We start from the raw sequence: 285,000 nt of genomic DNA on the forward strand, positions 1-285,000 counted from the left end.
CTCTGACCTTCACAATTGGAAGCCCCAGAGTGATGAATTTACTAATGGAAACCAAACGCTACGCATGTGGTGTTTTAATTATGAACAGTGGATTTTTGTAGCTACTGTCATTGACCACCAATGACATTTCACATAAATAAGAAAACATCTTTTTTCTTCATGTTTATCCCATTTCCAATTGGATCATAATAGAGAAAGCCCAAATTCCCAATGAAACTTTATAAAAGTTTAATTTTTGAGAGCAATCATAGGGCTTAACTAGCTAAATGTCATTCCAGGCATTCTATGGGAAAAGCATTAATCAGCAATGGTGTCAGATGTCTATCTTTGCTTTCTTTGAAGCTAGCTAGCAACTGCCATAACTAGGGGGAAGGGGACATTTGGTAGAGGAAGAGCACTGGAGGTGTTAAAGAATGGTGTGAGAATTTGAGTATGGGCATTAACAGGAACTAAAGGTACCAAACTGAGTCATCTGCCTGCCCTCAAGGACACCAGCCCTGGGAAAGAATTTATAGCCACTCCTGTAAGATGCTAAGAAAAAGACTCAAGCATGTCTTGAGCAGAGGTTTGAAGCTGCAGAACACCACTTGACAAACTCTTACTGCTTTTTATATACTTGTTAAATACACCAGCTTAGCCATTAGGTGCTGACAAAGGTTTCTTCATTGGAAAATGTCTTCATGTAAGCAACTATTTCCTAGTAACACATTACATGATCAAAGACCAGGTAAAGAGCAAACAAGAGAAGGAACTAACAAAGGTAGGAAAAGATAGAAGGAACTAAGCATATTATCTGTTTAGGTAGATAAGTCAAAAGGATATGACCTTCTGGCTGCTTCACTGGGACAAAGAGTATCAAAAGGTTATGAGGTTTGTGTGTGTGTGTGGGGGGAAATCACGGCAGTTTGCTACCCGTGCATTTTCCCCCACATACTCCTGAGACACCAGGTTGCTAAAACATTGGACCAGGATTGGATTGGACTGGTCTAGCCAGGGGAAGGGCTTTGGGCATTGGAGATTGCTTTCAATATATGGTTTTTGCTTGCCTTGCTTATGCTGCACTCGATATCTCTAGTAAAAGTACCTTTTCTCTAACATCCATGGAATCAAGGGTCATTCTTCCTAGGGAGTAAACTGTGGCCAGTCTGACAAGATTTGCAGAAATAATCACTAGATATGAATTATCAAAATAAGTGTGTTGCTAAAGAAGATACCTTATGAATAGAATGGTTTAAGTAGCCATCGTTTTACAGTTAAGCTTTTTATAGCTATCGGTTGTTGTTAGTTTCAAAGTTGTGTCCGACCCATCACGACCCCATGGACAATGTTCCTCCAGGCCTTCCTGTCCTCTACCATCTTCTGGAGTCCATTTAAGCTCACACCTACGGCTTCAGTGACTCCAAGAAATATCTTCTGAAGAAGCATCTTTAGAAATGAAGATGTTCCTTCGATATGAAGTGAAACCTTAAAGAAAATAAAAAGTCAAGTTGCCTATTGAAAAATTCCTTTGGGATCCCTTGAGAAATCTACAATGGAGCAAAAAGGTTTTCATATATAAACATAGAGAAGATAGAGATAAAAATATATTATGTGTTTCCCCAAAAATAAGACCAGGTCTTATAATTTTTGGGGGGGAACTAAAAGATCCATTAGGTCTTTGTCGAGCCCCGCGAGGCCGACTCGTTGTGAGGCAGGGACCCCCTCCCTTTAATGAAAGATCTCCTGGCCCATCTAGCCCAGGGTAGGATCTTTACAAAGTTAGATCTACGGGAGGCCTATTATCGGGTCAGAATCAAGCCCGGTGACGAGTGGAAACCAGCTTTAAATTGCCCCCTGGGTAGTTATCAGTTTAGGGTTATGCCCTTTGTTTTGCAAGGTGCCCCCGCGGTCTTCATGCAACTCATTAACGGAGTACTACATGAACACCTGTACAGTATCAGTATATCGTGATGATATACTGATATATATGGACACAACAGAAGAACACGTCAAACTAGTATGTGACGTGTTTCGTAAACTGCTGGAAGCCCGATTATATGTAAAGTTATCGAAATGTGAGTTCCACCAATCCCGCTTAGACTACCTGGGTTACAGGATCAGCAGTGGGGGTGGAGATGGACCCGAAAAAAGTACAGAGTGTGTTGGAATGGCAAGCCCCGCGAACACGCCGCCAGTTACAAAGCTTTTTAGGATTTGCTAACTTCTATAGGCAATTTATTCCTTCATTTGCTACGATAGCTTTGCCTTTCACAAACCTGCTGCAGACCCGGCTGAGCACTATATGACCACTAGCCTGGGCAAAGGAGTGCCAGACTGCTTTTGAAGCTTTGAAGGCTCTATTTGCTAGGGAACCGGTTCTGTTGCACCCGGATCCAGAATGACCTTCGTGATACAGGTGGATGCCATTGATGTAGCAGTGGGGGTGGTGTTGCTGCAGCACAACCCAGACGGGAGGTTGCAGCCCTGTGCCTATACATCGCAGAAGTTGACGGGAGCCAAGCGAGCGTGGGTGATTTGGAAGAAGGAGACATTCGTACTGAAGTGGGCCCTGTCCACGTGGCGGCAGTTACTGGAGGGGGCAAAACACGAATTTGAAGACTGGACCGATCATAAAAACTTAGAGGTGCTGCAAACACCCAGGAGGTTGTCCCCGAAACATGTGCACCGGGCACAATACTTCTGCCGCTTCCAGTTTTGCCTCAAATATGTACCAGGAGGCAAAAACTTCCTTGCAGACGCATTGTCCTGGTCGCCGCAATACGCCAGCAAACGGGAGGAGGTGGTACAGGCAATCATGCCCCCATATAGGCAGGACGAAGCAAAGGCGGTTTCCCGTCCGGTAACCACAGCTCTTGTCGAACTGAGAACGGCTCTCGCGCATGACCCGTGGTTGCAGGAGAACCGTGGGTTGTTGACTCAGAGGGATGGTCTGGCCTGGTATGGCAATAAATTGTATGTTCTGCAGATGCTACGCAGTCGTGTATTCTACCATTGTCATGACTCCAAACAGGCAGGCCACTTTGGATATTTGAAGATATTGCATCTAGCCAGATGTCAATGCTTGTGGTCCCGAATGAGCACAGACATGGAAAAGTACATGAGGGGCTGCCCTGTGTGTGCCACCTCCAAGCCCAACCTGGGGAAACCTATAGGGTTGTTGCAGTCAGTGGCTGACCCAGACCAACTATGGCAAGACATAGCCATGGACTTCATTGTGGACCTGCCCGACAGTCGGGGGTATATGGTGATCTGGACTGTGGTTGATCTGTTCTATAAGCAGGCCCATTTCGTTCCCTGTAAGGGATTACCATCAGCTTGGAGATTGGCCCGCATGTTTTTGTCACATATCTATCATCTTCATGGGCCCCTGCGTCGGATTATCTTGGATCGCGGGGTTCAATTCACGGCTCGGTTTTGGCATGATTTTGTATGCCTGCTCGGATCCTCCCAAGGAGTAAGTTCGGCGTACCACCCGAGCACAAATGGAGCTGCGGAACGGGCGAATGCAGCGGTGGAACGATACCTTCGGAGCTATGTCTCTTACCAACAGAGAGATTGGGTGGAGCTAGTAGTGTTCGCGGAGGTGGCATACAACAATGCTGTGAACAGTAGCAGCGGTTTCACTCCTTTCCGAGTGGTTTCCGGCAGGGAGTTTGTACCAATGCCTGAGTACAGCAGTCAGGAATCCCAACCCTGTCAGCCTGGTGGATGGTTATTCCAAGTTAGCAGGGTCTGGGGTGTGGTGAGAAAGGCCCTAGCAAAAGCAAGAGATACTGCAAAAGTACAAGCGGACAAGAAACGCAGAACCCACAAACCGTTCAGGGTGGGTGATATGGTGTATCTGTCTACAAAAAATACATACGCCTACGAGTCCCTTGTAGAAAACTGGAGCCAAAGTATATCGGTCCTTTCCGGATTGCCCAAGTGATTAACCCGGTAACAGTGCGACTCCAACTCCCCCGGTTTCTGGGTAAGATACACCCTGTATTTCGTACTAGCCTATTAAAACCACTCTCCCATGACCACTCAATGGAAACCCCGGGTCCTGTAGCGCCCGACCACTATGAGATCCAGGAAATCCTGGACTCACGGGAGAAACGGGGTAGTTTGTATTACCTTGTCTTGTGGAAAGGGTATCCTCTGTCAGAAGCGTCCTGGGTGAAGGAGACTGATATGCATGCCCCCCAACTGATTCGGACATACCATAGCAAGTATCCTGGAAAACCGGGGGGGGGAGGCCAGGGGGAATATGAGGACAAGGGGCATGATCATTAACTCTCTTTCATTTGCCTTCCAGAGGGACCCCTGGTAGGGGGAGCGGCATATCGAGCCCTGAGAGGCTGACTCATTGTAAGGCAGGGACGCCGCCAGACATCCCCGCCACCAACCAACAACCCCAATTGAAACTTAACCAGCATTGCCGCTCCATTAGCACTGTTGGCTGGCCGGTTCTGCACAGGTGGCACCAGTCGCAGCAGCCCTTGAACAGGGGAACCGGTTGCAGCGTTGCCGGCCTCCTCCTGGTTTCCATCGTTGCTGCCGCATGGCCGATGGCCTATCCTTGCGTGTGGCGTCATCTTTCAGTGCCTCCCAGGGCCGACATTGGACAGGGGGAGGGGGCTGATTGAGGCTCGCTGAATGTGCTGCTGGATGGGCTGCTGGTGTGGAACAGACGCAGGGCTGGGTGGCAAGGGAGGGGCTAGGCCCAGGGTTTATTCCTTCCAGGCCGGATGGAGGTGTGATGGGTGGGGCTAGGTCTGGCGTGGGTGGGGTGGGCATGCTTCCTATGTAAAGGCACTGGGAGTAAGCCACTCTCAGTGCCGACTTTATTCCTGTACGGAGTGCATTAAAATTCCGTTTGTTTCTCATTCCTGCTTGCTGGCTATTTTGTGAAGCACCAAGACAGGACGACCTGACAGTCTTATTTTGGGGAAATTTGTTATATATAGCAAGTGTGCGTGCATAAGTGGGACAATGTTCGGTATAAACAGCAGGGTGTTGCCTGCGCATGGGATGGAGACGCAGAGCTTCAATGTGCAGCGGCAATTGATCCAACCTCGGAGCATGGGGGTGGACCATCTACTGGTTCTGAGAGAGTTCAAAGAAAGGGAGTGCACATGCCATTCATGTGCCAATCCAGCCCCTGCAGCCCTTGGGCAGCGAGGGGAAAGGAGTGGGGGTGGCCAGGCAGATGCTCCTCTGGGTGGAGCAGTGATTCTTTGCCCCAGGGACACTAGGGGGCTGTCTTCCTGGTCTGGCATCACCGCCCAGCTACTCTCACTTCTCCCAAGCATTTCTTTGCTAACCTGCTTTCCAGCTCCATCGTGTATCTCTGTCTCCGTCACATTTCTCCGCCTCCACGTGCAGAGAAACAAATGTTTGTTGGATTAAAAAAAAAAGGTCAATCAGACCTTCCAACTTCATGAGATCTTTTTTGTCACAACAAATTGGAAGGTCTGATTGAACTTTTTTAGTTCTACAAACTTGTTTCGGTTGAAAGAAGTCTTCATCCTGGTTCATCGAAGCCGGGAATAAATAAACAACATGGCGACTGGTTTGGGAAGAAGGTTGCAGTTTATTGAAGATGCTTCTTGCAGGAAAGACCAGAGAAAAGAAGGGCTGAGAACATGGGTAGTAGGTTTTTATACCCTCTCTAGCCTTTTGTTTGGAATAGTTTCCTGTTCCTGTGGCATGAACTTTGAGGCTATTTCCTGTGTCACATATTCTGACCTGAGTCTGGGTGTGCCCTTTGGCCTTTGTGAGTTAATCCTACCATATCCTGTCACAGGTTGGGTATGCAGATTGTAGGTCTTTGTCTTCTTGAGCTTCTGGCTCCAACTTTCCTGATGGTTTACATTTGCATTTGTACAAGACTGGCTTCTGCTTGGGGGAGGGAGATCTGGGGTTATCAAGGAAAACTGGGCATGCTTTTCTATCTCTTTAAGATCCTTGAAGGAAATATATTTTTCTGCCCTTTTAACATTTCCTTCTCTGGGGCTGACATCCCACATTTCCCTGCATGTGGAGGCAGAAAAACACGACTGAGACGGAGAAACGTGAGAGCTGGAAAGGAGGTTAGCAAAGAAATGCTTGTGGGAAGCTTCCCCTCATGCCTTTGCCTCTCCCTGAGCGCTCAGCCTGCTAAACTTCACTTCTAGCCGGGTGGTTGATTTAGCAAAGTACACGCACAGGGGGAAAGGCGGGCAGTACAGTGAGGTCGGGGTTTTTTTCCTTGCTACTGGATTTTTGCTGCCATGCTGTTTTAACTTTCTTTAAACTTTAGTTGATGCAGAATTGGAAGGATCCGCATTCTGCATCAAGTAAACTTTAAACAAATTTATACAGTATGGCAGCGAAAATCCGCCAGCGGGTAAAAAAAACTTGTTTTTTTTCAGATGCCAGTCTAGCGTGAATTCATGTGCCTCCAATCCCCTTGCTTGTTGCAAAGCCAGATTGGAACCTTCGGGCCGCTCCTTCCAGAAAATTTTGGAGCCAGTCCAAAAGGAAAAGGAATGGTTCCCACCCACCCAATCTCTGTGGGGCTTCGTTTCCAAAGACCCTCTGCACAGGCTCCGAACAAACCAAGATCCAGGACTGAAAAAGCAACAGGAGCGAAGGGCTGATCAAAGGAGGAGGAAGGAGAAAGTTGGAGAAGCCACTGAGCAGGCGAGGCGCAACAGGTGTCAGGGTGTGGTAGGCCTGGCTGCAGGGGCCCTTCAGCATGGTAAGCTATTGTAGGACGTGGGGCAGCTCCCCCCCCACCTCCCCAACTGCCTTGTGTCTAGCAACCAGATGGTGTGACGGTATGGGCAGCCGGCGGCCATGCAAGCTCTTAAATAGGGCTTATTTTTGGGTAGGGCTTATATTAGGCCCAACACTAAAAATGAAGCTAAGTCTTCTTTTTGGGGTAGGTCTTATTTTGGGAGGAAAACTGTAGATCAAGCAAGATAGAAATAACTGCTAACCTGTGATAGGACAGTAGTGGCGAACCTATGGCACACGTGCCAGAGGCGACACTCAAGAGCCCTTTCTGTGGGCACGCATGCCATGCCGTGGAGATGGCAACCGTCCCTCTTCAACAAGCCACTTGCTAATTCACTGAGGTCCCACATGGCCAGATGCATCCCAGCACATTTGGTTCCCTCCCCCCCGTCCCATCTCTCCCGGCCTCGCATGCTCTTCTTTTCCTGGGCACGACCCACTACATTGCCTCCTCAGCTGTAGGCCGGCCATCCAGCTCAGAGCTAGCTTCTCTGAACTGTTGCCAAAGGGCCGTGGAGTCCCAAAGTGCACTGGTCGAGGGGCCAGCAGGCTGTGGCTGCTGACAGACACTGTCGGCCCCCATGCACTCACTGGCCTCTGTGTGTGGGGTCCGATGGTGTCAGGCAGCGGCTGCCCCAGCCCCTGCCTCAACTTACCCTGTGACAATTGCAACCCCGCTCTGCCTTGCCTTGCTTCACCTTGCATGATCAGCCTCCTGTCCACCGCCCCCTCCTGCCAGAGACCTCCTGGATCTCCCCCAACCATCCCTGTCCCTCCCCATGAGCAATATTGAGGTGACCATGCCCACCTTGGCCACACCCACCCAGTCTTCCATGACCACCACAGCCATGCCCACCCAGTGGGCCATGCCCACCTGGCACCCGGTGCCAGTGATGGAGGACTCATGATTTCTAAAGGCAAGCTGTTCCACTGGTTAATTGACCTCACTTTTAGGAACTTTCTTCTTAATTCCAGGTTGCTTCTCTCCTTGATCTGTTTCCAACCATTGTTTCTTCTCTTGCCCTCTGGTGTTTTGGAGAATAATTCAACCCCTCTTCTTTTTTGCAGCCCCTCAAATACTGAAATGCTGCTATCATGTCACTCCTATTTCTTTCTTTCTTCTTTTTTTGGCGAGTAGCTAAACCCAAGTTCTGCAGCCGTTCTTCATATGTTTTACTCTCCAGGCCTTTGATCATCTTAGTTGCTCTTCTATGAACTTTTTCCAAGACCGCAACATCTTTTTTGTAGTATGGTGACCAAAATTGTTTGCAATATTCCATGTGTAGTCTTACTAGGGTTTTATAAAGCGATACTAATACTTTGTGTGATCTTGATTCTGTGCCTCAACCCAGGATTGTATTACCTTTTTTGGCAGCGGCTGCACATTACTAGCTCATAGCCAAGTGATTGTCTAGTAGGACTCTAAGGTCCCTCTCACAGTTACTATTTTTGAGCCCAGTCTCACCTACTCTGTATTTCTCTCATTTTTCCTGCCTAAATGTAAAACTTTGCTTTTCTCCACATTAAAACATATTTTGTTGGATAGAGCTCATTGTTCAACTTTGTTGGATAGAGCCCATTGTTCAACAAGATCTTTTTGAATCCTGAACTTGTCTTCTGGGGTGTTGATTATTCCTGCCAGTTTAGTGTCATCTGCAAATTTGATGAGTTCCCCCTTTATTCCCTCATCTAAATTACTGATGAAGATATTGAAGCATACTGGGCCTAAGATGGAGCCTTGTGGTATCTCACTGCTTACTTCTCTGTGTTCAAGTCTATTTGTTGAGTAGTTTGTCAGCCAGCTACAAATCCATCTGGTGGTGATGTTGTTTATTCCAGGGCTTTTCAACTGGTGATACATGTACCACTGGTGGTACACGACCACCTGGCTGGTGGTATGCGGCATTGCCTTCCTTCCCCCGCTCATTCCCAGCTCACTTACTTGTGGAAAACATGCTGCTTGGGGGCGGCCTGCAGAAACCCTACCGAGGGTGCGCAAAAAGCACAGGCGCAGAGCAAGGCCCCGCCCTCCCGAGGGACTCGTGCAGCAATCAGATTGACTTCGCCTCGTGCAGGATCCATGTCACCCTTCCCCCCCTCTTCTTACTTCAGAAGCAAGCACAAGCCTGAAGGGGACAGAGCCATGCACTCACTCGGCAGGTCGGTGTTTGAGACCACTCGCATCGTGGCCCTGAGCACTAACCTCACAACTGCCCCCTCCTTCTTTTCCCCCTTCTCTCTCTCTCTCTGTTGCAGCCTCACTCTTTTCCATTTTCTTTTCCTCTCCCCCCCCTCCTGCGAGCTTGCAATACCCCTCATAGCCCTCACATTGCTTCCTGGGCTTGAGTCTTTTCCCCCCTCTCCTCTTCCCGAGGTGCCCAGCTTTATGGAGGAGAAAGCAAAGTGGCCAGACAGCGCACGCCCTCCCAGAGGCCTCATCCTGCAGCAGCAGGTGGGAATCCAGGCCGTATGTTTTGTTGATGTGTGTCAGGCGAAGCCATCAGAACACGGGTGTGTTTTCCCTTTCGGGGCAGAAGCACACAGCGTTGCCTGTATCACGGGCTTAACATTTTTTTAACTCGCCACTTTTAGGGGCAGTGTAAAGACAATCTCCGGGAGGCGTGTCTTGGCCATCTTCCTTTCCAGCTCACTTGCTTGCAGAAAGCGAGCGAGCAAGATTGCCGGGAGCCAGGGTAAACAGGCGTCGTCTCCTGCCTGCTTTGCACGGGGCGAGCCTGGAGAGATGCAGGGCTGTAATTTGCCTGAAAGTTGCTAGAAGTGTTTGGCTGGCGGGTGGAGGAGGGAGAGGACTGGGGCTCTGGCAGGTCTTGGGCTGGTGTTGTGCTTTGTGGGTGAGGGCGTGTGTGTGTGTGAATCACATACTCCTTCCCAGCTCACTTGCTTGCAGAAAGCGAGCAAGATTGCCGGGAGCCAGGGTAAACAGGCAGGCGTCTCCTCCCTGCTTTGCATGGAGTGAGCCTGGAGAGATGCAGGGCTGTAATTTGCCTGAAAGTTGCTGGAAGTGTTTGGCTGGCAGGTGGAGGAGGAGGGAGAGGACCAGGGCTCTGGCAGGTCTTGAGCCGGTGTTGTGCTTTGTGGGTGAGGGCGTATGTGTGTGTCAATCACACACTCCTTCCCAGCTCACTTACTTGCAGAAAGCGAGGGGGGTGGAGAACGGTGGGGGGTTGAGGAGGGAGAGGAGGGCTCTGGCAGGTCTTGGGCTGGTGTTGCGCTTTGTGGGTGAGGGCGTGTATGTGTGTATATATGTATATACACATACACAACGTAGGGATCCTTGGGGGAAGAAATGTCATTTGGGCTTGTGCTCAGAAACTCAAGAAAACAACCAAGTTCAGAGAGCGCCAAGGACCCCTCATGTCAACCCTGAGCTATAAATACTCTCCTTTATCAGTTGAATCAAAGTGTTATTCTTTTCAATATTTCTCAACTTTACTGCACCCTTCTAAGTTGCATTATCATTATCTTAACTTTATTGCAGTCATTAACCAGAACAAAAGAATTGGCATTCAAATACTCAGAATATCCAAAACTAAAGTGAGAAATTCAGGATGGTTAAAAAAGTACTTTCAGACAGACGCTTTGGCTAAAAAACAGTATCAAATCAGAATATGTTAAAAGGGCTTATACTACAGATATACAAGATGAAATTTAAATATGCAATCTGAATAATATGAACTTGGAATAGCACTGTAAAATATGTATACACAAATACATGTGCATATTCATATATATTCTCCCTCTCCCTTTCTCATACACACACACACACACACACACACACACACACACAGTCCGCTTATCCTGGGGCTTTATTTAGCAAGCAGCATATTTGCTTTTCAGAGTATAAACAGTAACATGCCTATTGAAAAGTTTGGTTTCCCTCCTGCCCACTCACAATAGTAACAACTTTTGGCGTGTCTTTTATGGTGGGTTGTAGTTCTTACACAAAGGCTGAGATTTCTTGCACCAAATCTTGGCATGCAGTTTTTGCAATTGTTCCTGTATCAAGAGATTTAGTCATTCCTTTATATTGGACTTAACACTGCTCATCTTAATTATTACAGTAGCGGGGAGAGAGAGGGAGAGGGAGGGAGGGAGAACAGCCAACCAGCCACCTGACTATCAAGGTAGTGGTGCATATTTATATGGAGAAATTCCTCATACATTCATCAGTGCAAAAGGAAAGTGATTCAGCAAAGGAACCGCCACCGAAGAAATCAAAACTGGCACCAAATCGAAAATACAATGAAGATTATTTGAAGTTTGGATTTTATTTCCTGGAAGAGAATGATCAGCAGCTTCTTGTTTGTGTTATCTGCAATGAAGTATTATCCAAGCATTCCATGAAGCCTTCTTTGCTCCAGAGACATTTTACAACAAAACATAAAAAGCACACTGAAAAGCCAGTAGCATTTTTTTGTGAAGAGAGATGAATTTATAAAACACCGTGCTGCTTTCGTGAAGGGCACTACCATCTCCCAAAAATGTCTGGAAGCATCTTACCAATTGTCCTTGATAGCAGCTAAACGAGATAAGCCTCACACAATCGTGGAAGAAGTCGTGATTCCCTCTGCCATTGCTATTTCCTCAATTCTCTTTGATAGAAAAATAACTGGTGCTATTCGTAATATTCCATATTCTGATAACACCGTCCAAAGACGAATACAAGATATGGCCACAGATGTTATTCAACAAGTGGTGGAAAAAAATTGCATTTCAATTGGATGAAAGCACTGGCATCGCCGGTGAGGCGCAATTAATTGTCTTTGTGCATGTTCCTGATTCAGATGATATACTGGAACACATATTATTTTGCCGCCCACTAACTGGCAGAATGACTGGGGAAAAAATATTCACAATTGACAATTTTTTTCAATGAATATGGAATATTATGGACTTGGTGTGTAGGAATTTGTTCTGATGGTGCAGCAGCTCTTACAGGAAGAGCTTCAGGGATGATAGCATGACCTAAGGCAAGAAACAGCTCCATTGTTTCAAATCATTGCATCTTGCATAGACATGCACTTGCTGCTAAACGGATGAGCCCAGTATTACATGAGACTTTGGCGGATGCTGCAAAAATAATTACTTTCATCAAAAGCTGGCCATTGAATGGATGTTTATTCCGGCAATTATGCAAGGATTTGGATTCTGAACATAGCACTCTTCTTTTTCATACAGAAGTATGTTGGTTGTCAAGAGGTGAAACATTATCGAGATTATTCGAGCTACAAGATGAAACGCACCTGTTCCTGACAAATGTTTCATAACCCTTAGCAGAAAAGTTTAAAAATATCTTTTGGGTATCCTGCCTTGCCTATTTGGCTGACATATTTAAAAAGCTAAATGAACTTAATCAGTCACTGCAGGGCCACAGTCATAACGTGTTTATTATGGAAGACAAAGTTTGTACCTTCCACAAAAAAATCTCCATGGATAGGACAAGTAGAAAAAAGGAATATTGCCTCATTTTGCAATGTGTCAGATTTTATTGAACTAAATTCTATTGTTGACACTGAGGGCATTGAAACAGCCATCAAAAATAATTTAGAAAAATTGCACACAGAGTTTGAGTTGTATTTTCCATTCGTGTCAAGAGGATGCGATACTAGAATTTGCTGGGTTGCATCACCCTTCATCATGGACAATGTTGTGAACTCTGACCTTTCCTCTCCAGAGCAAAAGGCAGTTAAAATCAAATCACTGTTTGAAGGAACTTTTCAATGAAAAAACACTGAGTTCTGGAGCCAAGCTGCAAAATTATACCCGGAAGTGGGGGGAAAGGCTATCAGAGCCTTACTGCCATTTGGTTCCACATACTTGTGTGAGAAGGCATTTTCTTCCTCAACATGTATAAAAACTAAGGAAAGGAATTGCCTTCAGTTGGAATCTGACTTAATTCTGTCAGTAAGCACTCTCCAGCCATGACTGCAAAGATTAATGGCAGAGAAGCAGGCATAACTTTCCCATTAAAAGTGTGGTAAATGGGTACACTTTTTTCCTTTTTTTTTTTTTGTTCAATATAGTTTTTGACACCTTGCTAAGCTGGCACTCGAATATTGTCATGTTCTAAAGGTGGCACTCTCCTCTGCCTCTGCACGCGCACAGGGAGAGCTGTGATTTTCTCCAGGCTGGGGTCTGGGCGGCGTAGCACTGGACAATGGGAGAGAGGGAGGGAAGGAAGGACGGAAGGAAGGAAGGAAAGAAAAAAGAGACATGGAAGAGAGGGAGGGCACCCACCCCAGTCCCACCCCCCTCCACCAGAGACTGATGGATTCCCTCCACAAACACCCTGCAACCTGAGTGATGAGCTGGCCACACCACCACCCCCCGGCCATTGACTTCGCTTGTCAAAAAGATGCAAAAGGTGATCACATGACCCTGGGACACTGTGACCGTCATAGATATGAATCAGTTGCCAAGCATCCAAATGTAAATCACATGACCCTGGATATGCTGCAACAGTCATAAGTGTGAAAAATGATCATAAGTCACTTTTTTCAGTGCCGTTGTAACTTCAAAGTCACTATGCGAATTGTAAGTCGAGGACTACCGGTACTTTATCATCTTTTTCCTTTTTTTTTTGGTCAGGTTTTTGCAACCTTGCTAGGCGACTGGTGGTACTTGGATATTGCCTTATCCTAAAAGTGGTACAATGGGTGAAAAGATTGAAAAGCCCTGTTCTACACTGTGTGACTCCTTTTATGGGAGTTAAGATAACTGTTTTTAATAAAACCTTTTCCACACACCATACATTTATATGGCTTCTCCCGTGTGGATTCTTTTATGGATGTTAAGATAACTCTTCCTAGAAAAACTCTTTCCACATTCTATACATTTACAAGGCTTCTCCCCCGTGTGAATCTTTTTATGGGAGGTAAGGCTAGTAGAGAAAGAAAAGCATTTTCCACACTCCATGCATTTATATGGCTTCTCCCCGGTATGTGTCCTACTATGGTAAATAAGTTGGCAGTTCTTAGTAAAGCTCTTTCCACACTCCATGCATTTATAAGGCTTCTCTCCTGTATGTATCGTACTATGGTAAATAAGTTGGCAGTTCTTAATAAAGCTCTTCCCACACTCCATGCATTTATATGGTTTCTCCCCTGTGTGGATCTTTCTATGGAAAATAAGTTCACTGTTGTTACGGAAGCTCTTTCCACATTCCATGCATTTATAGGGCTTCTCTCCAGTGTGGATTCGTTTATGAACAGTAAGAGAAGAATTGTAATAGAAGCTCTTTCCACACTCTGTGCACTTATAGGGCTTTTCTCCTGTATGTATCGTACTATGGTAAATAAGTTGGCAGTTCTTAATAAAGCTCTTTCCACACTCCATGCATTTATGTGGCTTTCCCCCTGTGTGTATCCAGTGATGGGAAGTAAGAGAATCACTGTGAGCGAAACACTTTCCACACTCCATGCATTTATAGGGCTTCTCCCCTGTGTGGATCCTTTTATGGGAAGTAAGATTGCTGCTCTGAGTAAATGTCTTTCCACATTCCATGCATTTATATGACTTCCCTGCTGTATGGATCTGGTAATGCGAAGTAAGAGAATTACTACAAGTGAAGCTCTTTCCACACTCCTTGCATTTATAGAGCTTCTCCTTTATGTGGGTCCTTTTATGGCAAGTAAGACTTTTCAAGTGAGTAAAGCTCTTTCCACACTCCATGCATTTATAGGGCTTCTCCCCTGTGTGGATCCTTTTATGGGAAGTAAGACTGCTGCTAGCAGTAAAGGTCTTTTCACACTCCATGCATTTATACGGCTTCTCCCCTGTATGGATCCAGTTATGCAAAGTAAGAGATTTACTACAAGCGAAGCTCTTTCCACACTCAGTGCATTTATATGGCTTTTCCCCTGTATGGATCCTTAAGTGAGAAGTAAGAGAAGAAGTAGAAGTGAAGCTCTTTCCACACTCAGTGCATTTATAGGGCTTCTCCCCTGTGTGGATCCTTTCATGGGAAGTAAGAGAAGTAGTAGAAGTGAAGCTCTTTCCACACTCAGTGCATTTATAGGGCTTCTCCCCTGTGTGGATCCTTTCATGGGAAGTAAGAGAAGTAGTAGAAGTGAAGCTCTTTCCACACTCAGTGCATTTATAGGGCTTTTCCCCTGTATGGATCCTTAAATGAGAAGTAAGAGAATTACTACAAGCGAAGCTCTTTCCACACTCAGTGCATTTATAGGGCTTTTCCCCTGTATGGATCCTTAAATGGGAAGTAAGAGAATTACTACAAGCGAAGCTCTTTCCACACTCAGTGCATTTATATGGCTTTTCCCCTGTATGGACCCTTAAATGGAAAGTAAGAGAAGAACTAAAAGTGAAGCTCTTTCCACACTCAGTGCATTTATATGGCTTCTCCTTTGTATGGATCCTTTTATGGGAAGTAAGACTGTTTCTTTGAGTAAAGCTCTTTCCACACTCCATGCATTTATAGGGCTTCTCTCCTGTGTGGATCCTTTTATGGGAAATAAGACTGCCGATTGTAGTAAAGGTCTTTTCACATTCCATGCATTTATATGGCTTTTCCCCTGTATGGATCCGGTAATGCATAGTAAGAGAATGACTAAAAGTGAAGCTCTTCCCACACTCCATGCATTTATAGGGCTTCTCTCCTGTGTGGATCCTTTTATGGGAAGTAAGACTACTGCTCTGAGTAAAGCTCTTCCCACACTCCATGCATTTATAGGACTTCTCACCTGTGTGGATTCTCTTATGATGTGTAAGATGACAGTGCATAGTGAAGTTTTCCCCACACTCCATGCATTTATATGGCTTCTCCTTTGTATGGATCCTTTTATGGGAAGTAAGACTGTTTCTTTGAGTAAAGCTCTTTCCACACTCCATGCAGTTATATGGCTTCTCCCCTGTGTGGATCCTTTTATGGGAAGTAAGACTGCTGCCCTTAGTAAAGGTCTTTTCACACTCCATGCATTTATATGGTTTCTCTCCTGTGTGGATTCGTTTATGAACAGTAAGAGAAGAATTGTGAGAGAAGCTCTTTCCACACTCTGTGCACTTATATGGCTTCTCCCCTGTATGGATCCAGTAATGCGAAGTAAGAGAATTACTACAAGTGAAGCTCTTTCCACACTCCTTGCATTTATGGAGCTTCTCCTTTATGTGGGTCCTTTTATGCCAAGTAAGACTTTTCAAGTGAGTAAAGCTCTTTCCACACTCCATGCATTTATAGGGCTTCTCCCCTGTGTGGATCCTTTTATGGGAAGTAAGACTGCTGCTAGTAGTAAAGGTCTTTTCACACTCCATGCATTTATACGGCTTCTCCCCTGTATGGATCCAGTTATGCAAAGTAAGAGATTTACTACAAGCGAAGCTCTTTCCACACTCAGTGCATTTATATGGCTTTTCCCCTGTATGGATCCTTAAGTGAGAAGTAAGAGAATTACTACAAGTGAAGCACTTTCCACACTCCATGCATTTATAGGGCTTCTCCCCTGTGTGGATCCTTTTATGGAAAGTAAGAGTCTTTATGTGAATAAAGTTCTTTCCACACTCCGTGCATTTATAAGGCATTTTCCCTTTGTGGATCGTTTCATGCATAAAAAGATTTCTGAGTGAGGTAAAGCACTTTCCACACTCTCTGCATTGGTAGGGCTTCTCTCTTGTGTGGATCTTTTTATAAGAAGTTAGTTGTCTGCTCTTAGTAAAGCTTTTCCCACACTCCATGGATTTATAGGTTTCCTCTGCTTTGTGGATCCTTTTATGGAAAATAAGTTGATTGTTCTTAACAAAGCTCTTTCCACGCTCCACGCATTTATAGGGCTTCTCTCCTGTGTGGGTCCTTTTTTGAGATGTATGGGACCCATTTTTATGAGGAAGAGACAAGGTCCATTTGTAATCTTTTCCACTGTCTCCAGATATAGAAGCTTCTCCTTTGGTTTGAGTTTGATAGTATTTATTTACATCTAATTTCTTTGTGAGTACGTTTATACCTTTTCCAATATATTTGTTTTTTATTTTTCCTTGTTGGGCCCCATAGGCTTCAGCTGGTGCCTGAACAGAAGATGAATTTTCCCGATTACAATTATTTGCCTGGTTTCTCTCATGGCTTTCTTCTTCCATTAGAACTGCAGGGTTCTTCGTATTATACCCACGAGTGATCATTTGGAATAGTTCCCAGGAATCTTCATATTCTTCCCCATTACCTTCACAGGAAAATAAAAATAGCTTTAGAGAAAAAGAGCAAAGCATAGGAAGTTTAAATATAATAAAAAACAAACTACTTGAATCTTTTCAGAAAGCCCGTCAAGAATTTGATCTGGATTTTTTTGTTTAAAATTTTGGAAGTTAAATCAAGCTTTGTATGGCTAGGGCAAAACCATAGGTTAAATTTCAAATTCTCCAAAATTCGAAGGAAAGGGGAGGATTTGTCTGCCCAATTTGAAATTAGACTTTGTAGTCTTCTCTGTCATTTGGATAAGAAACAGGGGTTGCTGAGAATTATGAGAATGTTGTAACAAGAAGAGCATGACAGAGGTTTGCATGACATGGATCTTTGTGGTACGATAAATTTAGGCTCAATCTAGATTTTAAAACCATAACGTCAGAAATACCACATTGAGAATATGAAACAGATATAAAATCAGGCTGTGTCCCAAAACATCTTAATGTCTCTTAGCAGAAAATAGAAGCAGGAAAAGACAATGGATAACATGTCGAAAGTCATTATAATTTGAGCTGCAGGAATACCAAACTAAGTCAAGAATGGCAAAAGGATATAACTGTCAGTCGTTTTCATATTGTCAGAAAGATTCCAGGTAGATAAGGGGAACTATAGTGTTCAACAACATAAAGCAGAATTCGAATCTCTGTTGTGTACAAAAGATACGTAATTGTTAAAACCTTTAATCAGGCTGAGGAATATGAACAGAAAAATATTCAGAAGTGTATAAATGTACCTCAGACTAATAACGGAAATGTCGACAAGATAAAGGATCATTTTGTCGTGCTCTGGTGGACTTGTAAAAAAGCTAGAAAAGTTTGAATTCAAAGACATTCACTGATACTGAGAACTTTGAAGATTAATATCCAACTGTAATCAGAAGACTTTATGCTGGCACTGAGCAACAGTCATTGAAGATTGTCTCTGAGTATGATAACCGTAATGAGACTATTATAGACAAAAAGCTGGAAGGGCTCTTACCCAAAGAGGCCACGTTCCTATGATTTTCCAGCATGACTTCCCAGTGCAGCACTTTTTGGTCAGCATCCAGCTGAGACCACTCCTCTTCGGAGAAATACACAGCCACCTCCTTAAAGGACACAAGGCCATTCTGAATGACAAGAAAACAGAACAAAAACAGGGAAGATTTTAAAGACAAACAAAGATGTACATTTCAGGCCATTCAGTGAAAGGAATCCCACTTTTCACCTGGATCTTTCTGTCTGACTGTCTGTCCCCATCCATCAACAAGACGGTCAGCATCTGGAGAGAATCAACTGGAATGGGCCTTGGAACCCCCACCTATCACTCACTCCCATACACCCAGCGTTTGCAGAAGAAAATGCAGGTGGAGGTTCTTTTTACCATTTAAGTAAAAGCCTTGTGGTGTTTCCAGAACACACAATCCTATCCATGCCCAAAACCTTCATTAAAGTTGTTTGAGAGCCACCCAGGGATTTACATGGGTATTATCAACAGACAAAGGTACACAAGCCCTGTTTCAGCTGCTCCTCAGATTACAAGGAATCCACTACTTGTACCCCATCCCAATGGCTGAAGAAGAGAAAGCTGCTTGGGAAGAGCATTTCTCATCCTTTCCAAACCTGGATTTTTTGGCCCCAAATTCTAGGCACAAATTGCAGTATTAGAAATTACTTTAAAGGCTGAAGGGCCTTGATCTGCCCACCCCCTTTGGATTTTAACCGTCTGCTTCATCTTTTAACCTGGTGCCATTATTTTGTTATCACTGGTTATAAGCAAGGCTTTTTAGAAGCTGTAAGGTGCCAATGTGATTCCTTCGGTTATTATTGAGTAGCCTTGCACAATTCCACTTCAAAGAATTAATAAAAGGATCACTATTCAGCAAACACTAACACTGAAAATTTTATTTTTTATCATCATCTCTTACTTGAGTTTGAGTATCAACCACTCTTTCAGCACCACCATAGATAGGAGTCAAATTCGTTCTATTCTTCCCTGTGAGGGAGACAGAGTTTTTCAATGGATAATAAACAAAATAGCAGGAGGCATTCTACAGAATGGATGATATAGAACAGAGAGCTGAGACCTCTCTTAGGAATAGGTGGATTTTTGATTACCATCTGAGATGTCCTGACTTGCGGCATCCTGAGAGATCCTCCTGAAAAGCAGCTCCAGAGGGAGATTTGATGGATTCCTGATTCTCATAGGATCTCTAGTCTGCAGAGGGGAAGACTTGAATAAGACATTACACAACATGGATTCTTATTCTCTAAAAACAACTTCAATCCCACAATATCAATCAATGAGCCTAGAATGTAAGAAAGGAACAGCTGTCTCCAGTCTATCTTCTAGAATGGATAATGGAACAATGTCCTGCAAGAACTAGTGAAACATCGCTACATATTACGAAGAGCAGAGAAGTAGGAAAGGGAAGGGTGAAAAATTCAAACACATTCTTTATTCCCTTCTGAACTTCCAAGGTGAAGGTCTCTCACCTGCAACTTGACTTGTTCCTTCTGCTCCTCTGCTTGACTCATGAGGAAGCCTTCCGTCAGGGCCACCACTTGGGAACTGGTCTCTGCTCCACACTCCCGCAACCAGTTTTCCATCTGTGGGGGCAGAAGGGCCAGCAGCTGCTCCAGAACAACGAGGTCCAACATTTGGGTTTCAGGGTGCGTTTCTAGCCTCAGCCATTGACTATAAATATTGTGGAGTCGGCTGCAAAGTCCTCGGGGACCTTCAGTCTCTTGGTATTGGATGTCTCTGAAGTTCCAGGGCTGAATCTCTGAACGGATGATGGTTTTCTCCTCCAGGATCTTCTGCTCAGTTTTTGCCCAGATCTTCCCACAACTGCCAGGCTCAACAGCAGAGGGGCCTTTTCCAGTTCCCTCACTTGCTAATGGTTGTTTCTGCATCCTTTGCCTGTCCTAGAAGGAAATTCCAGATAGGTCAGAGGAATCTTGTGGATCTCCAAACATCTTTCAATTCATAGGACTATTCCGGTAACTGCAGGACTGACTGCACTTCACCCAAGAGTTAACTTTTTGTTGATAGGAAGGTTCTTGAGAGGACTCTAGTTTCTGCATCTGAAATGGAAAAGAAAATAAATTCAAAGAATGAGGTGGACTTAGCCACTGAACAACATTCATCTTTATGGAAGGGAGTCTTTTTCTGAGCTGGCAAAGGATTGCAATAGTAATAGTTCTTAGATGTATGTACTGCTTCACAGTGCTTTGCAGCCCTCTCTAAGTGGTTTTCATAGTCAGCATATCCCCCTCATCCTTCTCTACATCAAACTAGACCAGGGATAGGCAACCTTGGCTCTTTTATAACTCGTGGGCTTCAACGAACACCTAGAGGCAAAGTCATTATTAAAAGCCAACATGGGTTTGTCAAAAATAGATCATGCCAGACAAATCTTATTGCATTCTTTGACCAAGTGACAAAATTAGTGGATCAGAGGAATGTTGGGGACATAATTTACTTGGACTTCAGTAAGGCATTTGATAAAGTAGATCACAACCTACTACTTGATAAGATAGAAAAATGTGGGGTAGACAGAATCATCACCAGATGGCTCCGTAGTTGGCTGACCGGCCATACTCAGCGAGTGGTCCTCAATGGAATTGCATCTATATGGAGGGAAGTGTGTAGTGGGGTGCCACAGGGCTTTGTTCTGGGTGCAGTGCTCTTCAACATCTTCATCAACGATTTGGACGAAGGGATAGATGGGGAACTCATCAAATTTGCCAACACTCCAGAATACAGACTTAAGATACAGAAGGATCTGGACAGACTTGAACACTGGGCACTAACTAACAAAATGAAATTCAATGGTGAAAAAAGCAAGGTTCTACATTTAGAGAAGAAAAACCAAATGCACAAGTACAGCATAGGTAGTACCATGCTCAGTAGTAGTAACTGTGAGAGGGACCTCGGAGTCCTAGTAGACAATCACCTCAATATGAGCCAGCAGTGTGCTGCAGCTGCCAAAAAGGCCAACACAGTGCTAGGCTGCATTAACAGAGGGATAGAATCAAGATCACGTGAATTATTAATACCACTCTTCAATGCCTTGGTAAGGCCACACTTGGAATACTGCATCCAGTTTTGGTCACCACGATGTAAAAAAGATGTTGAGACTCTAGAAAGAGTACAGAGAAAAGCAACAAAGATGATTAGGGGACTGGAGGCTAAAACATATAAGGAACGGTTGCTAGAATTGGGTATGTCTAGTTTAACGAAGAGAAGGACAAGGGGGGACATGATAGCAGTATTCCAATATCTCCGGGGCTGCCATAAAGAAGAGGGAATCAAGCTATTTTCCCAAGCACCTGAAGGAGGACAAGAAGCAACGGGTGGAAACTAATCAAGGAGAGAAGCAAACTAGAACTAAGGAGAAACTTCCTGACAGTGAGAACAATTAATCAGTGGAACAGCCTGCCTCCAGAAGCAGTAAATGCTCCAACACTGGAAGTTTTTAAGAAGAGACTGGACAGCCATTTGTCCGAAATGGTGTAGGGTTTCCGCCTGAGCAGGGGGTTGGACTAGATGACCTCCAAGGTCCCTTTCAACTTTATTATTATTATTATTATTATTATTATTATTATTATTATTATTATTATTATTATTATTATTATCTCCCAGAATTCCTGAGCTAGTATGGCTGGCTCAGAAATTCTGGGAGTTGAAGTCGACAAGTCATAAAAGAGCCAAGGCTGCCTACCCTAAACTAGACATACCCAATTCCAACAACTATTCTTTATATGTTTTAGCGTCCAGTCTGGTAATCATCTTTGTTGCTGTTCTCTGTACTATCTAGAGTCTCAACATCTTTTTTACACTGTGGTGACCAAAACTGAATGCAGTATTCCAAGTGTAGCCTTGCAAAGACATTGTAAAATAGTATTAACACTTCACATGATTTTGATTCTATCCCTCTGTTAATGCAGCCTAGCACTGTGTTGGCTTTTTTGGCAGCTGCAGAACACGGCTAGCTCATATTTAAGTGATTGTCCACTAGACTCCGAGATCCTTCTCATAGTTACTACTACTGAGCAAGGTACCCCCTATATTATACCTTTGCATTTGTTTTTTGTTTTTTTTGCTTAAATGTAGATCCTTACTGTCTTTACTATTGAATTTCATTTTGTTAGATAGCGCCCAATTTTCAGGTCTGTTGAGATCCTCATGTATCTTAAGCCCATCTTCTGGAGTGTTGGCTGTTTCTGCCAGATTGGTGTCGTCTGCAAATTTGATGAATTCCCCATCTATCCCCTCGTCCAAATCGTTGATGAAGATGTTGAAGAGCAGTGGGCCCAGAACAGAGCCCTGGGGCACCCAACTACACACTTCCCTCCATGTAGAGGCTGTTCCATTGAGGATCACACACTGAGTATGGCCGTTTAGTCAGCTACGAATTGCATCTTGTTGGGACCTAAAGTCACCCCAGAGAGGCGACAAAGAAGGAGGGGACCCTCGTAGATCACGGTGAGATGGTGGTTCAGCCATTTGATCTGAGGAAGCCTTCTGAACTAACAGATGAAAGACTGGCTGCAATCCAATGGCCAGTCAGAAGCTACCAACAGTCAGGAAAAAAAAGCACTATTCAGCAGTTTAAGCAACGCATTTGGAACTGGGTGTATTTTTTCTGCTCTACAATTTAAAAAAAAAATCCCTGAAGAAAAGAATCCCAAAAAGCAAGGCTCCAAGAAGCAAGAAGATGGAGGGGGGGGGGGTTCCTTGGTGCCCCTCTCCCTAGAAGAGGGGTGTCAAACTCAATTTCATTGAGGGCCACATCAGCATTGTGGTTGCCCTTGGGGGGGGGCGGGGGGGTGTGGCCAGGGTGGGTATGGATGGAGTGGGTGTGACCTACTGGGTGGGCATGGCCAGCTCTACATCGTTCGCGTCAAGGGTGCCTGTGGGGGCCTGGGCAGAAGTGGGACAGATCTGAGGGTCTCTGGCAGAAGGGGGGACCGGGGCAAGCGCCAAGGCATGGTCCATTTCTTCATTCCTCACAAAGGGTGACATCTCCCCAGCATGCACCCAGGGGGTGGGGCTGACACAGCAGGGGCTGGTTCCTCGCTGTTTCTAGATGGCCTTGTGGAGCTAAGACTGAATGCGTTTCAGCATAGATGGCCACCACAAAATTGTACATTGTCTCCCGGCTGGCCTGGGCTAGGGCCAAGGCAGCGGGGGTCGTTCCCTCACTGTTTCTAGGATGTCTTCGTGGGCCACATGAAACCACGTCGCGGGCCGCATCTTTCCCCCGGGCCTTGTGTTTGACATGTCTGCTCTAGAAGAACAGCAGTGGTTCAATATTTTTGGGGAGAAAGCAGATAGATTATAAAACTAATTTGGAAATAATTTAAAGTTGCAACACTGAAAAATTTGGGAGACTTAAAATATTTTGAAAACTTTATCCTGTTTTTGAAAAATACCAGATTGAACCTTTGAGAAATAAGTCCTGGTTGAAAAACACACATTTAATGACATCTAGTGGTGACAAAAGGAACAGCACTAAGACCTTGCTTTGCACGTTGCTTGGAAGGACTGACCTTGCCTTGAAGCCCAAACAGAGATAGCAACTAGACTCTTTGATGTGCCTGAACTTCTCAGCCTTTCAGACTGCAGCTGGAAAAGGATAAAAAAAAACCTCTTTGGGCTGAATACGGCCGGTCAGCCAACTACAAATCCATCTGGTGGTGATGCTGTCTAACCCACATTTTTCTATCTTATCAAGTAGTAGGTTGCGATCTACTTTACCAAATGCCTTACTGAAGTTTACCTTTTGCAGAGGGGTCTTAGTGAGGAAAATGATCCCCAGCCTGGAATAATACTGAGTGAAATGATCCTGGGAAGGAACAACATTCTAACAATGGCAGGAAGGCTGAGTTCACATCACATAAAATGACAAGGAAATGACCCTGGCTTCCTGTTTTTCAGCGCTGGTTTTTTTTGGGAACAAAGTCATACTATAACATGACGATTGTTGAGATGATTCTATTTCTACATCTGAGATGGAAAAGAAAATAAATTGAAAAAATGAGAAGATGGTGGACTTAACTATTGAACAACATTCCTCCTCATGAAAGGGAAGCTGGTAAAGGATTGCAGTGGAATTGAGCAGATGGATCCTCTGGGTATTTATGTTTCTGTCTGTCCAGCAAGTGTGGTATGAAATATGGTCCTTGCTTACATCAACACATGGAATATTTCATATTGGATTACAAAGCAAATCTTTTATATTTGGGTAAAAAGGAAATACAAAATCCTCCAGTGTAGGGTAGCTGTTTTTCAAATTTAAGATCATATATACTCTACATTTAGGGATCATATAAGATGCCAGAACTCAAGGGGCTTATTAAACTGGAATGGAATACAGAAATTGGACACGTTTCTTGTGCTTGATATTGAGACATTTAGGCATTAGACATTCATTAAGGATGTTCCCCACTCTTGTCTTTAAGTTTGTATGTTTGTAAGTAACTGGAGCCAGAGAAGAGGTAAGGAGGAAATTCGAAAAATGGCTTATCCCAAGAAAGAAAACTTTATCTTTTCTCAGGTGTCTTAGTGAGGAAAAGGAAGAAGACCCTAACATGGAATAATACTGAGGGAAAAGATTCTGAGAAGGAACAACTTTCAAACAATGCCATGAAGGTTGTGTTCACATCAAATGAAAGGCAAAAGAAATGATCCTGGTTTAGGATGCTCACTTTCTATTTTTCAGCACTTGCTTTTGGGGAACAAAGTCACACTATAACATAAAGGCTGCTCCACACAATTTGCCCTGACTCCAGCCATATAAGCAAAATTCACATGAAACACAGGGCTTGAAAGAACACACCCTAAAGTGATGTTCATCCACGCTCTTAAGCGGGGAGGATCTGATCCTAGTTTATTCTTTGTCTCCAGAATAAACACTAAAGATTTGCAGTTTACATATCCAAAATGGAAAACCAAAGAAAGTACCACGAAAACAGGGTCTCTAATTGAAGTAGCAAAAATCCATCCCCAAAGAAAAAATAACAAGAAGAAATCTTATAAAACCACTAAAGTCAGGAAAGAAAATGGAGAATCCTGTTACGTACTTTAACGTCTGTTCAGCTGGGGCATATTCTGACAAATCTTTCTTGATCAACTTCTATCAAAGACCTAAAATACATTTAAAATATGTTCTGGGTTTCTGTTTCCTAGTTATTTATTCCAATGATTTCAAAAGAGAGTTGGAGTTAAGAACAATCCTACAAACACGAAATGTCTCAAGTCACAAAACCGCAAGTGAGATGAGATCTACCGCATATCAATCGATTTAATGAGAATATGAATCAACATTTGAACTTACAGTAAAACTTTAGACAGCAGAACCCCATTAATCAGTCTGGCCCAAACCCCTTTGAGAACTTCAGAAGCCAGAATCAACAAGCCACCATCCGTTACACAGAGGACGAACAGCCGAATGAATAAACCATTGACAGCCTAAGATGAGCTTCTGATTCATGCAACTCCGACAAACACGTTCCCCGCTTCTTAGCCTAATCCACGCTTTTCCAAAGACGGACAAATGAAGATAAATATGGACTTCAACTCCCAGGCTTGAAAGAGGTTTGGGAAACACCAGCCCAACTGGGCATCCGGTGCGAATGATGCGTCTCCGCATTCTCTCCCTTCTGTCTGCCGGCAGAGCCCCTTTGAAGTTGTGGGGAGAGGCGGGGGAAGCAGCACCCCAGTCCCGGTCCTCCCACCCGGGGCCCCGGTCTTGCACCCGGAGCCGGCAGGGGGACTTCGGACCAGCCTCCCCCTCCCCCCCATGCAGAGGTTCCCCCAGGAAATGGGGGGAAACTGCCCCTCCCTTCTGGCGACCCCCATTTCTTTGTTTCCCCCCTCCGCCCGGTCAAAGCATGGGAAAGAGCGGCAGGGCAACATGGGACCCCGGACTCCCACCCCGGGGGAAGACTTGGCCTGTCTCCACGCTCACCTCCAGCGCGGGATCCCTTTGCACGGGAAGAGACGCCACTCACTGAACTCGGATCTCGTCGGGATCCGCGTCTTGCACGGCTTCGTTGCAGCCTCTGCGCCTCCCGATCCAGGCTCACAGAGGGGGAGAGGAAGCACATAGGGCAGACGCGCTTCCCTCCTCTTCCGACGAAAGCCCAAGTCGACACGTGAGCTGCGGTAGCGGAAAAACGCCGGGCATGCTCGGCTCCTTCCTGCAAGCTGAGCGCGCCCCCTGTTGGACTCTGCGCGAAGTGCTAGGAATCTCCGAAAGAGCGGGAAAGAGGAGCGTTAGGTGGTGGGACGGCAGGGATGATGGGCATGGGAGTAGGAGGAAACGTTCCTTGCTCGAGAAAGGCGTCGGTGTCTCCAGAGACAGCAGCTTCTCCATCTTCCTGTCCAGGAACCGTCTGTGGAAATGGAGAAAAATCTTCCAGGAGGATTTGAACCTGCTTCCCTCAAGAACAGCCACCCTGAAGGCTCTGCAGAGTTTGGAGGAGGCCTCAAAGGGGCCCAAATCCTCTCAGAAATGCAATCAGAAGATGAGGACCAGGAGCCTCAATTTGTGTCTTGCAGTTGTTGGGAACTCCAGCGTTAAGGGGGGGGGGGAGGAGACCGGACACATGTAGGGAAGCGGCAACTGGGAAAATGGAGATTTCTCCTGTTTCTGGTTCTGTATCCACATCTACCCTTGTCCAGTTCTTGGCTCCAGGTACCTCAGAATCACTGGAAAGGCAGAGTGAGCGGCTCCTTGTGACCAAGGAAAGGATGCTGAAGAAAAAAGCAAAAGCCATTGCAAAGTTGGGGAAAAGCTGAAACTGTTGGATGTTCCAGAAATTTTACCTCAGAAGGCTCCTTGGAGCACAAATGGAGGGGGGGGGCAGCGTTTCACCTGTGACTGAATAAAAGTCGGAACTGCAAAATGATGTAAAGTAAAGTAAAGATGGAATAGAGAATGTAACATTAAAACACCATGTGGGACAAAAAGGAAGAGAAAAATATGAGGAAATATGCGTATGAAAATTAAGACTTTTGTAGATGTCACGGACCCGTTGGAGCCCGGATCTGAGGAGGAGTTGGAGCCGAGGCCAATGGAGGGCAATGGGGCAGTCCCTATGGCCTATGAGGAATGACCTGGGGACAAGGCAATCCCAGGTCTCTCGGGCCTCGGAAGAGTAGGCAGGGAGGAAAAGAGGGTGCAGGCTGACTGAGGAAGGGTGGAGGCAGCGGATCGGAAGAACTCCAGAGGCTAGCAAATGCCTCCCTGCCCAGTACCTGAGAATGGAGAGGAGTCAGAGTCAGCACAGGGCAAACCAACTAAGTTAGAGGAGGGCACCCTGCCCCTCCTCAAGAGGGGCTTTTGCCAGCAACAAGTCTTTGTTTTTGCACTCCCCTGGCTTTGACTCAGACCTTTTGCTTTGAGGACTGTTTTTGCCTTTGAGGACTGTCCTTGTCTTGTCCTAGCCTTGAAGACTTTGCCTTTAGAGGTGCTTTTGCTTTGGACCCATCTTGTTTTATGGCCTGCTGTTTGTCTTGCCCCAGCCCTAAGGACTTTGCCTTTGAAACTGCCCTTGTTTTAGGCCTGGACATTTGATTTGTGTGCCTTGAGAACTGCCCTTGTCTTATGCCTGGACTTTTTCCTTGTGGACTTGCCGGGTAATCTACGGGCTGTTGTTGGGACTGAGGGTGGAGCCTTACTGGTCATTGGAGGGCCATTTGTTGAACCATTCACAAGAGAAATAAAGAACTGTCTAGAGGCCTGCCTAACCGTTACCACCTGGGTTATAACAGTAATAATCGTAATAATAATAATTGGAAGGGACCTTGGAGGTCTTCTAGTCCAACCCCCTGCTCTGCAGGAAACCCTATACAATTTGAAACAAATGATTGTCCAGTCTCTTCTTAAAAACTTTGAGTATTTGAGCATTCACAAGGCAGGTTGTTTCACTGATTAATTGTTCTGTCAGGAAATGTCTCCTTAGTTCTAGGTTGCTTCTCCCTTTGATTAGTTTGCATCCATTGCAGTAGAACTTGACAGAAGTAAAAGAAAGGTCTTCAAAATTTAATATTGAAAGAGAAATTTAAAATTGAATTTGCTGCAGTGGAAATTTACTGAGTAGAGAAGCTATGGTGGGAAAGAGGAAAGGTTAACATAAAGAAAGGATGTAAAGGAAATATGTAGGCAAAAATAGCTGGGTCTTAAGAGTGGGAAAAGGAAGAAGAAAACATCTGTAATAGAAGATAACTAGCAAAACAGGAAAGAACCTATTTTTCTAAAAAGTCATAAAAAAGGGGGCCAGAACTCAGGCAACTGTTGTTGTTGTTAATTGTGAAGTCGTGTCCGACCCGTCGCGACCCCATGGACAATGTTCCTCCAGGTCTTCCTGTCCTCTACCATCTTCTGGAGTCCATTTAAATTCACACCTACTGCTTCAGTGACTCCATCCAGCCATCTCATTCTCTGTCTTTCCCTTCTTCTATTGCCCTCAATCTTTCCCAACATTAGGCTCTTCTCCAGTGAGTCCTTCCTTCTCATTAGGTGGCCAAAGTACTTGAGTTTCAACTTCAGGATCTGGCCTTCTAAAGAGCAGTCGGGGTTGATCTCTTCTAGGACTGACCGGTTTGAACGCCTTGCAGTCCAAGGGACTCGCAGGAGTCTTCTCCAGCACCATAGTTCAAAGGCCTCAATTCTTTTGCGCTCAGCCTTTCTTATGGTCCAACTTTCACAGCCATACATTGCAACTGGGAAAACCATGGCCTGGACTATATGCACTTTTGTTGGCAGGGTGATGTCTCTGCTTTTTAGAATGCTGTTTAGATTTGCCATAGCTTTCCTCCCCAGGAGCAAGCGTCTTTTAATTTCTTGGCTGCAGTCCCCATCTGAGGTGATCTTTGAGCCCAGAAAAATAAAATCTGTCACTACCTCCATTTCTTCCCCATCTATTTGCCAGGAATTGAGAGGGCCGGATGCCATGATTTTGGTTTTCTTAATGTTGAGTTTCAAGCCAACTTTTGCACTCTCCTTCTTCACCCGCATCAAGAGGCTCTTTAGTTCCTCTTCACTTTCTGCCATTAGAGTGGTATCATCTGCATATCTTAGGTTGTTGATATTTCTCCCGGCAATCTTAATTCCAACTTTTGATTCATCTAGCCCTGCCTTTCTCATGATGTGCTCTGCATATAAGTTAAATAGGCAGGGCGACAGTATACAGCCTTGCCGGACTCCTTTTCCAATTTTGAACCAATCAGTGGTTCCGTGTTCGGTTCTCACTGTTGCTTCTTGACCCGCATATAGGTTTCTCAGGAGACAAATGAGATGGTCTGGTACTCCCATCTCTTTAAGAACTTGCCACAATTTGTTGTGATCCACACAATCAAAGGCTTTTGCATAGTCAATGAAGCAGAAGTAGATGTTTTTCTGGAACTCCCTAGCTTTCTCCATGATCCAGCGTATGTTGGCAATTTGATCTCTAGTTCCTCTGCCTCTTCGAAATCCTGCCTGTACTTCTGGTAGTTCTCGATCCACATACTGCTGGAGTCTAGCTTGTAGGATTTTAAGCATAACTTTACTAGCATGTGAAATGAGTGCAATGGTGCGATAGTTTGAACATTCTTTGGCATTGCCTTTCTTTGGAATTGGAATGTAAACTGACCTTTTCCAATCCTGTGGCCACTGTTGAGTTTTCCAAATTTGCTGGCAAATTGAGTGTAGCACTTTTACTGCATCATCTTTAAGATTTTGAATAGCTCAGCTGGAATACTGTCATCTCCACTAGCTTTGTTGTTGCTCAGATTTTCTAAGGCCCATTTCACTTCACATTCTAGGATGTCTGGTTCGAGGTCAGTGACCATCTCATTGTGGTTATCTGGGATGTTAAGCTCATTCTTGTATAGTTCTTCTGTGTAGTTTTGCCATCTCTTCTTAATCTCTTCTGCCTCTGTTAGGTCTCTGCCATTTTGGTCCTTTATCATGCCCATCTTTGCATGAAACGTTCCCTTCATATCTCCAATTTTCTTGAAGAGATCTCTGGTCCTCCCTATTCTGTTGTTTTCTTCTATTTCTTTGCACTGTTCATTTAAGAAGGTATTCTTATCTCTTCTAGCTACTCTCTGGAATTCTGCATTCAATTGGGTGTATCTTTCTCTTTCTCCTTTGCCTTTCGCTTCCCTTCTTTCCTCAGCTATTTGCAAAGCTTCCTCAGACAGCCATTTTGCTTTCTTGCATTTCTTTTTCTTTGGGATGGTTTTAGTTGCTACCTCTTGTACAATGTTGCAAACTTCCATCCATAGTTCTTCAGGCACTCTGTCTATCAGATCTAGTTCCTTAAATCTATTTGTCACCTCTACTGTATATTCATCAGGAATATGATTTAGTTCATACCTGAGTGGCCTAGTGCTTTTCCCTACTTTTTTCAATTTAAGCCTAAATTTTGCAACGAGAAGCTCATGATCTGAGCCACAGTCAGCTCCTGGTCTTGTTTTTACTGACTGTATAGAGCTTCTCCATCTTTGGCTGCAGAGCACATAGTCAATCTGATTTCTATGTTGACCGTCTGGTGATGTCCATGTGTAGAGCCGTCTCTTGGGTTGTTGGAAAAGAGTGTTTGTTATGACCATCGTATTCTCTTGACAAAATTCTATTAGCCTGTGCCCTGCTTCATTTTGTACTCCAAGGCCAAACTTGCCTGTTATTCTGGTTATCTTTTGGCTTCCTACCTTAGCATTCCAATCCCCCATGATGATAAGGACATCATTTTTTGGTGTTAATTCTATAAGGTGCTGTAGGGCTTCATAGAACCGGTCAATTTCATCCTCTTCAGCACCAGTGGTTGGGGCATAGATTTGGACTACTGTGATATTGAATGGTTTGCCTTGGATTCGAATTGAGATCATTCTGTCATTTTGGGGATTGTATCCCAGTATTGCTTTTCCTATTCTTTTATTGACTATGAAGGCTACTCCATTTCTTCTGAGGGATTCTTGCCCACAGTAGTATACCTGATGGTCATCTGAGTTAAATTCACCCATTCCTGTCCATTTTAGTTCGCTGATTCCTAAGATGTCGATGTTCAGTCTTGTCATCTCTTTTTTGACTACGTCTAGCTTGCCTTGATTCATGGATCTTACATTCCAGGTTCCTATGGAGAAAAAATCTTTACACCATCGGACTTTCCTTTCACCACCAGATATATCCACAGCTGAGCATCCTTTCGGCTTTGGCCCAGTCACTTCATTCTTTCTGGCGCTACTAGTACTAGCCTCTGCTCTTCCCCAGTAGCATATTGGACACCTTCCGACCTGAGGGGCTCATCTTCCAGCGTCATATCTTTTTTCCTTTTAGTACTGTCCATGGGGTTTTCATGGCAAAGATACTGGAGTGGTTTGCCATTGCCTTCTCCAGTGGATCACATTTTGTCAGAACTCTCTGCTATAACCTGTCCGTCTTGGGTGGCCCTGCACGGCATAGCTTATAGCTTCATTGAGTTACGCAAGCCCCTTCGCCATGACAAGGCAGTAATCCATAAAGGGGCAGGCAACTGAGCATGCGCAATTAATTGATTAATATTAACTGAGACACCTTGCATAAATTATCTCCTAATTTTAATGTACATGTGATGTATGATTTAGTATGTAGCAGGAAATATGTAGGAAGCGGTCGGAAAGAGTGTAACTTCATAGTACCTCAGCCAATGGGGAAAGAGGAGGGCTGTAGCAGCTGGTGATAGGGATGAATAAAAGAAGGAGATGTTTTGGGTTAAAACTTTGGAGAGAACCAAGCTTAGAAAGCTTCTCTTCCGCTTATTGCAATAAACGAAACAAAAGGCCTTCACTGTGTCTTGGCTGGTTATTGGTCAGGCGAGCTTGCCTCTAGTCACGAAGGAAAGTAGCCAGGAGCACATAACACGTAAAGTAACTGGGATGTCTCTACATCATGAATAAAAAGAAAAGTACAATGGTTTTCTAATCTTGTATAATTGCCACTCTGGTTTCTATGTCTCTAATGAAAAATTTGGACAATAACCGACAGAAAACTGGAATTAGTGCACTTTCTCCATTTTGACAGAGAATCATCTGGGGTAATATTTGAATAAATCGCTTCAACCCAGCAGGAGCTTCTGAAACTCTGAACTTTGTCCCCCACCCAAATTCTTCCCCCAAAAATGCCTATTAGTAATTATTAGGGCTTTTATTATAATTGCACTGTAAGCAGATGCAAAGACATTAATTTTTCCCACAAATATTTATTAAACACACTTAAAACTCCCATTCCATACTTGTAAAGTTAACCCTAAAGGCAGCTTGTTTATTTTACTCTCTTCCTATTATCACAGCTTTGCAACTATTTCTATCTTAACTTGATCTATCTATTTTTATCTGTCTTCTTTCTCTGTTTGTATATGAAAAGCCTTTTCGCTCCCCTATAGATTTGTCAAGCGGTCCAAAGTTACTTTTTCTTTTTTTATGTTAAAAATTTTTTATTTGAATTTTCAATACATATAATACTTTCCATACATTATATATAAAACTAAAAAAAAGAGAAAAATACCTTTAAAATAAGACCTTAGGTGTCGCTCGTCTATCTCCCCCCCCCGACTGCATCCGCCCTCTCAACCTTCCTTCCTTCCTTCCCTACTCCCTCTCTCCTCTCCTCTCTCCACTCACCCCTTCCTCCCATCCAACTTCCTTCCCTCCTCCTCCCCTCTTATCCCTCTTCGGATACAGTTCAGGGGAAACACCAGTTCTTTTTTTATATAGTTTATTAATTTTCTATTTTTACACTCAAGTGCTTAATAGACAATGTGATGACTGAGTCCATTAGTAATTCCATGGTACATATAAGCTTCTTCAAACTAAATTCAATATTACACCATCCAATACAACCTCTCTTCTTCTGGTAATAGACATTTTTCCACACTAAGGAAATAAATTCTTATTGTTAATAAATATACAGTTGCATATCAGCATTTCAACTGTAGACGAACAAGAGGGAGTCAAGCTATTTTCCAAAACACCTGAAGGCAAGACAAGAAACAACGAATAGAAACTAATCAAGGAGAGAAGCAACCTAGAACTAAGGAGAAACTTCCTGACAGTTAGAACAGTTAACCAGTGGAACAAACTGCCTCTGTAAGCGGTGAATGCTCCACCGCTGGAAGTTTTTAAGAAGAGACTGGACAACCATTTGCTGAAATGGTATAGGGTTTCCTGCCTGAGCAGGGGGTTGGACTTGATGACCTCCAGTCCCTTCCAATTGAATTATTATTAAATATTAAATTTGTTTTAATATTTCTAATAGTTTTCTAATAGTATCAATAATGTCAGTTTAGAATATTTTTTTCTAACATATCTTAATTGCATTTGCACTCAGTATCCATTTATACAATCCGTATCCTATTTTTGCTATTTTCAATTTTAATTTCCCATCCATGTTCAGAATATCGCAATCATTTATAATTTCAAAACAAGTTTTATTTGGGTAACCAAAAGCTTCCCTTATTCAAACTTCTTAGCATTCTTATTTCCCTTTTCATACCAAGATATACTATTCTGTTTATAAATCTTATCTATCTAGTTATAATAATACTTCTATTTCTAGCAATTTATTCTTAACCAATATCAAACATCTAATTAATAATATAACATCCCCTCTAATAGATCAAAACTTCTGTTTTCTTCAGTCTTACTCTTTCTTCCTTTGCCAACTAACTTTCCAAGGCAGTGCATTTGGATCATCAAATAATTCTTCCTCTATTTTTGTGTATATTATTTGGAACAAGAGAAACAGTTCAGTTAAAGTATTTCTGGAAGAACTAGCCCATTGATATTCATTAAACAGCCTCCTTCTTTCTCCAGTTCCCCACAGTTCTGTTAACGGCTCTATCTTCTATTCCATCGGGTCTCCTTCCTTATCCTCCAGCATGCTTTGAAATCTTGGTTGGTGAAATGTCTTTTCCATTTCCAATATTATTGTTATGTCTTCTAAGTCTTCATTTGTCTGGGTCTGGCCATTAGTTTCTTCCTTTAGATCTTCCATATTTGAATCAATATTCTCTAGTTTTCCTAGTTTTCCTTCTATTTTCTAGGTTGCTAGTTACTTCTCTGTAGATATTTTCTGAGTTTATAGATTTAAATTAGAAAATTGTTCTTTCGTCTCCTTTATTATTTTTAATCTCATCACGAGCTAAGGCAATTGTTTCTTGTATTAATTTCAACATGGAGAGAATTTCTTTCTATGATTCATCAGTATTTTCTTGGTGGTTTGTCAAACTGAGGCTTCTGGACAGAGATATTAAGGATGGTTTTTTACTATTTAGTGCTACATATGGAACATCCATTTTAATTTTTGTATGTGGCTTTTATAGAAATCTGTTTAACAGTTTAGAAAGTTTCAGTTAATTGTCATTGGAGCTCCAGATTATCCAACCAACCGATCGTAAGTCGAGGACTACTCAACCGGTCGTAAGTCGAGGACTACTCAATCGGTCGTAAGTTGAGGACTACTCAACTGGTGCAGCACTGTTTGCAGAATGGGACTTTTGGCGGGCTCAGCAGGGCAGAGACAGCCTGGACAATTCCTATTGGCTTTTGAAAGCCAATAGAATTAGAATCTATTCAAGAGAGTCTATTCTATTGGCTTTCAAAAGCCAATAGAATAAAAGGGAGTAGCACAGCTAAGGAAAAGGGGGAAAAAAATGGCGGACTGCGTTGTTTGGCGACCCCCGTGAAATGGTTGTTCGACCCCAAATGGGGTCCCGACCCACAAGTTGAGAACCACTAACTTAGACACACAAAAACTTCATCAACAAGTTATTTCCTTCCCTGGGGATAGGATTAATCAATCCTGCTGACAGGAAAAAAAAAACCAAGCTAGGAAATTAAGATTAATTAAATTAAAATTAATTCTCCAACCTAGAACTAAGAAGAAACTTCCTGACAGTTAGAACAATTAACCAATGGAACAACCTGCCTCCAGAAACGGTGAATGCTCCAACACTGAAAGTTTTTAAGAAGAGACTGGACAGCAATCTGTCCGAAATGGTGTAGGGTTTCCTACCTGAGCAGGGGTTGTACTCGATGACCTCCAAGGTCCCTTCCAACTTTATTATTATTAATAACTTCTTATAAATCTCAAGACTTAAAATAGGAAAAATAGTATATATAAATTGTACCATGCATTTATGTGTTTTTTTTACTAGCTATTCCAGAAGCATTGCTGAATCACTTCTCTGTCTGGCTTCTGTAATAAAATCCACTTTCTAGCAGCTTGCTTCGCTCAGTGGAGGAACGAACCTGAGTAATTTCTTTTCACAGCAGAAAATATGTTGTTGTGATGTGTCTTTTTAAATTTATTTTTACCTATTTTTCCCCTTAAGTCTGAGTCACTCACTATCCCTTTGTTCCCCATTAATGAAATGCACATTCTTTTTTTTTATTTTATTTTTGCTGCTGCTTTTTCTGCAGCTGCAGGAATTGTATCCAGAGAGGTAATTAAATGCTTGCTAATGTTATTTGTCCTACAACTGACATGATGCACTATGTTTGTGTAAGAGGTTTGGGGCTGTATTCTTAAATATTGAAGAATGAAGCTGCCAGAAGGCCTGACATGTAAAAACAAAACCAAACAAAAGTTTTTGTAGAGCAGTGGTTCTCAACGTTTTTAATGCCGCGACCCCCAACCGGTCGTAAGTCGAGGACTACTCAAGTGGTGCAGCACCGTTTGCAGAATGGGATTTTTGGTGGGCTCAGCAGGGCAGAGACAGCCTGGACAATTCCTATTGGCTTTTGAAAGCCAATAGAATTAGACTCTATTCAAGAGAATCTATTCTATTGGCTTTCAAAAGCCAATAGAATAAAAGGGAGGAGCACAGCTAAGGAAAAGGGGAAAAAAATGGCGGACTGCATTGTTTGGCGACCCCCGTGAAATGGTTGTTCGACCCCAAATGGGGTCCCGACCCACAGGCTGAGAACCGCTGTTGTAGAGGCTTGAGTTTCCAAAGAGCCACATTTTGCATAGCCCCAAGGCTGTGAAAAGATGATTTGGTGGGTGGATTTAATTATCTTTCTACCCAGCGCTGATCCTGGTGCTTCTGGAAGGAAGGAAGGAAGGAAGGAAGGAAGGAAGGAAGGAAGGAAGGAAGGAAGGAAGGAAAGAAGGAAGGAAGGAAGGAAGGAAGGAAGGAGGGGAAGGAAGGACACCCCACCCCACCCCGATGGTAGCCGGAATGCTAACGCGACCCTCAATGAAATTGAGTTTGACACCCCTGATAAAAAAAGGTTAAGTGAATCTGATTTCACCACTGACTTTGCTTGTCAGAAGGTTGCAAAAGGGGATCACATGACCCTGGGACCCTGTGACCGTCATAAATATGAATCAGTTGCCAAGCATCCGAATGTAAATCATTTGATCTTGAGGACGCTGAAATGGTCATTAATTGTGAAAAATGGTCATAAGTCGTTTTTTCAGTGCCGCTGTAACTTCGAACAGTCACTAAGCGAACCGCTGTAAGTTGAGGACTACTTTATCACTTTTTTTTCTTGGTCACCATGTTTTTGACACCTTGCTAATTGACTGGTGCTATTTGGATATTACCATATCCTAAAAGTGGTACAGTGAATGAAAAGCTTGAAAAGCCCTGGTCTAATACCCAGAAAGTCTTTTGCACATGCATTTCAGGAACTTCTCGTCATTCTGGCTCCTTTTTGTGGAAGAGGAACTCTTCATCCTGAAACTTTCTTCACCCTCAAATTAATATCTATATAATTATTCTCTCACATCATGAGGAGTTTTAACCGAAAAAAGTGACCTGCTTCTGCAGTCATACGGACTGACTTAAATTCAGTTTTTCACAGTGCACCGCCTCATATTCCAGAGGAAGTTTGCATTCTCATTTCTGCTATAGAGGAAGAAAGATTTAAAGTTTTGACTTGAACAGATGCATCAGGGAGATGCAGCTCCTTCTGCTTCTTGCAGAAGCCACACCTATTAAATGTCTGCCTAATCACATCACTCTTAGAGCAATCACTTTCCAGCTCAGTACTGGGATACATTCTCAGCTGAGCCCCTTGTCCACACTGAATACTCTAAGGTGGGGATTGTAAATCCAGTAGCATTAAGTATAAATTAGAGGCTCTGATGTTACACTGTCACCAGATTTTTCCTTTTTGAACATTCTTCTAACTTAGCACAATATCCCAAGACGTTTCCAATTTCAACATCTTAGAATTCATTATATAACTTCTACTGACAGCTATACAAAGCTTAGGTGCAAAACAATTGCTACTTAAACTGCTCTATTCATAAAGTATCTTCTTCAGCATCACATTTACTTTGTCATTTATATTTACCTATAGTTTCTGCAAGTCATTCCTGATTTATGCCTTTCCCATAGTATGCCTGAGATGATATTTTGTTAATTAAGACCTATGCTTACTCTCCAAAAATAAATTTTATTGGGGATTTGTGCTTTATTATGATCCAATCGAAAACAGGATAACATGAAGAAAAAAGATGTTCTCTTATTTATGTGAAATGGCATAACCTTCAAATGACAGTAGCTACAAAAATCCATTGCTCATGATTAAAACACCACATTTGGTTTCCATCTGTATATTCATCTCTCTTGGGCTTCACGTTGTGTCAGTCAGACTCAAAAAAACCCTTTCCTAATTCAGTAAATATAATTGGAAAATGCATATATTTCAACAGTGAAACAGAATTATACGGAACATTCGGCCATTGGTCCCCTTGAAGTTTTTTTCTTATTTTACAGACTTACAGAGCTTCTACACAGTATGGGTCCTTTTATGGTAGTTAAGATAACTGTTCAAAATAAAACATTTTCCACACTCCATGCATTTATAGGGCTTCTCCCTAGCGTGGGTCCTTTTATGGGTGTAAAGAGAACTATTCGTAGCAAAACTCTTTCCACATTCCATGCATTTATAAGCCTTCTCCCCTGTGTGGATCTTTTTATGGATGGTAAGATTACCGTTGGTAGAAAAATTCTTTCCACATTCCACACATTTATAAGGTTTCTCCCCTGTATGAATCCGGTAATGTAAAGTGAGAGAATTATTAAAAGTGAAGCTCATTCCACACTCCATGCATTTATAGGGCTTCTCCCTTGTGTGGGTCCTTTTATGCGTGTTAAGATAACTGTTCGTAGAAAAACTCTTTCCACACTCCATGCATTTATACGGCTTCTCCCCTGAGTGGATCTTTTTATGGATGTTAAGATAACTCTTCGTAGAAAAACTCTTCCCACATTCCACACATTTATAAGGCTTCTCCCCTGTATGGCTCCGGTAATGCAAAGTAAGAGAATAATTAGAAGCGAAGCTCTTCCCACATTCCATGCATTTATAAGGCTTCTCCCCCGTATGGATCCTTTTATGGATGTTAAGATAACAGTTGGTAGAAAAACTCTTTCCACATTCCATGCATTTATGAGGCTTCTCCCCTGTGTGGATCTTTTTATGGATGGTAAGATTACCCTTGGTAGAAAAACTCTTTCCACATTCCATGCATTTATAAGGCTTCTCCCATGTGTGGATCTTTTTATGGATGGCAAGATAACCATTGGTAGAAAAACTCTTTCCACATTCCACAGATTTATAAGGCTTCTCCCTTGTATGAATCCAGTAATGGGAAGTAAGAGAAGAACTAAAAGTGAAGCTCATTCCACACTCCATGCATTTATAGGGCTTCTCCCCTGTGTGGATCTTTTTATGGGTGGTAAGATAACCGTTGGTAGAAAAACTCTTTCCACATTCCATACATTTATAAGGCTTCTCCCCTGTATGGATCCGGTAATGAGAAGTAAGAGACGAACTAGAAGTGAAGCTCTTTCCACAGTCCATGCATTTATAAGGCTTCTCCCCTGTATGGACTCTTAAGTGTGAAGTAAGAGAAGAACTAGAAGTGAAGCTTTTTCCACAGTCCATGCATTTATAGGGCTTCTCGCCTGTGTGGATCCTTCTATGTAATCTAAGATAACTTCTAAAAATAAAGCTCTTTCCACATTCCATGCATTTATAGGGCTTCTCGCCTGTGTGGGTCCTTCTATGTGACCTAAGATAACTTCTAAAAATAAAGCTCTTTCCACACTCCATGCATTTATAGGGCTTCTCGCCTGCATGGGTCCTTTTTTGAGATGTACGGGATCCATTTTTATTAGGGAGAGACAAGGTCCATTTGTAATTTTCTCCATTGTCTCTACATATGTAATCTTCTCCTTTGGTTTGAGTTTGGCAGTATTTATTTACATTTAATTTCTTTATGAATAACTTTATATGTTTTCCAATATATTTCTTTTTTATTTTCCTTTGTTGGACCACAGAGGCTTTAGTTGGTGCATGAATAGAAAATGAATTTTTCCTGTTGCAGTTATTTGACTGGTTTCTCTCATGGCTTTCTTCTTCCATTAGATCTGTAGCGTTCTTCATATTGTACCCATGAGTGATCATTTGGAGTAGTTCCCAGGAATCTTCATATTCTTCCCCATTACCTTCACAGGAAAATAAAAATAACTTTAGGGAAAAAGAGCAAAGAATAGGAAGTTTGAATATAATGAAAAAACAAATTGCTCCAATCTTGTCAGAGAAGCCCTTCAAGAATTTGATCTGGATTTTTTTGATTAAAATTTTGGAAGATAAATCTAGCTTTGTATGGCTAGGGCAAAATCATAGATTAAATATCAAATTCTCCAAAATTCGAACGAAAGGGGAAAGTTTGGATTGCCTGATTTGAAATTGGAATTTGTAGTCTGCTATATAGTTTGGATAATAAACAGGAGTTGATCAGAATAAAGAGAATGTTATAACTACAATGAGGGGGAAAAATCCAGAAAAACGCATTTCAAAAAAGGTATAAATTGATTTGCATTTTAATAAGTGAAATAAATATTTGATCCCCTATCAAACTGCAAGCTTTCTGGTTCCCAGGTGTCTTTTATACAGGTAACAAGCTGAGGATTTGGTTTTCCCGATTTGAAATTGGACTTTGTAGTCTGCTCTGTGGTTTGGATAAGAAATAGGAGTTGCTCAGAATTAAAAGAATGTTATAACTAGAAGGGCATGACAGAGGTTTGCATGTCATGGATCTTTGTGATATGATAAATTTAGGCTAAATCCACAGCAGGGGTGTCAAAACTGCTGGCCCATGGGGTGGATGCGTCATGGCAAACCGCACCCACCCCATTGCCGGCAATGGCAAAAAAGTCACAATATGTCACGAGATGTCACATGACATTGTGAATTTGACACCCCTGATCTACAGTTTAAAACCATAATATTAGAAATATCAAGTTGAGAATATGAAACAGATGTAAAATCAAGCTGTGCCCCAAAACATCTTCATAACTGTCAGCACAGGAAATGACAATGGATCACATGTCGAGAACTTGAGATGCGGGAATACCAAACTAAGTCAAGAATGGCAAAAGGATATAACTGTCAGTCATTTTCATATTGTCAGAAAGATTCCAGGTAGATAAAGGGAACTATAGTATTCAACAAGATAAAGCAGAATTTGAATCTCAAGTTGTGTACAAAAGATACGTAATTGTTAAAACCTCTAATCAGGCTGAGGAATATGAACAGAAAAATATTCAGAAGTGTATAAATGTACCTCAGACTAATATCAGAAATGTCAACAAGATAAAGGATCATTTTGTCGTGCTCTGGTGGACTTGTAAAAAAGCTAGAAAAGTTTGGATTCAAAGACATTCAGTGATACTGAGAACTTTAAAGATTAATATCCAACTGTAATCAGAAGACTTTATGCTGGCACTAAGCAACAGTCATTGAAGATTGTCTCTGAGTATGATAACCGTAATGAGACTATTATACACAAAAAGCTGGAAGGGCTCTTACCCAAAGATGCCACATTCGTATGATTTTCCAGCATGACTTCCCAATGCAGCGCTTTTTGGTCGGCATCCAGCTGAGACCACTCCTCTTCAGAGAAATACACAGCCACCTCTTTAAAGGACACAAGGCCATTCTGAATGACAAGAAAACAGATCAAAAACGGGGAGGATTTTAAAGACAAACAAAGATGTACATTTCAGGCCATTCAGTGAAAGGAATCCCACTTGTCGTCTGGATTGTTTGGTCCCAAATTCCAGGCACAAATCGGAATATTAGAAATTCCTCTAAAGGCTGAAGGGCCTTGATCTGCCCAGCCCCTTTGATTTTAACAATCTGCTCTATCTTTTAACCTGGTGCCATTATTTTTCTTATCATTGGTTATAAACAGGGCAATTTAGAAAATGTAAGGTGTCAATGTGATTCCTTCAGTTATTATTGAGTAGCCTTGCCCAATTCCATGTAAGAGAATTACTAATAGGATCACTAATAGTAATCAGCAAACATTAAAACTGTGAAAATTTTATTTTTATTATCCCTCCCTTACTTGAGTTGGCGTTTCAACCACTCTTTCAGCATCACCATAAAAAGGAGTCAAATTCGTTCTATTCTTCCCTGTGAGGGAGACAGAATTTTTAAATGGATAATTAATAAAATGGCAGAAGGCATTCTACAAAAGAGAAGAGACAGAGAATGTAAGACAGCTGGGACCTCTCTTGGGAATGGGTGGAACTTTTGATTACCATCTGAGATGTCCTGAGTTGAGGATTCCTGATAGATCCTCCTGGAAAACAGTTCCTGATGAGTATTTGATGGATTCCTCCTCATAGGATCTCTGGGTTGCAGAATGAAAGACTTGAAATAGGAGGCAGGAGAAAAGAAAAAATAAATAAGATATCACAAAACATGAAGCGGATTCTTCTTCTATAAAAACAATCTCTCTCAATGAGGCTAGAATGTAAGAAAGGAACAACTGTCTCCAGTCTATCTTCTAGCATGGATAATGGAATAATGTCCTGCAAGAACCAGTGAAGCATCTCCACATATTATGAAGAGCAGAAAAGTAGGGAAGGGAGGGGTGAAAAATTCAAACACATTCTTTATTCCCTTCTGGACTTCAAAGATGAAGGTCTCTCACCTGAAATTCAACTTGCTCCTTCTGCTCCTCTGCCTGACTCATGAGGAAGCCTTCCGCCAGGGCCACCGCTTGGGAGCTGGTCTCTGCTCCACACTCGCGCAACCAGTTTTCCATCTGTGGGGGCAGAAGGGCCAGCAGCTGCTCCAAAACAACCAGGTCCAACATTTGGGTTTTAGTGTGCGTTTCTAACCTCAGCCATTGACTATAAAAATTGTGAAGTCGGCTGCAAAGCCCTCGGGGACCTTCAGTCTCTTGGTATTGGATGTCTCTGACGTTCCAGGGCTGAATCTTTGAATGGATGATGGTTTTATTCTCCAGCATCTTCTGCCCAGTTCTTGCCCAGATCTTCCCACAGCTGCCAGGCTCAACAGCAGAGGGGCCTTTTCCAGTTCCCTCACTTGCTAACCGTTGTTTCTGCATCCTTCGTCTGTCCTGGAAGGAAATTCCAGATAGGTCAGAGGAATCTTGTGGATCTCCAAACACCTTTCAATTTATAGGACTATTCCAGTAGCTGCAGGACTGACCACAAAAGCTATCCAAGGTCTTCACCCAAGAGTTAACTTTTGTTGCTAGGAAGGTTGTTGAGAGGATTCTAGTTTCTGCATCTGGCATGGAAAAGAAAATAAATTCAAAGAATGAGAAGGTGGTGGACTTAACCATTGAACAACATTCATCTTCATGAAAGCAAAGACTCAACATCATCAGACTTGACCATTGGGCACTATCTAACAAAATGAAATTCAATGGTGAAAAAAGTAGATTCTACACATAGGCAAGAAAAATCAAATGCAGAGATATAGATGGTACCTTCTCAATAGTGGTAACTGTGAGAGGGATTTCAGAGTCCTAGTGGACAATCACTTAACTATGAGCCAGCAGTGTGCTGCAGCTGTCAAAAAAGCCAGCAGAGTTCTAGGTTGTATTAACAGAGGAATGGAATCAAGATCACCTGAAATGTTAATACTACTTTACAATGCCTTGGTAAGGCCACACTTGCAATCCTGCATCCAGTTTTCGTTGCCACAATGCAAAAAAGGTTTTCAGACTCTAGAAACAGTGCAGAGAAGAGCAATAAAGAGGATTAGGGGACTTGAGGCTAGAACATATAAAGAACTGTTGCTTCTGAATTGGGTATGTCTAGCTTAATGAAGAGAAGGACCAGGTGTAAGGACCCACCCCACTTTGCATCTTAAGAAGACAGAACTCTTGGAATAATTCTTCCAACAGGAATCCTTTATTAAGAGAAAATGGTTGCAGGCATGCTAGACAGGACTTGGGGTCCAAGCTCTCCCATTCAAGGTTTTAAGGGGTTCCCCAGTAGTCCCACCCAATCAACCCCCCTTCCAGTGATAGTTTCAAGTATCACAATTCCACTCCCTTTCTTCTTTCTTCCGTCTGGATGGAGACTTCAGATAACTACATGAAAGGCAATTACTCTCCTTTGGTATGCTAACACTTCGAGGTTACAATAAACACACATTCAGCATTTAGCTCTTTGAAGTGTAAAGAAGGAAGTGAGGGCCATAAAGCCCCTTTGTTCTCCCCCTTCTCTCCCTCTTATGGCAGAATCCAGAGAAGGCAGAATTGGGAGTTTCTATATTTGATAATTTAAAGATGAAATATAATTGGATTCTGACATCCGGCCCCTCTTAACAATAAGAGAGATCCACCTGAAAGAAAACACAAGTATAAAATTTAGTCAGGCTTGTTAGGATACTCTGTGTGAAACTTCTTCAATAGCTTCGGGGCTCTGACATGACGTTTATGGACCCACTCATTTTGTGAGGGAGGGAGGTGTTTCCAGGCAACTAGGTACTGAGTTGCTCCATGATATCTCCTAGAGTCAAGGACTTCCTTTATTTCGAAGTGTTGTTCACCCTCCACCATGATTGGAGGTGGTGGGGGGGGGGGATTTTTGGCCGTAGAGGTGACTGATGCTCTTTTCAGCAAGCTGCAATGAAAAATTGGGTGTATTTGCTTGAGATTTTTGGGTAATTCTAATTCTACTGTTACTGGATTTATGATTCTTTTAATTGGAAAAGGTCCTATGTATTTTGGTCCAAGTTTTTTACAGGGCTGTAGGGACTTTAGGTATTTTGTAGATAAGTACACCATCTCTCCTATAATGAATGGTGTAGGCTCAACCCTTTTTTTATCGGCTTGTGTTTTGTAAGCCTGCCTAGCTTCATCTAGTGCTTTTCTGACTATTGGCCAGGTGTTTTGTAATTTTTCCATCCATTCTTTCAGCGAGGGGATCGTTGGTTCGTTTGGGGTTAATTCTGGCATGGGGTTGAAGCTTTGACCGGTGGCTATTTGAAAAGGAGTGTAACCTGTGCTGGAGTGGACTGCATTATTGTAGGCAACTTCTGCAAAGGGGAGTAAGTCTGCCCACTCGGTCTGCTGGAAACTAAGAAAACATCTTAAATATTGCTTAAGTACTGAGTTCATTTTTTCAGCCCCCCCATTTTCTTGAGAGTGGTGGCTAGATGTCAGTCCCTGAGTGGTTCCTAAGAGGGATAAAAATTCCTTCCAAAATGCAGACGTAAATTGCACCCCCGTCAGAGATGATGCGTTGGGGTGCCCCATGCAATCTGTAAATGTGTTGGATGAAAAGTTTTGCTAAGGCTTTTGCAGTGGGAATCTTTTGGCAAGGGATAAAGTGCACCTGTTTGGAAAACAAGTCCGTGACCGTCCAGACCACAGTATTCCCATTGCTTTCTGGCAATTCCACTATAAAATCCATGGCTATTTCTCTCCAGGGGGCTGAGGGACTTGCCACTGTTTGCAATAGTCCTGGCACTTTCCCTTGCAACCTCTTTGCCGTGGCACATTTTGGACAACTGGCTATATAACTTTCAATGTCCTTTTTCATGGATGGCCACCAAAATTGCCGTTTAATTAAATGTAAAGTTTTTACAAATCCAAAATGCCCTGCTGATTTTGTGTCATGGCAAAGGTGCATGAAAGTTACTCTTTGAGTTGTTGGTATATATAACTTTTCCCCTACCCAAGGCAACCCGTCTCTCATTGTGCACACATTTTTGTTTTTCTGGAACCATTCATCTGTTTCCAAACTTTTTCTGAATTCAATCCCAGTTTGGCTGTCCAGTTGTGGTTTTATTTTGGCTTGGGTTCTTGTGGTTACTGGTGCTGCCAGTTGTGACTCTGCCATTATTGGTCTAGAGTCTGTGGTTCGTGCGCTGTTATATTGGGGCATGCGAGATAGAGCATCTGCCAGGAAGTTCTTTCTTCCTGGTAAATGTTTGAGCTTAAATTGGAATTGGTGAAAATGCTGGGACCAGCGGGCTTGTTTGGGATTGAGTTTCCTGGAAGTTTTCAGGGCTTCTAAATTTTTGTGATCAGTCCACACCTGGAAGGGGATTTTGTTGCCTTCCAGGAACTGTCGCCACGTGAGTAATGCCCAACGTATCCCATAAGCCTCCTTCTCCCATACGGGCCAGCGCTGTTCTGTTTCCGTGAGTTTCTTGGATGTATATGCACAGGGTTGCAATACTGCATCATCATTTTCTTGTAATAGCACAGCCCCCACTGCCACATCACTTGCATCTGCCTGTATTACGAAGGGCTTGTCCATGTCTGGGTGCCTTAGTATTGGTTCGGCAGAAAAAAGTCTCTTTAGTCTCTCAAACGCTGCTTGGCACTCCATTGTCCATGTTAGTGGCTGGCTAGGTTTTACTGAGGATGCTCCCTTCGTTTTTAGTAAGTTAGTGAGGGGCAAGGCTATCTGGGCAAATGAGGGGATGAATTGGCGATAAAAGTTTGCAAAGCCCAGGAAACTTTGTAGTTGCTTTCTTGTGCGGGGTGGTGCCCAATTTAGTACTGCTTTGACCTTCTCTGGGTCCATTTCAATGCCCTGTGGGGATATGCGATAGCCTAGGTAGTCTATCCTTTCCTGGTGGAATTCGCATTTTGAGAGTTTGGCATATAGGTGAGCGGCTCGCAGCTTCTTTAAAACCGCTCTGACAAGTTTGACGTGTTCTTCTTTTGTTTCGGTAAAGATAAGAATGTCGTCCAAGTAAACAAGGACCCCCTTAAACAGGTGCTCCCTTAGAACGTCATTGATTAATTGCATAAAGACTGCAGGGCCCCCTTGTAATCCAAATGGCAAGACTTTGAATTGATAGCACCCCATGGGGCAGTTAAATGCAGTCTTCCATTCGTCCCCTTCCTTGATTCTCACTCGATAGTAAGCTTCCCTTAAGTCTAGTTTAGAAAATTTTTTCCCTTTCGATAGGTGTGACAGCATGTCTTTCATGAGGGGCAGCGGGTATAGGTTGCTTTCACTGATTGTATTCAGGGCCCTATAATCCACGCATAAACGTAAAGAGCCATCCTTCTTCTCTCTAAAAAGGACCGGGGCAGCCACTTTAGGCTTGGCTGGCTCAATGAAACCTCTCTCCAGGTTTTTTTTTATAAATCTTTCCATTTCCTCCTTCTCCTTTGGGCTCATGGAGTATAATCTGGGCTTCGGGAGTTTTGCCCCAGGCTTGAATTCAATGGTACAGTCTGTGGGTCGGTGGGGGGGAAGCTCATTCGCCCTCTCCTCACTGAAGACTTCAGCAAGGTCCCTATATTCCTCTGGTATTTCTGTTAATCTTTTTTCCTCTCCTATGGATGCTTTTTCTATTCTTGATTCTGGTAGCCTCCCTTGGGGTTTTAAGTCCATAGGGTCCCCCTTCGGGAATTTGATTTCTGTCGTCCTCCAATTTACCCAGGGGTTCCATTTTTTCAACCATTCCATCCCTAGAATCATTGGGCATTCCATACCTGGGGTCACCACAAACGTTAAGTCCTCTTCATGGTTGCCCAGGGAGAGATGTATTGGCAAAGTGGCTAGGGTAGCTGGCACCCCCCCTGCTATGGATCCATCTAGCTGGCCAAATGAGATTGGTTGTTCCAGTCTCCTGGATGGGATGCCCAGATTCCCCACTAGTGTTGGGCTAATGAGGCAGCGGGTACAGCCAGAGTCTATTAAGGCTTTCACCTTCACAGCTTCGGGCATGGGGGGGATTAATATAGTCACTGTTTTGAAGATGGGTGTGATGCATCCACTTACCAGGGGTTCGCCCTCCGAGCTGTCATCTGAGGCATCCACCGGCCCTGTGGTGTAGGCTGGAGTCCTTTCCCCTTGGTGAGCAGAGGTGGGGGTTTCTGCAATTTCCATCATTCTCATGGCCGTTTCTTTTGGCTTAGCTGAATACTTTCCGGGTTTGTTGATTGGGGATCTGTCTGGGTTGTGCTGGGGGGCCTTTGAGCGGCATTCTACAGCTCGATGCCCTTCTCTTCCGCATTTGAAACATCCCATTTGCTTCTTGGCTGTATCCGATGATTTCACCGGTTGGTGTGTCAGCTCAGGCGGGGGGCGGCTCCATTGTTTTCCTCGGCGGTGCCTCTTCAATATGTCGATCTCTGCTTCCTCTGCCAAGACGTACCATTCCTCAAGTCGATGTGGGTCCCCTCGGGGCAGGCAAGCATCATATAGATCATAGTTTAGTCCGTCTTTGAAACGGCCAAGGAGGATGTCTTCTGGCCAATTCAGTTTGCTGGCAATGGCTCGGAATTCTTGTGTATACTCAGCCACTGGGCGTTTGCCCTGCCTCATCGTTGTTATTCTTTCACGGGCTTTGCGATCAGCCAGGGGGTCTTCAAATCGTCTTCTCAAAGAGGACATGAAACGGTTGAAGTTACTGAGTTCTGGGGCATTGGAGTCATGCAAGTTCACTACCCAATCCGCAGCTGGTCCATCCAGGGCAGATTGCACGATCCGGATGCGGGCTTTGTCGCTGGGAATATCCTGCCCATATTCCTCCATGTAGCTGAGGACTTGGGTTAGGAAAAACCCCAAGCGTGTTGGCTCCCCTTTGAATTTCACTTCCAACGGTGGACGTCTTGGAATGGATCGGTGCCTCTGTTGTGGGTGGTAGTGCCTTCCGTCCAGATTGCCATCTGTGGTCCGGTAGGGGGTGGGAGCTCCTGGATCAGTAGATGTCCCTGGGGTTGCAGGTTCCATGTCCCCCTCGGTGTCTCTCCCTTTGCAGCTCCAGGAACTGGGGCGGCCGTAGGGTTCAGTATTCTCCTCTCCTAGGGAGCTGAGAGTTCTTTTCATCAGGTCAATAGCTTTCTCTAGGATCCAGTCTGAGTACGGTGCCCAGCTTCCTCCCTGTCTAAGTCCTGTCTAATGTAAGGACCCACCCCACTTTGCATCTTAAGAAGACAGAACTCTTGGAATAATTCTTCCAACAGGAATCCTTTATTAAGAGAAAATGGTTGCAGGCATGCTAGACAGGACTTGGGGTCCAAGCTCTCCCATTCAAGGTTTTAAGGGGTTCCCCAGTAGTCCCACCCAATCAACCCCCCTTCCAGTGATAGTTTCAAGTATCACAATTCCACTCCCTTTCTTCTTTCTTCCGTCTGGATGGAGACTTCAGATAACTACATGAAAGGCAATTACTCTCCTTTGGTATGCTAACACTTCGAGGTTACAATAAACACACATTCAGCATTTAGCTCTTTGAAGTGTAAAGAAGGAAGTGAGGGCCATAAAGCCCCTTTGTTCTCCCCCTTCTCTCCCTCTTATGGCAGAATCCAGAGAAGGCAGAATTGGGAGTTTCTATATTTGATAATTTAAAGATGAAATATAATTGGATTCTGACACCAGGGGTGACATGATCTCAGTGTTCTCAGGGGCTTCCACAAAGAAGAGGGAGTCAAGCTATTCTCCAAAGCACCTGAGGGCAGGACAAGAAACAACGGATAAAAGGTAATCAAGGAGAGAAGCAACCTAGAACTAAGGAGAGATATTCTGACCGTTAGAAGAATTAATCAGTGAAACAACTTGCCTTCAGAAGTTGAGAATGCTTCCATTCTAGAAGTTTTTAAGAAGAAATTGGTCAACCTATGCTTAGGGTTCCTAAAGATGCCAGAAGTCAAGGAGCTTAAGAAACTGGAATGGAATGCATAATTTTGATTCATGTTTCTTCTGCTTCAGGTTGAGACATTTAGGCATTTTAGACATTAATTAAGGATGTTCCTCACTCTTGTTTTTAAGTTTGCATGTGTGTAAGTAACTGGAGCCATAGAGAAGAGAAAAGGAGGAAGTTCCCAAAATGGCTCATCCCAAATTCACCTTTTGTCAGTGAGAAAAAGGAAGAAAACCCCTAATATGGATAATGCTGAAGGAAATGATCCTGGGAAGGAACAACGTTCTAACGATGCCATGAAGGTTGAGTTCACATCAGATGAAATCCCAAGGAAATGACCCTGACTTAGGATGCTCAATTCCTGTTTTTCAGTGCTGGCTTTTTGGGAACAAAGTCATACTATAACACAAAGGCTGCTTCACACAATTTCCCTGACCCCAAACTGGTTAACCAACCATAAGGGCAAAGTTCACATGAAACACAGGGCTTGAAAGAACACATCTTAATGTGATGTTCACCCGCCCTCTTAACTGAAATAATAATAATAATAATAATAATAATAATAATAATAATAATAATAAATGGAGTTTGGCTTGGACAAATGTGCCACACTTACTATCAAACAAGGAAAAATAGTGAAAACTGAAGGAATCAAGATGCCCCACGAAAATAACATTAAGAGTCTGGACGAGGAAGAATACTACAAATACTTGGGTATCCTTCAAGCTGACAACATCAAGCACACTGAAGTCAAGAAAAAGATTAGAGGTGAATACATCAAGAGAGTGAAGAAGATCTTAAAGTCCAAACTCAATGGAGGAAATACCATAAAGGCAATCAACACCTGGGCAATCCCAGTCATTAGGTACACAGCTGGAATAGTGGACTGGACTCAAGCAGAACTAAAAGCAATGGATAGGAAGACCAGAAAAATAATGACAATTAATCACGCCCTTCATCCACGCAGTGACATTGATAGACTTTATCTACCAAGGCAAATAGGTGGGCGTGGAATGCTACAAGTACATCAGATGGTTGAAGAAGAAAAAATGGCTTTGGAAGAATATCTGAAGAACAATGATGAAGATGCACTGAAATTAGTATATCAGGAAGGCTTACTAACTACTGGAGAGACCAAACTGGCCTACAAGAAAGACCAAATGAAGAACAGAATAGAGGCATGGGAAGACAAAGCACTACATGGCCAATACATGAAAAAAATAGCTGGGAAAGCAGATAATAATAAAACCTGGCAATGGCTAAGAGCAGGAAAATTGAAGAAAGAGACCGAGGGACTAATTCTGGCTGCACAAGACCAAGCCTTAAGGACAAATGCATACAAAGTCAAAATTGAGAAGACAGCAACAGACAGTAAGTGCCGCCTATGCAAAGAAGCTGAAGAAACAGTGGACCACGTGGTAAGCTGTTGCAAGAAGATTGCACAAACTGATTACAAGCAGCGGCATGACAAAGTAGCAACAATGGTGCACTGGAAGATGTGCAAAAAATATCATTTGCCTGTAAGCAAAAACTGGTGGGATCATAAAATAGAGAAAGTCATAGAAAATGATAAAATTAAACTGCTCTGGGACTTCAGAATTCAAACAGACAAGCACCTGCAACATAACACCCCAGACTTAACAATTGTCGATAAGAAAGACAAAAAAGTCTGGATAGTGGACGGGGCAGTGCCTGGAGACAGCAGAATAGACGAGAAAGAACTGGAGAAGATAACAAAATACAAAGACCTACAAATAGAAATAGAAAGACTGTGGCAAAAGCAAGCAAGGGTAGTACCAATAGGCATAGGCTCCTTGGGTGCAATCCCAAAACAACTGGAGCACCACTTGAACACCATTGGCATTGACAAATTCGCTATTAGTCAATTGCAAAAGGCGGCCTTATTAGGAACTGCTTCCATCCTGCGACGATACCTGTAATACCATCAAACATCCACATCTGCCTATCCCAGGTCCTGGGTAAGGACTCGATAGGTAGACAAAATGCCAAATCCAGTCTGAACATCTGGCTGACTGTGCGATGATCAGTAATAATAATAATAATAATAATGATAGTTGGAAGGGACCTTGGAGGCCTTCTAGTCCAACCCCCTACTCAGACAGGAAATCCTATCTACACTGTACCTATACTGCACTAAAGATTTGCAGCTTCTATAAAGATTTGCAGCTTCTACCTTTTGTCAGTGAGAAAAAGGAAGAAAACCCCTAATATGGATAATGCTGAAGGAAATGATCCTGGGAAGGAACAACATTCTAACGATGCATTCTAATGATGTTCACCCACCCTCTTAAGCCTGTAGGGTCTGATCCTAGTTTGTTCTTTTCTCCAGTTGGATTTCCGGCAATCCTTCCCCTCCCCCCCCCCCGATGCACTGGCTCCCCCCTCCCTTCTGGCAATCCCCATTTCTCTCCTTGGCTCCCCCCCCCTCCGCCCGGTCAAAGCATGGGAAAGGGCGGCAGGGGAACATGGGACCGCGGACTCCCACTCCGGGGGAAGACTTGGCCCGTCTCCACGCTCCCTTCCAGCACGGGACCCCTTTGCACGGGCAGAGCCGCCACTCACGGAAGTCGGGAGTCTCGTCGGGATCGGCGTCTCCGCAAGGCTTCCCGGCAGCCTCTGCGCCTCCTGCAAAGGCCCCGATCCAGGCTTATAGAGGGAGAAAGGAAACAGAAACGGCTCCAGCCTCTTCTGAACACGTGACTTGGGCTAGAGGAATAGCGCGGCGCATGCTCAGTTCCCTACTGTAGCTGAGCGCGACCTCCGGTGGACTCTGTGAGAACTGACACAATTTTTTCCCGAAAGGGCGGGAAAGAGTAGAAGGCGGACGGCAGGGATGATGGGTATGGGAGCAGGACGAAAGGTTCCTTGCCCGAGAAAGGAGACGCCACGTCTCCAGAGGCGGCAGCTTCTCCATCTTCCTGTCCAGGAAGCGTGTGTGGAGATGGAGAAAAATCTCCCTGGAGGATTTGAACTCGCTTCCCTCAAGCACAACTGCTCTGAAGGCTCTACTGATATTTGAAGAAAAGGGGCCAAGTCCTGTCAGAAACGCCCAGGCAGTTAGAAGATGAGGACCAGGAGCCTCTCTGGGAAACGCAATTTTTGTCTTGCGGTTGTTGCAAACTCCAGCCTGAAGGGGAGAAAGATGGGACACAGGCAGGGAAGCCACAACAGGGAAAATGGAGATTTCTCCCGTGTTTCTGGTTCTGTTCCAATTCTTGGCTCCGGGTGCCTCAGGATCACCGGGCAGGCCAAGCCACTGCTTGTGTCCAAGGAAAGGATGAAGGGGAAAAAAAGCTGCTTCACAGTAGGGGAAAAGCTGAAACTAGTGGATGTTCCAGAAATTTTACCTCACAAGGGAGGCTCCTTGGAAGACAAATGAAGAGGGACGAAACCGAAGACTTTGTCTTCAAAACTGCCCTTGTCTTATGCCTGGACTTTTGCCTTGTGGGCTTGCTGGGTAATTTATGGGCTCGTTGGTGGGACTGAGTGTGGAGCCTTACTGGCCACTGGAGGGCCATTTGTTGAACCATTCCCAAGAGAGATAAAGAAATGTCTAGAGCAGGCATGTCAAACTCACGACGTCACATGAGATTGTGCAACGTATCAGGATGGTTTTGCCATTTCTGGCAATGGAGTATTCCCGTTCCATGTGATGCGTCCGGCCTGTGGGCTGGCAGTTTGACATCCCCTGGTCTAGAGGCCTGCCTAACCGTTATCACCTGGGTCATAACAATAATAGTAATAATAATCATTATTATAATAATAAAGTTGGAAGGGACGTTGGAGGTGTTCTAGTCCAACCCCTGCTCAGGTAAGAAACATTCAGAGAAACGGTTGTCTTAAAAACTTCCAGTGCTGGAGCAGTTACAACTTTTGGAGGCAGGTTGTTCCACTGATTGTTCTTTCAGGAAATTTCTCCTTAATTCTAGATTGCTCCTCTTTGATTAGTTTCCATCCCTTAGTTTCCATCCATAGAATTTAAGGTAACCGGGATGTCTCTACAGTAGTGGTTCTCAACCTTTTCAATGCCGCGACCCCCAACCAGTCGTAAGTTGAGGACTACTCAACCGGTCGTAAGTCGAGGACTACTCAACTGGTGCAGCACCGTTTGCAAAATGGGACTTTTGGCAGGCTCAGCAGGGCAGAGACAGCCTGGACAATTCCTATTGGCTTTGGAAAGCCAGTAGAATTAGACTCTATTCAAGAGAGTCTATTCTATTGGCTTCCAAAAGCCAATAGAATAAAAGGGAGTAGCACAGCTAAGGAAAAGGGAAAAAAAATGGCGGACTGCGTTGTTTGGCGACCCCTGTGAAATGGTCGTTCGATCCCAAATGGGATCCCGACCCACAGGTTGAGAACCACTGCTCTAGAGCATGAATAAAAAGTACAATGGTTTTTTAATTTTGTGTGACTGCCACTCTGATTTCTATTTCTCTAATGAAAAATTTGGGCAATAGCTGACAGAAAACTGGCATTGGTGCATTTCCTCCAGTTTGATAGAGAATCACCCCGGGATACTATTTGAATAAACTGCTTCAACCCAGCAGGAGCCTCTGAAACTCTGAACTTTGTCCCATGCTCAAATCCTTCCCCCCAAAATTGCCTATTAGCAATTCTTAGGACTTTTATTATTGTACAGTAAGCAGACGCAAAGAAAGCATTCCCCCCCCTCCCTGCACAAATTTTTATTAGACACACTTAAATCCTCACTCCTTACTTGTAACTGCACCTTATTTTACTCTCTTCCTATTACCACGGCTTTGCAACTATGTCTATCTTACTTGATCTACATATTTTTCTCTTCTTCTTTTGTATATGAAAACCTTTGCACTCCTCTGTAGATTTGGCAAAGTACTTTTTCCAAAGGAATTGGGCCTTTTATTTTCTTGAAGATATTTTTCTCCTTATCCAAGAAGCATCTTCAGTTCTGATGCTTCTTCAGAACAAAAGATGCTTCTTGGATAAGAAGCAAAACGTCTTCAAGAAAACACAAAATCCAGTTGCCTTTAGGAAAAGTACCTTTGTGACAACCATGACCTGGATGTCTGAGAATCTCCATAGGCATTTCTCAGGAGATTTTCGTCTCCCCTTCCCATGAATAATTTTTGGATTTTTTTTTTTATCGCACACTCCAGAGGAATTTCTCATTCCCATTTCTGCTAGAGGAAGAATTGTTTAAAAGGTTTTGTGTTGAACCGATGGATCAAGAGATGCAGCTTCTTGGAGAAGCAACTCCTATTAAACGTCTGCCTGATCACATTCTTCTAGATCAATCATTTTTCATCTCAATACTGAGATACATTATCAGGTGAGCCCCTTGCCCAAACTGAATATACCGTGGAGAGTGTAAATCCACTGGATTTTTTGTATCATTAAGCATAGATTAAAGAGGATCTGATGTTACACTGTCACCAGATATTTCTTTTTTGAACATTCTTGTAATTTAGCACAATATCCCAAGACATTTTCCATTTCAACATCTTGCAATTCTTTATAAAATGTCTACGGACAGCCATACAAAGCTTAACTGCAAAACATTTGCCAATTAAACTGTTCTAGTCATAAGATATCTTCTTTAGCATCACACTTATTTTGGTCATTCATATTTAGCTATAATTTTTACAAGTCTTTCCTGATTTATGCCTTTTCCATAGTATGCCTGGAATGACATTTTGCTCGCTAGGCCCTATGTTTGCCCTCAAAAATTAAACTATTATAGAGCTTTTATTGGAGATTTGGGCTTTATTATGAGGGTGAAGGTTCGTTTTCCAAGCTTATGGGTTGGTGTCCAAACATTTTGTTAGGTAACATCTTCAGCAGCGTTCAGTGAATGTCAGTGCTCTTCTATTTATAAGAGCTTCAGGTGTGGGTATGAGGGTCTTATGATGAGTCATCAGAGAGAGGCTTGTGATGGGCAGGTTACTTCAGGTCAGAATCCTTGGATGGTATTAATTATCAGTGGGCCAAGTGTGAGTCATCAGGGAGAGGCTGGTGATGGATCTTGTGATGGGGAGATTACATCAAGCCAGGGTCACTGGAACTGCTAGGGGAGGGATAGGAGGCTTCTGTGGGTTGGTTGAAGGTTGGTGCTCTCTCCAATTGGATGTATGATTGATTCGGATTCTGAGGACTTTGTAGGCTGGTTCTAGGTCAATTCTTGATGGAATTGCTTGTGGAGTGCAAGGCTTCGATGAAGTCACGAGTGTTGCAGGTGGTAGCATGACCAATGATTTCTTTATTATGATCCAACTGAAAATGAGATAAACACGAGGGAAAAAAGATGTTTTCTTATTCGTGTGAAAGGCCATTGGTGACTTTCCAATGATCCTCAATGGGCAGTAATTACAAAAATCCGCTATTCGTGTTTGGTTTCTATTAATAAACTCATCTCTCTGGGGCTTCCAGTTGTGAAAGTCAGACTAAAAAAAAAAAAAACCCATTACTCATTCAGTATATATAATTAGAAAATGAATATATTTCAACAACTAAACCTAACTAAACAGTTAAACAGATTCTCACCCAAATATACTGTATTTTCCGGTGTATAAGACTTGGCGTATAAGACGACCCCCGACTTTGGAGAAGATTTGCATGGTTAGAAAGTCATCTTATACGCCGGAAAATACGGTATTTTCCGGCGTATAAGACGACTCGGCGTATAAGATGACCCCCGACTTTGGAGAAGATTTGCATGGTTTAGAAAGTCGTCTTATACGCAGGAAAATACGGTATCTATATATGGAACATTCGGCCATTGGTCCTCTTGAAGCTTTTTCCATATTTCACAGATTTACAGGAATTCTACACCATGTGGGTCTTTTTATGGGAGTTAAGACAATGCTTTGTAATAAAACCTTTTCCACACACCACACATTTATATGGCTTCTCCCCTGTGTGGATCCTTTTGTGGATGTTAAGATAACTCTTCGTAGAAAAACTTTTCCCACATTCTATGCATTTATATGGCTTCTCCCCAGTGTGAATCCTTTTATGGACATTAAGATTACCATTTCTAATAAAAGCCTTACCACACTCCATGCATTTATAAGGCTTCTCCCCTGTATGTATCCTATTATGGTAAATAAGTTGACAGTTCTTAACAAAGCTCTTTCCACACTCCATGCATTTATATGGCTTTTCCTCTGTGTGGATCCTTTTATGGAAAATAAGGTCACTGTTCTTAGGAAAGCTCTTTCCACATTCCATGCATTTATAGGGCTTCTCTCCTGTGTGGATTCGTTTATGAAGAGTAAGAGAAGAATATTGACAGAAGGTGTTTCCACACTCTGTGCACTTAAATGGCTTCTCCCCTGTATGGATCCAGTAATGGGAAGTAAGAGAATTACTGTATAAGAAGCTCTTTCCACACTCCATGCATTTATAGGGCTTCTCTCCGGTGTGGATCCTTTGATGTAAATTAAGATGTGTTCTCTGAATAAAAGTCTTTTCGCACTCCATGCATTTATAAGGCCTTTCCCCTGTGTGGATCATTTTATGGAAATTAAGTTTTCTCTGTGCACTGAAGGTCTTTCCACACTCCATACATTCATGCCGCTTCTCTTCTCTGTGGATCTTCTTATGACTTGTAAGTTGACAGTCTGTAATAAAGTTCTTTCCATCGTCCTTGCATTCATACATCTTTTGCTTGTGGATCCTTTTATGGGAAGTAAAACTGCTGCTCTTAGTAAAGCTCTTTCCACATTCCATGCAATTATAGGGCTTCTCCCCTGTGTGGATCCTTTTATGGGAAGTAAAACTGCTGCTCTTAGTAAAGCTCTTTCCACATTCCATGCAATTATAGGGCTTCTCCCCTGTGTGGGTCCTTTTATGGGAAGTAAGAGTGCCACTCTGAGTAAAGCTCTTTCCACACTCCATGCATTTATATGGCTTCTTCCCTGTATGGATTCGGGAATGCAAAGTAAGAGAAGTACTAAAAGTGAACGTCTTTCCGCACTCCACGCATTTATAGGGCTTCTCTCCTGTGTGGATCCTGGTATGTGAATTAAGATAAGTTCTATGAATAAAGGTCTTTCCACATTCCATGCATTTATAAGGCCTTTCCCCTGTGTGGATCATTTTATGATTTAAAAGATGACTAATCTTGATAAAGCGTTTCCCACACTCCATGCATTTATACGTTTTCTCTACTTTGTGGATCCTTTTATGGTAAATAAGTTGATTGTTTTTCATAAAGCTCTTTCCACACTCCACACATTTATAGAGTTTCTCTCCTGGGCGGATTCTTTTTTGAGATGTACGGGACCCATTTTTATGAAGAACAGACAAGGTCCATTTGTAATTTTTTACATTCTCTGTATATATATAATCTTTGGTTTGGGATTGATAGTATTTATTTACATCTAATTTGTTTATTAATACCTTTATCTGTTTTCCAATATATTTGTTTTTTATTTTTCCTTGTTGGGCCACAGAAACTTCAGTCAGGAAATGAACAGAAGATGAACTTTCCTGATTGCAATTATTTGACTGGTTTCTCTCATGGCTTTCTATTTCAGCTAGAATTGTAGGGTTCTTCGTATTGTATCCACGAGTGATTACTTGGAATAGTTCCCTGGAATCTTCATTTTTCTCCCCATTATTACCTTCACAAGAAAAAAAAATGAAAATAACTTTAGGGAAAAAGAACAAAGCATACGAAATTTGAATATAATGCTTCAATCTTTTTAGATGCATAGAAGCCCTTCAAGAAATTGATCCATACTTTCTTGATTAAAATTTTGGAAGGTAAGTCTAGCTTTGTATAGCAAGGGAAAAACCATGGATTAAATATCACATTCTCTAAGTTTCCAAGGAAATAGGAAGATTTGGTTTGCCCTACTTGAAATTGGACTTTGTAGTCTGCTGTGCGGTTTGGATAAGAAATGGCAGTTTCTCAGAAATAAAAGAATTTTAGAACTAGAAAGGCATGACAGTGGTTTGGAGGTCATGGGTGTTTGTGGTATGGTAAATTTAGGATCAACCTAGATTTTAAAACCATAGTGTTAGATATGCCACATTGAGAATATGAAAGAGATATAAAACTAATAGGGTTATCAGTGCATGTAACATAGTTGTGTGTGCAGATAATATCAACCATGCAGTCAAGCAAAATCAAGCTTTTAATAGTGCCACACTAAGTGCGCTAATCAAAAGATGGTAAGAAAATAGGAGAACTCAGGCATCACGTAGATTATGTAGAAAATAAACATAGGGTCAGTCATAAATGAATCAAATATCTATACACCAATGCACAGAGTATGAGCAATAAACAGGGTGAATTAGAAATTTAGGTAAATAACAGCAGATATGATACTGTTGCCCTTACAGAAACTTGGTGGGATAAAACCCACAAATGGAACACACAACTAGAGGGATTAAAATTATTTAAACAAAACAGACCAAATAAAAGAGGAGGTAGAGTTGTTCTCTATATAAGAAATAATTGGGAATTGGGTATGTCTAGTTTAACGAAGAGAAGGACGAGGGGGGACATGATAGCAGGGTTCCAATATCTCAGGGGCTGCCATAAAGAAGAGGGAGTCAAGCTATTCTCCAAAGTGCCAGAAGGCAGGACAAGAAGCAACTGGTGGAAACTAATCAAGAAGAGAAGCAACCTAGAACTAAGGAGAAACTTCCTGACAGTGAGAACAATTAACCAATGGAACAACCTGCCTCCAGAAACGGTGAATGCTCCAACACTGAAAGTTTTTAAGAAGAGACTGGACAGCCATCTGTCCAAAATGGTGTAGGGTTTCCTGCCTGAGCAGGGGCTTGGACTCGATACCACCAAGGTCCCTTCCAACTTTATTATTATTATCTTAACTACATCTCTGCAAAAATAGAGCACAACAACTATGAAATGTCTCCCAAAAAGAACAGAAGGGAACTAGGGGATCAGCCACATTGGATTTAATTCTCACTAACAGAGATGAGATGATAGAAGGTGTTGAAGCCACAGGAATCTTGGAGGGGAGTGATCATGCAATATTGGAACTCAACATTTTGCAAGCACAAGAAATAGAACACAGTTAAACTAGAATCTTGGACTTTAAGAGAGCTAATTTCAATAAACTTAAAGAGAGATTTGGAAGGATTCCATGGATGAGAATCCTCAATGAGAAAACAACTTAAGAATCTTGGGAAATTTTGAAAAGTGGGATTATAAAAGCCCAGTCTAGCACAACACCAATGAAAAAGAAAAATAACAACTCTCAAAAGAAACCAACTTGGCTGCATAAAGAACTCTCTGATAAATTGAAAGACAAAAAGGACAAGTATAAAAAGTGGAAAGAGGGGCACATAACTAAGGCAGAATATTAGCTAATAACTCGAGCCTGCAAAGATGAAATGAGGAAGGCTAAGGCTCAAAATGAACTAAGGCTTGCAACAAAAGTAAAAAATAACAAAAAAAGCTTCTTTCAACATGTAAAAAAAAGAAAAAGGTTAAGGAAATGATTGGTCCATTAGTGGGAGAAAGTGGTAAGAAGTTGACAAGCATCAGGGAGAAAGCAGAACTACTTAACTCATTTTTTGCAGCCGTCTTTACACAAAGAGAAAAAACAGTCCAACCTATCAAAAACAGTACTATTAAAAATAGATTAGAAATACAAGTTAAGATAGGCAAGAAAACGATGTGAGCACCTTTCCACCCTAGACGAGTTCAAATCACCAGGACCAGATGGATTACACCCAAAGGTTCTGAAGGAACTGGCAGATGCGATCTCAGAATGAATTAATTATATCTTTCAAAGATCTCAGAGCACTGGAGAACTACCAGAAGACTGGAAAAGACTGATGTAGTTCCCATCTTCAAAAAAGGGGAAAAATGGATCCAGGAAACTACAGACCTATCAGCCTGACCTCAATACCTGGGAAGATTCTGGAAAAGATAATCAAGCAATGAACCAGTGAACACCTAGAGGCAAACAAACTCATTACCAAAAGCCAACACAGGTTTGTCAAAAACAGACCATGCCAGACAAATCTTATTGCATTCTTTGACCAGGTGACAAAATTAGTGGACTAGAGGAATGTTGCAGATATAATTTACTTGGACTTCAGTAAGGTATTTGATTAAGTAGACCACAACCTGTTACTTGATAAGATAGAAAAATGTGGGTTAGACAGCATCCTCACCAAATGGATTTGTAGCTGGCTGACTGGCCATACTCAGCATGTGGTCCTTAATGGAACTGCATTTACATGAAGGGAAGTGTGTAGTGGCATACCCCAGAGCTCTGTTCTGGGCCCAGTGCTCTTCAACATCTTCATTAATGATTTGGATGAGGGAATTGATGGGAAACTCATCAAATTTGCAGATGATATCAAGCTGGCAGGAATAGTCAACACTCCAGAAGATAGGCTTAAGATACAGAAGGATCTTAACAGACTTGAACATAGGGCATTATCTAATAAAATAAAATTCAGTGGTGAAAAAAGTAAGTTTCTACATTTAGGCAAGAAAAACCAAATGCACAGGTACAATATAGATGGTACCTCAATAATAATAACTGTGAGAGGGATCTCAGAATCCTAGTGGACAATCACTTAAATAGGAGCCAGCCGTGTGCTGCAGCTGCCCAAAAAGCCAACACATTGCTAGGTTGCATTAACAGGGATAGAATCAAGATCCCCTGAAATGTTAATACTACTTTACAACGCCTTGGTAAGGCCACACTTGGAATACTGCATCCAGTTTTGGTCACCACGATGTAAAAAAGATCTTGAGACTCTAGGAAAGAGTGCAGAGAAGAGCAACAAAGAGGATCAGGGGACTGAAGGCTAAAACATATAAAGAATGATTGCTAGAATTGGGTATGTCTAGTTTAATAAAGAGAAGGACATGATGTCAGTATTCCGATATTTTGGGGTTTGCCACAAAGAAGAGAGAGTCATGCTATTCTCCAAAGCACACGAAGGCAGGACAAGAAGCAACAGATGGAAACTAACCAAAGAGAGAAGAATTAAGGAGAAATTTCCTGACAGTTAGAACAATTCATCAGTGGAACAACCTGCCTCCAGAAGTTGTGAATGCTCAAACACTGAAAGTTTTTAAGAAGAGATTGGACAATCATTTGTCTGAAATGGTACAGGGCAGTGATGGTGAACATTTTAGAGACCGAGTGCTCAAAAACCGCCGCCCCCCGTCCCTGCTCCGCCTCCCGCCCTGCCTGCTCCACCCTCCCGCAGGGCCATGCACCGCTTCCATGGCCCGCCACAGATTGCCCAGGCAGCCCTGCAGCCCCATGGCAGCCACACCCTCTGCCCACACCCCGCAACATCATCTGCACACTATGGGGTATGAGGGCAGAGTCTTGTCCCCGCTGCCTGGCTATGTCCTTGGATGCACTGCTCCGTGTGGGCTGTAGCGACTCTCCTCCAGGAAGGCTGATGAGGAGGGGGCCGTGGGGGGGCGGGGGGGGCGACGACACGTGTGCCCACAGAGAGGGCTCCGAGTGCTGCTCTAGCACGTGTGCCATAGGTTCGTCACCACTGGTATAGGGCTTCCTGCCTGAGCAGTGGGTTGGACTAGAAGACCTCCAAAATCCCTTCCAACTGTATTATTATTATTGTTGTTATATAAACTCAGGCTGTGCCCCAAAACATCCTAATGGCTCTCAGCAGAAAAAAAAAGCAGCAAGTAAAGACAATGGATCACATGTCGAGAGCCATTAGAACTTGAGCTGTGGGAATACCAAATTAAGTCAAGAATGGAAAAAAATATATAGTTTTCATATTATCAAAAAGATTCTAGGTAGATAAAATAATGCTTGTCGCGTCATGCCCCAAAAGAGTCGAGGTTGTAGTTGCTGCCAAAAGTGCTTCAACAAAGTAGTGAGTGAAGGGTCTGAATACTTATGCCAATGTGTGGTATTTTAGTTTTTCCTTTTTAATCAATTCACAAACATTTCTAAAATACCGGTTTCACTTTGTCATTATGGGTACTGCGTGTAGATTAATGATAAAGTAAATGAATTTCAACAACTGTAGAATCAGACTGCAGCAAAACTTAATTGGCAAAAGTGAGGGATGTTTGAATACTTTCTGAATGCACTGTAATTGTCAGTAGTTTTCAAATTATCAGAAAGATCCCAGGTAAAGGGAACTATAATATTCAACAACATAAAGCAGAATTTGAGTTTTATTTGTGTAGAAAAGATGAATATGTAATTGCTAAAACCTCTAAACAGGCTGAGGAATGTGAAAATGAACAGAAAAAAATTCAAAAGTGTATAAATGTACCTCAAGCTTATATTGGCAATGTGGACAAGATAGAGGATCATTTTGTCGTGCTCTGGTGGACTTGTAAAAAAGCTAGAAAAGTTTGGGGTCAACGATATTCAGTGATACAGAGAACTTTAAAGATTAATATCCAGCTGAAATCGGAACACTTTATCTCGGCACTAATCAACAGTAATTGAAGATTTTTTCTGAGTATGATACCCATAATAAAACTATTATACACAAAAAGCTGGAAGGGCTCTACGTAACTAGAATGGTGGAATGGTTAGGGAAGATGATAGAATTCTCAATGCTAATTAAATTGACTCTGATTAAGGAAAGGACAATATCTATATTAGTGATTGGAAACCACTGATGGACTTTTACTAAAAAAAAAGAAAAATGAACTTTTTATCAAACTTTAGTTGAAGATTGAAAAGGATAATAAATTATGTAAAGGAGGAAATAACGATGTAACCTTAGAAAGAAGGCACAAATTATAACTTATTTTGTCTTTTCTCTTCAGTTTTATCATATTTTTTTCTCATTCACTAATCACATTACTCTATCTTCTTTATTTCCCCTTCAAACTTTGTATTGTTTTTATTCTGATAAAATTCCTTTAATAAAAGTATAATAATAATAAAAAGAAAGTGCTAATATATCTAATTACAGAATGTCTTCTGAAGACTTTGACTAGAGAGTAGCGTATTTTTACCCAAAGAGGCCACGTTCCTATGATTTTCCAGCATGACTTCCCGATGCAGTGCTTTTTGGTCAGCATCCAGGTGAGACCACTCATCCTCGGAGAAATACACAGCCACCTCCTTAAAGGACACAAGATCCTCCTGAATAAGAAAACAGAAGAAAAATCAGGAAGATTTTCAAGATCTTTACTATTGTTTAAGTGATTATAAGCAAAGATATACATTTCAGGCAAATCAGTAAAAGTAATTTCACTTTTCATCGGGGTCTGTCTATCTATCCCCATCCATCAGCAAGAATTTCAGTATCTGGAGAGAATCAGCTGGAATGGGCTTTGGAACCCCCACCCATCACTCAATCCCATACAAATGCAAGGTGGAGGGGTTCTTTTTACCATTTAAGTAAAAGGCTTGTGGTGTCCTCAGAACACACAATCCTATCCATGCCCAAAACCTTCATTAAAGTTGTTTGAGAGCCACCCAGGGATTTACATGGGTATTATCAACAGACAAAGGGACACAAGCCCTGTTTCCGCTGCTCCTCAGATTACAAGGAATCCACGGCTTGTACCCCAACCCAATGGCTGAAGAAAAGAAACCTTCCTGGGAAGAGCATTTCTCATCCTTTCCAAAGCTGGATTGCTTGGCCCCAAATTCCAGGCACAAATCGGAGTATTAGAAATTCCTCTGAAGGCTGAAGGGCCTTGATCTGCCCACCCTCTTTGGATTTTAACAGTCTGCTTCATCTTTTAACCTGGTGCCATTATTTTTCTTATCACTAAACAAGGCGCATTAGAAGTTGTAAGATGCCAATGTGATTCTTTCCGTTATTATTGCACTATTCCATGCCAAAGAATTACTAATAGGATTACTGTTTAGAAAACGCTAACATTGAGAACATTTTATTTTTTATTATACCTCTCTTACTTGAGTTGGAACTTCAACCACTCTTTCAGCACCACCATAGAAAGGAGTCAGATTTGTTCTATTCTTCCCTGTGAGGGAGACAGAATTTTTAAAAGGATAATTAATAAAATGGCAGGAGGCCTTCTACAGAAGAGAAGAGAGAGAAGGTAAGACAGCTGGGACCTCTCTTGGGAATGGGTGGATTTTTGATTACCATCTGAGATGTCCTGACTTGCGGATTCCTGATAGATCCTCCTGGAAAACAGCTCCTGAGAATTTGATGGATTCCCGATTCTCCTAGGATCTCTGGTCTGCAGAGGGAAAGACTTGAATAAGACATCACACAACATGAAGTGGATTCTTATTCTCTAAAAACAACTTCGGTGCCCCAAAATCAATCAATGAGCCTAGAATGTAAGAAAGGAACAGCTGTCTCCAGTCTATCTTCTAGAATGGATAATGGAACAATGTCCTGCAAGAACCAGTGAAGCATCTCCACATATTATGAAGAGCAGAAAAGAAGGGAAGGGAGGGGTGAAAAATTCAAACACATTCTTTATTCCCTTCTGGACTTCAAAGATGAAGGTCTCTCACCTGCAATTCAACGTGCTCCTTCTGCTCCTCTGCCTGACTCATGAGGAAGCCTTCCGCCAGGGCCACCGCTTGGGAGCTGGTCTCTGCTCCACATTCCCGCAACCAGTTTTCTATCAGAGGGGGCAGAAGGGCCAGCAGCTGCTCCAGAACTACTAGGTCCAACATCTGGGCTTTGGTGTGCTTTTCTGGTCTCAGCCATTGAGTATAAAGGTTGTGGAGTCGGCTGCAAAGTCCTCGGGGACCATCAATCTCCTCATATTGGATGTTTCTGAAGTTCCAGGGCTGAATCTCTGAACGGATTATGGTTTTCTCCTCCAGGGACCTCTTCTCAGTTTTTGCCCAGATCTTCCCACAGCTGCCAGGCTCAACAGCAGAGGGACATTTTCCAGTTCCCCCACTTCCTAACCGTTGTTTCTGCATCCTTCGTCTGTCCTGGAAGGAAATTCCAGATAGGTCGGAGGAATCTTGTGGATCTCCAAACACCTTTCAATTCATAGGACTATTCTGGTAGCTGCAGGACTGACCAAAGGCTATCCAAGCTCTTTGCCCAAGAGTTAACTTTTTGTTGTTAGGAAGGTTGTTGACATTACTCTAGTTTCTGCGTCTGAAATGGAACAAAAAAATAAATTAAAAAAATGAGAAGGTGGTGGACAACATTCCTCCTCATGAAAGTGAAGTTGGTAAAGGATTGCATAGGTATTCAGCAGATGGATCCTCTGGGTATTTCTCTTTTTGTCTGTCCATCAAGTGTGGCATCAAGACGTGGAATATTTTATATTGGATTATAAAAGAAATGTTTTATATTTGGTGGATTTTCAATTTCTTTTTTCCCTGAAGGGCAAGTTAGCTTCCTTTGACATTTAAAATCATATATACCCTACAATTAGGGATCATACAAGATGCTAGAACTCAAAGTGCTTAAGAAACTGCAATGAAATACAGAATTTTGACACGTTTCTTGTCCTTCATGTTAAGACATTTAGGCACTAGACATACACCAGTATTAAGGATGTCTTTTTAAAGTTTGTATGTTTGTAAGTAACTGGAGCGATAGAGAAAAGGAGGAAGTTCCAAAAATGGCTCATCCCAAATTCACCTTTTGTCAGTGAGGAAAAGGAAGGAAACCCCTAATATGGATAATGCTGAATGAAATGATCCTGGGAAGGAACAACGTTCTAACGATGCCCTGAAGGTTGAGTTCACATCAGATGAAATCCCAAGGAAATGACCCTGACTTAGGATGCTCACTTCCTGTTTTTCAGTGCTGGCTTTTTGGGAACAAAGTCAAACTATAACCCGAAGGCTGCTTCACACAATTTGCCCTGACCCCAAACTGGTTAACCAACCATAAGGGCAAAGTTCACATGAAACACAGGGCTTGAAAGAACACACCTTAATGTGATGTTCACCCACCCTCTTAACTGTCATAATAATAATGATGATGATGATGATGATGATGATGATGATAATAATAATAGAGTTGGAAGGGACCTTGGAGGCCTTCTAGTCCAATCCCCTACTCAGACAGGAAACCCTATCTATACTTTACCTATATTGCACTCTTTTTTGCAGCTTCTATTTCCAAAATGGAAAACCAAAGTACCAGGAAATCAGGGTAACTATGTTAACAAGCGTCAATCCATCCCCCACCCCACAAAAAAAGATAATAATATCTTATAAAACCACTAAGATCAGGGAAGAAAGTGAGGGAATCCTATTAGATATTTGAACTTTAACAGCTGGGACATATTCTGATAAATCCTTCTTGATCAACTTCTATGAAAGACTCAAACTACTGGACAAATATATTTAAATTATGTTTTGGATTTCAAATTCCTGGTTATTTGTTCTAATGATTTCAAAGAAGAGTTAAATCAACATTAGAACCTTTAATAAAACTTTAGACAGCAGAACCCCATTAATCATTCTGGCCCAAACTCCTTTGGGAACTTGAGAAGCCTGAGTTAACAAGCCACCATCCGATACACAGAGGACGAACAGCCGAATGAATAAACCATTGACAGCCTAAGATGAGTTTCTGATTCATGCAACTCCGACAAACACGTTCCCCACTTCTTAGCCTAATCCACGCTTTTCCAAAGACGGACAAATGAAGATAAATATAGACTTCAACTCCCAGGCTTGAAAGAGGTTTGGGAAACACCAGCCCAACTGGGCATCCGGTGCGAATGATGCGTCTCCGCATTCTCTCCCTTCTGTCTGCCGGCTGAGCCCCTTGGAGGTCGTGGGGAGAGGCGGGGGAAGCAGCCGGCAGACAGAAGGGAGAGCAGGCAGGGGGATTTCCTTTCAGCCGCGCCTTCCCCCCGCCATGCAGAGGCTCCCCCGGGAAATGGGGGGAAAGGGCCCCTCCCTTCTGGCGACCCCCATTTCTCTCCTTCCCCCCCGCCCCCTTGCCGGGCCCTGCATGGAAAAGGGCGGCAGTGGAAGATGGGACCCCGGACTCCCACCTGGGCGGAAGACTTGGCCCGTCTCCACGCTCACCTTCACCGCGTGACCCCTTTGCACGGGTAGAGCCGCCACTCGTGTAAATCAGGAGTCTCGTCGCGCTCCGCCTCCCCGCAGAGATTCCCGGCAGTTTCTGTGCCTCCCGTCCACGCCCCGCCCCCGCCTCTAAGCGGAGGGAGGGGGGAGGAGAAAGATCAGCCGCTTCTTACGATTTCTCCGGGCAACGCGGGTGTTCTGCCCTGGCGGAGGAGTCATGCGCATGCCCAGTTCCCTTCGGAGGCTGAGAGCGCTGTCTGGTGGACTCTGCGCGAAATGTCAGCAGTACCCGAAAGAGCGGGAAAGAGTAGCGCGTCTGAGGCGGGGAGAAGGGCAGGGATGATGCGTATCGGAGAAGGAAAGACTTCGGTGTTTCCAGAGGCGGCGTCTTTTTTCCATCTACCTATCCAGGCACCTTTTGTGGAGATGGAGGAAAAAAATCTCTCTGGAGGATTTCAACTCACTTCCCTCAAGAACACTCGACCTGAAGGCTCCCCTGAGATTGGAGGAGGCCTCAAAATGGGCCGAAATCCTCTCAGAAACTGATGAGCGGTCAGAAGATGAGGACCAGGAGGCTCTGTGGGAAACACTATTTGTGTCTTGCGGTTGTTGCGAACTCCAGCCTGAAGGGGAGGAAGATGGACATTGCAGGGAAGCCACAATTAGGAAAATGCATTTCTATTTCTCTGGTTGTGTATCTGCAGCTGCCCTTGTCCAGTTCTTGGCTCCGGATGTCTCAGAATCACCGGGAAAGCCGAGCAGCTGCTTTGGACCCAGGAAAGGACACTGATGGAAGGAAAGAAAAGAATGCTGCAAAGTGGGGGGAAAGCTGAAATTGGAGGATATTCCATAATTTTACTACACAAGGAGGCTCCTTGGAGGAGAAATGAAAAGGGGGAAGCGGCATCTTATCTGTGACTGGAGAAAAGCTGGAACTGCAAAAGGATGGAAAGCAATTATGGAAAAGAAAATATATCATTAAAATATTATGAGGGGAGAAAAAGAAGAGGAGAAATGTGTTTTATTTAGAAATTGAATAGTAAACACCCTCAGGAAATATCAGTAGGAAAGCTTTCTGTAGAATTTAAGGAAGCGGTCTTCAAACTTGGCCTTTTTATGACTTGTGGACTTCAACTCCCAGAATTCCTCAACCAGCCATGCTGGCTAAGAAATGCTGGGAGTTGAAGTCCACTAGTCATAAAAAGGACAATTTTGAAGACCCCTGATTTAATGAAATTGGGATGTCGCTAGATAATGAATGAAAAGTACAATTATTGTCTATTTTTCTTTGACTGCCACTCTGTTCCATTTTTGTAATGAAACATTTGACAATAACTGGCAGAAAACTGGAATTGGTGCCTTCTCTTCATTTTGACACAGAATCATCCAGGAGTAATATTTGAATAAACAGCTGCAACCCCACAGGGGGCTCTAAGTTTGTCCCCCATCCAAATCCTCCCAATTATATTTTCTTATTAACAATTATTAGGGCTTTTCTTATTATTGTACAATAAGCAGATGCAAAGACAGCAATTGTTTTTCCCACAAAAACTTATTAGACACACTTAAACTCACACTCCTTACTTGTAAACTGAATGCTAACCTGACCTCTCTTCCTGTTAAGCAAGAAAATGGTAAGGGAACAACTATCGACCTTGATGAATACAAATCACCAGGATCCAACAGATTATATCCCAGAGGTCTGAAGGAGCTGGCAGATATTATCTCAGAACCATTGCACCATATATTTCAAAAATCCTGGAGCATTGGAGAAGTACCTGAGGATTGGAAAAGGGCTGATAATAGTTCAAGAAAGGGAAAAAAAAAAGAGACCAGTCTTACATCAATACCTGGGAAGATCCTGGAAAAGTACTCAAAAAACATCTGTGAACAACAAGAAGCAAACAAAGTTATAATGGGTAGCCAGCATGGGTTTGTTAAAAACAACTCATACCAAACCAATCTTATTTCCTTCTTTAATAATGATGTATCGGAGCTTTTTCTCCATTGCCAGCAATGGGGTGGGCACGGTTTTGGGGGCTTCGACCTGTACTTCATTTTGCAATAGGTTTCACTTTTTCTTCAGCATCTTTTCCTTGGTCACAAGGAGCCGCTTGGCCTTCCCAGTGATACTGAGGCACCCAGAGCCAAGAATTGGACAAGGGTAGATGTAGATACAGAACCAGAGAACCAGAAACACAGAAGAAATCTCCATTTTCCCAGTTGCGGCTTCCCTACATGTGTCCCATTTGACTCCTCTTCAGGCTGGAGTTCGCAACAACCGCAAGACACAAATTGTGTTTCACAGAGAAGTTGGGTCCTGGTCCTCATCTGAGAGGATTTGGGCCCGCCTCCTCCAATCTCGGCAGAGCCTTCAGGGTGGCTGTTCTTGAGGGAAGCGGGTTCAAATCTTCCTGGAAGATTTTTCTCCATCTGCACAGACGGTTCCTGGACAGGAAGATGGAGAAGCTGCTGTCTCTGGAGACACCGACGCCTTTCTCGAGCAAGGAACGTTTCCTCCTACTCCCATGCCCATCATCCCTGCCATCCCACCACCTAACGCTCCTCTTTCCCTCCCTTTCTGAGATTCCTAGCACTTCGCGCAGAGTCCACCAGGGGGCGCGCTCAGCTTGCAGGAGGGAGCCGAGCATGCCCGGCGCTTTTCCCTACAGCAGTTCACGTGCTGACTTGGGCTTTCGTCTGAAGAGGAGGGAAGCGCATCTGCCCTATGTGCTTCTTCTCCCCCTCTATGAGCCTGGATCGGGAGGTGCAGAGGCTGCCGCGAAGCCGTGCAAGACGCGGATCCCGACGAGACTCCCGAGTTCAGTGAGTGGCGTTTCTTCCCGTGCAAAGGGGTCCCGCGCTGGAGGCGAGCGTGGAAACGGGCCAAGTCTTTCCACGGGGTGGGAGTCCGGGGTCCCATGCTGCCCTGCCGGTTTTTCCCCTGCTTTGACTGGGCGGAGGGGGGAGCAAAGGAGAGAAATGGGGGTCGCCAGAAGGGAGGGGCCATTTCCCCTCATTTTCTGGGGGAACCTCTGCTGGGGGGCAGGGGGAGGCTGGTCCCAAGTCCCCCTGCCGGCTCTGGGTGCAAGACCGGGGCCCCGGGTGGGAGGACCGGGACTGGGGTGCTGCTTCCCCCGCCTCTCCCCACAACTTCAAAGGGGCTCTGCCGGCAGACAGAAGGGAGAGAATGCTGAGACGCAGCATTCGCACCCGATGCCCAGTTGGGCTGGTGTTTTCCAAACCTCTTTCAAGTCTGGGAGTTGAAGTCTATATTTATCTTCATTTGTCCGTCTTTGGAAAAGCGTGGATTAGGCTAAGAAGTGGGGAACGTGTTTGTCGGAGTTGCATGAATCAGAAGCTCATCTTAGGCTGTCAGTGGTTCATTCATTCGGCTGTTCGTCCTCTGTGTATCGGATGGTGGCTTGTTAATTCAGCCTTCTCAAGTTCCCAAAGGGGTTTGGGCCAGACTGATTAATGGGGTTCTACTGTCTAAAGTTTTACTGTAAGTTCAAATGTTGAAATCGATTTATGTGCTGTAGATCTCATTTCAATTGCAGTTTTGTGACTTGAGACATTTATTGTTTGTAGGATTGTTCTTAACTCTAACTTTCTTTTGAAATCATTAGAATAAATAACTAGAAAACAGAAACCCAGAACATATTTTAAATGTATTTGGAGTCTTTGATAGAAGTTGATCAAGAAGCATTCCTCAGAATATGCCCCAGCTGCACAGAAGTCAAAGTACATAACAGGATTCCTCACTTTCTTTCCTGACTTTAGTGGTTTTATAAGATTTTCTTCTTGTTATTTTTTCTTTGGGGATGGATTTTTGCTAGTTCAATTAGAGACCCTGTTTTCGTGGTACTTTCTTTGGTTTTCCATTTTGGATATGTAAACTGCAAATCTTTAGTGTTTATTCTGGAGACAAAGAGTAAACTAGGATCAGATCCTCCCCGCTTAAAAGGGTGGGTAAACATCACTTTAGGGTGTATTCTTTCAAGCCCTGTGTTTCATGTGAACTTTGCTTATATGGCTGGATTCAGGGCAAATTGTGTGGAGCAGCCTTTGTGTTATGGTGTGACTTTGTTCCCAAAAAGGAAGTGCTGAAAAATAGAAAGTGAGCATCCTAAACCAGGATCATTTCTTTTGCCTTTCAATTGATGTGAACACAACCTTCATGGCATTGTTTGAAAGTTGTTCCTTCTCAGAATCTTTTCCCTCAGTATTATTCCATGTTAGGGTCTTCTTCCTTTTCTTCACTAAGACCCTGAGAAAAGATAAAGTTTTCTTTCTTGGGATAAGCCATTTTTCGAATTTCCTCCTTACCTCTTCTCTGGCTCCAGTTACTTACAAACATACAAACTTAAAGACAAGAGTGGGGAACATCCTTAATGAATGTCTAATGCCTAAATGTCTCAATATCAAGCACAAGAAATGTGTCCAATTTCTGTATTCCATTCCAGTTTAATAAGCCCCTTGAGTTCTGGCATCTTGTATGATCCCTAAGTGTAGAATATATATGATCTTAAATTTGAAAAACAGCTAGCCTACACTTTGGAGGATTTTGTATTTCCTTTTTACCAAATATAAAAGATTTGCTTTGTAATCCAATATGAAATATTCCATGTGTTGATGTAAGCAAGGACCATATTTCACACCACACTTGCTGGACAGACAGAAACACAAATACCCAGAGGATCCATCTGCTCAATACCACTGCAATCCTTTACCAGCTTCCCTTTCATGAGGAGGAATGTTGTTCAATAGTTAAGTCCACCGCCTTCTCATTTTTTCAATTTATTTTCTTTTGCATTTCAGATGCAGAAATAGAATCATTTCAACAATCTTCATGTTATAGCATGACTTTGTTCCCAAAAAAAAACAGCGCTGAAAAAACAGGAAGCCAGGGTCATTTCCTTGTCATTTCATGTGATGTGAACTCAACCTTCCTGCCATTGTTAGAATGTTGTTCCTTCCCAGGATCATTTCACTCAGTATTATTCCAGGCTGGGGATCCTTTTCCTTTTCCTCACTAAGACCCCTCTGCAAAAGGTAAACCTCAGTAAGGCATTTGGTAAAGTAGATCCGCAACCTACTACTTGATAAGGTAGAAAAATGTGGGTTAGACAGCATCACCACCAGATGGATTTGTAGCTGGCTGACCGGCTGTACTCAGCCCAAAAAGGGTTTTTTTTCTCCTTTTCCAGCTGCAATCTGAAAGGCTGAGAAGTTCAGGCACATCAAACTCTAGTTCAGTGGTTCTCAACCTGTGGGTCGGGACCCCATTTGGGGACGAACGACCATTTCACGGGAATCGCCAAACAACACAGTCCGCCATTTCCCCCCCCCCTTTCCTTAGCTGTGCTAAGGAATAGAGTCTAATTCTATTGGGTTTCAAAAGCTAATAGGAATTGTCCAAGCTGTCTCTGCCCTGCTGAGCCCGCCAAAAGTCCCATTCTGCAAACGGTGCTGCACCAGTTGAGTAGTCCTCGACTTACGACCGGTTGAGTAGTCCTCGACTTACGACCGGTTGGGGGTCGTGGCATTAAAAAGGTTGAGAACCACTGCTCTAGTTGATATCTCTGTTTGGGCTTCAAGCCAAGGTCACTCCTTCCAAGCAACGTGCAAAGCAAGGTCTTAGTGCTGTTCCTTTTGTCACCACTAGATGTCAGTAAATGTGTGTTTTTCAACCAGGACTTATTTCTCAAAGGTTCAATCCGGTATTTTTTTTTTTAAAAAAGGATAAAGTTTTCAAAATATTTTAAGTCTCCCAAATTTTTCAATGTTGCAACTTTAAATTATTTCCAAATTAGTTTTATAATCTATCTGCTTTCTCCCCCAAAATATTGAACCACCACTGTTCTTCTAGGGGGAGGGGCACCAGGGAACTCCCCCCCCTCCATCTTCTTGCTTCTGGGAACCTTGCTTTTTGGGATTCTTGTCTTCAGGGAATTTCTTTTAAATTGTAGAGCAGGAAAAATACTCACACCCAGTTCCAAAAGCATTGCTTAAATGCTAAATAGTGCTTTTTTTCCTGGCTGTTGGTAGCTTCTGACTGGCCGCTGGATTGCAGCCAATCTTTCAACCTGTTAGTTCAGAGAGCTTCCTTGGGTCGAACGGTTGGACCACATCTCACTGTGATCTACGAGGGTCCCCTCCATCTTTGTCGCCTCTCTGGGGTGACTTTAGGTCCCAGCAGGATACAATTTGTAGCCGACTCCACAATATTTATAGTCAATGGCTGAAGATACAAATGCACACTTAAACCAAATGTTGGACCTGGTTGTTATGGAGCAGCTGCTGGCCCTTCTGCCCCCACAGATGGAAAACTGGTTGCGGGAGTGTGAAGCAGAGACCAGCTCCCAGGCGGTGGCCCTGACGGAAGGTTTTCTCATGAGTCAAGCAGAGGAGCAGAAGGAGCAAGTCAAGTTGCAGGTGAGAGACCTTCACCTTGGAAGTTCAGAAGGGAATAAAGAATGTGTTTGAATTTTTCACCCTTCCCTTCCCTACTTCTCTGCTCTTCGTAATGTGTAGCGATGTTTCACTAGTTCTTGCAGGACATTGTTCCATTATCCATTATAGAAGATAGACTGGAGACAGCTGTTCCTTTCTTACATTCTAGGCTCATTGATTGATATTGTGGGATTGAAGTTGTTTTTAGAGAATAAGAATCCATGTTGTGTAATGTCTTATTCAAGTCTTTTCCTCTGCAGACTAGAGATCCTATGAGAATCAGGAATCCATCAAATCTCCCTCTGGAGCTGCTTTTCAGGAGGATCTCTCAGGATGCCACAAGTCAGGACATCTCAGATGGTAATCAAAAATCCACCTATTCCTAAGAAAGGTCTCAGCTCTCTTTCTCTATATCTTCCATTCTGTAGAATGCCTCCTGCTATTTTGTTTATTATTTATTGAAAAACTCTGTCTCCCTCACAGGGAAGAATAGAACGAATTTGACTCCTATCTATGGTGGTGCTGAAAGAGTGGTTGAAACTCAAACTCAAGTAAGAGATGATGATAAAAAATAAAATTTTCAGTGGTAGTGTTTGCTGAATAGTGATCCTTTTATTAATTCTTTGAAGTGGAATTGTGCAAGGCTACTCAATAATAACTGAAGGAATCACATTGGCACCTTACAGCTTCTAAAAAGCTTTGTTTTAACCAGTGATAACAAAATAATGGTACCAGGTTAAAAGATGAAGCAGACTGTTAAAATCAAATGGGGTGGGCAGATCAAGCCCCTACTGGGCACATCAAGGCCCTTTAAAGGAATTTCTAATACTCCAATTTGTGCCTGGAATTTGGGGCCAAACAGTCCACCTTTGGAAAGGATGAAATATGCTCTTCCCAAACAGCTTTCTCTTCTTCAGCCATTGGGTTGGGGTACAAGCAGTGGATTCCTTGTAATCTGAGGAGCAGCCAAAACAGGGCTTGTGTGTCTTTGTCTATTGATGACAGCCATATAAATCCCTGGGTGGCTCTCAAACAACTTTAATGAAGGTTTTGGGCATGAATAGGATTGTGTGTTCTGGAAACACCACAAGGCTTTTACTTAAATGGTAAAAACAACCTCTCCACCTGTATTTTTTTCTGCAAACACTGGGTGTATGGGAGTGAGTGATCGGTGGGGTTTCCAAGGCCCATTCCAGATTCAGCATTCTCTCCAGATCAGTGGTTCTCAACCTTCCTAATGCCGAGACCCTTTAATAAAATTCCTCATGTTGTGGTGACCCCCAACCCTCCATCCAGCTGGCCGGGGGGTATCAAAAACTTGACCCCCCCAAAAAAGAGGAAAAAATGGGAAAGTGTAGGTAGTCTGCGATTTACAACAATTCGCTTAGTGACTGAAGTTACAACAGCACTGAAAAAGCAAATTATGATCATTTTTCACACTTATGATTGTTGCAGCATCCCCAGGATCATGTGATTTACATTCGGATGCTTGACAACTGATTCATACTTATGACATTCACAGTGTCCCAGGGTCACATGATCAATGGCCAGCGGGCATAGCCAGCTGATCACTCAGGTTGCAGAGTGCCTGTGGGGGGGAATCTGTGGGTCTCTGGGATGGGACTGGGGTGGGTGCATGCCTTCCTTCCTTCCCTTCTCTCCCTTTGTCCCTTCTTTCCTTCCTTTCCTTCACTTCCTACTTAGTCTGTTCCTCTTTCCCTCCCTCTCTCCCATTGTCCCTTCCTTCCTTCCTTCCTTCCTTCCTTCCTTCCTTCCTTCTTTCCTTCCTTTCCTTCCCCTCCCTTAGTCTCTTCCTCCTTCCCTTCCTCTCTCCCATTGTCCCTTCCTTCCTTTCCTTCACCTCCTTCTTAGTCTCTTCCTCCTTCCCTCCCTCTCTCCCATTGTTCCTTCCTTCCTTCTTTCCTTCCTTTCCTTCATCTCCTTCTTAGTCTCTTCCTCCTTCCCTCCCTCTTTCCCATTGTCCCTTCCTTCCTTCCTTCACCTCCTTCTTAGTCTCTTCCTCCTTCCCTCTCTCTCCCATTGTCCCTTCCTTCCTTCTTTCCTTCCTTTCCTTCACCTCCTTCTTAGTCTCTTCCTCCTTCCCTCCCTCTTTCCCATTGTCCCTTCCTTCCTTCCTTTCTTCCTGTCCTTCACCTCCTTCTTAGTCTCTTCCTCCTTCCCTCCCTCTCTCCCCTTCTCTCCCTTCTTTCCTTCCTTCTTTCCTTCCCTCTTTGTCCCTTCCTTCCTTCCCTCCCTTCCATTGTTCCTTCCCTCTCTCATTGTCCCTTACTTCCCTCCCTCTTCATCCCTTCCTTCCTCCCCCCCTCCGTGCCCAGGAAGGGACAAGGGGAGGGGGATAGGCTGCCAGCGTCGCTGGGAGCTTTGCTGCCGGCAAACCTGCCTGTGCACAGGCAGAGACAGAGAGCTCCGCCCAGCTCACTTGCTCAGCTTCGCCAGAAGACATGCCGCTTGCTAAGTTAGCAGAAGTTCCAGGATCAGCGCTGGGCTACAGCTGATTCACACTTCTGCTAAATTAGCAAGCGGCATGTTTTCTAGCAAAGTTCGAGCAAGTTTGCTGGGCAGCAGCCAAGGAGAGCAGCTACAGCTGCAGAAGCGCGGATCAGCTGTAGAGGCTCGCCCCGAGCCTGGACAAGAGGGAAGGAAGGAAGGAAGGAAGGAAGGAAGGAAGGAAGGAAGGAAGGAAGGAAGGAAGGAAGGAAGGGACAAGGGGAGAGAGGGAGGGAAGGAGGGACAAAGAGGGAGGCGAAAGGAAGGAAGGGACAATGGGAGAAGGAGGGAAGGAAGAAGAGACGAAGAGGGAGGAAAAAAAAGGAAGTTCCAGCCAGCAGAGGCTTGGTAGCCTGGCTGCTGAGGAATAGAAGAGCGCAAAGCCAAGGAGAAGAAGGTAGCGGTTTCCTCCCAAAGGGGCTCCTTTTCTCCAGCCCTTCCCTGGGTTTGTGGGGAATTTCTTGTCACCAACGCTGACAGGTGCTCCTTTGAGCCCGCTGCGAGCTTTCTCACCCCTTTGCTTCCCCCGCCCCTCCGCTTTCGTGAGGATTGTGGCACCCTTGGGAAGCTGATCGTGCTTTGAAGCTTAGGAGAGGAGGAGTCCCTTCCTCCTTCCCTCCATCTCTCCCTGTCCAGTCCCGACGGGCTCGACATGAACGGGCGGAGGAGGAGTCGAGGACGGGTGGGGTGGCAAAGGAGACCAGCGGCTGTCGCCAGACCTCCCAGCTGACAAGTGCAAGTTCGGGGGTCGCCAGCTGATGGGCGCAGGAGTTGGCTGCTGCGGCAGCCTCCCTTCACTGACCTGCGTGCATGAGAAGTAGTCAATCCGGTTGGGGAGGGCGGGGCCTTGCTCTGCGCCTGCGCTCTTCATGCGCCCCCTGCAGGGCACATTTGGTAGAGTTCATGCAAACTGCCACCAAGCAGCATATTTTCCACAAACAAGTGAGGTGGAGCAGGAGGGGGAGGGAGAGAAGGCGGTTGACAAGCCCTGCCTAAGACCATCGGAAATATGTGTTTTCCGATAGTCTTAAACGACTCCTGTGAAAGGCTTGTGCGACCCCCAAAAGGGTCGCTACCCAAAGGTTGAGAACTGCTGCTCCAGATGCTGAAAGTCTTGCTGATGGATGTGGACAGAGAGTCAGACAGAAAGATCCAGATGAAAAGTGCAATTTTTTTCACTAAATGGCCTCAAAATGTATATCTTTGTTTAGAATAGTGGTTCTCAACCTTTTTAATGCCGCGACCTCCAACCGGTCGTAAATCGAGGACTACTCAACCGGTCGTAAATCGAGGACTACTCAACTGGTGCAGCACCATTTGCAGACTGGGACTTTTGGCGGGCTCAGCAGGGCAGAGACAGCCTGGACAATTCCTATTAGCTTTGGAAAGCCAATAGAATTAGACTCTATTCAAGAGAGTCTATTCTATTGGCTTTCAAAAGCTAATAGAATAAAAGGGAGTAGCACAGCTAAGGAAAAAGGGAAAAAAATGGCGGACTGCGTTGTTTGGCAACCTCCGTGAAATGGTCATTTGACCCCAAATGGGGTCCCGACCCACAGGTTGAGAACCGCTGGTTTAGAATCACATAAAAAATACTTCAGGTCTTTAAAATGCTCTCAGTTTTTGTTCTGTTTTCTTGTCATTCAGAATGGCCTTGTGTCCTTTAAGGAGGTGGCTGTGTATTTCTCCAAAGAGGAGTGGTCTCAGCTGGATGCCGACCAAAAAGCGCTGCATTGGGAAGTCATGCTGGAAAATCATAGGAACGTGGCATCTTTGGGTAAGAGCCCTTCCAGCTTTTTGTGTATAATAGTCTCATTACGGTTATCATACTCAGAGACAATCTTCAATGACTGTTGCTTAGTGCCAGCATAAAGTCTTCTGATTACAGTTGGATATTAATCTTTAAAGTTTTCATTATCACTGAATGTCTTTGAATTCAAACTTTTCTAGCTTTTTTACAAGTCCACCAGAGCACGACAAAATGATCCTTTATCTTGTCGACATTTCTGATATTAGTCTGAGGTACATTTATACACTTCTGAATATTTTTCTGTTCATATTCCTCAGCCTGATTAAAGGTTTTAACAATTACGTATCTTTTGTACACAACGGAGATTCAAATTCTGCTTTATGTTGTTGAACACTATAGTTCTATTCATCTACCTGGAACCTTTCTGACAATATGAAAACAGCTGAAGTTATATCCTTTCGCCATTCTTGACTTAATTTGGTATTCCCGCAGCTCAAATTATAATGGCTTTTGACATGTTATCCATTGTCTTTTCCTGCTTCTATTTTCTGCTAAGAGTCATTAAGATGTTTTGGGACACAGCCTGATTTTATATCTGTTTCATATTCTCAATGTGGTATTTCTGACGTTACGGTTTTAAAATCTAAATTGAGCCAAAATTTATTCTACCACAAAGATCCTTGGCATGCAAACCTCTGTCATGCCCTTCTAGTTATAACATTCTCTTAATTCTGAGCAACTCCTGTTTCTTATCCAAACGACAGAACAGACTACAAAGTCCAATTTCAAATCGGGCAAACCAAACCTTCCCCTTTCCTTCAAATTTTGGAGAATTTGAAATTTAATCTATGATTTTGCCCTAGCCATACAAAGCTAGATTTATCTTCCAAAATTTTAATCAAGAAAATCCAGATCAAATTCTTGGAGGGCTTCTCTGAGAAGATTCAAGCAGTTTGTTTTTTCATTATATTCAAACTTCCTATGCTTTGCTCTTTTTCTCTAAAGTTATTTTTATTTTTATTTTCCTGTGAAGGTAATGGGGAAGAATATGAAGATTCCTGGGAACTACTCCAAATGATCACTCATGGGTATAATATGAAGAATGCCACAGATCTAATGGAAGAAGAAAGCCATGAGAGAAACCAGTCAAATAACTGCAATTGGGAAAATTCATTTTCTATTCACGCACCAACTAAAGCCTCTGTGGTCCAACAAAGGAAAATAAAAAAGAAATATATTGGAAAAGATATAAACGTACTCATAAATAAATTAAATGTAAATAAATACTATCAAACTCAAATCAAAGGAGAAGATTATATATGTAGAGACAGTGGAAAAAGTTACAAATGGACCTTGTCTCTTTCTCACAAAAAGGGGTCCCGTACATCTCAAAAAAGGACCCGCGCAGGCGAGAAACCCTATAAATGCATGGAGTGTGGAAAGAGCTTTATTTTTAGACGTTATCTAAAGTCACATAGAAGGATCCATACAGGAGAGAAGTCCTATGAATGCATGGAGTGTGGGAAGAGCTTTACTCAGAACAGTAGTCTTAATTCCCATAAAAGGATCCACACAGGTGAGAAGCCCTATAAATGCATGGAATGTGGGAAGAGCTTTACTCAGAACAGTGGTCTTAGTTCCCATAAAAGGATCCACACAGGTGAGAAGCCCTATAAATGCATGGAGTGTGGAAAGAGCTTCACTTTTAGTCATTCTCTTACTTTGCATTACCGGATCCATACAGGGGAAAAGCCATATAAATGCACTGAGTGTGGAAAGAGCTTCGCTTGTAGTCATTATCTTACTTCACATTACCGGATCCATACAGGGCAGAAGCCATATAAATGTATGGAGTGTGGAAAGAACTTTACTCACATAAAGACTCTTGCTTCCCATAAAAGGATCCACACAGGGGAGAAGCCCTATAAATGCATGGAGTGTGGAAAGAACTTTACTCACTTCAAAAGTCTTACTTGCCATAAAAGAATCCACATAAAGGAGAAGCTCTATAAATGCAAGGAGTGTGGAAAGAGCTTCACTTGTAGTAATTCTCTTACTTTGCATTACCGGAGCCATACAGCAGGGAAGTCATATAAATGCATGGAATGTGGAAAGACGTTCACTCAGAGCCACAGTCTTGCTTTCCATAAAATTATCCACACAGGGGAGAAGCCCTACAAATGTACGGAGTGTGGAAAGAGCTTCACTCTCAGTACTTCTCTTATTTCACATTACTGGCTTCATACAGCGGAGAAGCCCTATAAATGCATGGAGTGTGGAAAGAGCTTCGCTCACAGTAAGTCTCTTACTTCCCATTACTGGATCCATACAGGGGAGAAGCCCTATAAGTGCACAGAGTGTGAAAAGAGCTTCTGTTACAATTCTTCTCTTACTGTTCATAAACGAATCCACACAGGAGAGAAGCCCTATAAATGCATGGAGTGTGGAAAGAGCTTCGTTCACAATAATTCTCTTACTTCCCATTACTGGATGCATACAGGAGAGAAGCCCTATAAGTGCACAGAGTGTGGAAAGAGCTTCTATCACAATTCTTCTCTTATTGTTCATAAAAGGATCCACACAGGAGAGAAGCCCTATAAATGCATTGATTGTGGAAAGAGCTTCCCTAAGAGCGGTGACCTTATTTTCCATAGAAATATCCACATAGGGGAGAAACCATATAAATGCATGGAGTGCGGAAAGAGCTTCATTAAGAACTGCCTACTTATTTACCATAACAGGATGCATACCGGGGAGAAGCCTTTTAAATGCCTGGAGTGTGGTAAGGCTTTTATTAGAAATAGTAATCTTAACATCCATAAAAGGATTCACACTGGGGAGAAGCCTTATAAATGTATAGAATGTGGAAAGAGTTTTTCTACGAAGAGTTATCTTAACACCCATAAAAAGATCCACACAGGGGAGAAGCCGTATAAATGTATGGTGTGTGGAAAAGGTTTTAGTATAAACAGTTATCTTAACTCCCATAAAAGGACTCACACAGTGTAGAAGCCCTATAAATTTGTGAAATATGGAAAAGGCTTCAAGAGGACCAATGGCCGAATGTTCCATAAACATATACATTTGGATGAGACTCTGTTTAACTGTTAGGTTTAGTTGTTGAAAATATATATGTTTCCTAATTATATTTACTGAGTTAAAGGGTTTTTTTGAGTCTGATCTTCACAACTTGAAGCCCAAGAGAGATGAATTCACTAATGGAAACCAAATGCTTGGCATTTGATGTTTTAATTATGAACAGTATAGCTACTGTCATTTGAAGGCCACCAATGCCGTTTCACATAAAAAAGAAAACATCTTTTTTTCTTTGCGTTTATCCCATTTCCAATTGGATCATAATAAAGAAAGCCCAAATCCCCAATACAAGTTCTATAAAAATTAATTTTTGAGAGCAAGTATAGGGCTTAGCTAGCAAAATGTCATTCCAGGCATAGCATGGGAAATGCATAAATCAGGAAAGATTTCAGATAGCTATTTTTGCTTTCTTTGAATTTCCCTAGCAACTGCCAAAACTAAGGGGAAGACTTTTCACAGGGGAAGAGTGCTAGAGATGTGAAAGAATATTGTGAGAATTTGAGGAGCAAGGACATTAACAGGAACCAGAGGTGCCAAACTGAGCCATCTGCCTGCCCTCAAGGACACTAGCCCTGCGAAAGGAATTTATAGCTGCTCCTGATGCACCAGGTTCCCAAAACATCGGACCAGGATTGGATTGGACTGTTCTGGCCAAGGGAAGGGATTTAAACATTTGGGATTGCTTTCAATATAGAGTTTTCACGCAATTTTTCTTTAGAGCAGTGGTTCTCAACCTGTGGGTCGGGACCCCATTTGGGGTCGAATGACCATTTCACGGGGGTCGCCAACCAATGCAGTCCGCCATTTTTTCCCCTTTTCCTTAGCTGTGCTACTCCCTTTTATTCTATTGGCTTTTGAAAGCCAATAGAATAGACTCTCTTGAATAGAGTCTAATTCTATTGGCTTTCAAAAGCCATAGGAATTGTCCAGGCTGTCTCTGCCCTGCTGAGCCTGCCAAAAGTCCCATTCTGCAAACAGTGCTGCAGGTTGTCTGCAGCAAAAGCGAGCTGTCTGGAAGTTTCCACCACTCCCTGCTGAGCAACTACTAAAAATGTAAGTAAAAGAGGTTCAGGGGTGGGAGGCCGGCGGGCGCAGGGAGGGTTGCTGGTGCGCGTGGGGCCCGGCAGTGCCTTACCTCCCTTGGGCTGGGCCAGCTGGTGGCCCAGCCGGTGGTTGGCCTGCGCCGTCTCTGCCGCTTGCCAGCTACACCTCGGCCAGCGCATGGAACGGCACCACGCATGCGCGTTGCTCCCAGACAGGGAAAGTCCTTGACTTATGACCAGTTGGGGGGTTGCGGCATTAAAAAGGTTGAGAACCACTGCTTTAATGCTTGCCTCGCTCACACTGCACTCAGTAAAGGGTAAAAGTAAAAGGTAAAATTATCTTTTCTCTAACATCCATGGAATCAAGAGTCATTCTTTATTGGGGAGTACACTGGCCAGTCCGACAAAAGAGTTGCAGAAATTATAGCTATATATGAATTACCAAAATAAGTGTGATGCTATAGAACAGAGGTTCCCAACCATTTGGGCACCAGAGACTGGTTCCTTGGAGAGAGGTTTTTCCATGGAGCGGAAGGGGCATGGTTTTGTGTGCTGCTGCATCCTGCGGGTGGGGCTTTGGCTTGTTTGTGCGGACCGGTTGCTAGGATGCTGTGGCCTAGTACTGGTCAGTAGACCAGGGGTTGGGGCTTCCGGTTCTGGATCGCAGCACTAGCAAACGTGGGGGGAGAGTTCTCTCTCCGGTTTCCCTTCATTGGGTGACTCTGAAAAAGGTTGTAAGTTGCTCTGGAGGGGCCTCGACCATGAGGAAGACCCTTGACAGATTGCGGAAGGGCGGTAGCCCTTCCGTTTGATCCGAGGCAGCTCCTTTGTACCGATGGAGAAAAGATTGGCCATGTTGATTAAGCCGAACTAAGCCGAACCAGCCGAAAGCCAAAATCACCATCAAGCACAACAAAAACACCGCAGAGGAATTGGGTGAGACCTCACCTTACCTTTCTTGTATCCCAACTGTCTTCCTGTAAGCCTTCTGAAATTTCTTCCCCGCTTTTAACATAGCAGTGTCTGCCTACCTTGGGAAAATACAGCTTTGAAAAGAAAAGAAAAGAAAACAACTAATCTAAACAACTAAATAACTGGACTTGTACTTTTTGGATATTTGGGGTCCAAAAAGTTCCTATTGTTACAGGGACCTATTACCTTACCTATTTGTTAAATTGGGAAAAAAAATGTAAACAGGATAAAAGCCTAACTTGTGTCTGGAAAAAGATTTTATATGCTATCGGGAACATCTTGTGGTGAAGCTTGGTAGAGCAAATGAATTTCTTTGAGGCTTGCTTACTCCCTAGATTTGTCCTTCGTACTATCTAAAAAAGATAAGAATTTGAAACAGCTGGGTGGTGAAAACAACTTCTAGGGATAGTGGAAGTGGACATCTGCTGACTTTTATTAAACATAGCCTCCACTAAAGGACTATCTTCAATCACCACAGAAATGGAGGAATTCTACCCACAACTTAACTACAAACTCATACTTGAAAAAATCCTTGAAGCCACTGAGCTAATGAATTCCAGAGTGAAAGATAAAGATGTCACCTTAAAATTACAAATTGAAGCCCAGATTTCAACTGATGAACTTACAATCCAAACAAATTAATATCAAAGAGGATTCTACACAACAAGTACAATTTACAGTGAAATCTTGATTTCAATTAAAGAATCTGCAACTCAAAAAACAACAGAAATTGAAGAAAGCAACACTAAGATGGAGGGTGCTAAAGAGCAACAAACACAACATATTGAGAACCTAGATAATCTAGACAAGCAACAACTACAACACCGGACATGACCTCTAATTTTAGCCAGATGAAACTGGAAGAAGAAGACCAGACTGAACTGACAATAAATATTTTAAATCAATTATGGAGATTTGAATTATTAGGGCAACAATCTAATGATCAAAAAGAGGCCAGTTCCTTTAAAAAATTGATAACTGGATGCTCTCCCTTGATTCAAATAACATGTAAGAATGAAGGGAGATCCATCTGAGGATTTAAAGGCACTGGTATGGAAGCCTGCTTGGCACAAAAAGAAAACTAGAGTTAGATTTTAAAAATGGGATTTTCTTTCTCTTCCTTTTTTTCTCTTTTTTGTTGACTGATAATGGAAGAGCTTAAAATCTTACTTAATGGGCCAAGGAAATCTTTAAAGATATTGATTGATTTAATATTTAGGACTTAGACTTATAAGGGAAATGAAAATTAGCCATTATATTATAGTTTTGAATTGTAATACAGAAGTTGGTTTGTGACAATGAAAGATATTTTATTAGTAAATGATGAGGTACTAGGATAGAAATAGAATATACTTGTAGTAAAAATGTAATTAACTGAATAATATGTGTATTTTAGATATGATAACTATTTTGTAATGAAATAAGGAAAATTTGTGTTACCCGAAGTCTAAATATTATGGATATTAAAGGCTAAATTGGAACACTGTAATTGAAATTAGGTAAAACTTAAAAAACAGTACTTGGATATGTATAAGTAAAATTATATGGATAAATGTATTGATTGAGCTATAATTACAAATGTATTAACTTCAATGTGATATAATAATTAAGGGAAACAGAGAGGAGCTTTTAATCATGCAATCTGAGATATGTACAAAAGACTTTGTTACTGGACTATTGATTACCCAATCACCACGCTGCTTCCTAAGCATTTGGATGTAAAATTGAGAAATTAATAAAATTTGTTTGAAACAGACCAGGAGTTGGGGACCCCTGCTATAGAAGATACCATGAATAGAATGGTTTAAATAGCAATTGTTTTACAGTTAAGCTTTGTATTGCTGTCTGTAGAAGCTACATAATGAATTGCAAGATGTTGAAAGATGAAAGAAATGAGAATGCAAACTTCCTCTGGAATGTGAGGGTGTTCACTGTGAAAAATGAGACCTATGTCAACCAGTATGAATGCAGAAGCAGGAAAAATTTTTTGGTCAAAAGTCCTCATTTGTATTTGCCTAGTGTGGGAAAACAGACACTACCGGAAGAGAGGAAATATTTGTTGGCGTAATATTGGATCTAGACTGAAAAAGTTAATATATACCACTGAATTACTAATGGACCCAGACAATACGTTGCTTATTAAGTATTGGACAGTAAGCTAGAAAAATAATGAAATATTTATAAGAAAAAAAGTCCTGTCATTATGTGAGAGAATAATCAGATAGATATTAATTTGAGGGTGAAGAAATTTTCAGGATGAAGAGTTCCTCTTGCACAAAAAGGAGCCAAAATGAGATTTTGGAAGTATGTATAAATTTTCTTCTTCCCATACTATAGAAAAGTGTGCCATTCTAGTTTTAAATCATATCCTTCTAAGTATAATAATCTTTTATGTCTAAGGGTTATCCATTCTTGTAGCTGTGTTAAAGCACATGCTTGGTAGTATAAGACCTATCCGGCAAGCCAAACCCTCCATTTTCTTTAATCTAATTCTGGCTTTCTTCCTTTGCCAAATAAATTTCCAAATCAGTGTGTTTAAATCATCAAATAATCTGTTCCGTAAGATCTTCTTGTCTTCAGGTATATTCTGAAATCTTAAAGGATGGGATGCCTTTTCCATTTCCAATACCCTTCCAAGTTTTTATCTGACTGCACCAGTCTTTGATTTTCTTCCTTTATTTCCCCGGTCGTTTGATCAGTTTCCTCTGATATAATTCTTTCTCTTGTATAATTCTTTTAGTCTTTGTATGTAGCCTTTATAATCCAATAGATTCCAAAATATAGGTCCACCACCGAAAAAAAAAAATTATAATAGCTCTTCTGTCAAAAAATCCAAAAATTGTTAATCAACCGATGTTTGTAATCCAGAATGTCCAGCCATGCTAAGATCAATCCATAAGTCTCCTCCAAGCAGAAATAACCGAAAGACAAATTTTCATCTTTCTCTGAATCAGTGGTTCTCAACCTGTGGGTCGGGACCCCATTTGGGGTCGAACGACCATTTCACGGGGGTCGCCAAACGCAGTCCGCCATTTTTTCCCCCTTTTCCTTAGCTGTGCTACTCCCTTTTATTCTATTGGCTTTTGAAAGCCAATAGAATAGACTCTCTTGAATAGAGTCTAATTCTATTGGCTTTCAAAAGCCAATAGGAATTGTCCAGGCTTTCTCTGCCCTGCTGAGCCCGCCAAAAGTCCCATTCTGCAAACAGTGCTGCACCAGTTGAGTAGTCCTCGACTTACGACCGGTTGAGTAGTCCTCGACTTACGACCGGTTGGGGGTTGTGGCATTAAAAAGGTTGAGAACCACTGCTCTGAATAATTCTTGAAGTCAAAAGTCAAAGTTCAATTGATGTTTGTAATCCAAGAAGGTTAGCACCTTTCAAACAATCTATAGCTCCCATCATGCAGAAAACAACCCAGAATGTTTTTCTCTGTTTCCAGCTGCTCTCTGCAGAACTAAAAGCTTCCAAAAACATCAAAGAGGTTAGCTAGTTATCTATGTCTGGGCCTTATGCCAAGTTCACTCCTGGCACAACATGTTTAGTGCTATATCTCTGTGCCACCACTAGATGTCATTAGATGTCCATCTTCCAACACTTAAAGCGAAAATGTATTTCATAAACTTCACCCCAATATTCTGTGGAAGGGTGGGGCAGAAATCCCCTTCTCGCGTTTGGGGGCTTTCTTGCTTTTGGGGGATTTATTTTTTTCTATGGAATCAGGTTGCAAAGTAGTAGAAAAAGGACAAGTAGTCTCACCCAGTTCCAAACATTATGTTCACAATCTGCTCATTAGTGCTTTCTTTCTTTGCATTGGCCACATGAAGCCAGTAGCTTCGGACTAGCCCATAAATGCAGATAGTCTTTCCCCTGCCGGTTTGGAGGGCTTTCCTTGGATCAAATGGATCAACCACCATCTTTCCATGATCAAGGGTCCCTTCATTCTTTATCGCCTCTCTTGGGTGACTTTAGACCCCTTTAGGGCTTCCTGGCAGAGCAAAATCAGCTGTGAGAAGTGGAGCCCTGCTTTCCCTCGCCTGCATCACCACGATGCTAATCTTTTTGTATTTTCTTGAAGACATTTTGCCTCTCATCCAAGAAGCATCTTCTGTTCTGAAGAACCATCTTCAGAATTGAAGATATTTCTTGGATAAGAAGCAAAATGTCTCCAAGAACATAGTCCAGTTGCCTTTTGAAAAAGCACCTTTTGACCTCTTGACAAAACTACAGATGAGTGAAAAGACTTTTCATATGCAAACAGAAAGAAGACAGAGATAGAAATAGATCAAATAAGATAGAAGTAATTGCAAAGCTGGTAATAGGAAGAGTAAAATAAGCAAGGTGCCTTTAGGGTTAACTTTAACAGTAAGGAGTGGGAGTTTTAAGTGTGTCTAATAAAAGTTATTGCGGGGGGGGGGGAGAGACAAATGCTGTCTTTGCATCTGCTTACTGTATAATAAAAAAAGCCCTAATAATTGCTAATAGGCAATTTGGGTGAGCGATAAATTTCAGAGTTTCCGAGGCTCCTGCTTGGTTGAAGCTGTTTATTCAAATAGTACCCCTGGATGATTTTCTGTCAAAATGGAGAAAATGCATCAGTTCCAGTTTCCTGTTGGTTATTGACCAAATTTTTCATTAGAGAAATAGAAATCAGAGTGGCAGTCATACAAAATTAGAAAACCATTGTACTTTTCTTTTTATTTATGATCTAGATGCATCCTGGTTACCTTAAATTCTACTGCAATGGATGGAAACTAATCAAAGACAAAAGCAACCTAGAACTAAGGATAAATTTCCTGACAGTTAGAACAATCAGTGGAGCAACCTGCCTCCAGAAGTTGTGAATGCTCCAATACTGGAAGTTTTTAAGAAGAGACTGGACAACCATTTGTCTGAAGTGGTATAGGGTTTCTTGCCTGAGCAGGGGATTGGACTAGAAGACCCTTCCAATTCTATTATTGTTATTATTGTTACTTTCATGATCCAGATGGTAACAGCTAGGCAGCCTCTAGACAGGCATGTCAAACTCACGACGTCCTGTGACATTGTGCAACGTATTGCAACTTTTTCCCCATTGCAGGCAATGGGATGGCCGCGGTTTCGTCATGATGCATCTGGCCCGTGGGCCGGCAGTTTGACATGGCTGCTCTAGACCAGTGGTGGCGAACCTATGGCACATGCGCCAGAAGCGGCACTCAGAGCCCTCTCTGTGGGCACACCTGCCGCCGCCAGCTCCCGCAGGTCCATTAGGCCACCGCTGGTGCCAGGAGCGGCAGCCCCACACAGCACAAAGGAGATAAAGCAGATGGCTAGCAAGCTCAAGTAGAGGTGGTAGAGCACGCCCCCATATGCTCGCTGGCCTCGCCTTGCCCCGCAGCAATGGCACCCCTGCCCTACCCCCTGCCTCAACCCAAAGGATGAGCCTCTTGCCCAGCGCCCCACCTACCTCTGGATTTCCCCCAATCCTGCCCAGCCCCCACAGGCATCTTGCCACAAGCAACATCTATGTGGCCACGTCCACCCTGGCCATGCCCACTCAGTCTGCCATCACCACTACAGCCACTCCCACCCAGTGGGCCATGCCCTCCCCAAGGGCATCAGAATACTGATACGGCCCTGGCACTTTACAATAAATAAGTGGATTTTGGGTTGCGGTTTGGGCACTCGGTCTCTAAAAGGTTTGCCATCACTGCTCTAGATAGTTCTTTATTTCTCTGGGGAATGGTTCAACAAATGGCCCTCCAGCGGCCAGTATGGCTCCACCCTCAGCCCCAACAACAGCCCATAGATTACCGGGTAAGTCCACAAGGCAAATGTCCAGGCATAAGACAAGGTCAGTTTTGAAGGCAAAGTCCTCAGGACTGGGGCAAGACAAACAGCAGGCCATAAAACAAGGTGGGTCTAATGTTACGGCTTCCCTACATGTGTCCCATCTGACTCCTCTTCAGGCTGGAGTTCGCAACAACCGCAAGACACAAATTGTGTTTCCCAGAGAGGCTCCTGGTCCTCATCTTCTGACTGCATTTCTGAGAGGATTTGGGCCCCTTTGAGGCCTCCTCCAATCTCTGCAGAGCCTTCATGGTGGCTGCTCTTGAGGGAAGCGGGTTCAAATCCTCCTGGAGGTTTTTCTCCATCTCCACAGACGGTTCCTGGACAGGAAGATACAGAAGCTGCTGTCTCTGGAGACACCGATGCCTTTCTCGGGCAAGGAACGTTTCCTCCTACTCCCATGCCCATCATCCCTGCCGTCCCACCACCTACGCTCCTCTTTCCCGCCCTTTCGGGCATTCCTAGCACTTCGCGCAGAGTCCACCAGGAGGCATGCTCAGCTTGCAGGAGGGAACTGAGCATGCCCGGGGCTTTTCCACTACCACAACTCACATGTTGACTTTGGCTTTCCATGGAAGAGGATTGAAGCGTGTCTGCCCTATGTGCTTCCTCTCCCCCTCTATGAGCCAGGGTCGGGAGGCGCAGATGCTGCCGCGAAGCCTTGCAAGACGTGATCCCGACGAGACTCCCGAGTTCAGTGGGTGGCGTCTCTTCCCGTGCAAAGGGATCCCACGCTGGAGGCGAGCGTGGAGACGGGCCAAGTTTTTCCACGAGGTGGGAGTCCGGGGTCACATGTTGCCCTGCCGGTCTTTCCCCTGCTTTGACCGGGCGGAGGGGGGAGCAAAGGAGAGAAATGGGGGTCGCCAGAAGGGAGCAGCTGTTTCCCCCCATTTCCTGGGGGAACCTGGCATGGGGGGGAGGGGGAAGCTGGTCCGAAGTCCCCCTGCCGGCTCTGGGTGCAAGACCGGGGCCCCGGGTGGGAGGACCGGGACTGGGGTGCTGCTTCCCTTGCCTCTCCCCACGACCTACAAGGGGCTCTGCCGGGAGACAAAGAAGGGAGAGAATGCGGAGACGCATCATTCGCACCCGATGTCCGGTTGGGCTGCTGTTTCCCAAACCTCTTTCAAGCCTGGGAGTTGAAGTCCATATTTATCTTCATTTGTCCATCTTTGGAAAAGCGTGGATTAGGCTAAGACGTGAGGAACGTGTTTGTCGGAGTTGCATGAATCAGAAGCTCATCTTAGGCTCTCAATGGTTCATTCATTCGGGTGTTTCCTCTGTGTATCGGATGGTGGCTTGTTAATTCAGGCTTCTGAAGTTCTCAAAGGGGGTTGGGCCAGATTGATTAATGGGGTTCTGAGGTCGAAAGTATTACTATAAGTTCAAATGTTGATTCATATTCTCATGAAATCGATTGATATGCTGTAGATCTCATCTCAATTGCAGTTTTGTGACTTGAGACATTTATTGTTTATAGGATTGTTCATAACCCTAACTCTCTTTTGAAATCATTAGAATAAATAACTAGGAAACAGAAACCCAGAACATATTTTAAATGTGTTTTGAGTTTTTGATAGAAGTTGATCAAGAAGGATTCCTCTGAATATGCTCCAGCTGCACAGAAGTTAAAGTACCTAAGAGGATTCCCCACTTTCTTCCCTGACTTTAGTGGTTTTTAAGATCGGGATGATTTTTCGCTGGTTAAATTAGACACCCTGTTTTCCTGGTACTTTCTTTGGTTTTCCATTTTGGATATGTAAACTGCAAATCTTTAGTGTTTAAATAAACTAGGATCAGATCCTCCACGCTTAAGAGGGTGGGGGAACTTCACTTTACCGCAGGGGTCTTCAAACTTGATTCTTTTATGACTTGTGGACTTCAACTCCCAGAATTCCCCAGCCAGCATGCCTGCTGAGGAATTATGGGAGTTGAAGTCCACAAGTCATAAAAAGGCACAGTTTGAAAACCCCTGCCTTAAAGTAAGGTTCTTTCAAGCCTGTGTTTCATGCAAACTTTGCCTGTCCTGTTGGTTAACCAGTTTGGAGTCAGGGCAAATTGTGTGAAGCAGCCTTTGTGTTGTAGTGTGACTTTGTTCTCAAAAAGGAAGTGCTAAAAAATAAAAAGTGAGCATCCTAAACCAGCATCATTTCCTTGGCATTTCATGTGAACACAACCTTTATGCCATCGTTTGAAAGTTGTTCCTTCTCAGAATCATTGCCCTCAGTATTATTCCATGTTAGGGTCTCTTTCCTTTTCCTCATTAAGACCCCTGACAAAAGATAAACCTTTCTCTCTTGGGATGAGCCATTTTTGGAACTTCCTCCTTCTCTCTTCTCTATGGCTCCAGTTATTTACAACCATACAAAGTTAAAAACAAGAGTGTGGAACATCCTTAATGAATGTCTAATGCCTAAATGCCTCAATATGAAGCACGGGAAACGTGTAAAAATTCTGTATTCCATTCCAGTTTATTAAGCTCCTTGAATTCTGGCATCTTGTATGATCCTTAAGTGTAGGGTATATATGATCTTAAATTTAAAAAACAGCTAGCCTACACTTTGGGAAAAAGGAAATAGAAAATCCTCCAAATATAAAACATTTCTTTTATAATCCAATATAAAATATTCCATGTGTTGATGTAAGCTAGGACCATATTTTGCACCACGCTTGATAGAGAGACAGAAACACAAATACCCAGAGGATCCATCTGCTCAATACCACTGCAATCCTTTACCAGCTTTGCTTTCATGAGGATGAATGTTGTTCAGTGGTTAAGTCCACCACCTTCTCATTTTTTCAATTTATTTTCTTTTCCATCCCAGATGCAGAAACTAGAATCATCTCAACAATCTTCTAATAACAAAAAGTTAACCCTTGGATGAAGAGGCCTGAATAGCCTTTGGTCAGTTCTGCAGTTACCCGAATAGTCCTATGAATTGAAAGGTGTTTGGAGATGCACAAGATTCCTCCGACCTATCTGGAATTTCTTTGCAGGACAGACAAAGAATGCAGAAACAACCCTTAGCAAGTGAGGGAACTGGAAAAGACCCCTCTGCTGTTGAGCCTGGCAGCTGTGGGAAGATCTGGGCAAGAACTGAAGATGCTGGAGAAGAAAACCATCATCCGTTCAGAAATTCAGCCTGGAACTTCAGAAACATCCAATACCAGAAGACTGAAGGTCCCCGAGGACTTTGCAGCCGACTCCACAACTTTTATAGGCAGTGGCTGAGCTTAGAAAAGCACACTAAAACCCAAATGTTGGACCTGGTTGTTCTGCAGCAGCTGCTGGCCCTTCTGCCCCCCCAGATGGCAAACTGGTTGCAGGAGTGTGGAGCAGAGACCAGCTCTCAAGTGGTGGCCCTGGCGGAAGGCTTCCTCCTGAGTCAGGCAGAGGAGCAGAAGGAGCAAGTCGAATTGCAGGTGAAAGACCTTCATGTTTGAAGTCCAGAAGAATGTGTTTGAATTTTTCACCCCTCGCTTCCCTACTTCTCTGATCTTCATAATATGTGGATATGTTTTACTAGTTCTTGCAGGACATTGTTCCATTATCCATGCTAGAACATAGACTGGAGATAGCTGTTTCTTCCTTACATTCTAGGCTCATTGATTGATATTGGGACATTGTTGTTGTTTTTAGAGAACAAGAATCCACTTCATGTTGTGTAATGTCTTATTCAAGTCTTTCCCTCTGCAGAGCAGAGATCCTATGAGACTCATGAATCCATCAAACCCCCTCAGGAACTGTTTTTCAGGAGGATCTATCAGGAATCTGCAAGTCAGGACATCTCAGATGGTAATCAAAAATCCACCCATTCCCAAGAGAGGTCCCACCTGTCTTATCTTCTATATCTCCTGTTCTGTTGATTGCCTCCTGCCATTTTATTAATTATCCATTTAAAATTTCTCCCTCACAGGGAAGAATAGAACGAATTTGACTGCTTTTAATGGTGGTGCTGAAAGAGTGGTTAAAACTCCAAGTCAAGTAAGAAAGGTATAATAAAACAAAATTTTCTCAATGTTAGTTTTTTTCTGAATAGTAATTCTATTATTCTTTGGCACAGAATTGTGCAATAATGGAAAGAATCACATTGGCACCTTACACCTTCCAAAACACCTTGTTCATAGCCAGCGATAAGAAAAATAATGGCACCAGGTTAAAAGATGAAGCAGACTGTTAAAATCCAAAGAGGGTGGGCAGATCAATGTCCTCCAGCCTTTAAAGGAATTTCTAATACTGCAATTTGTGCCTGGAATCCAGCTTTGGAAAGGATGAGAAATACTCTTCCCAAGCAGCTTTCTCTTCTTCAGCCATTGGGTTGGGGTACAAGCAGTGGATTCCTTGTGATCTGAGGAGCAGCAGAAACAGGGTTTGTGTCCATTTGTCTCTTGATAACAGCCATGTAAATCCCTGGGTACCTCTCAAACAACTTTAATGAAGGTTTTGAGCATGGATAAGATTATTTGTTCTGGAGACACCACAAGCCTTTTATTTAAGTAGTAAAAAGAACCCCTCCACCTGTATTTTCTTCTGCAACCACTGGGTGTATGGGAGTGAGTGATGGGTGGGGGTTCCAAGGCCCATACCAGTTGATTCTCTCCAGATGCTGAAAGTCTTGCTGATGGATGGGGATAGATAGACAGACCCTGATGAAAAGTGAAATTAGTTTTACTGATTTGCCTGAAATATATATCTTTGCTTATAATTACTTAAACAATAGGAAAGATCTTGAAAATCTTTCTGATTTTTCTTCTGTTTTCTTCTCATTCAGGAGGGTCTTGTGTCCTTTAAGGAGGTGACTGTGTATTTCTCTGAAGAGGAGTGGTCTCAGCTAAATGCTGACCAAAAAGCACTGCATTGGGAAGTCATGCTAGAAAATCATAGGAACATGGCCTCTTTGGGTAAGAATATGCTACTCTCTAGTCAGAGTCTTCAGAAGACATTCTGTAATTAGATATATTAGCACTTTCTTTTTATTATTATTATACTTTTATTAAAGGAATTTTATCAGAATAAAAACAATACAAATTTTGAAGAGGAAATAAAGAAGATAGAGTAATGGGATTAGCGAATAAGAAAAAAGTATAAAATTGAAAAGAAAAGACAAAATAATGTTATAATTTGTGCCCTCTTTCTAAGGTTACACCGTTTCCTCCTTTACATCATTTATCTTTTCCAGTCTTCAACTAAAGTTTGATAAAAAGTTCATTTTTCTTTTTCTTTTTAGTAAAAAGTCCAGTGGTTTCCAATCACTAATATACTGTCCTTTCCTTAATCAGAGTCAATTTAATTACCATTGAGAATTCTATCATCTTCCCCAACCATTCCACTATTCTAATTATGTAGAGCCCTTCCAGCTTTTTGTGTATAATAGTATTATTATGGGTATCATACTCAGAAAAAATCTTCAATGACTGTTGATTAGTGCCGAGATAAAGTGTTCCGATTTCAGCTGGATATTAATCTTTAAAGTTCTCTGTATCACTGAATATCGTTGACCCCAAACTTTTCTAGCTTTTTTACAAGTCCACTAGAGCACGACAAAATGATCCTTTATCTTGTCCACATTGCCAATATAAGCTTGAGGTACATTTATACACTTCTGAATTTTTTTCTGTTCATTTTCACATTCCTCAGCCTGTTTAGAGGTTTTAGCAATTACAAATTCATCTTTTCTACACAAGTAAGTGTCAGAATCCAATTATATTTCATCTCTATTTATCAACTATAGAAAACCCCATTTCTGCCCTCTCTGGATTCTGTCATAGGATGAAGGGAAGGGGGTGAACAAAAGGGCTTTATGGCCCTCACTTCCTTCAGTACACTTCAAAGGGACTGGATGTGGATATCACCAACAGGACTAACCATAACAATGGGGGTATTACCTTTCATGTACTCCTCTCTGAAATCTCCCTCCAGCCGGAATAAGGAAAAGGGGGTGGGAGTGTAATGCCTGAGACTGTCGCTGGAAGAAGGGGGTGATTGGGTAGGGTGGGTCCTTACAGTAAGATTCAAATTCTGCTTTATGTTATTGGATATTATAGTTCCCTTTACCTGAAATTTTTCTGATAAGTTGAAAACTACTGACAATTACAGTGCATTCAGAAAGTATTCAAACATCCCTCACTTTTGCCAATTAAGTTTTGCTGCAGTCTGATTTACAGCTGTTGAAATTCATTTACTTTATCATTAATCTACCCATAATGACAAAGTGAAAACAGTATCAATTCAGTACTGAATTGATTAAAAAACAAAAATTAAAATATCACACATTGGCATAAGTATTCAGACCCTTCACTCGCTACTTTGTTGAAGCATTTTTGGCAGCAACTACAACCTCGACTCTTTTTGGGCATGACACGACAAGCATTATTTTATCTAACTAGAATCTTTTTGATAATATGAAAACTATATTTTTTTCCATTCTTGACTTAATTTGGTATTCCCACAGCTCAAGTTCTAATGGCTCTTGACATGTGATCCATTGTCTTTGCTTGCTGCTTTTCTTTCTGCTGAGAGCCATTAGGATGTTTTGGGGCACAGCCTGAGTTTATATAACATCAACAATAATAATAATAATACAGTGATATTTAATCTATGGTTTTTCCCTTGCTATACAAAGCTAGACTTACCCTTCCAAAATTTTAATCAAGAAAGTATGGATCAATTTCTTGAAGGGCTTCTCTGCATCTAAAAAGATTGAAGCATTATATTCAAATTCGTATGCTTTGCTGTTTTTCCCTAAAGTTATTTTCATTTTTTTTTCTTGTGAAGGTAATAATGGGGAGGAAAATGAAGATTCCAAGGAACTATTCCAAGTGATCACTCGTGGATACAATATGAAGAACCCTATAATTGTAGCTGAAATAGAAAGCCATGAGAGAAACCAGTCAAATAATTGCAATCAGGAAAGTTCATCTTCTGTTCATTTCCCGACTGAAGTTTCTGTGGCCCAACAAGGAATAATAAAAAACAAATATATTGGAAAACAGATAAAGGTATTAATAAACAAATTAGATGTAAATAAATAGTATCAATCCCAAACCAAAGGAGATTATATATGTAGAGAGAATGTACAAAATTACAAATGGACCTTGTCTGTTCCTCATAAAAATGGATCCTTTTAAACCATTCTTCCTCTATAGCAGAAATGAGAATGGGAACTTCCTCTGAAGTGTGTGATTAAAAAAAACACTAATAATCCAAAAATTATTCATGGGAAAGGGAGAGGAAAATCTCCTGAGAAATGCCTATGGAGATTCTCAGACATCCAGGTCATGGTTGTCCCAAAGATACTTTTCCTAAAGGCAATTGGATTTTGTGTTTTCTTGAAGATGTTTTGCTTCTTATCCAAGAAGCATCTTTTGTTCTGAAGAAGCATCAGAACTGAAGATGCTTCTTGGATAAGGAGAAAAATTTCTTCAAGAAAATAAAAAGCCCAGTTCCTTTGGAAAAAGTACTTTGCCAAATCTACAGAGGAGTGCAAAGGTTTTCATATATAGAAAAAATAAAAATATATAGATCAAGTAAAATAGACATAGTTGCAAAGCCATGGTAATAGGAAGAGTAAAATAAAGTGCAGTTACTATTACTTTACAAGTAAGGAGTGAGGATTTAAGTATGTCTAATAAAAGTTTGTCGGGGAAAAATGTTTTCTTTACATCTGCTTACTGTACAATAATAAAAGTCCTAAGAATTGCTAATAGGCAATTTTGGGGGGAAGGATCTGAGTGTGGGACAAAGTTCAGAGTTTCAGAGGCTCCTGCTGGGTTGAAGCAGTTTATTCAAATAGTACCCCTGGTGATTCTCTGTCAAACTGGAGGAAATGCACCAATACCAGTTTTCTGTCGGCTATTGTCCAAATTTTTCATTAGAGAAATAGAAATCAGAGTGGCAGTCATACAAAATTTAAAAACTATTGTACTTTTTTTTATTCATGCTCGTCTAGAGACATCCCAGTTACCTTAAATTCTATGGATGGAAACTAATCAAAGAGGAGCAATCTAGAATTAAGGAGAAATTTCCTGAAAGTACAATTAATCAGTGGAACAACCTGCCTCTAAAAGTTGTGAATGCTCTAACACTGGAAGTTTTTAAGACAACCGTTTCTCTGAATGTTTCTTACCTGAGCAGGGGTTGGACTAGAACACCTCCAATGTCCCTTCCAACTTTATTATTATAATAATAATTATTATTACTATTATTGTTATGACCCAGGTGGTAACGGTTAGGCAGGCCTCTAGACCAGGGTTACCAAACTGCTGGCCCACGGGCCAGATGCGTCATGCAGAATCGGAATACTCCATTGCCGGCAATGGCAAAACCATCCTGATACATTGCACGACATCATGTGACGTCGTGAGTTTGACATGCCTGCTCTCTACAGTTCTTTATTTCTCTTGGGAATGGTTCAACAAATGGCTCTACAGCAGCAGTAAGGCTCCACCCTCAGTCCCACGAACAACAGACTATAGATTACCCAGCAAGTCTACAAGGCAAAAGTCCAGGCATAAGACAAGGGCAGTTTCAAAGACAAAGTCTTCGGTTTCTTCCCTCTTCATTTGTCCTCCAAGGAGCCTCCATTGTGAGGTAAAATTTCTGGAACATCCACTAGTTTCAGCTTTTCCCCCACTGTGAAGCAGCTTTTTTTCCCCTTCATCCTTTCCTTGGACACAAGCAGCCTCTTGGCCTTCCTGGTGATCCTGAGGCACCTGGAGCCAAGAATTTGGTTGTGGCTTCCCTGCCTGTGTCCCATCTTCCTCCCCTTCAGGCTGGAGTTTGCAACAACCGCAAGACAAAAATTGTGTTTCCCAGAGAGGCTCCTGGTCCTCATCTTCTAACCGCCTGGGCGTTTCTGACAGGACTTGGCCCTTTTTCTTCAATATCTGCAGAGCCTTCAGAGCAGTTGTTCTTGAGGGAAGCGAGTTCAAATCCTCCAGGGAGATTTTTCTCCATCTTCACATACGCTTCCTGGACAGGAAGATGGAGAAGCTGCCGCCTCTGGAGACGTGGCGTCTCCTTTCTCGGGCAAGGAACCTTCTCTCCTACTCCCATACCCATCATCCCTGCCCTCCGCTTTCTACTCTTTCCCGCCCTTTCGGAAAAAAATTGTGTCAGTTCGCACAGAGTCCACCGGAGGTCGCGCTCAGCTGCAGTAGGGAACTGAGCATGCGCCGCGCTATTCCTCTGGCCCAAGTCTGCCCTTTCTGTTTCCTTTCTCCCTCTGTGAGCCTGGATCGGGGCTTTTGCGAGAGGCGCAGAGGCTGCCGGGAAGCCTTGCGGAGACGCCGATCCCGACGAGACTCGTGAGTGGCGGCTCTGCCCGTGCAAAGGGGTCCCGCGCTGGAAGGGAGCGTGGAGACGGGCCAAGTCTTCCCCCGGGGTGGGAGTCCGCGGTCCCATGTTCCCCTGCCGCCCTTTCCCATGCTTTGACCGGGCGGAGGGGGGAGCCAAGGAGAGAAATGGGGATTGCCAGAAGGGAGTGGGGAGCCTCTGCATCGGGTGGGGGAGGGGAAGGATTGCCGGAAATCCTCCTGGAGAAAAGAATAAACTAGGATCAGATCCTCCAGGCTTAAGAGGGTGGGTGAACATCATTTAAAGTGTGTTGTTTCAAGCCCTGTGTTTCATGTGAACTTTTCCTGTCCGGTTGATTAACCAGTTTGGGGTCAGGGCAAATTGTGTGAAGCAGCCTTCGTGTTATAGTATGACTTTGTTCCCCGAAAGCCAGCACTGAAAAACGAATTGAGCATCCTAAGCCAGGGTCCTTTCCTTGTTATTTCATCAGATGTGAACTTAACCTTCATGGCATCGTTAGAATGTTGTTCCTTCCCAGGATCATTTCACTCAGTATTATTCCATGTTAGCGGTCTTCTTCCTTTTCCTCACTAAGACACCTGACAACTTTTCTTTCTCGGGTCAAAGCATTTTTGGAACTTCCTCCTTTTCTCTTCTCTATGGCTCCAGTTACTTACACACATGCAAACTTAAAAACAAGAGTGAGGAACTTCCTTAATTAATGTCTAAAATGCCTAAATGTCTCAACCTGAAGCAGAAGAAACATGAATCAAAATTCTGCATTCCATTCCAGTTTCTTAAGCTCCTTGACTTCTGGCATCTCTATGAACCCTAAGCGTAGGTTGACCAATCTCTTCTTAAAAACTTCTAGAATGGAAGCTTTCTCAACTTCTGGAGGCAAGTTGTTTCACTGATTAATTCTTCTAACGGTCAGAAAATCTCTCCTTAGTTCTAGGTTGCTTCTCTCCTTGATTACCTTTTATCCATTGTTTGTTGTCCTGCCCTCAGGTGCTTTGGAGAATAGCTTGACTCCCTCTTCTTTGTGGAAGCCCCTGAGAACACTGAGATCATGTCACCCCTGGTCCTTCTCTTCATTAAGCTAGACATACCCAATTCAGAAGCAACAGTTCTTTATATGTTCTAGCCTCAAGTCCCCTAATCCTCTTTGTTGCTCTTCTCTGCACTGTTTCTAGAGTCTGAAAACCTTTTTTACATCGTGGCAACGAAAACTGGATGCAGGATTCCAAGTGTGGCCTTACCAAGGCATTGTAAAGTAGTATTAACATTTCAGGTGATCTTGATTCCATTCCTCTGTTAATACAACCTAGAACTCTGTTGGCTTGTTTGGCAGCTGCAGCACACTGCTGGCTCATAGTTAAGTGATTGTCCACTAGGACTCTGAAATCCCTCTTACAGTTACCACTATTGAGAAGTACCATCTATATATCTGCATTTGATTTTTCTTGCCTGTGTAGAACCTACTTTTTTCCCCACTGAATTTCATTTTGTTAGATAGTGCCCAATGGTCAAGTCTGATGATGTTGAGTCTTTGCTTTCATGAAGATGAATGTTGTTCAGTGGTTAAGTCCACCACCTTCTCATTCTTTGAATTTATTTTCTTTTCCATCCCAGATGCAGAAACTAGAGTCATCTCAACAACCTTCCTAACAACAAAAAGTTAACTCTTGGGCGAAGGGCCTGGATATCCTTTGTGGTCAATCCTGAAGTTACAGGAATAGTCCTATGAATAGAAAGGTGTTTGTAGATCCGCAAGATTCCTCCGACCTATCTGGAATTTCCTTCCAGGACAGACAAAGGATGCAGAAACAACCCTTAGCAAGTGAGGGAACTGGAAAAGGCCCCTCTGCTGTTGAGCCTGGCAGCTGTGGGAAGATCTGGGCAAGAACTGGGCAGAAGATGCTGGAGAATAAAACCATCATCCGTTCAGAGATTCAGCCCTGGAACTTCAGAAACATCCAATACCAGAAGACTGAAGGTCCCCGAGGACTTTGCAGCCGACTCCACAACTTTTATAGTCAGTTGCTGATGTTAGAAAAACACACTAAAACCCAAATGTTGGACCTGCTTGTTCTGGAGCAGCTGCTGACCCTTCTGCCCCCACAGATGGAAAACTGGTTGCGTGAGTGTGGAGCAGAGACCAGCTCCCAAGTGGTGGCCCTGGCGGAAGGCTTCCTCATGAGTCAGGCAGAGGAGCAGAAGGAACAAATCGAATTTCAGGTGAGAGACCTTCATTTTTGAAATCCAGAAGAATGTGTTTGAATTTTTCACCCCTCCCTTCCCTACTTTTCTGCTCTTCATAATATGGCAATGTTTCACTAGTTCTTGCAGGACATGGTTCCATTATCCATTCTAGAAGATAAACTGGAGATAGTTGTGTAAGGACCCACCCCACTTTGCATCTTAAGAAGACAGAACTCTTGGAATAATTCTTCCAACAGGAATCCTTTATTAAGAGAAAATGATTGCAGGCATGCTAGACAGGACTTGGGGTTCAAGCTCTTCCATTCAAGGTTTTAAGGGGTTCCCCAGTAGTCCCACCCAATCAACCCCCCTTCCAGTGATAGTTTCAAGTATCACAATTCCACCCCCTTTCTTCTTTCTTCCGTCTGCATGGGGACTTCAGATAACTACATGAAAGGCAACTACCCTCCTTTGGTATGTTAACGCTTCGAGGTTACAATAAACACACATTCAGCATTCAGCTCTTTGAAGTGTAAAGAAGGAAGTGAGGGCCATAAAGCCCCTTTGTTCTCCCCCTTCTCTCCCTCTTATGGCAGAATCCAGAGAAGGCAGAATTGGGAGTTTCTATATTTGATAATTTAAAGATGAAATATAATTGGATTCTGACATCCGGCCCCTCTTAACAATAAGAGAGATCCACCTGAAAGAAAACACAAGTATAAAATTTAGTCAGGCTTGTTAGGATACTCTGTGTGAAACTTCTTCAATAGCTTCGGGGCTCTGACATGACGTTTATGGACCCACTCATTTTGTGAGGGAGGTAGGTGTTTCCAGGCAACTAGGTACTGAGTTGCCCCATGATATCTCCTAGAATCAAGGATTTCCTTTATTTCGAAGTGTTGTTCACCCTCCACCATGAGTGGAGGTGGTGGTGGGGGGATTTTTGGCCGTAGATGTGACTGATGCTCTCTTTTCAGCAAGCTGCAATGAAAAATTGGGTGTATTTGCCTGAGGTTTTTGGGTAATTCTAATTCTACTGTTACTGGATTTATGATTCTTTTAATTGGAAAAGGTCCTATATATTTTGGTCCAAGTTTTTTACAGGGCTGTAGGGACTTTAGGTATTTTGTAGATAAGTACACCATTTCTCCTATAATGAATGGTGTAGGCTCAACCCTTTTTTTATCGGCTTGTGCTTTGTATGCCCGCCTAGCTTCATCTAGTGATTTTCTGACTATTGGCCAGGTGTTTTGTAGGTTTTCCATCCATTCTTTCAGTGAAGGGATCGTTGGTTCTTTTGGGGTTAACTCTGGCATAGGGTTGAAACTTTGACCGTTGGCTATTTGAAAAGGAGTGTAGCCTGTGCTGGAGTGGACTGCATTATTGTAGGCAACTTCTGCAAAAGGAAGTAAGTCCGTCCAATCACTCTGTTGGAAATTTAAAAAACATCTCAAATATTGCTCAAGTACCGACTGGCAGCGTTCCGCTTGTCCATCTCCTTGAGGGTGGTGGCTAGATGTCAATCCCTGAGTGGTCCCTAAGAGGGATAAAAATTCCTTCCAAAATGCAGACGTAAATTGCACTCCCCTATCAGAGATGATGCGTTGGGGTGCCCCGTGCAATCTGTAAATGTGCTGGATGAAAAGTTTTGCTAAGGCCTTTGCAGTGGGAATTTTTTGGCAAGGGATAAAGTGCACCTGTTTGGAAAATAGGTCCGTGACTGTCCAGATAACAGTATTCCCATTGCTTTCTGGCAATTCCACTATAAAATCCATGGCTATTTCCCTCCAGGGGGCTGAGGGACTTGCCACTGGTTGTAATAGCCCTGGCGATTTCCCTTGCAACCTCTTTGCTGATGCACAGGTTGGGCAGCTGGCAACATAACTTTCTATGTCCTTTTTTATTGATGGCCACCAAAATTGCCGTTTAATTAAGTGTAAAGTTTTTACAAATCCAAAATGCCCTGCTGATTTTGTGTCATGGCAAAGGTGCATGAAAGTTAGTCTTTGAGTTGTTGGTATATATAACTTTTCCCCTACCCAAGGCAATCCGTCTCTCATTGTGCACACATGTTTGTTTTTCTGGAACCATTCATCTGTTTCCAAACTTTTTCTGAATTCAATCCCAGTTTGGCTGTCCAGTTGTGGTTTTATTTTGGCTTGGGTTCTTGTGGTTACTGGCGCTGCCAGTTGTGACTCTGCCATTATTGGTCTAGAGTCTGTGGTTCGTGCGCTGTTATATTGGGGCATGCGAGATAGTGCATCTGCCAGGAAGTTCTTTCTTCCTGGTAAATGTTTGAGCTTAAATTGGAATTGGTGAAAATGCTGGGACCAGCGGGCTTGTTTGGGATTGAGTTTCCTGGGAGTTTTCAGGGCTTCTAAATTTTTGTGATCAGTCCACACCTGGAAGGGGATTTTGTTGCCTTCCAGGAACTGTCGCCACGTGAGTAATGCCCAACGTATCCCATAAGCCTCCTTCTCCCATACGGGCCAGCGCTGTTCTGTTTCCGTGAGTTTCTTGGATGTATATGCACAGGGTTGCAATACTGCATCATCATTTTCTTGTAATAGCACAGCCTCCACTGCCACATCACTTGCATCTGCCTGTATTATGAAGGGCTTGTCCATGTCTGGGTGCCTTAGTAGTGGTTCGGCAGAAAAAAGTCTCTTTAGTCTCTCAAAAGCTGCTTGGCACTCCATTGTCCATGTTAGTGGCTGGCTAGGTTTTACTGAGGATGTTCCCTTCGTTTTTAGTAAGTTAGTGAGGGGCAAGGCTATCTGTGCAAATGAGGGGATGAATTGGCGGTAAAAATTTGCAAAGCCCAGGAAACTTTGTAGTTGCTTTCTTGTGCGGGGTGGTGCCCAATTTAGTACTGCTTTGACCTTCTCTGGGTCCATTTCAATGCCCTGTGGGGATATGCGATAGCCTAGGTAGTCTATCCTTTCCTGGTGGAATTCGCATTTTGAGAGTTTGGCATATAGGTGAGCGGCTCGCAGCTTCTTTAAAACCGCTCTGACAAGTTTGACGTGTTCTTCTTTTGTTTCAGTAAAGATAAGAATGTCGTCCAAGTAAACAAGGACCCCCTTAAATAGGTGCTCCCTTAGAACGTCATTGATTAATTGCATAAAGACTGCAGGGCCCCCTTGTAATCCAAATGGCAAGACTTTGAATTGATAGCACCCCATGGGGCAGTTAAATGCAGTCTTCCATTCGTCCCCTTCCTTGATTCTCACGCGATAGTAAGCTTCCCTTAAGTCTAGTTTAGAAAAAATTTTCCCTTTCGATAGGTGTGACAGCATGTCTTTCATGAGGGGCAGCGGGTATAGGTTGCTTTCACTGATTGTATTCAGGGCCCTATAATCCACGCATAAACGTAAAGAGCCATCCTTCTTCTCTCTAAAAAGGACCGGGGCAGCCACTTTAGGCTTGGCTGGCTCAATGAAACCTCTCTCCAGGTTTTTTTTTATAAATCTTTCCATTTCCTCCTTCTCCTTTGGGCTCATGGAGTATAATCTGGGCTTCGGGAGTTTTGCCCCAGGCTTGAATTCAATGGTACAGTCTGTGGGTCGGTGGGGGGGAAGCTCATTCGCCCTCTCCTCACTGAAGACTTCAGCAAGGTCCCTATATTCCTCTGGTATTTCTGTTAATCTTTTTTCCTCTCCTATGGATGCTTTTTCTATTCTTGATTCTGGTAGCCTCCCTTGGGGTTTTAAGTCCATAGGGTCCCCCTTCGGGAATTTGATTTCTGTCGTCCTCCAATTTACCCAGGGGTTCCATTTTTTCAACCATTCCATCCCTAGAATCATTGGGCATTCCATACCTGGGGTCACCACAAACGTTAAGTCCTCTTCATGGTTGCCCAGGGAGAGGTGTATTGGCAGAGTGGCTAGGGTAGCTGGCACCCCCCCTGCTATGGATCCATCTAGCTGGCCAAATGAGATTGGTTGTTCCAGTCTCCTGGATGGGATGCCCAGATTCCCCACGAGTGTTGGGCTAATGAGACAGCGGGTGCAGCCAGAGTCTATTAAGGCTTTCACCTTCACAGCTTCGGGCATGGGGGGGATTAATATACTCACTGTTTTGAAGATGGGTGTGATACATCCACTTACCAGGGGTTCGCCCTCCGAGCTGTCATCTGAGGCATCCACCGTCCCTGTGGTGTAGGCTGGAGTTCTTTCCCCTTGGTGAGCAGAGGTGGGGGTTTCTGCAATTTCCATCATTTTCATGGCTGTTTCTTTTGGCTTAGCTGAATACCCTCTGGGTTTGTTGATTGGGGATCTGTCTGGGTTGTGCTGGGGGGCCTTTGAGCGGCATTCTACAGCTCGATGCCCTTCTCTTCCGCACTTGAAACACCCCATTTGCTTCTTGGCTGTATCCGATGATTTCACCGGTTGGTGTGTCAGCTCAGGCGGGGGGCGGCTCCATTGTTTTCTTCGGCGGTGCCTCTTCAATATGTCGATCTCTGCTTCCTCTGCCAAGACGTACCATTCCTCAAGTCGATGTGGGTCCCCTCGGGGCAGGCAAGCATCATATAGATCATAGTTTAGTCCGTCTTTGAAATGGCCAAGGAGGATGTCTTCTGGCCAATTCAGTTTGCTGGCAATGGCCCGGAATTCTTGTGTATACTCGGCCACTGGGCGTTTGCCCTGCCTCATCGTTGTTATTCTTTCACGGGCTTTGCGATCAGCCAGGGGGTCTTCAAATCGTCTTCTCAAAGAGGACATGAAACGGTTGAAGTTACTGAGTTCTGGGGCATTGGAGTCATGCAAGTTCACTACCCAATCCGCAGCTGGTCCATCCAGGGCAGATTGCACGATCCGGATGCGGGCTTTGTCGCTGGGAATGTCCTGCCCATATTCCTCCATGTAGCTGAGTACTTGGGTTAGGAAAAACCCCAAGCGTGTTGGCTCCCCTTTGAATTTCACCTCCAACGGTGAACGTCTTGGAATGGATCGGTGCCTCCGTTGTGGGTGGTAGTGTCTTCCGTCCAGATTGCCATCTGTGGTCCGGTAGGGGGTGGGGGCTCCTGGATCAGTAGATGTCCCTGGGGTTGCAGGTTCCACGTCCCCCTCGGTGTCTCTCCCTTTGTGGCTCCAGGAACTGGGGCGGCCGTAGGGCTCAGTGTTCTCCTCTCCTAGGGAGCTGAGAGTTCTCTTCATCAGGTCAATAGCTTTCTCTAGGATCCAGTCTGAGTACGGTACCCAGCTTCCTCCCTCTTCACTTGCGTGCAGGGATTTCTCCATCTCCTGCTTCCATTCTGGTTGTTTGGTCCCCCGTCTCAGGGTCACCTTTCTTGATTCCTTTCTCCACTCACTTTTCTTTCCAACGTTCATCGACCAGCGAGGCTTGTGGTCTTGTGTCTCCACCACTTCTTCTCCCGAGGAATCTGACCTCTCAGATCCCAACATCTGGCAAGGTTCCAACTGGGTCAGCGGCTCTCTTTCCAGGGAGTTTTCCCCCTCTCTTTCTCCATTGTCTGACATGGTAAATTTTTTGCAAAATCCCCCGGCAAGGGTCTCCCTTCCAGGTGGATTAATTTTGCAAGTCCTGTCTAATGTAAGGACCCACCCCACTTTGCATCTTAAGAAGACAGAACTCTTGGAATAATTCTTCCAACAGGAATCCTTTATTAAGAGAAAATGTTTGCAGGCATGCTAGACAGGACTTGGGGTTCAAGCTCTTCCATTCAAGGTTTTAAGGGGTTCCCCAGTAGTCCCACCCAATCAACCCCCCTTCCAGTGATAGTTTCAAGTATCACAATTCCACCCCCTTTCTTCTTTCTTCCGTCTGCATGGGGACTTCAGATAACTACATGAAAGGCAACTACCCTCCTTTGGTATGTTAACGCTTCGAGGTTACAATAAACACACATTCAGCATTCAGCTCTTTGAAGTGTAAGGAAGGAAGTGAGGGCCATAAAGCCCCTTTGTTCTCCCCCTTCTCTCCCTCTTATGGCAGAATCCAGAGAAGGCAGAATTGGGAGTTTCTATATTTGATAATTTAAAGATGAAATATAATTGGATTCTGACAAGTTGTTTCTTTCTTACATTCTAGCCTCATTGAGAGATATTGTTTCTATAGAAGAAGAATCCGCTTCATGTTTTGTGATATCTTATTTATTTTTCTTTTCTTTTCTCCTGCCTCCTATTTCAAGTCTTTCATTCTGCAAACCAGAGATCCTATGAGGAGGAATCCATCAAATACTCATCAGGAGCGGTTTTCCAGGAGGATCTATCAGGAATCCGCAACTCAGGACATCTCAGATGGTAATCAAAAGTTCCACCCTTTCCCAAGAGAGGTCCCAGCTGTCTTACATTCTCTATCTCTTCTCTTCTGTAGAATGCCTTCTGCTATTTTATTAATTATCCATTTAAAAATTCTGTCTCCCTCACAGGGAAGAATAGAACGAATTTGACTCCTTTTTATGGTGATGCTGAAAGAGTGGTTGAAACTCCAACTCAAGTAAGAGATGATAAGAAATAACATTTTCAGTGTTAGTGTTTGCTGAATAGTGATTCTTTTATTAATTCTTTGAAGTGGAATTGTGCAAGGCTACTCAATAATAACGAAAGGAATCACATTGGCACCTTACAGCTTCTAAAACGCCTTGTTTATAGCCAGTGATAAGAAAAATAATGGCACCAGGTTAAAAGATGAAGAGATTGTTAAAATCAAAGGGGGTGGGCAGATCAAGGCCCTTCATCCTTTAGAGGAATTTCTAATATTCCAATTTGTGCCTAGAATTTGGGACCAAACAATCCAGACGACAAGTGGGATTCCTTTCACTGAATGGCCTGAAATGTACATCTTTGTTTGTCTTTAAAATCTTCCCTGTTTTTGTTCTGTTTTCTTGTCATTCAGAATGGCCTTGTGTCCTTTAAGGAGGTGGCTGTGTATTTCTCTGAAGAGGAGTGGTCTCAACTGGATGCCGACCAAAAAGCGCTGCATTGGGAAGTCATGCTGGAAAATCATAGGAACGTGACCTCTTTGGTTAAGAGCCCTTCCAGTTTTTTGTGTATAAAAGTCTCATTACAGTTATCATACTCAGAGACAATCTTCAATGACTGTTGCTTAGTGCCAGCATAAGGTCTTCTGATTACAGTTGGATATTAATCTTTAAAGTTCTCAGTATCAGTGAATGTCTTTGAATACAAACTTTTCTAGCTTTTTTACAAGTCCACCCAAAATGATCCTTTATCTTGTCGACATTTCCGATATTAGTCTGAGGTACATTTATACACTTCTGAATATTTTTCTGTTCATATTCCTCAGCCTGATTAAAGGTTTTAACAATTACGTATCGTTTGTACACAACGGAGATTCGAATTCTGCTTTATCTTGTTGAACACTATAGTTCCCTTTATCTACCTGGAATCTTTCTGACAATATGAAAACGACTGACAGTTATATCCTTTTGCCATTCTTGACTTAGTTTGGTATTCCTGCATCTCAAGTTCTAATGGCTCTCGACATGTGATCCATTGTCTTTTCCTGTGCTGACAGTCATGAAGATGTTTTGGGGCATAGCCTGATTTTATATCTGTTTCATATTCTCAATGTGGTATTTCTAATATTATGGTTTTAAACTATAGATCGGGTGTCAAACTCACAACATCACGTGATGTCTCATGACATATTGTGGCTTTTTTGCCATTGCCGGCAATGGGGTGGGTGCGGTTTGCCATGACGCATCCACCCCACGGGCCAGCAGTTTGACACCCCTGCTGTGGATTTAGCCTAAATTTATCATATCACAAAGATCCATGACATGCAAAGTCCAATTTCAAATCAGGAAAACCAAATCCTCAGCTCGTTACCTCTATAAAAGACACCTGGGAACCAGAAAGCTTGCAGTTTGATAGGGGATCAAATATTTATTTCACTTATTAAAATGCAATTCAATTTATATCTTTTTTGAAATGTGTTTTTCTAGATTTTTTCCCCTCATTGTAATTATAACATTCTCTTTATTCTGATCAACTCCTGTTTATTATCCAAACTATGTAGCAGACTACAAATTTCAATTTCAAATCAGGCAATCCAAACTTTTCCCTTTCGTTCGAATTTTGGAGAATTTGATATTTAATCTATGATTTTGCCCTAGCCATACAAAGCTAGATTTATCTTCCAAAATTTTAATCAAGAAAATCCAGATCAAATTCTTGAAGGGCTTCTCTGACAAGATTGGAGCAATTTGTTTTTTCATTATTTTCAAACTTCCTATTCTTTGCTCTTTTTCCCTAAAGTTATTTTTATTTTCCTGTGAAGGTAATGGAGAGGAATATGAAGATTCCTGGGAACTACTCCAAGTGATCACTCGTGGGTACAATACGAAGAACGCCACAGATCTAATGGAAGTAGAAAGCCATGAGAGAAACCAGTCAAATAACTGCGATTGGAAAAATTCATTTTCTATTCATGCACCAACTAAAGCCTCTGTCTTCCAACAAAGGAAAATAAAAAAGAAATATATTGGAAAACATAAAAAGTTATTCATAAAGAAATTAAATGTAAATAAATACTGCCAAACTCAAACCAAAGGAGAAGATTATATATGTAGAGACAGTGGAAAAAGTTACAAATGGACCTTGTCTCTTCCTCACAAAAATGGGTCCCGTACATCACAAAAAAGGACCCACGCAGGCGAGAAGCCCTATAAATGCATGGAGTGTGGAAAGAGCTTTATTTTTAGATGTTATCTAAAGTCACATAGAAGGATCCATACAGGAGAGAAGTCCTATAAATGCATGGAGTGTGGGAAGAGCTTTATTTTTAGAAGTTATCTTAGATTACATAGAAGGATCCACACAGGCGAGAAGCCCTATAAATGCATGGACTGTGGAAAAAGCTTCACTTCTAGTTCTTCTCTTACTTCACACTTAAGAGTCCATACAGGGGAGAAGCCTTATAAATGCATGGACTGTGGAAAGAGCTTCTCTTTTAGTACTGCTCTTACTTCGCATTATCGGATCCATACAGGGGAGAAGCCATATAAATGCATGGAGTGTGGAAAGAGCTTTACGACGAGCGGCAGTCTTACTTCCCATAAAAGGATCCATACAGGGGAGAAGCCTTATAAATGTATGGAATGTGGAAAGAGTTTTTCTACGAAGAGTTATCTTACCACCCATAAAAAGTTCCACTCAGGGGAGAAGCCCTATAAATGCATGGAATTTGGAAAGAGTTTTTCTACAAAGAGGTATCTTAACATCCATAAAAAGATCCACTTAGGGGAGAAGCCTTATAAATGCATGGAATGTGGAAAGAGTTTTTCTACCAGCAGTCATCTTAACACCCATAAAAGGACCCATACTGGGGAGAAGCCCTATAAATGCATGGAGTGTGGAAACAGCTTTAGGAACAGTAGAAGACTTGCTTCACATAAAAGGATCCACACAAGAGAGAAGACATATGAATGCACAGAGTGTGGAAAATGCTTGAGGTCACTCAGAAATCTTTCCATGCATGAAATGATCCACACAAAGGAAAGGCCTTATAAATGCATGGAATGTGGAAAGAGTTTTATTTTGAACAGTTATCTTAACTACCATAAAAGGACCCACACAGTGTAGAATCTCTGTAAGTCTGTGAAATAAGAAAAAAACTTCAAGGGGACCAATGGCCGAATGTTCCATATAATTCTGTTTCATTGTTATGCTTAGTTGTTGAAATATATGCATTTTCTAATTTATTGAATTAGGAAAGGGTTTTTTGAGTCTGACCGACACAACGTGAAGCCCAAGAGAGATGAATATACAGATGGAAACCAAATGCTAGGCATGTGGTGTTTTAATCATGAGGAATGGATTTTTGTAGCTGGTGTCATTTGAAGGTTATGCCATTTCAAATAAATAAGAGAACATCTTTTTTCTTCATGTTTATCCTATTTTCGATTATAAAGCACAAATCTCCAATAAAATTTATTTTCAGGCATACTATGGGAAAGACATAAATCAGGAAAGACTTGCAGAAGCTATAAGTAAATATAAATGACAAAGTAAATGTGATGCTAAAGAAGATACTTTATGAATAGAGCAGTTTAAGTAGCAATTGTTTTGCACCTAAGCTTTGTATAGCTGTCAGTAGAAGTTATATAATGAATTCTAAGATGTTGAAACTGGAAACGTCTTGGGATATTGTGCTAAATTACAAGAATGTTCAAAAAGGAAAAATCTGGTGACAGTGTAACATCAGAGCCTCTAATTTATACTTAATGCTACTGGATTTACAATCCCTACCTCAGTGTATTCAGTGTGGACAAGGGGCTCAGCTGAGAATGTATCCCAGTATTGAGCTGGAAAGTGATTGCTCTAAGAGTGATGTGATCAGGCAGACATTTAATAGGTGTGGCTTCTGCTAGAACAGCGGTTCTCAACCTATGAGTCGGGACCCCATTTGGGATTGAACGACCATTTCATGGGGGTCGCCAAACAACGCAGTCCGCCATTTTTTCCCCTTTTCCTTAGCTGTGCTACTCCCTTTTATTCTATTGGCTTTTGAAAGCCAATAGAATAGGCTCTCTTGAATAGAGTCTAATTCTATTGGCTTTCAAAAGCCAATAGGAATTGTTCAGGCTGTCTCTGCCCTGCTGAGCCCGCCAAAAGCCCCAGTCTGCAGACAGTGCTGCAAGTTGTCTGCAGCGAAGGCAAGCTGTCTGGAAGCTTCCACCCCTCCCTGCTGAGCAACTACTAAAAATGTAAGTAAAAGACGGCCAGGGGTGGGAGTTGAGAGGCCGGCGGGCGCAGGGAGGGTTGCTGGCGCATGTGGGGCCTGGCGAGTGCCTTACCTCCCTTGGGCTGGGCCAGCTGATGGCCCAGTTGGTGGTCGGCCTGCTCCGTCTCTGCCGCTTGCCAGCTATGCCTCGGCTGGCACGGGCAGCACCACACATGCGCAGTGCTCCCAGGCAGGGAAAGTCCTCGACTTACGACCGGTTGGATAGTCCTTGACTTACGACCAGTTGGGTAGTCCTTGACTTACGACCGGTTGGGGGTCGCGGCATTAAAAAGGTTGAGAACCACTGTGCTAGAAGCAGAAGGAGCTGCATCTCCCTGATGCATCTGTTCAAGTCAAAACTTTAAATCTTTCTTCCTCTATAGCGGAAATGAGAATGCAAACTTCCTCTGGAATATGAGGAGGTACACTGTGAAAAACTGAATTTAAGTCAATCAGTATGACTGCAGAAGCAGGGAACTTTTTTCGGTCAAAACTCCACATGATGTGAGAGAATAATCATATAGATACTAATTTGAGGATGAAGAAAGTTTCAGGATGAAGTGTTCCTCTTCCAGGGCTTCCGGTTCCAATTCGTGGCAGTGTGGTCAAGTGAAGGGAGTCGTCCCTTTGCCGATTGAGTTTCCCCTGCCGGTAGACCCCTTAGAGGGTCAAAAAGACGCTCTGGAGGAGTGTCTACCGTTGAGGAGGCTTCTTGGATGTTGTAGAGGAGCGGCAACGTCCTATGTGCATCGAGTATCTTCTTTGGGCCGACAGGGTAAAGATCAGCCAGTAAAATGGCCGATTATTTAGCTGCGCCAACCGCAAGCCACAATATCAACTAAGCAAACGGACCCCCCGGGGAGAACTTGGTGAGACTTTTCCTTTTACCCCTATCTTCTGTTGCCTGTGAAAAGTTCTTTTTTTTTTTTTGTTTGGAATTATTCCCTTTCCCAGTGAAGTGGCTTTTTAAATGGGGGAAGAGAAGCACAAAGGATTAATTCTATTTTGCTTTTAATTATTGATTTTATTTTTGGATACTGGGAGCCTCAAGAAAATTTTTTATAACGCTTGGAGAATATTGTTTGTTTCTATCTTTATGGTGTCTGGACGGATTGAACATTTGAGTACTTTCTGAGAGACACTCTTTGACAAATTTACTCATTGTACTTGTTATTTTCGCTGGAAAGTCTTTCATTTTGTACAAAGGAAAAAGGCGTGGAAACTGGGAGGAGACGGATATTGTGATTGTTTCTTAAATATAGTCTCCTTTAAAAGGATAAGGATTTGAAAGATAAGAAAGATGGAGGAAACCAGTGTAAATCTTACTTATATCTTGGAAAAAATCTGGGAAAACACGGAGAAGATAATTGCTTGTTCAAAGGAGATCTCTTTGTTTCGACAAAGTAAAAGGCAAGGACTAAGTGAAACATCAGTTTATACACAAGAGGCTTGTGCCCTGTTTGCTAAGGTGGAAGAAATAAACCCACAGTTGGACAATCAATTAATTTTGGAAAAAAAACTTGATGTCAGTGGACAAAAGACTTATGATATGGAACTGGATGATCTTGCCTCAGAAGGACAAGTTGGACTGTGGATCCCATTTGAATCTGAGACAAAGAAAAAAACATGGGAAGAAGAGAAACATGTGACCAAAGAGGATGATACAAAAGAAAGGATTTTAAGTGAAATATATTTAATGTTAAAAAAAAGGGCAAAGGATGTTCTGTTACGAGCCATTCAGATTAAGTATAACTTTTACACTAATTTTACAAAATGTATAAGGGGAGTTTTCTTTTTGGAGTGTAGAGCGTGGCAGGCGGAGGCCCAATTATGGAAACCTGTTTGGATTAGAACAGTGGTTCTCAACCTGTGGGTCGGGACCCCATTTGGGGTCGAATGACCATTTCATAGGGGTCGCCAAACTAGGCTGTCCACCATTTTTTCCCCCTTTTCTTTGGCCACACCCCTGGCACCCGGAGATGTATAAGTGGTTGGGGGTCACCACAACCTGGGGAACTGTATTATGGGGTCGCGGCATTAGAAAGGTTGAGAACCACTGGATTAGAAGGAAACCTAGAATAAGATACAAATATTAAATTTGATTATAGTAATGTGGTAAAGGCCTTATAGTGATTTGGATTGTTTTGGTTTTGGACTTTGTTAAAAGGGTTTAACATGCTTTTAATAATAGAGATGGTACAATGAGAAAAGATTTGAAATATAGGAAATGATAGAATTAATTATTGGAGATTTGGAGAAACAGTGAAAAATAATAGAAGATTGGTGAGAAAGATTAGAATTTATCTTTGGAATTAATAATGCTTAAATAAAAAATCACTTGGGGCACCTGAAAAGTAAATGAACACGCTAGTTTAAGATTAAATATTCGTAAAATTAAGAAAGCATGATACAGGATCTTTGGGATATAATGAGTTTATAAATTTTTAATGATTAATGAAATTTATATAGAGTGATATATTTAATGGAAATTTGTTTTAGAATTGTTTTAATTAATTTATAATAACAGAGAATTTTAGTTGATTTTTAATTTTATAGTTTGAATGAAATGCTATATTATTGAATGAATTGGTTTTAGAAAGACATTGATTAGATTATAATGTTTTTAAAGAAATGGAGTTTATAAAGCTTAAGTTTAAATATGTGAAGAAAAATAGGTCTCTATAGAATAAAAACTTTTTATTGATTAATGCAATTGATGGTTAGACATAGTAATGAATGAATTTATTTGAAATGTATTAACTTCTTTATAATATTCTATATAGATAGTGAGGGAAATGTTTAAGAAATAATGGGTATATATTTACTATGTTATTGTGTGTTTTGTTTAAAAAAAATGGACCACCGTGTTTTCACGTGAGTTCTTAAGATGGGTTGGTGTAAAATGGAAAACTAATAAAAATTATTTTGAAAAAAAAAAAAAGAGTTCTTCTTCCACAAAAAGGAGACAGAATGACAAGAAGTCCCTGAAATGCATGTGCAAAAGACTTTCTGAGTATTAGACCAGGGCTTTTCAATCTTTTCATCCATTGTACCACTTTTAGGATATAGTAATATCCAAATAGCACCTGTCAATTAGCAAGGTGTCAAAAACTTGACCCAAAAAAATAAAAGGAAAAAAGTGATAAAATACAGGTAGTCCTCAACTTACAACAGTTTGCTTAGTGACTGTTCGAAGTTACAGCAGCACTGAAAAAAACGACTTATGACCATTTTTCACAATTATGACCGTTTCAGCGTCTTCAAGATCAAATGATTTACATTCAGATGCTTGGCAACTAATTCATATTTATGACGGTCATAGTGTCCTGGGGTCATGTGATCCCCTTTTGCAACCTGACAAGCAAAGTCAATGATGAAACCAGATTCACTTAACAAACTTTTATATCAGGGGTATCAAACTCAATTTCATTGAGAGCCACGTTAACATTGTGGTTACCATCGGGGGCGGGATGTCCCTCCGTCCCTCCTTCTTTCCTTCCTTCCTTCAGACTGTCAGGGCTCAGCGGAAGTGCCAGGATCAGCGCCGGAAAGAAACATAATTAAATCCACCTACCAAATCATAGGGTATATATTTACTATATACATTTTGCATAGCCTTGGGGCTATGCAAAATGTGGCTCTTTGGAAACTCAGCCTTTACAAAACTTTCGTTTGTTTGTTTTTTTTACATGTAGGCACTATTAAGTCTCTCTGGCAGCTTCATTCTTCAATATTTAAGAATACAACCCCAAATCTCTTACACAAACAGAATGCATCATGTCAGTTGTAGGACAAATAACATGAGCAAGCATTGTATTTCCTCCCTGGATAGAATTCTTGCAGCTGCAGAAAAAGCAGCAAAAATAGAAAAAAAGAATAGAAAAAAGAACACGTACCACCGGTAGACCATACAGGTAGTCCTCGAGTTACGAATATAATGGAGCCTGCATATTTCACGCGTAACTCGAAAACACAGAATGAATCTCGTACTCGAACAAGATCACTCCCATGCTCGTTAAGACACATGCGAGTGCACATGAGGTATCTCACAGTGGGAAAGGGCATGGGGGCTAGTGATGGAACAGGCCCCCAAGCCTCCCCAACCCAGTAAGAAACCATGCTTCCCACTCCCTTCTTGCTGTGCCAGACTCACCTTGCCAAATCTGTTTTGGCCGTGGATTCTTTCCCTTTGAGGGAGAGTCGAGTCGGTTTGGAAATGATTTTCACACTGACAATGGAGGCTCCTTGGTGCCATAATATCGTGCAAGTTCAAACACAAATTCTCTGCAAAAGAGGTCATGCTCCCCCGGAAGCTTCCATTCTGATGGGGGGGGAGTGTCTGCCTCATTTGCAAGCCTAGGGGGCAAAGCATGGAATTGGAGTCGGCCAGATGCAGGAACCAATATCGTCAGTGGTCCGTTTGTGCTGCTCGTTCATGTGTGCCAGCCTTAGTTGGAGGGCAGGAACGAAGCCTTCAACTGAGCGGGGAGGCATCGCAGGGTGAATCCCCTTGTACCTGCGCCCAAGCTGCTGGCGGTGGTGGTAACAGCCACCTGAGCGGCTACGATCTCCCCAGCCAGCCAGCCACTCTGTCCCACCTACTCCTTGTCTGTCCAGCCGGTGGCAGAAATCTTGACTGCTCTTCTCCTTGGGCTTCTCCCCAGTGAAGCGGCGGCACCAGCTTCAGTTTTTCCACTCCGTCCGAAATGAAGAAAGTGGAGACACAAAGCAGGATTGCTCTGAAGAAGACACAGGTGTGCTGCTCGCTCATGTGAGCCAGCCTTATTGACAGTAGAATTGGCCTGTCTGAACTATGAGCACAAATACTGACTTTCAGAACTGTATTGTGGAACTATTTTCCTGTAGAAGAAACATACACTGTTGCCTGATATGATGGAACATTTTGGATTATAAATCTTGATTGATAAACAACCTTTAATGGTTTTTATTTCTCCCTGGACAGAAAGGGTATATTTCTCATTGGACAGAAAAATTTGAATTTTACTTATATTTACTTAGGGGAGGTTTAAGAATGGATTGATAAATTGGTTGGATAATCTGGAGCTCCAATGACAACTTAAACTTTCTAAACTCTTAAACAGATTTCTATAGAGGTCACTTACAGAAATTAAAATGGATGTTCCATACATAGCTCTAAATCAGTGGTTCTCAACCTGTGGGTCGGGACCCCATTTGGGGTCGAACGACCATTTCACGGGGGTCGCCAAACCACGCTGTCTGCCATTTTTTTCCCTTTTCCCTAGCTGTCCTACTCCCTCTTATTGGTGGCCACACCCACTTGGGGGTCACCACAACATGGGGAACTGTATTATGGGGTCACGGCATTAGAAAGGTTGAGAACCACTGCTCTAAATGGTAAAAAGCCATCCATAATATCTGTCTCCAGAAGCCTCAGTTTGATATACCACAAGAAAATACTGATGAATCACAAAAAGAAATTCTCTCCATGTTGAAATTAATACAAGAAACAATTACCTTAGCTCGTGATGAGATTAAAAATAATAAAGGAGATGAAATAACAATTTTCTAATTTAAATCTACAAACTCAGAAAATATCTACAGAGAAGTAACTAGGAAAACTAGATAATATTGATTCAAATATGGAGGATCTAAAGGAAGAAACTAACAGCCAGACCCAGACAAATGAAGACATAGAAGACATAACGATAATATTGGAAATGGAAAAGACATTTCACCAACCAAGATTTCAAAGCATGCTGGAGGATAAGGAAGGAGACCCGATGGAATAGAAGATAGAGCCATTAACAGAACTGTAGGGAACTGGAGAAAGAGGGAGGCTGTTTAATGAATATCAATGGACTAGTTCTTCCAGAAATACTTTAATTGAATTGTTTCTCTTGTTCCAAATAATATACACAAAAATAGAGGAAGAATTATTTGATCCAAATGCAGTGACTTGGAAAGTTAATTGGCAAAGGAAGAAAGCTAGAATAAGACTGAAGAAAACAGAAGCTTTGACCTATTAGAGGGGATGTTATATTATTAATTAGATGTTTGAATATGGTTAAGAATGGATTGCTAGAAATAGAAGTATTATTATAACTAGATAGATAAGATTTCTAAACAGAATATTATATATTGGTATGAAAAGGGAAATAAGAATGCTAAGAAGTTTGAATAAGGGAAGCTTTTGGTTACCCAAATATAACTTGTTTTGAAATTATAAATGATTGGGATATTTGGAACATGGATGGGAAATTAAAATTGAAAAAAGCAAAATAGGATACAGATTGTATAAATGGATATTGAGTGCAAATGCAGTTAAGATATGTTTTGGTTAGAACAAATATTCTAAACTGATATTATTGATACTATTAGAAAACTAACAAATTTAATAATAATACAGTTGGAAGGGACTTTGGAGGTCATCTAGTCCAACCCCCTGCTCAGGCAGGAAACCCTATACCAGTGGTGGCAAACCTATGGCATGGGTGCCAGAGGCGGCACTCAGAGCCCTCTCTGTGGGCACGCGCACCATCGCCCCAGTCCTAGGCCTTCAGCTGTGTTTTATAAAACTTTTTCACTTTAGGCCTCCGCCGCCATGTGCAAAAAAAAAAAAAAAGGTTCAATCAATCAGTCAATTTCAAGTTCTCGTGGGAAAAAAAAAGATCTTGCAAAGTTGGAATTGATTGATTGAACTTTTTAGTCCCACCCAGTCTGCCGTTATCACTGCAGCCACGCCCAGCCAATGGGCCATGCCCAGCCAGTGGGCCACACCCACCTGGCACTTGACGATGCATAAGTGGGCTTTGGGTTGCAGTTTGGGCACTCGGTCTCTAAACGGTTCACCATCACTGCCCTATATCATTTCAGACAAATGGCTGTCCAGTCTCTTCTTAAAAACTTCCGGTGTTGGAGCATTCACTGCTTCTGGAGACAGGTTGTTCCACTGGTTAATTGTTCTAACTGTCAGGATTTAGTTTGAAGAAGCTTATATGTATCATGGAATTACTAATGGACTCAGTCATCACATTGTCTATTAAGAACTTGACTGTAAAAATAGAAAATTAATAAACTATTGAACTCTGGTGCTGGAGAAGACTCCTGCGAGTCTCTTGGACTGCAAGGCGTTCAAACCGGTCAGTCCTAGAAGAGATCAACCCCGACTGCTCTTTAGAAGGCCAGATCCTGAAGTTGAAACTCAAATACTTTGGCCACCTAATGAGAAGGAAGGACTCACTGGAGAAGGGCCTCATGCTGGGAAAGATTGAGGGCAATAGAAGAAGGGGACGACAGAGAATGAGATGGCTGGATGGAATCACTGAAGCAGTAGGTGTGAACTTAAATGGACTCCAGAAGATGGTAGAGGACAGGAAGACCTGGAGGAATGTTGTTCATGGGGTCGTGATGGGTCGGACACGACTTCGCAATTAACAACAACAACAACAAAATAAAAGAAAAAGTACCTTGCTTGACAAATCTACAGTGCAGCGAAAAGGCTTTTCATATACAAACAGAGAGAAAGAAGACAGACATAGAAATAGATAGATCAAATAAGATAGAAATAGTTGCAAAGCTGTGATAATAGGAAGAGAGTAAAATAAGCAAGCAAAAGTTAACTTTACAAGTAAGGAGTCGGAGTTTTAAGTATGTCTAATAAATGTTTTTGTGGGAAAAACAAATGTCTTTGCATCTGCTTGTTGTTGTTGTTAACTGCGAAGTCGTGTCCGACCCATCGCGACCCCATGGACAACATTCCTCCAGGTCTTCCTGTCTTCTACCATCTTCTGGAGTCCATTTAAATTCACACCTACTGCTTCAGTGACTCCATCCAGCCATCTCATTCTCTTTGCATCTGCTTATAGTGCAATAATAATAAAAGCCCTAATAATTACTAACAGGCATTTTGGGGGGAAGGATTTGGGTGGGGAACAATGTTCAGAGTTTCAGAGGCTCCTGCTGAGTTGAAGCGATTTATTCAAATATTACCCCAGATGATTCTGTCAAAATGGAGAAAATGCTCCAATTCCAGTTTTCTGTCTGTTGTTGTCCAAATTTTTCATTAGAGAAATAGAAATCAGAGTGGCAATTATACAAGATTAGAAAACCATTGTCCTTTTCTTTTTATTCATGCTCTTCTAGACACATCCCGGTTACCTTAAATTCTATGGATGTTAAGGGGTGTTAAACCTACGCTCCTCTTTCCCGCTCTTTCGGAGATTCCTAGCACTTCGCGCAGAGTCCACCAGGGGGCGCGCTCAGCTTGCAGGAGGAAACCGAACATGCCCGCCGCTTTTCCGCTACCGCAGCTCACGTGTCGACTTGGGCTTTCGTCGGAAGAGGAGGGAAGCGCGTCTGCCCTATGTGCTTCCTCTCCCCCTCTGTGAGCCTGGATCGGGAGGCGCAGAGGCTGCCGCGAAGCCGTGCAAGACGCGGATCCCGACAACGCTCCCGAGTTCAGTGAGTGGCGTTTCTTCCCGTGCAAAGGGGTCCCGCGCTGGAGGCGAGCGTGGAGACGGGCCAAGTCTTCCCCCGGGGTGGGAGTCCGGGGTCCCATGTTGCCCTGCCGCTCTTTCCCATGCTTTGACCGGGCGGAGGGGGGAACAAAGGAGAGAAATAGGGGTCGGCAGAAGGGAGGGGCCGTTTCCCCCCATTTCCTGGGGGAAACCTCTGCATGGGGGGGAGGGGGAGGCTTGTCCGAAGTCCCTCTGCCGGCCCCGGGTGGGAGGACCGGGACTGGGGTGCTGCTAACTCCGCCTCTCCCCACAACTTCAAAGGGGCTCTGCCGGCAGACAGAAGGGAGAGAATGCTGAGATGCAGCATTAGCACCCGATGCCCGGTTGGGCTGGTGTTTCCCAAACCTCTTTCAAGCCTGGGAGTTGAAGTCCATATTTATCTTCATTTGTCCATCTTTGGAAAAGCGTGGATTAGGCTAAGAAGTGGGGAACGTGTTTGTCGGAGTTGCATGAATCAGAAGCTCATCTTAGGCTGTCAATGCTTCATTCATTTGGCTGTTCGTCCTATGTGTATCGGATGGTGGCTTGTTAATTCAGGCTTCTGAAGTTCTCAAAGGGGTTTGGACCAGACTGATTAATGGGGTTCTGCTGTCTAAAGTTTTACTGTAAGTTCAAATGTTGATTCATATTCTCATTAAATTGATTGATATGCGGTAGATCTCATCTCACTTGCGGTTTTGTGACTTGAGACATTTCTTGTTTGTAGGATTGTTCTTAACTCCAACTTTCTTTTGAAATCATTAGAATAAATAACAAGGAAACAGAAACCCAGAACATATTTTAAATATATTTTGAGTCTTTGATAGAAGTTGATCAAGAAGGATTTGTCAGAATATGCCCCAGCTGCACAGACGTTAAAGTACGTAACAGGATTCCCCACTTTCTTTCCTGACTTTAGTGGTTTTATAAGATTTTCTTCTTGTTATTTTTTCTTTGGGGATGGATTTTCGCTAGTTCAATTAGACACCCTGTTTTCTTGGTACTTTCTTTGGTTTTCCATTTTGGATATGTAAACTGCAAATCTTTAGTGTTTATTCTGAAGACAAAGAGTAAACTAAGATCAGATCCTCCCCGCTTAAGAACGTGGATGAACATCACTTTAGGGTGTATTCTTTCAAGCCCTGTGTTTCATGTGAACTTTGCTTATGTGGTTGGAATCAGGGCAAATTGTGTGGAGCAGCCTTTGTGTTATAGTAGTGTTTCTCAACCTTGACAATTTTAAGGCATGTGGACTTCAACTCCCAGAATTCCACAGCCAGCAATGCTGGCTGTGGAATTCTGGAAGTTGAAGTCCACATGCCTTAAAATTGTCAAGGTTGAGAAACACTGTGTTATAGTATGTTCCCAAAAAGCAAGTGCTGAAAAATAGAAAGTGAGCATCCTAAACCAGGATCATTTCTTTTGCCTTTCATTTGATGTGAACACAACCTTCATGGCATTGTTTGAAAGTTGTTCCTTCTCAGAATCTTTTCCCTCAGTATTATTCCATGTTAGGGTCTTCTTCCTTTTCCTCACTAAGACCCCTGAGGAAAGATAAAGTTTTCTTTCTTGGGATAAGCCATTTTTGGAATTTCCTCCTTACCTCTTCTCTGGCTCCAGTTACTTACAAACATACAAACTTAAAGACAAGAGTGGGGAACATCCTTAATGAATGTCTAATGCCTAAATGTCTCAATATCAAGCACAAGAAAGTGTCCAATTTCTGTATTCCATTCCAGTTTAATAAGCCCCTTGAGTTCTGGCATCTTGTATGATCCCTAAGTGTAGAATATATATGATCTTAAATTTGAAAAACAGCTAGCCTACACTTTGGAGGATTTTGTATTTCCTTTTTACCCAAATATAAAAGATTTGCTTTATAATCCAATATGAAATATTCCATGTGTTGATGTAAGCAAGGACCATATTTCACACCACACTTGCTGGACAGACAGAAACATAAATACCCAGAGGATCCATCTGTTCAATACCACTGCAATCCTTTACCAGCTTCCCTTTCATGAGGAGGAATGTTGTTCAATAGTTAAGTCCACCGCCTTCTCGTTTTTTCAGTTTATTTTCTTTTGCATCTCAGATGCAGAAATAGAATCATCTCAACAATCGTCATGTTATAGCATGTCTTTGTTCCAAAAAAAAAACAGCGCTGAAAAAACAGGAAGCCAGGGTCATTTCCTTGTCATTTCATGTGATGTGAACTCAACCTTCCTGCCATTGTTAGAATGTTGTTCCTTCCCAGGATCATTTCACTCAGTATTATTCCAGGCTGGGGATCCTTTTCCTCACTAAGACCCCTCTGCAAAAGGTAAACTTCAGTAAGGCATTTGGTAAAGTAGATCGCAACCTACTACTTGATAAGATAGAAAAATGTGGGTTAGACAGCATCACCACCAGATGGATTTGTAGTTGGCTGACCGGCCGTATTCAGCCCAAAGAGGTTTTTTTTTATCCTTTTCCAGCTGCAATCTGAAAGGCTGAGAAGTTCAGGCACATCAAAGAGTCTAGTTGCTATCTCTGTTTGGGCTTCAAGGCAAGGTCAGTCCTTCCAAGCAACGTGCAAAGCAAGGTCTTAGTGCTGTTCCTTTTGTCACCACTAGATTCAGTAAATGTGTGTTTTTCAACCAGGCCTTGTTTCTCAAAGATTCAATCTGATATTTTTCAAAAAAAAGGATAAAGTTTTCAAAATATTTTAAGTCTCCCAAATTTTTCAGTGTTGCAACTTTAAATTATTTCCAAATTAGTTTTATAATCTATCTGCTTTCTCCCCAAAAATATTGAACCACCGCTGTTCTTCTAGAGCAGACATGTCAAACACAAGGCCCGGGGGAAAGATGCGGCCCACGAAGTGGTTTCATGTGGCCCGCGAAGCCATCCTGGAAACAGTGAGGGAATGGCCCCCACTGCCTTGGCCCTGGCCCAGGCCGGCCGACAATGTACAATTTTGTGGTGGCCATCTATGCTGAAACGCATTCAGTCTTAGCTCCACAAGGCCGTCTAGAAACAGTGAGGAAATTATTTCCAAATTAGTTTTATAATCTATCTGCTTTCTCCCCAAAAATATTGAACCACCGCTGTTCTGCTAGGCTAGGGGGAGGGGCACCAAGGAAACCCCTCCCCCCTCCATCTTCTTGCTTCTGGGAGCCTTGCTTTTTGGGATTCTTTTCCTCAGGGAAAATTTTTAAAATTGTAGAGCAGGAAAAATATTCACACCCAGTTCCAAATGCGTTGCTTAAACTGCTGAATAGTGGGTTTTTTTTCCTGGCCGTTGGTAGCTTCTGACTGGCCACTGGATTGCAGCCAATCTTTTACCTGTTAGTTCAGAGGGCTTCCTCGGATCGAACGGCTGGACCACATCTCACCGTGATCTACAAGGGTCCCCTCCTTCTTTGTGGCCTCTCTGGGGTGACTAGGTCCCAGCAGGATGCAATTCGTAGCTGGCTGATCGGCCATACTCATTGTGTGGTCCTCAATGGAACTGCATCTACCTTGAGAGAAGTGTGTAGTGGGGTGCTCCAGAGCTCTGTTCTGGACCCAGGGCTCTTCAACATCTTCATCAATGATTTGGATGAGGGGATAGATGGGGAACTCATCAAATTTGCAGACGACAGCAAGCTGGCTGGAATAGCCAACACTCCAGAAGACAGGCTTAGGATACAGGAGGATCTGGACAGACTGGAACATTGGGTGCTATCTAACAAACTGAAATTCAATAGTGAAGAAAGTAAGAATCTACATTTAGGCAAGAAAAACCAAATGCACAGGTATAGTATAGGTGGTACCTTGTCCAATAGTAGTAACTATGAGAGGGATCTCGGAGTCCTAGTGGACAATCACTTAAATGAGTTAGCCATGTGCTGCAGCTGCCAAAAAAGCCAACACAGTGCTAGGCTGCATTAACAAGAGGGATAGAATCAAGATCACATGAAGTGTTAATACCACTTTACAATGTCTTTGTAAGGCCACACCTGGAATACTGCATCCAGTTTTGGTCACCACAATGTTAAAAAAAATGTTGAGACTCTAGAAAGAGTACAGAAAAGAGCAACAAAGACGATTACCAGACTGGAGGTTAAAACATATAAAGAATGGTTGCTGGAATTGGGTATGTTTAGTTCAGGGGTAGGCAACCTTGTCTCTTTTATGACTCATCGACTTCAACTCCCAGAATTCCTGAGCCAGCCATGCTGGCTCAGGAATTCTGGGAGTTGAAGTCCATGAGTCATAAAAGAGCCAAGGTTGCCGACCCCATGTCTAGTTTAATGAAGAGAAGGACGAGGGGGGACATCATAGCAGTGTTCCAATATCTCAGGGGTTGCCACAAAGAAGAGGGAGTCAACTATTTTTCAAAGCACCTGAAGGCAGAACAAGAAGCAATGGATGGAAACTAACCAAAGAGAGAAGCAACCTAGAACTAAGGAGAAATTTCCTGACAGTTAGAACAATTAACCAGTGAAACAACCTGCCTCCAGAAGTTGTGAATGCTCAAACACTGAAAGGTTTTAAGAAGAGACTGGACAGCCATTTGTCCGAAATGGGTATAGGGTTTCCTGCCTGAGGAGGGGGTTGGACTTGATGACCTCCTTACAGTCCCATAAGGTATTAATCTTGTGAATTCTCAAGCTTCCTCCTTCCACTATGTATTCAAGATGGACAGTGATTAACATTTATATCTATTTATATGTAAGGGTGTAGGTATATACATATGCTGTATATAGCATGTTTATATGTGTGTTATGTATGTGTACATAAAATGACAAAAGGATATCTACTGTATTTTTCCGCCTATAAGATGCACCCTTGTATAAGATGCTGTGGCATGCAAGTTTCTCCGCACCGATCAGCTGTTTGGCACAGCGCTGAACAGCTGAGCCTGCGAATCTGGATGTTCGGCTGGCCGGCGATCTTGCCCTCTCCCCCCTCCCGTTAGTGGCAAGCCCACAGGGGCCTGACACTGTACCAGGCGGCATGGCAACCCACACAGGCATACCCTGGGCTGCAGAGGTTACCATTATTTTTCTGTGTATAAGACGCTGCACTTGTATAATTTTTGAACAGGGTGTTTGCAGGAAAAAATAGCATACACGGAAAAATACGGTATCTTTCTATTTATCTTAAAGACAAGAGTGGGGAACATACTTAATTAATGTCTAATAACTAAATGTCTCAACATGAAGCACAAGAAACATGTAAAAATTCTGTATTCCATTCCAGTTTCTTAAGCTCTTTGAGTTCTGGAACCTTTATGAACCCTAACGTAGGGTATATGTAGATCTTAAATTTGAAAAAAACATAGCCTACCCTTTCGGGAAAAAAAGAAATAGAAAATCCTACAAATATAAAACCACACTTGATGGACAGACAGACAGAGAAATACCCAGAGGTTAGAATGCAGTATTGCAGGCTACTTCAGCTGATTGATACCTGCCAGTAGTTCAGCAATTCAATTCTCACTGCTCAAAGTTGACTCAGCCTTCCATCCTTCTGAGGTCAGTAAAATAAGGACCCAGATTGTTCAGGGCAATATGCTGACTATGAAAACCATTTAGGGCTGCAAAGCACTGTGAAGCAGTACATAAGTCTAAGAACTATTGCTATTGCAATCCTTTGCCAGTTCAGAAAAAGACTCCCTTCCATAAAGATGAATGTTGTTCAGTGATTAAGTCCACCTCATTCTTTGAATTTATTTTCTTTTCCATCTCAGATGCAGAAACTAGAGTCCTCTCAACAACCTTCCTAGCAACAAAAAGTTAACTCTTGGGTGAAGTGCAGTCAGTCCTGCAGTTACCGGAATAGTCCTATGAATTGAAAGATGTTTGGAGATCCACAAGATTCCTCTGACCTATCTGGAATTTCCTTCCAGGACAGGCAAAGGATGCAGAAACAACCGTTAGCAAGTGAGGGAACTGGAAAAGGCCCCTCTGCTGTTGAGCCTGGCAGTTGTGGGAAGATCTGGGCAAAAACTGGGCAGAAGTTCCTGGAGGAGAAAACCATCATCCGTTCAGAGATTCAGCCCTGGAACTTCAGAAACATCCAATACCAGGAAATGGAAAGTCCCCAAGGACTTTTCAGCCGACTCCACAATATTTATAGTCAATGGCTGAGGCTAGAAATGCACCCTGAAACCCAAATGTTGGATCTAGTAGTTCTGGAGCAGCTGCTGGCCCTTCTGCCCCCACAGATGGAAAACTGGTTGCGGGAGTGTGGAGCAGAGACCAGCTCCCAAGCGGTGGCCCTGGTGGAAGGCTTTCTCATGAGTCAAGCAGAGGAGCAGAAGGAACAAGTCAAGTTGCAGGTGAGAGACCTTCTCCTTGGAAGTCCAGAAGGGAATAAAGAATGTGTTTGAATTTTTCACCCCTCCCTTCCCCACTTCTCTGCTCTTTGTAATATGTGGAGATATTTCACTAGTTCTTGCAGGACATTGTTCCATTATCCATTATAGAAGATAGACTGGAGACAGCTGTTCCTTTCTTACATTCTCGGCTCATTGATTGATATTGTGGGATTGAAGTTGTTTTTAGAGAATAAGAATCCATGTTGTGTAATTTCTTATTCAAGTTTTTCCCTCTGCAGACTAGAGATCCTATGAGAATCAGGAATCCATCAAATCTCCCCCTGGAGCTGCTTTTCAGGAGGATCTCTCAGGATGCCGCAAGTCAGGACATCTCAGATGGTAATCAAAAATCCACCTATTCCTAAGAAAGGTCTCAGCTCTCTTTCTCTATATCTTCCATTCTGTAGAATGCCTCCTGCTATTTTGTTTATTATCCATTGAAAAACTCTGTCTCCCTCACAGGGAAGAATAGAACGAATTTGACTCCTATCTATGGTGGTGCTGAAAGAGTGGTTGAAACTCCAACTCAAGTAAGAGATGATAAGAAATAACATTTTCAGTGTTAGTGTTTGCTGAATAGTGATCCTTTTATTAATTGTTTGAGGTGGACTTGTGCAAGGCTACTCAATAATAACCGAAGGAATCACATTGGCACCTTACAGCTTCTAAAAAGCCTTGTTTATAACCAATGATAACAAAATAATGGCACCAGGTTAAAAGATGAAGCAGACGATTAAAATCCAAAGGGGGTGGGCAGATCAAGGCCCCTCAACCTTTAAAGTAATTTCTAATACTGCAATTTGTGCCTAGAATTTGGGACCAAACAATCCAGCTTTGGAAAGGATGAGAAATGCTCTTCCCAAGCAGCTTTCTCTTCTTCGGCCATTGGGTTGGGGTACAAGTAGTGGATTCCTTGTAATGTGAGGAGCAGCGGAAACAGGGCTTGTGTGCCTTTGTTGATAATACCCATGTAAATCCCTGAGTGGCTCTCAAACAACTTTAATGAAGGTTTTGGGCATGGATAGGATTGTGTGTTCTGAAAACACCACAATTCTTTTACTTAAATGGTAAAAAAAACCTCCACCTGCATTTTCTTCTGCAAACGCTGGGTGTATGGGAGTGAGTGATAGGTGGGGGTTCCAGGCCCATTCCAGTTGATTCTCTCCAAATGCTGAAAGTCTTGTTGATGGATGGGGACAGACAGAAAGATCCAGGTGAAAAGTGGGATTCCCTTCACTGAATGGCCTCAAAATGTATATCTTTGTTTGGAATCACATAAAAAATACTTCAGGTCTTTAAAATCTTCCCCGTTTTTGATCTGTTTCCTTGTCATTCAGAATGGCCTTGTGTCCTTTGAGGAGGTGGCTGTGTATTTCTCCGAAGAGGAGTGGTCTCAGCTGGATGCCGACCAAAAAGCGCTGCATTGGGAAGTCATGCTGGAAAATCATAGGAACGTGGTCTCTTTGGGTAAGAGCCCTTCCAGCTTTTTGTGTATAATAGTCTCATTACGGTTATCATGCTCAGAAACAATGTTCAATGACTGTTGCTTAGTGCCAGCATAAAGTGTTGTGATTACAGTTGGATATTAATCTTTCAAGTTTTCATTATCACTGAACGTCTTTGAATTCAAACTTTTCTAGCTTTTTTACAAGTCCACCAGAGCACGACAAAATGATCCTTTATCTTGTCGACATTTCTGATATTATTTTGGGTACATTTATACACTTCTGAATATTCGTCTATTCATATTTCTCAGCCTGATTAAAGGTTTTAACAATTACGTATTGTTTATACACAACAGAGATTCAAATTCTGCTTTATGTTGTTCCCTCTATCTACCTGGAATCTTTCTGACAATATGAAAACGACTGACAGTTATATCCTTTTGCCATTCTTGACTTAGTTTGGTATTCCTGCAGCTCAAATTATAATGACTTTCGACATGTTATCCATTGTCTTTTTTTTTCCTGCTTCTATTTTCTGCTAAGAGTCATTATGATGTTTTGGGACACAGTCTGATTTTATATCTGTTTCATATTCTCAATGTGGTATTTCTGAAGTTATGGTTTTAAAATCTAGATTGAGCCTAAATTTATCGTAACACAAAGATGCATGGTATACAAACCTCTGTCATGCCCTTCTAGTTATAACAATTCTCAGCAACTCCTATTTCTTATCCAAACGACAGAGCAGACTATAAAGTCCAATTTCAAATCGGGCAAACCAAATCCTCCCCTTTTCTTCGAATTTTGGATAATTTGAAATTTAATCTGTGGTTTTGCCCTAGCCATACAAAACTTGATTTAACCTCCAAAATTTTAATCAAGAAAATCCAGATTAAATTCTTAAAGGGCTTCTCTGAGAAGATTGAAGCTGTTTGTTTTTTCATTATATTCAAACTTCCTATGCTTTGCTCTTTTTCTCTAAAGTTATTTTTATTTTTATTTTCCTGTGAAGGTAATGGGGAAGAATATGAAGATTCCTGGGAACTATTCCAAATGATCACTCGTGGGTACAATAGGAAGAGTCCTGCAGTTCTAATGGAAGAAGAAAGCCATGAGAGAAACCAGGCAAATAACTGCAATCGGGAAAATTCATCTTCTGTTCATGCACCGACTAAAGCCCTTGTGGCCCAACAAGGAAAAATAAAAAACAGATGTATTGGAAAACATATAAAGGTATTCATAAAGAAATTAAATGTAAATAAATTCTATCAAACCCAAACTGAAGGAGGAGATTATGTATGTAGAGACAATGGAAATAATTACAAATGGACTTTGTCTCTTCCTCATAAAAATGGGTCCCATACATCTCAAAAAAGGACCCACACAGGAGAGAAGCCCTATAAATGCGTGGAGCGTGGACAGAGCTTTGTTAAGAACAATCAACTTATTTTCCATAAAAGGATCCACAAAGCAGAGGAAACCTATAAATCCATGGAGTGTGGGAAAAGCTTTACTAAGAGCAGACAACTAACTTCTTATAAAAAGATCCACACAAGAGAGAAGCCCTACCAATGCAGAGAGTGTGGAAAGTGCTTTACCTCACTCAGAAATCTTTTTATGCATGGAACGATCCACAAAGGGAAAATGCCTTATAAATGCACGGAGTGTGGAAAGAACTTTACTCACATAAAGACTCTTACTTTCCATAAAAGGATCCACACAGGGGAGAAGCCCTATAAATGCATGGAGTGTGGAAAGTGCTTCACTTGTAGTAATTCTCTTACTTCTCACTTAAGGATCCATACAGGGGAAAAGCCATATAAATGCACTGAGTGTGGAAAGAGCTTCGCTTGTAGTAAATCTCTTACTTTGCATAACTGGATCCATACAGGGGAGAAGCCGTATAAATGCATGGAGTGTGAAAAGAGCTTTATTTTTAAAAGTCATCTTAGGTCACATAGAAGGAGCCACACAGGGGAGAAGCCATATAAATACATGGACTGTGGAAAGAGCTTTACTAGGAATGGTCATCTTACATATCATAAGAGGATCCACACAGGAGAGAAGCCCTATAAATGCATGGAGTGTGGAAAGAGCTTTACTCAAAGAATCAGTCTTACTTCCCATAAAAGGATCCATACAAAGGAGAAGCCATATAAATGCACTGAGTGTGGAAAGAGCTTCACTTTTAGTTCTTCTCTTACTTTGCATTACCGGATCCATACAGGGGAAAAGCCATATAAATGCACTGAGTGTGGAAAGAGCTTCGCTTGTAGTAATTCTCTTACTTCACATTACCGGATCCATACAGGGGAGAAGCCATATAAATGCATGGAGTGTGGAAAGAACTTTACTCACATAAAGACTCTTACTTTCCATAAAAGGATCCACACAGGGGAGAAGCCCTATAAATGCATGGAGTGTGGAAAGTGCTTCTTTCACAGTAATTCTCTTACTTCCCATCACTGGATCCATACAGGGGAGAAGCCATTTAAGTGCACAGAGTGTGGAAAGAGCTTCTCTCACAATTCTTCTCTTACTGTTCATAAACGAGTCCACACAGGGGAGAAACCATATAAATGCATGGAGTGTGAAAAGACTTTTACTACGAGCAGCAGTCTTACTTCCCATAAAAGGATCCACACAGGGGAGAAGCCATATAAATGCACTGGGTGTGGAAAAAGCTTTACTTTTAGTTCTTCTCTTACTTCCCATTACCGGATCCATATAGGGGAGAAGCCCTATAAATCCATGGAATATGGAAAGAGCTTCCATAAAAGCAGTGAACTTATTTTCCATAGAAGGATCCACACAGGGGAGAAACCATATAAGTGCATGGAGTGTGGAAAGAGCTTTATTAAGAACTGCCTACTTATTTACCATAGCAGGACACATACTGGGGAGAAGCCATATAAATGCATGGAGTGTGGAAAATGCTTTTCTGTATCTATTAACCTTACCTCCCACAAAAAGATTCACACGGGGGAGAAGCCTTATAAATGTATAGAATGTGGAAAGAGTTTTTCTACGAAGAGTTATCTTAACATCCATAAAAGGATCCACACAGGGGAGAAGCCATATAAATGCATGGAGTGTGGAAAATGCTTTTCTGTCTCTACTAACCTCAACTCCCATAAAAAGATTCACATGGGGGGGAAGCCTTATAAATGTATAGAATGTGGAAAGAGTTTTTCTACGAAGAGTTATCTTAACATCCATAAAAGGATCCACACAGGGGAGAAGCCGTATAAATGTATGGTGTGTGGAAAAAGTTTTATTACAAACAGTTATCTTAACTCCCATAAAAGGACTCACACAGTGTAGAAGTCCTATAAATTTGTGAAATAGGGAAAAGGCTTGAAGAGGACCAATGGCTGAATGTTCCATAAACATACATTTGGATGAGACGGTTTAATGTTAGGTTTAGTTGTTGAAAATATATGTGTTTCCTAATTTCATTTACTGAATTAAGAAAGGGGTTTTTTGAGTCTGACCTTCATAATTTGAAGCCCAAGAGAGATGAATTCACTAATAGAAACCAAATGCTAGGCATCTGGTGTTTTAATTATGAACAGTGTAGCTACTGTCATTTGAAGGCCACCAATGCCGTTTCACATAAAAAAAGAGAACATCTTTTTTTTCTTCACGTTTATCCCATTTCCAATGGATCATAATAAGGAAAGCCCAAATCCCCAATAAAAGTTCTATAAAAATTAATTTTTGAGAGCAAGCATAGGGCTTAGCAAAATATCATTCCAGGCATAGCATGGGAAATGCATAAATCAGGAAAGATTTCAGATGGCTATTTTTGCTTTCTTTGAAGCTTGCTAGCAACTGCCATAACTAAGGGAAGACATTTCACAGGGGTAGAGTGCTAGAGGTGTGAAAGAATATTATAAGAATTTGAGGAGCAAAGACATTAACAGGAACCAGAGGTGCCAGACTGAGCCATCTGCCTGCCCTCAAGGACACTAGCCCTGCGAAAGGAATTTATAGCCACTCCTGATGCACCAGGTTCCCAAAACATTGGACCGGGATTGGATTGGACTGTTCTGGCCAAGGGGAGGGATTTGGACATTGGGGATTGCTTTCAATATACAGTTTTCACGCAGTTTTTCTTTAGAGCTTGCCTCGCTCACACTGCACTCAGTAAAGGGTAAAAGGTAAAAGTATCTTTTCTCTAACATCCATGGAATCAAGAGTCATTCTTTCATGGGGAGTAAACTAGCCAGTCTGACAAAAGAGTTGCAGATATTATAGCGACATATGAATTACCAAAATAAGTGTGATGCTATAGAACAGAGGTTCCCAACCATTTGGGCACCAGGGACTGGTTCCTTAGAGAGAGGTTTTTCCACGGAGGGGACATGGTTTTGTGTGCTGCCTGCATCCTGCGGGTGGGGCTTTGGCTTGTTTGTGCAGACCGGTTGGCATGCTGTGGCCCGGTACTGGTCAACACAGCAGGGGTTGGGAACCCCTGCTATAGAAGATACCATGAATAGAATGGTTTAAATAGCAATTGTTTTGCAGTTAAGTTTGTATTGCTGTCTGTAGAAGTTATATGATGAATTGCAAGATGTTGAAAGAGGAAAGAAACAAGAATGCAAACTTCCTCTGGAATGTGAGGATGTCCACTGTGAAAAACTAAGACCTAAGTCAACAAGTATGAATGCAGAAGCAGGAAAAAAATTTCAGTCAAAAGTCCTCCTTTGTATTTGCCTAGTGTGTGGGAAAACAGACACTACTGGAAGAGAGGAAATATTTGTTGGTGTAATGTTGGATCTAGACTGAAAAAGTTAATATATACCACTGAATTACTAATGGACCCAGATAATAAGCTGCTTATTAAGTATTGGACAGTAAACTAGAAAAATAATGTAATATTTATAAGGAAAAAAATCCTGTCATTATGTGAGAGAATAATCAGATAGACATTAATTTGAGGATGAGGAAAGTTTCAGGATGAAGAGTTCCTCTCGCACAAAAAGGAGCCAGAATGACGAGATTTTGGAAGTATGTATAAATTTTATTCTTCCTATACTATAGAAAAGTGTGCCATTCTAGTTGTAAATCATATTCTTCTAAGTATAATAATCTTTTATGTCTAAGGGTCTTCCATTGTTTTAGCCACGTTAAAGCACATGCTTGGTAGTATAAGACCCCATCCGGCAAGCCAAACCCTCCATTTTCTTTAATCTAATTGTGGCTTTCTTCCTTTGTCAAATATATTTCTAAATCAGTATGTTTAAATCATCAAAGATTTTTTCTCTATTTTTATGGATAGTGTTTGAAATAGGAAAAGCAATTTTGGCAGAATATTTCTGAGGGGGAGTTCGACCCATTTATATTCATTGAAAAAATCCACTTCTCCCTCAATTTCTCCTTCCATTTCTTGTTTCCTAATTTCTAACACTTCTACTAATTACTCTATAATCTGTTCCGTAAGATCTTCTTCCTTGTCTTCAGTATATTCTGAAATCTTAAGGGTTTCCTTCCAGAGTAGGGGGTTGGACTAGAAGGCCTCCAAGGTCCCTTCCAACTATTATTATTATTATTAGTAGTAGTAATAGTGTTATTACTGTTATGAGCCAGGTGGTCACGGTTATGGAGGCCTCTAGACCAGGGGTGTGAAAACTGGGCCCGCGGGCCAGACGAGTCATCTGGAAGCTGCACCCACCCCATTGCCGGCAATGGCAAAACTGTCCTGATACGTTGCACGACGTCACATGATGTCACGAGTTTGACATGTCTGCTCTAGACAGTTCTTTATTTCTCTTGGGAATGGTTCAACAAATGGCCCTCCACCAATCAGTAAGGCTCCACCCTCAGTCCCAACAATAACAGCCCATAGCTTACCAGGCACGTCCGCAAGGCAAAAGTTCAGGCATAAGACAAGGGTAATTCTCAGGGCACACAAAGGAAAAGTCCAGGCATAAGAATGGTAGTTTCAAAGGCAAGGTCTTTCAGGGTAGTTTCTTCAGGGCTGGGGCAAGACAAACAGCAGGCCATAAAGCAAGGGGAGTCCAAGGCAAAAGCAGTTCCAAAGCAAAGCCTTCAAGGCTAGGGCAAGAGAAGGATAGTCCAACTTGAAGCAAAACAAAAGGTCTTGATCAAAGCCAGGGGAGTGCAATCAAAAACACTTGTTGACAAAAGCCCCTCTTAAATGCTACTCTCCAGGTGAACCTCGTGAGGAAGGGCAGGTTGCCCTCTGCCTGCATTGTCTGTTTGCCCTGTGCTGACTCTGCCTCCTCTCCATTCTCCACTCAGGCAGGGGAGGCATTTGCTTGTCTCTGGAGCTCCTCCGCTCCGCTGCCTGCCCTTTCCATCTTACCCCTTGCTCGGTCAGCCTGCACCCTCTCTTCCTCCCTGCCTACTCTTTCGAGGCCCTAGGGATTGCCTGTCCACAGGTCGTTCCTCATGGGCCATAGGGACTGCTCCATCCCCTTCCATTGGCCTGGGCTCCAACTCTTCCTCCTCTTGAGACCCAGGCTGCAACGGGTCAATGACATATACAAAGATCTTAAATTTCCTCCTCATATTTCCTCTTCTTTTTTGTCCCTCGTCTTGCTTTAATGTTATGTTCTCTATTCCATCTTTGCTTTCCAGCCTTTTGCAGTTCCACCTTTTCTGCAGTCACAGGTGAGACCCCCGTTCCCCCCCCTCTTCATTTCCCCTCCGAGGAGCCTCATTGTGAGGTAAAATTTCTGGAACTTCCACCAGGTTCAGCTTTCCCCCCACTTTGGGGTGGCTTTTTCTTTCGCCTCAGCATCCTTTCCTTGGGCACGAGCAGCCATTTGACCATCCGGGTGATGCTGAGGCACCAGGAGCCAAGACTTGGACAAGGGCAGCTGCAGATAAAGAACCAGAGAACCAGAATCACAGGAAAAATCTCCATTTTCCCAGTTGCGGCTTCCCTGCCTGTGTCCCATCTGACTCCCCTTCAGGCTGGAGTTCGCAACAACCGCAAGACACAAATTGTGTTTCCCAGAGAGGCTCCTGGTCCAAATCTTCTGACCGCCTGGCCGTTTCTGACAGGATTTGGGTCTTTTTGAGGTTTTTCCGATCTCTGCAGAGCTTTCAGGGCAGTTGTTCTTTAGGGAAGCGAGTACAAATCCTCAAGGGAGATTGCTCTCCATGTCCACAGACGGTTCCTGGACAGGAAGATGGAGAAGCTGCCGCCTCTGGAGACGCCGACCCCTTTACTACTACTCCCATGCCCATCATCCCTGCCCTCCCACTACAAAGCTCCACTTTCCCGCCCTTTCGAGGAATCCTGGCACTTCGTGCCGAGTCCAACAGGGGCGCGCTCAGCAGCAGGAGGGAACTGAGCATGCCCAGCGCTTTTCCACTTAGTACAAGTCACGTGTTGACTGGGACGGTCGTCGTTGAAGGGTGGAGGCTCTTTCTGCTTCCTCTCCCTTCTGTGAGCCTGGATCGGGCTCTTTGCGGGAGGCGCAGAGGATGCCGGGAAGCCTTGCAGGGACGCCGATGCCAATGAGAGTCCCAAGTTCCGTGAGTGGCGGCTCTGCCCTTGGAAAGAGGTCCCGCGCTGGAGGCGAGCATGGAGACGGGCCAACTCTTTCCTTGGGGTGGGAATCCGGGATCCCATGTTCCCCTGCCGCTCTTTCTCATGCACTGACCAGGCGGAGGGGGGAGCAAAGGAAAGAAATGGGGGTCGCCAGAAGGGAGGGGCCGTTCCCCCCATTTCTTGGGAGAGTCACTGCATGGGGGGAGGGGAAGGATTGCCGGAAATCCAACTGGAGAAAAGAATAAACTAGGATCAGATCCTCCAGGCTTAAGAGGGTGGGTGAACATCATTTTCAAGTGTGTTGTTTCAAGCTCTGCGTTTCATGTAAAGTTTTCCTGTACAGTTAACCAGTTTGGAGTCAGGGCAAATTGTGTGAAGCAGCCTTCGTGTTATAGTGTGACTTTGTTCCCCAAAAACCAGCACTGAAAAACAGGAAGTGAGCATCCTAAGCCAGAGTCCTTTCTTTGGCATTTCATGTGATGTAAACTCAACCTTCATGGCACCTTAGAATTTTGTTCCTTCCCAGGATCATTTCACTCACTATTATTCCAGGTTGGGGTTTTTTTTTTGTTTTTGTTTTTCGTTTTCCTCACTAAGACCTCTGACAAAAGGTAAACTTTTTTTTCTTAGGATAAGCCATTTCTGGAACTTCCTCCTTTTCTTTATGGCTCCAGTTACTTACAGATATACAAATATACAGTCCCATACAGTATTAATCTCGTGCATTCTCAAGCTTCCTCCTTCCACTATGTATTCAAGATAGACAATGATTAATATTTATATGTATTTATATGTAAGAGTGTAGGTATATACATATGTGGTATATAGCATGTTCATACAGTATGTGTCTTATGTATGTGTACACTTTTGAGAGCAAGCAACAGAATTTCATTTTTAATGTGTGCCATTGGGCCCACAGTAAAAAATGGCAATAAACGTTATCTGTCTTTCTATTTATCTTAAAGGCAAGAGTGGGGAACATCCTTAATGAATGTCTAATGACTAAATGTCTCGCTATGAAGTACAAGAAACATGTGTAAAAATTCTGTATTCCATTCCCACTTCTTAAGCGCCTTGACTTCTGGCATCTTTATGAACCCTCAGTGTAGGATATATGTGCCAGTGTGCCCACAGTAAAAAATGACAATAAAGGTCTGTCTGTCTATCTATCTATAGCTCAAATATGTTATTTGAGGGGGAAAAAGAAAGAGAAAATCCTCCAAATATAAAACATTTATTTTATATTCCAATATAAAATATTCCATGTCGTGATGGAAGCTAGGACCATATTTTTCACCACAATTGATAGACAGACACAGAAATATCCAGAGTTTAGAATGCAGTACTGCAGGCTACTTCTGCTGATTGACACCTCCCAGTAGTTCAGCAGTTTTAATTCTCACTGATTCAAGGTTGAGACAGCCTTCCATCCTTCTGGGGTCGGTAAAATGAGGACCCAAATTTTTCAGGACACTATGCTAACTCCGAAAACTGCTTAGAGAGGGCTATAAAGCACAGTGAAGCGGTATATAAGTCTTAAGTGCTTTCGCTATTGCTGTTACAATCCTTTATCAGCTCAGAAAAAGACTCCCAGAAGGATGAATTTTGTTCAGTGGTTAAGTCCACCATCTTCTCATTGTTTGAATTTATTTTCTTTTCCATCTCAGATGCAGAAACTAGAGTCCTCTCAACAACCTTCCTAGCAACAAAAAGTTAACTCTTGGGTGAAGAGCCTGGATAGCTTTTGTGGTCAGTCCTGCAGGTACCGGAATAGTCCTATGAATTGAAAGATGTTTGGAGATCCGCAAGATTCCTCTGACCTATCTGGAATTTCCTTCCAGGGCAAACAAAGGATGCAGAAACAACCGTTAGCAAGTGAGGGAACTGGAAAAGGCCCCTCCGTTGTTGAGCCTGGCAGCTGTGGGAAGATCTGGGCAAGAACTGGGCAGAAGATGCTGGAGAAGAAAACATCAGTTCAGAGATTCAACCCTGGAAGTTCAGAAACATCCAATACGAAGAGATTGAAGGTCCCCGAGGACTTTTCAGTCGGCTCCACAACATTTATAGTCAATGGCTGAGGTTACAAAAGCACACTAAAACCTAAATGTTGGACCTGGTTGTTCTGGAACAGCTCCTGGTCCTTCTGCCCCAAAAGATGGCAAACTGGTTGCGGGAGTGTGGAGCAGAGACCAGCTCCCAAGCGGTGGCCCTGACGGAAGGCTTCCTCATGAGTCAGGCAGAGGAGCAGAAGGAGCAAGTCAAATTGCAGGTGAGAGACCTCCACCTTGGAAGTCCAGAAGGGAATAAAGAATTTATTTGAATTTTTCACCCCTCCCTTCCCTACTTCTCTGCTCTTCATAATATGTGGCGATGTTTCACTAGTTCTTGCAGGACATTGTTCCATTATCCATTCTAGAAGACAAATTGTAGACAGTCTTACATTCTAAGCTCATTGTTAAACATAGTGGCATTAAAATTGTTTTTAGAGAACAAGAATCCACTCCATGTGAGGTCTTATTTATTTTTCTTTTCTCCTGCCTTCTATTTCAAGTCTTTCCCTCTGCAGACCAGAGATCCTGTGAGAAGGAGGAATCCATCTAATTCCCCCCAGGAGCTGTTTTCCAGGAGGATCTATCAGGAGTCCGCAACTCAGAACATCTTAGGTGGTAATCAAAAGTCCACCCATTCCCAAGAGAGGTCCCAGCTGTCTCACCTTCTCTCTCCTCTTCTGTAAAATGCCTTCTGCTATTTTATTAATTATCCATTTAAAAATTCTGTCTCCCTTACAGGGAAAAATAGAACGAATTTGACTGCTTTTTATGGTGGTGCTGAAAGAGTGGTTGAAATTCCAACTCAAGTAAGAGAGGAATAATGAAAAATAAAATTTTCACAGTTTTAATGTTTGCTGAATAGGGATCCTATTATTAATTTTTTTGCCATGGAATTGGGCAAGGCTACTCTATAATTGAAAGAATCACATTGGCACCTTACAGCTTCTAAAACGCCTTGTTTATAGCCAGTGATAAGAAAAATAATGGCACCAGCCAGGTTAAAAGATGAAGCAGACGGTTAAAATCCAAAGAGGGTGGGCAGATCAAGGCCCTTCAGCCTTTAGAGGAATTTCTAATACTCCGATTTGTGCCTGGAATTTGGGGCCAAACAATCCAGCTTTGGAAAGAATGAGAAATGGTCTTCCCAAGGAACTTTTTCTTCTTCAGCCATTGGGTTGGGGTACAAGCAGTGGATTCCTTGTAATCTGAGGAGCAGCGGAAACAGGGCTTGTGTCCCTTTGTCTATTGATGACACCCATGTAAATCCCTGGGTGGCTCTCAAACAACTTTAATGAAGGTTTTGAGCATGGATCAAATTGTTTGCTCTGGGGACACCACAAGCCTTTTACTTAAGTGGTAAAAAGAACCCCTCCACCTGCATTTTCTTCTGCAACCACTGGGTGTATGGGAGTGAGTGATGGGTGGGGGTTCCAAGGCCCATACCAGTTGATTCTCTCCAGATGCTGAAAGTCTTGCTGATGGATGGGGATAGATAGACAGACAGACAGACATATCCATCTGAAAAGTGTGATTTATTACACTGAATGACCTGAAACAGTGGTTCTCAACCTGTGGGTCGGGACCCCATTTGGGGTCGAACGTCCATTTCACGGGGGTCGCCAAACAACGCAGTCCGCCATTTTTTCCCCTTTTCCTTAGCTGTGCTACTCCCTTTTATTCTATTGGCTTTTGAAAGCCAATAGAATAGACTCTCTTGAATAGAGTCTAATTCTATTGGCTTTCAAAAGCCAATAGGAATTGTCCAGGCTGTCTCTGCCCTGCTGAGCCCGCCAAAAGTCCCATTCTGCAAACAGTGCTGCACCAGTTGAGTAGTCCTCAACTTACGACCGGTTGGGGGTTGCGGCATTAAAAAGGTTGAGAACCACTGACCTGAAATGTATATCTTTGCTTATAATCCTCTTGACTTTTCTTCTGTTTTCTTCTCATTCAGGAGGGTCTTGTGTCTTTAAGGAGGTGGCTGTGCATTTCTCCGAAGAGGAGTGGTCTCAGCTGGATGCTGACCCAAAAGCACTGTATCGGGAAGTCATGCTGGAAAATCATAGCAACGTGGTCTCTTTGGGTAAGAATATGTAACAAATTTTATTAGAATAAAAACTACAAATTTTGAAGAGGAAATAAAGAAGATAGAGGAATGTGAAAAAAAAGTATGGTAAAATTAAAAAAAAGAGAAAGACAAAGTAATAAAGAAGTTATAATTGGTGTCCTCTTTCCAAGGTTACATCATTGTTTCCTCCTTTTACATAATTTATGCTTTCTAACCTTCAAAGATTGATCACAAGTTCATTTTTTTTTTCAGCAGAAAGTCCATCGGGTTTTCAATCACTAATAAATATAGATACTATCCTTTGCCTAATCAGAGTCAATTTAGTCATCATTGAGAATTCTATCATCGTCTCCAACTATTCCACCATTCTAGTTATGTAGAGCCCTTCCAACTTTTTGTGTATAATAGTTTCACTACGGTTATCATATTTGGAAACAATCTTCTAAGACTGTTGATGAGTGCCAACATAAACTGTTCTGATTAGTTGGATATTAATCTTTAAAGTTCTCAGTATCGCTGAATGTTTTTGAATTCAAACTTTTCTAGCTTTTTACAAGTCCACCAGAGCACGACAAAATGATCGTTTATCTTGACTACATTTCCAGTATTAGTTTGAGGTACATTTATTTACTTTTGAATATTTTTCTGTTCATATTCTTCAGCCTGTTTAGAGGTTTTAACAATTACACATCTTTTGTACACAACAGAGATTCAAATTCTGCTTTATGTTGTTGAACACTGTAGTTACATTCATCTACCTGGAATCTATCTGAAAATATGAAAGTACTGATAGTTATATCCTTTTGTCATTCTTGACTTAGTTTGGTATTCCTGTATCTCAAGTTCTAATGGCTCTCGACATGTTATCCACTGTCTTTTCCTGCTTTTTTTCTGGAGAGAGTCATTAAGATGTTTTGGGACACAGCCTAAGTTTATATCTGTTTTATATTCTCAGTGTGGTATTTCTAACATTATGGTTTTAAAATCTAGATTGAGCCTAAATTTATCATACCACAATGATCCAAGACATGCAAACCTCTGCCGTGTCCTTCTAGTTATAACATTCTCTTAATTCTGAGCAACTCCTGTTTCTCATCCAAATGACACAGCAGACTACAAAGTCTAGTTTCAAATCAGGCCAAACAAATCCTCCCCTTTTCTTTGAATTTTGGACAATTTGAAATTTAATCTATGGTTTTGCCCTTGCCATACGACGCTAGATTTATCTTCCAAAATTTTAATCAAGAATATCCAGATCAAATTCTTGAAGGGCTTCTCTGGGAAGATTGAAGCAATTTATTTTTCATTATATTCAAACTTCCTATGCTTTCCTCTTTTCCCCTAAAGTTTATTTTTAATTTCCTGTGAAGGTAATGAGGAATATGAAGATTCCTGGGAACTACTCCAAATGATCACTGGTGGGTATCATACGAAGAACTCTACAGTTCTAATGGAAGAAGAAACCCGTGAGAGAAACCAGTCAAATAACTGCAATCGGGAAAATTCATCTTCTGTTCATGCACCGACTAAAGCCTCTGTGGCCCAACAAAGAAAAATAAAAAACAAATACATTGGAAAACATATAAAGGTATTCATAAAGAAATTAGATGTAAATGAACATAATCAAACCCAAACCAAAGGAGAAGATTATATATGTAGAGACAGTGGAAAAAATTACAAACGGACCTTGTCTCTTCCTCTTAAAAATGGGTCCCGTACATCTGAAAAAAGGACCCACGGAGGAGAAAAGCCCTATAAATGCATTGAGTGTGGAAAGAGCATTATTAAGAACAATCAACTTATTTACCATAAAAGGTTCCACAACGCAGACGAAACATATAAATGCATGGAGTGTGGAAAGAGCATTATTAAGAACAATCAACTTATTTACCATAAAAGGATCCACAAAGCAGAGGAAACATATAAATGCATGGAGTGTGGGAAAAGCTTTACTAAAAGGAGACAACTTACATCACATAAAAGGATCCACACAAGAGAGAAGCCTTACAAATGCACAGAGTGTGGAACGTGCTTTACCTCACTCAGAAATCTTTCTATACGTGAAACGATCCACACAGGGGAAATGCCTTATAAATGCACGGAGTGTGGAAAGACCTTTATTTTTAGAAATCATCTTAGGTCACATACAAAGATCCACACAGGGGAGAAGCCTTACAAATGCGTGGAATGTGGAAAGAGTTTTTCTATGAACAGTTATCTTAATATCCATAAAAGGACCCATGCTGGAGAGAAGCCCTATAAATGCATGGAGTGTGGAAACAGCTTCACTTCTAGTACTTCTCTGACTTCGCACTACTGGATCCACACAGGGGAGAAGCCCTATAGATGCATGGAGTGTGGGAAGAGCTTACTCACAGAAACAATCTTACTTCGCATAAAAGGATCCACACAGGGGAAATGCCTTATAAGTGCACGGAGTGTGGAAAGAGCTTTATTTTTAGAAGTCCTCATAGGTCACACAAATGGATCCACGCAGGAGAGAAGCTCTATAAATGCATGGAGTGTGGAAAGAGCTTCGCTTCTAGTACTTCTCTTACTTCGCATTACTGGATCCATACAGGACAGAAGCCCTATAAATGCATGGAGTGTGGAAAGACCTTTGCTCATAGCAAAGGTCTTACTTCCCATAAAAGGATCCACACAGGAGAGAAGCCCTATAAATGCATGGAGTGTGGAAAGAGCTTCACTTTTAGTACTTCTCTTACTTCCTATTACTGGATCCATACAGGGGAGAAGCCATATAAGTGCACAAAGTGTGGAAAGAGCTTCCGTGGAAATTCGTCTCTTACTGTTCATAAAAGGATCCACACAGGAGAGAGGCCCTATAAATGCATTGATTGTGGAAAGAGCTTCCCTAAGAGCGGTGACCTTGTTTTCCATAAAAAGATCCACACAGGGGAAAAGCCACATAAATGCATGGAGTGTGGGAAGAGCTTTACTAAGAACTGCCAACTTATTTACCATAGTAGGAAAAATGCCGGGGAGAAGCCTTTTAAATGCAAGGAATGTGGAAAGAGTTTTTCTATGAGCAGTTATCTTAATATCCATAAAAGAATCCACACAGGGGAGAAGCCTTATAAATTTATGGTGTGTGAAAAAGGTTTTATGACAAACAGTAATTTTAACTCCCATAAAAGGACCCACAAGGTGTAGAAGCCATACAAGTCTGTGAAATATGGGAAAATTTCAAGAGAACCAATGACCGAATCTTCCATATACGGGTACATTTGGGTGAGAATCTGTTTCATGTTCCATATACATGTTTAATGTTTAAATGTTCGGTTTAGTTTTTGAAATATATGCATTTCCTAATTACATTTACTGAATTAGGAAAGGGTTTTTTTCAGTCTTACCTTCACAATGTGAAGCCCAAGAGAGATGAATTTACTAATGGAAACCAAATTCTAGGCATGTGATGTTTTAATTATGAACCGTGGATTTTTGTAGCTACTGTCATTTGAAGGTCAGCGATCCCATTTCACATAAATAAGGGAACATATTTTTTTCTTCATGTTTATCCCCTTTTGGATTGGATCATAATAAAGCACAAATCCCCAATAAAATGTTAATTTTAATTTTTGAGAGCAAGCATAGGGCTTATTTAGCAAAATATCATTCCACGCATGCTATGGGAAAGGCTTAATTCAGGAAAGACTTGCAAAAGTTATAGCTAAATATAAATGACCAAAGTAAGTGTGATACTAAAGAAGATATTTTATGAATAGAGCCGTTTTAGTAGCAATTGGTTTTCTGTTAAATTTTGTATAGCTGTCAGTAGAAATTATATAATGAATTGTAAGATGATGAAATGGGAAATGTCTAAATGACAAGAATGTTCAAAAATTTAACATCTGGTGACAGTGCAACATCAGATCCTCTAACTCAGGGGTGTCAAACTGCCGGCCCACGGCCCACGCGGAAGCCTCGCCCACCCCATTGTTGGCAATGGGAAAACAGTCCCGATACATCACATGACATCAAGTGACGTCGCAAGTTTGACATGTCTGCTCTAACTTATATTTAATGGTACAAAAACCCCACTGCATTTGCAGTCTCCAGCTCAGTCTATTCAGTTTGGGCAAGGGACTCTTCTGAGAATTATTAAGTATTAAGCAGGAAAATTATTTTTCTAGGAGGGATGTGATCAGGCAGATATTTAATAGGTGTTGCTTCCACAAGAAGCGGAAGGAGCTGCATTTCCCTGATGCATCTCTTCAAGACTAAATTTCTGAAATCTTTCTTCCTCTATAACAGAAATTAGAATGGTAATTTCCTCTGGAGTGTGAGGATAGTAAAAAAATAATCCAACTTTTCAATCCACGGTGCAAAACAGCTTAGTAAACCAATATGAATGCAGAAGCAGGGAACTTTTTTCAGTCAGGATGTGAGAGATTAATCACGTAGATAATAATTCAAGCATGAAGAAAGTTTTAGAATGAAGTTTTCCTCTCTAACAAAAAGGAACCAGAATGCATGTGCAAAAGACTGCCCAAGAATTAGACCATATTTTACTTTTCTGTGGTGCAATAATGGCAAGGCACAAATTGTGTTTTCCAGAGAAGCTCCTGGTCCTCGTCTTCTGACTGCCTGGCTTTTTCTGAGAGGATTTGGGCCCCTTTTGAGACTTTCTCAGGGCAGCTGTTCTTGAGGGAAGTGAGTTTAAATCCACCAGGGAGATCTTTTTCTCTACAGAGGGTTCCTGGACAGGAAGATGGAGAAGCTGCGGTCTCTGGAGACACTGATGCCTTTCCTCCTACCTTTCCTCCTACTCCCATGCCCATCATCCTTTCCCTCTCCCTCCCCTCAGAAGCTCTTTCTCTTTGCCGCCCATTTGGAGAATCCTGGCATCTCGGGCAGAGTCCACTAGGTGGTGCTGTCAGCCTAAGGAAAAAACAGAGCGTATGCGGGACGCTTCAGCCAGAATTGTTGCCCGGGCCATCCGTGGGAAGAGGCTGTTCTTTCTGTTCTCCTCCCTCCGCAGAGAGGCTTTGCGACGGGCACAGAGGCTGCGTGGGATTCTTGCGGAGATGCGGGTCCTGACGAGACTCCTGAATTCCGTGAGTGGCGGCTCTGCCCATGCAAAGGGGTCCCGCGCTGGAAGGGAGCGTGGAGACGGGCCAAGTCTTCCCCCGGAGTGGGAGTCCGCAGTCAGACAACACAGTTATTACAATATAACGAAGACCTCAATCATTCCTGTACACTCCCTTATTCCCTCCTTCAGAACATCACATTAGTGTACATGTTTCCCACGCTTGCATGAAATTTGTCCCTGAGGGAAACACTGATTACAAAAGCGAGGTAACAATACTTAGGCAAGGCTACACAATTTGTTTCTTTTTCTGGTTTCAGTGCTTCTAGGAGCACGAAGCCAAAAACACCAGCCTGAAGACGACGAATGGGACTTCGTCAAAACATCGCTAAGACACTTCCAATTTTACTCAGGAGAAAACTGCTTCAATCTTCCCAGAGAAGCCCTTCAAGAATTTGATCTGGATATTCTTGATTAAAATTTTGGAAGATAAATCTAGCGTCGTATGGCAAGGGCAAAACCATAGATTAAACACCCGAGAAAACCTCAGAAAACACACACACACACACACACACACACACACATATAAAGTTATTAAGTTTAAATCACTCCTTTCAGCTTGTCTTCATGGAGTAAAATCTTTTTCTTCTCTGGATAGTTTATCAAGTAGTTATAAGCCTCCCTTTTTATCAAGGATTTCTCAAGGATTTCTCCATTTTGTTACTGTCGTTTTAAGCGTTGCAGATTTTCTTGAAACTCTTCTTTCAGTTGTGTTGAGAGAATATGTTTAAACCATCATAATAAAAGTTGACGTCAGGTTTACATTTCAAAATTGCAGTTAATTCCTCTACACTTTCAGTTGCTTGTAAAGTTGCCTCAGTAGTCTTTGCAAGCGTTTGCATCCGGCTTCTGGACTGTGTCATCAGTCCCAGCTGATTAGATTGTATCCTAAATGTATCTTTGACACCAGCATCCAGCCCTCTCCTATTCCTCCTTTGTACGCTCCCATTCACTCCCTTGTCACTGATTCTTCGGTTGAGTGGGATCCTTCCCCCCATTATATATATTATAATGTGACATGATAGCAGTATTTATATTTATATGAATCTGCAAGTTTATCTAAGCATCTATATGACTTCACTTGGACACCTGCTCAATTCCCTGACACTCCCTTTCCTACCCTTTGAGCATAAGAACCTGAATTCCACATAGACTCCTCTAGAGGGCGCGCTCTAACAAGCCCTTCCCCAATGGGCCACTGGAGGGCGAAAGTCACGGCTAATTTTCCAGAGGACGCTGCGAAGGAAGTGACGGCACTGAACCTTGCCACTCTAGGACGCCATACTCTCTCGCCTTAACCCCTGGAGCTCCGCGGGAGACGAAGAGTTGGCGGGAGAGTCTCGCGGGGGAAGAGATTCACCTCTGTCTTAGGTGGGGAGGTGGGCTCTTCCCGTGCTAAGGGAGGAGGGGGAGCTCTCCTCTGGGTCCGGTCCCGGGTCCCATGTTCCCCAGCCGCCCTCTCCATGCAGGGGGAAGTGGAGCTACAGAGCAGCAGCAGAGGAACCAGGGATCCCGGGAAGGCGGCGGAGATCCTGGGTTGCCTTCCCGCCCCGTATCCGGGGAAGAAGAGCCCGAGTGGGGGGAGGGAGAGGAGGGCCGTCCTGGCGGAGGTCCAGCAGGAGAGGAGAGAAGCTGGGTGTGGAAGCAGGATTGTGTGAACTTGCTTCCGTGTCCTCAGAAGAAGGGAAAGGGAGCATCCACAGCCAGGGGTCATTTCCTGGCATTTCATTGGCAGGTTGTGTAAATCCTTCTTGGAGGGGGATGCGGAGGGCAGGTTTTTAAAAGGAAGCTTTTTCTTGTGACCAAGAGAAATATAAAGTTTTTCAAAATGCACGCCCCCCCTCCCGAAAGAACCCTATCTGCTGAATGCCATTGCAATCATTGACCAGCTCAGAAAAATCTTTCCTTCCGTGGGGATGACTGTTGTTCGGTGGTTAAATCCTCCACTTTCTAAGTCTTGAAACTCATTTTCTTTTTCCATCTCAGGTACACAAATTGGAAGTGATTTCTACATCTTTGCATATAGACAAGATTATTTCTTAGCTAAAGGCAGGCGGCAACAGAATTTCAAGAAGCAGACTTATGAATGAAATGTCTTTAGGAGATCCAGAAGATTCCTTGTACCCATCTGGAGTTGCCTTACAGGACAGAGACAGGATGGAGACAGAACTTTTAGCAAGTGAAGCGACTGGAAAAAATCCTTCGACTGGAAAAAATCCTTCAGTTGTTCAGCCCTGTAGCTTCAGGAGCATCCAATACCAGGAGGCTGAGGGTCCCCGAGGACTTTGCAGCCGACTCCATGACATTTGTAGGCGATGGCTGAGACCAGAAAAGCACACCAAAACCCAGATGCTTGATCTGGTTGTTCTGGAGCAGCTGCTGATCCTTCTGCCCCCAGAGATGGAGAGCTGGGTGCGGGAGTGTGGAGCAGAGACCAGCTCCCAGGCGGTGGCTCTGTTGGAAGCCTTCGTTTTGAGTCAGGTGGAGGAACAAAAGGGGAAATAAAGAATGTGTTTGAATTCTTCACCCCTCCCTCTGAGACTTCTCTGGCATTTAAATTACATGGAGACCTTTTCCTAATTCCTGTAGGACATTGCTCCATTTGTGTCTTATTCAGCCTCACTGATGGATATTGGGGATTTTCAGGTTTGCATTCAGAGAACTAGAATCAACTTAATGTTCTGGAGCAGTCCCCAACCTTTTGGGCACCAGGGACCAGTTCCGTGGCTTTTCCGCGGACCAGAGGGGCCATGGTTTTGTGGGCTGCCTGCATCTGGCGAATGGAGATTTGTTTGTGCGGACCGGTTACTGACATGCAATGGCCCGGTACTGGTCCACAGACCGGGGGTTGGGGACCCCTGTTCTGGAGTGTTCATTAAATCTTTTTTTTTTCTCCTTTCTCCTATTTCAAGGCTGTTATGAAGATCAGAGGTCCCGAGAGAAGACAGAATCCATCAAATCCTCTTCAGGAGATGATTTGGCAGAGGATCTCCCAGGAAGATCCAAGTCAGGATACTTCAGGAGGTAATTGAAAGTTCTCCCATTCCCTAGAGAAATCCCAGCTGACTCATTTTCTCTTCCATCTTCTCTTCTGTACAATACCTAGTCCTATTTTGATAATTATGGATGTTAAAATTCTGTCTCCCATGCAGTGAAAAATAGAATGAAGATAACGCCTGCTTATTATGCTGGAACTGAAACAATCATTGAACTTACAACTCAAGTAAGAGCAGCGTAAAAAAAAAATAAGGCTATCATGGTGTGAGCATCTGTTAAGTAGAGAGTGATCATTTTAGAAATTCTTTGACATGCAATTGTGCCAGACTGCTCAGTAATAACTGAAATAATCACATTAGCACAATACCATTTCAAGAAGGCTTTTCATTAAGGTTTTTAATTAAATGCTAAATGGACTGGAGTCCCTGAGAAGTGGCCTTTCCAAGGCCCATCTGCCAGTTTATTCTCTCCAGATGCAGAAAGTCTTGATGATAGACAGATAGACAGACAGATCAATCCAGAAGGAAGCTGGGGTTCCTTTCACTGAATGGCACTGAAAATGTATATCTGTGCTTGCAACGATTTAAACAATAAGACAGATCTTGTAAATTACCCTGGTCTTATTCTGTTGTGTTTTTCCTTGTTCAGGAGGGCCATGTGTCCTTTGAAGAGGTGGCTGTGCATTTCTCTGAGGAGGAGTGGTCTCGACTGGATCCTGACCAAAAAATGCTGCATTGGGAAGTCATGGTGGAAAATCATAGGAACGTGGCCTCTCTGGGTAAGGCCTTGCTACTGTCCACCCAGAATATTTGGGAAGACGTTCTGTAATTAGATGATATCAACTGTGTCTTTTTTATTTTAATTTTATCAAATTTATAGGACCAAAAACAATACAAGTTTTGAAGAGGAAATGAAGGTAGAATAAGGTGATAAATGAATTTTAAAAAAATATAATAAAATGCAAAAAGGAAACAGAAGAACAGAAAAAGTAAGAAATGTTAAAATTTAGCTTCTTTCTCTAAGTTTACATAATAGTTTTCTCTTACATAATGGTTCCTTTCCAATCTTCAAACATAGATCAGAAGTTCATTTTTTTCTTTTTTTTAGCAAGAAGTCCATCAGGGGTTTCCAATCATTAATCACTATACGGTGTTTCCTCTAATCAAAGAGGTCATTTAGTCATCTTTGATAATTCTGTCATCTCCATCAACCATCCACCATTGTAGTTATAGTAGAGTCCTTCCAGCTTTGGGGTTATAATAGTCTCACTGCAGTTATCATATGAAGTCAGAAGCAATGTTCTATGGCTGTTTTCCAGCTGCCTGTTCGTTAGCACTAACAAAGTGTTCTGATTTCAGTTGGATATTTATCTTTAAAGTTCTCTGTATTTGAATCCAAAATTTTCTGCCTTTTTTACCTGTCCACCAAAACGTGACAGTCTTGATGTTGCCCACATTTCCAGTATAAGTGTCAGGTATCTTTATACACTTCTGAAAATTTTTGTATTACATCAGTTTATAAAAGTTGCCTTTTAGGTTGTAACATAATGTAAATTTCACTCCTTTCAACCACATATTTTGTTACATCGGTATATTTTGAAAAACTTCTTTGTCGATTTTATCATACATTCTTTAACTGTTTATAGGTTTTAGCAATTACATGTTCATCCTTTCTACACAACCAAGATTCAAATTCTGTCTTAGGTTGTTGAATACCATAGGTCCTTTTATCTACCTTGAATCTTTCTGATGACAGTTTGAAAACCAGCGACAGCTATATCCTTCTGCCATCAATTGCTCTCTTGATTTCATTTGATATTCCCCCTTGTTCAAGTACTAATGGCTCTTGACATGTTATTCATTTTCTTTGCTGATTGCTTCTCTTCTGTAAAATGCTTATTATGTTGAGAGCTGTAATGGCACAGTCTGGATTTGCATCTGTTCCATATTCTCAATATGGCACTTCTAAGATCATTGTTTTAAAAATCAACATTACCCAACACCCATACCATCCAAATCTTAGGTCATGCTTTTTAAATTCTAAAATTCTTTTATTGCTCAGCAACCCACATTCTTTCATTGAAAGCACACACCAGGTCTTCTTTCCTTTGCATCTTGGAGAATGGATACTCAATCTGTGGCTTTTTTCCTTGCCATAAAAATCTATGTCTATTATTCTGCCACTGTTTAATCTTTTGGCTTCCCTGGGCTGCATTAAGCGAAGAGAAATTGTCTTGGTCCACCTATAAAATATATAATTAATGTATATAAATAACAAACTTTTTAAAAAATATTTTTATATCTTATGGGGCCGCATTACTAGCTGTCCACGCCCACATGTGGCCTGCGAGGTGCAAGTTGGACCTATCTGGTTTAAATGACACATCAGTTGTCTAAAAGGGTATTTGAAACAGAAATATTATTCTAGGCCACAGGTCGGCAACCTGCGGCTCCGGAGCCGCATGCGGCTCTTTGAGCCTTCCCCGGTGGCTCCCAGCCTCCTCTGCCTTTGCAGAGAGAGACAGAGACAGAGAGAGGCAATTGCGCTTCCCTGCTTCCTTCTCTCTCTCTCTCTCTCTCTCTCTCTCTCTCTCTCTCTCTCTCTTTCTCTTTCTCTGTCTGTGTGTGTGTAAAAGATTGCACTCATAGTGTTCTCCGAGGAGCTGAAAAGCTTTCTGGACGGAGCTCCTCCCTTTGCTGTGTCTCAGCAGGAAGCAGGAAGGGCAGGAGAGAGCTAGGTAGCCCAGCTAGGCTGACTCAGGAATTCTGGGAGTTGAAGTCCATGAGTCATAAAAGAGACGCGGTTGCTTACCCTGAGCTTGTTGGACAACAGCTTGAAGCTTGCCAGGTGAGCAGCAGATAGGAGAGAGAGAGAGAAAGAGAGAGAGGGGGGAGGGAGAGAGAGAGAGAGAGAGAGGAAAGAGAGAGAGAAAGAAAGAGGGGGAAGAGGAGTGGCAGGCAGACTAAGGGCAGATAGAGAGGGAGGGAGAGAGACAGACAGACAGAGAGAGAGAGAGACCCTTTTGACATCTAAAATGAAGATAACACTGCATATATCCTTTTTTTACTTGTATGTGTATGTGTATGTATGTGTATATATATATGTGTGTGTGTGTGTGTGTATACATACATACATACATATACACACACACACACATATATACACACACACAAACACACACCTATAATAAAGGTAAAAAAGGATATATGCAGTGTTATCTTCATTTTAGATATCAAAAGGATTTTGCGGCTCTCGGTGTTTTGTTTTTGGTGGGAAATGGGTCCAAGTGGCTCTTTGAGTGTTTTGGGTTGCCTACCCCTGTTCTAGGCCAACATTAATTTTTATCATGGAAATTCTTTCTAACAATGACGTAGGCATTTTCTCCTAGCTTAACATATCCCTCTTTTACTCCATATTTTAAAAGAATTGTTTTGAAATAACATACAGTCCTTGATGCTCTCTGAGCTTGGTTGTTTTCTTGCAGATGTTTCATTATCCATACTAGATAACATCATCAGCACTAGTATTACAACACCGAGGTACAAATATTCTCCTTTATCAGTTCATATTGGTCATAATAATACTGAACTTGTTGATTTTAATTTCTCAGTTTTAAAACCAATTTTTCCCATCAATTTTATTTCATCTTCCATTTTTGTCTTTTTTGTTAACAGCATCTTTAAATTATTAAAGCTCATTAAAATGCCAAATTTCTTAAATTTTTCCACATTGGTATTTCTACACCCTCCAGAGGATCTCCCAAATTCAACACGCAGCATGAAAAAAAGGGCATCCTTATGTTTTGTTTTTGTGTTTTACAAGGATTGTTAAATTTTCTGCTTTATGCAAAGATTAGATCGATTTTACCCATTTAAGGAAATTCTCTTCAAAGGTCATGTCTTCTGAAAATTTAAATCAACACAGTCCAGTTCAAATTCTCAAACGCCTTCGCCGCATCTAAGAAGATTGGTGCAGCTTCTTTTTAATTATGTTCAAACTTCCTGCAGTTTGAACTTTCCCCCCTAACTTATTATCATTTTTATTTCTCCTTTCTTTGAAGATAATAATGGACAAGAAAATGAAAATTCCCGAGAACCATTCCGAGGGATGACTCGTGGAGACAGACTGGAGAAGCCTGCAAATCAAATGGTAGTAGAGAGACATGAGAGAAACCAGTCAAATAATTGGAATCGGGAAAGTTCTTCCATTGATGCTCCAATGCAGGACTTTCTTGCCCAACAAGGAAAAATAAAGAAAAAATGCATTATGAAAAACGTAAAACTGTTCAAAGACAAATTAGATGTGAATGAACACGATCCAACCCAAACCAAAGGAGAAAGTAAAATATGCAGAGGCAATGGAAAAAAATCGACTCTTTCTTGTGAAAAGGAGTCCTTTACATCTCAGAAAAGGATCCATGTAGGAGAGAAGCCATATACATGTTTGGAATGTGGAAAGAGCTTCAGAAGAAGCAGTCATCTTACTTCCCATAAATGGATCCACACAGGGGAGAGGCCATATAACTGTATGGAGTGTGGAAAGGGCTTCAGTGAAAGGAGTTATTTTATTTCCCATACCAGGATCCACACAGGGGAGAAGCCATATAAATGCCCTGAATGTGGAAAGGGCTTTATTAAGAGCAGTTATCTTACCTCCCATAAAAGAGTCCACACAGAGGAGAAGCCGTATAAGTGCACGGAGTGTGGAAAGAGTTTCAGAGAGAACCGTTCCCTTACATCTCATAAAAGGATCCACACAGGAGAGAAGCCATATCAATGCATGGAGTGTGGAAAGACCTTTGCTCATACCAATGGTCTTACTTCCCATAAAAGGATCCACACAGGAGAGAAGCCATATCAGTGCATGGAGTGTGGAAAGGCCTTTGCTCATAGCAAAGATCTTACTTCCCATAAAAGGATCCACACAGGAGAGAAGCCCTATAAATGCATGGAGTGTGGAAAGAGCTTCACTTTTAGTCATTCTCTTACTATGCATTACCGGATCCATACAGGGGAAAAGCCATATAAGTGCACAAAGTGTGGAAAGAGCTTCCGTGGAAATTCGTCTCTTACTGTTCATAAAAGGATCCACACAGGAGAGAGGCCCTATAAATGCATTGAATGTGGAAAGAGCTTCCCTAAGAGCGGTGACCTTGTTTTCCATAAAAAGATCCACACGGGGGAGAAGCCACATAAATGCATGGAGTGTGGGAAGAGCTTTATTAAGAACTCCCAACTTATTTACCATAGTAGGATACATACCGGGGAGAAGCCTTTTAAATGCATGGAATGTGGAAAGAGTTTTTCTATGAACAGTTATCTTAATACCCATAAAAAGATCCACATAGGGGAGAAGCCTTATAAGTGTATGGTGTGTGGAAAAGGTTTTATGACAAGCAGTAATTTTAACTCTCATAAAAGGATCCACAAACTGTAGAAGCCATACAAGTCTGTGAAATATGGGAAAATTTCAAGAGAACCAATGACCGAATCTGCCATATACAGATACATTTGGGTGAGAATATGTTTCATGTTCCATATACATGTTTAATGTTTAAATGTTCAGTTTAGTTTTTGAAATATATGCATTTCCTAATTACATTTACTGAATTAGGAAAGGGTTTTTTTCAGTCTTACCTTCACAATGTGAAGCCCAAGAGAGATGAAGTTACTAATGGAAACCAAATTCTAGGCATGTGATGTTTTAATTATGAACCGTGGATTTTTGTAGCTACTGTCATTTGTAGGTCATCAATGCCATTTCAGATAAATAAGGGAACATATTTTTTTCTTCATGTTTATCCCCTTTTGGATTCGATCATAATAAAGCATAAATCCCCAATAAAATTTTAATTTTTGAGAGCAAGCATAGGGCTTATTTAGTAAAATATCATTCCACGCATGCTATGGGAAAGGCTTAATTCAGGAAAGACTTGCAAAAGCTATAGCTAAATATAAATGACCAAAGTAAGTGTGATACTAAAGAAGATATTTTATGAATAGAGCCATTTTAGTAGCAATTGGTTTGCTGTTAAACTTTGTATAGCTATCAGTAGAAATTATATAATTAATTGTAAGATGATGAAATGGGAAATGTCTAAATGACAAGAATGTTCAAAAATTTAACATCTGGTGACAGTGCAGCATCAGATCCTCTAACTCAGGGGTGTCAAACTGCCCGCCCACGGCCCGGATGCGTCACGTGGAAGCCTCGCCCACCCCATTGCCGGCAATGGGAAAACAGTCCCGATACATCACATGACATCAAGTGACGTCGCAAGTTTGACATGTCTGCTCTTACTTATACTTAATGGTACAAAATCCCCACTGGATTTGCAATCTCCAGCTCAGTCTATTCAGTTTGGGCAAGGGACTCTTCTGAGAATTATTAAGTATTAAGTATTAAGCAGGAAAATTATTTTTCTAGGAGGGATGTGATCAGGCAGATATTTAATAGGTGTTGCTTCCACAAGAAGCGGAAGGAGCTGCATTTCCTTGATGCATCTCTTCAAGACTAAATTTCTGAAATCTTTCTTCCTCTATAACAGAAATTAGAATGGTAATTTCCTCTGGAGTGTGAGGATAGTGAAAAAATAATCCAACTTTTCAATCCACAGTGCAAAACAGCTTAGTAAACCAATATGAATGCAGAAGCAGGGAACTTTTTTCAGTCAGGATGTGAGAGATTAATCACGTAGATAATAATTCAAGCATGAAGAAAGTTTTAGAATGAAGTTTTCCTCTCTCACAAAAAGGAGCCAGAATGATAAGAAGCACTTGAAATGCATGTGCAAAAGACTGCCCAAGAATTAGACCATATTTTACTTTTCTGTGGTGCAATAATGGTAAGGCACAAATTGTGTTTTCCAGAGAAGCTCCTGGTCCTCGTCTTCTGACTGCCTGGCTTTTTCTGAGAGGATTTGGGCCCCTTTTGAGACTTTCTCAGGGCAGCTGTTCTTGAGGGAAGTGAGTTTAAATCCACCAGGGAGATCTTTTTCTTTACAGAGGGTTCCTGGACAGGAAGATGGAGAAGCTGCGGTCTCTGGAGACACTGACGCCTTTCCTCCTACTCCCATGCCCATCATCCTTTCCCTCTCCCTCTCTCCCCTCAGAAGCTCTTTCTCTTTGCCGCCCGTTTGGAGAATCCTGGCATCTCGGGCAGAATCCACTAGGTGGTGCTGTCAGCCTAAGGAAAAAACAGAGCGTATGCGGGCCGCTTCAGCCAGAATTGTTGCCCGGGCCGTCCGTGGGAAGAGGCTGTTCTTTCTGTTCTCCCTCCGCTGAGAGGCTTTGTGGTGGGCTTAGAGGCTGCGTGGGATTCTTGCGGAGACGCGGGTCCTGACGAGACTCCTGAATTCCGTGAGTGGCGGCTCTGCCCATGCAAAGGGGTCCCGCGCTGGAAGGGAGCGTGGAGACGGGCCAAGTCTTCCCCCGGAGTGGGAGTCCGCAGTCAGACAACACAGTTATTACAATATAACGAAGACCTCAATCATTCCTGTACACTCCCTTATTCCCTCCTTCGGAACATCACATTAGTGTACATGTTTCCCACGCTTGCATGAAATTTGTCCCTGAGGGAAACACTGATTACAAAAGCGAGGTAACAATACTTAGGCAAGGCTACACAATTTGTTTCTTTTTCTGGTTTCAATGCTTCTAGGAGCACGAAGCCAAAAACACCAGCCTGAAGATGACGAATGGGACTTCGTCAAAACATCGCTAAGACACTTCCAATTTTACGCAGGAGAAAACTCGAATAACCAAAGACCTACATACAAACACCCGTGAAAACCTCAGAAAACATATATATATATATATATGTATGTATGTATGTATGTATATGTATATGTATGTATATGTGTATATATATATATATATATATATATGTATATATATGTATATGTAGGTCTTTGGTTATTCGGGTTTTCTGACGTGTAAAATTGGAAGTGTCTTGGCGACGTTTCGACGAAGTCCCATTCGTGATCTTCAGGGTGGTGTTTTCAGCTTCGTGCTTCGAGCACGAATGGGACTTCGTCGAAACGTCGCCAAGACACTTCCAATTTTACGCGGGAGAAAACCGGAATAACCAAAGACCTACATACAAACTCCCGCGAAAACCTCAGAAAACATATATATATATTATATATATAAAGTTATTAAGTTTAAATCGCTCCTTTCAGCATTTGTCTTCATGGAGTAAAATCTTTTTCTTCTCTGGATAGTTTATCAAGTAGTTATAAGCCTCCCTTTTTATCAAGGATTTCTCGATTTTGTTACTGTCCTTTTAAACGTTGCAGATTTTCTTGAAACTCTTCTTTCAGTTGTGTTGAGAGAATATGTTTAAACCATCATAATAAAAATTGACGTCAGGTTTATATTTCAAAATTGCAGTTAACTGCTCTACATTTCCAGTTGATTGTAAAGTTGCCTCAGTAGTCTTTGCAAGCGTTTGCATCCGGCTTCTGGACTGTGTCATCAGTCCCAGCTGATTAGATTGTATCTTAAAGGTATCTTTGACACCAGCATCCAGCCCTCTCCTATTCCTTCTTTGTACACACCCATTCACTCCCTTGTCACTGATTCTGGGTTGAGTGGGATCCTTCCCCCCATTATATATATTATAATGTGATATGATAGCAGTATTTATATTTATATGAATCTGCAAGTTTGTCTAAGCATCTATATGACTTCACTTGGACACCTGCGCAATTCCCTGACACTCCCTTTCCTACCCTTTGAGCATAAGAACCTGAATTCCACGTAGACTCCTCTAGAGGGTGCGCTCTAACAAGCCCTTCCCCAATGGGCCACTGGAGGGCGAAAGTCACGGCTACTTTTCCAAAGGAGGCTGCGAAGGAAGTGACGGCACTGAACCTTGCCACTCTAGGACGCCATACTCTCTCTCCTTAACCCCTGGAGCTCCGCGGGAGACGAAGAGTTGGCGGGAGAGTCTCGCGGGGGAAGAGATTCACCCCTGTCTTAGGTGGGGAGGTGGACTCTTCCCGTGCTAAGGGAGGAGGGGGAGCTCTCCTCTGGGTCCGGTCCCGGGTCCTATGTTCCCCAGCCGCCCTCTCCATGCAGGGGGAAGTGGAGCTACAGAGCAGCAGCAGAAGAACCGGGGATCCCGGGAAGGCGGCGGGAATCCTGAGTTGCCTTCCCGTCCCGTATCCGGGGAAGAAGAGCCCGAGTGGGGGGAGGGAGAGGAGGGCCGTCCTGGCGGAGGTCCAGCAGGAGAGGAGAGAAGCTGGGTGTGGAAGCAGGATTGTGTGAACTTGCTTCCGTGTCCTCAGAAGAAGGGAAAGGGAGCATCCACAGCCAGGGTCATTTCCTGGCATTTCATTGGCAGGTTGTGTAAATCCTTCTTGGAGGGGGATGCGGAGGGCAGGTTTTTAAAAGGAAGCTTTTTCTTGTGACCAAGAGAAATATAAAGTTTTTCAAAATGCACGCCCCCCCTCCCGAAAGAACCCTATCTGCTGAATGCCATTGCAATCATTGACCAGCTCAGAAAAATCTTTCCTTCTATGGGGATGACTGTTGTTCAGTGGTTAAATCCTCCACTTTCTAAGTCTTGAAACTCATTTTCTTTTTCCATCTCAGGTACACAAATTGGAAGTGATTTCTACATCTTTGCATACAGACAAGATTATTTCTTAGATAAAGGCTGGCGGCAACAGAATTTCAAGAAGCAGACTTATGAATGAAATGTCTTTAGGAGACCCAGAAGATTCCTTGTATCCATTTGGAGTTGCCTTACAGGATAGAGACAGGATGGAGACAGAACTTTTAGCAAGTGAAGCGACTGGAAAAAATCCTTCAACTGGAAAAAATCCTTCAGTTGTTCAGCCCTGCAGCTTCAGGAGCATCCAATACCAGGAGGCTGAGGGTCCCCGAGGACTTTGCAGCCGACTCCATGACATTTGTAGGCGATGGCTGAGACCAGAAGAGCACACCAAAACGCAGATGCTTGATCTGGTTGTTCTGGAGCAGCTGCTGATCCTTCTGCCCCTGGAGATGGAGAGCTGGGTGCGGGAGTGTGGAGCAGAAACCAGCTCCCAGGCGGTGGCTCTGTTGGAAGCCTTCCTTTTGAGTCAGGTGGAGGAACAAAAGGAGCAGGTCAAGTTTCAGGTGGGAGCCCAAAAGGGGAAATAAAGAATGTGTTTGAATTCTTCACCCCTCCCTCTGAGACTTCTCTGGCATTTAAATTACATGGAGACCGTTTCCTAATTTTTGTAGGACATTGTTTCATTTGTGTCTCATTCAGACTCACTGATGGATATTGGAGATTTTCAGGTTTGCATTCAGAGAACAGGAATCAACTTAATGTTCTGGAGCAGTCCCCAACCTTTTGGGCACCAGGGAACAGTTCCGTGGTTTTTCCGTGGACCAGAGGGGGCATGGTTTTGTGGGCTGCCTGCATCCCATGAATGGGGCTTTGTTTGTGCGGACCGGTTACTGACATGCAATGGCCCGGTACTGGTCCACAGACCGGGGGTTGGGGACCCCTGTTCTGGAGTGTTCATTAAATCTTTTTTTTTTTTCTCCTTTCTCCTATTTCAAGTCTGTTGTGAAGATCAGAGGTCCCGAGGGAAGACGGAATCCATCAAATCCTCTTCAGGAGATGATTTGGCGGAGGATCTCCCAGGAAGATCCAAGTCAGGATACTTCAGGAGGTAATTGAAGGTTCTCTCATTCCCTAGAGAAATCCCAGCTGACTTATTTTCTCTTCCATCTTCTCTTCTGTAGAATATCTAGTCCTATTTTGTTAATTATGGATGTTAAAATTCTGTCTCCCATGCAGTGAAAAATAGAATGAAGATAACGCCTGCTTATTATGCTGGAACTGAAACAATCATTGAACTTACAACTCAAGTAAGAGAAGCGTAAAAAAAAAAAATAAGGCTATCATGGTGTGAGCATCTGTTAAGTAGAGAGTGATCATTTTAGAAATTCTGTGACATGCAATTGTGCCAGACTGCTCAGTAATAACTGAAATAATCACATTGGCACAATACCATTTCAAAAAGGCTTTTCATTAAGGTTCTTAATGAAATGCTAAATGGATTGGAGTCCCTGAGAAGTGGGCTTTCCAAGGCCCATCTGCCAGTTTATTCTCTCCAGATGCAGAAAGTCTTGATGATAGACAGATAGACAGACAGATCAATCCAGAAGGAAGCTGGGGTTCCTTTCACTGAATGGCACTGAAAATGTATATCTGTGCTTGCAACGATTTAAACAATAAGACAGATCTTGTAAATTACCCTGGTCTTATTCTGTTGTGTTTTTCCTTGTTCAGGAGGGCCATGTGTCCTTTGAAGAGGTGGCTGTGTATTTCTCTGAGGAGGAGTGGTCTCGACTGGATCCTGACCAAAAAATGCTGCATTGGGAAGTCATGGTGGAAAATCATAGGAACGTGGCCTCTCTGGGTAAGGGCTTGCTACTGTCCACCCAGAATATTTGGGAAGACGTTCTGTAATTAGATGATATCAACTGTGTCTTTTTTATTATAATTTTATCAAATTTATAGGACCAAAAACAATACAAGTTTTGAAGAGGAAATGAAGGTAGAATAAGGTGATAAATGAATTTTAAAAAAGTATAATAAAATGCAAAAAGGAAACAGAAGAACAGAAAAAGTAAGAAATGTTAAAATTTAGCTTCTTTCTCTAAGTTTACATAATAGTTTTCTCTTACATAATGGTTCCTTTCCAATCTTCAAACATAGATCAGAAGTTCATTTTTTTCTTTTTTTTTAGCAAGACGTCCATCAGGGGTTTCCAATCATTAATCACTATACGGTGTTTCCTCTAATCAAAGAGGTCATTTAGTCATCTTTGATAATTCTGTCATCTCCATCAACCATCCACCATTGTAGTTATAGTAGAGTCCTTCCAGCTTTGGGGTTATAATAGTCTCACTGCAGTTATCATGTGAAGTAAGAAGCAATCTTCTATGGCTGTTTTCCAGCTGCCTGTTCGTTAGCACTAACAAAGTGTTCTGATTTCAGTTGGATATTTATCTTTAAAGTTCTCTGTATTTGAATCCAAAATTTTCTGCCTTTTTTACCTGTCCACCAAAACGTGACAGTCTTGATGTTGCCCACATTTCCAGTATAAGTGTCAGGTATCTTTATACACTTCTGAAAATTTTTGTATTACATCAGTTTATAAAAGTTGCCTTTTAGGTTGTAACATAATGTAAATTTCACTCCTTTCAACCACATATTTTGTTACATCGGTATATTTTGAAAAACTTCTTTGTCGATTTTATCATACATTCTTTAACTGTTTATAGGTTTTAGCAATTACATGTTCATCCTTTCTACACAACCAAGATTCAAATTCTGTCTTAGGTTGTTGAATACCATAGGTCCTTTTATCTACCTTGAATCTTTCTGATGACAGTTTGAAAACCAGCGACAGCTATATCCTTCTGCCATCAATTGCTCTCTTGATTTCATTTGATATCCCCCTTGCTCAAGTTCTAATGGCTCTTGACATGTTATTCATTATCTTTGCTGATTGCTTCTCTTCTGTAAAATGCTTATTATGTTGAGAGCAGTAATGGCACAGTCTGGATTTGCATCTGTTCCATATTCTCAATATGGCACTTCTAAGATCATTGTTTTAAAAGTCAACATTACCCAACACCCATGCCATCCAAATCTTAGGTCATGCTTTTTAAATTCTAAAATTCTTTTATTGCTCAGCAACCCACATTCTTTCATCGAAAGCACACACCAGGTCTTCTTTCCTTTGCATCTTGGAGAATTTGATACTCAATCTGTGGCTTTTTTCCTTGCCATAAAAGTCTATGTCTATTATTCTGCCACTGTTTAATCTTTTGGCTTCCCTGGTCTGCATTAAGTGAAGAGAAATTGTCTTGGTTCACCTATGAAATATATAATTAATGTATATAAATAACAAACTTTTTAAAAAATATTTTTATATCTTATGGGGCCGCATTACTAGCTGTCCACGCCCACATGTGGCCTGCGAGGTGCAGGTTGGACCTATCTGGTTTAAATGACACATCAGTTGTCTAAAAAGGTATTTGAAACAGAAATATTATTCTAGGCCAACATTAATTTTTATCATGGAAATTCTTTGTAACAATGACGTACGCATTTTCTCCTAGCTTAACATATCCCTCTTTTACTCCATATTTTAAAAGAATTGTTTTGAAATAACATACAGTCCTTGATGCTCTCTGAGCTTGGTTGTTTTCTTGCAGATGTTTCATTATCCATACTAGATAACATCATCAGCACTAATATTACAACACCGAGGTACAAATATTCTCCTTTATCAGTTCATATTGGTCATAATAATACTGAACTTGTTGATTTTAATTTCTCAGTTTTAAAACCAACTTTTCCCATCAATTTTATTTCACCTTCCATTTTTGTCTTTTTTGTTAACAGCATCTTTAAATTATTAAAGCTCATTAAAATGCCAAATTCCTTAAATTTTTCCACATTGGTATTTCTACACCCTCCAGTGGATCTCCCAAATTCAACACGCAGCATAAAAAAAAGGGCATCCTTATGTTTTGTTTTTGTGTTTTACAAGGATTGTTAAATTTTGTGCTTTATGCAAAGATTAGATCGATTTTACCCATTTAAGGAAATTCTCTTCAAAGGTCATGTCTTCCGAAAATTTAAATCAACACAGTCCAGTTCAAATTCTCAAACGCCTTCGCCGCATCTAAGAAGATTGGTGCAGCTTCTTTTTAATTATGTTCAAACTTCCTGCAATTTGAACTTTCCCCCCTAACTTATTATCATTTTTATTTCTCCTTTCTTTGAAGATAATAATGGACAAGAAAATGAAAATTCCCGAGAACCGTTCAGAGGGATGACTCGTGGAGACAGACTGGAGAAGCCTGCAAATCAAATGGAAGTAGAGAGACATGAGAGAAACCAGTCAAATAATTGGAATCGGGAAAGTTCTTCCATTGATGCTCCAATGCAGGACTTTCTTGCCCAACAAGGAAAAATAAAGAAAAAATGCATTACGAAAAACGTAAAACTGTTCAAAGACAAATTAGATGTGAATGAACACGATCCAACTCAAACCAAAGGAGAAAGTAAAATATGCAGAGGCAATGGAAAAAAATTGACTCTTTCTTGTGAAAAGGAGTCCTTTACATCTCAGAAAAGGATCCATGTAGGAGAGAAGCCATATACATGTTTGGAATGTGGAAAGAGCTTCAGAAGAAGCAGTCATCTTACTTCCCATAACTGGATCCACACAGGGGAGAGGCCATATAACTGTATGGAGTGTGGAAAGGGCTTCAGTCAAAGGAGTTCTTTTATTTCCCATACCAGGATCCACACAGGGGAGAAGCCATATAAATGCCCTGAATGTGGAAAGGGCTTTATTAAGAGCAGTCATCTTACCTCCCATAAACGAATCCATACAGAGGAGAAGCCGTATAAGTGCACAGAGTGTGGAAAGAGTTTCAGAGAGAGCGGTTCCCTTACATGTCATAAAAGGATCCACACAGGAGAGAAGCCGTATCAATGCACTGAGTGTGGCAAGACCTTTATTCAGAGCAGTCAACTTACTTCGCATAAAAGGAAACACACAGGGGAGAAGCCATATCAATGCATGGAGTGTGGGAAGAGCTTTACTAAGAACAGTAGTCTTACTTCCCATAAAAGGATCCACACAGGTGAGAAGCCCTATAAATGCATGGAGTGTGGAAAGGCCTTTGCTCATAGCAATGGTCTTACTTCCCATAAAAGGATCCACACAGGAGAGAAGCCGTATAAATGCGTGGAGTGTGGAAAGAGCTTCACTTTTAGTATTTCTCTTACTTCCCATTACTGGATCCATACAGGGGAAAAGCCATATAAGTGCACAAAGTGTGGAAAGAGCTTCTGTGAAAATTCGTCTCTTACTGTTCATAAAAGGATCCACACAGGAGAGAAGCCCTATAAATGCATTGAATGTGGAAAGAGCTTCCCTAAGAGTGGTGACCTTATTTTCCATAAAAAGATCCACACAGGGGAAAAGCCACATAAATGCATGGAGTGTGGAAGGAGCTTTACTAAGAACTCCCAACTTATTTACCATAGTAGGATACATACCGGGGAGAAGCCTTTTAAATGCATGGAATGTGGAAAGAGTTTTTCTATGAGCAGTTATCTTAATATCCATAAAAGGATCCACACAGGGGAGAAGCCTTATAAGTGTATGGTGTGTGGAAAAGGTTTTATGACAAACAGTAATTTTAACTCCCATAAAAGGATCCACAAGGTGTAGAAGTCTGTGAAATATGGGAAAACTTCAAGAGAACCAATGACCGAATGTTCCATATATAGGTACATTTGGCAGAGAATCTGTTTCATGTTCCATATACATCTGTTTAAATGTTCAGTTTCGTTTTTGAAATATATGCATTTCCTAATTACATTTACTGAATTAGGAAAGTGTTTTTTTCAGTCTTACCTTCACAATGTGAAGCCCAAGAGAGATGAATTTACTAATGGAAACCAAATGCTAGGCATGTGATGTTTTAATTATGAACCGTGGATTTTTGTAGCTACTGTCATTTGAAGGTCACCAATGCCATTTCACATACATAAGGGAACATATTTTTTTCTTCATGTTTATCCCCTTTTGGATTGAATCATAATAAAGCACAAATCCCCAATAAAATTTTAATTTTTGAGAGCAAGCATAGGGCTTATTTAGCAAAATATCATTCCACGCATGCTATGGGAAAGGCTTAATTCAGGAAAGACTTGCAAAAGTTATAGGTAAATATAAATGACCAAAGTAAGTGTGATACTAAAGAAGATATTTTATGAATAGAGCCATTTTAGTAGCAATTGGTTTGTATAGCTGTCAGTAGAAATTATATAATTAATTGTAAGATGATGAAATGGGAAATGTCTAAATGACAAGAATGTTCAAAAATTTAACATCTGGTGACAGTGCAGCATCAGATCCTCTAACTCAGGGGTGTCAAACTGCCCGCCCACGGCCCGGATGCGTCACGTGGAAGCCTCGCCCACCCCATTGCCGGCAATGGGAAAACAATCCCGATACATCACATGACATCAAGTGACATCGCAGGTTTGACGTGTCTGCTCTAACTTATACTTAATGGTACAAAAACCCCACTGGATTTGCAATCTCCAGCTCAGTCTATTCAGTTTGGGCAAGGGACTCTTCTGAGAACGTATCCCAATATTAAGCAGGAAAATTATTTTTCTAGGATGGATGTGATCAGGCAGATATTTAATAGGTGTTGCTTCCACAAGAAGCAGAGGGAGCTGCATCTCCATGATGCATCTCTTCAGGACAAAATTTCTGAAATCTTTCTTCCTCTATAACAGAAATTAGAATGGTAATTTCCTCTGGAGTGCGAGGATAGTAAAAAAATAATCCAACTTTTCAATCCACAGTGCAAAAGAGCGTAGTAAACCATTATGACTGCAGAAGCAGGGAACTTTTTTTTCGGTCAAAGTCTTCTCGTGATGTTAGAGATTAATCACATAGATAATATCTCAGGGGCTGCCACAAAGAAGAGGGAGTCAAGCTATTTTCCAAAGCACCTGAAAGCAGGACAAGAAGCGACGGGTGGAAACTAACCAAAGAGAGAAGCAACCTAGAACTAAGGAGAAACTTCCTGACAGTGAGAACAATTAACCAGTGGAATAACCTGCCTCAAGAAGCGGTGACTGCACCAACACTGGAAGTTTTTAAGAAGAAATTGGACAGCCATTTGTCTGAAATGGTGTAGGGTTCCTGCCTGAGTAGGTGGTTGGACTAGATACTCCACGGTCCCTTCCAACATTATTATTATTATTATTAATTCAAGGGTGAAGAAAGTTTTAGAATGAAGTGTTCCTCTCTCACAAAAAGCCAGAATGATAAGAAGCACTTGAAATATATGTGCAAAAGATTTCCCAAGAATTAGACTATATTTTACTTTTCTGTGGTATAATGAGGGCTAAGAAAAAGTCTACATTTAATGTAAATGAAAATGTGTATCAATGGGGCTGTATACAACACCTGCAGCCCCACTTTCACTGGAGAAGGGGAAAGCTGGATGAACTGCAAGAAAAAAAATGAGACCTACCTATGTGAAAAAACAGGTTTAAAACCTGTAACAAACCTATCTGAAGCCATCTTGTTCATTTCCAGTTGCCACAGGATTAGGGGAGGAGAAAAGGGACGTTTTATGCTAGCCTTAACAATTCTCTGTCCTGTGGGAAGCAAGGTCATATCTGTTCCCTCAATTGAGCCTAATGTTAGAAAGCCTGCCAATTCCAGATTTCTGCCGATTATTGTCCAATTTTTGATTATTACAGAAATGGAAATCAGAGTGGCAGCCATATAAAATTAGACGACAATTGTACTTTTCTTTTTATTCACGATCTGGAGACATCCCAGTTGCCTTAAACTCTATAAAGGTCTTAGGTTTCCTATTTGTATTATTATTAATAATAATAATAATAATAGTAACAATAATAATAGCAAAGTTGGAAGGGACCTTGGAGATCATCTAGTCCAACCCCTGCTCAGGCAGGAAATACCATTACTATACCATTTCAGACAAATGGCTATCCAGTCTCTTCTTAAAAACTTCCAGTGTTGGAGCATTTACCGCTTCTGGAGGCAGGTTGTTCCACTGATTAATTCTTCTCACTGTCAGGAAGTTTCTCCTTAGTTCTGGGTTACTTCTCTCCTTGATTAGTTTCTACCTGTTGCTTCTTGTCCTGCCTTCAGGCGCTTTAGAAAATAGCTTGATTCCCTCTTCTTTGTGGCAGCCCCTGAGATATTGGAACACTGCTATCATGTCCCCCCTCGTCCTTCTCTTTGTTAAACTAGACATACCCAATTCCAACAACCGTTCCTTATATGTTTTAGCCTCCAATCCCCTAATCATCTTGCTCTTCTCTGTACTCTTTCTAGAGTCTCAACATCTTTTTTACATCGTGGTGACCAAAACTGGATGCAGTATTCCAAGTGTGGCCTTCCCAAGGCATTGTAAAGTGGTATTAATACTTCACGTGATCTTGATTCTATCCCTCTGTTAATGCAGCCTAGTACTGTGTTGGCCTTTTTGGCAGCTGCAGCACACTGCTGGCTCATATTTAGGTGATTGTCTACTAGGACTGTGAGGTTACTACTATTGAGCAAGGTGCCACCTATGCTGTACTTGTGCATTTGGTTTTTCTTGCCTAAATGTAGAACCTTGCTTTTTTCACCATTGAATTTCGTTTTGTTAGATAGTTTTGTTTGATAGATTGTTAGATAGATTTCCTGAGGGTGTTTGGTATTACCCTAAATAAAAAACACTTTTCCTCTTGTTCCCCCCCCCCCATGGTCTTTTAATGTTATATTCTCTATTCCATCTTTGCTTTCCATCCTTTTGCAATTCCACCTTTTCTCCAGTCACAGATGAGATGCTGTTTCCCCACTCATCATTTCTCCTCCAAGGAGCCTCGTCTATCGTGAGGGAAAATTTCTGGAACATCCACTAGTTTCAGCTTTCCCCCCACTTTGGAGCGGCTTTTTCATTCCCTCCAGCATCCTTTCCTTGGTTACAAGAAGTCACTCGGCCTTCCCGGTGTGGGAGAAAGAGCTTATTGTTTTTACAGAACTGTGAGAAGACATGCTGGCCTGTGAAGCAAATACATTGCATATATTTTAATCTCATGAGCATAGCTTGAAGCTTGAGAATTGCATCTAGGAAGGTCTCTGCTAGCTGAAAACCGGTCATAACCAGAATCTACTGATATGATAGCAACTTTAGAGACAACTAGCAACTAACAAACCATAAAAAGTAATTCGTAAATGAGGGCCGCGGACGTTAGAATTAAAGTAATGGGAGATGTAATCAGAGGCGGAGATAATTAGGAGCTTTGGATGGGTTGTGACAACATGATTACAGTATGATTGCTAAGGCGATGAAGAAAAGTTAGGAGGTAAGCGTGTAAGGGCAATGGAGAATATAAAGAACAAATATTGTAGATTTGGGGTGTGTATACTGTGTGCTTGCAGCAACAAGGAGCACCCCCTTTGCAAAGGGGTACAAATCATTGTTTTCTCTTGGAAGTTTTAGCTGGTGATTTTTATTTCAACTAGACTATGAATTCCATACAGATGATCCTGAGGCACCCGTAGCCAAGAATTGGATAAGGGCAGATTGTAGATACAGAAATAGAGAAATAAAAACATTTTCCCACTTGCAGCTTCCCTGCCCATGTCTTATCTTCCTCCCCTTCAGGCTGGAGTTCTCCACAATGGCAAGACACAAATTGTGTTTCCCAGAGAAGCTCCTGGTCCTCGTCTTCTGACTGCCTGGCTTTTTCTGAGAGGATTTGGGCCCCTTTTGAGACCTTCTCAGGGCAGCTGTTCTTGAGGGAAGTGAGTTTAAATCCACCAGGGAGATCTTTTTCTCCACAGAGGGTTCCTGGACAGGAAGATGGAGAAGCTGCGGCCTCTGGAGAAACCGAAGCCTTTCCTCCTACTCCCATGCCCATCATCCTTTCCCTCTCTCTCCCTCCCCTCAGAAGCTCATACTCTTTCCCGCCCGTTCGGAGAATCCTGGCATCTCGGGCAGAGTCCACCAGGTGGCTCTGTCAGCCTAAGGAGAAAACAGAGCATGCGCAGGACACTTCAGCCAGAGTTGTTGCCCGGGCCGTCCATGGGAAGATGCTGTTCTTTCTGTTCTCCCTCCACTGAGAGGCTTGGTGGTGGGCTTAGAGGCTGTGTGGGATTCTTGCGGAGACGCGGGTCCTGACGAGACTCCTGAATTCCGTGAGTGGCGGCTCTGCCCATGCAAAGGGGTCCCGCGCTGGAAGGGAGCGTGGAGACGGGCCAAGTCTTCCCTCAGAGTGGGAGTCCGCAGTCAGACAACACAAGTTATTACAATATAAGGAAGACCTCAATCATTCCTGTACACTCCCTTATTCCCTCCTTCAGAACATCACATTAGTGTACATGTTTCCCACGCTTGCACGAAATTTGCCCCTGAGGGAAACACTGAGTACAAAAGCAAGGTAGCAATACTTAGGCAAGGCTACACAATTTGTTTCTTTTTCTGGTTTTAGTGCTTTTAGGAGCACGAAGCCAAAAACACCAGCCTGAAGATGACGAATGGGACTTCGTCGAAACATCACCAAGAATAACCAAACCCTAGGTCTAGTAAATAAAAGTTTTAACAGTTTTAACTTTTGTATAATTTTATTCTCTATTTATTAATTTTAACATATATATATGTCCTTCCCCCGCATTATATATATTATAATGTGACATGATAGCAGTATTTGTATGTATATATATATATATATATATAAAGTCATTAACTTTAAGTCACTCCTTTCAGCTTGTCTTAATGGAGTAAAATCTTTTTCTTCTCCGAATGGTTTATCAAGTAGTTATAAGCCTCCCTTTTTATCAAGGATTTCTCGACTTTGTTACTGTCCTTTTAAGAGTTGCAGATTTTCTTGAAGCTCTTCTTTCAGTTGTGTTGAGAGAATATGTTTAAACCATCATAATAAAAGTTGATGTCAGGTTTATATTTCAAAATTGCAGTTAACTCCTCTACATTTTCAGTTGCTTGTAAAGTTGCCTCAGTAGTCTTTGCAAGTTTGCATCCGGCTTCTGGATTGTGTCATCAGTCCCAGCTGATTAGATTGTATCATAAATGTATCTTTGACACAAGCATCCAGCCCTCTCCTATTTCTCCTTGTACACTCCCATTCACTCCCTTGTCACTGATTCTTGGGTTGAGTGGGATCCTTTCCCCGCATTATATATATTATAATGTGACGTGATAGCAGTATTTGTATATATATATATATAAAGTTATTAAGTTTAAGTCACTCCTTTCAGCTTGTCTTAATGGAGTAAAATCTTTTTCTTCTCTGGATGGTTTATCACGTAGTTATAAGCCTTCCTTTTTATCAAGGATTTCTCAACTTTGTTACTGTCCTTTTAAGAGTTGCTGATTTTCTTGAAGCTCTTCTTTAAGTTGTGTTGAGAGAATATGTTTAAACCATCATAATAAAAGTTGACGTCAGGTTTATATTTCAAAATTGCAGTTAACTCCTCTACATTTTCAGTTGCTTGTAAAGTTGCCTCAGTAGTATTTGACCAAAGAGGGAGTCAAGATGGAGGAGCAAAATAAAAACCAAGTTTTCATCGGTAAGGGTTAGAGCTAGTTAGTGGGAAAAGCTTATATAAGATTACCAAGCGTTTGCATCCGGCTTCTGGACTGTGTCATCAGTCCCAGCTGATTAAATTGTATCCTAAATGTATCTTTGACACCAGCATCCAGCCCCCTCCTATTCCTCCTTTGTACACTCCCATTCACTCCCTTGTCACTGATTCTTGGGTTGAGTGGGATCCTTCCCCCCATTATATATATTATAATGTGACATGATAGCAGTATTTATATTCATATGAAGCTGCAAGTTTGTCTAAGCATCTATATGACTTCACTTGGACACCTGCACAATTCCCTGACACTCCCTTTCCTACCCTTTGAGCATAAGAACCTGAATTCCACATAGACTCCTCCAGAGGGCGCACTCTAACAAGCCCTTCCCCAATGGGCCACTGGAGGGCGAAAGTCACGGCTACTTTTCCAGAGGAGACTGCGAAGGAAGTGACGGCACTGAACCTTGCCACTCTAGGACGCCATACTCTCTCCTTAACCCCTGGAGCTCCGCGGGAGACGAAGAGTTGGCGGGAGAGTCTCGCGGGGGAAGAGATTCACACTTGTCTTAGGTAGGGAGGTGGGCTCTTCACGTGCTAAGGGAGGAGGGGGAGACCCGTGCCCAGCTCTCCTCTGGGTCCGGTCCCGGGTCCCATGTTACCCAGCCGCCCTCTCCATGCAGGGGGAAGCGGAGCTGCAGAGCAGCAGCAGAAGAACCGGGGATCCCGGGAAGGCGGCGGGGATCCTGGGTTGCCTTCCCGCCCCGTATCCGGGGAAGAAGAGCCCGAGTGGGGGGAGTGAGAGGAGGGCCGTCCTGGCGGAGGTCCAGCAGGAGAGGAGAGAAGCTGGGCGTGGAAGCAGGATTGTGTGAACTTGCTTGCGTGTCCCCAGAAGAAGAGAAAGGGAGCATCCACAACCAGGGTCATTTCCTGGCATTTCATTGGCAGGTTGTGTAAATCCTTCTTGGAGGGGGATGCGGAGGGCAGGTTTTCAAAAGGAAGCTTTTTCTTGTGACCAAGAGAAATATAAAGTGCTCCAAAATGCACGCCCCCCCCCCCGAAAGAACCCTATCTGCTGAATGCCATTGCAATCATTGACCAGCTCAGAAAAATCTTTCCTTCCGTGGGGATGACTGTTGTTCGGTGGTTAAATCCTCCACTTTCTAAGTCTTGAAACTCATTTTCTTTTTCCATCTCAGGTACACAAATTGGAAGTGATTTCTACATCTTTGCATAGACAAGATTATTTCTTAGCTAAAGGCAGGCGGCAACAGAATTTCAAGAAGCAGACTTATGAATGAAATGTCTTTAGGAGACCCAGAAGATTCCTTGTATCCATTTGGAGTTGCCTTACAGGATAGAGACAGGATGGAGACAGAACTTTTAGCAAGTGAAGCGACTGGAAAAAATCCTTCGACTGGAAAAAATCCTTCAGTTGTTCAGCCCTGCAGCTTCAGGAGCATCCAATACCAGGAGGCTGAGGGTCCCCGAGGACTTTGCAGCCGACTCCATGACATTTGTAGGCGATGGCTGAGACCAGAAAAGCACACCAAAACCCAGATGCTTGATCTGGTTGTTCTGGAGCAGCTGCTGATCCTTCTGCCCCCAGAGATGGAGAGCTGGGTGCGGGAGTGTGGAGCAGAGACCAGCTCCCAGGCGGTGGCTCTGTTGGAAGCCTTTGTTTTGAGTCAGGTGGAGGAACAAAAGGAGGAAATCAAGTCGCAGGTGGGAGCCCAAAAGGGGAAATAAAGGATGTGTTTGAATTCTTCACCCCTCCCTCTGAGACTTCTCTGGCATTTAAATTAAATGGAGACCTTTTCCTAATTCTTGTAGGACATTGCTCCATTTGTGTCTTATTCAGCCTCACTGATGGATATTGGGGATTTTGAGTTTTGCATTCAGAGAACAAGAATCAACTTAATGTTCTGGAGCAGTCCCCAACCTTTTGGGAACCAGGGACCAGTTCCGTGGTTTTTCCGTGGACCAGAGGGGGCATGGTTTTGTGGGCTGCCTGCATCCGGCGAATGTAGATTTGTTTGTGCGGACCGGTTACTGACATGCAGTGGCCCGGTACTGGTCCACAGACCGGGGGTTGGGGACCCCTGTTCTGGAGTGTTCATTAAATTTTTTTTTTCTTTCTATTTCAAGGCTGTTGTGAAGATCAGAGGTCCCGAGAGAAGACAGAATCCATCAAATCCTCTTCAGGAGATGATTTGGCGGAGGATCTCCCAGGAAGATCCAAGTCAGGATACTTCAGGAGGTAATTGAAAGTTTTCTCATTCCCTAGGGAAATCCCAGCTGACTCATTTTCTCTTCCATCTTCTTTTCTGTACAATACCTAGTCCTATTTTGATAATTATGGATGTTAAAATTCTGTCTCCCATGCAGTGAAAAATAGAATGAAGATAACGCCTGCTTATTATGCTGGAACTGAAACAATCATTGAACTTACAACTCAAGTAAGAGCAGCATAAAAAAAAAATAAGGCTATCATGGTGTGAGCATCTGTTAAGTAGAGAGTGATCGTTTTAGAAATTCTTTGACATGCAATTGTGCCAGACTGTTCAGTAATAACTGAAATAATCACATTAGCACAATACCATTTCAAGAAGGCTTTTCATTAAGGTTTTTAATGAAATGCTAAATGGATTGGAGTTCCTGAGAAGTGGGCTTTCCAAGGCCAATCTGCCAGTTTATTCTCTCCAGATGCAGAAAGTCTTGATGATAGACAGATAGACAGACAGATCAATCCAGAAGGAAGCTGGGGTTCCTTTCACTGAATGGCACTGAAAATGTATATCTGTGCTTGCAATGATTTAAACAATAAAACAGATCTTGTAAATTACCCTGGTCTTATTCTGTTGTGTTTTTCCTTTTTCAGGAGGGCCATGTGTCCTTTGAAGAGGTGGCTGTGTATTTCTCTGAGGAGGAGTGGTCTCGACTGGATCCTGACCAAAAAATGCTGCATTGGGAAGTCATGGTGGAAAATCATAGGAACGTGGCCTCTCTGGGTAAGGCCTTGCTACTGTCTACCCAGAATATTTGGGAAGACGTTCTGTAATTAGATGATATCAACTGTGTCTTTTTTATTATAATTTTATCAAATTTATAGGACCAAAAACAATACAAGTTTTGAAGAGGAAATGAAGGTAGAGTAAGGTGATAAATGAATTTTAAAAAAGTATAATAAAATGCAAAAAGGAAACAGAAGAACAGAAAAAGTAAGAAATGTTAAAATTTAGCTTCTTTCTCTAAGTTTACATAATAGTTTTCTCTTACATAATGGTTCCTTTCCAATCTTCAAACATAGATCAGAAGTACATTTTTTTCTTTTTTTTAGCAAGAAGTCCATCAGGGGTTTCCAATCATTAATCAATATACGGTGTTTCCTCTAATCCAGTGTTTCTCAACCTTGACAATTTTAAGGCATGTGGACTTCAACTCCCAGAATGCTGGCTGTGGAATTCTGGGAGTTGAAGTCCACATGCCTTAAAATTGTCAAGGTTGAGAAACACTGCTCTAATCAAAGAGGTCATTTAGTCATCTTTGATAATTCTGTCATCTCCATCAACCATCCACCATTGTAGTTATAGTAGAGTCCTTCCAGCTTTGGGGTTATAATAGTCTCACTGAAGTTATCATATGAAGTCAGAAGCAATCTTCTATGGCTGTTTTCCAGCTTCCTGTTCGTTAGCACTAACAAAGTGTTCTGATTTCAGTTGGATATTTATCTTTAAAGTTCTCTGTATTTGAATCCAAAATTTTCTGCCTTTTTTACCTGTCCACCAAAACGTGACAGTCTTGATGTTGCCCACATTTCCAGTATAAGTGTCAGGTACCTTTATACACTTCTGAAAATTTTTGTATTACATCAGTTTATAAAAGTTGCCTTTTAGGTTGTAACATAATGTAAATTTCACTCCTTTCAACCACATATTTTGTTACATCTGTATATTTTGAAAAACTTCTTTGTCGATTTTATCATACATTCTTTAACTGTTTATAGGTTTTAGCAATTACATGTTCATCCTTTCTACACAACCAAGATTCAAATTCTGTCTTAGGTTGTTGAATACCATAGGTCCTTTTATCTACCTTGAATCTTTCTGATGACAGTTTGAAAACCAGCGACAGCTATATCCTTCTGCCATCAATTGCTCTCTTGATTTCATTTGATATTCCCCCTTGCTCAAGTTCTAATGGCTCTTGACATGTTATTCATTATTTTTGCTGACTGCTTCTCTTCTGTAAAATGCTTATTATGTTGAGAGCAGTAATGGCACAGTCTGGATTTGCATCTGTTCCATATTCTCAATATGGCACTTCTAAGATCATTGTTTTAAAAGTCAACATTACCCAACACCCATGCCATCCAAATATTAGGTCATGCTTTTTAAATTCTAAAATTCTTTTATTGCTCAGCAACCCACATTCTTTCATCGAAAGCACACACCAGGTCTTCTTTCCTTAGCATCTTGGAGAATTTGATACTCAATCTGTGGCTTTTTTCCTTGCCATAAAAATCTATGTCTATTATTCTGCCACTGTTTAATCTTTTGGCTTCCCTGGGCTGCATTAAGTGAAGAGAAATTGTCTTGGTTCACCTATGAAATATATAATTAATGTATATAAATAACAAACTTTTTAAAAAATATTTTTATATCTTATGGGGCTGCATTACTAGCTGTCCACGTGTGGCCCACATGTGGCCTGCGAGGTGCAAGTTGGACCTATCTGGTTTAAATGACACATCAGTTGTCTAAAAAGGTATTTGAAACAGAAATATTATTCTACGCCAACATTAATTTTTATCATGGAAATTCTTCCTAACAATGACGTACGCATTTTCTCCTAGCTTAACATATCCTTCTTTCACTCCATGTTTTAAAAGAATTGTTTTGAAATAACACACAGTTCATGGGGAGAGGGTCCTTGATGCTCTCTGAGCTTGGTTGTTTTCTTGCAGATGTTTCATTATCCATACTAGATAACATCATCAGCACTAGTATTACAACACCGAGGTACAAATATTCTCCATTATCAGTTCATATTGGTCATAATAATACTGAACTTGCTGATTTTAATTTCTCAGTTTTAAAACCAATTTTTCCCATCAATTTTATTTCATCTTCCATTTTTGTCTTTTTTGTTAACAGCATCTTTAAATTATTAAAGCTCATTAAAATGCCAAATTCCTTAAATTTTTCCACATTGGTATTTCTACACCCTCCAGAGGATCTCCCAAATTCAACACGCGGCATGAAAAAAAGGGCATCCTTATGTTTTGTTTTTGTGTTTTACAAGGATTGTTAAATTTTGTGCTTTATGCAAAGATTAGATCGATTTTACCCATTTAAGGAAATTCTCTTCAAAGGACATGTCTTCTGAAAATTTAAATCAACACAGTCCAGTTCAAATTCTCAAACGCCTTCGCCGCATCTAAGAAGATTGGTGCAGCTTGTTTTTAATTATTTTCAAACTGCCTGCAGTTTGAACTTTCCCCCTTAACTTATTATCATTTTTATTTCTCCTTTCTTTGAAGATAATAATGGACAAGAAAATGAAAATTCCCAAGAACCATTCCGAGGGATGACTCGTGGAGACAGACTGGAGAAGCCTGCAAATCAAATGGAAGTAGAGAGACATGAGAGAAACCAGTCAAATAATTGGAATTGGGAAAGTTCTTCCATTGATGCTCCAATGCAGGACTTTCTTGCCCAACAAGGAAAAATAAAGAAAAAATGCATTACGAAAAACGTAAAACTGTTCAAAGACAAATTAGATGTGAATGAACACGATCCAACCCAAACCAAAGGAGAAAGTAAAATATGCAGAGGCAATGGAAAAAAATCGACTCTTTCTTGTGAAAAGGAGTCCTTTACATCTCAGAAAAGGATCCATGTAGGAGAGAAGCCATATACATGTTTGGAATGTGGAAAGAGCTTCAGAAGAAGCAGTCATCTTACTTCCCATAAATGGATCCACACAGGGGAGAGGCCATATAACTGTATGGAGTGTGGAAAGGGCTTCAGTGAAAGGAGTTATTTTATTTCCCATACCAGGATCCACACAGGGGAGAAGCCATATAAATGCCCTGAATGTGGAAAGGGCTTTATTAAGAGCAGTTATCTTACCTCCCATAAAAGAGTCCACACAGAGGAGAAGCCGTATAAGTGCACGGAGTGTGAAAAGAGTTTCAGAGAGAACAGTTCCCTTAGATGTCATAAAAGGATCCACACAGGAGAGAAGCCATATCAATGCATGGAGTGTGGAAAGACCTTTGCTCATAGCAATGGTCTTACTTCCCATAAAAGGATCCACACAGGAGAGAAGCCATATCAGTGCATGGAGTGTGGAAAGGCCTTTGCTCATAGCAATGGTCTTACTTCCCATAAAAGGATCCACACAGGAGAGAAGCCCTATAAATGCATGGAGTGTGGAAAGAGCTTCACTTTTAGTCATTCTCTTACTATGCATTACCGGATCCATACAGGGGAAAAGCCATATAAGTGCACAAAGTGTGGAAAGAGCTTCCGTGGAAATTCGTCTCTTACTGTTCATAAAAGGATCCACACAGGAGAGAAGCCCTATAAATGCATTGAATGTGGAAAGAGCTTCCCTAAGAGCAGTGAACTTATTTTCCATAAAAAGATCCACACGGGGGAGAAGCCACATAAATGCATGGAGTGTGGGAAGAGCTTTATTAAGAACTCCCAACTTATTTACCATAGTAGGATACATACCGGGGAGAAGCCTTTTAAATGCATGGAATGTGGAAAGAGTTTTTCTATGAACAGTTATCTTAATACCCATAAAAAGATCCACATAGGGGAAAAGCCTCATAAGTGTATGGTGTGTGGAAAAGATTTTATGACAAGCAGTAATTTTAACTCTCATAAAAGGATCCACAAACTATAGAAGCCATACAAGTCTGTGAAATATGGGAAAATTTCAAGAGAACCAATGACCAAATCTTCCATATACGGGTACATTTGGGTGAGAATCTGTTTCATGTTCCATATACATGTTTAATGTTTAAATGTTCGGTTTAGTTTTTGAAATATATGCATTTCCTAATTACATTTACTGAATTAGGAAAGGGTTTTTTTCAGTCTTACCTTCACAATGTGAAGCCCAAGAGAGATGAAGTTACTAATGGAAACCAAATTCTAGGCATGTGATGTTTTAATTATGAACCGTGGATTTTTGTAGCTACTGTCATTTGAAGGTCACCAATGCCATTTCAGATAAATAAGGGAACATATTTTTTTCTTCATGTTTATCCCCTTTTGGATTGGATCATAATAAAGCATAAATCCCCAATAAAATTTTAATTTTAGTTTTTGAGAGCAAGCATAGGGCTTATTTAGCAAAATATCATTCCACGCATGCTATGGGAAAGGCTTAATTCAGGAAAGACTTGCAAAAGTTATAGCTAAATATAAATGACCAAAGTAAGTGTGATACTAAAGAAGATATTTTATGAATAGAGCGGTTTTAGTAGCAATTGGTTTTCTGTTAAATTTTGTATAGCTGTCAGTAGAAATTATATAATGAATTGTAAGATGATGAAATGGGAAATGTCTAAATGACAAGAATGTTCAAAAATTTAACATCTGGTGACAGTGCAACATCAGATCCTCTAACTCAGGGGAGTCAAACTGCCGGCCCACGGCCCGGATGCGTCATGCGGAAGCCTCCCCCACCCCATTGCCGGCAATGGGAAAACAGTCCCGATACATCACATGACATCAAGTGACGTCGCAAGTTTGACATGTCTGCTCTAACTTATACTTAATGGTACAAAAACTCCACTGGATTTGCAATCTCCAGCTCAGTCTATTCAGTTTGGGCAATGGACTCTTCTGAGAATTATTAAGTATTAAGTATTAAGCAATTGGTTTGCTGTTAAACTTTGTATAGCTCTGGGAAATTATCTGGATGAGGAATGTTAAATTTACACAAGCCCAGAACTTAAGGGAAAATTTTTATAAAATGTTTTATAGATGGCACCTTGATCCACAAAGAATGTCTGTTATGTATCCTGACTTACAGCCTAAATGTTGGAGATGTGGTTGTCTGGACGCTACTTATTATCATATTTGGTGGTCGTGTAAAAATATAAAAGCTTTTTGGATTAAGATATGGTGGAATATTCAAAGAATTTTTAGAAAGAGGGTAAAATTTACTCCACAACTGTTTTTGTTAGGAATTGCTATTGACTGTGATGCTAAGGAGGTTATATTGATGTTGAATTTGATTACAGCTGCAAGGCTGTTAGTAGGGCAATATTGGAAGAAGGAATCTTTGCCTACTTTGCAAGAGTGGTTTTTTTAAAGTTTCTTACTTGGCGGAAATGGCAAAGATTTCGGCTTTCTTAAAGGAGCAATCACAAGAGAAATTTTTTGCCGTATGGGAAAAATGGATAAATTTCGCACAATATAAATTGGATATAAAAAAATATCATTTAGCTTTTTTATAACTTGTATACAAATTTTGATATTTCATAGATTGTATTTTTTCTCTTTTTTTCTTCTTTTTTATTTCTTTTCTCTTTTCTTCTTTTTTAAGTATCTTTTCTTTTTAATGTTTATGCTTTTTTTGTTATATATATTTTATTGTTAACTAGCTTATAAGTTGTTTAATCTTTCTTAGGATTTTTATAATTGTAGTTAAGCCTATATTCAGCTTTGGGAAGCTCGGGGGGGATGGGTGGGGTGGTTTGGGAGGGGTTGAGGGTTGTTTTATTTTTTGTTGTTCTTTTTGTTTTTTGTAAAAAACTTTTTAAAAAATTCTTAATAAAAAAAACTTTGTATAGCTGTCAGTAGAAATTATATAATGAATTGTAAGATGTTGAAATGGGAAATGTCTAAATGACAAGAATGTTCAAAAATTTAACATCTGGTGACAGTGCAGCATCAGATCCTCTAACTCAGGGGTGTCAAACTGCCGGCCCACGGGCCAGACGCATCATGCGGAAGCCTCGCCCACCCCATTGCCGGCAATGGGAAAACAGTCCCGATATATCACATGACATCAAGTGACATCGCAGATTTGACGTGTCTGCTCTAACTTATACTTAATGGTACAAAAACCCCACTGGATTTGCAATCTCCAGCTCAGTCTATTCAGTTTGGGCAAGGGACTCTTCTGAGAACGTATCCCAGTAGTAAGCAGGAAAATTATTTTTCTAGGAGGGATGTGATCAGGCAGATATTTAATAGGTGTTGCTTCCACAAGAAGCAGAGGGAGCTGCATCTCCATGATGCATCTCTTCAGGACAAAATTTCTGAAATCTTTCTTCCTCTATAACAGAAATTAGAATGGTAATTTCCTCTGGAGTGCGAGGATAGTAAAAAAATAATCCAACTTTTCAATCCACAGTGCAAAAGAGCGTAGTAAACCATTATGACTGCAGAAGCAGGGAACTTTTTTTTCGGTCAAAGTCTTCTCGTGATGTTAGAGATTAATCACATAGATAATATCTCAGGGGCTGCCACAAAGAAGAGGGAGTCAAGCTATTTTCCAAAGCACCTGAAAGCAGGACAAGAAGCGACGGATGGAAACTAACCAAAGAGAGAAGCAACCTAGAACTAAGGAGAAACTTCCTGACAGTGAGAACAATTAACCAGTGGAATAACCTGCCTCAAGAAGCGGTGACTGCACCAACACTGGAAGTTTTTAAGAAGAAATTGGACAGCCATTTGTCTGAAACGGTGTAGGGTTCCTGCCTGAGTAGGTGGTTGGACTAGATACTCTACGGTCCCTTCCAACATTATTATTATTATTATTATTATTATTATTATTATTATTATTATTATTATCAATCATCGCACAGTCAGCCAGATGTTCAGACTGGATTTGGCATTTTGTCTACCTATCGAGTCCTTACCCAGGACCTGGGATAGGCATTATTATTATTATTATTAATTCAAGGGTGAAGAAAGTTTTAGAATGAAGTGTTCTTCTCTCACAAAAAGCCAGAATGATAAGAAGCACTTGAAATATATGTGCAAAAGATTTCCCAAGAATTAGACTATATTTTACTTTTCTGTGGTGTAATGAGGGCTAAGAAAAAGTCTACATTTAATGTAAATGAAAATGTGTATACAACACCTGCAGCTCCACTTTCACTGGAGAAGGGGAAAGCTGGATGAACTGCAAGAAAAAAAATGAGACCTACCTATGTGAAAAAACAGGTTTAAAATCTGTAACAAACCTGTCTGAAGCCATCTTGTTCATTTCCAGTTGCCACAGGATTAGGGGAGGAGAAAAGGGACGTTTTATGCTAGCCTTAACAATTCTCTGTTCTGTGGGAACCAAGGTCATATCTGTTCCCTCAGTTGAGCCTAATGTTAGAAAGCCCGCCAATTCCAGATTTCTGCTGATTATTGTCCAATTTTTGATTATTACAGAAATGGAAATCAGAGTGGCAGCCATATAAAATTAGACGACAATTGTACTTTTCTTTTTATTCACGATCTGGAGACATCCCAGTTGCCTTAAACTCTACAAAGGTCTTAGGTTTCCTATTTGTATTATTAATAATAATAGTAATAATAATAATAATTTTGACTTTGTATGCATTTGTCCTTAAGGCTTGGTCTTGTGCAGCCAGAATTAGGTCTTGTGACCGAGGGACTAATTCTGGCTGCACAAGACCAAGCCTTAAGGACAAATGCATACAAAGTCAAAATTGAGAAGACAGCAACAGACAGTAAGTGCCGCCTATGCAAAGAAGCTGAAGAAACAGTGGACCACTTGGTAAGCTGTTGCAAGAAGATTGCACAGACTGATTACAAGCAGCGGCATGACAAAGTAGCAACAATGGTGCATTGGAAGATCTGCAAAAAATATCATTTGCCTGTAAGCAAAAACTGGTGGGATCATAAAATAGAGAAAGTCATAGAAAATGATAAAATTAAACTGCTCTGGGACTTCAGAATTCAAACAGACAAGCACCTGCAACATAACATCCCAGACTTAACAATTGTCGATAAGAAAGACAAAAAAGTCTGGATAGTGGACGTGGCAGTGCCTGGAGATAGCAGAATAGAAGAGAAAGAACTGGAGAAGATAACAAAATACAAAGACCTACAAATAGAAATAGAAAGACTGTGGCAAAAGCAAGCAAGGGTAGTACCAATAGTCATAGGCTCCTTGGGCGCAATCCCAAAACAACTGGAGCACCACTTGAACACCATTGGCATTGACAAATTTGCTATTAGTCAATTGCAAAAGGCGGCCTTATTAGGAACTGCTTCCATCCTGCGACGATACCTGTAATACCATCAAACATCCACATCTGCCTATCCCAGGTCCTGGGTAAGGACTCGATAGGTAGACAAAATGCCAAATCCAGGCTGAACTGTGCGATGAATGATAATAATAATAATAGCAAAGTTGGAAGGGACCTTGGAGATCATCTAGTCCAACCCCCTGCTCAGGCAGGAAATACCATTACTATACCATTTCAGACAAATGGCTATCCAGTCTCTTCTTAAAAACTTCCAGTATTGGAGCATTTACCGCTTCTGGAGGCAGGTTGTTCCACTGATTAATTCTTCTCACTGTCAGGAAGTTTCTCCTTAGTTCTGGGTTACTTCTCTCCTTGATTAGTTTCCACCTGTTGCTTCTTGTCCTGCCTTCAGGCGCTTTGGAAAATAGCTTGATTCCCTCTTCTTTGTGGCAGCCCCTGAGATATTGGAACACTGCTATCATGTCCCCCCTCGTCCTTCTCTTTGTTAAACTAGACATACCCAATTCTAGCAACCGTTCCTTATATGTTTTAGTCTCCAATCCCCTAATCATCTTTGTTGCTCTTCTCTATACTCTTTCTAGAGTGTCAACATCTTTTTTACATCGTGGTGACCAAAACTGGATGCAGTATTCCAAGTGTGGCCTTCCCAAGGCATTGTAAAGTGGTATTAATACTTCACGTGATCTTGATTCTATCCCTCTGTTAATGCAGCCTAGCACTGTGTTGGCCTTTTTGGCAGCTGCAGCACACTGCTGGCTCATATTTAGGTGATTGTCTACTAGGACTCTGAGGTTACTACTATTAAGCAAGGTGCCACCTATGCTGTACTTGTGCATTTGGTTTTTCTTGCCTAAATGTAGAACCTTGCTTTTTTCACCATTGAATTTCGTTTTGTTAGATAGTTTTGTTTGATAGATTGTTAGATAGATTTCCTGAGGGTGTTTGGTATTACCCTAAATAAAAAACACTTTTCCTCTTGTTTCCCCCCCCCAATGGTCTTTTAATGTTATATTCTCTATTCCATGTTTGCTTTCCATCCTTTTGCAATTCCACCTTTTCTCCAGTCACAGATGAGATGCTGTTTCCCCACTCATCATTTCTCCTCCAAGGAGCTAGTTTCAGCTTTCCCCCCACTTTGGAGCGGCTTTTTCATTCCCTCCAGCATCCTTTCCTTGGTTACAAGAAGTCACTCGGCCTTCCGGCCGGTGTGGGAGAAAGAGCTTATTGTTTTTACAGAACTGTGAGAAGACATGCTGGACTGTGAAGCAGATACATTGCATATATTTTAATCTCATGAGCATAGCTTGAAGCTTGAGAATTGCATCTAGGAAGGTCTCTGCTAGCTGAAAACCGGTCCTAACCAGAATCTGATATGATAGCACCTTTGGAGACAACTAGCAACTAACAAACCATAAAAAGTAATTCGTAAATGAGGGCCGCGGACGTTAGAATTAAAGTAATGGGAGATGTAATCAGGGGCGGAGATAATTAGGAGCTTTGGATGGGTTGTGACAACATGATTACAGTATGATTGCTAAGGCGATGAAGAAAAGTTAGGAGGTAAACGTGTAATGGCAATGGAGAATATAAAGAACAAATATTGTAGATTTGGGGTGAGTATACTGTGTGCTTGCAGCAACAAGGAGCACCCCCTTTGCAAAGGGGTACAAATCATTGTTTTCTCTTGGAAGTTTTAGCTGGTGATTTTTATTTCAACTAGACTATGAATTCCATACAGGTGATCCTGAGGCACCCGTAGCCAAGAATTGGACAAGGGCAGATTGTAGATACAGAAATAGAGAAATAAAAACATTTTCCTACTTCCGGCTTCCCTGCCCATGTCTTATCTTCCTCCCCTTCAGGCTGGAGTTCGCCACAATGGCAAGACACAAATTGTGTTTCCCAGAGAAGCTCCTGGTCCTCGTTTTCTGACTGCCTGGCTTTTTCTGAGAGGATTTTGGCCCCTTTTGAGACCTTCTCAGGGCAGCTGTTCTTGAGGGAAGCGAGTTAAAATCCTCCAGGGAGATCTTTTTCTCCACAGAGGGTTCCTGGACAGGAAGATGGAGAAGCTGCGGCCTCTAGAGACACTGACGCCTTTCCTCCTACCTTTCCTCCTACTCCCATGCCCATCATCCTTTCCTTCTCCCTCCCTCCCGTCAGAAGCTCTTTCTCTTTCCCGTCCGTTCGGAGAATCCTGGCATCTCAGGCAGAGTCCACCAGGGGGCGCTGTCAGACTAAAAAAACAGAACATGCGCGGGACACTTCAGCCAGAGTTGTTGCCCGGGGCGTCCGTGGGAAGAGGCTGTTCTTTCTGTTCTCTCCCTCCCTCCGCTGAGAGGCTTTGCGGGGGGCGCAGAGCCTGTGTGGGATTCTTGTGGAGACGCTGGTGCCGACGAGACTCCTGAATTCCGTGAGTGGCAGCTCTGTCCGTGCAAAGGGGTCCCGCGCTGGAAGGGAGCGTGGAGACGGGCCAAGTCTTCCCCCGAGGTGGGAGTCCGCGGTCCCATGTTCCCCTGCCGCCCTTTCCCATGCAGGAACCAGGCAAGGGGGCGGGGGAGCAAAGGAGAGAAATGGGGGTCGCCAGAAGGGAGGGGCCGTTTCCCCCATTTCCTGGGGGAGCCTCTGCATGGGGGGGAGGGGGAGGCTGGCCGGATGTTTCCCTGCCGGCTCTGGGTGCAAGTTCGGGGCCCCGGGTGGGAGGACTGGGGTGCTGCTTCCCCGCCTTTCCCGCGACCGGGCAAAGGGGCTCTGCCGGCAGACAAAGAAGGGAGAGGCTGTAAGGAAGGAGACGCAAGTGGAGCTAAGACGCAGTATTTGCATTCAGTGCCCGGTAAATAATAATAATAATAGTAGTAGTAGTAGTAGTAGTAAAGTTGGAAGGGACCTTGGAAGTCATCTAGTCCAACCCCCTGCTCAGGCAGGAAATCCTATACCATTTCGGACAAATGGCTGTCCAGTCTCTTCTTAAAAACTTCCAGTGTTGGAGCATGCACCGTTTCTGGAGGCAGGTTGTTCCACTGGTTAATTGTTCTAACTGTCAGGAAGTTTCTCATTAGTTCTAGGTTGCTTCTCTCCTTGATTAGTTTGGGCCGGTGTCTCCCAAACCTCTTTCAAGCCTGGGAGTTGAAGTCCATGCTTGTCTTCGTTTGTCCGTCTTTGGAAAAGCGTGGATTAGGCTAAGAAGTGGAGGACGTGTTTGTCAGAGTTGCATGAATCAGAAGCTCATGTTAGGCTGTCAGTGGTTCATTCGTTTGGCTGTTCATCCTCTGTGTATGGGATGGTGGCTTGTTAACTCAGGCTTCCTAAGTTCCACAAAGGATGCTTAATGGGGTCCTGCTGTCTAAACCTTTAGCATTCATTCAAACGTTGATTTATTTTCTCATGAAATCGATTTATATAGATCTCATCTCAATTACTGTTTTGTGACCTGAGACATTTATTGTTTTAAGGAGTGCTCTTAACTCTGACTGACTTTTGAAATCATTAAAATAAATAACTAGAAAATAGAAATCCAAAATATGTTTTAAATGTAGTTGTATTTTGAGTCTTTGATAGAAGTTGATCAAGAAGGTTCTTCAGAATATGCCCCAGCTGCACAGAAGTTAAAGTATCTAATAAGATTTCTCACTTTCTTGCCTGACATTAAACAAATAAACAAACTTTATTGTCATTGTATTGTATTGACGTTAGTGGTTTTATAAGATTTTCTTCCTGTAAATTTTTCTTTCAGGGAGCATTCTGTAGTTAAATTATTCACCCTGTCTTCCTGATCCTTTGATATTTCGTTTTGGATATATAAGCTGCAAATGTTTTGAAAGGTCACTGGGAAAACTTGAGAAATCATAAAAATCCAGTCATGAGAACTCACGCAGAAGCTTCTTAAAGAAATAGTACTTCATTTTTGATCAAAATAAGTCCAGGGTGGGAACACAGTCTGAACACTGGCAGCAGTTGCATTCAGAAATGCCACACCTTACAAATTTAGTATGCATTGCTTTATAAACTTTGTTAGCCAATGAAAATCAGACAATACAGTTATTACAATATAAAGAAGACCTCAATCATTCCTGTACACTCCCTTATTCCCTCCTTCAGCACATCACATTAGTGTACGTGTTTCCCAGGTTTGCATGAAATTTGTCCCTGAGGGAAACGCTGATTACAAGAGCGAGATAGCAATATTTAGGCAAGGCTACACAATTTGTTTCTTTTTCTGGTTTCAGTTACAGAACCCTTTAGTTTCATGCTTCTTCTGGAGACAAAGTAAACTAGGATCAGATCCTCCACGCTTAAGAGGGTGGGTGAACATCATTTTAAGGTGTGTTCTTTCAAGCCTTGAGTTTTCTGTGAACTTTGCCTATATGGTTGGAGTCAGGGCAAATTGTTTGAAGCAGCCTTTGTGTTATAGTATGACTTTGTTCCCAAAAAGCAAGTGCTGAAGTGAGCATCCTAAACCAGGATCATTTCTTTTGCATTTCATTTGATGTGAACTCAATCTTCCTGCCATTGTCAGGATGTTGTTCCTTCCCGGGATTATTTCAAGAGTGTGGAACATCCTTAATGAATGTCTAATGTCTTAGTATGAAGCAGAAGAAACGTGAAAAAAGTCTGCATTCCATTCCAGTTTCTTAAGCTCCTTGACTTCTGGCCTCTTTATGAACTCTAAGTGTAGGGTATATGTAGATCTTAAATTTGAAAAAAAGCTAGCCTACCCTTCAGGGAAAAAAGAAATAGAAAATCCTCCTAATATAAAACATAAAATATTCCATGTCTTGATGGAAGCTAGGACCATATTTTGCAAAACACTTGATGAACAGGCAGACACACAAGTACCCAGAAGATCCATTTGCTCAATACTACTGCAGTCCTTTACCAGCTTCCCTTTCATGAGGAGGAATGTTGTTCAATGGTTAAGCCCACCACCTTCTCATTTTTTGAATGTATTTCTTTTTCCATCTCAGATACAGAAATTAGATTCATCTCAAAAACCTTCCTAGCAACAAAAAGCTAACTCTTGGGTGATGAGCCTGGATAGCTTTTGTGGTCAGTCCTGCAGTTACCGGAATAGTCCTATGAATTGAAAGGTGTTTGGAGATCCGCAAGATTCCTCTGACCTATGTGGAATTTCCTTGCAGGACACACAAAGGATGCAGAAACAACTGTTAGCAAGTGAGGGAATTGGAAAAGGCCCCTCTGCTGTTGAGCCTGGTGGCTGTGGGAAGATCTGGGCAAAAACTGTGCAGAAGATGCTGGAGGAGAAAACCCTCATCTGTTCAGCGATTGAGCCCTCGAACTTCAGAAACATCCAATACAAGGAGACTGAAGGTCCCCGAGGACTTTGCAGCCGGCTCCACAACTTTTATAGTCAATGGCTGAGGTTAGAAAAGCACACTAAAACCCAAATGTTGGACCTTGTTGTTTTGGAGCAGCTCCTGGCCCTTCTGCCCCAGCAGATGTCAAACTGGTTGCGGGAGTGTGGAGCAGAGACCAGCTCCCAAGCGGTGGCCCTGGCGGAAGGCTTCCTCATGAGTCAGGCAGAAGAGCAGAAGGAGCAAGTCGAATTGCAGGTGAGAGACCTCCACCTTGGAAGTCCAGAAGAGAATAAAGAATGTGTTTGAATATTTCACCCCTCCCTTCCCTACTTCTCTGCTCTTTGTAATATGTGGAGGTGTTTCATTAGTTCTTGCAAGACATTGTTCCATTATCCATTCTAGAAGATAGACTTGAGACAGTTGTTCCTTTCGTACATTCTGGGCTCATTGATAAACATGGTGGCATTGAAATTGTTTTTAGAGAACAAAAATCCGCTTCATGTTTTGTGAGGACTTATTTTTCTTTTCTTTTGCCTCCAATTTCAAGTCTTTCACTCTGCAAACCAGAGATCCTATGAGGAATCTATCAAATCCCCTTCAGGAGCTGTTTTCCAGGAAGATCTATCAGGAATCTGCAACTCAGGACATCTCAGATGGTAATCAAAAGTCCATCCATTCCCAAGAGAGGTCCCAGCTGTCTTACATTCTCTGTCTCTTCTCTTCTCTAGAATGCTCCTGCCGTTTTGTTAATTATCCATATCTGTCTCCCTCACAGGGAAGGATAGAACGAATTTGACTCCTTTTTATGGTGGTGCTGAAAGAGCGGTTGAAGTTCCAATTCAAGTGAGAGGAATAATAAAACATAAAATGTTCACTGTTAATGTTTTGCTGAATAGTCATCCTATTACTAATTCTTTGGCACGGAATTGTGCAAGGGTATTCAATAATAATGGAAAGAATCACATTGGGACCTTACATTTTCTAAATTGCCCTGTTTATAACCAATGATAAGAAAAATAATGGCACCAGGTTAAAAGACGAAGCAGATGGTTAAAACCCAAAGAGGGAGGGCAGATCAAGGCCCTTCAGCCTTTGGAGGAATTTCTAATAGTCCGATTTGTGCCAGGAATTTGGGGCCAAACATTCCAGCTGGAAGGAATAAGAAATGGTCTTCTCAAGCAGCTTTCCCTTTTTCAAGTATTGTGTTGGGGTAGAAGGAGTGGATTCCTTGTAGTCTGAGGAGCAGCAGAAACAGGGCTTGTGTGTCTTTGTCTGTTGATGATACCCCTGTAAATCCCTGGGTGCCTCTCAGATAACTTTAATGAAAGTTTTGAGCATGGATAGGATTTTGTGTTCTGGGGACACCACAAGCCTTTTACTTAAATGGTAAAAAGAATCCCTCCACCTGCATTTTCTTCTGCAAAAACTGGGTGTATGGGAGTGAGTGATAGGTGGGGGTTCCAAGGTCCATATCAGTTGATGTTCTCCAGATGCTGAAACTCTTGCTGATGGATGGGGATAGATAGACAGACAGACAGACCCCGATGAAAAGTGGGATTCATTTAATTGAATGACCTGAAATGTATATCTTTGCTTATAATTTTTTATTTTATTTTTATTTTTAAAATTTATAAGCCGCCCCACTCCCGAAGGACTCTGGGCAGCTAACAATAAAAAACACATAAAACATAACAAAACAACAATACAAAAACAATCATCCAGGGGTAAGGTTTTATAAACCCCAGGCCTGTCGGAAAAGCCAGGTCTTAAATAGCTTACGGAAGACCAACAGGGTGGGAGCGGTCCTAATCTCCAGGGGGAGCTGATTCCAAAGCGTGGGCGCCATCACAGAGAAGGCCCTCCTCCGCGGCCCCGCCAAATGGCACTGCTTGGCCGACGGGGCCTGAAGGAGGCCCAGCCTGTGGGATCTAACTGGACGTAGGGAACTATTTAAGTGATTAACTAATCACTTAAACAATAGGACAAAGCTTGAAAATTCTCCTGATTTTTCTTCTTTCTTCTTATTCAGCAGGGTCTTATGTCCTTCAAGGAGGTGGCTGTATATTTCTCCGATGAGGAGTGGTCTCAGCTGGATGCTTACCAAAAAGCGCTGCATCGGGAAGTCATGCTGGAAAATCATAGGAACGTAGCGTCTTCGGGTAAGAATGTGCTATTCCCCAGACCGAGTCTTCGGAAGACATTCTGTAATTAGCTATATTAGCACTTTCTTTTTATTATATTATTATAATTTTATTAAAGGAATTTTATCAGAATAAAAACAATACAAATTTTGAAGAGGAAACAAAGAAGATAGAGTAATGTGATTAGTGAATAAGAAAAAAGTATAATACAATTGAAGAGAAAAGACAAAATAATGTTATAATTTGTGCCCTCTTTCTAAGGTTACATCGTTGTTTCCTCCTTTATATAATTTATCCTTTCCAATCTTCAACTAAAGTTTGATAAAAAGTTCATTTTTCTTTTTTGTTTTTTTTTTAGTAAAAAGTCCATCAGTGGTTTCCAATCACTAATATAGATATTGTCCTTTCTTTAATCAGAGTCAATTTAATTAGCATTGAGAATTCTATCATCTTCCCTAACCATTCCACCATAACCATTCTAGTTATGTAGACCCCTTCCAGCTTTTTGTGTATAATAGTTTTATTATGGGTATCATACTCAGAAACAATCTTCAATGACTGTTGATTAGTGCCAAGATAAAGTGTTCCCATTTCAGCTGGATATTAATCTTTAAAGTTCTCTGTATCACTGAATATCGTTGACCCTAAACTTTTCTAGCTTTTCTACAAGTCCACCAGAGCACGGCAAAATGATCCTTTATCTTGTCCACATTGCCAATATAAGCTTGAGATACATTTATACATTTCTGAATTTTTTTCTGTTCATTTTCACATTCCTCAGCCTGTTTAGAGGTTTTAGCAATTACACATTCATCTTTTCTACACAAGTAAGATTCAAATTCTGCTTTATGTTGTTGAATATTATAGTTCCCTTTACCTGGAATCTTTCTGATAATTTGAAAACTACTGACAATTACAGTGCATTCAGAAAGTATTCAAACATCCCTCACTTTTGCCAATTTAGTTTTGCTGCAGTCTGATTCTACAGTTGTTGAAATTCATTTACTTTGCCATTAATCTACACGCAGTACCCATAATGACAAAGTGAAAACAGTATTTTAGAAATGTTTGTGAATTGATGAAAAAGCAAAAACTAAAATATCACACATTGGTGTAAGTATTCAGACCCTTCACTCACTACTTTGTTGAAGCACTTTTGGCAGTAACTCCAGTCTCAAGTATTTTTTGGGTATGATGCAATTAGCTTTGCACACTTGGATGGGGGGATTTTCTGCCATTCTTCCTTGCAAATCCTCTCAAGCTCAGTCAGGTTGGATGGCGGCCATCGGTGGACAGCCATTTTCAGGTCCCTCCAGTGATGTTGAATAGCTTTCAAGTCAGGGCTCTGGTTGAGCTACTCTAGGATATTCATAGAGTTGTCCTGTGTTGTCTTTGTTGTGTGCTTAGGATCATTGTCATGTTGGAAAGTGAACCTTCGGCCCAGGTTTTCTTTGAGGATATATCCCTGTACTTTGCTCCATTCATCTTTTCCTCAATTCTGACTAGTCTCGGATGCCAAAAAAACATCCCCACAGCTTGATGCTGCTGTTGTGGAAAAACCACAATACTTACATCAGAAGACAAGACCACGAAGGGCTGGAGAAAGCAGGCTTTATTTGTGCACAGTGGTTCAGAGCATTAGCATGACAAATTCTGAACTCTGAGTTACTCCCAGGGTGTCATTTTTATACAGCTTGCCGCCCACGCTTAACTGAATGGATGACTTCTTATGTACCTTTAACACACTAAAAGAGAGAAGTTCATATCTTGAGACCACACGCATAGGAAAAAGGGAAGTTTATACAATGTGCAGAGAACCACACTCCCCTACACATGTAATATCTTACACCAATTGTGACTTTCAGTTGGCACTTCTTGTAAAAATGTTTCTTCATAGAATTGCAGACAGGTCATCACACTCAGCCAGTTTATAGTATTAGTTAATGCTTTCAAAACATCACCTCTGTTAATTAAAGTATAATTCAAAAGTACTTTATCAATTCTCTTAATGGCAATTTTCCATCTACCTCACTGCCACCACCATGCTTTGCTGTTGGGATGGTATTGGGCAGGCGATGAGCAGTGTCTGGTTTCTTCCAGACATAACGTTTAGAGTCGAGGCCAAACAATTCAGTTTTGGTTTCATCAGACCACATAGTCTTGTTCCTCACAGTTTGAGAGTCCTTGAGGTACTTTTTTGCAAACTCCAAGTGGGCTTTCATGTGTTTTGCACTGAGGAGAGGCTTCCATCTAGCCACTCTGCCATAAAGCCCAGATCGGTAGAGGGCTACAGTGATGGTTGTCCTTCTGGAACGCTGTCCCATCTCCACACATGATCTCTGGAGCTCATTCAGAGTGACCATCGTGTTCTTAGTCACCTCTCTTATTATAGCCCTTCTCACCGATTGCTCAGTTTGACTGGGCAACCAGCTCTTGAAAGAGTCCTGGTTGTGTCAAACTTGTTCCATTTGAGAATTATGGAGGCCATTTATAGTAGGAACCTTCAGTGCAGCAGAAATTTTATTGTAGCTTTCTCCAGATCTGTGCCTTGCAATAATCCTGTCTCTGCACTCTGCAGGCAGTTCCTTTGACCTCATGGCTTTTGCTCTGCTGCATTGTCAGCTGTGAGGCCTTCTATAGAGAGCTGTGTGCCTTTCCAAATCATGTCTAATCAATTTAATTTACCACAGCTGGACTCCAATCTAGGTGTAGAAACATGTGAGCAATGATCAAGAGAAATGGAAGGCACCTGAGCTAAATGTTGTTGCAAAGGGTCAGGTGTGCAGAGCTTGTCATGTCATACACAAAAAGACTTGAGGGTGTCTTGCTGCCAAAGGTGTTTCAACAAAGTACTGAATGAAGGGTCTGAATACTTATCCCAAGGTGATATTTCAGTGTTGTCTTTTTAATAAATGTACAGACATTTCTAATAGTCTGTTTTTACTTTGTCATTATGGGGTACTGGGTGTACATTAATGAGGAAAAGAAGTTATGAATTATGAACAACTGTAGAATCAGGCTGCAGTATAACAAAAGGGAAGGGGATCTGAGTACTTTCTGAAAGCACTGTATATCCTTTTTACATTCTTGATTTAATTTGGTATTTCCACAGTTCAAGTTCTAAAGCAGGGGTGTCACATTGCCGGCCCATGGGCCAGTAGCATCATGCGGAGGCTGCGTCCATTCCAGCTCCGGCCATACAAAAAAAGTTATGATACGTCGCAACACCTCACGTGACACCGCAAGTTTGACACCCATGTTCTAATGGCTCTCAACATGTTATCCATTGTCTTCTCCTGCTGATTTTTTTCTGTTGAGAGCTATTAAGATATTTTGGGGCCCAGCCTACGTTTACTGTATATCTGCTTCATATTCTCAATGTGGCATTTCTAACATTATGGTTTTAAAATCTAGATTGTTCCTAAATTTATCATACCACAAACCTCTATCATGCCCTTCTAGTTCTAATCTCTTATTTCTGAGCAATTCCCATTTCTTCTCCAAACCACATAGACTAGACCAGTGATGGCGAACCTTTTAGTGACCGAATGCCCAAACTGCAACCCAAAACCCACTTACGCATCGTTGGGCGCTGGGTGGGCGTGGCCCATTGCCTGGGTGTGGCCAATTGGAGGGGTGTGGCCCATTGGGTAGGCATGGCTGCCATGGTAATGGCAGACTGGGTGGGACTAAAAAGTTCAATCAGTCAATTCCAACTTTGCAAGATCTTTTTTTCCCGCGAGAAGTTAAAATTGACTGATTGATTGAACCTTTTTTTTTTTTTTTGCACACGGCGGCGGAGGCCTAAAACGAAAAGGTTTTATAAAACCCAGTTGAAAGCCTAGGACTGGGGCAATGGCTCTGAGTGACACCTCTGGCAGCCGTGCCATAGGTTCGCCACCACTGGAGTAGACAATCCAATTTCAAACTGGACAAACCAAATCTTACCATTTCCTTCGAAACTTGAAGAATTTGATAGTTAATCCATGGTTTTTCCTTTGTCATACAAACTTAGATTTATCTTCCAAAATTTTAATGGAAGATAAAATTATTATAGGGCTTCTCTGCATCTTAGAAAATTTGTTTTTCACTATGTTCAAACTTCCTAAGCTTTGCTCCTTTTCCCTAATGTTATTTTCATTTCTCTTTTCTTGTAAAGGTAATAATGGAGAGGAAAATGAAGATTCTGAAAAACTATTCCAAATGATCACTCGTGGATACAATATGAAGAACCCTACATTTCAAATGGAAGAAGAAAGCCATGAAAGAAACCAATCAAATCATTGCAATCAGGAAAGTTCATCTTCTGTTCATGCACCAACGAAAGTCTCTGTGTCCCAGCAAGGAAAAATAAAAAATAAATATATTGGAAAATGTAAAAAACTATTCATAAAGAAATTAGATATAAATAGACACGATCAAACCCAAACCAAAGGAGAAGATTATGTATCTAGAGACAGTGGAAAAAAATACAGACAGACCTTGTCTCTTCCTCATAAAAATGGCTCCAGTACATCTCAAAAAAGGACCCGCAAAGGAGAGAAGCCGCATAAATGTACAGAATGTGGAAAGAACTTTATTAAGAACAGTCAACTTATTTACCATAAAAGGATCCACAAAGCAGAAAAAACATATGAATGCATGGAGTGTGGGAAAAGCTTTACTAAGAACAATCAACTTACACATCATAAGAAGATTCACACAGGAGAGAAGCCCTATAAATGCATGGAATGTGGAAAGAGCTTCACTTTTAGTACTGCTCTTACTTCGCATTTCCGGATCCATACAGGAGAGAAGCCATATAAATGCACTGAGTGTGGAAAGAGCTTTACTATGAATGGTCATCTTACGTATCATAAGAGGATCCACACAGGAGAGAAGCCCTATAAATGCATGGAGTGTGGAAAGAGCTTCACTTTTAGCACTTCTCTTACTTCCCATTACTGGATCCATACAGGGGAGAAGCCATATAAGTGCACAAAGTGTGGAAAGAGCTTCTGTGAAAATTCGTCTCTTACTGTTCATAAAAGAATCCACACAGGAGAGAGGCCCTATAAATGCATTGAATGTGGAAAGAGCTTCCCTAAGAGCAGTGACCTTATTTTCCATAAAAAGATCCACACAGGGGAAAAGCCACATAAATGCATGGAGTGTGGGAAGAGTTTTATTAAGAACTGCCAACTTATTTACCATAGTACGATACATACAGGAGAGAAGCCTTTTAAATGCATGGAGTGTGGAAAGAGCTTTATTAAGAACTCCCAACTTATTTACCATAGTAGGACACATACCGGGGAGAAGCCATATAAATGCATGGAGTGTGGAAAATGCTTTTCTTTCTCTACTAGCCTTAGCTCCCATAAAAAGATTCACACTGGGGAGAAGCCTTATAAATGTATAGAATGTGGAAAGAGTTTTTCTACGAAGAGTTATCTTAATATCCATAAAAGGATCCACACAGGGGAGAAGCCGTATAAATGTATGGTGTGTGGAAAAGGTTTTATTACGAGTAGTTCTCTTAACTCACATAAAAGGACCCACTCAGTTAGCAGCTGTATAAATCTCTAAAACGGGTAGTCAACCTTTTTATACTTACCGTCCACTTTTGTATCTCTGTTAGTAGTAAAATTATCTAACCACCCACCGGTTCCACTGTAATGGTGATTTATAAAGTAGGGAAGCAACTTTACTTTATAAAATTTATAAAGTAGAGTTACAGCAAGTTAAAGCATATAATAATAATTACTTACCAAATACTTTATGTCGGACTTTCGCTAAGTTTGGCAGAATAAATCTTTATAAAACAACTTACTGTAGTTAAATCTATCTTTTTATTTATACTTTGCATACATAGAAGCATGAAGTCTGATAAAATTACATTTAATTAATTAAATTATTAATGAGATCCCTGAGGCTGATGCTGCAAAACTAAATACTAGATATCTGGCTCAATTTTTGTAAGGAACAAACGAAGGTCTCCTCTTTCGGAAATATTCAGGCGGTTTCTTTCTTTGGTCATAATATGATTAATAGCACTAAAGCCTGATTCCACAAGATATGAGGTAGGGAAAGGTATCAATAAACTGAATATCATTTTCCACATATTTGGATATAAGACAGGCATGTTTTTACTTTGCCATAGGGTTTTCATATCCACCACTATCGAATTTATGTTTACTTTCTTCATCATATCTAATTTCTAACAGTTCTTCATGGCAAGTTGTATCAGCCTCTTCAATATTTGTGGTAAAAGGATTTTTCATCCAGTCATACACCTTCAATTTCAAAATATTCCAATGTCCAATTTAAGTTCGTTGAGGTGGCTACTAAATCAATATCCTCTGGAGTTACATCATCTTTTATAGATGATAATTCAGGAAACTGATGAAATTCTCTCTTCAATAGATTATAACGAAGTAGTTCAAGTTTGTCAATAAATAATGACACAATACTTTGGCAACCTATAAGAGTTTTATTAGCTCCTTGAAGCTGCAAATTGACATCATGAAATCTCTTGAAAATATCTGCCAAATAAAAGGCATCATTCTTTACTGTTTTTAACTGTTGGCACAGATTGGTCTCATTATTACTTTCAAAAAATTGTATGACACTATCATATAATGCAGTGGTTCTCAACCTGTGGGTCGGGACCCCATTTGGGGTCGAATGACCATTTCACGGGGGTCGCCAAACAACGCAGTCCGCCATTTTTCCCCCCTTTTCCTTAGCTGTGCTACTCCCTTTTATTCTATTGGCTTTTGAAAGCCAATAGAATAGACTCTCTTGAATAGAGTCTAATTCTATTGGCTTTCAAAAGCCAATAGGAATTGTCCAGGCTGTCTCTGCCCTGCTGAGCCCGCCAAAAGTCCCATTCTGCAAACGGTGCTGCACCAGTTGAGTAGTCCTCGACTTACGACCGGTTGAGTAGTCCTCGACTTACAACCGGTTGGGGGTCGCACCATTAAAAAGGTTGAGAACCACTGATATAATGCTACAAAACGAGCCAAAGATGTACCCTTTGACAGCCACTGAACTTCTGTGTGCAAAAGTAACGTAATAAAATCTTCATTATTGTCCTGGCAAAGCTGTCGAAACATTCTATCATTTTTTGCATTGGATTTGATCTTGTTTATGGATCGAATTATTATAGTTAATGATGAATGAAGACTTGTACTTAGATGTTTTCCTACAAGATGTTGTCTGTGCACCACACAATGAATACATAAAACATTTGGCACTTCTTCCTTCAAATAAGCAACAAATCCACGATAGTGACCTACCATTGATGGTGCTCCATCAGTAGCACATGCAACATTATTATTCAAAGTAATATTATTTTTTGTAAAGTATGATTTCACAGTATTAAATATAGATAATCCTCTTGTATCTGTAATGAGATTTATTGCAAATAGCATTTCTTCTCGTAATGTATTGTTTTTATCAAAATAACGTAGCTATGCCATCAATAAAGCATTATTATCTGCAATGGTAGACTCGTCCAATTGCATGGAAAATGAAGAGTTTTGGAGAATACTTATCAGCGTTTTTTTCAACATTAACTGCCATTTCTTCAATTTGTCGCTTTACTGTGCTATTGCTTAGGGGCAACGTTTTTAAAATTTCAGGTATATCCTGATGTATTATTGTTGAGATAAATTCTTTTATAGAGGGTATTATTACAGTTTCTCCAATATTATAGCTTTTACTACTTTTTGCAATTAATTGTGAAATGCGATAAGCGGCAATTAATCCATCTTCGTTCGCTGCATGTTGTTTCTTAAATGATGCAATGATTGTTGAACTATTTTGAAATGTTTTATATATTTTCTGAAAATATTCAATGGGCTTGTCCTTATCATTCGGATGCTTTGTAGAAAGATGTTGTCGTAATCAACTTGGCTTCATTACCTCATTGGATAATGTTTTATGACACAATAAACACATTGGATGTTGTTTATTTACAACAGATTCTATGAAACCCATCTTCAGATACTCTGGCAAATAGCCACGAGCGTATTTCTTTTTTTGAGACATGGACTCACTATACTTTGTTTGAAGCTGTAGGCACGTGCTCAATCTCATAAATCTAACTGCATACTGACCAGTGTGACTGCAAACAAAAGAGCCTGCACTGTGTATTGTCTACGCATGTCTCTCGCGCATCATGGATTGGATTTGGGGGGCGCCAGCTACCAGTTCTGCTTATATGTTACAGCTGGATGGTGTGGGGGGAGATGCACGAGCTATTCTGAGATGAGTCTCTTTTGTTTGCAGTTGCACTATAGCGCCATTTAGTTTCACTTACGTAACATGAACTAAACTTATGTGCGGGCGATACAAATAGTATATTTTCAGAAATTTAAATTGTCACGGGGAATTTTATGAAAACCTAATGAAAATGTTTTTAAATAATGCTATGAAAATTTTTTTAAAAGTCAATTAAATTAAAAAAAAGGAAAATGCTTCAGTATTGGACAAAACACCTACTGAAAGCTGGAACGCCTACTAGTGGGCGATAGGGACCAGGTTGACTACCACTGCTCTAAAATGTGGAAAAATCTTCAAGAGGACCAATGGCCAAATGTTCCATATACAGATACTTTTGGGCGATAATCTGTTTAACTGTTAGGTTTAGTTGTTGAAATATATGCATTTCCTAATTACGTCTATTAAATTAGAAAAGGAGTTTTTTGACTCTGACTTTCACAATTGGAAACCTCAGAGTGATGAATTTACTATTTTAATTATGAACAGTGAAATTTGGTAGTTACTGTCATGTGAAGGCCACTGATTGCCGTTTCACGTCAATAAGAGAACATCTTTTTTCTTCATGTTTATCCCATTTCCAATTGGTTCATAATAAAAAAAAGCCCAAATCCTCAATGAAACTTATATAATTTTTGAGAGGAAGCATGGCCTATGCATGGGGTGGAGATGCAGAACTTTGAAGTGTGGTGGCAATTGGGCCTACCTCGGAGCGTGCGGGCGGACCAACTACCAGTAAGAGAGTTCAGGCAAGAGGATGTGGGTGCCCTTCTCATACCAGTTCAGTCCCTGCAATCCTGGGTCGGCCGTGCTAGGTGGTGGCAGGAAGTGTGCGGGGACAGCCAGGCCAATGCTCCTCTGGGTAGACGGGGGTTCTTTGCCCCAGGGACGCAGGGAGGGTGTCTTCCTGGTCTAGCCCGCCCAAGAGGTGAGCAGGGAGGTGGCAGCCCTGGGTCAAAGTGCCAGCCAGAGGGTCGGGGAAAGTGCTGAAGCGAGCGGACGTCCTACCTGTAGCGCTCTTGCCGGTTACTCCTTCCCCAACAGAACCAGAATGCTGCTCCATTTCAGTGGATGCTGGCCTTCCCTCCATTAGGCCTGGGCAGCTGCTGGAGAGAAATGGATCCGTTTTAGCACCTGGTGCCATTGGGGCAGTTGCCTTGCCACCTGTTTTCCAGCTCTGTTGCATTTCTCCACCGCCGCGGAGCTGGACAGCTTGCCGCACCATCGCCCAGCTGCTCTTGTTTCCCCCAAGCATTTTTCTCTTCCTCTGCGTGAAGAGAAAGAAAAGATTGTGGGGCTAAAAAAAAAAAAAAAGTTCAATCAGACCTTCCAATTTCCTGACTTTTTTTTTGCGAGAGGTTTGAAGGTCTGGTTGAATTTTCTTTTAGTCCCAAAACTTTTATTTCCTTGCATGTGGAGGCAGAGAAACTCGATGGAGATGGAGAAATGTGGCCCAGCTGGAAAGGAAGTTAGCAAAGAAATGCTTGGGGGAAGTTTCCCCCCCCCCCCGTGCCTCTGCCTCTACTTGCACGTTCGGCCGGCTAAACCTCACTTCTATCCGAGTGATCCATTTAGTAAAGTGAAGGCAAGGGGGGGAAGAGGGCAGTGCAGATTCCCGGTACATGAGACTGGGTTTTTTTTCCCCTGCTGCTGGATTTTTTGTTGCCATACTGTTTAACTTTAAAGTTTACTTGATGCAGAATGGGAAGGATCTGCATTTTGCATCAATAAATTTTAAAGAAAGTTATAAGGTATGGCAGCAAAAATGTGCCAGTGTGGGGAAAAAAACCCATTTTTTTTGAGATGCCAGACTAGCATGAATTCATGTACCTTCAGTCCCTTTACTTGATGCAAAGCCAGATTGGAGCCCTTGGGCCGCTGCTTCGCCCCCATTTCAGAGCAAGTGCAAAAGAGAAGGGAATGGTTCCCACCCTACCCGCTCGTTGCAGGGCTTCATTTCTAAAGACCTCTGCATAGACTCCGGACAAACCAAGATCTGGGACTGAAAAAGCAGCAATAGAAGTGAAGGGCTGTTCAAATGAGGAGGAAGGAGAAAGTGGGAGAAGCCATTGAACAGGCAAAGCGTGACAGGTGTTGGGGCATGTTAGGCCTGGCTTTAGGGGCCCTTCAGCATGGTAAGCTGTATAGGGTACATGGGACAGCTCTCACCCACCTTCCACTCGGCTTCACGTCTAGCAACCCGATGGTGTGATGGAATGGGTGTCCAGTCAGCTGTGCAAGCTCTTAAGTAGGGCTTATTTTGGGAGGAGGGCTTAGACCCAACACCAAAAATGAAGCTAGGTATTCTTTTCTGGGGGGGGGGGAATGATAGATCAAGCAAGATAGAAATACTGTATTTTTCCCTGTATAAGAGCTATTTCTTCCTGCAAACAACCTGTTCAAAAATCAGGTGCATCTTATATAAGTGTAGCATTTTATACAAGGAAAAATAATGGTAACCTCCGCAGCCCATGACATGCCTTTTTGGGTTGCCATGCCTCCTGGTGCAGGTGTCAAGCCCCTGTGGGCTTGCCATTAATGGGAGGGGGGAGGGGGCAAGATCATTGGCCAGCCAAACTTCTGGATTTGCCGTATTCGGCACTCCACCGAACAGCTGATCGGCACGGAGAAACTCGCATGCCAGAGCATCTTATAGGAGGGTGCGTCTTCTAGACGAAAAAATATGGTGGTTGCTAACCTGTGGTAATAGGAAGAAAGTAAAATAAGCAAGGTGCCTTTAGGGTTAACTTTAAAAGGAGTAGGAGTTTAAACTGTGTCTAATAAAAGTTTTTGTGGGAAAAACAATTGTTGTCTTTGCATCTGCTTACTGTACAATAATAAAAGCCCTAATAATTGTTAATAAATATTTTGGGGAGGAGTTGGGTGGGGGACAAACTTCAGAGTTTCAGAGGCTCCTGCTGAGTTGAAGTGGTTCATTGAAATATTACCCCTGCATGATTCTGTGTCAAAATGGAGAAAAGGCACCAATTCCAGTTTTCTGCCAATTATTGTCCAATGTTTCATTACAAAAATGGAACAGAGTCACAGTTAAAGAAAAGTAGACAACAATTGTATTTTTTGTTCACGATCTGGAGACATACGAATTGCCTTAAACTCAACAAAGGGCTTTCCTACTCATATTTCTTGAGGGTGTTTGCTGTTCAACCCCCTAAATAAAACACCTTTCCCCTCTTATTTATCTCCCCCATAGTGTTTGAATGTTATATTCTCTTTTCCATAGTTTTCCACCCTTTCGTAGTTCAAACATTTCTCCAATCCCAGATGAGACACCATTTCCCCGTTTTTCAAGAGCAGATTGTAGATACACTACCAGAGAAATAGAAACATGGGAGAAATCTCCATTTTCCCGATTGTGGCTTTGCTGCCCCTGTCCCGTCTTCAGGCTGAAGTTCGCAACAACCGCAAGATACAAATTGTGTTTCCCAGAGAGGCTCCTGGTCCTTGTCTTCTGACTGCCTGGCCATTTCTGAGAGAATTTGGGCCCCTTTTGAGGCCTTCTCCAATCTCTGTGGAGCCTTCAGGCAGCTGTTCTTGAGGAAAGCGAGTTCAAATCCTCCAGGGAGATCTTTTTCTCCACAGAGGGTTCCTGGACAGGAAGATGGAGAAGCTGCGGCCTCTAGAGACACTGACGCCTTTCCTCCTACCTTTCCTCCTACTCCCATGCCCATCATCCTTTCCCTTTCCCTCCCTCCCCTCAGAAGCTCTTTCTCTTTCCCGCCCATTCGGAGAATCCTGGCATCTCGGGCAGAGTCCACCAGGGGGCGCAATCAGCTTAAGAAAACAGGGCATGCGCGGGACACTTCAGCCAGAGTTGTTGCCCGGGGCGTCCGTGGGAAGAGGCTGTTCTTTCTGTTCTCCCCCTCCCTCCGCGGAGAGGCTTTGCGGGGGGCGCGGAGCCTGCGTGGGATTCTTGCGGAGACGCGCGTCCCGACGAGACTCCTGAATTCCGTGAGTGGCGGCTCTGCCCGTGCAAAGGGGTCCCGCGCTGGAAGGGAGCGTGGAGACGGGCCAAGTCTTCCCCCGGGGTGGGAGTCCGCGGTCCCATGTTCCCCTGCCGCCCTTTCCCATGCAGGAACCAGGCAAGGGGGCGGGGGAGCAAAGGAGAGAAATGGGGGTCCCCAGAAGGGAGGGGCCGTTTCCCCCATTTCCTGGGGGAGCCTCTGCATGGGGGGGAGGGGGAGGCTGGCCGGAAGTCTCCCTGCCGGCTCTGAGTGCAAGTCCGGGACCCCGGGTGGGAGGACTGGGGGGCTGCTTCCTCGCCTTTCCCCGCGACCGGGCAAAGGGGCTCTGCCGGCAGACAAAGGAGGGAGAGGCTGTAAGGAAGGAGACGCAAGTGGGGCTGAGACGCAGTATTTGCATTCAGTGCCCGGTAAAATAATAATAATAATAATAGTAGTAGTAGTAAAGTTGGAAGGGACCTTGGAGGTCATCTAGTCCAAGCCCCTGCTCAGGCAGGAAACCCTATACATTTCGGACAAGTGGCTGTCCAGTCTCTTCTTAAAAACTTCCAGTGTTGGAGCATTCACCGCTTCTGGAGGCAGTTTGTTCCACTGGTTAATTGTTCTAACTGTCACGAAGTTTCTCCTTAGTTCTAGGTTGCTTCTGTCCTTCATTAGTTTGGGCTGGTGTCTCCCAAACCTCTTTCAAGCCTGGGAGTTCGAAGTCCATGCTTGTCTTCGTTTGTCCGTCTTTGGAAAAGCTTGGATTAGGCTAAGAAGTGGGGAACGTGTTTGTCAGAGTTGCATGAATCAGAAGCTCATGTTAGGCTGTCAGTGGTTCATTCGTTTGGCTGTTCATCCTCTGTGTATGGGATGGTGGCTTGTTAACTCAGGCTTCTCAAGTTCCCAAAGGATGATTAATGGGGTCCTGCTGTCTAAACCTTTAGCATTTGTTCAAACGTTGATTTATTTTCTCATGAAATCGATTTATATAGATCTCATCTCAATTGCTGTTTTGTGACCTGAGACATTTATTGTTTTAAGGAGTGCTCTTAACTCTGACTGACTTTTGAAATCATTAAAATAAATAACTAGAAAATAGACATCCAAAATGTGTTTCAAATGTAGTTGTCCAGTACAGTATTTTGAGTCTTTGATAGAAGTTGATCAAGAAGGGTTCTTCAGAATATGCCCCAGCTGCACAGAAATTAAAGTATCTAATAAGATTTCTCACTTTCTTGCCTGACAATAAATAAATAAACTTTATTGTCATTGTATTGTATTGACATTAGTGGTTTTATAAGATTTTCTTCTTGTAAATTTTTCTTTCAGGATGGAGTCTCTCTAGTTAAATTATTCACCCTGTCTTCCTGATCCTTTGATATTCTGTTTTGGATATATAAGCTGCAAATGTTTTGTAAGGTCACTGGCAAAACTTGAGAAATCATAAAAATCCAGTCATGAGAACTCACGCAGAAGCTTCTTAAAGAAATAGTACTTCATTTTTGATCAAAATAAGTCCAGGGTGGGAACACAGTCTGAACACTGGCAGCAGTTGCATTCAGAAATGCCACACCTTACAAATTTAGTATGCATTGCTTTATAAGCTTTGTTAGCCAATGAAAATCAGACAACACAGTTATTACAATATAAGGAAGACCTCAATAATTCCTGTACACTCCCTTATTCCCTCCTTCAGCACATCACATTAATGTACATGTTTCCCACGCTTGCATGAAATTTGTCCCTGAGGGAAACGCTGATTACAAAAGCGAGATAGCAATTTGTTTCTTTTTCTGGTTTCAGTTACAGAACCCTTTAGTTTCATGCTTCTTCTGGAGACAAAGAGTAAACTAGGATCAGATCCTCCACGTTTAAGAGGGTGGGTGAACATCATTTTAAGGTGTATTCTTTCAAGCCTTGAGTTTCCTGTGAACTTTGCCTATATGGTTGGAGTCAGGGCAAATTGTTTGAAGCAGCCTTTGTGTATAGTATAGTACTTCCCAAAAAGTAAGTGCTGAAGTGAGCATCCTAAACCAGGATCATTTCTTTTGCATTTCATTTGATGTGAACTCAGTCTTCCTGCCTTTGTCAGGATGTTGTTCCTTCCCGGGATTATTTCACTCGGTTTCATTCCAGGTTGGGGGTCATCTTCCTTTTCCTCACTAAGACCCCTGACAAAAGATAACATTTTCTTTCTTGGGATAAGCCATTTTTGGAATTTCATCCTTACCTCTTCTCTGGCTCCAGTTACTTACAAACATACAAACTTAAAGACAAAAGTGTGGAACATCCTTAATGAATGTCTAGTGACTAAGTGTCTCATTATGAAGCACAAGAAACGTGAAAAAAGTCTGTATTCCATTCCAGTTTCTTAAGCTCCTTGACTTCTGGCATCTTTATGAACTCTAAGTGTAGGGTATATGTAGATCTTAAATTTGAAAAAAAGCTAGCCTATCCTTCAGGGAAAAAAGAAATAGAAAATCCTCCAAATATAAAACATAAAATATTCCATGTCTTGATGGAAGCTAGGACCATATTTTGCACCACACTTGATGAACAGATAGACACACAAATACAGTCAGGTCTAGAAATATTGGGACATCGACACAATTCAAACGTCTTTGGCTCTATACACCACCACAATGGAGTTGGAATGAAACAAACACAATGTGCTTTAACTGCAGATTGTCAGCTTTAATTTGAGGGTATGTACATCCAACTCAGGTGAACGGAGTAGGGCTTACAGCAGTTTGCATATGTGCCTCCCACTTGTTATGGGACCAAAGGTAATGGGACAATTGGCTTCTCAGCTGTTCCATGTCCAAGTGTGTGATATTCCCTCATTACCCCAATTACAATGTGCAGATAAAAGGCCCAGAGTTCATTTCAAGTGTGCTATTTGTATTTGGAATCTGTTGCTGTCAACTCTCAAGATGAGATCCAAAGAGCTGTCACTATCAGTGAAGCAAGCCATCATTAGGCTGAAGAAACAAAACAAACCCATCAGAGAGATAGCAAGAACATTAGGCGTGGCCAAAACAACTGTTTGGAACATTCTCAAAAAGAAGGAATGCACCGGTGAGCTCAGCAACACCAAAAGACCTGGGAGACCAGGGAAAACAACTGTGGTGGATGACCAAAGAATTCTTTCCCTTCACAACAGTTGGCAGTTGGCCAGATCAAGAACACTCTCCAGCAGGTAGGTGTATGTTGTCAAAGTCAACAATCAAGAGAAGACTTCACCAGGGTGAATAGAGAGGGTTCACCACAAGATGTAAACCATTGGTGAGCCTCAAAAACAGGAAGGCCAGATTAGAGTTTGCCAAACAACATCTAACAAAGCCTTCACAGTTCTTGAACAAGATCCTATGGACAGATGAGACCAAGATCAACTTGTACCAGAGTGATGGGAAGAGAAGAGTATGGAGAAGGAAAGGAACTGCTCGTGATCCTAAGTATACCACCTCATCAGTGAAGCGTGGTGGTAGTGTCATTGCATGAGCATGTATGGCTGCCAATGGAACTGGTTCTCTTGTATTTATTGATGATGTGACTGCTGACAAAAGCAGCAGGATGAATTCTGAAGTGTTTTGGGCAATATTATCTGCTCACATTCAGCCAAATGCTGCAGAACTCATTGGACGGCGCTTCACAGTGCAGATGGACAATGACCCAAAGCATACTGCAAAAGCAACCAAAGAGTTTGTGAAGGGACAGAAGTGGAATGTTATGCAATGGCCAAGTCAATCACCTGACCTGAATCCCATTGAGCATGCATTTCACTTGCTGAAGACAAAACTGAAGGGAAAATGCCCCAAGAACAAGCAGGAACTGAAGACAGTTGCAGTAGAGGCCTGGCAGAGCATCACCAGGGATGAAACCCAGCGTCTGGTGATGTCTATGCGTTCCAGACTTCAGGCTGTGATTGACTGCAAAGGATTTGCAACCAAATATTAAGAAGGGAAAGTTTGATTTATGATTATTATTCTGTCCCATTACCTTTGGTCCCTAACAAGTGGGAGGCACATATGCAAACTGCTGTAAGCCCTACTCCGTTAACCTGAGTTGGATGTACATACCCTCAAATTAAAGCTGACAGTCTGCTGTTAAAGCACATTGTGTTTGTTTTGTTCCAACTCCATTGTGGTGGTGTATAGAGCCAAAGATGTTCGAATTGTGTCGATGTCCCAATATTTCTGGACCTGACTGTACCCAGAGGATCCATTTGCTCAATACTACTGCAGTCCTTTACCAGCTTCCCTTTCATGAGGAGGAATGTTGTTCAATGGTTAAGTCCACCACCTTCTCAATTTTTTGAATTTATTTCTTTTTCCATCTCAGATGCAGAAACTAGATTCATCTTAAAAACCTTCCTAGCAACAAAAAGCTAACTCTTGGGTGACGAACCTGGATAGCCTTTCTGGTCAGTCCTGCAGTTACTGGAATAGTCCTACGAATTGAAAGGTGTTTGGAGATCCACAAGATTCTTCTGACCTATCTGGAATTTCCTTCCAGGACAGACAAAGGATGCAGAAACAACCATTAGCAAGGGAAAGGCCCCTCTGTTGTTGAGCCTGGCAGCTGTGGGAAGATCTGGGCAAGAACTGGCAAGGACTGTGCAGAAGATGCTGGAGGAGAAAACCATCATCTGTTCAGAGATTCAACCCTGGAAGTTCAGAAACATCCAATACGAAGAGATTGAAGGTCCCCGAGGACTTTGTAGCCGGCTCCACAACTTTTATAGTCAATGGCTGAGGTTAGAAAAGCACACTAAAACCCAAATGTTGGACCTTGTTGTTTTGGAGCAGCTCCTGGTCCTTCTGCCCCAGCAGATGTCAAACTGGTTGCGGGAGTGTGGAGCAGAGACCAGCTCCCAAGCGGTGGCCCTGGCGGAAGGCTTCCTCATGAGTCAGGCAGAGGAGCAGAAGGAGCAAGTCGAATTGCAGGTGAGAGACCTCCACCCTGGAAGTCCAGAAGAGAATAAAGAATGTGTTTGAATTTTTCACCCCTCCCTTCCCTACTTCTCTGCTCTTTGTAATATGTGGAGGTGTTTCATTAGTTCTTGCAAGACATTGTTCTGTTATCCATTCTAGAAGATAACTTGAGACAGTTGTTCCTTTCGTACATTCTGGGCTCATTGATAAACATGGTGGCATTGAAATTATTTTTAGAGAACAAGAATCCGCTTCACGTTTTGTGAGGACTTATTTATTTTTCTTTTCTTTTGCCTCCGATTTCAAGTCTTTCACTCTGCAAACCAGAGATCCTATGAGGAATCTATCAAATCCCCTTCAGGAGCTGTTTTCCAGGAAGATCTATCAGGAATCCGCAACTCAGGACATCTCAGATGGTAATCAAAAGTCCATCCATTCCCAAGAGAGGTCCCAGCTGTCTTACATTCTCTGTCTCTTCTCTTCTCTAGAATGCTCCTGCCGTTTTGTTAATTATCCATATCTGTCTCCCTCACAGGGAAGGATAGAACAAATTTGACTCCTTTTTATGGTGGTGCTGAAAGAGCGGTTGAAGCTCCAACTCAAGTGAGAGGAATAATAAAACATAAAATGTTCTCAGTGTTAGCATTTTGCTGAATAGTCATCCTATTACTAATTCTTTGGCACGGAATATTGCAACGGTATTCAATAATAACGGAAAGAATCACATTGGGACCTTACATTTTCTAAATTGCCCTGTTTATAACCAATGATAAGAAAAATAATGGCACCAGGTTAAAATATGAAGCAGACGGTTAAAATCCAAAGAGGGTGGGCAGATCAAGGCCCTTCAGCCTTTAGAGGAATTTCTAATATTCCGATTTGTGCCTGGAATTTGGGGCCAAATAATCCAGCTTTGGAAAGGATGAGAAATGTTCTTCCCAGGAAGGTTTCTCTTCTTCAGCCATTGGGTTGGGGTACAAGCTGTGGATTCCTTGTAATCTGAGGAGCAGCGGAAACAGGGCTTGTGTCCCTTTGTCTATTGATGACACCCATGTAAATGCCTGGATGGCTCTCAAACAACTTTAATGAAGGTTTTGAGCATGGATAGGATTGTTTGTTCTGAGGATACCACAAGCCTTTTACTTAAATGGCAAAAAGAACCACCACCACCACCTTCGCATGTTCTTCTGCAAATACTGGGTGTATGGGAGTGAGTGATAGGTGGGGGTCCAAGGTCCATATCAGCTGATGTTTTCCAGATGCTGAAAGTCTTGCTGATGGATGGGGATAGATAGACAGACAGACAGACCTCGATGAAAAGTGGGATTCATTTCATTGAATAACCTGAAATGTATATCTTTGCTTATAATCACTTAAACAATAGGACAAAGCTTGAACATTCTCCTGATTTTTCTTCTTTCTTCTCATTCAGCAGGGTCTTGTGTCCTTTGAGGAGGTGGCTGTGTATTTCTCCGATGAGGAGTGGTCTCAGCTGGATGATGACCAAAAAGCGCTGCATCGGGAAATCATGTTGGAAAATCATAGGAACGTGGCCTCTTTGGGTAAGAATGTGCTACTCCCCAGTCAGAGTCTTCGGAAGACATTCTGTAATTAGCTATATTAGCACTTTTGTTATTATTATTATTATTAATTTATTAAAGGAATTTTATCAGAATAAAAACAATACAAATTTTGAAGAGGAAATAAAGAAGATAGAGTAATGTGATTAGTGAATAAGAAAAAAGTATAATAAAATTGAAGAGAAAAGACAAAATAATAAGTTATAATTTGTGCCCTCTTTCTAAGGTTACATCGTTGTTTCCTCCTTTACATAATTTATCCTTTCCAATCTTCAACTAAAGTTTGATAAAAATTTCATTTTTCTTTTTTTTAAGTAAAAAGTCCATCAGTGGTTTCCAATCACTAATATAGATACTGTCCTTTCCTTAATCAGAGTCAATTTAATTAGCATTGAGAATTCTATCATCTTCCCCACCCATTCCACCATTTTAGTTATGTAGAGCCCTTCCAGCTTTTTGTTATGGGTATCATACTCAGAAACAATCTTCAATGACTGTTGATTACTGCCAAGATAAAGTGTTCCGATTTCAGCTGGATATTAATCTTTAAAGTTCTCTGTATCACTGAATATCGTTGACCCCAAACTTTTCTAGCTTTTTTACAAGTCCACCAGAGCACGGCAAAATGATCCTTTATCTTGTCCACATTGCCAATATAAGCTTGAGGTACATTTATACACTTTTGAATTTTTTTCTGTTGATTTTCACATTCCTCAGCCTGTTTAGAGGTTTTAGCAATTACACATTCATCTTTTCTACACAAGTAAGATTCAAATTCTGCTTTATGTTGTTGAATATTAGAGTTCTCTTTACCTGGAATCTTTCTGATAATTTGAAAACTACTGACAATTACAGTGCATTCAGAAAGTATTCAAACATCCCTCACTTTTGCCAATTTAGTTTTGCTGCAGTCTGATTCTACAGTTGTTGAAATTCATTTACTTTGCCATTAATCTACACGCAGTACCCATAATGACAAAGTGAAAACAGTATTTTAGAAATGTTTGTGAATTGATTAAAAAGCAAAAACTAAAATATCACTCATTGGTGTAAGTATTCAGACCCTTCACTCACTACTTTGTTGAAGCACTTTTGGCAGTAACTCCAGTCTCAAGTATTTTTTGGGTATGATGCAATTAGCTTTGCACACCTGGATGGGGGGATTTTCTGCCATTCTTCCTTGCAAATCCTCTCAAGCTCAGTCAGGTTGGATGGCGGCCATCGGTGGACAGCCATTTTCAGGTCCCTCCAGTGATGTTGAATAGCTTTCAAGTCAGGGCTCTGATTGAGCCACTCTAGGACATTCATAGAGTTGCCTGTGTTGTCTTTGTTGTGTGCTTAGGATCATTGTCATGTTGGAAAGTGAACCTTCGGCCCAGGTTTTCTTTGAGGATATATCCCTGTACTTTGCTCCATTCATCTTTTCCTCAATTCTGACTAGTCTCGGATGCCAAAAAAACATCCCCACAGCTTGACACCCGTGTTCTAATGGCTCTCAACATGTTAAAGTTATTTTCATTTCTCTTTTCTTGTAAAGATAATAATGGGGAGGAAAATGAAGATTCTGGGAAACTATTCCAAATGATCACTCGTGGATACAATATGAAGAATCCTACATTTCAAATGGAAGCAGAAAGCCATGAGAGAAACCAATCAAATCATTGCAATCAGGAAAGTTCATCTTCTGTTCATGCACCAACGAAAGCCTCTGTGTCCCAACAAGGAACAATAAAAAAGAAATATATTGGAAAATGTAAAAAACTATTCATAAAGAAATTAGATATAAATAGACACGATCAAACCCAAACTAAAAGAAAAGATTATGTCCCTAGAGACAGTGGAAAAAAATACAGACGGACCTTGTCTCTTCCTCATAAAAATGGCTCCAGTACATCTCAAAAAAGGACCTGCAAAGGAGAGAAGCCACATAAATGTACGGAGTGTGGAAAGAACTTTATTAAGAACAGTCAACTTATTTACCATAAAAGGATCCACAAAGCAGAAAAAACATATGAATGCATGGAGTGTGGGAAAAGCTTTACTAAGAGCACTCAACTTACACATCATAAGAGGATCCATACAGGAGAGAAGCCCTATAAATGCATGGAATGTGGAAAGAGCTTCACTTTTAGTACTGCTCTTACTTTGCATTACCGGATCCATACAGGGGAGAAGCCATATAAGTGCATGGAGTGTGGAAAGACCTTTGCTCAGAGCAATGGTCTTATTTCCCATAAAAGGATCCACACAGGAGAGAAGCCCTATAAATGCATGGAGTGTGGAAAGAGCTTCACTTTTAGTACTTCTCTTACTTCCCATTACTGGATCCATACAGGGGAGAAGCCATATAAGTGCACAAAGTGTGGAAAGAGCTTCTGTGAAAATTCGTCTCTTACTGTTCATAAAAGGATCCACACAGGAGAGAGGCCCTATAAATGCATTGAATGTGGAAAGAGCTTCCCTAAGAGCAGTGACCTTATTTTCCATAAAAAGATCCACACAGGGGAAAAGCCACATAAATGCATGGAGTGTGGAAAGAGCTTTATTAAGAACTGTCAACTTGTTTACCATAGTAGAATGCATACAGGGGAGAATCCATATAAATGCACGGAGTGTGGTGAGGCTTTTATTTCAAAAAGTTATCTTAACACCCATAAAAGGATCCACACACGGGAGAAGCCAAACAAATGCATGGAATGTGGAAAGAGTTTTTCTACAAAGAGTTATCTTAACACCCATAAAAAGATCCACACAGGGGAGAAGCCTTATAAATGCATGGAGTGTGGTAAGGCTTTTATTACAAAGAGTTGTCTTAAAAGCCATACAAGGATCCATACTGGGGAGAAGCCATATAAATGCATGGAGTGCGGAAAGAGCTTTATTAAGAACTGCCAACTTATTTACCATAGTAGGATACATACTGGAGAGAAGCCTTTTAAATGCATGGAATGTGGAAAGTTTTTCTATGAACAGTTACCTTAATATCCATAAAAGGATCCACACAGGGGAGAAGCCTTATAAATGTATGGTGTGTGCGAAAGATTTTATTAGAAAACGTTATCTTAATTCTCATAAAAGGACCCACACTGTGTAGAAGCCCTATAAGTCTGTGAAATATGGGAAAACTTCAAGAGGACCAATGACTGAATGTTCCATATACAGATAATTTGGGTGAGAATCTGTTTAACTGTTAGGTTTAGTCGTTAAAATATATGAATTTCCTTATTACATTTATTGAATTAGGAAAGAAGTTTTTTGATTCTGAACTTCACAACTGGAAGCCCCAGAGGGATTAATTTACTACTGGAAACCAAACGCTAGGCATGAGTGGATTTTTGAAGGCAGGACAAGAAGCAATGGATGGAAACTAATCAAAGAATCAACCTAGAACTAAGGAGAAATGTCCTGACATTTAGAAAAATTAATCAGTGGAAAAACCTGCCTCCAGAAGTTGTGGATGCTCCAACACTGGAAGTTTTTAAGAAGAGACTGGACAGCCATTTGTCTGAAATGGTATAGGGCTGTGGTGGTGAACCTATGCCACGCATGCCACAGGGGACACGTGAAGCCGTCCCTATGGGCACACGTGCCATCGCCCCAGGCAGGCGGGGCCAGGCTTCTCCCCTCCGCCTCTCCACGTGCGCTGCGCTCTCGCTCTTTCTGCATTGTGAGTCGGAGCAGCTGCAAGAGGCGGGAGGCAAGGATGCCGCTAGGGCTGAGGCCGTGAGGGGCCAGGTAGGACGGCCATGGGGCAGCCGGCGCTGGAGTTCAGCGTCTGCTACCTGGACAGCCTGGGCTTCCATGAGTGCCTCCGGTTCTCCGAGCAGGAGCTGGAGCGCACCAACAAATTCCTGAAGGACATGGGCAAGGATGGCAACACGCTCATTGGGGCCATCAAAAGTAAGCGGTGTTCTCACTGCGAGGAGCCCCCCCATCCACTCAGGTTGTGGACCCCCGCGTGGCGGCAGGGCGATCCATGCAGCGGGTGGGGGGAAAGCTGCCCCACTTCCATGGCCGTTTTCGGCCGAGCTGCATTGCAGCAGCATTGGGCACAATATGCAAGGCGGCAAAAAGCTGCTTCATGCCAAAACTGGCCGTTTGCCGCCTCCTGCCCAGTGCTGCTGCCATGAGGCCGCAGAACAAGCTGAGGGGAAGTAAGGAACCTGGTTGGGCTCTGAAAGGGTTGAGTCAGGGCGATGGGAGAATGGCGCTCTGCAAGGGTTGGATCGAACGCTCGTGGGGCTGCTGCCTCGTTTTTCGTGCCTGCCGGGGCTAGGCTTGACTGGGTGCAGAGCCTCCTTGCCACTTCTTCCCCCGTGGTCATTGGGAGTGCCTACACCACCTACCACTCGTCCCAGGGCACCTGCCGCCGTCCCGTGCTCTCCAGCCCATCGCTGACCAGCTGGGTGTGCCAAGCTTGGGCCTCGGGCAGATGGAGGCTGTAGGGGAGTGAGAGCCATAGCTGCCCAGCTCCTCCACCTGAGGATGCGTGTGGGGAGAGGCGCCACCCGGCTCGGTAAGCCACAGTCCACCGGCAGAAGGAGCAGGAGGATGCAAGAGGAGGGCTGGCCGGGGACAGGCGCAGGGCTGCCCACAGGGGGAATCTGACCAGCCCTAGTCTGGAGGGGGGGAGAGGCCAAGGGAGCCCAAAGAGAGGCATCCCGGCACGCCCGGCTGGTCAGCGATGGGCTGGAGAGCACGGGACAGCGGCAGCTGCCTCGGGACGAGTGGTAGGTAGGGTGGGCACTCCTGATGTCCGTGGGGGAAGCCACGAGGAGGCTCCGCACCCAATCCAGCCCACTGCCGGTGTCATGGTTCCGACTAATGAAACACTCTAGATACAATATTTGCAGTGTTGACAGCCAGTATGGCACAGAAAGCGAGGCAGGAACCGCACATGCGCCCCCATGTGCAAGTACGCCCCCACCCTGCCAGGCAAGTGGAGCCGCGGCATCTGCAGCAGAAGAGCACAAGCGGGCAGCGGAAGGGACAAGGAGCCCCGATCACAGCGTAGCCTCTCCGCACTCTCCTCCCCCCCCCTTTGGAAGAGCTGTGGGGCTCAGGAGCCTTCCCCCATGCCCACACCCCCCAAGAGAAGAAAATCATCACGAGACAATTTTCTGTTTTAACTTTTTTTCCTTGTTGCTTTTTGGAGTTTTCATCCTGCTTTTGTGAGATGGTGGTGTTTGAGAGGTGGTATAGCTGCCCCCTTTCCCACCAAGCCATCAGCTGAGCAAGACGCCCTCCTGCCCACTGTGCCACCTATCAAAGACACCCCTGGATCTCCCCCAACCTTGCCCGGCCCCCACAGGCATCCCTCCCCAGGAGCAACATTGAGCTGGCCATGCCCACCCTGGCCCCGCCCACCACCTTAGTCACCTGCCATAGTCACCTGCCATAATCACCTTAGTCACACCCAACTTGGTCACACCTACCCAGCGGGCCACGCCCACCTGGCAATACATAAGTGGGTTTTGGATTGCAGTTTGGGCACTCGGTCTCTAATAGGTTCGTCACCATTAGTATAGGGTTTCCTGCCTGAGCAGGGGGTTGGACTAGATGCCCTCCAAGGTCCCTTCCAACTTTATTATTATTATCTGTTATTGCCATTTCACATAAATAAGAGACCATCTTTTTTCCCTCATGTTTATCCCATTTTTAAAAAGTTATATTTAATATATAAAATACAAAGAAAAATAGAAATAAGAAATTAGGGGAAGGAAAAAGAGAGGGAAAATTAAAATGTGAGGTAAAAGGGAAAAAAGGTGTTGACTTCTGACTCCTTTTAGTACAGAACAAGATAAAAACACTCCAACCCCAATTTTTTGCTTTCACACTTTAGTGTATTAAGTAGCCATTTCTATAACAACAGATCTATCTAATTGACAAAATCAAAGTGAAAGTTTCATTTTTTTCATCACAAGCACAATATCCAGAAGTGATCTCCAAGTATAAAATGTATTTAAAAACATTCTCCTCTTTAAATAAAATGATCAATTTAACCAGTCCTGCTTTATTTTCCTTGCTATGGAAAAGGTGTGTACTTCTATTTGCACCTAATAATCTTTGTGAATTATCACCTTTTTTAGTAACAAGGTTCATTGTATTATTTCAGATTCTTTGACCTTACAGGGAAAAATATTGTTGTTTTTCACCCTTTTTAAAATGCTAAACTTTTCTTTAAACCCATTTCTAAAATCAAAACTTTCTAATACAACTTTAATTTCTCAATATACAGGCTTTGAACTTCAGTATTAAATTTAGATCCCTCCCTCCAATATTATAGAATAATATTTTTTCTTTATAAACGTCCTTTTTAAAACTCAAAAATGTTATTTAAACTATTACATTTTCTTTTTGTTAACACAGATATTATCAAATACTTTAATAACTTTGCATACTTCAAGAGTTACTTTGGAGATGTGGTTGTATGGACGCTACTTATTATCATATTTGGTGGTCGTGCAGAGAGATAAAAGAATTTTGGATTAAGATATGGTGGAATATCCAGAGAATTTTTAGAAGGAGGGTAAAATTTACTCCGCAGTTATTTTTGTTGGGTATAGTTACTGATTGTGATACAAAGGAGGTTATATTGATGTTAAATTTGATTACAGCCGCGAGGCTGTTAGTGGGACAATATTGGAAGAAGGAATCTTTGCCTACATTGCAGGAATGGTTTCTTAAAGTGTCTTATTTGGCGGAAATGGCAAAGATTTCGGCTTTTTTAAAGGAACAAACGCAAGAGAAATTTCTTGCTGTTTGGGATAAATGGATAAAATTTATACAATTTAAATTGGATATAAAAAAATATTATATAGCTTTTTCATAATTTTTATTTTTATATATACACATATATATCTTAATGTTATATTTTCTTTTTTTTTCATAATTATAATTTTTAACTGTTTTTTAATTAAGCCTATATTCTGCTCTGGGAAGTTCAGGGGGGGGAAGGGGGGGTGTTTGGGTGGGGGTTGGGGAAGGGGGGTTTTGTTGTGTAATGTTTAGTTTTTTCTTTGTATATGTTGTTTTTTGTTTTTGTATTGTTGTGTTCTTTTTGTAAAACTTATAAAACTTTTTAATAAAAAAAAGAGTTACTTAAGATATATGTTAAGTTATTAATATATATTAAGTCATATATATGTTTTCTGAGGTTTTTGCGGGTGTTTTTATGTAGGTCTTTGATTATTCGGATTTTCTCCCGCGTAAAATTGGAAGTGTCTTGGCAATGTTTCAATGAAGTCCCATTCGTCATCTTCAGGCTGGTGTTTTCGGCTTCGTGCTTCTAGGAGCACGAAGCCAAAAACACCAGCCTGAAGATGACGAATGGGATTCTCTGGATAGTTTATCAAGTAGTTATAAGCCTCCCTTTTTGCTTGTAAAGTTGCCTCAGTAGTCTTTGACCAAAGAGGGAGTCAAGATGGAGGAGCAAATTATTAGAGATATATTTGAAAATTCTCTAAATAAAATCCACCAGTTCATTGATCAGCTGTGCTCATCAAGGATGAGCATAGCTGAGCAATGAACTGGTGGATTTTATAACTGGTGTTATATATATATAACTGTTTCGCAGTTGCGACTTGAGCCTGCTTAACGCCCCTAGTTGGGGGCTGCAAGGCAAGAGATTGTAAAAAGTAAAACTGCAGTATAGCAGTTAAAAAATGTCAAGGTGTAATCAATTAGACATCTGTCTGAAAAACTTCCTGCATATACTCCCTTGACTCAGCTGGCAAAGAGGGAGGAGAGCCTGTGGCTTGGTGGTTAAATCACTGCCTAGTATGTAAACTGACCAGGTTCGAATCCCATAAAGGGTGTGGCCAACTGACGAGAGCAGAATGAGCTTGAAATGGCCATCTTAGTCTCCCAATTTAATTCTTTAATTGTTTGTTAGAAAAAGAAATTTGTAAATATATATATCACAAAATAAATTAATTACAATCACCAGGAAAATCCAAGCAGGAAATTTTTTAATAAAAACCAAGCTTTCATCGGTAACTTCCAACATCGTCAGGGTTAGAGCTAGTTAGTGGGAAAAGCTTATATAAGATTACCAAGCGTTTGCATCTGGCTTCTGGACCGCGTCATCAGTCCCAGCTGATTAGATTGTGTCCTAAAGGTATATTTGACACCAGCATCCAGCCCTCTCCTATTTCTCCTTGTACACTCCCATTCACTCCCTCGTCACTGATTCTTGGGTTGAGTGGGATCCTTCCCCCGCATTATATATATTATAATGTGACATGATAGTAGTATTTATATTTATATAAAGCTGCAAGTTTGTCTAAGCATCAATATGACTTCATTTGGACACCTGCGCAATTCCCTGACACTCCCTTTCCTACCCTTTGAGCATAAGAACCTGAATTCCACATAGACTCCTCCAGAGGGCGCACGCTAACAAGCCCTTCCCTAATGGGCCACTGGAGAGCTAAAGTCACGGCTACTTTTTCAGAGGAGGCTGAGAAGGAAGTGACGGCTGTGAACCTTGCAACTCTAGGACGCCATATTCTCTCTCTTTAACCCCTGGAGCTCCGCGGGAGGCGAAGAGTTGGCGGGAGAGCCTCGCGGGGGAAAAGATTCACACCTGTCTTAGGTGGGGAGGTGAGCTCTTCCCGTGCTAAGGGAGGAGGGGGAGACCCGTGCCCAGCTCTCCTCTGGGCCCGGTTCCGGGTCCCATGTTCCCCAGCCGCCCTCTCCATGCAGGGGGAAGCGGAGCTGTAGAGAAGCAGCAAAAGAACCGGGGATCCCGGGAAGGCGGCGGGGTTCCTGGGTTGCCTTCCCGCCCCGTATCCGGGGAAGAAGAGCCCGAGTGGGGGGAGTGAGAGGAGGGCCGTCCTGGCGGAGGTCCAGCAGAAGAGGAGAGAAGCTGAGCGTGGAAGCAGGATTGCGTGAACTTGTTTGCATGTCCCCAGAAGAAGGGAAAGGGAGCATCCACAGCCAGGGTCATTTCCTGGCATTTCATTGGCAGGTTGTGTAAATCCTTCTTGGAGGGGGGATGCAGAGGGCAGGTTTTTAAAAGGAAGCTTTTTCTTGTGACCAAGAGAAATATAAAGTGCTCCAAAATGCACGCCCCCCCCTCCCGAAAGAACCCTATCTGCTGAATGCCATTGCAATCATTGACCAGCTCAGAAAAATCTTTCCTTCCATGAGGATGACTGTTGTTCGGTGGTTAAATCCTCCACTTTCTAAGTCTTGAAAGTCATTTTCTTTTTCCATCTCAGGTACACAAATTGGAAGTGATTTCTACATCTTTGCATATACACAAGATTATTTCTTAGCTAAAGGCAGGCGGCAACAGAATTTCAAGAAGCAGACTTATGAATGAAATGTCTTTAGGAGATCCAGAAGATTTCTTGTACCCATTTGGAGTTGCCTTACAGGACAGAGGCAGGATGGAGACAGAACTTTTAGCAAGTGAAGCGACTGGAAAAAATCTTTCGGTTGTTCAGCCTGGCAGCTGTGGAGAGATCTGGGCAAGAAGCGGGCAGAAGATCCCGGAGAAGGAACCCATCCTCCATTCAGAAGTTCAGCCCTGCAGCTTCAGGAGCATCCAATACCAGGAGGCTGAGGGCCCCCGAGGACTTTGCAGCCGACTCCATGACATTTGTAGGCGATGGCTGAGACCAGAAAAGCACACCAAAATGCAGATGCTTGATCTGGTTGTTCTGGAGCAGCTGCTGATCCTTCTGCCCCCCCTCCCCCCAGATGGAGAGCTCAGTGCGGAGACCAGCTCCCAGGCGGTGGCTCTGTTGGAAGCCTTTGTTTTGAGTCAGGTGGAGGAACAAAAGGAGCAGATCAAGTCCCAGGTGGGAACCCAAAAGGGGAAATAAAGAATGTGTTTGAATTCTTCACCCCTCCCTCTGAGATTTCTCTGGCATTTAAATTAAATGGAGACCTTTTCCTAATTCTTGTAGGACATTGCTCCATTTGTGTCTTATTCAGCCTCACTGATGGATATTGGGGATTTTCAGGTTTGCATTCAGAGAACAAGAATCAACTTAATGTTCTGGAGCAGTCCCCAACCTTTTGGGCACCAGGGACCAGTTCCGTGGTTTTTCCGCGGACCAGAGGGGGCATGGTCTTGTGGGCTGCCTGCATCCCATGAATGGGGCTTTGTTTGTGCGGACCGGTTACTGACATGCCGTGGCCCGGTACTGGTCCACAGACCGGCGGTTGGGGACCCCTGTTCTGGAGTGTTCATTAAATCATTGAACTTACAACTCAAGTAAGAGAAGCGTAATAAAAAATAAAGCTATCGTGGTGGGAGCATCTGTTAAGTAGAGAGTGATCATTTTAGAAATTCCTTGACATGTAATTGTGCCAGACTGCTCAATAATAACTGAAATAATCACATTAGCACAATACCATTTCAAGAAGGCTTTTCATTAAGGTTTTTAATGAAATGCTAAATGGACTGGAGTCCCTGAGAAGTGGCCTTTCAAGGGCCATCTGCCAGTTTATTCTCTCCAGATGCAGAAAGTCTAGATAGACAGACAGATGGACAGATAGATCAATCCAGAAGGAAGCTGGGGTTCCTTTCACTGAATGGCACTGAAAATGTATATCTGTGCTTGCAATGATTTAAACAATAAAACAGATCTTGTAAATTACCCTGGTCTTATTCTGTTGTGTTTTTCCTTGTTCAGGAGGGCCATGTGTCCTTTGAAGAGGTGACTGTATATTTCTCTGAGGAGGAGTGGTCTCGACTGGATCCTGACCAAAAAACGCTGCATTGGGAAGTCATGGTGGAAAATCATAGGAATGTGGCCTCTCTGGGTAAGGCCTTGCTACTGTCTACCCAGAATATTTGGGAAGACGTTCTGTAATTAGATGATATCAGCTGTGTCTTTTTCATTATAATTGTATCAAATTTATAGGACCAAAAACAATACAAGTTTTGAAGAGGAAATGAAGGTAGAGTAAGGTGATAAATGAATTTTTAAAAAAGTATAATAAAATGCAAAAAGGAAACAGAAGCACAGAAAAAGTAAGAAATGTTAAAATTTAGCTTCTTTCTCTAAGTTTACATAATAGTTTTCTCTTACATAATGGTTCCTTTCCAATCTTCAAACATAGATCAGAAGTTCATTTTTTTCTTTTTTTTAGCAAGAAGTCCATCAGGGGTTTCCAATCATTAATCAATATACGGTGTTTCCTCTAATCAAAGAGATCATTTAGTCATCTTTGATAATTCTGTCATCTCCATCAACCATCCACCATTGTAGTTATAGTAGAGTCCTTCCAGCTTTGGCATTATAATAGTCTCACTGAAGTTATCATATGAAGTCAGAAGCAATCTTCTATGGCTGTTTTCCAGCTGCCTGTTCGTTAGCACTAACAAAGTGTTCTGATTTCAGTTGGATATTTATCTTTAAAGTTCTCTGTATTTGAATCCAAAATTTTCTGCCTTTTTTACCTGTCCACCAAAACGTGACAGTCTTGATGTTGCCCACATTTACAGTATAAGTGTCAGGTACCTTTATACACTTCTGAAATTTTTTGTATTACATCAGTTTATAAAAGTTGCCTTTTAGGTTGTAACATAATGTAAATTTCACTCCTTTCAACCACATATTTTGTTACATCTGTATATTTTGAAAAACTTCTTTGTCGATTTTATCATACATTCTTTAACTGTTTATAGGTTTTAGCAATTACATGTTCATCCTTTCTACACAACCAAGATTCAAATTCTGTCTTAGGTTGTTGAATACCATAGGTCCTTTTATCTACCTTGAATCTTTCTGATGACAGTTTGAAAACCAGCGAAAACTATATCCTTCTGCCATCAATTGCTCTCTTGATTTCATTTGATATCTCCCTTGCTCAAGTTCTAATGGCTCTTGACATGTTATTCATTATCTTTGCTGACTGCTTCTCTTCTGTAAAATGCTTATTATGTTGAGAGCAGTAATGGCACAGTCTGGATTTGCATCTGTTCCATATTCTCAATATGGCACTTCTAAGATCATTGTTTTAAAAATCAACATTACCCAACACCCATGCCATCCAAATCTTAGCTCATGCTTTTTAAATTCTAAAATTCTTTTATTGCTCAGCAACCCACATTCTTTCATCGAAAGCACACACCAGGTCTTCTTTCCTTTGCATCTTGGAGAATTTGAGAATTTGGCTTTTTTCCTTGCCATAAAAATCTATGTCTATTATTCTGCCACTGTTTAATCTTTTGGCTTCCTTGGGCTGCATTAAGTGAAGAGAAATTGTCTTGGTCCACCTATAAAATATATAATTAATGTATATAAATAACAAACTTTTTAAAAAATATTTTTATATCTTATGGGCCGCATTACTAGCTCTCCACGCCCACATGTGGCCTGCGAGGTGGAAGTTGGACCTATCTGGTTTAAATGACACATCAGTTGTCTAAAAAGGTATTTGAAACAGAAATATTATTCTAGGCCAACATTAATTTTTATCATGGAAATTCTTTCTAACAATGACGTACGCATTTTCTCCTAGCTTAACATATCCCTCTTTTACTCCACGTTTTAAAAAAATTGTTTTGAAATAACACACAGTTCATGGGGAGAGGGTCCTTGATGCTCTCTGAGCTTGGTTGTTTTCTTGCAGATGTTTCATTATCCATACTAGATAACATCATCAGCACTAGTATTACAACACCGAGGTATAAATATTCTCCTTTATCAGTTCATATTGGTCATAATAATACTGAACTTGCTGATTTTAATTTCTCAGTTTTAAAACCAATTTTTCCCATCAATTTTATTTCATCTTCCATTTTTGTCTTTTTTGTTAACAGCATCTTTAAATTAAAGCTCATTAAAATGCCAAATTCCTTAAATTTTTCCATATTGGTATTTCTATTCCCTCAAGAGGATCTCCCAAATTCAACACGCAGCATGAAAAAAAGGGCATCCTTATGTTTTGTTTTTGTGTTTTACAAGGATTGTTAAATTTTGTGCTTTATGCAAAGATTAGATCGATTTTATCCATTTAAGGAAATTTTCTTCAAAGGTCATGTCTTCCAAAAATTTAAATCAACACAGTCCAGTTCAAATTCTCAAACGCCTTCGGCGCATCTAAGAAGATTGGTGCAGCTTGTTTTTAATTATGTTCAAACTTCCTGCAATTTGAACTTTCCCCCCTAACTTATTATCATTTTTATTTCTCCTTTCTTTGAAGATAATAATGGACAAGAAAATGAAAATTCCCAAGAACCATTCCGAGGGATGACTCGTGGAGACAGACTGGAGAAGCCTGCAAATCAAATGGTAGTAGAGAGACATGAGAGAAACCAGTCAAATAATTGGAATCGGGAAAGTTCTTCCATTGATGCTCCAATGCAGGACTTTCTTGCCCAACAAGGAAAAATAAAGAAAAAATGCATTACGAAAAACGTAAAACTGTTCAAAGACAAATTAGATGTGAATGAACACGATCCAACCCAAACCAAAGGAGAAAGTAAAATATGCAGAGGCAATGGAAAAAAATTGACTCTTTCTTGTGAAAAGGAGTCCTTTACATCTCAGAAAAGGATACATGTAGGAGAGAAGCCGTATACATGTTTGGAATGTGGAAAGAGCTTCAGAAGAAGCAGTCATCTTACTTCCCATAACTGGATCCACACAGGGGAGAGGCCATATAACTGTATGCAGTGTGGAAAGGGCTTCAGTGAAAGGAGTTCTTTTATTTCCCATAAAAGGATCCACACAGGGGAGAAGCCATATAAATGCCCTGAATGTGGAAAGGGCTTTATTAAGAGCAGTCATCTTACCTCCCATAAAAGAGTCCACACAGAGGAGAAGCCGTATAAGTGCACAGAGTGTGGAAAGAGTTTCAGAGAGAGCGGTTCCCTTACATGTCATAAAAGGATCCACACAGGAGAGAAGCCATATCAATGCATGGAGTGTGGGAAGAGCTTTATTCAGAGCAGTCAACTTACTTCGCATAAAAGGAAACACACAGGGGAGAAGCCATATCAGTGCATGGAGTGTGGGAAGAGCTTTACTAAGAACAGTAGTCTTACTTCCCATAAAAGGATCCACACAGGGGTGAAGCCATATAAATGCCCTGAATGTGGAAAGGGCTTTATTAAGAGCAGTCATCTTACCTCCCATAAACGAATCCATACAGAGGAGAAGCCGTATAAGTGCACAGAGTGTGGAAAGAGTTTCAGAGAGAACCGTTCCCTTACATGTCATAAAAGGATCCACACAGGAGAGAAGCCATATCAATGCATCGAGTGTGGCAAGACCTTTATTCAGAACAGTAGTCTTACTTCCCATAAAAGGATCCATACAGGAGAGAAGCCCTATAAATGCATGGAGTGTGGAAAGAGCTTCACTTTTAGTCATTCTCTTACTATGCATTACTGGATCCATACAGGGGAGAAGCCATATAAGTGCACAAAGTGTGGAAAGAGCTTCCGTGGAAATTCGTCTCTTACTGTTCATAAAAGGATCCACACAGGAGAGAGGCCCTATAAATGCATTGAATGTGGAAAGAGCTTCCCTAATAGCGGTGACTTTGTTTTCCATAAAAAGATCCACACGGGGGAGAAGCCACATAAATGCATGGAGTGTGGGAAGAGCTTTATTAAGAACTCCCAACTTATTTACCATAGTAGGATACATACCGGGGAGAAGCCTTTTAAATGCATGGAATGTGGAAAGAGTTTTTCTATGAACAGTTATCTTAATACCCATAAAAAGATCCACATAGGGGAGAAGCCTTATAAGTGTATGCTGTGTGGAAAATGTTTTATGACAAGCAGTAATTTTAACTCTCATAAAAGGATCCACAAACTGTAGAAGCCATACAAGTCTGTGAAATATGGGAAAATTTCAAGAGAACCAATGACCGAATCTTCCATATACGGGTACATTTGGGTGAGAATCTGTTTCATGTTCCATATACATGTTTAATGTTTAAATGTTCGGTTTAGTTTTTGAAATATATGCATTTCCTAATTACATTTACTGAATTAGGAAAGGGTTTTTTTCAGTCTTACCTTCACAATGTGAAGCCCAAGAGAGATGAATTTACTAATGGAAACCAAATTCTAGGCATGTGATGTTTCAATTATGAACCGTGGATTTTTGTAGCTACTGTCATTTGAAGGTCACCAATGCCATTTCAGATAAATAAGGGAACATATTTTTTTCTTCATGTTTATCCCCTTTTGGATTGGATCATAATAAAGCACAAATCCCCAATAAAATTTTAATTTTAATTTTTGAGAGCAAGCATAGGGTTTATTTAGCAAAATATCATTCCACGCATGCTATGGGAAAGGCTTAATTCAGGAAAGACTTGCAAAAGTTATAGCTAAATATAAATGACCAAAGTAAGTGTGATACTAAAGAAGATATTTTATGAATAGAGCCGTTTTAGTAGCAATTGGTTTGCTGTTAAACTTTGTATAGCTGTCAGTAGAAATTATATAATGAATTGTAAGATGTTGAAATGGGAAATGTCTAAATGACAAGAATGTTCAAAAATTTAACATCTGGTGACAGTGCAACATCAGATCCTCTAACTCAGGGGTGTCAAACTGCTGGCCCACGGCCCGGACGCGTCACACGGAAGCCTCGCCCACCCCATTGCCGGCAATGGGAAAACCGTCTCGATACATCACATGACATCAAGTGACGTCGCAAGTTTGACATGTCTGCTCTAACTTATACTTAATGGTACAAAAACCCCACTGGATTTGCAATTTCCAGCTCAGTCTATTCAGTTTGGGCAAGGGACTCTTCTGAGAATTATTAAGTATAAAGCAGGAAAATTATTTTTCTAGGAGGGATGTGATCAGGCAGATATTTAATAGGTGTTGCTTCCACAAGAAGCGGAAGGAGCTGCATTTCCCTGATGCATCTCTTCAAGACTAAATTTCTGAAATCTTTCTTCCTCTATAACAGAAATTAGAATGGTAATTTCCTCTGAAGTGTGAGGATAGTAAAAAAATAATCCAACTTTTCAATCCACGGTGCAAAACATCTTAGTAAACCAATATGAATGCAGAAGCAGGGAACTTTTTTCACTCAGGATGTGAGAGATTAATCACATAGATAATAATTCAAGCATGAAGAAAGTTTTAGAATGAAGTTTTCCTCTCTCACAAAAAGGAGCCAGAATGATAAGAAGCACTTGAAATGCATATGCAAAAGACTGCCCAAGAATTAGACCATATTTTACTTTTCTTTGGTGTTACAATGGCAAGACACAAATTGTGTTTCCCAGAGAAGCTCCTGGTCCTCGTCTTCTGACTGCCTGGCTTTTTCTGAGAGGATTTGGGCCCCTTTTGAGACCTTCTCAGGGCAGCTGTTCTTGAGGGAAGTGAGTTTAAATCCACCAGGGAGATCTTTTTCTCCACAGAGGGTTCCTGGACGATGGAGAAACCGAAGCCTTTCCTCCTACCTTTCCTCCTACTCCCATGCCCATCATCCTTTCCCTCTCCCTCCCCTCAGAAGCTCATTCTCTTTCCCGCCCGTTCGGAGAATCCTGGCATCTCGGGCAGAGTCCACCAGGTGGCTCTGTCAGCCTAAGGAGAAAACAGAGCATGCGCAGGACACTTCAGCCAGAGTTGTTGCCCGGGGCGTCCGTGGGAAGAGGCTGTTCTCTCTGTTCTCCTCCCTCCGGTGAGAGGCTTTGTGGTAGGCTTAGAGGCTGCGTGGAATTCTTGCGGAGACGCGGGTCCTGACGAGACTCCTGAGTTCCGTGAGTGGCGGCTCTGCCCATGCAAAGGGCTCCCGCGGTGGAAGGGAGCGTGGAGACGGGCGAAGTCTTCCCCCGGAGTGGGAGTCCGCAGTCAGACAACACAGTTATTATAATATAAAGAAGACCTCAATCATTCCTGTACACTCCCTTATTCCCTCCTTCAGAACATCACATTAGCGTACATGAAATTTGCCCCTGAGGAAAACACTGAGTACAAAAGCAAGTTAGCAATACTTAGGCAAGGCTACACAATTTGTTTCTTTTTCTGGTTTTAGTGCACAAAGCCAAAAACACCAGCCTGAAGATGACGAATGGGACTTCGTGGAAACATCACCAAGACACTTCCAATTTTCCGCAGGAGAAAACCCAAATAACCAAAGACCTACAGATATATATATCTGTAGGTATATTTGCATCCGGCTTCTGGCTGTGTCATCAGTCCCAGCTGATTAGATTGTATCCTAAATGTATCTTTGACACCAGCATCCAGCCCTCTCCTATTCCTCCTTTGTACACTCCCATTCACTCCCTTGTCACTGATTCTTGGGTTGAGTGGGATCCTTCCCCCGCATTATATATATTATAATGTGACATGATAGCAGTATTTATATTTATATGAAGCTGCAAGTTTGTCTAAGCATCTATATGACTTCACTTGGACACGTGCGCAATTCCCTGACACTCCCTTTCCTACCCTTTGAGCATAAGAACCTGAATTCCACATAGACTCCTCTAGAGGGCGCGCTCTAACAAGCCCTTCCCCAATGGGCCACTGGAGGGCGAAAGTCACGGCTACTTTTCCAGAGGAAGCTGCGAAGGAAGTGACGGCACTGAACCTTGCCACTCTAGGATGCCATACTCTCTCTCCTTAACCCCTGGAGCTCCGCGGGAGACGAAGAGTTGGCGGGAGAGTCTCGCGGGGGAAGAGATTCACACTTGTCTTAGGTGGGGAGGTGGGCTCTTCCCGTGCTAAGGGAGGAGGAGGAGCTCTCCTCTGGGTCCGGTCCCGGGTCCCATGTTCCCCAGCCGCCCTCTCCATGCAGGGGGAAGCGGAGCTACAGAGCAGCAGCAGAAGAACCGGGGATCCCGGGAAGGCGGCGGGAATCCTGAGTTGCCTTCCCGTCCCGTATCCGGGGAAGAAGAGCCCGAGTGGGGGGAGGGGGAGGAGGGCCGTCCTGGCGGAGGTCCAGCAGAAGAGGAGAGAAGCTGGGCGTGGAAGCAGGATTGTGTGAACTTGCTTGCGTGTCCCCAGAAGAAGGGAAAGGGAGCATCCACAGCCAGGGTCATTTCCTGGCATTTCATTGGCAGGTTGTGTAAATCTTTCTTGGAGGGGGATGCGGAGGGCAGGTTTTTAAAAGGAAGCTTTTTCTTGTGACCAAGAGAAATATAAAGTGCTCCAAAATGCACGCCCCCCCCTCCCGAAAGAACGCTATCTGCTGAATGCCATTGCAATCATTGACCAGCTCAGAAAAACCTTTCCTTCTATGGGGATGACTGTTGTTCGGTGGTTAAATCCTCCACTTTCTAAATCTTGAAACTCATTTTCTTTTTCCATCTCAGGTACACAAATTGGAAGTGATTTCTACATCTTTGCATATACACAAGATTATTTCTTAGCTAAAGGCTGGCGGCAACAGAATTTCAAGAAGCAGACTTATGAATGAAATGTCTTTAGGAGATCCAGAAGATTCCTTGTACCCATCTGGAGTTGCCTTACAGGACAGAGACAGGATGGAGACAGAACTTTTAGCAAGTGAAGCGACTGGAAAAAATCCTTCGACTGGAAAAAATCCTTCAGTTGTTCAGCCCTGCAGCTTCAGGAGCATCCAATACCAGGAGGCTGAGGGCCCCCGAGGACTTTGCAGCCGACTCCATGACATTTGTAGGCGATGGCTGAGACCAGAAAAGCACACCAAAATGCAGATGCTTGATCTGGTTGTTCTGGAGCAGCTGCTGATCCTTCTGCCCCCGGAGATGGAGAGCTGGGTGCGGGAGTGTGAAGCAAAGACCAGCTCCCAGGCGGTGGCTCTGTTGGAAGCCTTTGTTTTGAGTCAGGTGGAGGAACAAAAGGAGCACATCAAGTCGCAGGTGGGAGCCCAAAAGGGGAAATAAAGAATGTGTTTGAATTCTTCACCTCTTCCTCTGATACCTCTCTGGCATTTAAATTAAATGGAGACCTTTTCCTAATTCTTGTAGGACATTGCTCCATTTGTGTCTTATTCAGCCTCACTGATGGATATTGGGGATTTTCAGGTTTGCATTCAGAGAACAAGAATCAACTTAATGTTCTGGAGCAGTCCCCAACCTTTTGGGCACCAGGGACCAGTTCCGTGGTTTTTCCGCGGACCAGAGGGGGCATGGTTTTGTGGGCTGCCTGCATCCCATGAATGCGGCTTTGTTTGTGCGGACCGGTTACTGACATGCCGTGGCCCGGTACTGGTCCACAGACCGGCGGTTGGGGACCCCTGTTCTGGAGTGTTCATTAAATCTTTTTTTTCTCTCTCCTTTCTCCTATTTCAAGTCTGTTGTGAAGATCATAGGTCCCGAGGGAAGACGGAATCCATCAAATCCTCTTCAGGAGATGATTTGGAGGAGGATCTCCCAGGAAGAACCAAGTCAGGATACTTCAGGAGGTAATTGAAGGTTCTCTCATTCCCTAGAGAAATCCCAGCTGACTCATTTTCTCTTCCATCTTCTCTTCTGTAGAATATCTAGTCCTATTTTGTTAATTTTGGATGTTAAAATTCTGTCTCCCATGCAGTGAAAAATAGAATGAAGATAACGCCTGCTTCTTATGCTGGAACTGAAACAATCATTGAACTTACAACTCAAGTAAGAGAAGCGTAATAAAAAATAAAGCTATCGTGGTGGGAGCATCTGTTAAGTAGAGAGTGATCATTTTAGAAATTCCTTGACATGCAATTGTGCCAGACTGCTCATTAATAACTGGAATAATCACATTAGCACAATACCATTTCAAGAAGGCTTTTCATTATGGTTTTTAATGAAATGCTAAATGGACTGGAGTCCCTGAGAAGTGGCCTTTCCAAGGCCCATCTGCCAGTTTATTCTCTCCAGATGCAGAAAGTCTAGATAGACAGACAGATGGACAGATAGATCAATCCGGAAGGAAGCTGGGGTTCCTTTCACTGAATGGCACTGAAAATGTATATCTGTGCTTGCAATGATTTAAACAATAAAACAGATCTTGTAAATTACCCTGGTCTTATTCTGTTGTGTTTTTCCTTGTTCAGGAGGGCCATGTGTCCTTTGAAGAGGTGGCTGTATATTTCTCTGAGGAGGAGTGGTCTCGACTGGATCCTGACCAAAAAATGCTGCATTGGGAAGTCATGGTGGAAAATCATAGGAATGTGGCCTCTCTGGGTAAGGCCTTGCTACTGTCTACCCAGAATATTTGGGAAGACGTTCTGTAATTAGATGATATCAGCTGTGTCTTTTTCATTATAATTGTATCAAATTTATAGGACCAAAAACAATACAAGTTTTGAAGAGGAAATGAAGGTAGAGTAAGGTGATAAATGAATTTTTAAAAAAGTATAATAAAATGCAAAAAGGAAACAGAAGCACAGAAAAAGTAAGAAATGTTAAAATTTAGCTTCTTTCTCTAAGTTTACATAATAGTTTTCTCTTACATAATGGTTCCTTTCAATCTCCAAACATATATCAGAAGTTCATTTTTTTCTTTTTTTTAGCAAGAAGTCCATCAGGGGTTTCCAGTCATTAATCAATATACGGTGTTTCCTCTAATCAAAGAGGTCATTTAGTCATCTTTGATAATTCTGTCATCTCCATCAACCGTCCACCGTTGTAGTTATAGTAGAGTCCTTCCAGCTTTGGCATTATAATAAGTCTCACTGAAGGTATCATATGAAGTCAGAAGCAATCTTCTATGGCTGTTTTCCAGCTGCCTGTTCGTTAGCACTAACAAAGTGTTCTGATTTCAGTTGGATATTTATCTTTAAAGTTCTCTGTATTTGAATCCAAAATTTTCTGCCTTTTTTACCTGTCCACCAAAACGTGACAGTCTTGATGTTGCCCACATTTACAGTATAAGTGTCAGGTACCTTTATACACTTCTGAAATTTTTTGTATTACATCAGTTTATAAAAGTTGCCTTTTAGGTTGTAACATAATGTAAATTTCACTCCTTTCAACCACATATTTTGTTACATCTGTATATTTTGAAAAACTTCTTTGTCGATTTTATCATACATTCTTTAACTGTTTATAGGTTTTAGCAATTACATGTTCATCCTTTCTACACAACCAAGATTCAAATTCTGTCTTAGGTTGTTGAATACCATAGGTCCTTTTATCTACCTTGAATCTTTCTGATGACAGTTTGAAAACCAGCGAAAACTATATCCTTCTGCCATCAATTGCTCTCTTGATTTCATTTGATATCTCCCTTGCTCAAGTTCTAATGGCTCTTGACATGTTATTCATTATCTTTGCTGACTGCTTCTCTTCTGTAAAATGCTTATTATGTTGAGAGCAGTAATGGCACAGTCTGGATTTGCATCTGTTCCATATTCTCAATATGGCACTTCTAAGATCATTGTTTTAAAAATCAACATTACCCAACACCCATGCCATCCAAATCTTAGCTCATGCTTTTTAAATTCTAAAATTCTTTTATTGCTCAGCAACCCACATTCTTTCATCGAAAGCACACACCAGGTCTTCTTTCCTTTGCATCTTGGAGAATTTGAGAATTTGGCTTTTTTCCTTGCCATAAAAATCTATGTCTATTATTCTGCCACTGTTTAATCTTTTGGCTTCCCTGGGCTGCATTAAGTGAAGAGAAATTGTCTTGGTCCACCTATAAAATATATAATTAATGTATATAAATAACAAACTTTTTAAAAAATGTTTTTATATCTTATGGGCCGCATTACTAGCTGTCCACGCCCACATGTGGCCTGCGAGGTGGAAGTTGGATCTATCTGGTTTAAATGACACATCAGTTGTCTAAAAAGGTATTTGAAACAGAAATATTATTCTAGGCCAACATTAATTTTTATCATGGAAATTCTTTCTAACAATGACGTACGCATTTTCTCCTAGCTTAACATATCCCTCTTTTACTCCACGTTTTAAAAGAATTGTTTTGAAATAACACACAGTTCATGGGGAGAGAGTCCTTGATGCTCTCTGAGCTTGGTTGTTTTCTTGCAGATGTTTCATTATCCATACTAGATAACATCATCAGCACTAGTATTACAACACCGAGGTACAAATATTCTCCTTTATCAGTTCATATTGGTCATAATAATACTGAACTGCTGATTTTAATTTCTCAGTTTTAAAACCAATTTTTTCCCATCAATTTTATTTCATCTTCCATTTTTGTCTTTTTTGTTAACAGCATCTTTAAATTATTAAAGCTCATTAAAATGCCAAATTCCTTAAACTTTTCCATATTGGTATTTCTATTCCCTCAAGAGGATCTCCCAAATTCAACACGCAGCATGAAAAAAAGGGCATCCTTATGTTTTGTTTTTGTGTTTTACAAGGATTGTTAAATTTTGTGCTTTATGCAAAGATTAGATCGATTTTACCCATTTAAGGAAATTCTCTTCAAAGGACATGTCTTCTGAAAATTTAAATCAACACAGTCCAGTTCAAATTCTCAAACGCCTTCGCCGCATCTAAGAAGATTGGTGCAGCTTCTTTTTAATTATGTTCAAACTTCCTGCAATTTGAACTTTCCCTCCTAACTTATTATCATTTTTATTTCTCCTTTCTTTGAAGATAATAATGGACAAGAAAATGAAAATTCCCAAGAACCATTCCGAGGGATGACTCGTGGAGACAGACTGGAGAAGCCTGCAAATCAAATGGTAGTAGAGAGACATGAGAGAAACCAGTCAAATAATTGGAATCGGGAAAGTTCTTCCATTGATGCTCCAATGCAGGACTTTCTTGCCCAACAAGGAAAAATAAAGAAAAAATGTATTACGAAAAACGTAAAACTGTTCAAAGACAAATTAGATGTGAATGAACACGATCCAACCCAAACCAAAGGAGAAAGTAAAATATGCAGAGGCAATGGAAAAAAATTGACTCTTTCTTGTGAAAAGGAGTCCTTTACATCTCAGAAAAGGATCCATGTAGGAGAGAAGCCGTATACATGTTTGGAATGTGGAAAGAGCTTCAGAAGAAGCAGTCATCTTACTTCCCATAACTGGATCCACACAGGGGAGAGGCCTTATAACTGTATGCAGTGTGGAAAGGGCTTCAGTCAAAGGAGTTCTTTTATTTCCCATACCAGGATCCACACAGGGGAGAAGCCATATAAATGCCCTGAATGTGGAAAGGGCTTTATTAAGAGCAGTCATCTTACCTCCCATAAAAGAGTCCACACAGAGGAGAAGCCGTATAAGTGCACGGAGTGTGGAAAGAGTTTCAGAGAGAGCGGTTCCCTTACATGTCATAAAAAGATCCACACAGGAGAGAAGCCATATCAATGCATGGAGTGTGGGAAGAGCTTTATTCAGAGCAGTCAACTTACTTCGCATAAAAGGAAACACACAGGGGAGAAGCCATATCAGTGCATGGAGTGTGGGAAGAGCTTTACTAAAAACAGTAGTCTTACTTCCCATAAAAGGATCCACACAGGGGAGAAGCCATATAAATGCCCTGAATGTGGAAAGGGCTTTATTAAGAGCAGTCATCTTACCTCCCATAAACGAATCCATACAGAGGAGAAGCCGTATAAGTGCACAGAGTGTGGAAAGAGTTTCAGAGCGAACCGTTCCCTTACATGTCACAAAAGGATCCACACAGGAGAGAAGCCATATCAATGCATCGAGTGTGGCAAGACCTTTATTCAGAACAGTAGTCTTACTTCCCATAAAAGGATCCACACAGGAGAGAAGCCCTATAAATGCATGGAGTGTGGAAAGAGCTTCATTTTTAGTCATTCTCTTACTATGCATTACTGGATCCATACAGGGGAGAAGCCATATAAGTGCACAAAGTGTGGAAAGAGCTTCCGTAGAAATTCGTCTCTTACTGTTCATAAAAGGATCCACACAGGAGAGAGGCCCTATAAATGCATTGAATGTGGAAAGAGCTTCCCTAAGAGCGGTGACCTTTTTTTCCATAAAAAGATCCACACGGGGGAGAAGCCACATAAATGCATGGAGTGTGGGAAGAGCTTTATTAAGAACTCCCAACTTATTTACCATAGTAGGATACATACCGGGGAGAAGCCTTTTAAATGCATGGAATGTGGAAAGAGTTTTTCTATGAACAGTTATCTTAATACCCATAAAAAGATCCACATAGGGGAGAAGCCTTATAAGTGTATGGTGTGTGGAAAAGGTTTTATGACAAGCAGTAATTTTAACTCTCATAAAAGGATCCACAAACTGTAGAAGCCATACAAGTCTGTGAAATATGGGAAAATTTCAAGAGAACCAATGACCATATACGGGTACATTTGGGTGAGAATCTGTTTCATGTTCCATATACATGTTTAATGTTTAAATGTTCGGTTTAGTTTTTGAAATATATGCATTTCCTAATTACATTTACTGAATTAGGAAAGGGTTTTTTTCAGTCTTACCTTCACAATGTGAAGCCCAAGAGAGATGAAGTTACTAATGGAAACCAAATTCTAGGCATGTGATGTTTTAATTATGAACCGTGGATTTTTGTAGCTACTGTCATTTGAAGGTCACCAATGCCATTTCAGATAAATAAGGGAACATATTTTTTTCTTCATGTTTATCCCCTTTTGGATTCGATCATAATAAAGCATAAATCCCCAATAAAATTTTAATTTTAATTTTTCAGAGCAAGCATAGGGCTTATTTAGTAAAATATCATTCCACGCATGCTATGGGAAAGGCTTAATTCAGGAAAGACTTGCAAAAGTTATAGCTAAATATAAATGACCAAAGTAAGTGTGATACTAAAGAAGATATTTTATGAATAGAGCCGTTTTAGTAGCAATTGGTTTTCTGTTAAATTTTGTATAGCTGTCAGTAGAAATTATATAATGAATTGTAAGATGATGAAATGGGAAATGTCTAAATGACAAGAATGTTCAAAAATTTAACATCTGGTGACAGTGCAACATCAGATCCTCTAACTCAGGGGTGTCAAACTGCCGGCCCACAGCCCGGATGCGTCACGCGGAAGCCTCGCCCAACCCATTGCCGGCAATGGGAAAACAGTCCCGATACATCACATGACATCAAGTGACGTCGCAAGTTTGACATGTCTGCTCTAACTTATACTTAATGGTACAAAAACCCCACTGGATTTGCAATCTCCAGCTCAGTCTATTCAGTTTGGGCAATGGATTCTTCTGAGAATTATTAAGTATTAAGCAGGAAAATTATTTTTCTAGGAGGGATGTGATCAGGCAGATATTTAATAGGTGTTGCTTCCACAAGAAGTGGAAGGAGCTGCATTTCCCTGATGCATCTCTTCAAGACTAAATTTCTGAAATCTTTCTTCCTCTATAACAGAAATTAGAATGGTAATTTCCTCTGGAGTGTGAGGATAGTAAAAAAATAATCCAACTTTTCAATCCACAGTGCAAAACATCTTAGTAAACCAATATGAATGCAGAAGCAGGGAACTTTTTTTCAGTCAGGATGTGAGAGATTAATCACGTAGATAATAATTCAAGCATGAAGAAAGTTTTAAAATGAAGTTTTCCTCTCACAAAAAGGAGCCAGAATGATAAGAAGCACTTGAAATGCATGTGCAAAAGACTGCCCAAGAATTAGACCATATTTTACTTTTCTGTGGTGCAATAATGGCAAGGCACAAATTGTGTTTTCCAGAGAAGCTCCTGGTCCTCGTCTTCTGACTGCCTGGCTTTTTCTGAGAGGATTTGGGCCCCTTTTGAGACTTTCTCAGGGCAGCTGTTCTTGAGGGAAGTGAGTTTAAATCCACCAGGGAGATCTTTTTCTCTACAGAGGGTTCCTGGACAGGAAGATGGAGAAGCTGCGGTCTCTGGAGACACTGACGCCTTTCCTCCTACCTTTCCTCCTAGTCCCATGCCCATCATCCTTTCCCTCTCCCTCCCCTCAGAAGTTCTTTCTCTTTGCCGCCCGTTTGGAGAATCCTGGCATCTCGGGCAGAGTCCACTAGGTGGTGCTGTCAGCCTAAGGAAAAAAGAAAGCGTATGCGGGACGCTTCAGCCAGAATTGTTGCCCGGGCCGTTCGTGGGAAGAGGCTGTTCTTTCTGTTCTCCCTCCGCAGAGAGGCTTTGCGGTGGGCGCAGAGGCTGCATGGGATTCTTGCAGAGATGCGGGTCCTGAATTCCGTGAGTGGCGGCTCTGCCCATGCAAAGGGGTCCCGCGCTGGAAGGGAGCGTGTGGAGACGGGCCAAGTCTTCCCCCAGAATGGGAGTCCACGGTCAAACAACACAGTTATTACAATATAAGGAAGATCTCAATCATTCCTGTACACTCCCTTATTCCCTCCTTCAGAACATCACATTAGTGTACATGTTTCCCACGCTTGCATGAAATTTGTCCCTGAGGGAAACACTGATTACAAAAGCGAGGTAACAATACTTAGGCAAGGCTACACAATTTGTTTCTTTTTCTGGTTTCAGTGCTTCTAGGAGCACGAAGCCAAAAACACCAGCCTGAAGACGACGAATGGGACTTCGTCAAAACATCGCTAAGACACTTCCAATTTTACTCAGGAGAAAACTCGAATAACCAAAGCCCTACATACAAACACCCGCGAAAACCTCAGAAAACATATATACACACACACACAGACACACATATATATAAATAAAGTTATTAAGTTTAAATCACTCCTTTCAGCTTGTCTTCATGGAGTAAAATCTTTTTCTTCTCTGGATAGTTTATCAAGTAGTTATAAGCCTCCCTTTTTATCAAGGATTTCTCAAGGATTTCTCAATTTTGTTACTGTCCTTTTAAGCGTTGCAGATTTTCTTGAAACTCTTCTTTCAGTTGTGTTGAGAGAATATGTTTAAACCATCATAATAAAAGTTGATGTCAGGTTTATATTTCAAAATTGCAGTTAACTCCTCTACATTTTCAGTTGCTTGTAAAGTTGCCTCAGTAGTCTTTGCAAGCATTTGCATCCGGCTTCTGGACTGTGTCATCAGTCCCAGCTGATTAGATTGTATCCTAAATGTATCTTTGACACCAGCATCCAGCCCTCTCCTATTCCTCCTTTGTACACTCCCATTCACTCCCTTGTCACTGATTCTTGGGTTGAGTAGGATCCTTCCCCCCATTATATATATTATAATGTGACATGATAGCAGTATTTATATTTATATGAAGCTGCAAGTTTGTCTAAGCATCTATATGACTTCACTTGGACACCTGCGCAATTCCCTGACACTCCCTTTTCTACCCTTTGAGCATAAGAACCTGAATTCCACATAGACTCCTCTAGAGGGTGCGCTCTAACAAGCCCTTCCTCAATGGGCCACTGGAGGGCGAAAGTCACGGCTACTTTTGCAGAGGAGGCTGCGAAGGAAGTGACGGCACTGAACCTTGCCACTCTAGGACGCCATACTCTCTCTCCTTAACCCCTGGAGCTCCGCGGGAGACGAAGAGTTGGCGGGAGAGTCTCGCGGGGGAAGAGATTCACACTTGTCTTAGGTGGGGAGGTGGGCTCTTCCCGTGCTAAGGGAGGAGGAGGAGCTCTCCTCTGGGTCCGGTCCCGGGTCCCATGTTCCCCAGCTGCCCTCTCCATGCAGGGGGAAGTGGAGCTACAGAGCAGCAGCAGAAGAACCGGGGATCCCGGGAAGGCGGCGGGAATCCTGAGTTGCCTTCCCGTCCCGTATCCGGGGAAGAAGAGCCCGAGTGGGGGGAGGGGGAGGAGGGCCGTCCTGGCGGAGGTCCAGCAGGAGAGGAGAGAAGCTGGGTGTGGAAGCAGGATTGTGTGAACTTGCTTGCGTGTCCCCAGAAGAAGGGAAAGGGAGCATCCACAGCCAGGGTCATTTCCTGGCATTTCATTGGCAGGTTGTGTAAATCTTTCTTGGAGGGGGATGCGGAGGGCAGGTTTTTAAAAGGAAGCTTTTTCTTGTGACCAAGAGAAATATAAAGTGCTCCAAAATGCACACCACGCCCCTCCCGAAAGAACGCTATCTGCTGAATGCCATTGCAATCATTGACCAGCTCAGAAAAACCTTTCCTTCTATGGGGATGACTGTTGTTCAGTGGTTAAATCCTCCACTTTCTAAATCTTGAAACTCATTTTCTTTTTCCATTTCAGGTACACAAATTGGAAGTGATTTCTACATCTTTGCATATACACAAGATTATTTCTTAGCTAAAGGCTGGCGGCAACAGAATTTCAAGAAGCAGACTTATGAATGAAATGTCTTTAGGAGATCCAGAAGATTCCTTGTACCCATCTGGAGTTGCCTTACAGGACAGAGACAGGATGGAGACAGAACTTTTAGCAAGTGAAGCGACTGGAAAAAATCCTTCGACTGGAAAAAATCCTTCAGTTGTTCAGCCCTGCAGCTTCAGGAGCATCCAATACCAGGAGGCTGAGGGCCCCCGAGGACTTTGCAGCCGACTCCATGACAGTTGTAGGCGATGGCTGAGACCAGAAAAGCACACCAAAATGCAGATGCTTGATCTGGTTGTTCTGGAGCAGCTGCTGATCCTTCTGCCCCCGGAGATGGAGAGCTGGGTGCGGGAGTGTGAAGCAAAGACCAGCTCCCAGGCGGTGGCTCTGTTGGAAGCCTTTGTTTTGAGTCAGGTGGAGGAACAAAAGGAGCAGATCAAGTTGCAGGTGGGAGCCCAAAAGGGGAAATAAAGAATATGTTTGAATTCTTCACCTCTTCCTCTGATACCTCTCTGGCATTTAAATTAAATGGAGACCTTTTCCTAATTCTTGTAGGACATTGCTCCATTTGTGTCTTATTCAGCCTCACTGATGGATATTGGGGATTTTCAGGTTTGCATTCAGAGAACAAGAATCAACTTAATGTTCTGGAGCAGTCCCCAACCTTTTGGGCACCAAGAACCAGTTCCGTGGTTTTTCTGCGGACCAGAGGGGGCATGGTTTTGTGGGCTGCCTGCATCCGGCGAATGGAGATTTGTTTGTGCGGACCGGTTACTGACATGCAGTTGCCCGGTACTGGTCCACAGACTGGGGGTTGGGGACCCCTGTTCTGGAGTGTTCATTAAATCTTTTTTTTTCTCCTTTCTCCTATTTCAAGGCTGTTGTGAAGATCAGAGGTCCCGAGGGAAGACGGAATCCATCAAATCCTCTTCAGGAGATGATTTGGAGGAGGATCTCCCAGGAAGATCCAAGTCAGGATACTTCAGGAGGTAATTGAAGGTTCTCTCATTCCCTAGAGAAATCCCAGCTGACTTATTTTCTCTTCCATCTTCTCTTCTGTAGAATATCTAGTCCTATTTTGTTAATTATGGATGTTAAAATTCTGTCTCCCATGTAGTGAAAAATAGAATGAAGATAACGCCTGCTTATTATGCTGGAACTGAAACAATCATTGAACTTACAACTCAAGTAAGAGAAGCGTAAAAAAAAAAAATAAGGCTATCATGATGTGAGCATCTGTTAAGTAGAGAGTGATCATTTTAGAAATTCTTTGACATGCAATTGTGCCAGACTGCTCAGTAATAACTGAAATAATCACATTAGCACAATACCATTTCAAAAAGGCTTTTCATTAAGGTTTTTAATGAAATGCTAAATGGACTTCAGTACCTGAGAAGTGGCCTTTCCAAGGCCCATCTGCCAGTTTATTCTCTCCAGATGCAGAAAGTCTTGATGATAGACAGATAGACAGACAGATCAATCCAGAAGGAAGCTGGGATTCCTTTCACTAAATGGCACTGAAAATGTATATCTGTGCTTGCAACAATTTAAACAATAAGACAGATCTTGTAAATTACCCTGGTCTTATTCTTCTGTGTTTTTCCTTGTTCAGGAGGGCCATGTGTCCTTTGAAGAGGTGGCTGTGTATTTCTCTGAGGAGGAGTGGTCTCGACTGGATCCTGACCAAAAAATGCTGCATTGGGAAGTCATGGTGGAAAATCATAGGAACGTGGCCTCTCTGGGTAAGGCCTTGCTACTGTCCACCCAGAATATTTGGGAAGACGTTCTGTAATTAGATGATATCAACTGTGTCTTTTTTATTATAATTTTATCAAATTTATAGGACCAAAAACAATACAAGTTTTGAAGAGGAAATGAAGGTAGAGTAAGGTGATAAATGAATTTTAAAAAAGTATAATAAAATGCAAAAAGGAAACAGAAGAACAGAAAAAGTAAGAAATGTTAAAATTTAGCTTCTTTCTCTAAGTTTACATAATAGTTTTCTCTTACATAATGGTTCCTTTCCAATCTTCACACATAGATCAGAAGTTCATTTTTTTCTTTTTTTTAGCAAGAAGTCCATCAGAGGTTTCCAATCATTAATCACTATACGGTGTTTCTTCTAATCAAAGAGGTCATTTAGTCATCTTTGATAATTCTGTCATCTCTATCAACCATCCACCGTTGTAGTTATAGTAGAGTCCTTCCAGCTTTGGGGTTATAATAGTCTCACTGCAGTTATCATATGAAGTCAGAAGCAATTTTCTATGGCTGTTTTCCAGCTGCCTGTTCGTTAGCACTAACAAAGTGTTCTGATTTCAGTTGGATATTTATCTTTAAAGTTCTCTGTATTTGAATCCAAAATTTTCTGCCTTTTTTACCTGTCCACCAAAACGTGACAGTCTTGATGTTGCCCACATTTCCAGTATAAGTGTCAGGTACCTTTATACACTTCTGAAAATTTTTGTATTACATCAGTTTATAAAAGTTGCCTTTTAGGTTGTAACATAATGTAAATTTCACTCTTTTCAACCACATATTTTGTTACATCTGTATATTATGAAAAACTTCTTTGCCGATTTTATCATACATTCTTTAACTGTTTATAGGTTTTGGCAATTACATGTTCATCCTTTCTACACAACCAAGATTCAAATTCTGTCTTAACCTTGTTGAATATCATAGGTCCTTTTATCTACCTTGAATCTTTCTGATGACAGTTTGAAAACCAGCGACAGCTATATCCTTCTGCCATCCATTGCTCTCGATTTCATTTGATATCCCCCTTGCTCAAGTTCTAATGGCTCTTGACATGTTATTCATTATCTTTGCTGACTGCTTCTCTTCTGTAAAATGCTTATTATGTTGAGAGCAGTAATGGCATAGTCTGGATTTGCATCTGTTCCATATTCTCAATATGGCACTTCTAAGATCATTGTTTTAAAAGTCAACATTACCCAACACCCATACCATCCAAATCTTAGGTCATGCTTTTTAAATTCTAAAATTCTTTTATTGGTCAGCAACCCACATTCTTTCATCGAAAGCACACACCAGGTCTTCTTTCCTTTGCATCTTGGAGAATTTGGTACTCAATCTGTGGCTTTTTCCCTTGCCATACAAACCTATGTCTATTATTCTGCCACTGTTTAATCTTTTGGCTTCCCTGGGCTGCATTAAGTGAAGAGAAATTGTCTTGGTCCACCTATAAAATATATAATTAATGTATATAAATAAACTTTAAAAAAAACATTTTTATATCTTATGGTGCCGCATTACTAGCTGTCCACGCCCACATGTGGCCTGCAAAGTGCAGGTTGGACCTATCTGGTTTAAATGGCACATAAGTTGTCTAAAAAGATATTTGAAACAGAAATATTATTCTAGGCCAACATTAATTTTTATCATGGAAATTCTTTCTAACAATGACGTACGCATTTTCTCCTAGCTTAACATATCCCTCTTTTACTCCACGTTTTAAAAAAATTGTTTTGAAATAACACACAGTTCATGGGGAGAGAGTCCTTGATGCTCTCTGAGCTTGGTTGTTTTCTTGCAGATGTTTCATTGTCCATACTAGATAACATCATCAGCACTAGTATTACAACACCGAGGTACAAATATTCTCCTTTATCAGTTCATATTGGTCATAATAATACTGAACTGCTGATTTTAATTTCTCAGTTTTAAAACCAATTTTTTCCCATCAATTTTATTTCATCTTCCATTTTTGTCTTTTTTGTTAACAGCATCTTTAAATTATTAAAGCTCATTAAAATGCCAAATTCCTTAAACTTTTCCATATTGGTATTTCTATTCCCTCCAGAGGATCTCCCAAATTCAACACGCAGCATGTAAAAAGGGCATCCTTATGTTTTGTTTTTGTGTTTTACAAGGATTGTTAAATTTTGTGCTTTATGCAAAGATTAGATCGATTTTACCCATTTAAGGAAATTCTCTTCAAAGGTCATGTCTTCCAAAAATTTAAATCAACACAGTCCAGTTCAAATTCTCAAACGCCTTCGCCGCATCTAAGAAGATTGGTGCAGCTTGTTTTTAATTATGTTCAAACTTCCTGCAGTTTGAACTTTCCCCCCTAACTTATTATCATTATTTCTCCTTTCTTTGAAGATAATAATGGACAAGAAAATGAAAATTCCCGAGAACCATTCCGAGGGATGACTCGTGGAGACAAACTGGAGAAGCCTGCAAATCAAATGGAAGTAGAGAGACATGAGAGAAACCAGTCAAATAATTGGAATCGGGAAAGTTCTTCCATTGATGCTCCAATGCAGGACTTTCTTGCCCAACAAGGAAAAATAAAGGAAAAATGCATTACGAAAAACGTAAAACTGTTCAAAGACAAATTAGATGTGAATGAACACGATCCAACCCAAACCAAAGGAGAAAGTAAAATATGCAGAGGCAATGGAAAAAAATTGACTCTTTCTTGTGAAAAGGAGTCCTTTACATCTCAGAAAAGGATCCATGTAGGAGAGAAGCCATATACATGTTTGGAATGTGGAAAGAGCTTCAGAAGAAGCAGTCATCTTACTTCCCATAACTGGATCCACATAGGGGAGAAGCCTTATAAATGCCTGGAGTGTGGAAAGAGCTTCTGCGAAAACATCTCTCTTACTGTTCATAAAAGGATCCACACAGGGGAAAAGCCGTACAAGTGCTTGGAATGTGGAAAGAGCTTCAGAACAAGCAGTCATCTTATTTACCACAACTGGATCCACACAGGGGAGAAGCCTTTTAAATGCATGGAGTGTGGAAAAGCCTTTATTCAGAATAGCCATCTTACTTCCCATAAACGAATCCATACAGAGGAAAAGCCGTATAAGTGCACGGAGTGTGGAAAGAGTTTCAGAGAGAGTCGTTCCCTTACATCCCATAAAAGGATCCACACAGGAGAGAAGCCATACCAATGCACGGAGTGTGGGAAGACCTTTATTCAGAGCAGTCATCTTACTTCCCATAAATGGATCCACACAGGGGAGAAGCCATATAACTGTATGGAGTGTGGAAAGGGCTTCAGTCAAAGGAGTTCTTTTATTTCCCATACCAGGATCCACACAGGGGAGAAGCCATATAAATGCCCTGAATGTGGAAAGGGCTTTATTAAGAGCAGTCATCTTACCTCCCATAAAAGAGTCCACACAGAGGAGAAGCCGTATAAGTGCACGGAGTGTGGAAAGAATTTCAGAGAGAGCCGTTCCCTTACATCTCATAAAAGGATCCACACAGGAGAGAAGCCATATCAATGCACCGAGTGTGGCAAGACCTTTATTCAGAGCAGTCAACTTACTTCGCATAAAAGGAAACACACAGGAGAGAAGCCATATCAATGCATGGAATGTGGAAAGAGCTTCAGTCATAATAGTTCCTTTACTTCCCATAAAAGGATCCACACAGGGGAAAAGCCATATAAATGCATGGAGTGTGGAAAGGGATTCAGTCAAAGGAGTTCCTTTAGTTCCCATAAAAGGATCCACACAGGGGAGAAGCCGTATAAATGTGCAGAATGTGGAAAGGACTTTACTACGAGCAGTTATCTTAACTCTCATAAAAGGATCCACACAGGAGAGGAGCTATTCAAGTGCATGGAGTGTGGAAAGGGCTTCTGTCAAATGTCATCCCTTATGAGACATAAAAGAATCCATACAGGGGAAAAGCCATATAAATTTGTGGAGTGGGAAAATGACTTACTTTTCCATACACAGATCCATTTTGATTCAAATCCATTTAAATTCCAGATTTAGTTGGTGAAATCTATGCATTTCCTATTTGTGTATAGTGAACTAGGAAGGTGTTTTGTTTTGTTTTTTGAGTTTGCGCTCACAACTGGAAAGCCCAGAGATAAAATTGCCAATGGAAACACAAACAATGGACACAGCTGTTTTAATTCTGAAGTGTGGATTTTTGATCTTATTGTCATTTGAAGGTGTCAGCACTATTTTATATCAATAATGAACATCTTTTTTATGTTTAGTTTCCAGTTGGGGTCAATTCCAAGAAAATGTCTGTTTTAATAATCTCAGATTCTGGACTATGCAATTTTATAAAGATGTCGATATTATGGTTTTGCAAGGGAACTTTTCAAAAATTGTTTGTTCTTTCTAGTTGATTCTCTTTGTCGGAGGGTTATCAACAGGTAGACATTTTACAGGTATTCTCCTCCCAGCAATAAAAGCAGTAAAATCTCCTTGATGCACTTCTTCAAAATGAAGCTCTATTCTTCCTTCCACTATAGCAGATATGCATATGGAAGTTCAGCTAATCCATAGCCACTTCCCATAATTTGAAGTTTTCCCTAGTCTTTTCCCCTTTCTCATTCCTTAATATGCTCACAGTTTATCAGCGGACAGACACTTCTCTGTCTTCCCAACTGACTGTGTGGATAATCGAATCCTCACATACATGTTGATATAGACTGCAAAGATGTAGAATTCTGTCACTACAAAGGAACCAGAAAGATGAGAAGCCTCTCAAACGCCTGAGCAAAACACTTTTCAAGCATATTATACCTTTCATTGTGTCACAAGAGCTAAGAAAAGGTTTAAATTAGCTTTAAATAAAATTAATTAAATATCATTGTGTAGTTACTTTCCAGTGACTTATTAAATCCTCTTTTTCTTCATTGTATTAAAATAAGCACCTGAGAATGAGTAAGCATTTTTCTTAGTGGGATGCAGAGTTTTGGTGCTGAGTTAGAACAGTCTCAGTCTCACCTTCACTGGAGACTGTTTATAAAGGAAGAGAAAGCTGGCATACGTCTGGATGTGTCAAGGCACTCTAATTTCTCATTACAGACACGTAAATCAGATGGACAGCTGGAGGGGATTTTGTTTTCTAGGATTGGATACACCACAGCATAGCAGATCCGTACACAATGGTTTATTGTGGCACACCCCTTCTCAAACAAAAGGGTTAATTCCATCTTTCTAGATATTGCAAATTGCTATTATGAAGTAATTAGGTATTTAATATTCAATCCTAACAAAAGTCCCAAAGTCTGTAAAGTACCATACCACCCTTGCACTGGTTGGGATGAGGGGCTCTTTCAAAGTGGCCCAGCTCCAGGCAAGAATCTACTGGGATACACTGCTCATCGTAGCTGATGGTTCTGGCAGCTGACCAACATCCCTCTTGCCTGCCTGAAATAGTTGCCAATCTCCATACAACAGTTCCCTTCTGCTTGCCGTTTTCTGATCTTGTACACAGCTAGCCATGCTCTATTTTGGTACTTGCTTATCTGGGCTAAGAAGCAGGGTGGGTGTAGCTGCCTCTGGATCTCGACAGCTGTGGCTCAGTTGGCCAGACAGATGGAACATCGGTGTGAATGCTTATGAGCAAATGCTGAGTGGGAGGATGAATGCCTCAATGCCAGAGCCCATCTCTCTGGTTTCTGGGGCTGGAAACCTGCAGAGCCCTTTGGGAAGAAGCAGGGCCTGTTGGGAGCTTGGAGAAATGGGGGCAAAAGCAGTGCTGCTTGGTTGCAGAGACTCTTCCCAAGTGCAGGCAGCAACTCCAGCTTCTCTTCCACACAGGCAGAGCTACAAAATTAGACAGCAATTAGAAGGAATCTAATTGCTAAGGGAAAGAAATATGTTGTAAAATTAGAGTTTTCATCATGTCTTCTGACTGCCAGTTGGTGTTCGTGGATGCATTCTGCCAATCTTCTGCCAGTTTGTCCTACATATGATAGTGATTGGCTGCAGTTATTACATTGTATGTTGTAAATGATTCCTATTTTCCCTTCTGGGGCTGCTGGGTCTTTTGGTTTGCTTAGGATGTTTTGAAGGACTTTGGTTGGCTTGGGTGCCACACTGTTTCTATATAGTCTGGTCATGATTTCTGATATATTCTTGACGTAGTGTAATTCTTTTTCAGGTTTGTGTTGATTGTGCTGCATTGGGTTGAGTGGTTAGGCACTTCGATAAAGTTGAGTGGATATCCATTTTGTTGGAATATGTTGCATAGATGTTCTGTTTTCTTTTTCTGCTGTTCTGGATTGCTACATTGAGTTTGGGCTCATCTAAATAAAGTCCTTAAGCAGCTTCTCTCGTGGGAGGTTGGGTTGTTGCTTTTATATTGAAGCATCTGTTGGTTTGGGTGGTTTTTCGGTACACTTGTGTTTCTAGTTTGTCATTGTGGTCTTTCCTGATCAGGCTGTCCAGAAAAGATAGTGAATGGTTTTTTTCTTCTTCTCTGGTAGAGAACATTTCCTTTGAAAATGTTATTGACGGTTCTGGGGTGTTTTCTAATTGGTCCTTTTTTATTATGGTGAAGGTGTTGTCTACATATCAGATCCATATGTTGGGTTGCATTTATGGAAGTGCTATGGCATGATGACCTCTGCTATATGGGATGAAGGGCTGCCTCAGCATAGTTGCTTTTAGGATTGTGACCCAATTCTAGGCAAGAATCCACCAAGATGTGCTGTTCACTATAGCTTATGGTGCTGGCAATTGACTGAGAGCCCTCCTGCCTGACTGGAACAATTGCCAATCTCCACACAGCTGCTTGCTATTTTCTAATCTCCTTTTCTCCTACACACCCAGCCACTCTCTGTCTTGGTATTTGCTTGTTTGGGCTAAGGAGCAGGGTGGATGAAGTTGCCTCTGGACCTTGACAGCTCTGGCTCAATTAGCCAAACAGCTGGAATACTGCTGCGGATGCTTGTGAGCAAACGCTGAGTGGGAGGATGAATGCTTCAATGCTGGAGCCCATCTCTCTGGTTTCTGGGGCTGAAAATTTGTAGAGCCCTTTGGGGAAAAGCAGAGGCTGTGTGGAGTTCGAAGAAATGGGGGCAAAAGCGGTGCTGCCTGGTTGCAGAGGCTCTTTCCAAGTGCAAGAAGCAACTCTGGCTTCTTTTCTGCACAGGCAGAGCTATAAAATTAGAGAATTAGAAAAAACTAGGACAGGGAAAGAAATGGGTTGAAGAGAACATTGCTTTGAAATGGCTTTTTCATCACTTTCCCCTCACAATTTCAATTCTTTCTTTTGCTAACGGTAGCCATTTTTTTTCTTGCTCTGTCAACTCAAAACGTGGGAATCTCTTCAGAGTGATGGTGTTTTCAACTATTTTGGTTAGAACAATTTTTTTCTCTATTTATTCATCATCTAAAGATATTCCAATTGCTTTAAAATCTCCAAAGGCCTTAAGCTTTCTGGTGTCCTGAGGTGAATTCCCTAGTCAGCCCCCATGTAAAAGATTTTGTTTTGTCCCACATGGTTTGAGTTTTATGTTCCTTTTTCAGTATTTGCTTTCCTTCAGTTTTAAAATTCTATCTTTTGTCCTGATGAGATGTCATTCCTCTCCCCCCCCCCCCGCTTCATTTCTCCATCAAGGAGCCTTGTTGTGAGGTAAAATTTCTGGAACATCCACTGGTTTCAGCTTTTTCTCCAGTTTGGAACTGGTTTTCTTCTACAGTATTTTTTTTTTTTTCATAAGCTGTCACTTGGCCTTTCCAATTATTATTAGGCACCCAGGAAGCCAGAGCCAAGTATTTGAGAAGCAGATACATATATTGGATTAAAGAAATAAAGACCAATAGAAATCTGGTCCTGACCGCCCGGCCGTTTCTAAGAGGATTTGGCCTCTTTTGAGGCCTCCTCCAATCTCTGCGGTGCCTTGAGGGCAGCTGTTCTTGAGGGAAGCGAGTTCAAATCTTTCATGGAGATTTTCTCCCATCTCCAGAGACCCTTTTTGGACAGGAGAGGAAGATGGAGAAACTGCCACTTCTGGAGAAGACGAAGCTTTTCTCTGACAGAGAAACACTGAGCGGCCGTGCCTCTTACTCCCATGCCCATCATCCCTGCCCTCCCCTTTCCTTCAGAAGCTCTCCTCTTTCCCGCCGTTGAAGGGTCTCGTGCGCAGAACCCATTAGGGGGCGTTCTCAGCTTCAGGACAGAACTGAGCATGTGCCAGCCTCTTCCGCCAGTACAAGGCACGTGTTGCCCGGGGCGTTAGTGGGAAGAAGCTGGAGGTGCGTCTTCCCTTTCTCCCCCCCCCACTTGCTGGGAGGCGGGGGCGGAGCCTTTGCGGGAGACAGAGGCTGCCGGGAAGCTTTGCGGGATGCGGATCCAGACGAGACTCTCAAGTTGCGTGAGTTGGAGACTGCCTGTGCAAAGCGGTCCCGCGTTGGAGGCATGCGTGGAGAAGGGCCAAGTCTTCTTACGGAGTCCGGGGTCCCATGTTCCCCTGCCGCCCTTTCCCAGGCGGGGGCGGGAAGCAAAGGAGAGAAATGGGGGGTTGCCCGAAGGGAGGGGCCGTTTCCCCCCATTTCCTGGGGGAGCCTCTGCATGGGGGGGGAGTAGGGGGAGGCTTGCTGGAAACCCCACTGCTGGACCCGGGTGGAAGGACGGGTGTGCAAGGACCGTAATTGGGGTGCTGCTTCCCAACCTTTCCCCACGACCGCAAAGGGACTCTGCTGGCAGAGGGAATCGTTGCATGGAGGGTGATGCGAGGGAGGCTGAGAATCAGCATTCGCACCGTGTGCCCGATGACCCCAGTCTTTGTCAAAGTTGACATCTTTACACTCTTGATGTGGAAGTTGGAAAAAAGACTGGATTAAGCTAAGAAGTGGGGAATGTGTTTGGAAGAAGATCGTGTTAAATTGTATGTGGATTATTCCTATGGGTGTTGGTGCCATATGCATTGGATGATGGCTTGTTAATTCAGGCTTCTGAAGTTCCCAAAGGGGTTTGGGCCAGATGGGCTTCTGTATGCTTTTATTATACGTTCAAATATTGATTTATTTACTTATTAAATGGGTTTACATAGCGCTCGCTTCAAAATTTCTGTTTGCGACCTGTGACATTCACGATTTAAAGAGTTTGTAACAGAAATCAGTTGAATAAATAACTGAGAGATGGGAATCCAAAACATATTTATGCAATAGTGGCGCAAATCTGTAGCTCAGGTGTAGGATGAGGGTGAAAATTTGTTCTTCAAGCTTGTGGATTGGTTTCCGAAGGTTTCTGAAGATGTTACCAAACCACAATCTTGGAGAACAAACCTTCAACCTCATATTTTATGTATTGTTCCAGTATTTTGAATTATTGTTAGAAGTTGATAAAGAAGGGTTTCTCCTGGATTTCCCCCAGATCCATATAAATCAACCCACCTAATAAGATTCTGCTCCCTCTTTCCAGACATTTGTAGGTTCATTAGACTTTTTATTTTTGCTTTGGAGAAGGAGCCTCGGTAGTTAAATTAGTTATTCTATAATTACTGGGAATTTCTTCCCTTTCAGATATGTAAATTGGAAACCTTTCCTGCTCCATCTAGAGACAAAACTATCTTGTAAGCATGGAGGGCTGAATGTCCTTGGGAAACTTGACCAGATCCTCATCGTGAAATTCAACTCTTCTGAATAGGAAGACCTCTGGAGGTCCATTGACCCATTTTGCAACAGGATTAGAGAAAAAAGAGAAGATGGAGGGACAACACTCAGCAGATGCAGGAACTGGAAAAGGCCCTCTTGCTGCTCAGCCTTGGAGCTGTGGGAAGAATGGGTCAAGCCTTAGGCAGAAGATCCAGGAAGTGGGAACTAACGCTTTAGAGGTCCATTGCTGTCACTTCAGCAAAGTACAGTTCCAGAACGTGACTGGGCCCCGAAATATTTGCAGTCACCTCCACCGCCTTTGCCTTCAGTGGCTGCAGCCAGAGAGACACACGAAGGCTCAGATGTTGGACCTGGTTCTTCTGGAGCAGTTCCTGGCTGTCCTTCCGTCAGAGATGGAGAAATGGGTACGGGAGTGTGGCGCAGAGACGAGTTCCCAGGCAGTGGCCCTGGCCGAAGGGTTCCTGCTGAGCCAGGAGGAGGAAAAGATGCAAGAAAAGTTGCAGGTATGAGAATATAGCTCTAATGAGCTCTCTGAATTTGTCAGTGTCTCTCTGACAGAGTTTTCTGGGATTATGAATTGCTAAGGCCAGTTGTTCCATTCTTCTTTTAGAAGATGTATTTGGGGAATTCTTCCACCCTCATTTTTCATCTTCAGTGGTACACATTGGGATCTCCCCGCGTCAGGGTATGAGAATTCATTTCTTTCTCTCTGCTCTTCCTTGTTTCTACTGGGACATCATGTCCAGATATCCTTGGAAGCAGCCACTGAGTATGTCAAGGGAAGGAAAGAATCCAAAGTCTCTCAAGAGCTACTGATTGGGGAGATCTTTCAGAAAGATCAAAATCAGGATACCATGTCAGGTAATGGAAGCTGCAACTGTGTGATGTGAGGTTTGGACATCAAGCTGACTGATTCTTTTGCTGCTCTTGGGTGGGATTTCTCGATATTTTTTTTTTAACAAATCTGCTTTCATGCTTTTTCTCCTTTTCACAGAGAACCAAAAGCACTCCTTGATGTTTTTCGAATCACCTCCTCTTTGGGATGTAGCTGAAAGAGCAACTGAACCTCGGTCTCAGGTAGGAGGAATATTGGGAAAGATCCACGAATCTTGGATGGGTTTCATTTTGTCCTGGAGTTCAAGGCAATATATATATATATATATATATATATATATGTATATTAGAAATAATACTAAAGATAAAAGAATGACTCCTGGGTGTGTGCATGTTGAAAAATAAAACATGAGCACCAGGAAGAAGTAAAACATTAAAAGTTTTATAAAATGCTAAAAGTTTAAATATAAAACATTTAAAAATTTTTTAAAAAGCAGACCTAGCTTTTGTTGGCTCCTGTCAACATCATCAGGGTACAAAAGAATCAATGGGAGAGACATTTATAATCAGGCCAGCACCTGCGCCCGGCTCCTCGATCGTGTAACAGGTACAACGATTGGCCAGTTAGGACCAGGGGTGTCAAACTGAACAGCATTGCGGTTGACTTCAGGGTGGGTGTGGCCTACTGGGTGGGTGTGGCCAGCTCTACGTTGTTCGCATCAAGGGTGCCTGTGGGGGTCTGGGCAGGAGTGGGACAGATCTGAGGGTCTCTGGCAGAAGGGGGTGGGACCAGAGCAAGTGCCAAGGCATGGTCTACTGGAGGAGCTTCGCTGTTCCTCTCAGGCCATGGGGGGGGGGGCTTATGGAGCTAAGACTGAATGCGTTTCAGCATAGATGGCCACCACAAAATTGTACATTGGCTCCCAGCTGGCCTGGGCCAGGGCCAAGGTAGTGGGGGCCGTTCCCTCACTGTTTCCAGGATGGCTTTGCGGGCCACATGAAACCACTTTGCGGGCCGCATCCGGCCCCCGAGCCTTGTGTTTGACATGTCTGGACTAGACAGAAAGCAACAATTAAAAGGAGCCTCCATTCTCTTCTCTATTTCCTTAGAGGAATTCAATCTTGTTTTCCTAATATTCTTGCTTTGACACACATAATCATATTGTCATGGTTTCAACAGATGAAACTCTTCAAAAGAACTTCGAGGCATTGTTTACCTTAAATAATCTTTATTTTGAGTAGCATAACATTGGCACTTGCCCTGGTCCCACATAATCAAGCCAAAAACTGAATTCCCCTCCCCTGTGCACATAGTATCAAAGCACAGTTCCCTCCAATTAACAGTCATAAATCACATTCCCCAATTAGCTTGAAGTACAAGCTTCCTCTTCAGTTCTTCAGCCCAGCCAATTCCTTATCAGCTGTGGTTACAATAACCTTGTTTCTCACGCTAGGTTTAGTGTTGTTATGCCTAGCTGAACTCTCGTTCACATCCCTCCTCCCAGCGCCATCTAACTCTAAAAGCAAAAGGTAAAAGATGGCAACATTTCCATCTGTTGTCAATGCAAAAATGCATCCAGACTATAAAAAGGTTTAATAAAATGGCCAAATAAAAATATCTGTAAACAAAAAGTATGCCCAAGTGGCTCGTCATCAAGGCACTTAGAATTTTGTGAGGAATTTCTAACAACCTGATTTGTTCCTCGATGCCAATCAGCCCAGCTTTGCAAAATTTAAAAACATCTTCTCAGGAAATTTTCTTCACTGCTCTGGCTCAGAAGGTGAGCAGCTTCCCTGGAAATCGAGGAGAACCAGACCTTAGGCTACATCTCACTCACCTCTTGGTATTCCTCACACAGATCCATGGATGAGTTCTGTTAGCCAGACAAGAACGAGGACGATGAATTCTAGCTCTACTTAATTTAATGTTGCAAGTCTGAAAGAAATTCCCTCTCCCATCCCTTGTTTTTCTTTTCTCAGATTGAGATTTCTTTTTTTTATTATATTTTTTATTGATTTTTTACACAAACATAAGTCATTCAATAGTTGGTAAACAGTGTGATGTCTGGTTTACATTTGTAAAAACAGTCCTTAATTGATTTCTATAGTCTGTATTCCATATATTAATTTTGTTTACTTTCCTCTTTCCCTGAAATATCTTTTTTTGCAAACATTATGTTAATACAATTCTTGTTGTTTTAATAAATGATAATTTATTAAAATTAATAATAATAAATGATAATATATATTTTTTCCAATATTCCTAAAAAATAATCATCATATTAATACATTTCTTTTCTTTCCATTTATTTGGATTGCCTTATCATCAATCCTGTTACAGCCCTTATTTTAGTTTATTTCTCCCACCAAATTCTAAATATTTTTACTGGTAAAGGTTTTCTCAGCGATTAGTTACATTTACATTGACAGACTTGATTCTATTTTTTCCGTATAAGCCAGTGTTTCCCAAACTTGACAGTTTTAAGGCATGAGGACTTTAACTTCTAGAATTCCCCAGCCAGCAACGCTGGCTGTGGAATTCTGGGAGTTGAAGTCCACATGCCTTAAAATTGTCAAGTTTGAGAAACACTGGTATAAGCCATCTCACATTTTTACGTTGTGTTGCTGGCTGGGGAATTCTGGGAGTTGAAGTCCACATGCCTTAAAATTGTCAAGTTTGGGAAACACTGGTATAAGCCATCTCACATTCTTATGTTTCTTAAGTAATGGATATAAGAGTAAAAAGAAAGGGGAAAAGAAAAAGAATGAAAAAGAAGTAAAAAATAAAAAAGAATAGAAGAAAGCAGTAATAATGGAACATAGAAAATAACATAGAAAATATATATCCCTCCTACATTAATAGTATTTATTTTCTCGAATTTCTTATTCTTTTTAATCATAGTTAAGAATATATTTAATCTTTAAACATTCTATTCAATAAATCTAGTCATCTAATCCCTTAACTCTAATTCAAAACATTTTATATGTATATATATATACTTTTCTTGAGTTCAGTCACCTTTAAATATCTAAAGCATTTCATCCTTCTTAAAGTGTTCCAATATTCCTAAACAATAATCATCATATTAATACATTTCTTTTCTTTTCGGTCATTTGTGCCTTATCATTGATCCTGTTACAATCCTTATTTTAGTTTATTTCTCCCGCCAATTTCTGAATATTCTTACTGGTAAAGGTTTTCTCAGCAATTAGTTACATTTATATTGACAGACTTAATTCTATTTTTCCATATAAGCCATCTCACATTTTTATGTTTCTTAAGTAATGGATATAAGAATAAAAAAAGAGTGGGGAAAAAAAGAATGAAAAAGAAAGAAAAAAAAAGAAGAGAAAAAAGCAGTAATAACAGAACATAAGAAATAATATAGTACTTAAAATATATATCCCTCCTAGATTAATAGTATTTATTTTCTTAAATTTCTTATTCTTTTTAAATATGGTTAAGAATATATTTAATCTTTAGACATTCTATTCAATAACTCTAGTCATCTAATCCCTTAACTCTGATTCATATATATATATATATATATATATATATATATATATATTAAAAATTAACATAAAAATTGAGGAACGTAGTCTCCTGGGTGTATACATATTCAAAAGATAAAAACGAGCACCAGGAGGTAAAACAATTAAATGTTTAATAAATAAATAACCTAGCTTTCGATGGCTATATTGCTGCCATCATCGTCAGGGTGTTAAAAGCCAGAGGGTGGGGGAGCTCGTTTATAAGCACAAACGCGCCTGCACACGGCTCATAGACCTCGTTATGGGGCCCGGTCGATTGATCCTTTCATCACTCATGTCAGAAGTATTTCTGAGTTCTAAGTTCTTGCAGCTGATTACTTCTCTGTTGCGTGCGGCTCCTAGGCTGGGAGGCGAGCATTCCATGTCACTACGCACTAGAGTAACATGGGTAACTGCAGACCGATCCTGCGAAGAAATCCCAGATCTGGCTATCTTCCTCCCCCGTGTCTGATGTGTCACTCTCAGGGGGCATGCTACCCCATGCGTGCTCCCATCTTCCCCTATAGCCCCCAACCCACTGCCCTTCCGTGCATGGGATGCACAGCAGTTCGTTGCGATCTCCGTTCCTGTTAGTTTGGCGTCCGATTCAACTCTCCCTTCGGAGGAAATTCCAACTGCGATCTTCGCGCGTGCGCCCTCACGTTTCCACCGTACTACTTGGGAACGCGTGATGGGACCCTTAATGGGGCGGTTGCAGTCTGTAGGTCGGACGCAATATCGAGGAGAGGGAGGGGGAAGGGAAGGAGTGTTCGGGGCATCCAGGGCACTAGGGGGTGGGTTGCTGTTGTCAACGAATTCTTCATTCATCAGTGGGTGCGCGCAGGAATTGCTAATAGCCGGGGGCACTCCGGATGGTAGGATCGTCCTTACCTCGTTGTCTATCTCTTCGTTGGAACAATTGAGATTGCAAACAGTGGGGTGCTTCCTCCGTCTGGAACAAATGCGTGCCTCCCAAGTTTTCATGACCTGGTGTGCAGGATGTAACTCCACACATCGATTAATAGAGTTACAGTCTGAGAACCAAGCCTCTTTGAGGAGTCTGCCGCTCTTGGAGGCATCACTAGCAATAACCTGCACCCCATTGAAATCAAACTTGTGTCCAAGCTCTACCATGTGAGTGAGGATTTGTGAATAGTGCTCCCCTCTTTTTATTGCCAGCTTGTGTTCCTGTATTCTTGTCCTTACTCTTTTAGAGGTTTCTCCCACGTAATTACCTGGGCAATCTATACAATGGATTCTATAGATCACCCCAGATTTCTCAGTAACGGGGAGTGGATCTTTCAACCTCATGATACAGGAACGCAATGTGCAGTCTGGTCTATGTGCCACCCTTATTCCATAGGGTGACAATAGCCTAGCCGTGGCTTCAGAAACATTACTGACATAGGGGAGAGTAATACGTGTAGTCTGTGGAAGTAGCTCCCCAATAGGTGGGTTATGGGGAGGTCTGGATAGAGCACTGTGGCGCCTGATAAATTTATTGGGGTATCCATTACGTCTACAGGTGTGGAACAGGTATTTCCTTTCTTCAGCCTTAGCTTTGGCCGTGCTGCAGTGTGAGTCAGCTCTTTTAAACAGGGTTCTAATACAGCTGACCTTGTGGGCCACCGGATGGTTGCTGTTAAAATGCAAAATCCTATCGGTGTGCGTGGGCTTGCGGTAGACCCTAGTAGCAAGGGTCCCATCAGGCTGGCGATGGACCAAAACGTCAAGGAACGCCAGCCTGCCTTGATGTTCCTCCTCCTCCGTAAACTGCAAGTCCACACACACCGAATTAAGTATGCTCACAAAGTCAGCCTTCCGACTCTTTTTGATGACAACAAAGGTGTCATCAACGTAGCGGGCCCAGAATTTGGGACAATACTGAGCCATCGCTACTTGTTCTATCCACTGCAATACAGCCTCGGCAATAACGCTGGAAATGGGTGACCCCATGGAAGTACCCTTTATTTAGTAATAGTAATAGTAGTAAAGTTGGAAGGGACCTTGGAGGTCATCTAGTCCAACCCCCTGCTCGGGCAGGAAACCCTACACCATTTCGGACAAATGGCTGTCCAGTCTCTTCTTAAAAACTTCCAGTGTTGGAGCATTTACTGCTTCTGGAGGCAGCTGTTCCACTGATTAATTGTCTCACTGTCAGGAAGTTTCTCCTTAGTTCTAGGTTGCTTCTCTCCTTGATTAGTTTCCACCCGTTGCTTCTTGTCCTGCCTTCAGGGCTTTGGAAAATAGCTTACTTCCCTCTTCTTTATGGCAGCCCCTGAGATATTGGAATACTGCTATCATGTCCCCCCTTGTCCTTCTCTTCGTTAAACTAGACATACCCAATTCTCGCAACCGTTCCTTATATGTTTTAGCCTCCAGTCCCCTAATCATCTTTTTGCTCTTCTCTGTACTCTTTCTAGAGTCTCAACATCTTTTTTACATCGTGGTGACCAAAACTGGATGCAGTATTCCAAGTGTGGCCTTACCAAGGCATTGAAGAGTGGTATTAATACTTCACGTGATCTTGATTCTATCCCTCTGTTAATGCAGCCTAGCACTGTGTTGGCCTTTTTGGCAGCTGCAGCACATAGGTGTTACCCTGAAACGTGAAGTAGGTCTTGAGGCATAAACCCAAAAGGTCCACAAGATCTTCCGGGCGAAGGGAATCCTGGTGTTGTCCTAAGCCCCTGTGACTCAAAAGATCTTTAACGGTCGCAAGGGCTAGGTCCTGTGGGATAGAGGTGAAGAGGGAGACGACATCAAAAGATACCATCACCTCGTCATCCTCTATCCTTAAGGACCTAATCCTGTCCAGGAATTCCTCTGCCGATCTTACCACCGTCTGGCTATCAGCGACCAAGTGGCCGATACGAAGACTCAGCCACTTAGCCAAACCAGACATGGGGGTACCCCTAAAAGATACTATGGGGCGGAGGGGAACCCCTTCCTTATGCACTTTGGGTAGCCCATAGAATCTAGCTGCCGCCGTGTCGCTAGGGCGTATCCTCAAAAGGGTTACGTCGTCTAATCTTCTACCTCGTTTCAGGGCGTTGAGCGTCTTATTGACTCGATTTTTAAGGGTCACCATGGGGTCCCCACTCACAATCCTGTAGGCCGTAGTGTCCTCAAGCAACCCTGACGCCTTACTGATGTAATGTGCTCTATCCATGACAACCGTAGCTCTCCCCTTGTCAGCTGGCAATATGAGGGTTGCATCATCCTTCAGCTAAGGCTGAAGAAAGGAAATACCTGTTCCACACCTGTAGACGTAATGGATACCCCAATAAATTTATCAGGCGCCACAGTGCTCTATCCAGACCTCCCATAACCCACCTATTGGGGAGCTACTTCCACAGACTACACGTATTACTCTCCCCTATGTCAGTAATGTTTCTGAAGCCACGGCTAGGCTATTGTCACCCTATGGAATAAGGGTGGCACATAGACCAGACTGCACATTGCGTTCCTGTATCATGAGGTTGAAAGATCCACTCCCCGTTACTGAGAAATCTGGGGTGATCTATAGAATCCATTGTATAGATTGCCCAGGTAATTACGTGGGAGAAACCTCTAAAAGAGTAAGGACAAGAATACAGGAACACAAGCTGGCAATAAAAAGAGGGGAGCACTATTCACAAATCCTCACTCACATGGTAGAGCTTGGACACAAGTTTGATTTCAATGGGGTGCAGGTTATTGCTAGTGATGCCTCCAAGAGCGGCAGACTCCTCAAAGAGGCTTGGTTCTCAGACTGTAACTCTATTAATCGATGTGTGGAGTTACATCCTGCACACCAGGTCATGAAAACTTGGGAGGCACGCATTTGTTCCAGACGGAGGAAGCACCCCACTGTTTGCAATCTCAATTGTTCCAACGAAGAGATAGACAACGAGGTAAGGACGATCCTACCATCCGGAGTGCCCCCGGCTATTAGCAATTCCTGCGCGCACCCACTGATGAATGAAGAATTCGTTGACAACAGCAACCCACCCCCTAGTGCCCTGGATGCCCCGAACACTCCTTCCCTTCCCCCTCCCTCTCCTCGATATTGCGTCCGACCTACAGACTGCAACCGCCCCATTAAGGGTCCCATCACGCGTTCCCAAGTAGTACGGTGGAAACGTGAGGGCGCACGCGCGAAGATCGCAGTTGGAATTTCCTCCGAAGGGAGAGTTGAATCGGACGCCAAACTAACAGGAATGGAGATCGCAACGAACTGCTGTGCATCCCATGCACGGAAGGGCAGTGGGTTGGGGGCTATAGGGGAAGATGGGAGCACGCATGGGGTAGCATGCCCCCTGAGAGTGACACATCAGACACGGGGGAGGAAGATAGCCAGATCTGGGATTTCTTCGCAGGATCGGTCTGCAGTTACCCATGTTACTCTAGTGCGTAGTGACATGGAATGCTCGCCTCCCAGCCTAGGAGCCGCACGCAACAGAGAAGTAATCAGCTGCAAGAACTTAGAACTCAGAAATACTTCTGACATGAGTGATGAAAGGATCAATCGACCGGGCCCCATAACGAGGTCTATGAGCCGTGTGCAGGCGCGTTTGTGCTTATAAACGAGCTCCCCCACCCTCTGGCTTTTAACACCCTGACGATGATGGCAGCAATATAGCCATTGAAAGCTAGGTTATTTATTTATTAAACATTTAATTGTTTTACCTCCTGGTGCTCGTTTTTATCTTTTGAATATGTATACACCCAGGAGACTACGTTCCTCAATTGTTATGTTAATTTTTAATATATATATATATATATATATATATATATATATATATATATATATATAGATATATATATATATATGTTTTCTGAGGTTTTCGCGGGTATTTGTATATAGGTCTTTGGTTGTTCGGGTTTTCTCCCGCGTAAAATTGGAAGTGTCTTGGCGACGTTTCGACGAAGTCCCATTCGTCATCTTCAGGCTGGTGTTTTCAGCTTCGTGCTATATACTTTCCTTGAATTCAGTCACGTTTAAGTATCTAAAACATTTCATCCCTCTTAGAATGGTGTGTTTCAAATTTTTTCTATTTCTTTAACCGTATTCAAACACATGTTTCTTTTTTAAGTATTCTATCTGATATGTCCCATCATCTTTTTTCTTAATCTCTTTTCTTTGCCCAGAATCTTTCTTGATCAATATACGTTGCTGGATCCAAATGTTTTCCCATACGATCGTAGGTGTTCCTTCCAATTTGTTTTGTGATGTTGAAGTGTAAGTTATCTTTCCTTCCACTTGAATTAAATCATACTCTTCTATTTTGTAAAAGTCTGTCTTTAAGTCTTTTCCTTCTGATTTATATTCAATCATCTCTGCTATATTCTCCTGAGTATTTTTTTGAAGAGAACTTAAATTGGAGATAAGTTGACTTATACTTTCAAGGTTGTTTTGTATTTCTTTGTGATTTAAAATCATTGTCCTTTGAATGGATTGCAGTGTATCTTGTAAAGTATCCATTGTTTCTGTAAATATCAGTTTCTCTGAGCAGCTGTGTTTACTAAGATTTTAAAAGCCACAGACAAAAATTTTATAGCTCCTCATCCACCAGTAGGTGTCAATGCTGGATCATTTTTCAATTTTCTAGTCTTTTTTTTCTCCTTAAAGAGTTAGATTCGCGGCTTCCAATAGCTAAAAAGGGGGGGGAGAATCCCTCCCTTTTTTCACTCTCGGAGGTATTTTTGCTTCTTGGGAGTTCTTTTTTTTCAGGAAAATAAGTAGGATAGAGAAAATTAGTTCTTACCCAGCTTCAAACACACTGTTTACAATCAGTTTAGGTAGAGCTTGTTGACTTCCGATTGCTTGCAGCTAGGGCTAGACAATGGAGTTAGCTAGCCTTTCTTCTGTTGGTTTCTGGGAGGCTTCTCCTGGACCGATCGGAGAGACCGCCGTCTCTCCTAGGTCCCTGGAAGTATCTTCCTTCATTGCCACCTCTCCGGGGCGGCTTCTGGCCCATTTAGGGTTCCCAAACAAGAAGAAACTCAGCTGAAGAGCTCGGCATCCCGAGTCGCTCAGCCGATGACGCTGCTGGCCGGAACAGGAAGCCTCTCAGATTGAGATTTCATTGAGCAGACCATTGTTTGGGCTAAGGCTCTTCTTCCTGTCTCCCAGGGTCAATCCCATATGCAATTACAACCTCTCTTAATATTTTTATTGCAGTGCAGAGTGTGAGCATGTAAGTGGATAAAGCAGGTGGTTGGCAAAAATGTTGTCAACACTGCTAACATCGGATGTTCTTGCTTTGACAACAGATGGAAATGCAGCCATTTTTCTCTATTGCTTCTAGAGTTAGTTGATGCTGGAAGGGGGAATGTGGATGAGAGTCCAGCTAGTCATAACAATAATAACTCAGCCGTGGAAATCCAAGGTCATTGGACCCAGAGTTGATAGAGTTTTGGTGGGCTGGAGAGCTGGGGAGAAAGCCTGCACTTCAAGCTAATTTGGGAATGTGATTTATGACTGTTTATTGGAGGAAGGAATTATGTTTTGATACTTTGTATCCAGGGGAGGGGAATTTAGTTTTTGGTTTCGACTATGTAGTGCCGATACTTTGTTTTTCGAATAAAAGATTCTTTAAGGTAAACAATGCCTCGAAGTTCTTTTGAAGAGTTTCATCTGTCGAAACCATGACATTTGTCAGTCTCCAGTATTACCTTCTGCCCATATAGAAAGAATTGGAGCTACTGATAAGACTATTTTACTTGGCTTCACTGAAAGGCATTAAAAGTCCTGCAGTAAATCTGATAAAATGTTGTGCCATCTGCCAAAAGGCGTGAGATCTTATTTAGAATTCTGCAGCCATTGCTCATTCCATTCATTGCTCATTCCATCAGTCATTGATGGAAGAGAAGTCTCAAATTCTTCTTGCGGTTGTTTGTTAATGAGGAAATTTGTTTCCTTGTTTAGGATCTTGTGACTTTTGAGGAAGTAGCTGTGTATTTTTCTGAGGAAGAGTGGTCTCAGCTGGATCCTGACCAAAAAGCTCTTCATGGGGAGGTCATGCTGGAGAATTCTAGGAATCTGGCTTCCCTAGGTAAGAACCTCTATCTGTGGTTTTATCTCTAATTTGTCGCAGCCAACAACAAGAGTTACACTAATATTAAAGAAATGGTGGAATAGAATTATTTTTAAAAAATCACTAAGGTGGGACCGAATCAAATGTGAATGACAAAAATTGAGACAATGTGAAAAAAACAATGAGTTATCACTGTTTCATTCTGCACTGAATTGTCCCGCAGCGAGTTGGCCCATGATGAATTGGCCCATTCCCGAGAGGAATGGCTAGGAAGTGACCAAGAATAACAGAATAACAGAGTTGGAAGGGACCTTGGAGGTCTTATAGTCCAACCTCTTGCTCAAGCAAGAAACCCTATACCATTTGAGACAAGTGGCTGTCCAGTCTCTTTTTAAAAGCCTACAGTGACTGAAAACCCGCAACTTCTAAAGACAAGCTGTCAATTGTTTTCACTACTAGGAAAGTTTTCCTTAGTTTAGATTGCTTCAATCCTTGATTATTTTCATCCATTATTTTGAAAAATAAGTTGAGAGTAGAGTAGAGTCAGCGGTTCAAATCTCACCGGCTCAAGGTTGACTCAGCCTTCCATCCTTCCGGGGTAGGTAAAATGAGGACCCAGATTGTTGGGGGCAATGTAAATATATATATACATTGCTTACTGGTGTACACCGCTTAGAGAGTGCTTGCACTTAAAGCGGTATATAAGTCTCATAAATAAATAGAATAGAATAGAATAGAATAGAATAGAATAGAGTAGAATAGAATAGAATAACAGAGATGAAAAGGATCTTGGGAGATCTTCTAGTCCAACCCCCTGCTCAGGCAGGAAACTCTATGTTCTATTGTTTCTGTTTGCATTATAATGAATTCCAATATGACATGGTCACTCTCCCCCAAAGCTCCAGCAACTTAACCCCCCTCTATCACTTCTTTGTTAGTAAAAAAAAGTGCTTAATAATCTTTAACTCAGTAAACTAAATAACCAAGTAAAAGTACCGTATTTTCTGGCGTACAAGACGACTTTCTGAAGCATGCAAATCGGCTCCGAAGTCAGGGGTCGTCTTATACGCCGAGTCATCTTATACACCGGAAATTACGGTAATTTCCGGCATATAAGACGACTTTCTAAGCATGCAAATCGGCTCCAAAGTTGGGGGTCGTCTTATACGCCGAGTCGTCTTATACGCCAGAAATTACGGTAATTTCTGGCATATATGACGACTTTCTAAGCATGCAAATCGGCTCCGAAGTCGCGGGTCGTCTTATACGCCAAGTCGTCTTATATTCCGGAAAATACAGTACTTACTTCTTCTCTATTAGTAAGGAAAAGATGAACAGGAAATGAGATGTGATTGCCATTGTCCTACACTCCAGTTTTTCCACTGGAGATCTCAGAGTCCAATATATCTCTATTCCCTTCCCCAGTTTCTGGTTTTCAGCATGGGATAGAAGAGCTCCAGTAGATTTGCTTAGCTTTCTTACGCAGCAACCATTTGCAGTTACAACAGAAATAAAAAATAATAAAAAGTAGCTTTGCAACCCAGGCATGGATTTACAAATTTTGCATTGTCCCTTAGCCAGGTTTGCCAGTTAGTATAAGTTATCCTGTCCCTGACATTTTTTCTGTCACACAGATCTTAAACAAGCAATGTCATTCTGAGCTGCTTTTCTTAGCACCATAAGTGTCCCTACAAATTTGATTTGATGTGGATATATGAATTTGGTAGTAGCCCACTTGGAACTGCATCTTTACTAGAAGCTTAAATCAAGTTCTTTGATATTAGCCAGAAAATCAGCCAAGTTATTTTGATGATACTTTGGCAAAATTTCAGGGGGGAAAATGATCTTTAAACACGCTCCTAATCTTGCTACAATTTCTCATGTTTCTTTTTTAAAGAAAAGAATGTCCAAGAGGGTAAGAATTGCAAGGAACAACAACAAACAATCCACCCAAAAGAGGAAAAAAGGAAGTTTGCCAATCAGCTGGAACCAAAAAGTGATGAGAGAAACGGATCACAAAGTGGAATTAAGAAAAGCTTTTTATGGATCACTCGGCCTACTTATCATAGAAAGATGCCTACAGGAGACAGACCTTATAAATGCCTGGAGTGTGGGAAGAACTTTTCTAAATCCAGTCACCTCATTCGCCATAAAATGACCCATTCAAAAGAGAAACCATATATCTGTAGCGAGTGTGGAAAGGCCTTCCGTGATAATTGTTCTCTCAGAAGCCACCAGAGGAATCACAGTGGAGAAAGGCCCTATAAATGCATGGAGTGTGGGAAGACTTTTACTCAAAGTGGTGCTCTTGCTACCCATAAAAGAATCCACACGGGGGAGAAGCCATATAAATGTATGGTGTGTGGGAAGGGCTTTACTCAGGGCAGTCACCTTACTTCTCATAAGTTTATCCACACAGGGGAGAAGCCATATAAATGCATGGTGTGTGGGAAAAGCTTTACTCAGGGCAGTCGTCTTACTTCTCATAAGTTCGTCCACACAGGGGAGAAACCGTACAAATGCATGGAGTGTGGGAAGACTTTTACTCAAAACAGTAACCTTACTTCCCATAAAAGAATCCACGCAGGGGGCAAGCCATATAAATGCAGAGAAGGTGGAATGGGCTTCTGTGAAAATGCATCCCTTATGGAACATGAAAGGATCCACCTGGAGGAGAAACCATATAAGTGCACGGACTGTGGAAAGGGTTTTTCACTATCTGATCACCTCATTTCCCACGAAATGACCCATTCAGAAGAGAAACCGCATGCCTGCTTGGATTGTGGAAAGATTTTCCCTGATAATTATTCTCTTAGAAGCCATCAAAGGAATCATGGGGGAGAAAGACCCTATAAATGTATGGACTGCGGAAAGACCTTCGCTTGGAGCAGTAATCTCTCTTACCATAAAAGAACCCACACAGGGCAGAAGCCTTATAAATGTGTAGAATGTGGGAAGGGTTTTAGTACTAACAGTTATCTTACTGCCCATAAACGGATCCACACAGGGGAGAAGCCGTATCAATGTATGGACTGTGGAAAGAGCTTTAGAAGGAGTAGCCTTCTTACTTACCATAAAAAGATCCACACAGGAGAGTAGCCATATCAGTCCAAGGAGTGAGGGAAGAGCTTTAAGAGGAATAGTAATCGAAAATCTCATGAAAGAGTCCACTTTGGCAATGCTGCATATAAACATTATACATATACAAATATGTGAGAATATTTTGCCTTTCCAGTCCAGAGTAGATTGGAAGATGAATCTTCATTCCTGATTGTAATTTTTACTCAGTAGAAGGTTCCCAGGCAAGAAATAAGTAGAGCTAAAGAGTATTTATGGTGTCTTCATGGTGTCTAGCACAATACTTTAAAAAATGTAGATTTCTAGGAATTTCCTCTGATGAATATATCCACTGGAGTAGTGGATTGCAGGCAGATAATCAACCCTTAATCACTTATTATGATTGCACTATTTCTTCATTTGCTTAATATTGTTACAATCTGCCTTTCCATCCTTCTCATTATGTAATGCAAAGTAATATCTGAGAAAGAAAACCATAAGGAGCATAGGGTTAGAAAATACAACCTGAATTTCAACATACAGCTCATTGGCTATGTTTCCTAATTTTGTGGCGATTTTTGTTTTCTTCCCTTTGTTTTTAATTGCAAAGTTAAATAGCAAAAGAGTTTGTGTGTCCTAGTATCAAAAAAACCATTCCAGAAATATATGGGAGACATCTCTCAATCCACAAAGGAGTTACTGTCTCTTGCATGTGAAAATAACAAAGCCAGATTTGTTTTCTACTATGGGAAATCAGGACATGGGATGAGTAATAGGAATGAGAAAGCATTATTCAGTCAAAAATGTCTTTATGGCACTGAATCCTCATTATAAACTCATATAAATGTGCATTACACGGAAACAGATTCAGAGGGAGACTTTCATTATCAAATGAGCCACAGTGGTGAGAAAGCCTATAAATGCACATGCAAAGGCTTTTTCTATGAAGGTGCTAAAATCTGCTTTGGTGCGGAATGACAAGACTGGCAAAAGCTAAAATGAAACGTTTGCAAGAAAAGTAAGCAAGCTCAGCGAGCACCAAGGACACTTCATTTCAGTCCTGAATTACAAATATTCTCCATTGCTAAAATTGATTGTGTCACATTTAGCTTTAAAATTAGATTAAATTAAATGTAGTTGGTATGGGGTTTTTCCCTGTCATATGGTTAATGATTTTGGGCACCTTGAAAATGACAATCGTGGGATTATTATTTTGGTCCATACTTGAGGGTTTTAGAGTTTCATGTCCGGTTGAAATCGTTTACTCAAAGGCAGCTGAGCAGTAGTTAATAATAATAATAAAGTTGGAAGGGACCTTGGAGGTCATCAAGTCCAACCCCCTGCTCAGGCAGGTACCCCCTGCTTAATGATGGCAAACCTTTTAGAGACAGTGCCCAAAAACCGCCCCTGCGTCCCTGCCCGCCCCACTCTGCGCCCCGCCCGCTCCGCCCCCGCTCCCCCGCAAGGCCACTCACCGCCTCCACGGCCCACTGCAGTAGATCACTCAGGTGGCCCAGCAGCGCTATGGCAGCCATGCCCTCCTCCCGTGCCCCGTAGCAGCATCTGTGTGCGAAGGGGCGTGACATCGGAGTCTTGTCCCTGCTGCCTGGCTGTCATGTGCTTGGCTGTGTTGCTCCATGCGGTCCGCGCCCGGGAGCGATTCTCCTCCAAGGGGGCTGCTGTTGAGAAGGGGGCCCGGGGGGAGGCGGGGCTGGGCAAGTGCACGTGCCCACAGAGAGGGCTTTGAGTGCCATAGGTTCGCCACCACTGCCCTGTACCATTTCGGACAAATGGCTGTCCAGTCTCTTCTTAAAAACTTCCAGTGTTGGAGCATTCACCGCTTCTGAAGGCAGGTTATTCCACTGGTTAATTGTTCTAACTGTCAGGACGTTCTAGGTTGCTTCTCTCCTTGATTAGTTTCCATCTGTGTTGTGTTCCTAGTGTTGTGGAAATATCCACCCCATCTGTTTCTAGCCATTTCCATATATGGAGCAGTTAAATCAAGTAGCTTTATTAAGAGAAAGTTCTTGTAGGGAAGATGGATCTCTAAGCAAGCATCCAAGAGGAACCTAGATGTGTCATAAATAGATGTGATAATATAATACATGTGGAAAATCCTGACAAAAATGAGAATAGACATGAAAGACTATGCTGGTATTGTTATCCAGCCTTATTGATTATGTCATTATGTCACAATAATCATTGATTATTGTGTCATCAAGTTGGCTCAATTCTGCAACCACACAAATACATTTTCTGACAGGAGAAGTATATCAAATCTTTGCAACCACAGAAGATACATGTTATGATGGAGGACTTGGTCCTTCAGTTGTGCACTCAGCACGTTAACTGGGTTAATCCATCTTGCTGCTGGTTGTCCTCTTTCCATTTTTTCATTGATAATAATTTTTATTGCAGTTTCAATAAGGGTAAAAGCCAATACAAGCTAAGAAAAATATGAAAAAGTGTATAGGTGGCGCAGCAGTTAGAGTGCAGTACTGCAGGCCACTTTAGCTGACTGTTCAGCAGGTCAGCGGTTCAAATGTCACCGGCTCAAGGTTGACTCAGCCTTCCATCCTTCCGAGGTAGGTAAAATGAGAACCCAGATTGTTGGGGGCAATGTAATATATATATATATATATATATATATATATATATATATATATATATATATATATATATATATATATTTTCTGAGGTTTTCGCGGGTGTTTGTATGTAGGTCTTTGGTTGTTCGGGTTTTCTCCCGCGTAAAATTGGAAGTGTCTTGGCGACGTTTCGACGAAGTCACATTCGTCATCTTCAGGCTGGTTTTTTAGCTTATTGCTGCTCAAAGCAAGAAGCTAAAAACACCAGCCTGAAGATGACGAATGTGACTTCGTCGAAACGTTGCCAAGACACTTCCAATTTTACGCGGGAGAAAACCCGAACAACCAAAGACCTATATATATATATATATATATATATATATATATATAATATATATATATATACATTGCTTACTGGTGTACACCGCTTAGAGAGTGCTTGCACTTAAAGCGGTATATAAATCTCATAAATAAATAAATATAGAATAAATAAAGGGAGGAAGGAGAAAATGGGAAAAAAAACGGAAAAGATTCAAAAGGAAACAATTTTTCCATTCATCAAGATAAGTAGAAATATTTTTAAAAACTTAACATCTAATGTTTCAGCAAAAAACTCTTCACCCCATATTTCACCTTTTATCTCTTGGCATGTAATAAAGTCTCATCTTCCAATTCCAATCAGCAAAACTCCATTAAGAGTTGCTACTAGTAACAATTTGATATTTCTTTCCTTTATACAATGTCTTATGATTTTCTCTAAAAATGCAAAAGGAAAAAAAAATCTTCTCATATCTTATATCTGTAACACCCTTAAAACCCGTCACTGAAATAATCAGGAAAATTTCCATCAGGAGCGAATAGAAACAAAACAATATATTTATTATTAAGTCCTTCAAATACTATTCCACAAATTTATCATCTCTTCAAATATAACCCATTGAAAGCTGTTAGAAAAAAGGATCCTCCGTTTTGGGGGGAATCCTTTTCCCACTTCAAGGGTTTTTTTTTAAAAAATGTTGATTCTTTTTGGGGAAGATTTTTGCCTTGAGGTCCATTTAACCAGTGGAACAACCTGCCTCCAGAAGCCGTGAATGCTCCAACAACGGAAGTTTTTAAGAAGAGACTGGACAGCCATTTGTCGGAAATGGTATAGGGTTACCTGCCTGAGCAGGGGGTTGGACTTGATGACCTCCAAGGTCCCTTCCAACTAATAATAATAATAATAATAATCATAATAATAAAGTTGGAAGGGACCTTGGAGGTCATCTAGTCCAACCCCCTGCTCAGGCAGGAAACCCTATACCATTTCGGACAAATGGCTGTCCAGTCTCTTCTTAAAAACTTCCAGTGTTGGAGCATTCACCACTTCTGGAGGCAGGTTGTTCCACTGGTTAATTGTTCTGTCAGAAATTTCTCCTTAGTTCTAGATTGCTTCTCTCCTTGATTAGTTTCCATCCATTGCTTCTTGTCCTGCCTTCGGGCACTCTGGAGAATAGCTTGACTCCCTCTTCAGACATTGGAACACTGCTATCATGTCCCCCCTCGTCCTTCTCTTTGTTAAACTAGACATACCCAATTCCAGCAGCCGTTCCTTATATGTTTTAGCCTCCAGGCCCTTAATCATCTTTGTTGCTCTTCTCTGTACTCTTTCTAGAGTCTCAGCATCTTTTTTACATCGTGGTGACCAAAACTGGATGCAGTATTCCACGTGTGGCCTTACCAAGGCCTTGTAAAGTGGTATTAATACTTCACGTGATCTTGATTCTATTCCTCTGTTAATGCAGCCCAGCACTGTTGGCTTTTTTGGCAGCTGCAGCACAAGTTAAACTAGACATACCCAATTCCAGCAACTGTTCCTTATATGTTTTAGCCTCCAGTCCCCTAATCATCTTTGTTGCTCTTCTCTGTATGTGGAGAAGTACCAGGCAGTGTGAAAAGGAAACCATGCTGGCCCAGCTTTTGGGAGAATATAAAAATGGATAGTACTTGGAGCCATAATGTAGAACAAAATGCCAAATGAGGCATTTCTCCTTAGTTTCTCCTTAGTTCTAGGTTGCTTCTCTCTTTGGTTAGTTTCCACCCATTGCTTCTTGTCCTGCCTTCAGGCGCTTTGGAGAATAGCTTGACTCCCTCTTCTCTGGGGCAGCTCCTGAGATATTGAAATACTGCTCTCCTGTCCCCCCTCATCCTTCTCTTCATTAAACTAGACCAGGGGTAGGCAACCTTGGCTCTTTTATGACTCGTGGACTTCAACTCCCAGAATTCCTGAGCCAGCCACGCTGGCTCAGGAATTCTGGGAGTTGAAGTCCACGAGTCATAAAAGAGCCAAGGTTGCCTACCCCTGAACTAGACCTACCCAATTCCAGCAACCGTTCCTCATATGACTTAGCCACCAGTCCCCTAATCATTTGTGTTGCTCTTCTCTGTACTCTTTTTATTGTTATTATTTTTATTATTATATATTACTCCCATTCACAGCTACCATCTTTTCCTTGTTTGGTGCAATGGTGGCTCCTGAACAATAAAAGTACCCTTTTGTTCTGTGGCTATTTCTTCAAAAAGAGGCGCAAGCAAAAAAAAAAAAACGACTTGAAAGCAGAAAATGAGTTTTTCCTAAACTAGGAATATGTGTTCCCCAAACAGGCTTGAAATGTCTCTGGGGGTTTAGAGCAGGGGGGGGGTCTTCAAACTGGGCCCTTTGATGACGGGTGGACTTCAACTCCCAGAATTCCTCAGCCAGCTTTGCTGGCTGAGGAATTCTGGGAGTTGAAGTCCACCCGTCATCAAAGGGCCCAGTTTGAAGACCCCCCTGCCTTAGAGACAGTTTCTGATGGAAACGAATCAATGAGAGATGATCCCGCATAGAAAAAAAAGGAGAAATTTCCAGCCAGTTAGAACAATCAATCAATCAATCAGTGGAATGGCTTGCTTTCAAAAGTAGTGGGTGCCCCACCCCTCAGGGTTTTTAAGAAAAGATCGGACAGCCATTTATCCAGCCGAGGCGGGATAAGAGAGGATTGCCCGGGGCGTTTCTCTTCCCCCCTCCTTCCGCTGTGAGGCGGGGGGGGGGGGAAATGGCGCAGAGGCTGCCGGGAAGCCTCGCGGGGAGGTGCATCCCGACGAGCTTTCTGAGTTCCGTGAGTGGCGGCTCTGCCCGTGCAAAGGGGTCCCGCGCTGGAGGCCAGCGTGGAGACGGGTCAAGTCTTCCCCCGGGGTGGGAGGCCGGGATCCCATGTTGCCCTGCCGCTCTTTCCCCTGCTTTGACCGGGCGGAGGGGGGAGCAAAGGCGAGAAATGGGGGTCGCCAGAAGGGAGGGGCCGTTTGCCCCCATTTCCTGGGGGAACCTCTGCATGGGGGGGGAGGGGGAGGCTGGCCCGAAGTCCCCCTGCCGGTTCTGGGTGCAAGGCCGGCGGGGCCCCGGCTGCGAGGACTGGGGTGCTGCATCCCCGCCTTTCCCCACGACTGGCAGGCGAAGGGAAACGTTGCAGAGAGGGAGGTGCAAGTGGGGCTGAGATGCAGCATTCGCACCGTGTGCCGAATAGAATAGAATAGAATAGAATAGAATAGAATAGAATTACAGAGTAGAGTAGAATAGAAATACAGAATAGAGCAAAATAGAATAACAGAATAGAGTGGAATAGAAATATAATATAGAACAGAATAGAATAGAACTACAATTACAGAATAGAGTAGAATAGAATAACAGAATAGAGTAGAATAGAAATATAATATAGAATAGAACTACAATTACAGAATAGAGTAGAATAGAATAGAAATACAGAATAGTGTAGAATAGAATAACAGAATAGAGTAGAGTAGAATAAAAATATAGAATAGAATAGAATTACAATTACAGATCAGAGTAGAATAGAAATATAATATAGAACAGAATAGAATAACAGAATAGAGTAGAATAGAAATATAATATAGAATAGAATTACAATTACAGAATAAAGTAGAGTAGTAATACAGAATAGAGAAGAGTAGAGTAGAATAGAAATATAATATAGAACAGAATAGAATAACAATAGAATAGATTTACAATTACAGAATAAAGTAGAGTAGAAATACAGAATAGAGAAGAGTAGAATAGAAATATAATATAGAACAGAATAGAATAACAGAATAGAATAGAATAATAGAATAGAATAACTTTATTGTCACTTTGAATGTACACTAATCAGCATACATTAAAATGAAATTTTGTTGCATACAGCTCTCCAAGGGTCACCAATATACCCTACATAAATATGACAAAAATAAATAAATACAGAATTATGCATATACCCACATATATGACAACAGAGAAACAACACAGTCTAGATTGGATGTATAGATATACATGGCAAGAAAAATGAATCTTGCGAGTTTACCAGATGGATGGCATAGGGGACAAAGCTATTACAGAACCAGGTGGTCCTGCTAGAAATACTTCAAAATCTCCTCCCAGAGTGAAGCAACAGAAACAGATGGTAAAGTGGGTGTGTGGGGTCTTTAACAATGCTTTGAGCGCTATGCACATAGGCCTTATAAGGAGCATCCTGGATATCAGGAAGTGAGCTTTCTATGAGCTTCCTATGACACCAGTGTTCGTCAAAGTTGGCAACTTTACACTCTGGGTACTGAAGTGGAAGTTGGAAAAAGACTAGGAATTACATGAAAACAGACCATCATGTTAAGGTGTAGCTGGTTTATTGATTTGAGTTTTATTCCTATATGTATTGGATGGTGGTTTCTTAATTCAGGCTTCTAAAGTCTCCCCCCCCTTGGTATTTCTGCCAGGTGGTTAATGGGGTTCTGCTGCTTTTACTATGTTCAAATGTTGATTTAATTACCTATTAAATCAATTTATATATAATAATAATAGTAGTAAAGTTGGAAGGGACCTTGGAGGTCATCTAGTCCAACCCCCTGCTCAGGCAGGAAACCCTACACCATTTTGGACAAGTGGCTGTCCAGTCTCTTCTTAAAAACTTCCAGGGTTGGAGCATTTACTGCTTCTGGAGGCAAGCTGTTCCACTGATTAATTGTTCTCACTGTCAGGAAGTTTCTCCTTAGTTCTAGGTTGCTTCTCTCCTTGATTAGTTTCCACCCGTTGCTTCTTGTCCTGCCTTCAGGTGCTTTGGAAAATAGCTTGATTCCCTCTTCTTTATGGCAGCCCCTGAGATATTGGAATACTGCTATCATGTCCCCCCTTGTCCTTCTCTTCGTTAAACTAGACATACCCAATTCTAGCAACCGTTCCTTATATGTTTTAGCCTCCAGTCCCCTAATCATCTTTGTTGCTCTTCTCTGTACTCTTTCTAGAGTCTCAACATCTTTTTTACATCGTGGTGACCAAAACTGGATGCAGTATTCCAAGTGTGGCCTTACCAAGGCATTAAGAGTGGTATTAATACTTCACGTGATCTTGATTCTATCCCTCTGTTAATGCAGCCTAGCACTGTGTTGGCCTTTTTGGCAGCTGCAGCACACTGCTGGCTCATATTTAAGTGATTGTCTACTAGGACTCCGAGGTCCCTCTCACAGTTACTACTATTGAGCATGGTGCCACCTATGCTGTACTTGTGCATTTGGTTTTTCTTGCCTAAATGTAAACCTTGCTTTTTTCACCATTGAATTTCATTTTGTTAGTTAGTGCCCAGTGTTCAAGTCTGTCCAGATCCTTCTGTATCTGAAGCCTGTCTTCTGGAGTGTTGGCTATTCCTGCCAGCTTGGTGTCGTCTGCAAATTTGATGAGTTCCCCATCTATCCCTTCATCCAAATCGTTGATGAAGATGTTGAAGAGTACTGGGCCCAGAACAGAGCCCTGGGGCACCCCACTACACACTTCCCTCCATATAGATGCAGTTCCATTGAGGACCACTCGCTGAGTACGGCCGGTCAGCCAGCTACGGATCCATCTGGTGGTGGTTCTGTCTACCCCACATTTTTCTATCTTGTCAAGTAGTAGGTTGTGATCTACTTTATCAAACGCCTTATTGAAGTCCAAGTAAATTATGTCCACAGCATTCCTCTGATCCACTAATTTTGTCACTTGGTCAAAGAATGCAATAAGATTTGTCTGGCATGATCTATTTTTGACAAACCCATGTTGGCTTTTAGTAATGACTTTGTTTGCCTCTAGGTGTTCGTTGATTCGTTGTTTGATTATCTTTTCCAGGATCTTCCCAGGTATTGAGGTCAGGCTGATAGGTCTGTAATTTCCTGGATCCATTTTTTTTCCTTTTTTGAGGATGGGAACTACATCAGCTCTTTTCCAGTCCTCTGGTAGTTCCCCTGTGTTCCAGGATCTTTGAAAAATATAGTTCAGTGGCTCCGATATCACATCTGCCAGTTCCTTGAGAACTCTGGGGTGCAATCCATCTGGTCCTGGCGATTTGAACTCATCTAGGCTGGACAGGTGCTCACTAACCATTTTCTTGCCTATCTTAATTTGTGTTTCTGTTTTGTTTTTTATGGCACTATTTTTGATAAGTTGGTCTGTTTTTTCCCTTTGTGTAAAGACAGATGCAAAAAATGAGTTAAATAGTTCTGCTTTCTCCCTGTTGCTTGTCACCTTCTTGCCACTTCCACCCACTAATGGATCAATCATTTCCTTCACTTTTTTCTTGTTTTTTACGTGTTGAAAGAAGCTTTTTTTGTTATTTTTGACTTTGGTCGCAAGCCTTAGTTCATTTTGAGCCTTGGCTTTCTTCACTTCATCTTTGCAGGCTCAGGCTATTTGCTGATATTCTGACTTAGTTATGTTCCCCTCTTTCCACTTTCTATACTTGTCCTTTTTATCTTTCAATTTGTCAGAGAGTTCTTTATGCAGCCATGCTGGTTTCTTTTGAGAGCTGTTGTTTTTCCTCTTTGTTGGTATTGTGCTAGACTGTGCTTTTATTATCTTATTTTTCAAAATTTCCCAAGCTTCTTGAGTTGTTTTCCCCTTGAGGATTCTCATCCATGGAATCCTTCCCAAACCCTCTCTAAGTTTATTGAAATTAGCTCTCTTGAAGTCCAAGACTCTAGTTTGACTGTGTTCTATTGCTTGTGCTTCTATAATGTTGAATTCTAATATTGCATGATCACTTCCTCCCAGGGTTCCTATGGCTTCAACACCGTCTGTCATTTCATCTCTGTTAGTGAGAATTAGATCCAAAATGGCTAATCCCCTAGTTCCCTTCTCTACTTTTTGGGAGACAAAGTTGTCTGCTAGGTTTGCCAGGAACCTGTTTGATCTTCCACTTGGTGCGGAGTTTGTCTCCCAGTTGATATCACTCGTCTTACTTTCTGTTTGTGACCTGAAACATTCATGAGTCAGATTGTCTTATCTCTATTCACCGCCACAGAAATCACTGTAACAGAAACCTCAGAAAGAGAAATCCACAATCTATTTTTTGTGTTTCTCCAATATTTTAAGTCATTGGAAGAAGTTGATCCAGAAAGGGTCTCTTTAATTTCCACCAGATAAATCAACCTAACCTAATAAGATTCCCCTCTCTCTTTCCAAATATTAGTACCATATATGCCGGCGTATTAGGCGACCCAGCGTATAAGACGACCCCCAAGTTCGACGCTGGGTCGCAAGACGATCGACGCCGAGTCGCATATAAGACGACTTTCTAGGCATGCGACTCGGCGTCGATCATCTTATACGCCGGAAATGACGTCATTTCCGGCGTATAAGATGACTTTCTAGGCATGCGACTCGGCGTCGATCATCTTATACGCCGGAAATAACGTCATTTCTGGCGTATAAGATGATCGACACCTAGTCGCATGCCTAGAAAGTCATCTTATACGCCGGAAATAAACGTAGTTTATAACGTTATTTCCGGCGTATAAGATGACTTTCTAGGCATGCGACTCGGTGTCGATCATCTTATACACCGGAAATGACGTCATTTCCGGCGTATAAGATGATCGACACCGAGTCGTATGCCTAGAACGTCATCTTATACGCCGGAAATAATAAATAAATAAATAAACGTTATGACTCGGCGTATAAGACGACCCCCGAGTTCGGAGGCTGTTTCATCGCTCTCAAAAGTCGTCTTATACGCCGGAATATACGGTAGATTCATTTAACATCTTTTTATTTTGGAGAAGGATCCTCTGGAGTTAAATTCCAGTTGCGAAATCGTTAGTTGCGAAATCGTGTCCGACCCATCGCGACCCCATGGACAACATTCCTCCAGGACTTCCTGTCCTCTACCATCTTCTGGAGTACATTTAAGCTCACACCTCCTGCTTCATTGACTTCATCCAGCAACCTTATTCTCCGTAATACCATTCTTCTCTTGCCCTTAGTCTTTCCCAGCATTAGGCTCTTCTCCAGTGAGTCCTTCCTTCTCTTAGGTGGCCAAAGTACTTGAGTTTCAACTTCAGGATCTGGTCTTCTAAAGAGCAGTCAGGGTTGATCTCCTCTAGGATTGACCGGTTTGATCGCCTTGCAGTCCAGGGGACTCGCAGGAATCTTCTCCAGCACCATAATTCAAAGGCCTCCATTCTTTGGCACTCAGCCTTTCTTATAGTCCAAGTTTCACAGCCATACATTGCAACTGGGAAAACCATGGCCTTGACTATACGTACTTTTGTTGGCAGGGTGATGTCTCTGCTTTTTAGTATGCTGTCTAGATTTGCCATAGCTTTCCTCCCCAGGAGCAAGCGTCTTCTAATTTCTTGGCTGTAGTCCCCATCTGCGGTGATCTTGGAGTCCAGGAAGATAAAATCTGTCACTACCTACATTTCTTCCCCATCTATTTGCCAGTCACCCAGTAATTACTGGAAATATCTTTTGTTTTCCATTTCAGATATGTAAAGTGAAAACTTTTCCTGCTTCATCTGAAGATGAAAGCTTCTTGTAAGCGTGGAGGGCTGAATGTCCTTGGGAAACTTGACCAGATCCTTACCGTGAAATTCAGATCTTGTGAATAGGAAGATCTCTGGAGATCCATTGACCCATTCTGCAGCTGGATTAGAGAAAAAAGAGAAGATGGAGGGACAACACCCAGCAGATGCAGGAACTGGAAAAGGCCCTCTTGCTTGGAGCTGTGGGAAGAATGGGTCAAGTCTTAGGCAGAAGATCCAGGAAGAGGGAACTAACGCTTTAGAGGTCCATTGCTGTCACTTCAGCAAAGTACAGTTCCAGAAGGTGACTGGGCCCCGAAATGTTTGCAGTCACCTCCACCGCCTTTGCCTTCAGTGGCTGCAGCCAGAGAGACACACGAAGGCTCAGATGTTGGACCTGGTTCTCCTGGAGCAGTTCCTGGCTGTCCTTCCCCCAGAGATGGAGAAATGGGTACGGGAGTGTGGCGCAGAGACGAGTTCCCAGGCAGTGGCCCTGGCCGAAGGGTTCCTGCTGAGCCAGGAGGAGGAAAAGATGCAAGAAAAGTTGCAGGTATGAGAATATAGCTCTAATGAGCTCTCTGAATTTGTCAGTGTCTCTCTGACAGAGTTTTCTGGGATTATGAACTGCTAAGTCAGTGGTTCTCAACCTGTGGGTCGGGACCCCATTTGGGGTCGAACGACCATTTCACGGGGGTCGCCAAACAACACAGTCCGCCATTTTTTCCTCCTTTTCCTTAACTGTGCTACTCCCTTTTATTCTATTGGCTTTTGAAAGCCAATAGAATAGACTCTCTTGAATAGAGTCTAATTCTATTGGCTTTCAAGAGCCAATAGGAATTGTCCAGGCTGTCTCTGCCCTGCTGAGCCCGCCAAAAGTCCCATTCTGCAAACGGTGCTGCACCAGTTGAGTAGTCCTCGACTTATGACCGGTTGGGGGTCGCGGCATTAAAAAGGTTGAGAACCACTGTGCTAAGGCCAGTTATTCTATTCTTCTTTTAGAAGATGTATTTGGGGAATTCTTCCACCCTCATTTTTCATCTTCAGGGATACACATTGGGGTCTCCCCGCGTGAGGGTATGAGAATTCATTTCTTTCTCTCTGCTCTTCCTTGTTTCTACTGGGACATCATGTCCAGATATCCTTGGGAGCAGCCACTGAGTATGTCAAGGGAAGGAAAGAATCCAAACTCTTTCAAGAACTGCAGCTCGGGGAGATCTTCCAGAAAAATGAAAATCAGGATGCCATGTCAGGTAATGGAAGCTCCTTCTATATCAGTGATGGCGAACCTTTTTGAGATCGTGCCCAAACCGCAACCCACCGCTGGCATGCAAAAACCAGGGGCACAAAAATGGGACACTGTGCTGCAAGGCGCAAAAACGGCTGACACTGCACGTGGGGTGCAGATACAAGGTGCTGCATCACGCAAGAACGGGGCAGGGCTAGTGAGTATCATGCAGGCACTAGCCACACCCCATTTGCAGCGCGTGCATGCTCGTGGCCCCGTGTGCGCCTGCGCGCATGTAAAATGCTTCCCCGTCCCTTTTCTTCCAGCCCACCAATCGACAATGGTTGGTGACCTCTGCTCTACCACTTCTACTCGAGCTTGCGAGTCGGCCGCTTCGCCTCCTTTGTGCTGGGGAGGGCTCCTCCTCCAGGTGGCGGTGGCAGCCTGATGGGCCTGCTGCTGGTGGGGGTGTCCCGCGTGACAACAGAGAAGGCTCTGAGTGCTACCTCTGGCACACGTGGCATAGGTTCGCCACCACTATTCTACATGATATAATAAGGACTGGACATCCAGCTAACTCTGATTCTTTTGCCCCTCTTGGGTGGAATCTCTTGCCTTTTTTTTTTTTTAATCAAATCTGCTTTCATACTTTTTTTTTTTTTTTGCCTCTCACAGAGAACCAAGACCAGTCCTTGCTATTTTTAGAATCACCTCCTCTTCATGATAAAGCAGAAAGAACGGCTGAAGCTCTGCCCCAGGTACGAGAAACTTTGGAAAAGTTGGCGGGGTTTCATTTTGTTCTGGAGTTCAAGGCAATATATATTGCTAGAATTGGGTATGTCTAGTGCAGTGGTTCTCAACCGGTGGGTCGGGACCCCATTTGGGATCGAACGACCATTTCACGGGGGTCGCCAAACAACGCAGTCCGCCATTTTTTCCCCCTTTTCCTTAGCTGTGCTACTCCCTTTTATTCTATTGGCTTTTGAAAGCCAATAGAATAGACTCTCTTGAATAGAGTCTAATTCTATTGGCTTTCAAAAGCCAATAGGAATTGTCCAGGCTGTCTCTGCCCTGCTGAGCCCGCCAAAAGTCCCATTCTGCAAACAGTGCTGCACCAGTTGAGTAGTCCTCGACTTACGACCAGTTAAGTAGTCCTCAACTTACGACCAGTTGGGGGTCGCGGCATTAAAAAGGTTGAGAACCACTGGTCTAGTGTAACGAAGAGAAGGATGAGGGGGACATGATAGCAGTCTTCCAATATCTCAGGGGCTGCCCCAAAGAAGAGGGAGTCAAGCTATTCTCCAAAGCGCCTGAAGGCAGGACAAGAAGCAACAGGTGGAAACTAATCAAGGAGAGAAGCAACCTAGAACTAAGGAGAAACTTCCTGACAGTGAGAACAATTAATCAGTGGAACAGCTGCCTCCAGAAGCGGTAAATGCTCCAACACTGGAAGTTTTTAAGAAGAGACTGGACAGCCATTTGTCTGAAATGGTATAGGGTTTCCTGCCTGAGAAGGGGGTTGGACTAGATGACCTCCAAGGTCCCTTCCAACTTTACTACTACTACTACTACTACTACTACTACTACTACTATTATTATTATTATTATTATTATTATATCGTAAGCCACATCGAGTCACTGAGAGCGATTTGGGAAGCCATATACACAAATAAGATCTATTTAAAATTTATTAAATGTATATGCCTCCTGTCTCAATATCCAGAGTGACTCTGTGTGGCTTACAAAGGCGTAAAAGCATAAATATGAAAGTATTAAAATTAACAATTAAATGAAGGTGAAAAACCAAAAGCAAGTATTGTTCAGGGTGGACTTTTGTCTCCTACTCAAGTCAACCCCCTCCAGCATAGCGCACCCTATCGGGGGGGGTGCGCTATGCTGGAGGGGGTTGACTTGAGTAGGAGACAAAAGTCCACCCTGAACAATACTTGCTTTTGGTTTTTCACCTTCAGGCCTCAAGCCAACTGGTACAGGCAGATTTTACATCCCTTCCAGAAAGCGGATGTCATCTCCAGGGGCAAGATGTTTTTTATTTTTATCCATTAAATTTACATGCCGCCAATCTCACTGACATGCAACTCTGGGAGGCACACAATCTGCTAAATTAATGTAATAAAAGATTAAAACCGTAAAACAATCGATACAGCATTAAGATTAACAGAGAAATTTACAGGGAGTAAATTGTTCTCAAGTAAATTTCTCCTAAGTCCTAGGTTGGTTCTCTTAACTAGTTTCCATCCATTGCTTCATTTTCTGCCTTCTGATGCTTTGGAGAATAGGTGTCAGAGGTTCCGACTAATGAAGCACTTCAAAGAACTTTCAGGCATGTTTCCTAAAGTCTTTATTACAGAGCTACAAATTGCCGGTCACCATCATGGACGTTGTGATGCCAGAATCTGACTTCCTCTCGCTGGCATCAATCTTTTCTTGCTAAACCCCTCCCTTATCTTGCAGTCACAAGTCACATTATCCAATTAGTGTGAAGGTCAAAAGTTTACTTCCTCTTTCTTTCCCGGGCTTTCCCCCCCCCACTCTAAGCTATGTATTAACCCAGTAAATACCAGACAGTTTTGCATATTGTCAAAGCAAGAATATACAGTATTTGCAGCATTGACATCAGGTTGACCTCTGTGACAATCCCTCAAGTATTGGAAGCCTGCTATGGTGTCACCACTACTACTTCTCTTCGTGAGATTAGACATAATCCAGTTCCTGCAACCGTTCATCGTATTTAAGTGCTTGTCCACTTAAATCATTCTCATAGTTACTGCTATTGAGCCAAGTTTCACTTAATCTGTACCTGTAAAATTGGTTTTTCTTGCCTTACTTTTCTCTACATTGAGAAATTTATTTGTATTTAACATGTAGAAAGTCCGCAAATGACTTCCAGTATCTTATAAAGCTGTCTAGTCCATTTTCTCCAATCAAAGCAGTTAGTTTTGCCGTCTCTGCTAATAATGAATTAGTAGAGATGGTGTTCCGGGATCTCTGGAAGATATAAGAATAAGAATAAGAATTTTCTCCCATTAATGTGCAATTGTTGTTTCCTTGAGTTTGTTTTTTTACATGTTGATAGAAGCTATTTTTGTTATTTTTTATTTTTATCGCAAGCCTTAATTCATTTTGACCCTTAGTTTTCCTGACTTCCTCTTTGCAGGTTCAGACTATTTACTGATATTCTGCCTTAATTATGTGCCCCTCTTTCCACTTTTTATACTTGTCGTTTTTGTCTTTCAGTTTATCAGAGTTCTATGGGTAGCCATGCTACTTTCTTTTGAGATCTCTCATTTTTCTTCTTCGCTAGAATTGTACTAGACTGGGCTTTTATAATCTCACTTCCCAAACTTCTTGTTTGGTTTCCTCTTAAGGATTCTCATCCATGGAATCCTTCTCAGGCTCTCTCTAAGTTTATTGAAATCAGCTATCTTGAAGTCCAAGAGTCTATTTTGAGTTTGTTCTATTGCTTGTGCTTACATAATGCTGAATTCCAATAGTAGAGGAATCCCAAGGTTCTTGTGACTTTAATGCGTTTTATCCAGATGGGTCCACTGCTGTCCAAAAGCTGCCTTGGGTCATTCCTAGGTGCCCCCATTTAAATCCAGGGAGCAGCATCGCCAGAGAATCAGCTTTGGCAGCAAAATCAGATCGTTGGAAAAAGAGAAAAAGTCTCTTTCTATTCAGCAGCCATCTTGTGGAGGAGTCCCTCCTGAAACTCCGATTTCATTGAGCTGACTGTTGTCTCAGCTGTCTTCCAGGATCAATCCATATACCAGTGGTTCTCAATGTTTGTGTGACGGTGACCCCCGTCACACAAACGTGCCGTCCCCATGCGTGGCGCGCATGCGCTGCGCCGCCCCCTGAGGGGAAAAATGGCGGATTGCCTTGTTTGGCGACCCCCGAGAAATGGTCAATCGACCCCAAATGGGGTCGCGACCCATAGGTTGAGAACCGCTGCCATATACCATTACAAGCACTCCCAACACTTTTATTGTGGTACAGAGTGCAAGCATGATGGTCCCTAAGTGGATAAAGCAAAAATGTCAGATGGGTTGCTCTAGTGCACAGGTCGGCAACCTGTGGCTCCGGAGCCGCATGCGGCTCTTTGAGCCTTCCCCTGTGGCTCCCAGCCTCCCCTGCCATTTGCAGAGAGAGACAGAGACAGAGAGAGGCAATTGCGCTTCCCTACTCTTTCTCTTTCTCTCTCTCTCTCTCTCTCTCTCTCTCTCTCTCTCTGTGTGTGTGTGTGTGTGTGTGAAAGAGAGTGCACTCACAGTGTTCTCGAGGAGCTGAAAAGCTTATTGGGCGGAGCTCCTCCCTTTGTTGCTCTCTGCAGGAAGCAGGAAGGGCAGGAGAGAACTAGCTAGCCCAGCTATGCTGACTCAGGAATTCTGGGAGTTGAAGTCCATGAGTCATAAAAGAGCTGAGGTTGCCTACCCCTGAGGGTCAAGAAGGATATATGCAGTTATCTTGATTTTAGATATCAAAAGGGTTTTGCGGCTTCCGGTGTTTTGTTTTTGGTGGGAAATGGGTCCAAGTGGCTCTTTGAGTGTTTTGGGTTGCCTACCCCTGCTCTAGTGTTTTCTTCTGCCCACATAAAAAGAATTGGAGCTACTGATAAGACTATCTTAATTGGCTTCATTGAAAGCCATTAAAAGTCCTGCAGTAAACCTGAAAAAATATCCTTCGCATTGTGCCCTCTGCCAAAAGTTGTGAGATCTTATTTTGAATTCTGCAGCCGTTGCTCATTTCATTCATTGCAAATCTCCCCTGGCATTGATCGAAGAGAAGTCTCAATTTTTTCTTGGGGTTGTTTGTTAATGGGGAAATTTGTTTCCTTGTTTAGGATCTTGTGTCTTTCGAGGAAGTGGCTCTGCATTTCTCTGAGGAGGAGTGGTCTCAGCTGGATGCTGACCAAAAAGCTCTCCATGGGGAGGTCATGCTGGAGAATTCCAGGAATCTGGCTTCTCTGGGTAAGAACTGTATTTGTGGTCAGAAATTAAGAGAAGACATTTAGGGCTTAGATGTAACCATCTACTCTGGAAAAAAAAACCCCGTTTTATGAAGAAGAAATTAATAGCTATCTCCTTAGATGTGTATGAGTATTTCTCATCTAATACTTGAGGGAGGGCTTCTGTTAGTTAATTTTTTCAGTTTCTCTTGAATCTCATCAAGGAGAGCTTGACCTCTTGGCTATAGATGTATGTGACCATACCACATTGTCTTCTGCTTGTTTGGGACCAGATTTCTTCTTTGTTTGTCATATGAATTTTGGCATTTTCTCAGACCAATAATGTGATGTCCCTCTTTTCTTTCTTGGACTTTTCTAAGATTATGAATCTCTGGATTCTAGATGAATTATTTCAGTTTTTCTCAACCGTAAATGAGATTTATTGATTCAGTGTCTCTGATCTTGACTTGACTGTTGATTGGTCAAGTCAAAGCAATTTTTGTCTTCTTCCATGGATTAAGAAACTTTGGAGAGTCTCTTAGTCACATGTTTGCCAATTAGTATAAGTCAGTGATGGTGAACTTTTTAGAGACCAAGTGCCCAAACTGCAACCCAAAACCTTCTTATACATCGTTGGGTGCTGGGTGGGTGTGGCCCATTGGCTGGGTGTGGCCCATTGGGTAGGCGTGGCTGCGGTGATAACGGCGGCAGACTGGGTGGGACTAAAAAGTTCAGTCAATTCCAACTTTGCAAGATCTTTTTTTTCCCCGCGAGAAGTTGAAATTGACTGATTGATTGAACCTTTTTCTTTTGTACACGGCGGCGGAGGCCTAAAGTGAAAAGGTTTTATAAAACCCAGCTAAAGGCCTACGACTGGGGCGATGGCGCGCGTGCCCACAGAGAGCGCTCTGAGTGCCGCCTCTGGCACCCATGCCATAGGTTCGCCACTACTGGTATAAGTTATCCTGTTCCCAGCATTTTTCCCCCCTCACAGAACAGAGATTGCTTAAATAAGCAATTTCATCCTGAACTGCTTTTCTCAGCACCATATACTGTCCCCACAAATTTCTAAATACAAGTTGATAATCTATAACCTTAATTTGCTGGCTTGCAGCTGCTGCCTGTAATTTCACACCCTCAGCTTTTGTTTGCTTTCTAAGAGGCTCAAAGCTAGGCAGACTGTGGGTGCCAGCATATTCATTTTGATTTGCATTCCCATTGTGTTCCTGCTTACTCTCTTGCATCCCTTTCTCTCCAATTACTGTAAATACAGTACAAACTTTAATTCCCGTTTTGCTAATTATCCCAGCACCAGAATGAGAATTTCAAAGGGCAGGGAAGTAGGAAAAAGGAAAGCTGAAATTAAACTGTAAGCACAGTCACAGTCATGTGATTTTCCACTTAGTGACCAATTTGCCAGTCCTTATTGTGGTTGCTTGATGGGTGCCCAAGACTGATAGTTATTGGGGATTTAATTTGGCCAAGGGTGGTAGATCATACGATGCAGCACAGGAGTTCATGACAACATGGAACTGATCTATTAAAGGCCTTGTACACATTGGTTGTCAAAGATTAGATCCGTGTTTTCTCTGAGGGCAATGGTAATCTGATTTGATGTGGATATATGAACTTCGAAGTAGCCCACTTGGGAATTCATCTTTAGCAGAAGCTTAGATCACATTCTTTCGTACTAGCCAGCAAAACAGCCAAATTATATTGATGATTCTTTGGCAAAAATTTAGAAGAAAACTTTGATCTCTAATTATATTTCTAATCTTGCTACAATTTCTCATGGCTTTTTTTTTTTTGAAGAAAAGAATGTCCAGGAGGATAAGAATTACAAAGAACAATGCCAAGCAATTAATCCAAAAGAGGAAAAAGGGAAGTTTGTCAATCTGTTGGAACCAAAAAGTGATGAAAGAAACCGATCAGAAAGTGGAATTAAAAAAAGCTTTTCTTGGATCAGTCGGCTTACTTACCACAGAAAGATCCATACAGGAGAACGACCTTATAAATGCCTGGAGTGTGGAAAAAGCTTTTCTAAATCCAGTCACCTCATTTCCCATAAAATGACCCATTCAAAAGAGAAACCATATACCTGTATCGAGTGTGGAAAGGCCTTCCGTGATAATTGCTCTCTCAGAAGTCACCAGAGGAATCACAAGGGAGAAAGGCCCTATAAATGCATGGAATGTGGAAAGACTTTTACTCAAAGTGGTAATCTTGCTTCTCATAAAAGAATCCATACAGGGGAGAAGCCATATAAATGTGTGGAGTGTGGCAAGAGCTTTACACAGGGCAGCCATCTTACTTCTCATAAGTTCATCCACACAGGGGAGAAACCATACAAATGCATGGAGTGTGGAAAGACTTTTACTCAAAGCAGTAATCTTACTTCCCATAAAAGAATCCACAAAGCGGGGAAGCCGTATAAATGCAGAGAAGGTGGAATGGGCTTCTGTGAAAATGCATCCCTTATGGAACATGAAAGGATCCACATAGGGGAGAAACCATATAAGTGCATGGACTATGGAAAGGGCTTTTCTGTATCCAATCACCTCATTTCCCATGAAATGACCCATTCAGAAGAGAAACCATATACCTGCTTGGAGTGTGGAAAGATTTTCCCTGATAATTATTCTCTTAGAAGCCATCAAAGGAATCACGGGGGAGAAAGACCCTATAAATGCATGGCCTGCGGAAAGACCTTTGCTCGGAGCAGTCATCTTTCCTCCCATAAAAGAATCCACACAGGGGAGAAGCCATATAAATGTGTGGAATGTGGGAAGGGTTTTAGTACCAACAGTTATCTTACTGCCCATAAACGGATCCACACAGGGGAGAAGCCGTATCAATGTATGGACTGTGGAAAGAGCTTTAGAAGGAGTAGCCTTCTTACTTGCCATAAAAAGATCCACACAGGAGAGAAGCCATATCAATGCAAGGTGTGTGGCAAGAGCTTCAACAGGAATAGTAATCTGAAATCTCATGAAAGAGTCCACTTGGGTAATACTCTTCGTACATACTAGACCAGTGGTTCTCAACCTTTTTAATGCCGCAACCCCCAACCGGTCGTAAGTCGAGGATTACTCAACCGGTCGTAAGTCGAGGACTACTCAACTGGTGCAGCACCGTTTGCAGAATGGGACTTTTGGCGGGCTCAGCAGGACAGAGACAGCCTGGACAATTCCTATTGGCTTTTGAAAGCCAATAGAATTAGACTCTATTCAAGAGAGTCTATTCTATTGGCTTTCAAAAGCCAATAGAATAAAAGGGAGTAGCACAGCTAAGGAAAAGGGGGGAAAAAATGGTGGACTGCATTGTTCGGCGACCCCCATGAAATGGTCGTTCCATCCCAAATGGGGTCCCGACCCACAGGTTGAGAACCACTGTACTAGACCTATATAAATATGTGAGAATATTTTTTTTCCAGTCCAAAGCAGACAAGGTGACTCCACAATCCTAATTGTGATTTTTGCTAAATAGAAAGCTCCAAGGCAAAAAATGAGGATGAATAGAAATAAAGAGCATTGATTGCCTTCTTAATGGTGTCTAGCCCAGAACTGAAGAAATACCGATTCCTAGCATTCCCCTCTGACGAATATTTCCACTAGAGCAGAATTGCAGGTGGATATTCAATCTTCAGTCCCTTATGATTTCATCATTTAATAATAATAATAATAAAGTTGGAAGGGACCTTGGAAGTCATCTAGTCCAACCCCCTGCTCAGGCAGGAAACCCTATACCATTTCAGACAAATGGCTGTTCAATCTCTTCTTAAAGACTTCCAGTGTTGTAGCATTCACCGCTTCTGGAGGCAGGTTGTTCCACTGGTTAATTGTTCTAACTGTCAGGAAGTTTCTCCTTAGTTCTAGTTTGCTTCTCTCTTTGGTTAATTTCCATCCGTTGCTTCTTGTCTTGCCTTCAGGTGCTTTGGAGAACAGCTTGACTCCCTCTTGTCTCCGTCCCTGAGATATTTTGCACCATACTGTCACAGAGGAGGTAAACCTATTCTCTAAAGTATCCCAGAGCAGCACAAGAAGTAACAGATGGAAACCTATCAAGGAGAGATCCAATGTAGAATTGAGAAGAAATTTCCTGACAGAAAAATTAACAGTGGTACGGCTTGTCTGGTTGTGGTGCTCCATCTTTGGGAAGTTTTTAAGAAGAGATTGGACAGCTCTTTGTTCAGTCTCAGGGAGAGAAAGAAGAGGGAGTCAAGCTATTCTCCAAAGCACCTGAAGGCAAGACAAGAAGCAACGGATGGAAACTAACCAAAGAGAGAAGCAACCTAGAACTAAGGAGAAACTTCCTGACAGTTAGAACAATTTGTTCAGAATGGTACAGAGTCTATATTTATTTCTATATATATATTTATTTTTATATTTGTTCATATATTTATATTTTTATTGCATTGTAGGCCAGCCAAAGTCATTTTGGACAGCAAGATGGGCAGTATATAAATATAATGAATATAGATTGCATAAATACCCAGACACAAAGGTCATTTCTACACCTCCCTGCAGCTTTCCAGATAACCTGCTAAAGCATATAATGTTGCCAGGTTCTGTGCAGCAGCACTTAAAATTGGTCAGATGACCTGTGCTATAAACTGGTTTGAATGAGCACCTAGTCGTTCATCATTCTTGAATGCTATGTTGTGAGAGATAAAGTTTGCCAGACTCCCCTACATCTATTGTAAGGCTCCTACACCTTCTTTAGATTCTTTTTAGATTTTTTTTAAAAAAAAATTAGTACTGGGGTGCAACTTTTTATGCTTTTTAATTTTTTGTGCCCCACGGTTACGTTGATCTTTGAACATAACAAACATTTGATGTTGATATTTCAAGAATATAACTGTTGAAAGAAAAGTGAATTGTGGACTTATACCATTAGTTTTGGTGAAAGTTTACCATCGCTGTCTTTGATTCATTGATTTTTTTTGCTTAGCTGGGTTTTAAATTTAATTGCCAGGAATCTGGAATTTTTATGTTCATAGTATTTTTGTTGGACAAAGATTATTCGAGGAGAAAGGTGATCTGTTTCCAATTTCTCCTTTTATTCAGTATGTTTATAAATAGTCTTTAATCCAATTCTATTATAATTCCCTAATAAACCATTGATTTCTAAATTTATACCACTTGCTTTTGTCACCAGTCATGAACTTAAAAATAAAGACCTTTGATTTAATCTTAGCAGCCAAATTAATATTTTATAAACAATGTAACATCTGAATTGTTGTTGTTAGTTGCGAACTCGTGTCCGACCTGAATTATGGGTTAATAAAGCCTCTTCAATTGATGTCTTACAGAAGATTACAAAGTTAAAATAAATATCGGAGGAAGGAACGGAAGATTTTCAAATCTATAGTATCTATTTTATTATTGGTATTTTAATACATTTTTATTTTTTTTCTCTATACCTATTTTGGATTTATATAAATATTCTTAACTGATTTTCTTTGGTGAAACTAATATTTTTTTTAAAAAAAATCCCCTATTTTCGTCCCTTTATTTTATAATTCCAATTTTTCTCCAGTCACAGATTTTCCCCATCTTTATTGCTCCATCAAGGAGCCTCGTTGTGAGGTAAAATTTTTGGAACATCCACCAGTTTGAGCTTTTTCTGCATTTTGGGGTTTGTTTTCTTTCGATATTCCTTTTTCTTCAGCATTATTTCCTTTATTACAAGCTGCCACTCGGTCTTTCCAATTATTCTTGAGGCAACCAAAGCCATGGATGTGAGAAGGGCAGTTGTTGTATATTGAACTAAAGATATATAAAAACCGACAGAAATCTCCATTTTCCTGACAGGAAAATTTTTCTTCTCTCAGGAGACGCTGCCATCTTTCTTTGACAGATAACCAATGAGAAGTCTCTTCACTCCTCCTCTAATGCCCATCATCCCTGTCCTCCTTCACCTCAGATGAATTCCTCTTTCCCGCCCTTTCGAGGGAATCCTGAATAGACTCCTGCATGGTAACCAGGTGCTTCCCCATTGGTCCCCAGGAGGGCGAACGTCACAGCTGGCTTTCCAGAGGAGGCGTGGCGTCACAAATGCCTGCCGCTGTAGGATGCCGCATTCGCTCTCCTTAACCCCTGGAGCTCCGGGGGAGGCGAAGAGGCTGCGGGAGCGTCTTGCGGGGTGTAGGAGAGATTCACACGTATCTTAGTTGGGGAGGATCTCTTCCTGTGCAAGGGGAGGGGAAGACCCGGGCCTGGCCCGCCTCTGGGTCCAATCCCGGGTCCCGTGTTCCCCAGGCGCCCTCCTTCAAAGCATTCAAATGACTGCAAAGAATATATATACTTCAATTCCCCATCAGTAAGTTAGAACTGAAAAAGTTTTTTGGAGGAGAAGCGAAAACTTTTCAAAGAAAAAACAAAAAAGTTCAGCTGCCTTTTGGAAAAAGCACCTTCAGGAAAGAAGGAAGGACAGAATTGGAGGGAGGGAGGGAAAGAAGGAAGGATCACCAGTAACAATCACCTAATTTCTACTTTTCAGTGGTATTTTTCCAGAGAATTAATGTATGCATCTCTCTTTGTATGTTGGCTTCCTTTACAACAAAGATACCATATCAGTTGAAGAAAAAGGACTTTTTAAAAGGAAAAATTGCTAAGAAAATGCCCTAAAATACAATTCAGCCCACCTATATATACCCAATCCCAGTGGTGGGATTCAGATATATGAACAACCGGTTCTTTATGTGGATGCCACTTCCGGAAGTCCATTCTGGACCTGGGCAACAAAAATTAGCTACTGGTTCTGCCGAACTGGTGTGAACTGGCTGAATCCCACCACTGCTCAATCCTCATCTGTAAACCCTGACTGCCTTTGGCCTCAGGTTCAGCAATGGTTGGCTGAAACTCCACCTCCAAGGTCTTTAAGCATCAAGCATTCAAAATGTCATTTTTGCTCTGGCTTCCACCCTATCCAATGACCAGCCACCTTTTCAGGCCAGAAGGAAGCAGAAATGAATCCATGGAACATTTATTTGTCCTGCTGTGGCTGGAATACAGCAGGCGGCATCGTGGGAAAGGTCTATCTCCATCCTCCAGAAGAAGAGTCATGGAGAACAGCCCAAAACACAAATGGGACCTCCAGGAGGAGCCAGTTCAGATGAGCTTCTCTATTAAAAAACAAGAAAATGAGACAGGACATCCTCCTTTCTTCCCCCATGGAAAATGTTCCCTTTCTGAGTTCAGAATCAGAATAGAGCTGGAAGGAACCTTGAAGGTCTTCTAGTCCAACCCACTGCTCAAGCAGGACACCCTATACCATTTCAGACAAGTGACTGTCCAGTCTCTTCTTTAAAATCTCCAGCGATGTAGCACCTACAACTTCTGACAGCAAGCCGTTCCACTGGTTGATTGTCCTCACTGTTAGGAAGTGTCTCCTTAGTTCCAGGTTGCTTCTCTCCTTGATTATTTCCATCCATTGTTTCTTGCCCTGTCCTCAGGTGCTTTGGATAATAAATTGACCCCCTCCTCTTTGTGGCAACCTCTCAAATACTTGAATAATGCTATCATGTCCCCCGCCATCTTTCTTTTCTCTAGACTGGCCATACCCAAATCCTGCAACCGTTCTTCATATGTTTTAGTCTCCAGATCTTGAATCATCTTAGTTGCTCTTCTTTGCATTTTTTTTTCCAAAGCCTCAACATCTTTTTTGTAATGTGGCGACCAAAACTGAATGCAGTATTCCAGATGTGGTCTTACTAAGGCTTTAGTAAGCGGTACTAATACGTCACATGATTTTGATTCTGTGCCTCTGTTTATACAACCAAGATTGTATTAGCTTTTTTGGCTGCTGCCACAACTGCTGGCTCATCTTTAAGTGATCTCCACTAGGACAGTGGTTCTCAACCTTTTTAATGTCGCAACCCCCCCAACTGGTCAAAAGTCGAGGACTACTCAACCGGTTGTAAGTCGAGGACTACTCAACTGGTGCAGCACCGTTTGCAGAATGGGACTTTTGGCGGGCTCAGCAGGGCAGAGACAGCCTGGACAATTCCTATTGGCTTTTGAAAGCCAATAGAATTAGACTCTATTCAAGAGAGTCTATTCTATTGGCTTTCAAAAGCCAATAGAATAAAAGGGAGTAGCACAGCTAAGGAAAAGGGGGGAAAAAATGGCGGACTGCGTTGTTTGGCGACCCCCGTGAAATGGTCGTTCGACCCCAAATGGGGTCCCGACCCACA

The 285,000-nt window shown here is 42.1% G+C and overlaps 7 protein-coding genes and 4 pseudogenes across 19 annotated transcripts; 9 read left to right on the forward strand and 2 right to left on the reverse strand.

The window, feature by feature from the left end:
* Window positions 1–13,340: 13,340 nt before the first annotated feature.
* Window positions 13,341–51,756, reverse strand: LOC120310167 (annotated as a pseudogene).
* A 2,619-nt stretch (window positions 51,757–54,375) lies between these two features.
* Window positions 54,376–67,392, reverse strand: LOC120310166 (zinc finger protein 93-like). 5 transcript variants are annotated; one of them, XM_039348271.1, is made up of 7 exons: window positions 66,838–67,390; window positions 64,336–64,939; window positions 63,956–64,052; window positions 63,754–63,830; window positions 62,850–62,979; window positions 55,939–57,513; window positions 54,377–55,159 (listed from the first exon to the last, which is right to left on the reverse strand). In XM_039348271.1, exons 2-7 carry the CDS (start codon window positions 64,753–64,755, stop codon window positions 55,149–55,151), a joined length of 2,310 nt encoding a protein of 769 aa, XP_039204205.1. In that variant the 5' UTR covers window positions 64,756–64,939; window positions 66,838–67,390; the 3' UTR covers window positions 54,377–55,148. The 5 variants fall into 5 exon arrangements, with proteins under 5 accessions (XP_039204204.1, XP_039204202.1, XP_039204203.1 ...); XM_039348272.1 differs by having other exon boundaries at window positions 54,377–55,329; XM_039348270.1 differs by having other exon boundaries at window positions 54,376–57,513; window positions 63,763–63,830; window positions 66,838–67,392.
* Window positions 67,393–72,344: 4,952 nt separating this feature from the next.
* Window positions 72,345–95,674, forward strand: LOC120310172 (zinc finger protein 420-like). 5 transcript variants are annotated; one of them, XR_005557287.1, is made up of 10 exons: window positions 72,345–73,275; window positions 73,554–73,653; window positions 73,777–73,844; window positions 77,449–77,578; window positions 78,585–80,333; window positions 91,312–91,909; window positions 92,184–92,282; window positions 92,404–92,480; window positions 93,259–93,388; window positions 95,262–95,674. XR_005557287.1 is itself a non-coding variant. In XM_039348300.1 (6 exons), exons 1-6 carry the CDS (start codon window positions 73,078–73,080, stop codon window positions 81,126–81,128), a joined length of 2,301 nt encoding a protein of 766 aa, XP_039204234.1. In that variant the 5' UTR covers window positions 72,345–73,077; the 3' UTR covers window positions 81,129–81,472. The 5 variants fall into 5 exon arrangements, 2 of the variants coding, with proteins under 2 accessions (XP_039204234.1, XP_039204233.1); XR_005557288.1 differs by having other exon boundaries at window positions 91,312–91,391; window positions 91,484–92,282; XR_005557286.1 differs by having other exon boundaries at window positions 91,312–92,282.
* A 1,984-nt stretch (window positions 95,675–97,658) lies between these two features.
* Window positions 97,659–110,460, forward strand: LOC120310175 (zinc finger protein 501-like). Of its 2 annotated transcripts, XM_039348305.1 has the most exons (6): window positions 97,659–97,792; window positions 99,414–100,019; window positions 106,138–106,249; window positions 106,378–106,445; window positions 106,845–106,973; window positions 108,252–110,460. In XM_039348305.1, exon 6 carries the CDS (start codon window positions 108,335–108,337, stop codon window positions 109,553–109,555), a length of 1,221 nt encoding a protein of 406 aa, XP_039204239.1. In that variant the 5' UTR covers window positions 97,659–97,792; window positions 99,414–100,019; window positions 106,138–106,249; window positions 106,378–106,445; window positions 106,845–106,973; window positions 108,252–108,334; the 3' UTR covers window positions 109,556–110,460. The 2 variants fall into 2 exon arrangements, with proteins under 2 accessions (XP_039204239.1, XP_039204238.1); XM_039348304.1 differs by lacking the exon at window positions 97,659–97,792 and adding an exon at window positions 97,851–97,869 and having other exon boundaries at window positions 106,845–110,460.
* Window positions 110,461–118,971: 8,511 nt separating this feature from the next.
* Window positions 118,972–131,342, forward strand: LOC120310170 (zinc finger protein 420-like). 3 transcript variants are annotated; one of them, XM_039348297.1, is made up of 7 exons: window positions 118,972–119,138; window positions 119,456–119,799; window positions 124,893–125,483; window positions 125,747–125,861; window positions 125,985–126,052; window positions 126,860–126,989; window positions 127,980–131,342. In XM_039348297.1, the coding sequence occupies exons 3-7, from the start codon at window positions 125,001–125,003 to the stop codon at window positions 130,289–130,291; spliced, it is 3,108 nt and encodes a 1,035-aa protein (XP_039204231.1). In that variant the 5' UTR covers window positions 118,972–119,138; window positions 119,456–119,799; window positions 124,893–125,000; the 3' UTR covers window positions 130,292–131,342. The 3 variants fall into 3 exon arrangements, with proteins under 3 accessions (XP_039204231.1, XP_039204230.1, XP_039204232.1); XM_039348296.1 differs by lacking the exon at window positions 119,456–119,799; XM_039348298.1 differs by lacking the exon at window positions 119,456–119,799 and having other exon boundaries at window positions 125,762–125,861; window positions 127,980–131,337.
* Window positions 131,343–133,688: 2,346 nt separating this feature from the next.
* On the forward strand, window positions 133,689–162,398 carry LOC120310180 (annotated as a pseudogene).
* A 5,953-nt stretch (window positions 162,399–168,351) lies between these two features.
* On the forward strand, window positions 168,352–211,041 carry LOC120310153 (paternally-expressed gene 3 protein-like). Its single transcript, XM_039348254.1, is given in 20 exon segments — window positions 168,352–168,469; window positions 169,096–169,621; window positions 170,045–170,156; window positions 170,285–170,355; window positions 170,778–170,907; window positions 173,439–174,882; window positions 181,403–181,643; window positions 184,292–184,723; window positions 185,016–185,124; window positions 185,244–185,311; window positions 186,498–186,627; window positions 190,769–192,175; window positions 197,489–197,534; window positions 198,680–198,843; window positions 203,352–203,782; window positions 204,078–204,186; window positions 204,306–204,373; window positions 205,203–205,332; window positions 206,888–208,301; window positions 208,303–211,041. Coding segments are annotated over 19 exon segments (7,080 nt in total). The 5' UTR covers window positions 168,352–168,469; window positions 169,096–169,189; the 3' UTR covers window positions 208,445–211,041.
* A 2,308-nt stretch (window positions 211,042–213,349) lies between these two features.
* LOC120310173 (zinc finger protein 678-like) lies at window positions 213,350–222,380 on the forward strand. Of its 2 annotated transcripts, XR_005557289.1 has the most exons (5): window positions 213,350–213,954; window positions 214,575–215,159; window positions 216,000–216,129; window positions 218,518–220,223; window positions 222,330–222,380. XR_005557289.1 is itself a non-coding variant. In XM_039348302.1 (4 exons), exons 2-4 carry the CDS (start codon window positions 214,671–214,673, stop codon window positions 220,143–220,145), a joined length of 2,247 nt encoding a protein of 748 aa, XP_039204236.1. In that variant the 5' UTR covers window positions 213,350–213,954; window positions 214,575–214,670; the 3' UTR covers window positions 220,146–220,309. The 2 variants fall into 2 exon arrangements, 1 of the variants encoding a protein (XP_039204236.1); XM_039348302.1 differs by lacking the exon at window positions 222,330–222,380 and having other exon boundaries at window positions 218,518–220,309.
* Window positions 222,381–222,889: 509 nt separating this feature from the next.
* Window positions 222,890–239,985, forward strand: LOC120310181 (annotated as a pseudogene).
* A 3,345-nt stretch (window positions 239,986–243,330) lies between these two features.
* Window positions 243,331–259,877, forward strand: LOC120310174 (zinc finger protein 436-like). Its single transcript, XM_039348303.1, has 6 exons — window positions 243,331–243,502; window positions 244,653–245,248; window positions 245,492–245,606; window positions 245,740–245,822; window positions 256,024–256,150; window positions 258,030–259,877. The coding sequence occupies exons 2-6, from the start codon at window positions 244,835–244,837 to the stop codon at window positions 259,229–259,231; spliced, it is 1,941 nt and encodes a 646-aa protein (XP_039204237.1). The 5' UTR covers window positions 243,331–243,502; window positions 244,653–244,834; the 3' UTR covers window positions 259,232–259,877.
* A 4,921-nt stretch (window positions 259,878–264,798) lies between these two features.
* The window catches only part of LOC120310183, a 35,394-nt pseudogene continuing 15,192 nt past the window's right edge, over window positions 264,799–285,000 (forward strand).

The sequence above is a fragment of the Crotalus tigris genome, unplaced genomic scaffold, assembly GCF_016545835.1.
Source record: "Crotalus tigris isolate CLP2741 ecotype Arizona unplaced genomic scaffold, ASM1654583v1 scf7180000018127.1262416, whole genome shotgun sequence".
Classification (NCBI taxonomy): domain Eukaryota; kingdom Metazoa; phylum Chordata; class Lepidosauria; order Squamata; family Viperidae; genus Crotalus; species Crotalus tigris.

What these genes read in the sequence shown, in the direction of transcription:
- LOC120310174 (XM_039348303.1), top strand. Translation starts at nt 244,835, where the DNA reads ATGGAGGGACAACACTCAGCAGATGCAGGAACTGGAAAAGGCCCTCTT. An exon ending in AGATGCAAGAAAAGTTGCAG is followed by an intron (nt 245,249 to 245,491) that starts GTATGAGAATAT and finishes CATCATGTCCAG; the next exon opens with ATATCCTTGGAAGCAGCCAC. An exon ending in TAGGAATCTGGCTTCCCTAG is followed by an intron (nt 256,151 to 258,029) that starts GTAAGAACCTCT and finishes TCTTTTTTAAAG; the next exon opens with AAAAGAATGTCCAAGAGGGT.
- LOC120310172 (XM_039348299.1), top strand. Translation starts at nt 73,078, where the DNA reads ATGGCTGAAGATACAAATGCACACTTAAACCAAATGTTGGACCTGGTT. An exon ending in AAGTCAGGACATCTCAGATG is followed by an intron (nt 73,654 to 73,776) that starts GTAATCAAAAAT and finishes TCTCCCTCACAG; the next exon opens with GGAAGAATAGAACGAATTTG. An exon ending in TAGGAACGTGGCATCTTTGG is followed by an intron (nt 77,579 to 78,584) that starts GTAAGAGCCCTT and finishes TTTCCTGTGAAG; the next exon opens with GTAATGGGGAAGAATATGAA.
- LOC120310175 (XM_039348305.1), top strand. Translation starts at nt 108,335, where the DNA reads ATGGAAGTAGAAAGCCATGAGAGAAACCAGTCAAATAACTGCGATTGG.
- LOC120310170 (XM_039348297.1), top strand. Translation starts at nt 125,001, where the DNA reads ATGTTTGGAGATCCACAAGATTCCTCTGACCTATCTGGAATTTCCTTC. An exon ending in AGGAACAAGTCAAGTTGCAG is followed by an intron (nt 125,484 to 125,746) that starts GTGAGAGACCTT and finishes TTCTTATTCAAG; the next exon opens with TTTTTCCCTCTGCAGACTAG. An exon ending in TGGTTGAAACTCCAACTCAA is followed by an intron (nt 126,053 to 126,859) that starts GTAAGAGATGAT and finishes CTTGTCATTCAG; the next exon opens with AATGGCCTTGTGTCCTTTGA.
- LOC120310166 (XM_039348268.1), bottom strand. Translation starts at nt 64,755, where the DNA reads ATGCAGAAACAACGGTTAGGAAGTGGGGGAACTGGAAAATGTCCCTCT. An exon ending in AAGTCAGGACATCTCAGATG is followed by an intron (nt 63,831 to 63,955) that starts GTAATCAAAAAT and finishes TCTCCCTCACAG; the next exon opens with GGAAGAATAGAACAAATCTG. An exon ending in TAGGAACGTGGCCTCTTTGG is followed by an intron (nt 57,514 to 62,849) that starts GTAAAAATACGC and finishes TTTCTTGTGAAG; the next exon opens with GTAATAATGGGGAGAAAAAT.
- LOC120310173 (XM_039348302.1), top strand. Translation starts at nt 214,671, where the DNA reads ATGAATGAAATGTCTTTAGGAGATCCAGAAGATTTCTTGTACCCATTT. An exon ending in AGGAGCAGATCAAGTCCCAG is followed by an intron (nt 215,160 to 215,999) that starts GTGGGAACCCAA and finishes TTCCTTGTTCAG; the next exon opens with GAGGGCCATGTGTCCTTTGA. An exon ending in TAGGAATGTGGCCTCTCTGG is followed by an intron (nt 216,130 to 218,517) that starts GTAAGGCCTTGC and finishes CTTTCTTTGAAG; the next exon opens with ATAATAATGGACAAGAAAAT.